Raw genomic sequence first — 232,912 nt, 5'->3', positions numbered from 1 at the left:
GTAACATACATATTTTGAAAGGGTACTACTATGCAGACCATAGCACAGCATAGGGATAAACAAATATGTTCCATGTAAATGGAAACCAAAAAAAAGCAGGGGGGCCATACTAACATTAACTAAAATTGAATTTTAAGTCAAATCTGTAAAAAGAAACAAGGAAGGTCGTTATACAAAGGAGTCAATTCACAAATAGATTATAACTATTGCAAATATGTATGCACTCAACATGGGAGCAATGAAACTTATAAAGCAAGCATTAATACATCTAAAGGAAGAAATAGACAACAATGCAGTAATAGTAGGGGACTTCAATAACCCACATTCAACAATGGATAGACAGTCTATACAGAAATCAATAAAAACATTGGACTTGAACTCTATGTTAGACCAAATGGACCTATCAGACCTATATAGAACATTCCATTTGACAACAGTAGAATAAATATTCTTCTCAAGCACACAAGATATAATCTCCAATATAGATCATATGTTGGGCCACAAAACAAGTCTTAAAAAATTTTTAAAAGATTGAAATTACATAAATTTTTTTAACATTGTCATATGAAACTAGAAAACAATAGCAGAAGAAATGTTGGGAAATTCACAAATACATGGAAATTAAACAACATGATCCTGAACAACCAATGGGGCAATGAAGAAATTCAAAGGGAAATTCAAAAATATCTTGAGAAAAACAAAAATGGAAAAGCAACATACTAAAAAACATATGGTATGCAACAAAAGCAGTATAAAGGGATGTTTAGAGATATGAATGACTCCATGAAGATCCTAATAAAGCAAGTAACTTTGTATCTGAGGAAACTAGAAAATGAAGAAAAAAATTAACCCAAAGCAACTGGAAAGAAAAAAATAGTAAGGTACAGAACAGAAATAAATAAAACAGACTGGAAAAATAATAGAGGATCCACAAAACTAGAAGTTGGCTTCTGAAAATATAAACAAGATTGACAAACCTTTAGCTGAACTAAAAAAGAGAGAAGGAACAAATAAAATTAGAAATGAAACAGGAAACATTGTATCTGATAGCACAGAAATACAAAAAAACAGAAGAAACCGCTATGAACAGTTATATGCCAACATGTAACTGTTGGATAACCTAATGGAAACAAATATATTCATAGACATCTACAACCTACCAAGATTACTGAAACATAATGAAATACAAAATTAATACAGAACAGTAATGAGTAAGAAAAATGAACAAGTAATAAAAAGTCTCTCATCAAAAAAACAAAACAAAACAAAAAAAAACTCATGGCTTCATGATGGATGGAATCCTACCAAACATTTAAAGAATCAACACTAATCCTTCTCAAATTCTGTCAAAAATTTAAGAGTGAACTCTCAGTTTTATTATATGAGGTCAAAAATCATACCGACACCAAAGCCACACATGGACACTACAAAAAAAATTATAGGTCAATATTCTTCATGAATATAGACGTAAAAATGCTCAACAAAATACTTCCAAAGTGAAGACAACATATTAAAAGAAACATTCGCCATAATGAAAGGTAATGTATATCTGGGATGTAAAGATAGTATATATACACCAATCAATTACTGTTCCACACCGAATTAAAAGAATGAAAAGCAAAAATTGTATATTCATCTCAATAGATACAGAAAAAGCATTTAGCAAAATCAACATCCTTTCATGATAAAAAGTCTCAACAAATTAGCCATAAAAGAAATTACCCCAAGACAATAAAGGCTACATATCACAGGCCCACATTTAACATTATACTCAAGAGTGAAAAGTTGAAACATTTTTGTCTATGATCAGAAAAAAAAAAAAAAAAACAAGGAGGCTCACTCTCACCACTTCTGTTCAACATAGTGCTGGAAATCCTGGCTAGAGCTGTTAGGCATGGAATTTGGAAAAGAAGACAGTTGTCTCTGTTTGCAGATGCCATGATCTCATATACATGGAAAACCCAAGGACTTCACCAAACTTTGCTAAAAGTAATAACCAATTCAGTAAAGTTGCAGGGTACAAGATCTACAGACAGAGCCAGTTACATTTCTATACACTAACAGCAAGCTATTGAAATAAGAAATTGAAAACAAACATCTAATTTACAATAGCATCAAACATAATAAAATACTTGAGACTAAATCAAAGCAAGGAGATGAGAGTTCTGTACTCTGAAAACTATAAAATATTGATGAAAGAAATTGAAGAAAACACAAATAAATGAAAAGATGTCCTGTCTTCAAGGATCAAAAGAATCAATATTATAAAATTGTCTTCAATACCTAAAACTCCAGATTCCATGCAATATTGTCAATACTCTAAACACATCTTTCGCAGAAATGGAAAAAAAATTCTAAAATTAATATAGAACAAGAGACACCAAACAGCAAAAGCAGTCTTACAAGACAAAAAAGGAAGAGACAGCGCACTATCACTATCATGCTCTCTGGTTTCAAATTACACTACAAATCTATAATAATCAGAACAGTTTAGTCCTGATACAAAAAAGATACATAGACAGAATTAAAAGCTCCTAAATAAAATCATGCATATATAAAGGCACTTCCAAATATTCATGGAAAATTGAATTAAAATAAGAAAATTTTAAAGCTACACTTTATTTCTTAACATAAGCTCCATCAAGTTCAACACACTTTTGAAAACAGTGATACAAGCCATTTAGTCCATCCCTAAAGACTCGATGGTTCTGGGAATATAGCCATGTTAAGCAGTCTTTTTCATATAATTAACCGAAACAATGGGTACCCTTTGTAAGATTTTTTAAAATTAGGCAAAAGAAAGAAGTCAGGAGAAGGCAAATCAGGACTGTAATGTAGGAATGCTCAAAGATTTCCCATAAAAATTCTCACAAAATTGTTTCTGTCTGTTGAGAGGAATGAGCAGGAGCATTGTTCTGGTGGACGAGGACCATCTGATGAAGTTTTCCTGGGCATTTCTCTGCTAAAGCTTTGAAAACTTTCTCAAAACATTCTCTTAAGAAGCAAATGTTACTCTTTGGCCTTCCAGAACTCAACTAGTAAAATGCCTTGGCCATCTCACAAACTGTTGCCATGATGTTTTCTCCTGACTGGCCTGCTTTTGCTTTCATTGGACCACTTCCACCTTTGGTATGCCATTGCTTTGATTATGTTTTGTATTCAGGATCATACTGATAAACTCATGTTTCAGCTTTTGTTACAAATCTTTGAAGAAATGTTTCAGGTTCTTATTCCCACTTGTTTAATACACTTTCCGTTAAAAACTATTCCCTTGCTGGCCGGGCGCCGTGGCTGACACCTGTAATCCCAGCACTTTGGGAGGCCGAAGCGTGAGGATCACGAGGTCAGGAGATCGACACTATCCTGGCTAACACGGTGAAATCCCGTCTCTACTAAAAATAAAAAAAAAATCTGCGGGCGAGGTGGTGGGCGCCTGTAGTCCCTGCTACTGGGGAGGCTGAGGCAGGAGAATGGCCTGAACTCGGCAGGCGGAGCTTCCAGTGAACTGAGATTGCCCCACAGCACTCCAGCCTGGGCAACGGAGCCAGACTCAGTCTCAAAAACAAAACACTCTTCTCTTGTCTACTACACCTGATCTGAATGCAACGGTCATGGCTCTCATTGAATGGAAATTTTGCTTTAACATTGATTTTCCCATCAGAATTTGTAAGGTGAACTAACTATGGTGTTGACTATTGATTCTGCTCTTAGTCATCAGTCGTCTTTAATCCAGATGTGAGCAAAATTATTTTTTTCTCACAAATTAGTGTGACTAGTCTGCCGCTGTGGGCTTCATCCTTAACATTGTCTTGCCTCTGCCTAAAATGAGTTATCTGTTTCTAAATGGCTGATTTCTTTTGGGGTGTTGTCCCCATAAATTTTTCAATAATTTCACTGAAGCTCCATGACAAGTGTTGGTTAGGATGTGGAAAAAAGGAAACACTTGTACATTATGGGTGGGAATGTAGATTGTTACAGCCATTGTAGAAAACCATATGGAGGTTCCTCAAAATATTAAACATAGAACTATCGTATGACTCAGCAATTCCACTTCTGGGTGTATAAACAAAGAAAACAAAATCAGTATGTCTAAGAAATATCTGCACTCTCATGTTTTTTGCAGGATTGTTCACAATAGCTATGATATGGAAACAACTTATGTTTCTGTCAAAGATGATTGAATAAAGAAAATGTGGTGCATATATACAGTGGAACACATTAAATTCTGCCTTTAAAAAGAAGGCAAATCTGCCTTTTTTAACAACATTGATAAACATGGCAGATATTAAGTAAGTGAAGTAAACCAGACACAGAAAGACAAATGCTGCATGATGTCATTTATATTTGGAATCTAAAAAACACCTGAGCTCATAGATATGGAGAGTAGAAGTATAGTTACCAGGGGTTGCACAGTGGGAGAAATAGAGAGATATCAGTCAGAGGATACAAGTTATAAGACAAATAATTTCTGGAGACCTAGTGTAAAGCATGATGACTATAGTTATTAATAATATATTATATATTTGAAATTACAAAGACAATAGTTCTTAAGTGTTCTGAGGTCATTCATACAAAAGGTAACAAGGTGAGATATTGGATATTTGATTAGCTTCATTATGATAATCATTATAAAATGTTATGTATATCAAAATAATATGTTGTATAACGTGAATATAAAAATTTGTATTTGCCAATGATACTTTTATAGAGGTGAAAAAATTGATTATTAATCGGTAAAAATGGAAGTTAACGGACCAAAATATTACTTCTAGGTTTTGAAATATAAATCTGTCTTTTTGTAAAAACAGAAAGGTTTTTTGTTTGTTGTAGTTGTTTGTATCACCTTGGAGTCGTGTATTTTGATTTATTCAATCTGGATATCTCTGGAAACTGGCTCCTCATTGCTTCTCATGTGCCCTAATTTTATCTGAGTATTTCTCTCTTTTTTTTCAGCATAACATGTTCTAAGTTCACTTTATATTTCCTCTGCCCAACATTCAAAATCATACACCTTTCCTAGAAAGTCTGATTATTTTTAAAGCAGAATAAAATTTAGAACTCAAGAACCATGAAGTATTGGTAATAGATGGGAATGTCCAATACTTTGGAAATATAATCATTTTCAGGGATTTTTGGTGGTAAAATCTTTGAAATATAAATAAAATATAAAAGTTTGTTGTTCTCACTGGATTTTACAATTCAAATTTAATAATACATCTGTGAAAACAACTTTAGTATATACATGTTTTCGTTTTTGTGAGTATATGGTACGTCTATGTATGTATGAGGTACATAAAATATTTTGATACAGGCATACAAAGTGTAATAATCACATCAGGGTAAATGAGGTATTCATCATCTCTAGCATTTATACTTTCTTTGTGTTACAAACAATCCAATTATCCCTTTTATTTTAAAATGTGCAATAAATTACTTTTGACTATAGTCACCCTGTTGTGCTATCAAATACTAGATCTTATTTATTCTATCTAACTATATGTTTATGCTCATTAAATATATTCTTCTCTCATTTGTCTTTACTGACTCATTCATGAAAATGTCAAAAGTGTAATGAAACATTGCTATTAGTAGTTAAACTACTAAGTGAAAATTAAAATTTCTTTGTATTTATTTTGCCCCTAGATAGTTGACTCTGAGTGTGAATCTTCTTTTCAAAAATGATTTAAATACTTCTTGTCTCTGGTTCACCCTATTACCGAATCCATAGAGTTGTATATTAATTTTCACTTGTTTTCTTCATTCTTAGATTTTGCTTTTTTCTTTCTTATATACTAACAATAAACTGTCTGAAAAAGAAATTTAAAGATCTATTCCTTTTCTGATAACACCAAAAAATAAAATTGGGAGTAAATTTAACCAAGGATCTCAAAAATCTATATATTTTAAACAATACAATATTGATGAAACAAATTGAAGAAGACACACATACACAGAAAAATAGCCCATGTTCAGGGACTGCAAGATTTAATATGGGTAAAATGTTCATATTACACAAAAAGATGTAAGGATTTAATGCAGTCCCCATCAAAATTCTAATGTCATTTTTCACAGAAAAATGAAAAACAGTTCAAAAATATGTATGAAATGACAAGAGATCCCGAAGGTCAAAGTAATTTTCATTAAAAAGAACAAAGCTGGAGGCATTACACTTCTAAATTTTGAATTATGATATAATGCTATTATAGGCAAGATAGCATGACATTGGCATAAAACAAGACACCAATAAAACAGAATAGAATTCAATATATTTTCAATAAAGATGACAAGAACTCACATAGGGAAAATAATAGTCTCTTCAATACATCTTGTTGGGAAAATGGGATATTCACCCATAGAAGAATGTAATTGATCTGCTGTTTCACACTACATAAAACTACTCAGAATATATGTAAGACTGACATGTAAAGCTTGAAACTATAAAACTGCTAGAGGAAAATAAAAGAGAAAAGAATACATGACATTGGTCTGGGCTATGATTTCTTGGATTGGTTCCCCAAGCATAGGCAACAAAAGGAAAAATACACACATTGTATTACATCAAACTAAAAAGCTTCTGCACAGCAAATTAAACAATGCCCAGAGTGAAGAGACAACTCATGAGTTGGAAAAATATTTGCAAGCCATATATCTGAAAAAGCGTTAATATTCAAAATATATAAGGAACTCAACTCAATGGCTAATAAAAAGGAATTAACCAATTTAAAAATAGGCAATTTACCTGAATGGACATTTCTCAAAAGAAGACGTACCAATGGCCAACAAGTATTATTATCAACAATACAAAAAAAATCAAATGTTATCAAACGTGGAGAAAAGGACACACTTGCACATTGTTGATGGAAATGTATATTAGTATAGCCATTATGGAAAATACTATAGAGTTTGTCAAAAATGAAAAACAGAACATATAATCAATCCAGTAATCCTACTACTGAATATATGTACAAAGAAAAAGGAATCAGTATGTCAAAGAGTTATCTGCATTCCCATGTTCATTACAGCATTATTTATAATAGCCAAAATATGGAATCAACTTAAGTATCCATTACAGATGAATAGATAAAGAAAATGTGGTCTATATACACAATGTAATACTATTCAGCTTTGAAAAAAGGAAATCCTGCATTTTCAAGAACATAGAATAAACAGGGAGGACATTAAGTTAGGTGGAATAAGACAGACAAAACCACATGATTGCACTTATACGTGCAATCCGTTGTAAAATATGGTGACTTTAGTTAACAATAATATGTTGTATTCTTGAAAACTACTTAGTGTAGATTTTAAGCAGTCTCACCACACACAAAAATGAGAAGTATGTGAAGTAAAGCATATATTTATTAGCTTGATTTAGCCATTATCTAATGTATACATATTTCAACACAATATGTTTTACATAATAAATATATGCAATTTTATTTGCCAATAAAAAATAAATGAAAATGTTTACAAAAAGAGAATATGTGGTATAGATACACAGTAGAATACTATACAAACTAAAAAGAAGACAATTTTGTCAATAGGGAAAACATGGATGAATCTAGTGGATATTATGCTATCTAAAATAAAGTCAACACAAAGAAAAATCCTGCATGATCTTATTGATATGTGGAATCTAAAAAATTCAAATTTACAGAAGGTGAGAGTAGAGTGGTTGTTACCAGAAGCTGAAGGGATGGCGGTGTTTCTAGGAGGTGTTGGTCAAAGGGTATAAATTTTCAGTTAGACTAGAGGAATACATTTTAATATCTATTTCACAGCATGGTGATCACACTTAATAATAATAAAAGTGATAACAATATATATTTCAATATTGCTGTGAGTACATATATTCTATTTAATATATTTAAGCCTAGCCTTTCTAACTACTACAGAAAGAGCAGCTAAATGTCTGTTGTAAGTATGCTTATCTTACAAAAAATAAGTTCATTTGATATTCATGTAATAAATCTAATCTTTGTTTTATTGATTTTCAGATTAACAAAGACCTTATCTATTTTTTTTTTAATTATACTTTAAGTTTTAGGGTACATGTGCACATTGTGCAGGTTAGTTACATATGTATACATGCAGCGCACCAGCATGGCACATGTATACAAAGACCTTATCTAAATACTCTTTACAACTTTTATGTAAATCTAAAATTATTCCATAGGAGAAATTTTATGTAAAAAAGATAAAAGTATGAAGCATGTTCAGTTTGGGTATTTCACTTTGTATTCACTGAATATTGAAAAAATTAAAATACTATCAAGTAATACATAAAGTCATATAACCTCCTAAATATCCGCTGAGGAACCTACTTACTTTTGTGTGTCATTTTGGATAGTCAAGGTTTTTTGCTATGCTATACTTTAAAAAGTAATTAATGAAGGGGCTGACTTTTTTTGTTAATAGCACACTTAACAATATTAGTGGATTCCTGGTGTTCTTCACTAAGGTCCTTGGTCAGTAATTTCTGATTATATTTTATGCAAAGAACTTTGAAAACACCTTGTGCTGTATTTTAAAGTTTATTATTATCCATATTTCTGACCAATCACAGATGTTGCAAAAGGTTGGGACACTTGGAAAGATAAAATTATTTTCAAAAAGATTATTTTTTTATAGAATTTCAAAAACAACCATCTTTAAAATACTAACAATAGTTTAAAAAATTATAATACTTTTATAAAGTTTTTACAAACACTACTTACAGATAGAGTAAAATTTCATTATAACTGAAAATGTTTTCAGTAACCTGTTATACTTGGCTAAATGTCATTATTCAACTGAAATTCCACCTCTCTTCAACATTTACGTATATATTTTCCTGAAGATTTTTGTCTTATGTTTTGCAGTTATTTTAAAGTTATGGAGGAGGTTTTGCTTATTTTACTATATTTATTATATGGTTTGTCTTTAGCATTATTGATAGATCTTTTTCTTCCAAATATGGGCCAAATTTTCTGCTTCTTTACATATCTAGTAGTGTTTTATTCTACTTTGGTCAATGCCAATAAAACATTGTGATGACAGCCATGGAATATAAAAGTTACCTATGGGTTTGTCATATATGCTATTTATGGTATTGGGGTACTTTTCTTCTATATCTATGTTTTTAAATTTTCATGTGCACATCATAGGTGTACAGTAGGTGTATGTATTGATGGAGTACTAGAATGTTTTGATACAGGCATACAATGTGAAATAAGCACATCATGGAGAATGGGGTATACATGCCCTCAAGTATCTATCCTTTGAGTTCCAACCATCCAATAATACTGTATAAGTTATTTTAAAATGTATAAGTAAGTTATCATTGACTATAGCCAACCGATTGTGCTGTCAAATAGATGGACTTATTTATTTTTTCTATTTTTTTTTTCGTACACATTGACCATCCCCATCTCCCCTCTAGCCCTATACCACCCTTCACAGTCTCTAGTAACCACCCTTCAACTTTCTATGTCCAAGAGTTCAATTGTTTTGATTTTTAGATGCCACAGATAAGTGAGAACATGTGAGGTTTGTATTTCTGTGCCTGGCTAATTTCACTTAAAATAATGATCTCCAGTTCCATCCATGTTGTTGCAAATGATTGGATCTCATTCTTTATTATGGCAAAGTAGTACTCCATTGTGTATGTGTGCCACATTTTATTTATTCATTCATCTGTTGATGGACACTTTGGTGGCTTCCAAATCGTAGCTATTGTATACAGTGAGGCAACAAACATAGGTGTGCAGATATCGCTTCCATACACTGATTTCCGTACACTGCTGGTGTATACACAGCATTAGGATGGCTGGATCATAAGGTAGCTCAATTTTTAGTTTTCTAAGAAACCTCCAAACTGTTCTCCATAGTGGTTGTATTAATTTACATTCCCACCAACAGTGTACAAGATTTCCCTATTCTCCACATCCTCATTAGCGTCTGTTATTTTCTCTCTTTTCCATATAAGCCATTTTTACTGGAGTGAGATGATATCTCACTGTAGTTTTGATTTACATTTCTCTGATGATCAGTTATGTTGATCATCTTTTCACATGTCTGTTTTCCATTTGAATGTATCCTTTTAAGAAATCTATATTCAGATCTTTTGCCCTTTTTTGATCTGATTATTAGATGATTTCTGATAGAGTTGTTTGAGCTCTTTAATTATTCTGGTTATTAATCCCTTGTCAGATGGGTAGTTTGCAATATTTTGTCCCACTCAGTGTTATTTCTTCACTTTGTTCATTGTGTCCTTTGCTGTGCAGAACATTTTTAACTTGATGTGATCTCATTTGTCCATTTCTGCTTTGCTTGCCTGTGCTTGTGAGTTATTGCTGAAGAAATTTTTGCCCAGAACAAAGTCCTTGAGATTTTCCCCAATGTTTTCTGGTAGAAGTTTCATAGTTTGAGGTCTTAGACTTAAGTCTTTATCCATTTGATTTGATTTTTGGATATGGTGAAACATAGAGGTCTAGTTTCATTCTTCTGCATATGAAAATCCAGTTTTCCTAGAAGTGTTCATTGAAGAGACTGTCTTTTCCACAGCGTCCCTTTGTCAAAAATGCATTCACTGTAGATGTGTACATTTGTTTCTGTGTTCTCTATTCTGTTCCATTAGACTGTATGTCTGTTTTTATGCCAGTACTATGCTGTTTTAGTGGCTACAACTCTGTAGTATAATTTGAAGTCAGGTAATGTTATTCCTTCAGTTTTGTTTTTATTGCTTAGGATAGCTTTAGCTATTTTGGGTACCTTTAGCTTTTGTGGTACCATAAAAATTTTAGGATTGTTTTTCTCTATTACTGTGAAGAATGTCCCTGGTATTTTCATAGTGATTTCTTGAATCTGTAGATTGCCTTGGGTAGTATGGACATTATAACAATATTGATCCTTCCAGTCCATGATCATGAAATATCTTTTTTTTTTTTTGGTGTCCTCTTCAACTTCTATTTTTAGTGTTTTACTGTTTTTCTTATAGAGATCTTTGACTTCTTTGGTTAATATCTAATTATTTATTTTTATCTGTGGTTACTGTAAATGGGATTACCTTTAGGATTTTTTTCAGATTGTTTGCTGTCAACATATACAAATGCTACTGGTTTTTTATGTTGATATTATATCTTGCACCTTTACTGGATTTGTTTATCAGTTCTAATAGTTTTCTGGTGATTACCTTACGTTTATTGAAAAAAAGTTATACCATCTGCAAACAAAGATAATTTGGCTTCTTTCTTTTCAGTTTGGATACCTTTATATCCCTCTCTTGTCTAACTGCTGTAGCCAGGACTTCCAGTATTATGTTGAATAACAGTGGTGAAGTGGGTATCCTCGTCATGTTCCAGTACTTTGAGGAAATGATTTCAGACTTTCTCCATTCAGTATGAGAGTAGCTGTGTGTCTGTCAAATGCAGCTTTGATTATGTTTGGGTGTGTTCTTTCTATCTTCAGTTTTCTTTAGTGTTTTATCATGAAGGATTTTGAATTTTATCAAATGCCTTTTTGGAATCAATTGAAATAATCATGTGGTTTATATCCTTCATTGTGTTGGTATGATGTATTACATTGATTGAGTTGTGTATGTCGAGCCATCTTTGCATCTCAAGGATAAATCCCATTTGGTCATGTTGAATGATCTTTCTAGTATGCTGTTAAATTTGTTTGCTATTCTTTTGTTGAGAATTTTTACAATTACATTTGTCAGAGATATTGACCTGTAGTATTCTTTTTTTCATGTGTCTTTGTCTGATTTTCTTTTCAGGGTAATATTAGCCTCACATTGGAAGTATTTGCTCCTCCTCCTCCTCTATTTTTCAAAATAGTTAGAGTAGAATTGGTACTAGTTCTTCTTTAAATGTTAGGGAGAATTCAACAGTGAAGCCAATATGTCCTGAGCTTTGCTTTACTATGAGACTTTTTATTCTGGCTTTGATCTCATTACTTGTATTAATAATTGATCTGTTCAGGTTTTGGATTTCTTTCTGCTTCAATCTTAGTAGGTTTTATGTGTCTAGGAATTTGTCCATTTCTTCTAGATTTTCCAATTTATTGGAATATCATTCCACATAGTGGCCAATAATGATTCTTTGAATTTCTCCAGGATCAGATGTAATGTTTCCTTTTCATTTCTGATTTTATTTATTTGAATTCTCACTCTTTTTCTCTCAGTCTGGATAAAGGTTGATCAGCATGTTTAATATTTTAAAATAACAACTTATGTTTCATTGATCTTTGTATTTTATTCATTTCAATTTCAAGTTTATCTGCTGTGATATTTATTATTTATTTTCTTCTAATAATTTTGGATTTGGATTGCCCTTCCTTTTCTAGTTCTTTAACATAAGTCACCAAATTGTTTATTTGAAGTTTTTCCTTTCTTTTTTATGTAGTCACTTATAGCTATAAATTTTTCTCTTGGTACTAAAACTGCTATATCCCATAGGTTTTGTGTTTCCATTATCATTTGTTTCACAAAATATTTTAATTTCTTCATTGATCCACTGTGCATTCAGGGGCATATTCTTTAATTTCCAGATTCTTTAATTTTTTGTTTCAACTTACCATAAGGATTGCAAATACTATCTTATAACCAGAAAACAACTTAACACTGTTTGCATAAACAAACAAGCCAAAGAAAACTCATAAATACTCTCCACCTTAATTTTCCCTTCTGCTTTCAAACTTTTTGTTGTTTCTATTTTTATCTTATTGTACAGACTATGTCTTGAAAATCTGTAGTTATTATGTTTCATTAGTTCATTATTTAGTCTTTCTACTTAGGATATTAGCTTACACAACCCAGTTGCAGTGTTTTAATATTCTGTATTTTTCTATGTACTTACTATTACCAGTGAGATTCGTGTCTTCAGGTGATTATTTATTGTTCATGAATTTCGTTTTTTGATGGAAATATTCCCTTTAGCATTTCTTGTAGGACAGGTCTGGCATAATAAAATTCCTCACCTTTTCCTTATCTGAGAATGTCTTTATTTCTTCTTTATGTTTAAGGGATATTCTCACCAGATATTCTACTCTAGGATAAACGTTATTTTTCTGTCAGCATGTGTCATATCACTCCTGTAAGGTTTCCTCTAAAAAGCCTGCTACCAGATGTATTGGTGCTCCATTGTATGTTATTTATTTCTTTGTTCTTACTGATTTTAGAATAGTCTCTTTATCCTTGACCTTAGAGAATTTGATTATTAAATGAGTTGAGGTAGTCTTCTTCGGGTTAAATCTGCTTGGCATCCTATAACCTTCTAGTACCTGATATAGATATCATTCTCTATGTTTGGGAAGTTCTTTGTGATTATCCATTTGAATAAACTTTCTACTCCTATCTCATTCTCTACTTCTTCCTTAAGGTGAATACTCTTAGATTTGCTTTTTGGAGGTTACTTTTTAGATCCTGTAGGCATACTTCATTGTTTTTAATTCTTTATTTTTTTGTCTCCTCTGACTGTGTATTTTCACATAGCTTGTCTTCAAGCTCAACAATTCTTTCTTCTGCTTGATCTATTCTGCTATTAAAGAATAGCACGTGTAATATCTTCTTCAGTATGTCAATTGCATGTTTCGGCTCCAGAATCTCCGCTTGATTTTTTAAAATTATTTCAATCTCTTTGTTCAATTTATCTGATAGAGTTCAGAATTCCTTCTCTGTGTTATCTTGATTTTCTTTGAGTTTCTTCAACAAAACTATTTTGAATTCGTTGTTTGAAAGGTGACATAACTCAGTTTCTCTAGGATTGTTCCCTGGTGCTTTGTTTAGTTCATTTGGTGAGGTCAGGTTTTCCTGGATGGCGTTAATGCTAGCAGATATTCTTCTGTGTCTGGGCACTGAAGAGTTAGGTATTTATTGTTTTCTTCACTGTCTGGGCTTAATTGTAACCATCCTTCTTGGCAAGATGTTCTACATGTTTGAAAGGACTTGGGTGTTGTGACCTAAGCTGTAATTTCTTTACAGGGTGTCAAAATCCCAGCAATGCAGTGGTTCTTGCAGACTTCTAGGGGTACTGTATTGATGCTCTTGCACATGATCTGAGAGAATTCAGGGTGATGAGGGCCCCTGGACCAGGGTAGTTTCCAGGGGACCAGTTTCAAAAACCTTAGATGTCTGCTTGATGTTATATGGTACTGTATCTTGGCTGGCAGTCATATTGCAAGTTAAAATGTTGTGGGGTGGGGGGAGGGGAGAGGGGGGAGGGATAGCATTTGGAGATATACCTAATGTTAAATGACGAGTTACTGGGTTCAGCACACCAACATGGCACATGTATACATATGTAACTAACCTGCACGTTGTGCACATGTACCCTAAACCTTAAAGTATAATAATAAAAAAAAATCCTCCTCACTGTTCCCTCCCCTTTCCAAAGTCAGAGGAGCCTCACCCTACGGTCTAACACCACTCCAGGCCATGAGGAGTACTGCCAGACAACTGCTGATGTTCCCTTAAGGTTTAGGTGCTCCTAAGTCAGTTTGTGGTGAATGCTGGCTAGCCTAGGATTCACCCTTCTGGGAACTGGGCTCCCATCTGGTCCACGGTATGTCCAAAAATGCCACCCACCAGTCAAGTCCAGGAACTGGGGACCCTGGGAGCCCAGGTGGTTCTCTACCCCCTGTGGCCATGCTGGTACCTGAAGCCAGCAAGTCTCAGAGGCTCACCTAAGGCCCTCAACATAGTATCTGGGTATCACTGCAGGTTATTGAGGGCCAAGGGCTCTTCAGTTAGGCTGGGTGAATGCTGCCAGGACGGCATCATTTCCTTCAGGGCATTGGGTTCCCTTTTGGTTCAGGGTATGTCAAGAAATGTCATCTGGGAGCTAGGGCTTAAAGCAGGGGCCTCATTCCTTTGACAGTTGCCCTATCCTGCTTTGTCTGAGCTGATATCCAAGATGTAAGACAAAGTCTTCCCCGTTCTTCCCTCTCCTCTCCTCAAGCAGAAGGAAGGGGTTTCTTTTGGAGCTGTGAAATGTGAAGCCTGGGGTTAGGGGTTGGGTGATGCCAGCACGCTCTTGGCTGCCTCAGCTGGTGCAGTTGGTGTCTCTGAATATTCTGTGTCTTCCCCCAATCCATAGTCTCTGAGCCTAGTTCAGCACTAGGACTCACATACGTGTGCAGTCCTTATGTCCTAGACTGTCTTTCTAGTTTATTTAGAGACACAATGCATGGTAGGTAGCCCTAGGTGGCAAGATTTGTGGGAACTTGATTTCAGACCCCTGCGGTCAGCAATACTGTCATGGCTAGCATTGGTTTAAATACTCCCTCCATGGGAAGGGGTTAGCTCAGTTTGGTTTGGTTTTCCTTTCTGCTCTAACAGCACAGCATTTTGTTCAATGCCTCACAATTGCTATGTTCTCCCTCCCTCAGTGCCTAGAGCAAGGCTCTGTACACCATGGCACAGCTGCAAGTGTGGGGAGAGGGGAAAGGGTAGTGTCAGTGACTCAAGATTGTCTTACCTATCTCTTAACGTGCCTCTTTCAGGGATATGAAGTTAAAACCATGTACTATGAGTGCTAATCTGTTAATGTTTTCATTTTATGAGGTTTTTTTTTTTCTGTGTACATAGTTGTTAACTTGGTATCTTTGAAGGGGAATGGTTGGTGTCTCCTATTCCACCATCTGGCTCTGCTCTGCCTAATTTGTGGAGACTCTTTATCATGAAGAAATGTCAAAGTTTCTCAAATGTTTTTAGTACTTCTATGAAAATGATCATATAGTTTTGTTCATTCTGTTATTGTGATATGTTACATCTATTGGTTTGTGTATGTCTACTCATCTTTATTTTATGCATAGTTTGAAAAAAAAATACTACCAGTTTTTTATACTGTTTGGTTGAATTCAGCAGTGAAGATAACAGGTGTTGGGCTTTTTTGATAGGTGAATTTTATTACTGATTTAATCAACTTACTCATTATTTGTTTGTTTTGATTTTCTATTTATTCCTAATACGATCTGTATTAGTAATTCTTATTTAAGCTTGTATTTGATTTTACAAGCTATTTTATTTTTAGCTTGTATTTGTATTTGTAGCTGTATTTGTATTTTAGCTTGCTTCTCCCTTAGATTCCCCCATGAGATGTACCTAAAGAAAACTTGGACCAAGTGAAAGACAAGGCATTATCTGGTAGCAGCTGCTGGTAGCAGCTGAGATCACCAACAGTAGCTTTCCTTGCTTCTGGAAGTTTTCCTAAGAAACATCCACTGCAGTACAATGGATAATTAGTGGGGCATCACTAAGATTCCTGAACTTCGGAATTTTCTGGAAATAGCATTTATGACCTTTGTTCCCTCAGTTCTTCCAGTAGTTGCAGAAGCCTTTCGTTCCCTTTATTGATACTCTCTTTACTCAAAAAATGAGAAATAAAATAAATTAATGTTTTATATTACTTTTGGATTCAGTCCATTACTGTCCCTAAATAATATTTTACAAGTACATTTCAGGGAATCAATTCCACAGATGGTTGTGAAACCACTAACTGGAATTATTGAAGCATTTTGCAAAACTCTCTGAACTTTGATATTTACTAAGTGACCTTAAAGGCCTAGCTTCGTGGTAGTTTCCTCAAATTCGGAATCACACTTGGTAACTAATAATGAAAGATTTCAAACTCCAAACAGTACAACTGAAACTTTTGCATTACTATACTACTGAGAATATCTAACATGTTGTTACTAATTAATGTCATTTTCACCTTGTGGGTTTCCTATGCTAATGGACAAGGTAAATTGAAAGAGATCTAAACACTCAACTCCCATCTTAAATGTAACTTCATGTAATATGTAGCTTCCTATGTCTCCATGTCTACAATTTTTTATGAACCAAAGAGGATTTATTCACTATGCTAGTAGAAATAGCATATTTTGTAAGACTATAACAGAAATTAATTTTATGAAAAATTATCTCATTTTAACTTAAACAATGAATAATATTTTCTTTGTTTTATAAGTTCTACAGTGTAAAAGACATTTAATATTGATTATGGAGATATGTGAATATACTCATGAAACTTTAAGTAGGAAACATGTCACTAGACAGATTCTAACCTTAAAATGTTCAGAAGTTTCTTATTTGTAATGCAAGGCGAGTGACTGATATTTTCATAATCTTACAGATGGTGATTTTTTATAGATTCATATATCAAAACATCAAATAATACATTTTAAATTCTGCAGTTTCTTTTATTTCTATAATACCTTAAGAAAGCTGCTAAAATGAATTAACATTAATATGAACTTAATATTTCAACAAGATTAGCAACATGTAAATCACAACATGAATATAATCAAAAAGTAGACTATATACTTAACTTACTTTTAAATGACAGTAAATTTTGCATTTCTGAGCTCACTAGCAAATGTTCAATAAATAAATACATAATTATTTTTTATAGCTTTATGTTATTGTTCACTGATTTGTTTTCTCCTCAACAGTCATATATTTTCTATACTAACTATCTTTTTGAATGCAGGCCTTGCATATTAAAGAACTATCTCGTAACATTAGCAGTGGAACCACATGGGTCAAAAGTCATGGACAATCAAGGGTGTGTGGCCATTAATGAAGAATACAAATTTTGTAATTATCTAAAACTTCATAATATTTCAACAAATGTAGTGGAGGGTAATACTGGAAATCCAATTATCAATTTATGAGAGTATCTTTTCCCTCAGCCTCTCTTCTCAAAGCTATGCCACTTTATTTGATTCTAGGTAAAGAGCTTTAGGTTTTACAGTATTATCTATCACATGATTTGATAGTTTTATTTGTTGTGCAAAATCAAACTTGATCTGTGCCAAAATGGAAAAAAAAGGAAATTCTCCTGTTATTTCCTTTGTTAACTGAACTGATACAGGTACATTTTTTTCAAATAAAGATTAAATAGATTAAAGTAGAATGAAAAGAATAAAAGTAGTATCATTTTGAAATGACTGGAATTAGAGAAGCATATGCACTATACTTTCTTACTTACTTTCTTAAAAGCACTATAAAAAAGAATGATGACAAATTCTTCCTTATCTGATATTCCAGTTGAAAACTTGTCTCCTCCAATGAACTCTTTGTAAGAGCAAACTTGAGCAAAATGTGTTGTAAATTTGGGTCGCACCTATATTTCTCAAAGGAGAAAGTAACTCATTGGGTTACTTTCAACGTCTTGGTTAGAGAGAAACATCTTTGTGTATTCAGTAGCATTGGCTCAACTGCATCCCGCCAAAATTCATTTGTTAAAGTCCAAATTCCCAGTACCTGAGAATGTGACTGCATTTGGAGAAGGAGTGCTTAAAGATGTAATTAAGTTAAAGGTCAATGATTCAGGTGGGTCCTACTCCAATATAACAGGTGTCTATATAAGAAAAGAAAATAAGAACACACCATATAGAGAAAGATCACGCAAGGCATAGAAAGAATACAACCATTTACAAGGCAAAGGAAGAGGTCTCAGAAGAATCCAATCCTGTTGACAGCTCTATCTCAAACTATTAGCCTCCAGAACAGTGAGAAAATACATTTCTATGAAATCAGTGGTACTTTGTTATGGTAGCTCTAGCAGATGAATACCATGATATTTATACAATTTATTAAAAGAACATTAATAACTAAAAATAATTTTTTACTTTTTACTCAAGAATATATATATATATATATATATATATATATATATATATATATATATATATGTAGCCACCACACAGATTTTAGAGGCTATTCATCAGAATTTGGTAATTACCTCTTGGGTGTATTTTCCTGCTGATTTTTGTCTTGTTGAATACTTTATGTGTATATTTATCTCTATTCATCTATATTCAGAATCTAGTAAATCAAATCTAAGAAATATTTTTCATATCATTAATGAAGGGCATACTTTGTGAATTGCTTATGCTAATAAAATTTTTTTTTAATGGTAGTTGATATTTCAGTTCTGAACAATAAAATCGGCACACCAATTCTTTTGGAAACCACGCTATTTGAAAGACAAACTTGACAGAAAATTTGTAATTGTAACCTATTATAATGTTCATTGAATTTGTACTGGCCATTATTTCTTCCATCAAGTCATAAGTTATTTACACTTATTTAAAAATAGGTTGTCAAGAACATTATTTTTAATTATGAATATCCTTTCAGAATTGTATAAATTTTATATTCATCTACTAGAGTTGCCATAACAAAGTGTCAAGAGTGACAATTAATATTGTAGAGCAGGGTTGCTTTTAAATCCCTTTTAAACTGATCATTACAGTACCAAATGCATTACAATTAATTGCCATTGTACTTCTTTGGGATGCTCAAATTTGTTTCACATCTCACTAAGAAGATGGCTTCTGTGTATATTTCATGTGCCCCCATTAAGCTTTGGCATAACATAAGAGCCCATTCTTTCCTTGACTTTTCCTACTACAGACTAAGTTTCAATAATTTCTCTATGAAATTCCAGTGCCTTTTAGTGGGAAGAACGATTTTTAGAAACAAACCTAAACCATGAAAAACTCACTTCAGGTTTGAAATTATCGTTGACTAAGAAAAATAATTTTTGGCCGAGCAGGATGGCTCACACATTAATCCCAGCACTTTCGAGGGCCAAGGCGCACAGATCACTTGAGGCCAGGAGTTGGCCAACATGATGAAATGCTGTCTTTACTAAAAGTTAAAAAAATTAGCCGGATGTGGCGGCACACACCTGTAATTCCAGCTTCACAGGAGACTGAGGCAGGAGAATCACTTGAACCCGGGAGATAGAGGTTGACGTGAGCCAATATAGTGCCACTGCACTCTAGCTTTGGAGACAGAGCAAGACTATTAAAAATAAAAATAAAAATAAAGAAAAAAAGAAAGATTTAAATGATTTCCTTTAGTTTATGTCCCTTTCTACCTCGGACTAAATATCCTGCAATCGTAAGAAAATGTAAGAGTATCTCAGGAGGTTACACAGGGCCGGGAAGTTTCGATTTTCCAATACGGAGGAGACACTCAGCAGAAAACTGTGCATCCATGCTTCAGGGACTGGGTCAGAGAAAGTGTCATGCGTCGCCCAACAAGCCTCTGGAGCCAGTTCTGTAACTAGCAAACGCTTCCCTCAAAGTAAAGATGTCACTTCTCTGAACTTAGTCTTCTCATCTGCACACTAAAGCTGTTGTGCCGCTAGCCTCTTTCTAGTTCTCTCTGATTTATGATGATTCAAACTTTTTATTTAATTATATTCTTAAGTTTTCATAACAAATAGAATGTAAATACTATTTTCTATCACTTGTTCCATAATTATAGAGTAAACATAAATGATATGCTATTTAAATTGTGGTGTTGTTCAACATTCTATAGGTATATATACCTATAGAATGTAAGAATATATACATATTTGTACATTCGTCTATGCACTTATTTTGTATGTCAATAATATATCTCATCTGACACATGAATTCTAACTATGGTAAGAATGCATGCCATCGCATACAAACAAAATGACACAAAACTAAACAAAATGTTTTATATCTGGAGATAATTTGCTACATCTCAGATTTTTTATGTTACAGTCATATTTCTTGTCTCTCTTTTCCAAAAAACAATCATTGCTAATGTGTGCACCCTGAACTGGCAGCTTGAGCTTAACTTGGTATAGTTGTAGATAAGCTCAGTTTAAATTAATGCTGATAAAACCTCCAGAATTGCTGAAGAGACCATACTATGTTAGTAGAAGTAGAGAAAGTGAAATGAGGTTCTTGTCCTGTTAGCTGACTTGAGATCCATTAAAGATTTTAAGTGGAGAAATAAAATGACCAGATGAAAGGTCATTAATTTATACACAGGGAAATAGATTACAAAGATGAGAGGTCAGGATCAGGAAACTAGTTATGATTGCTGTAATCTCAGAAGAAAATGGTTGAGAGACGATGTTTATCAAAGGTTATTGCCAGGGTTTTTTTGCGCCTGTTTGTTTGTTCGTTTTGACAGAAAAAAATTGAGTGAAAGGGAACACCACAATTGCAGAAGTTCAGTTATTATTGAGAGAGGTAATGAGAATGATTGACATGAATTTCCCCCAAAAAATGTTCTGTCAATAATTACTATATTACGAACAAATAGAGCATGGAATATTTTTATAGCTGACTCAGCGAAAATAGCTATTACAGCAAACCTATGTCTATATTGAAATTCATATATACATTCAAAGAATATTACTCTATACCATTTATCTCAAGATAACTAATCTTCAAAGCAAAAGAAATCAGCAACATGTTTTTAATTAAAATTTTAACTTCCTTCAAAAATGTCTTTTTGGCCGGGCGCAGTGGCTCACGCCTGTAATCCCAGCACTTTGGGAGGCCGAGGAGGGCGGATCACGAGGTCAGGAGATCAAGACCATCCTGGCTAACAGGGCGAAACCCCGTCTCTACTAAAAAATATACAAAAAAAATTAGCTGGGCATGGTGGCAGGCGTCTGTAGTCCCAGCTACTCGGGAGGCTGAGGCGGGATTATTGCGTGAATCCAGGAGGCAGAGCTTGCAGTGAGCGGAGATCGAGTCACTGCACTCCAGCCTGGGCAACTGAGCAAGATTCTGTCTCAAAAAAAAAAAAAAAGTCTTTTTTATTTATCTGTTAAGAACAGATAAATCATTCATGAGGCATTCAAGTCAAAAAAGAATTTTTATTTTTTTGTTGGCAGATTTACTTAGTGGAAACAACATTTGTATTTAGCTTTAAAAGTAAATTAGGTGGAGGAAAATGAAGATTTTCATTAATAACCCTAATATTAATAGACAATGGTGGTACTGAGGAGAACATCTATCTCTTTTAGGCTTCATGAGGAAATGATGTTTTTCAGTGTCAACAAAGTACTCTCAACTGTGTGGTTTGCCCACCAAATATCATGTCTGTAATAATATACCGTACTTAGCCTACCACGTTTTAAAATGATTGGTTTCCAACTATCATGGCATAGAAGAGAATATATAGATAGTTGAAGAGTTAAAGAAATTATAGCATAAGAAGCATGCAAAAAGATAGAGTTATAGCATTATAATGACTGTCTTGAGATATTTCAAAACATTTATGAGGGGGAGTAAGTTAGCTTTTGATGAGGACTGTCACAGTCAGTGAAGCAGGTAACAGTATTATCCAACATCGAATCAGAGGTCAAGTGATTTTCTAAAAGTGTGACCTATACGGATATTGCCATACGTCGGGGGTGGGGGTAGAAGAGTTGATCTCTTCTGAGCCCTCCACGTTTTAAGTTGTATGATTCAAATTTGTACATACAAACCTTGTTTTAATTATACTCTATTTTTAAAAACTGCAGTTAGCTTTTGAGTTAGCTGGGTGTGTTGACACAGGCCTATAGTCCCAGCTACTCTAGAGGATGAGGTGAAAGGATTGCTTGAGCCCAAGAGGTCGAGGATACAGGCAGCCAGGATGGCGCCCCTGCGTTCCAACCGGGCTGACAGAGAGAGACCTCTTCTCAAAAACAAACAAAGGAACAGAAATTCACTTTTTTTTAAAATTTATTTTTATTTTTATTTTTTTAATTTTTAATTTTTAATTTTTTATTTTTTATTATTTTTTTTTAGTATACTTTAAGTTTTAGGGTACATGTGCACATTGTGCAGGTTAGTTACATATGTATACATGTGCCATGCTGGTGCGCTGCACCCGTAGGGACATGGATGAAACTGGAAACCATCATTCTCAGTAAACTATCGCCAGAACAAAAAACCAAACACCGCATATTCTCACTCATAGGTGGGAATTGAACAATGAGATCACATGGACACAGGAAGGGGAATATCACACTCTGGGGACTGTGGTGGGGAGGCGGGGGGGGGAGGGATAGCATTGGGAGAAATTCACTTTTTTGTGTATTTTATTAAGAATTTTAACACCTCTGTTCAACAGGGACATCAGCCTGTAGTTTTCTTTTTGTGTTGTTTCCTTGTTTGGTTTTGGTATCAGGGCAATGCTGGCATGCTACAATAAGTTGGAAAAATTCCATTATCTTTGCTTTTGGCATAGTTTGAGAAAAATTACTCTGAATTTTATTTTTTTAATATTTGGTAGAATTCAGCAGTGACGATAACAGGTTTTGGGCTTTTTTGATGGGTGAATTTTATTACTGATTTAATCAACTTACTCATTATTTGTCTGTTTAGATTTCTATTTATTCCTAATTCAATCTTGGTATGTTGTATGTGTCCAAAAATTTATCCATTTCTTCCAGGTATACCAATTTATTGGCAAACAATTGTTCCTTATAGTTTTTATGATCCTTTGTGTTTCTGTAGAACCAGATGTAATGTCTCCCTTTTCCTCTCTGATTTTATTTATTTGGAGCATCTCCCTTATTTTTCTTAGTCTAAGAAAATGTTTGTCAATTGTTTTTTAAATCTTTGCTTTACTGATTTTGTCATACTTACATTTAGTCTCTGTGTTGTTTGTTTCTGCTCTGATCTTTATTATTTCTTTTTTGACTTGTTTTTAGTAATGTTGTTCTTAAATTTCTAGTTCCTTAAGGTGCAATGTTTGATTGTTTATTTGAGAGATTTATTCTTTTTGATAAGGCATTTATTGCTATAAAATTTCCTCTTAGAACTGGTTTTGCTGTATCTCATCTATTATGGTATGCTGTGTTTCCATTGTCATTTGTCTCAAAAACTTTCCAAATTTTTTTTTAGTTCCTTCATTGAGCCATTGGTTTTAAATGTACATGTTGTTTAATTTCCAAGTGTTTGTAAAGTTTCCAAGTTTTATTCTGATATTAATTGTTGTATACCATTATGATCAGAAAAGATTCTTGATATAATTACTATTTTTTTCAACCTGTTACAACTTGCTTTATGACCTAACTTATGATCTATTCTGGAGGATATTCTATGTGCAGTTAAGGAGAATGTGTTCTGCAGCAGTCGAATTAAGTATTCCGAAAATGTCTGTTAGATCTATTTGGTCTAGAATGTTCTTTAAGTCCAATGTCTTTTTGTTGATTTTCTGTGGGAATTATTTTTCCATTGCTGAAAGTGGGGAGTTGAAAACTCCTACTATCATTGTATTGCAATCTCTCTCTCTCTTTAGACCTATTAATATTTACTCTCTCTCTCTCTCTCTCTCTCTCTCTATATATATATAGGTGATCTAATGTTGAGTATATATACATATACATATATATATATATATATATATATATATATGTTTACAATTCCCATGGGTATATGCTGATTTGATGCCTTTATCATTATATAATGACTTTCATTGTTTCTTTTTCTGTTTTTAGTTAAAGTCCATTTTATCTGATTTACATATTTCTGCTCCTGCTCTTCTTTTCCAACAGCATGGAATATCTCTTTCTCTCCTTTTACTTTCAGACTATGAGTCCTTAGAGGTATCATGTGTCTCTTGTAGCAAGCATAGAGTTGAGTGTTTTCTTTTTAATCCACTAACCGACTCTATGTCTTTTAATTGAATAATTCAATCCATTGACATTCAAGGTAATTATTGATAGATAAAGATTAACTATTGACATTTGGTAATTATATTCTAGTCATTTGGCAGATTTTTTTTCTTCCTTTCTTCTTCACTCTTTTGTGGTTAAATGATTTTTTTCTATCAGTGTTGTTTGACTCTTCTCTTTTTACTTGTAGTGTAATTATTATGGATTTGTGCTGTGGTTATTCTGAGGCCCACAAAATTCTTATATTTATAACAGCTTATTTTACCATGATAACAACTTGTGATTCACTTTTTAAAAGAAAAAAACAACTCTACATTTTTACTCTACCTTATCACACATTTTGAATTTTCGATGTTACAACTCACAACTTTTTAAATTGCATATTCTCTAACCAATTTTGTAGCTATTATTTTTAATTGTTTGCTATATTATAGCTTCACTTCTAAGTTCTAGGATATTCAGGGTGGTAATCTTGGCTCTCGGTGGTTGCTTTTAAGTTTCTGTAGGAGGGAGAGAGGCTGGAGAACTCCTACACTGCAGTTTTGCTGATGTTATTCTCTCCATGATTCTCTTATTTTAATGAACAGTATCTTAAACCACGGCAAGTATAGTAATGTAAAATAAAGAATAAACAGAAGAAGTCAATGAGAGAACATGTGTGGACTTGAGTTATATTTTTCCAACAAAACAGAAAATTATATATATATATATATATGAATGTATTGTACTAAAAATAAAAAATACCCCAAAACACAACTTTAAAAACATTTAAATATCAAGAATATGCTGAAACTTTTGTACTCAGTATGATCTATTGTGAGTTCTGAAAATCAGTATGCTACTCTAAACACATAAAATTACAGAGAGTGGAATGGGATCCAGACACACCGGTTTGTTTTCATACAACCTTATGTAATTAAGTTGGGTACTGGAAAGCAAAGGACAACAGAAAATTTTAGAGACATGGACCCTGAGAGTTACTCATTAATGATTCATCTGTATGTGGAAGAAACTCACCTATTTTCCAGTGTTTAATTTTAAAATTAGTGTTCTCATTTTAAGAAGAGTATGTGGGATAAGAGTATTTTGACTATTTGTGGGGGAAAAAAAAAAACCGTGCCATGCCAAACAGCAGGATTTTCACGAGATGAGTGTGCCAGATGTTTATTTTCAACTTGAAATCAACCCAGTTCCTATCTTCATTTTCTTCTGCATTGCAGAAGATCAGCCTGAAACTACAGTTTCTGAAGTTCCTTTCTCCATAGCTTGCTTCTCCCTTAGATTCCCCCATGAGATGTACTTAAAGAAGACCTGGAAGAAGAGAAAGACAAGGCATTATCTGGTAGCAGCTGCTGGTAGCAGCTGAGATCACCAACAGTAGCTTTCTTTGATTCTGGACGTTTTGCTGAGAAACATCCACTGCAGCACCATAGATAATTAGTGAGGGCATCACTAAGACTCTTGAACATCAGAATTTTCTGGAAATAGCATTTTTGACCTTTGTTCCCTCAGTTCTTCCAATAGTTGCAGAAGCCTTTCGTTCCCTTTATGGAAACTCTCTTTACTCAAAAAATGAGAAATAAAGTAAATTAATGTTTTATATTACTTTTGGATTCAGTCCATTACTGTGCCTAAATAAAATTGTACCAGTACATATCAGGCAATCAAATCCACAGATGATTGTGAAACCACGAACTGGAATTATTGAAGCATTTTGTAAAACTCTCTGAACTTTGATATTTACTAAGTGACCTTAAAGCCCCTAGCTTCATGGTAGTGCACTTAAATTCAGAACCACACGTGGTAACTAATAATGAAAGATTTCAAACCCCAAACAGTGCAACTGAAACTTTTGTATTAGCATACTACTGAGAATATCTAACATGTTGTTACTAATCAATGTCATTCTGACCTTGTGGGTTTCCTGTGCTAATGGACAAGGTAAGTTAAAAGAGACCTAAACACTCAGCTTCCCTCTTAAATGTAACTTCATGTAATATCTAGCTTTGTATGTCTATAATTATTTTATGAACCAAAGAGGATTTATTCACTATGCTAGTAGAAGTGACATATTTTGTGAGAGTATAACATAAATTAATTTTATAAAAAATTATCTCTTTAACTTAAAGAAAAAATGAATAATGTTTTATTTGTTTTCTAAGTTCTACAGTGTAAAAGGCATTTAATATTGATTATGGAGATATGTGAATATACTCATGAAACTTTAAGTGGGAAACATGTCATTAGACAGATTCTAAGCTTAAAATGTTCAGAATTTTCCTATACGTAATACAAGGGGAACATTGGGAGTGACTGATGTTTTCATAATCTTACCTATGGTGATTTTTATAGATTTATATATCAAAAAATCAAATAATACATTTTAAATTATGCAGTTTCTTATATTTCTATTATAGCTTAAGAAAGCTGCTAAAACTAATTAACATTAATATCAACTTACTATTTCAACAAAATTAGCAACATACATATATAATGAAAAAATAGAATATAAACTTACATTGGAATGACAGTAAGTTTTGATTGGCATTTCTGAGTTCACTAGCAAATGTTCAATAAGTAAATATACAGAAAATACTTTTCATAGCGTTATGTCATTGTTCACTGATTTCTCCTTGAAAGTCATATATTTTCTGTATTAATTATCTTTTTGAATGCAGGCCTTGCATATTAAAGAACTATATCATAACATTAGCAGTGGAACCACATGGGTCAAAAATCATGGACAATCAAGGGTGTGTGTCCATTAATGAAGAATACAAATTTTGTAATTATCCAAAACTTCATATTTCAGCCAATGTAATGGAGGGTAATACTGGAAATCCCATTATCAATTTATGAGACTATCTTTTCCCTCAACCACTCTTCGCAAAGCTATGCCACTTTATTTGATTCTAGGGAAAGAGCTTTAAGTTTTATAGTATTATCTATCACATGATTTGCTAGTTATATTTGTTGCGCAAAATCAAACTTGATCTGTGCCAAAATGGAAAAAAAAGGAATTTCACCAGTTATTTCCTTTTTTAACTGAACTGTTACAGGTACATTTCTTCAAATAAAGACTAAATAGATTAAAGTAGAATGCAAAGAAGAAAATACTACTATTTTGAAATGACTGGAATTAGAGAAGCATATGCACTATATTTTCTTACTTACTTTCTTAAAAGCACCATAGAAAAGAATGATGACAAATTCTTTCTTATCTGATATTCCAGTGGAAAACTTGCCTCCTCCAATGAACTCTTTGTAAGAGTAAACTTGAGCAAAATGTCTTGTAAATTTGGGTCGCACCTATATTTCTCAAAGGAGAAAGTAACTTATTTAGTGGAATAACATCTTGGTTAGAGAGAAACATCTTTGTGAATTCAGTAGCATTGGCTCAACTGCATCCCGCCAAAATTCATTTGTTAAAGTCCAAATTCCCAATACCTGAGAATGTGACTGCATTTGGAGAAGGAGTGCTTAAAGATGTAATTAAGTTAAAGGTCAATGATTCAGGTGGGTCCTACTCCAATATAACTGGTGTCCATATAAGAAGAGAAAATAAGAACACACCATATAGAGAAAGATCACGCAAGGCATAGAGAGAAAACAACCATTTACAAGGCAAAGGAGGAGGTCTCAGAAGCATCCAATCCTGTTGACAGCTCTATCTCAAACTAGTAGCCTCCAGAACTGTGAGAAAATAAATTTCTATGAAATCAGTAGTACTTTGTTATGGTAGCTCTAGCAGATGAACACCATGATATTTACACAATGTATTAAAAGAATATTAATAATTAAAAATAACTTTTTACTTTTTACTCAAGGATATATATATATATATATATATATATATATATATATATATACCCACCAACACAGATTTTAGAGGGTATTCATCAGAATTGGGTAATTATATCTTGGGTGTATTGTCCTTGCTGATTTTTGTCTTGTTGAATACTTTATGTTTACATATTATCTGTATTCATCTATATTCAGAATCTAGTAAATCAGATCAGCAAATATTTTTCATATGATTAATGAAGGATATACTTTGTGAGTTGCTTATGCTAAGAATTTTTTTTTAATGGTGGTTGATGTTTCAGTTCTGAACAATAAAATCAGCACACCAATTCTTTTGGAAGCCACGCTATTTGAAAGATAAACTTGACAGAAAATTTGTAATTGCAACCTATTATAATGTTCATTGAATTTGTATTGACCAATATTTCTTCCATCAACTCATAAGTTATTTACACTTATTTAAAAACAGGTTGTCAGGAAAATTATTTTTATTCATGAATATCCTTTCAGAATTGTATAAACTTTATATTCATCTACTAGAGTTGCCATAACAAAGTGTCAAGGGTGACAATTAGTAATGTAGAGCAGGGTTGCCTCTAAATCCCTTTTAAACTGATCATTTTCAGTACCCAATGCATTACAATTAATTGCCATTGTACTTCTTTGGGACGCTCAAATTTATTTCAAGTTTAACTAAGAAGCTGGCTTCTGTGTATATTTCACGTGTCCCCATTACACTCTGGCATAACAAAAGGTCCCAGGATTTCCTTGACTTTTCCTACTACAGACCAAGTTCGAATAATTTCCCTATGAAATTCCAGTGCCTTTTAGTGGGAGAAACGATTTTCAGAAACAAACCTAAACTATGAAAAACTCACTACAGTTTTGAAATTATCACTGACTAAGAAAAGTAATTTTTGGTCGAGCCGGGGGGCTCCTGCCTTAATCCCAGCACTTTCGGGGGCCAAGGCGCGCGGATCACTTGAGGTCAGGAGTTGGAGACCAGCCCGGCCAACATGATGGAACGCTGTCTCTACTAACAATTCAAAAAATTAGCCGGAGTGGCGGCACGCACCTGCAATCCCAGCTACTCAGGAGACTGAGGCAGGAGAATAACTTGAACCTGGGAGGCAGAGGTTGCAGTGAGCCGAGATGGTGCCACTGTACTCTAGCCTTGGTGACAGAACAAGACTGTTAAAAAAAAAAAAAAGAGAGAAGAAAGAAAAATTAAAATGATTTCCTTTAATATATGTCCCTTTCTTCCTCAGACTAAATAGCCTGCAATCTTAAGAAAATGTAAGAGTATCTCAGGAGGTTACACAGTGCAGGGAGATTTAGATTTTCCAATATGGAGGAGACACTCAGCAGAAAACTGTGCATCCATGCTTGAGGGACTGGGTCAGAGAAGCTGTCATGTGTCACCCAACAAGCCTCTGGAGCCAGTTCTGTAACTAGCAAACACTTCCCACAAAGTAAAGATGTCACTTCTCTGAACTTAGTCTTCTCATCTGCACATTAAAGCTGTTGTGCCGCTAGCCTCCTTCCCATTCTCTCTGATTTATGATGATTCAAACTTAAAGATTTTTCCTTAGTGATATTCTTAAGTTTTCCCAATAAATAGGTTGTAAATATTATTTTCTATCACTTGTTCCAGAATTATAGAAGAAACATAAATTATATGCTATTTAAATTATGGTATTGGTCAACATTCTATATGTCTACATACATATAGAATGTAAGAATATATATATATATTTGAACATTCGTGTATGCACCTATTTTTTTTATGTCAATAATATATCTCATCCGATACATGAATTCTAACTATGGTAAGAATGCATGCCATCGAATACAAACAAAATGCCACAAAACTCAAGAAAATGTTTTATTTCTGGAGATAATTGGTGCATTTCTGATTTTTTGTTAATGTTTAGAGTCATATTTCTTGTTTCTCTTTTCCAAAAAACAATTATTGGTAATGTGTGCACCCTGAACTGACAGCTTTAGCATAACTTGGTATAGTTCTAGATAAGCTCAGTTCAAATTAATGTTGATAAAACCTCCAGAATTGCTAAAGAGACCATACTACATTAGTAGAAGTAGAGAAAGTAGAATGAGGTTCTTCTCGTCCTGTTAGCTGATTTGGGATCCATTAAGGATTTTAAGTGTAGAAATAAAATGACCAGATGAAGGGTTATTAATTTATACCCAGGAAAACAGATTATAAAGATGAGAGGTCAGGATCAGGAAACTAGTTATGGTTGCTGTAATTCCACAAGAAAATGTTTGAGAGAAGGTGATATCAAAATTTATCTCTAATATGATTTATTACAGTAAAAATTATTTATACTTTTTTGTTTGTTTTTTATTGCAAGTGAAGCCTTGTGATTTTCCAGACATTAAACATGGAGGTCTATTTCATGAGAATATGCGTAGACCACACTTTCCAGTAGCTGTAGGAAAATATTACTCCTATTACTGTGATGAACGTTTTGAGACTCCTTCAGGAAGTTACTGGGATTACATTCATTGCACACAAAATGGGTGGTCGCCAGCAGTACCATGTCTCAGTAAGTAAACCTCTGAACTGCTACACATGTATAAAACTTTAAAAGATTAAAGAGAGGAGAGCACATAATTGATTACTCTTGTCTTATGTAACAGAAATAGGGCCAAGAAATGAGTTGTTCAAGCAAAATGACCAAAATAGATCTTTTCTATTATGAGTTCTTGAAAATCATATGAAAAATAAATATAGAGACTTTATGAGAATATCTATATAGTTTATACATATTTTAATTATGAAAACTAAAGAGAAGTAATATTAAATATTGACATTTCCTCTTGTACAACCTTTGTTAGTAATTTTAGTTCATACTAAGTTGTACATTATTTTTGGATGTTTATGCGATCTTATTTAAATATGGTAACAATAATTTTAATATACTTTTTGTGCAAATTTATGTTTCTCATTTACTTTATTTATTTATCATTGCTATGGTCCTTAGGAAAATGTTATTTTCCTTATTTGGAAAATGGATATAATCAAAATTATGGAAAAAAGTTTGTACAGGGTAACTCTACAGAAGTTGCCTGCCATCCTGGCTACCGTCTTCCAAAAGCACAGACCACAGTTACATGTACGGAGAAAGGCTGGTCTCCTACTCCCAGATGCATCCGTGTCAGTAAGTACACCGCTATGAGATCCCAGCATGTTCATGTCTTTCTAAGTAACACGGATGACAATCTCAGACTTGTCTATATTAACTGTGGCAAAATGTTGTTGTCAACTTGTTTTGCCAACGGACCTATTTAGTTTTACTTTTTTAATTGTGTGAATATACAAATTTCTTGATAAGTACATAGCAAAATAAATGCTCCTATTAATGGGCATTAGTCAAGAATACAGTAAAAGAATTAGAACACAATACTTGTTGGTTAAATAAAGTCATATTGAAGCGGCATCAATGTCTCGGGTAAATACCCGAGGTTCGTCATCTTGAACCAAGAAGATTAAGTACAAATGGGTATTCTGGGATCTTGTACATATTCTACTCTAGAAGGTTTCCTACAGTATTTATTCGAATATACATTTATATAAACAGTTCCTTCTTTTTTCACATGTTGCTAATGATTGGTGATGTCACATTTTAATATTTACAAGTTGAGTGGCTATAAAATGGTATAGCATTGTAATGTAAATTTGCATTTCTTTTACTACCAGCTGGATTTAGAATACATGTTCACAGTTTAATTGGTATTTAATGATTCTAAAATTTGGAAATGCAGTTTGATTTCTTTTATTTATCTTTTTGGGAGTTTTGGTCGTTATTAGTTGGAATCATCTTAATAATTCTGAATGTAAAATCTCTTTTAATTATATGTAATGCAAATGCATTCTCTTTGTGGCTAGTATTGTTCTTTCCTTTTTTTCTGCATTATGAACAAGTTGCTCATTTTACTAAATAATTGTCAATCTTTTTTCATGATGAATATTTTTTGGTTCTTTTTTTATATTTTATTATTATATTTTAAGTTTTAGGGTACATGTGCACAATGTGCAGGTTAGTTACATATGAATACATGTGCCATGCTGGTGTGCTGCACCCATTAACTCATCATTTAGCATTAGGTATATCTCCTAATACTATCCCTCCCCCCTCCCCCGACCCCACAACAGTCCCCAGAGTGTGATGTTCCCCTTCCTGTGTCCATGTGTTCTCGTTGTTCTGTTCCCACCTATGAGTGAGAACATGCGGTGTTTGGTTTTTTGTCCTTGCGATAGTTTACTGAGAATGGTGATTTCCAGTTTCATCCATGTCCCTACAAAGGACATGAACTCATCATTTTTTATGGCTGCATAGAATTCCATGGTGTATATGTGCCACATTTTCTTAATCCAGTCTATCATTGTTGGACGTTTGGGTTGGTTCCAAATCTTTGCTATTGTGAATAATGCCGCAATAAGCATACGTGTGCATGTGTCTTCATAGCAGCATAATTTATAGTCCTTTGGGTATATACCCATTAATGGGATGGCTGGATCAAATGGTATTTCTAGTTCTGGATCCCTGAGGAATTGCCACACTGTCTTACACAATGGTTGAACTAGTTTACAGTCCCTCCAATGGTGTAAAAGTGTTCCTATTTCTCCACATCCTCTCCAGCACCTGTTGTTTCCTGACTTTTTAATGATTGCCATCCTAACTGGTGTGAGATGGTATCTCATTGTGGTTTTGATTTGCATTTCTCTGATGGCCAGTGATGGTGAGCATTTTTTCATGTGTCTTTTGGCTGCATAAATGTCTTCTTTTGAGAAGCATCTGTTCATGTCCTTCGCCCACTTTTTGATGGGGTTGTTTGTTGTTTTCTTGTAAATTTGTTTGAGTTCATTGTGGATTCTGGATATTAGCCCTTTGTCAGATGAGTAGGTTGCAAAAATTTTCTCCCATTTTGTAGGTTGCCTGTTCACTCTGATGGTAGTTTCTTTTGCTGTGCAGAAGCTCTTTAGTTTAATTAGATCCCATTTGTCAATTTTGGCTTTTGTTGCCATTGCTTTTGGTGTTTTAGACATGAAGTCCTTGCCCATGCCTATGTCCTGAATGGTAATGCCTAGGTTTTCTTTTCGGGTTTTTATGGTGTTAGGTCCATCGTTTAAGTCTTTAATCCATCTTGAATTAATTTTTGTATAAGGTGGAAGGAAGGGATCCAGTTTCAGCTTTCTACATATGGCTAGCCTGTTTTCCCAGCAACATTTATTAAATAGGGAATCCTCTCCCCATTTCTTGTTTTTCTCAGGTTTGTCAAAGATCAGATAGTTGTAGATATGCGGCGTTATTTCTGAGGGCTCTGTTCTGTTCCATTGATCTATATCTCTGTTTTGGCAGCAGTACCATGCTGTTTTGGTTACTGTAGCCTTGTAGTATAGTTTGAAGTCAGGTAGTGTGATGCCTCCAGCTTTGTTCTTTTGGCTTAGGATTGACTTGGTGATGCGGGCTCTTTTTTGGTTCCATATGAACTTTAAAGTAGTTTTTTCCACTTTGGTGAAGAAAGTCATTGGTAGCTTGATGGGGATGGCATTGAATCTATAAATTACCTTGGGCAGTATGGCCATTTTCATGATATTGATTCTTCCTACCCATGAGCATGGAATGTTCTTCCATTTTTTGTATCCTCTTTTATTTCCTTGAGCAGTGGTTTGTAGTTCTCCTTGAAGAGGTCCTTCCCATCCCTTATAAGTTGGATTCCTAGGTATTTTATTCTCTTTGAAGCAATTGTGAATGGGAGTTCACTCATGATTTGGCTCTCTGTTTCTCTCTTATTGGTGTATAAGAATGCTTGTGATTTTTGTACATTGATTTTGTATCCTGAGACTTTGCTGAAGTTCCTTATCAGTTTTAGGAGATTTTGGGCTGAGATAATGGGGATTTCTAGATATACAATCATGTCATCTGCAAACAAGGACAATTTGACTTCCTCTTTTCCTAATTGAATACCCTTTATTTCTTTCTCTTGAAGGAAATCCCTGGCCAGAACTTCCAACACTATGTTGAATAGGAGTGGTGAGAGAGGGCATCCCTGTCTTGTGCTGATTTTCAAAGGAATGCTTCCAGTTTTTGCCCATTCAGTATGATATTGGCTGTGGGTTTGTCATAGATAGCTCTTATTATTTTGAGATATGTCCCATCAATATCTAATTTATTGAGAGTTTTTGGCATGAAGTGTTGTTGAATTTTGTCAAAGGCCTTTTCTGCATCTATTGAGATAATCATGTGGTTTTTGTCTTTGGTTCTGTCTATATGCTGGATTACATTTATTGATTTGCATATATTGAACTAGCCTCGCATCCCCGGGATGAAGCCCACTTGATCATGGTGGATAAGCTTTTGGATGTGCTGCTGGATTCGGTTTGCCAGTATTTTATTGAGGATTTTTGCATCAATGTTAATCAAGGATATTGGTCCAAAATTATCTTTTTTGGTTGTGTCTCTGGCCGGCTTTGGTATCAGGATGATGCTGGCCTCATAAAATGAGTTAGGGAGGATTCCCTCTTTTTCTATTGATTGGAATAGTTTCAGAAGGAATGGTACCAGTCCCTCCTTGTACCTCTGGTAGAATTCGGCTGTGAATCCATCTGGTCCTGGACTCTTTTTGGTTGGTAAGCTATTGATTATTGCCACAATTTCAGAGCCTGTTATTGGTCTATTCAGAGATTCAACTTCTTCCTGGTTTAGTCTTGGGAGGGTGCATGTGTCAAGGAATTTATCCATTTCTTCTAGGTTTTCTAGTTTATTTGCGTAGAGGTGTTTGTAGTATTCTCTGATGGTAGTTTGTATTTCTGTGGGATCGGTGGTGATATCCCCTTTATCATTTTTCATTGTGTCTATTTGATTCTTCTCTCTTTTTTTCTTTATTAGTCTTGCTAGCGGTCTATCGATTTTGTTGATCCTTTCAATAAACCAGCTCCTGGATTCATTAATTTTTTGACGGGTTTTTTGTGCCTCTATTTCCTTCAGTTCTGCTCTGATTTTAGTTATTTCTTGCCTTCTGCTAGCTTTTGAATGTGTTTGCTCTTGCTTTTCTAGTTCTTTTAATTGTGATGTTAGGGTGTCAATTTTGGATCTTTCCTGCTTTCTCTTGTGGGCATTTAGTGCTATAAATTTCCCTCTACACACTGCTTTGAATGTGTCCCATAGATTCTGGTATGTTGTGTCTTTGTTCTCGTTGGTTTCAAAGAACATCTTTATTTCTGCCTTCATTTCGTTATGTACCCAGTAGTCATTCAGGAGCAGTTTGTTCAGTTTCCATGTAGTTGAGCAGTTTTGAGTGAGTTTCTTAATCCTGAGTTCTAGTTTGATTGCACTGTGGTCTGAGAGACAGTTTGTTATAATTTCTGTTCTTTTACATTTGCTGAGGAGAGCTTTACTTCCAACTATGTGGTCAATTTTGGAATAGGTGTGGTGTGGTGCTGAAAAAAATGTATATTCTGTCGATTTGGGGTGGAGAGTTCTGTAGATGTCTATTAGGTCCGCTTGGTGCAGAGCTGAGTTCGATTCCTGGATATCCTTGACTTTCCGTCTCATTGATCTGTCTAATGTTGACAGTGGTGTGTTAAAGTCTCCCACTATTATTGTGTGGGAGTCTAAGTCTCTTTGTAGGTCACTCAGGACTTGCTTTATGAATCTGGGTGCTCCTGTATTGGGTGCATATATATCTAGGATAGTTAGCTCTTCTTGTTGAATTGATCCCTTTACCATTATGTAATGGCCTTCTTTGTTTCTTTTGATCTTTGTTGGTTTAAAGTTTGTTTCATCAGAGACTAGGATTGCAACCCCTGCCTTTTTTTGTTTTCCATTTGCTTGGTAGATCTTCCTCCATCCTTTTATTTTGAGCCTATGTGTGTCTCTGCACGTGAGATGGGTTTCCTGAATACAGCACACTGATGGGTCTTGACTCTTTATCCAATTTGCCAGTCTGTGTCTTTTAATTGGAGCATTTAGTCCATTTACATTTAAAGTTAATATTGTTATGTGTGAATTTGATCCTGTCATTATGATGTTAGCTGGTTATTTTGCTCGTTAGCTGATGCGGTTTCTTCCTAGTCTCGATGGTCTTTACATTTTGGCATGATTTTGCAGTGGCTGATACCAGTTGTTCCTTTCCATGTTTAGCGCTTCCTTCAGGAGCTCTTCTACGGCAGGCCTGGTGGTGACAAAATCTCTCAGCATTTGCTTGTCTGTAAAGCATTTTATTTCTCCTCCACTTATGAAGCTTAGTTTGGCTGGATATGAAATTCTGGGTTTAAAATTCTTTTCTTTAAGAATGTTGAATATTGGCCCCCACTCTCTTCTGGCTTGTAGAGTTTCTGCTGAGAGATCTGCTATTAGTCTGATGGGCTTTCCTTTGTGGGTAACCCGACCTTTCTCTCTGGCTGCCCTTAACATTTTTTCCTTCATTTCAACTTTGGTGAATCTGACAATTATGTGTCTTGGAGTTGCTATTCTCTAGGAGTATCTTTTTGGCGTTCTCTGTATTTCCTGAATCTGAATGTTGGCCTGCCTTGCTAGATTGGGGAAGTTCTCCTGGATAATATCCTGCAGAGTGTTTTCCAACTTGGTTCCATTCTCCGCATCACTTTCAGGTACACCAATCAGACGTATATTTGGTCTTTTCACATAGTCCCATATTTCTTGGAGGTTTTGTTCATTTCTTTTTGTTCTTTTTTCTCTAAACTTCCCTTCTCGCTTCATTTCCTTCATTTCATCTTCCATCACTGATACCCTTTCTTCCAGTTGATCACATCGGCTCCTGAGGCTTCTGTATTCTTCACGTAGTTCTCGAGCCTTGGCTTTCAGCTCCACCAGCTCCTTTAAGCACTTCTCTGTATTGGTTATTCTACTTATACATTCGTCTAAATTTTTTTCAAATTTTTAACTTCTTTGCCTTTGGTTTGAATTTCCTCCTGTAGCTCGGAGTAGTTTGATCATCTGAAGCCTTCTTCTCTCAACTCGTCAAAGTCATTCTCCGTCCAGCTTTGTTCCGTTGCTGGTGAGGAACTGCATTCCTTTGGAGGAGGAGAGGTGCTCTGCTTTTAGAGTTTCCAGTTTTTCTGCTCTGTTTTTTCCCCATCTTTGTGGTTTTATCTACTTTTGGTCTTTGATGATGGTGATGTACAGATGGGTTTTTGGTGTGGATGTCCTTTTGTTTGTTAGTTTTCCTTCTAACAGACAGGACCCTCAGCTGCAGGTCTGTTGGAGTTTGCTAGAGGTCCACTCCAGACCCTGTTTTCCTGGGTATCCACAGCAGTGGCTGCAGAACAGCGGATTTTCATGAACTGCGAATGCTGCTGTATGATGGTTCCTCTGGAAGTTTTGTCTCAGAGGAGTACCTGGCCGTGTGAGGTGTCAGTCTGCCCCTACTGGGGGGTGCCTCCCAGTTAGGCTGCTCGTGGGTCGGGGTCAGGGACCCACTTGAGGAGGCAGTCTGCCCATTCTCAGATCTCCAGCTGCGGGCTGGGAGAACCACTGCTCTCTTCAAAGCTGTCAGACAGGGACATTTAAGTCTGCAGAGGTTACTGCTGTCTTTTTGTTTGTCTGTGCCCTGCCCCCAGAGGTGGAGCCTACAGAGGCAGGCAGGCCTCCTTGAGCTGTGGTGGGCTCCACCCAGTTCGAGCTTCCCGGCTGCTTTGTTTACCTAAGCAAGCCTGGGCAATGGCGGGTGCCCCTCCCCCAGCCTCGCTGCCACCTTGCAGTTTGATCTCAGACTGCTATGCTAGCAATCAGAGAGACTCCGTGGGCATAGGACCCTCCGAGCCAGGTGCACGATATAATCTCCTGGTGTGCCGTTTCTTAAGCCCGTGGGAAAAGCGCAGTATTAGGGTGGGAGTGACCCGATTTTCCAGGTGCCGTCTGTCACCCCTTTCTTTGACTAGGAAAGGGAACTCCCTGACCCCTTGTGCCTCCCAAGTGAGGCAATGCCTTCCCCTGCTTTGGCTCACGCACGGTGCGCTGCACCCATTGTCCTGCGCCCACTGTCTGGCACTCCCTAGTGAGATGAACCCGGAACCTCAGATGGAAATGCAGAAATCACCCTTCTTCTGCGTCGCTCATGCTGGGAGCTGTAGACCGGACCTGTTCCTATTTGGCCATCTTGGCTGCCCTCTATGATATCTATTTTTATAGTTAGTGCTCTGTTGCTTTAAATTAAGGCTCATCTTCAGTTACAGCTGACTTTTACTTTTTAAGTAAAGGGGACTCTGAAAGTTGTTTGTGTGTATTGTTTGCAATTTACAAAACATTCCATTATAGAAACCGCATGATAATTATGGAATAATTGAGACGTAAGATAATGGGAATCTTCCTACAACATTATAGGAGCAACTGTCTTCAACAATAGCCTAGGCCCCTGAAAGAAAAGTCCCTTTTTCTCCTGCCATAGGCACCAACTCTATCATTAATCCACCTAATAAATATTGTTGTGTGTCAAGCACTTTGTAGATATTGAAAATAAAGCTGTTTACAATAGAAACTGAACACTGTAGTTTAGACGCTGGAGGAGATTAATAGGAAAGTAGGCAAGAATAGATCAGAAAACTCATGATTATGACAAATGCTATATTATAAATATGCATCATCTTTAACATGATTTCTTTTTCTTTCAGATAGTGAAATTGGTCCATTTACATTTGTTTTCTAATTACTAATTAGAAAAGAACATATTAAAGAACATATACATTACTAATATCTTAAAACATATACATTACTAAAATAAGTACTACCTTGTACGTATACCCATTAGTAATGTATAGAACACATACGTTACTAATATATAAAGAACAAATACATTGCTAATATATTAGAACTTATTTTTGCTATCTTGTTTGCTTTCTTTTTTCTGCTTACATTTCCACATGCCTCTCAAACACCACGTCTATATGGGTTTAAGCACCCACTTAAGATGACAACCACTTTAAATTCTTGGAGACAAAGGATTTACAAAATTACTTTCTTGCCTATGGTAGCAGTGTGTATCATATCTTTGCCTGGGAAATGGCATTTGACTTAATGAGGTTTAAGACCCCTTAATAGTACCAAAAATACTCAGGCTGTTGCAAAGTAGCCAGAAAGTCTTCCAAAATTTCATTAGGGACTTGAGAGTCTCCTAGATCTGCATTCCTCAAGGCCTGCCAGAGCTCTGTTGACAGTCTCAAGGATTCTTTGCTTTCATTTTGCCCTTCCCTGTGTTCAACATTTCCTTCAGAAATTCGTGGTTTCCTTTAAGAACACGGATGTCTAGGAAACTTCCAGTTTTGCTGTTTTCAACTCATTAACAAATGTTTCATTGTTTTGCCATATTGCCATGTTTTTACTTGTTCCCTCCTATAAAAGAACTACTCAACAAATATTTACTTTTTTCTCTACTTTTTCTATTTTAGGAACATGCTCAAAATCAGATATAGAAATTGAAAATGGATTCATTTCTGAATCTTCCTCTATTTACATTTTAAATAAAGAAATACAATATAAATGTAAACCAGGATATGCAACAGCAGATGGAAATTCTTCAGGATCAATTACATGTTTGCAAAATGGATGGTCAACACAACCAATTTGCATTAGTAAGTGATTTACATATTCCCATTCAGTTTCTGTCAACTTCGTTCCTCTCTTTGAGATGATAGTGTTTTACTTAAAATTATAGAAAACAATTTTAGGAGTAAAGAGATACAAATACTTCTAAAACCATTCAACACTCTGTGCCAAATTAAGTCTTTTGCATGTTTAGAGTAATGGCTACTTGGGAAGATGATCATTTCATCTCTTACAACTCAATCTGCCTTTACATAAAAGCAATCTTATCATGTACAGACTAGTTAGGGAGCTGCATGAGAATATCAGCAAAATATGTTAGTTGCCAATAAAAACTTTGTTGTCTTCCCTTTCTTTGTATTTCAAAATTATCAGCTGCTTGTATTGCATTCCGTGCTCACGCTCAGAAAAGTTGTACATGTCGGGGGAGAAATGAATGCTTAATTCTGAATTTCTGCTAGTGTCAGGAGAATCAGACCTTAAGAATTTGTATCAATGATGCTACTGAGGATATCCAATCAAAAAATTATCTCTACCCTATTGTTTACTACAGAGAAAACAAGTAAAGGAAAAGGGTAGGTGGGTGGGCTGAATGTTTACAAACCTCCTACCTGCCAATGGATTCTTTACATGTAAAGTTCTCTGAACATGCTCGACCTTTACTTAGTATGATAAAGAGATTGCATAATGAACAAAGGAAATCTTTCAGTGGCAAAAGTTGATTTTTTTTCTTTCCTCTTTATATATTCACAAAGAGTTTTAAAGACAAATTGCTGAATGTATTTTTAACCCAGATACTGTTGTATAATTTACATACTCCCAAATCCACTTCATTTTCAAGGGTACAATTCAACTATTTTTAGTCATGAGATAATATGGAACCTTGATACATAATACAACATGGAAGACTCTCAAAAATATTAAGCTAAGTGAGAAAAAAGATACACTTACAAAGTGATTATCTCAATGTTATCATGAGTTTTGGGGGTTATATGAATTCCTACATTTCTAGAATACTGTTTTCAATTTCTATACTTATCACGGGCTCTGTGTAAAGAAAAAGGTGTATACTTCAATTTTACTCAGCTTTGATAAATGATCCACTTTAAAACTTCTGAAATAAAAGACAGGATGCTTCATAAATTTTATAGAACTTATATCCAATTAATATAATTTTTATCTAATATATACACCCTTACTGTTAGTAAATCGTTACATAACTACATAAATGGTTACATTAACCTTTAAATTCACAAAATGTTATCGTCTTTAAAATAATATATTGTAGCATCATATTAGTAGACTTTAATAACAGCCAATGAGATTTTTCACAAATAAAAATAGGTCTGACCAAATGTTTCCAATATATTTTCACAGGATTTGAATGATAAGAAAGAATATACAGAGAGAAATATATTTAACTATTGTAATTATTATAGCACAAAAAGCACTGATTGTCAGACTGTTTTGAATAGTACTTAATTTATTAGCACACACTGATTGGTAAATTTTATCCCTACAATGGGTCTTTCTTAGTTGAGTTGTGCATCGCATGGCATAGAAAAGCAACCCTCAATTTTATTTTGTTTCAGAATTTTGTGATATGCCTGTTTTTGAGAATTCCAGAGCCAAGAGTAATGGCGTGCGGTTTAAGCTCCATGACACATTGGACTACGAATGCTACGATGGATATGAAATCAGTTATGGAAACACCACAGGTTCCATAGTGTGTGGTGAAGATGGGTGGTCCCATTTGCCAACATGTTATAGTAAGTATTTTATTCAAGTATTTTTTATTAGAATTAAATAAAATAATAGACACCTACATATGTATATGTACACATATGTGTGTACATATATGTACATATATATGTAGTCCTCCTATGAGTGTGAATTATCTTGAGACTTTAAAAAAAAAAACAAGGTTGAAAATGCAAATGTCTTCCTAAGAAATCAAATAAGATACAGTTAAGAGTATATAAAAAGCTTTATTTAGAAAGTTTCCAATAAGACTATTGATTTTTCCCCACATATAAAGTATTTTTTTTTCAGATTCTTCAGAAAAGTGTGGGCCTCCTCCACCTATTAGCAATGGGGGTACCACCTCCTTTCTACTAAAATTGTATGTGCCACAGTCAAGAGTCGAGTACCAATGCCAGTCCTACTATGAACTTCAGGGTTCTAATTATGTAACATGTAGTAATGGAGAGTGGTCGGAACCACCAAGATGCATACGTAAGTTCTTAAAATTCTAGATCCGGAGAAAATCAGAGTAATAAGTTTGATATTTGCTTTTTTATACTAGAATTTTTATGGGTTATTACCCTAGAACTGTGTTCACAAATAGCTATTCTGCTGAATATTTGCCTTTCAGATCTTAATATACAAGTGTATAAGCTTGGAAAATTCCATGTAAACAATGACCAAGTTTCTTTTTTAAAACAGGAATGTCGGCCTGGGGTGGTGGCTCACGCCTGTAGTCCCAGCACTTTGGAAGGCCGAGGCAGGCAGATCATGAGGTCAGGAGTTCGAGATCAGCCTGACCAACATGGTGAACCCTGTCTCTACAAAAAATACAAAAATTAGCCAGGCATGCTGGCATATGCCTGTAATCCCAGCTACTCAGGAGGGTGAGCCAGGAGAATCATCTGAACCCGGGAGGCAGAGGTTGCAGTGAGTGGAGATTGCGCCATTGCCCTCCAGCCTGGGTGACAGAGGGAGACTCCGTCTCCAAAAATAAAAAAAATAAAAAATAAAAAATAAATAAATAAAACAGAAGAAGAAGAAAAGAAAAAGAGAAAAAGAAAAAACCAAGAATGTTCAGAGTCTTCAATTTGTTAATGGATACAATGAGTCTTCAAGAATGACATCCATTTATTGCGCACATATGAAATATGGCATCTCAGCTTAACACCAGTAATCATTTTCACATTATTAACACTGAGATAAAGAGTTTTCAAACAGTTCTGAAAACATTGTTTCAAAAAACCACTAACTGGTAAACCCTACTTGAAAACATGAAATTTTTCCTGATAGAACACATAGCTGGTTAACACTGAGAAGTTCTTTCTCTGATTATTATTCTTACTTATATTTTATCAGTATTCCTAGCAAGAAAGAAAGAAATTAACGAAACTTCAGCCATTTCCATAACCCATTGCTTTTCCATTTTTACCTTATTCTCCTCTTCCCTTACACCAGAACCAAAATGAATACACTAAAAACCCCTCAAGCCGGTAATATAGGTATACTTCCAGAATTTTGTCCCCCAAGTACTATGAACTTGAAGCAACACAATTCAAAAAATATAAGCCACAATGATTATGGCAACAACAAGAAAACCTAAAAGAAAATTTGCCACAAGTTTCTACTAGCCTATGAGGTAGAGCCCTGGGATACCCATCAGTCCCTGCATGTCAGATAACCTATTCCTATCACAGCTCTTAAACTATAAGTTCATGAGTTTTTCAAGTGCTCAAGTTCCTAAGTACAGGATGATACAAGCAGTTCTTTTCTGTGACGTGACTCATTTCCTTTATTTTGATGCTATGCTACCTTTTACCTTTCATATTGACTGATGACGCTGATATTTTGGCTGATCTTACAATGGGCTAAACCTTAATTACTGTCCCCTACTTAAGTATCCACTTCTGTAGATGATCATGTCCAAGTTTGAGCTCCAAACTATGCAAGTGGCAAGACTGAAGAAGAAATTAGTATCCTCAAATCAAAATAGTTTACAAGTATCTTCAAACTTGATTTCATAGAAAAGTGTTAGGTTTCAGAGATAAATTCTGAGTCTCAAATTTGATTGAATGAGGAGATGGACACTCCTAAGATGGGTTTCACAGCAAAAGCATTACCTCTTCTCACAATCAAGAACAGGAAAGGATTATAATTATCTGAAGATATAAGATCAGTTCTATGATACAAGCAAGACTTTCAGTCTTCAAAACTAAGGAAGCAAAGAGCATTCAAGCACAGAATTCTAGGGAAAAAGGCAACCTTATGGAAAATATTACATATACATATGGCATATTAAAGCAATGAGGAAAACTTTCCCAGGCAGCAGGAAACTTTAGAAAGTTTTGGAAAATATGTTTGGAGAAGTATTTACAGTTCAAATAATATTTATTTTTGAATTGTAAACAGCCCCTGAATGTATTGAAGAGATCTTAAAAATTTTTGGATTTCAAAAGTGATATGTACTATGTTAAGAAATTTATTTAAGTAAGTACTTGAAAGATGTATTAAAATATGATTGGGGAAATTTCTAAAGAAATGCTAATGCTAATAAGGGCTAAACGAGAATGCAGAATACTTGAGTCAAAAGAAGAGATAGGTGAGTGAATGATATCATCAAAAATGAAAAGCTTGCTATGTAAGAACTGACACTTTTATCATGTAAGAATTAGGCTTAATACCTAGGGTATGGGTTGATAGGTACAGCAAACCACCATGGCACACATTTACCTATGGAACAAACCTGCACATCCTGCACATGTACCCTGGAACTTAAAAAAAAATTATAAATTTTTTTACAAAAGAATTTTATAAAAGAAAACCCATATGTGGAAGTAACATTATCTTACTGATTTTACAGATGAAGGCATAGTGAGATAGAGTAATTTGTCCATAATCATGTAGGGATTCATATTTACTCTGTGTGCTTATCCTTGCCTCTCTTTAAAATAGAAAATGAAGATGACAGGGATAGATGATGGTGATAGAGAGAGAGATAACTGATAGATATTGAGGTATATGTATGTATGTATGTATGTATGTATATATAGTTTCATTTTAATAGATGACTATTAGAAAGATTATACCTTTCTACAGTTCTGTTTCTACATTGTGGGCATAAGAGAAAAATACAAACATAGAATTAAATTAGCAAAATGTGAGTACATTTGGAGTGCTTGTAGTCACGGCTTGTCGAATGGGGGAAAGGAGGATAAGTAACCATGACTCCAATGGAACATGTTAGCATAATCCTTTTTGATATGAAGTCACTAGGGTGGACACAACATGTTTTAGGGAAGAAGAGTTCAGCCTCTAGAGAAAGACTGCCAGGGTTCACGTTTATCACCTCACCTGATGATCTCTGCTGTGACGTTGGGGAAGTGCAACTGAACTTATTATATTTGTGAAATGCTAAAGTCAGTATGTAGCACAAGTTAATAACTATTAACTATTTGGATTATTTTATAATTTTATTTTATCCTAAACTACTCATTAGGATGCATTTTATTTGCTCATGAAAGAGAAGATTATGATTGTTAATTGTTTTTTTCTGCTTTCAGATCCATGTATAATAACTGAAAAAAACATGAATAAAAATAACATAAAGTTAAAAGGAAGAAATGACAGAAAATATTATGCAAAAACAGGGGATACCATTGAATTTATGTGTAAATTGGGATATAATGCAAATACATCAATTCTATCATTTCAAGCAGTGTGTCGGGAAGGGATAGTGGAATACCCCAGATGCGAATAAGGCAACATTGGTACCCTAAATGTATGTCCAACTTCCACTTCTTCCACTTCTCAGTCTTATGGTCTCAAAGCTTGCAAAGATAGCTTCTGATATTGTTGTAATTTCTACTTTATTTCAAAGAAAATTAATATAAGAGTTTCAATTTGCAACTTAATATGTTCTCAAAAATATATTAAAACAAACTAAATTATTGCTTATGCTTGTACTAAAATAATAAAAACTACTCTTATATTGGACTTCTTATCAATGAATTAGTAAGTATAGTAAGTAAGTAAGGCAGACAGCTGAATGGCTTTCTGCATATTGTATAGTATACCTAGACATAGAAACAAAATGACTTGGATTTTATTTGGGGAAGTAATAATACCATAAAATTAGATATTAAAATTAGATATTAAAAAAAAGTGAAAATAAACACACTATAGTATTCCCTTATTGCAGCCATGGTCCTCTAGATGCAGTTAACCAAATAGGGTCATTTTTATTAAAAGTAGTGTTTCCTGCCAAACACTGACATTACATCATTATCATGATTTAAAGGAAATAGTACTAAAGAAGGTGAATTATTATCATTTTCCTGTGAAAAAAGAAAAGAGGTTTTGCTAACCCTTTCAGAGCATTGGGAACACAGCCAGAAGTGCATTAAATGTATATATTAACTTGGGCCATGTTGACACTTTAGGATGCTGAAGCCAGGTGCAGTGGCACACGCCTGTAATCCCAGCACTTTGAGAGGCCAAGCTGGGAATCATCAGAGGTCAAAAGTTCAAGACCAGCCTGGTCAACACGGTGAAACCCTGTCTCTACTAAAAACAGAAAAACTAGCTGGGCATGATGGCGTGCACCTGTAGTCCCAGCTACTCAGGAGGCTGAGGTGGGAGAATCACTTTAACCAGTGGGGCAGAGGTTGAACTGAGCCAAGATAGTGCCACTGCACTCCAGCCTGGGCAACAGACTGAGACTCTGTCTTAAAAAGAAATAAATAGGATGCTGAAAATTCCTATTTAAGGAAATAATTCTTTTTCTGATTTGTTTAAGGCTACATTTGTATTTTCTTAATACAAATATTTTGAAAGTTTCTTCATATATGGTTTTTGCATTTCTTATTAAGTTTTGCTTCAGATTTTTTTTTGTCTTTTCTCCTGTTAATTGCCTTCACTCTCTGTTCTGTACTTTTCTTTGTATATAAGGAGTTTTTGAAAAGATTGTATATCCCTGTTAACAAATTGAAATCCCTATTCACTTTAATAGATTTTTACCCCCAGTTAGCATATGGTTAGTGAGAAGTTGCAGGGTAAGAAGAAAACAATGTTCCCTTTCCCAACACTTTTCCTGATTATAGAGAAAAAAGCATGAACTTGTATAATGATCTAGTCCTGTACAGAATGAGAAATATTAATTGCTAGACTGAGAATGTTTTGGTGACTAAAGCTAGGAATAACTTTTTAAGACTGAAGAATGATATAAGCTATCAAATCTAACTCAGTTTTCAAATAACAGGTTTGCAGAGACTGGAGAATAAAAAGTAAAAAATTGTTTTATTAATTCCAGTGACTAATTCTACTTCATCAACATATATCATAAATAAAATTTCAAAAATAATTGCTGATATGGTTTGACTGTGTCCCCACCCAATTCTCACCTTGAATTATATAATCCCCATGCATCAAAGGTGCAAGCCAGGTGGAGATAATGGAATCATGGGAGCAGTTTCCCATACCCCACTCATGGTAGTAAATACGTCTCATGAGATCTAATGGTTTTATAAATGAAAGTTCCCCTGGACAAGTTCTCTTGCCTGCCACCATGTAAGATGTACCTTTGCTACTCATTCACCTTCTGCCATGATGGTGAGGCCTTCCCAGCAATGTGGAACTGTGAGTCCATTAAACCTCTTTCCTTTATAAATTACCTAGTCTCAAGTATGTTTTTATTAGCAGTGTGAGAATCAACTAATACAGTAAATTGGTATTACACAGTAGAGTGGGGTGCTGCTGTAAAGATAACCAAAAATGTAGAGTGACTTTGGAACTGGGGAACAGACAGAGGTTGGAACAGTTTGGAGGACTCAGAAGAAGGCAGGAAGATGTGGGGAAGTTTGGAACTTCTTAGAGAGACTTGTGAAATGGCTTTGACCAAAATGCTGATAGTGATTTGGAAAATGCAATCTAGGCTGAGGTGGTCTCAGCTAGAGATGAGAAACTTGTTGGGAACAGGAACAAGGTGATTGTCACTATGTTATAGCTCAGAGACTGGTGGCATTTTGCCACTTCCCTAGAGATGCGGAACTTTGAACTTGAGAGAGATGATTTAAGGCATCTGGTGGAAAAAATTTCTGAGCAGCAAAGCGTTCAAGAGATGACTTGGGTGCTGTTAAAAGCATTCAATTTTATATATTCACAAATATATGGTTTGGAATTGGAAATTATGTTCAAAGGGAAGCAGAGCATAAAAGTTCAGAAAATTTGCAGCCTGATGATTTGATAGAAAAGAAAAACCCATTTTCTGGGGAGCAATTTAAGCTGGCTGCAGAAATTTGCACAAGTAATGAGAAGCCAAATGTTAATCACCAAGACAATGGGGAAAATGTCTCCAGGGCATGTCAGAGGTCTCCAGGGCATGTCAGAGGTCTTCAGGGCAACCCCACCCATCACAGGCCCAGAGGCCTAGGAGAAAAAAATGGTTTTGTGAGTAGGGCCCAGGACCATGCTGCTTTTTGCAGTTTCAGGAGTTGGTGCCCTGCATCCCAGCAGGGGCTAAAAGGGGTCAACATAGAGCTCAGACCATTGCTTTGGATGGTGCAAGCCCCAAGCCTTGGTAGCTCCCATGTGATGTTGAGATTGTGGTGCACAGAAGTCAAGAATTAAGGTTTGGGAACCTCTGCTTAGATTTCAGAAGATGTATGGAAATGCCTGGATGTCCAGCAAATGTTTGCTGCAGGGGTGGGGTCCTCATGGAGAACCTCTGCTATGGCAGTGCAGAAGGAAAATGTGGGGTGGGAGCCCCCACACAGAGTCCCCACTGGGGCACTGCTTAGCGGAGCTGTGAGAAGAGGCCCACTGTACTCCAGACCCCAGAATGGTAGTTCCACCGACAGTTAGCATCGTGCACCTGGAAAAGATGCAGACACTCAATGCCATCCCATGGAAGCAGTCAGGAGGGAAGTTGTACCCTGCAAAGCCACAGGGGTGGAGTTGCCTAAGACCATGGGAACCCACCTGTTGCATCAGCGTGACCTGGATGTGAGACATGGAGTCAAATGAGATCATTTTTGAGCTTTAAGATTTGACTGCCCTGCTGGATTTTGTACTTGCATGAGATCTGTAGCCCCTTTGTTTTGGCCAATTTCTCCCATTTGGAACAGGTTTACTTACCCATTGTCTGCACCATTGTCTGTACCATTGTATCTAGGAAATAACTAATTTGCTTTTGATTTTACAAAGGGACTTGCCTTGTCTCAGATGAGACTTGAGACTGTGGACTTTTGAGTTAATGCTGAAATGAGTTAAGACTTTGAGAGGCTTTTGGGAAGGCATAATTGGTTCTGAAATGCGAGGACATGATATTTGGGAGGGGTCATGGTGGAATGATATAGTTTGACTCTGTGTCTCTGCTCAAATCTTACCCCATGTTAAGGGCAGGGCCATGTGGAGATAATTGAATCATGGGGACTATTTCCCCATATTGCTCTCATGGTAGTGAGTAAGTCTCACAAGATCTGATGGTTTTATAAATGGGAGTTCCCCTGCACAAGCCCTCTTGCATGTCACCATGTAAGATGTGACTTTGCTCCTCATTTACCTTCCACCATGATTGTGAGGCCTCCCCAGCCATGTGGAACTGTGAGTCAATTAAACCTCTTGTTTTAATAAATTACCTAGTCTCAGGTATGTCTTTATTAGCAGCATGAGAACAGACTAATATGATTGCCTTAGTTTCCTAAAATGGTACAAAAATAAATGGCAGGAAACCACAACTGTAGGAGCAACAAGCAATATCATCAGGAAGAGGAAAATAAAATGTGATATAAAAGCATCAGTGGGGTTATTAAAGAGAAGAGTATGCACCTAGCAAAGTGAATTGGTGTGATAGATAAGAAATTTGGTGTAGTGGGTTTTCAAAGGGAAACCATAGAGAAATGAATGATTACAGAGATTATTAATCTGGAGAATAAACCATAAAAATCTAAGTCTAGGGAAGAAACCAGTACAATTGCAATAAGTACAATCTTCGAAATGTTCTTACATTCCTTTCTAAACAATTATTCCTAGTGTATAGCTTAATGTGGTTCCAGGCAAAGTGAGAGATAAAATCTCACAGAAACATAATCTAGCCAATTGTTTTTTAATTATAAGACTAATGAACAAATCTTACAAATCTTTAGGCAGGAAAATAAAAATGACTGAAAATGAAATCTTAGGGAAAATAGAATGATTGTTATATTAAAATGTAAATATAGTGGGTGTGATATTTATCAAGCAAAATAGCTATTTATGGGCCAGACATAGTGGATCATCCTGTAATCCCAGCACTTTGGGATGCTGAGGTGAAAGGGTTGCTTGAGGTCAGGAGTTTGTGATCAGCCTGGGAATCACAGCAAGATCCTGTCTATAAAAACAAAGAAAACTAATTAGCTGGGCGTGGTGGTGCATGCCTGTAGTCCCAGCTACTAGAGGAGGATGAGGTGGGGCAATTGTGCCACTGCACTCCAACCCAGCGACAGAGCCAGTCCCTGTCTCAAAAAGAAAATAAAACAAACCCCCCCATTTATTATTCATTAATTTGTGCCTAGAAATCAATTGTTTTAACACACCCATTAAGAATCATTATATGCCAAGTCTTTTATCTAGATAGGAAGCACATTTTGAATTTGAAAATACTATTGCTTGATATGAAGTTAATTATAACTTCTTTGAAGATACAATGCAAACACAAAATTCAGAATACAAAAATATGTAGACAGTATGTTGTTAACAATAAGGGAAGAAAATATAGTGGGGAGATTGGCAGGAAAAACAAGACATTTTGATTTTATCACTTTGAGGTTTCTTCTACTTAGCAGTTATTTTATTTATTTATTTATTTTTAATTTTGTGGGTACACAGTAGGTATATATATTTATGGGGTGTATGAGGTATTTTGATACAGGCATGCAATGTGAGATAAGCACATCATGGAGAATAGGGTATCCATCCCCTCAAGCATTTATCCTTTGAGTTACAAACAACCCAATTACACTAAGTTATATTTAAGGTATACTATTAAATTATTGTTGACTATAGTAGCCTTATTGTGCTATCAATTAGTAGGTCTTATTCATTCTTCTAATTATTTATTTGTACCTATTGAAAATAGGTACCCACCTCCTCCCTGACACCCCCAACCACTGCCTTCCACCACTAGCCCCTTGCCTCTGGTAATAACCATTCATCTACTGTCTATGTCCATGAGTTCAATTCTTCTTATTTTTAGATCCCACAAATAAGTGAGAATATGTGAAGTTTGTCTTTCTGTGCCTGGCTTATTTCACTTAACATAATGATCTCCAGTTCCATCCATGTTGCTATAAATAACTAGATCTTATTCTTTTTTATGGCAGAATACTACTCCATTGTATATACGTACCACATTTTCTTGATCCATTCATCTGTTGATGGACACTTAGGCTGCTTACAAACCTTAGCTATTGTAAACAGTGCAGCAACAAACATAGGGATGTAGATGTCTCTTCCATATACTGATTTCCTTTCTTTTCAGTATATGCCCTGCAGTGGGATTGCTGGATCATATGGTAGCTCAATGTTTAGTTTTCTGAGGAACCTCCAAACTGTTCTCCATAGTGGTTATGCTAACTTGCATTCCCACCAACAGTGTACGAGTGTTCCCTTTTCTCCATATCCTCCCAAGCATTTATTACTGATTTTTGGATATAAGCCATATTAATTGGAGTTAGATGACATCACACTGTAGTTTTGATTGGCATTTCTCTGATAATCAATGATATTGAGTACCTTTTCATATGCTTGTTTGCCATTTATATGTCTTTCTTTGAGAAATGTCTATTCAAATCTTTTGCACGTTTTTAATTGGATTATTAGAATCTTTCCTATAGAGTTGTTTGAGCTCCTTATATATTGCGGTTATTCATGCCCTGTCAGATGGGTACTTCACGAATATTTTCTCCTGTTCTGTGGGTTGTCGCTTCTCTTTGTTGTTTCTTTTACTGTGCAGAAGAAGATTTTTAACTTTATGTAATCCCATTTGTTCATTTTTGTTTAGGTTTCCTGTGCTTATGGGATATTGCCCCCAAAATTTTTGAACAGACCTATATCCTGGAGATTCTCTGCAATGTTTTCTTGTAGTAGTTTCATAGTTTGAGGTCTTAGATTTAAGTCTGTAATCTACATTGATTTTTTTTTATATGGTGAGACATAGGGGTCTAGTTACATTCTTCTGCATATGAACATCCTGTTTTCCCAGCACCATTTATTGAAAGACAGTCTTTTCCCCACTGTACATTCTTGGCACTCTTGTCAGAAATGAGTTCACTGTAGGTGTGTGGATTTACTTCTGTGTTCTCTATTCTGTTCCATTGGTCTATGTGTCTGTTTTTATGCCACTATTATGCTGTTTTGATTACTATAGTTGTGTAGTATAATTTGAAGTCAGGTAATATGATTCCTCTAGTTTTGTTCTTATTGCTTAGGATAGCTTTGGCTATTCTGGGTCTTTTGTGGTTCCATATACATTTTAGAATTGTTTTTTCCTACGTCTGTGAAGCATGTTATTGGTATTTTGACAGTGATTGCACTGAATCTGTAGATTGCTTTAGGTAGTATGGACATTTTAACAATGTTGATTCTTCCAATCCATAAACATAAAATATCTTTCCATCTTTTTGTATCCTTTTCAATTTCTTTCATCAGTCTTTTATAGTTTTCATTACAGAGCTCTTTAACTTCTTTATTTAATTCCTAAGTATTTCACTTTATGTGTGGCTACTGTAAATGGGACTACTTTCTTGATTTCTTTTTCACATTGTTCACTGTTGACGTATAGAAATGCTACTGATTTCTGTATGTTGATTTCATACCCAGCAAATTTATCAAATTTATCAGTTCTAATAGTTTTCTGGTTGAGTCTTTAGGTTTTTCCAAATATAAGATCATATCATCTGCAAACAAGGATAACTTGGTTTCTTCCTTCCCAACTTGGATGCCCTTTGTATTCTTCTCTTGCCTGATTGCTGTAGCTAGGACTTCCTGTATTATGTTGAATAACTATGTAACAGTGGGCATCCTTTTCAAGTTCCAGTCCTTTGAGGAAAGGATTTCAGTTTTTCTCCATTCAGTATGATACTAACTGTGTATCTGTTGAATACAGCTTTTGTTACTTTGAGGTGTGTTCCTTCTATCCCCAGTATTTGAGGGTTTTCATCATGAAGGATATTGAATTTTATCGAATGCTTTTTCAGCATCAACTGAAATGATCATATGGTTTTTATCCTTCATTCTGTTAATATGATGTATCACATTGATTGACTTGTGTATACTGCACCATCCTTGCATCCCACAGGTAAACCCCATTTGGTCATGATGAATGATCTTTCTAATGTATTGCTTAATTCAGTTTGCTAGTATTTTGTTGAGGATTTTTGTATCGATATTTATTAGAGATTTTAACCTGTAATTTTCTTTCTCTTTTTTGGGTGTGTCTTTGTCTAATTTTGGCATCAGGGTAATACTGGCCCCATATATTCCGCCAGCATCTGCCATACCTCAGTACCATATCAGAAAGAAGGAGCCTAGAGTATTATTCTGTTTCTCTGGGATGTTCTCTCACATACATGCATTCCCTCATCATTGGTCACACTTTTTGCCATTTTCTGTTTACTATCAATCTTAACCAAGCTTAGCATCTGTGGATGGAAGTCCATAGGGGAGCTATAATACCCACCCATAGAGTGCAGCAATAGCCCCTTGCATCAATAGCCTTTCCAGAACTTCCCTCTATGAACATTCCCAATAAGAAAAAGTACAGTTACAAATATAAAATATGGAAGGAGTATCTCTACCACTAGTCAGGGGGCAGCATCTAGGCAGTCTTAGTTTAGTGAGAGAAATAATCATTCCTCAGCCCATTGTCCCTTTAGTAATGTACACTTAAATTCAGAGGACTTGAAGTAATGTTTTCAGCTGCAATGACTTCTTGTGGTAAAATCTGCAGCTGTAATTCTAAATTGGTAAAAATGGATCTGGCAAAACAGAAACAGTTTACGGGGTTGGAAATATGTAAGATCTGACCATTCATGGCATTTGCCATAATCCATGTGTCTGTACATCTCTAAGCATTGCCTTTGGGATAACCACTCAATTCTTTCAAACTTCCAGATATATTGCCTTCAATGTTATTTACCATGAATCTTGCCTTGTAATCTAGATTTTATTATCTACAAGGTGATTGCTTCACTCAAATTGGGACGTGCTGTCAGAAAAACGGGCAGATTGCTTTGCACAAGGAGAAGAAGAATCACAGAGTTTAGACCATTTCAAAAAAGGAGCCAGAAGTTCTTTTGTGGATTATATCATTGGTCAAAAATGCTGGCTGCAAATTGCTTATGAATGTAACATACACCAAGAGCAACCACCAGTGGAGAGCTGCTGCATGTGTCATTTCCATATTATTAGTTTTTCTAAACTGTTCCATGCTAATTGGAATGTTTGTCTGATATTACCTATGAAATAATAGGCATTTTGAGTTTTAGATTTATTAACCACAATGGTGAGGGCTATCTTCATCAAAGCTCGGTAATGAACAAGGAATTGTCTTTTAATCCCCCTTTAAAAATTCACAAATAATAACCATACATATTTATGGGGTGCATAGTAATGTGTGTGTGTGTGTGTGTGTGAGTGTGTGTATATATATACAAACACACATATATATACACACACATATATACACACACACATATATATACATATATATATACACATATATATATAATGTATAGTAGTCAGAGTAATTAGCATCTCCATTATCTCAAACATTGATCATTTCTTTCTGTTGGGAACACTGAATATTCTCCTTCCAGCTAGTTGGTACTATAAAGTATATTCCTGGTAACTGAAAAAAAATTACATCTAAGTGTTAACCTCAGGTATCTTGAAATGCCAACTCCTAACAGTCATAGCCTGGGAGTTCATGTTAGCCTTCTTGCAACTATGCGTATCCACATAATTAATCAAAATCATTTGTGTTTTGGTGAGAATTAGCATCTGCAATGGTGAGTTTTATGTGTCCGCTTAGCTAGGCTATCAATCCAAGTTATTTAATCAAATATTAATCTAATTGTTGCTGTGAACAAGGTATTTTATAGATGGAGTTAATAACATCTACAATAAGTTGCCTTTAAGTAAAGATTACCCTTGATAATATGGGTGGGTCACATTCAATCAATTGAAGCAATAAGAGTCAAAACTTCGGCTTCTCAAAGAAGAAATTCTACCTTAAGACTGTAACATCAACCCTTGTCTGAGTTTCTACTCTATTAACCTGCCCTATGAATTTTGGACTTGCTTATACTCACAAATCAAGTAAACCAATTGCATAAAACAAATCTCTATCTCATCTATCTATACACACCTCACACTACACATTCTGTTTCTCTGGAAAACACTAATACATCATCTTACCACTTCACATTTTTAAGCAATTAAAATCTCTCACTATCTTCCCAAGATTTGGTATTACTTAATCTTCACTAGAGAGGCTGGTTTGACTGATTATAAAATTCCCATTTAACAAGAACAACTAAGACCAGGTGAAGAGAGCCCTTTTCCAAAATCTGACTATAAGTCGGTAATTGAATTCACTACCAAATTACAAACCATTTATTTCAAGGACTCTGTGGAAAGATTAACCCGGCAGGCACCAATACTTTTCTGTTTTGCAAAACAGACCACATATTTAATGTTATTTCTCTAGTATTGATGGTCATCTGGTCTTTAAATCCTGGCGCTTGGAAGGTAGGATCTGTTGATGAAGGGTCAGAGTGAAGGAGTGCCATGATTTAACCTGTATCTCCCCAAGTCTCCATCAAAACCTTTGTCACACATGAAGCCAATTATATTTGGTTCAGATATTTATCTCAATATTGCTGGGGTTGATTGTTCATTTGCTTTACTTTCCACCATGAGATGTTTTAATATCACCGAACTTGCTAGCAGCAACCAAGAAAATGTATTTCTAGTAATTTCTCCATCATTTTGTATCACATTCTAAATACATACATATATATATATATATATATATATGTATATAACAAACTCTTGAGTCAAAGTCATATACTCCAAACTACACTCCTACGATTCATTCCAGATAATCTTCCTCTGAGGATTTTCCCTTCAGACAAAGAGTGGATTGGTAACACCCTGGCAATAAACGTTTGTCGGACCCTTCATCCTATCCTGCTTAAATTTCATGGTGCCTTTGCCATATCATGAAGAAGGAAAGAAGCTCAGTGTCCACTTCTGATACCACTCTGCCACTCCTACACTGCTAAGCTAACAGCAGTGATCTTGCTTTCAGAACTAGCAATTCACATTTTTACCTATCATTATGTTAACTGTTGAAAATTATTTAACACAGCATTAACGTCAAAAGCATAGTGAGAATTGTGACTCATGTGTAGTGTCTGATTATCCTAATCTTCACCTTGAATTCATATGTTTAAGGGAGATGACTCAATGAGTGTCTGTGACCTCTGAAGTTCTTCCATCTCCTTTCCTTTATTAGTTGATGAGCTCCCTCAGCTGCATCTTATGAAATCCAGTTATTTATTATACTTATTTTAGATGAACAACCTAAAAAATGTGATTTGAGCACTTAACTCAGATTCTTATTTATCTTCAATCTGGTGTACACCTAAAGATTCTCTTGCAAGAATTTTAACAAGGGTCAAATTATCAGTCTTCTATGAAATTACAGAAAATATCACAGACTTGTTTTTAAAACTTTTCTTAAAGAAACAGGCAGAAAACTGTCAAAAACATGGGTGAGCACTACCTAGGTAGAGAAATAAAACATTACTCTTTCATTAGATACAATTAAACTTTGAAAACACATTTAAATATGATTTCTAAAATAGTTAAGACTTGGTTACATTTGATGACATCAATAAAGATGAACTAGGTAAGTAATCATAATGGAGTACATTCTTAAATGCAATTATTTTTATGACACATACGTACCTCAGAGTGGAGATAAATTAAAATATTAGTATGTAATGTATCATAGTTACTATGTTTTGCAGATTAAAGATGTCCACAAATAATTTGAAAATCCTCTGATTAAGTGACCTATTTCCCCATCATCTTGAACTTGTGCTAACCCATGACTTTTCTGACCAATAGGATATGGTATAAGTATCTCTATGCCAGTTACGGATGTAAGCTTTAAAAAAATAGCAGCTTCTGCCTTGGTGTCTTGTAGCTTCTAATCAGCATGAGAGAATTCTGGGTACCCTGTAGAGAGGCCCTGAGAGTGACAGGAGTCACCTGAACCCCAAATTTCACTTGTTGCTGGCAAAGCACCAAATATGTGACTGAAGACATATTGAACCCTCCACCGCAGAATATTAACCAGATGAATAACAATGAATGTCTCCATTAATACACAGAAAACAAAAGATTTATCCATTTGAACCCCACAAAAATTCTATGCCCCATAGAATTGTGAGATGTCATTAAATGGCATATTAGAAAAGAAGAAATATCTCAAAACACTAACCTAAGTTCCAACTTAAGAAGGTAGGAAATCATGAATATTAGTGTATAAATCAATGAAGCAAGTGCAATATAGAAAAAACTGTTTTCTTAATCTTCTCAAAGAATGAATAAAACCAATCAAAGTTAGTTCTTTGAGAAGAATAAATGATATATTTCTAGCAAGAACAATGAAGAAAAAAAGAAGAAACAAATTACCTGTCATTTGGCATAGTATAGGGCATTGATTGAAATGGTTCCAATAATTGAAGGGTATACAATTATTTTAACTTTTGAAATGTCCAAAGTGTCAGGGTTTTGTCTGAAAAACACACCAAAAAAAAGAGAATACCCAAAAGAGTTCCATTATTAAATGGAAATTTTATATGAAGGAAAATTCTACAAGAAGGTACAGCAATGGCCTTGGTCATATTCATGAGTAAATACCTCCTCTTTTTCTGGGACTCACTCTAGAGACTGCTGAAGCTCTGTCTTAGGCTACTGAAGGAAGAGTTTAAAGGGATTCTCCATTAGAACACCTGCTGCCAGAGGCTAGATGATTATCCTGTCTTTCTGATGGCAGTTCATAAATGAATGGTTACTACTCTACCTGGAAAGTTGTGGCAGATCCTCATGGGAAAATATAAGACTAAAGGAATTCAATAGGGTAAACTTTAATGTGTTTTCTCAGCTATTATGGAAGACATTGAGGACATAAAAGGCCAGATCACATGGGTTGATACCAATTCATGACCAGTGATTAATTAATGCAAAAATAGTTGATTCAAGTACTTGTTGCCTGAGATACTACCTTTATGGGAATTAAAAAGACAAATCAAACTGGGACAAGCTGATGCCCACCAAAATAAAAACTCTACCAGGATTGGAAAGCGACTGGAGTCAACAAATAGGTATTTCGGTTCCTTACCTAGAAGCAACTACTTATATACATGAAAGGAATGGTCACAGAAGGACCTAAACCAACAGAAGCATCAGAAAAGGTATAAATTGTTTACCATAATGGTCCAGTTTCTTAGCAAGATAGGTAAGATTTAAAAATTCATTAGGACATATCCACTGGGGTAATGGCCCAGCATACAGCTAGTAAATAGATTATATTTGATGTTCGTTCTTAACACCAGGAAGATTTAAGCAAGCTTTGAAGGCCACTGAAACGTATTTGAGACTTGGTTTTTTTCATGGAAGTTAAATCTAACGTACGGAAATTAAATAATCTGAATTGTTTTTGCCCACCAAGTTACATTCTTCTGATCAAGGAAGCTATTTTACAGCACGTGATATACAACAATGGGCAAATAAACACCACATCGAATATATATATCATATCCTTTATCTTCTGCAGAGTAGTGGAAATATTTGAAATCATTAATTGAAATACCTGCCAAAAAAAAAAAAGACTGGGGTAGATAGGTCAGTAATAAAGGATGAAAGAGCTGGTTTACTTGTTTTCAAGTTGTGCATTAAAATTAAACATGAGATAATCATGTGGTTTTGTTTTTAGTTCTGGTTTATGTGATGAATAACATTTATTGATTCATGTTTGTTGAGCCAACCTTGCACCACAGGAATAAAGCCTACTTGATTGTGGTGTATTAGCGTTTTGATATGCTGCCAGATTCAGTTTGATCAGATTTTGTTGACTATTTTTGCATCTATGTTCATCAAGGATATTGACCAGAAGTTTTCCTTTTCAGCTGTGTCTCTGCCAGGTTTTGGCATTAGGTGATGCTGGCCTCATAGAATGATTTAGGAAGGAGTCCCTCCTCCTCAATTTTTTGGAATAGTTTCAGTAGGAATGATACCAGCTCTTCCTTGCATATCTGGTAGAATTTGCCTGTGAATCCGTCTGGTCCTGGGCTTTTGCTGGTTGGTAGGCTTTTAATTACTGATTCAATTTTGGAACTCATTTTTGCTTGGCTTGGAGATTGAATCTAAATGTCCATCAACGGTAGATTGGATTTTTAAAATGTGGTACACATTTACCATGGAATACTGTGCAGCCGTAAAATATAGTGAGATAATGTCCTTTGCATGAACAGAGATGGAGCTGGAGGCCGTTATCTAAGCAAACTAACACAGGAACAGAAAACCAAATACCATATGTTGTCACTTATAAGTGAAAGCTAAACACTGAGTACATATGGATACAAAGAAGAGAACAACAGATACTTGAGGGTGGAGGATGGGAGGAGAGTGAAGATTTAACAAGCCACCTTTTGAGTACTATGCTTATTACCTAAGTGACAAAATAATTTGCACACCAAACCCCTCTGACATGCCATTTACCTATGTAGCAAACCTGCACATGTGCTCCCGAATCTAAAATAAAAGTAAAACATAAAATTAAAATAAAAAGTTAAACATGGGAGAAACCAAAGATGATTTACTATTAGATAAATTTCCTAGATAGAGTGGTAGAAGTAAGAACGATTTGGGGATGAAACCGGCACTTATCTACAAGTCTTTTCAAACACAGCACAATTTTCTTCTTTTCTGCCTTACCCCATAATTTCTGAGTCCAGTTTAAAATGAACAGTTCTTGACGCATCACTCATATTTGAACAGGAGTTACTGCCTATAGTTTTTAACTTAAATGAATTCAGAAGGGATTGGTGGGCCAGATGAAAGACTGGCAAATGACAGTCACGGGGAACTGTGGCCTGCTGCCTATTTTTGTAGGGCTCTGACTACAATGGTTTTTACATTTTGACATCTTTTTAAAATTAAAGTAAGAAAAATCATTTGATAATTAAAATATTCATAAAACTTGTATGAAATTTACATATTTGTGTCCATAAAGTTTTATTGGAACACAACCATGTTCACTAGTTTACGTATTCCCCATGGCTGTTTTTACACTATCAGGGCCAACAGAGTAGTTGCAACAGAGATCACAGAAGCTAGAATGTCCCGTCCTCTCACCTGGCCTAACTGGGCCTTCAGGTGGAAATGCTTTGTTACCAAGTAGAGGTAACAGGCCAGTAAGTTTGTACATTTCTAATCCTATCCCATGTGAATGAAAATAAACCAAGAAAGAAGCCTTAGCAAGATTGTTATTTCCAGTGAATAGGTTAACTCCATGGTCAAACCTGATATTTCTTTTTGGAGAGGAAAGTTTGGGTTAAAATAAGTGATAGATAAAAAGAAGGTGACATAATTGCCTAAATAAGAGATCTAACAAATATACTATTTAAAGGGAAAAATCAAACATAACTTTGCTTCTAGACAGTCTTAGAGCAAAAAAATAATTTTCTCTCTTACCTTTTAGTCTGATGTCTGTTAGAGTGAAATACCTTGTCTCACAAAGACCCTCCTGAGAGGCGACAGTGTGCTGGCAGCCCTCGCAGCCCTCGCTCGCTTTTGGTGCCTCCTCGGCCTCGGCGCCCACTCTGGCCGCTATTGAGGAGCCCTTCAGCCCGCTGCACTGTGGGAGCCCCTTTCTGGGCTGGCTGAGGCCAGAGCTGGCTCCCTCAGCTTGCGGGGAGGTGTGGAGTGAGAGGCCTGGAGGGAGAGGCGTGGGCGGGAACCCGGGCTGCCCACAGAACTTGTGGGCCAGGAGGACTTCCAGGTGGGCGAGGGATCTGCAGGCCCACACTTGGAATGGCCGGCCAGCACAGCCAGCCCGGGCAGTGAGGGGCTTAGCACCCAGGCCAGCAGCTGCAGAGGGTGATCCGGGTCCCCCAGCAGTGCCAGCAGACCAGCGCAGAGCTCAAACTCTCGCCAGGCCTCAGCTGCCTCCCTGTGGGGCAGGGCTTGGGACCTGCAGCCAGCCATGCCTGAGCCACCCCGCTGTCCTGGGCTCCTGTGCAGCCAGAGCCTTCCTGACGAGCACCGCCCGCTGCTCCACAGTGCCCGTTCCCATTAACCGCCCAAGGGCTGAGGAGTGCGGGTGCAGGGTGCAGGACTGGCAGGCAGCTCCGCCTGCAGCCAGGTGTGGGATCCACTAGGTGAAGCCAGCTGGGCTCCTGAGTCTAGTGGGGACTTGGCGAACCTTTATGTCTGGCTAAGGGATTGTAGATACACCAATCAGCCCTGTGTGTCCAGCTCAAGGTTTGTAAATGCACCAAGCAGCACTCTGTGTCTGGCTCCAGGTTTGTGAATGCACCAATCAGCACTCTGTATGTGGCTAATCCGGTGGGGACTTGGAGAACCTTTATGTCTGCTAAGGGATTGTAAATAAACCAATCAGCACTCTGTGTCTAGCTCAAGGTAAACGCACCAATCAGCACCCTGTCAAAACAGACCAATCAGCTCTCTGGAAAACAGACCAATCAGCTTTCTGTAAAATGGACCAATCAGCAGGATGTGCGTGGGGCCAGATAAGGGATAAACGCAGGCTGCCCCAGCCAGCCGTGGCAACCCTCGGGGGTCCCGTTGTGCACTGTTCTTTCCCTCTTTGCAATAAATCTTGCTGCTGCTCACTCTTTGGTTCCACACTGCATTTATGAGCTGTAACACTCACTGCGAAGGTCTGCAGCTTCACTCTTGAGGCCAGCCAGTGAGACCACGAACCCACTGAGAGGAACAAACAACTCCAGATGGGAGGAACGAACAACACCAGACATCCCACCTTAAGAGCTGTGACACTCACTGTGAAGGTCTGCAGCTTCACTCCTGAAGCCAGTGAGACCACGAACCCACCAGAAGGAAGAAGCTCCAAACGTGTGAACATCAGAAGGAACAAACTCCAGACGCATCACCTTTAAGAACTGTAACACTCACCGCGAGGGTCCGCGGCTTCATTCTTGAAGTCAGTGAGACCAAGAACCCACTAATTCCAGACACACTACCATTACTAAAACAAAATGCCATGGATCTGGGAAGCAGCAGGCTTGAGCAACATCATTACTGGAGTGATGTATAGCATATGCTTCAGTGAAACAAAGGAAATTCAGGTTTCTCACACACACACATGCCGATGTGGTTTGTATCTAGAAAAAATGCATCCTGTATGACCCAGTGGTGGTAAGACAAAGAAGTCTGTGTGTGAGTTCTATGGATGGATCCCTCAACGAACAACCCTCTCCTACTGCTGCTGTGCCCTTTGCCTGTGATACAGCCTTTTTGTGAGCATAAGTTGTTTGAGTCCTGTGAATTCCTTCAGCAATCCAACACCAACATTCTTACCACCTGGTAAGACTAAACAACTTAATATATACAAAAGCAAATAAAATACTTCTACATGAAAACTATCCCAATAAATGTCTATGTCTTTCATTAAATACTGCTTCAGTCATTAAATAATGTATATTTGTAGGAGTTCATCTGCATCTCTTGAGTTTCATCTGCAAAATGGAGATGACATTTTTGAAATCAGAATTTAATTCACAAATGTATGTAAATAGGTTTCAGTATACTGGGCATTTAACAATACTTATAACCATATAGTAAGTATTCAATAAATCAAAGCTACTGTTATCATTTATATTACTCAAAGGAAAACAGAGTTGGTCAGTAGAAACCTACTTTTTCTTTTTGCATCAGCCTATGTAACAAGAAATTTTTTCTCCTGCAACTTGATCACACAGGTCAGCAGCAGTGAGTTAAAGGCAGCTTATAGATATAACAGATACAAAATCCCACATATAAAAACTATAACAATATAATAAGCACATTAATAGAAAAAGATGAAAGACACTACAAGAATTTAGACAAAAAATAAACACCCTCTTGGAGGCCAGGAAATAGATCTGAAAGGAGATGATATTTCATGTGAGGTTCAAACTTGCATATAGTTTTGGTAGGTAGATGCGGAGAAAATCAATACTTAGGAGAAACAGAATGTGAAAGACCAACAACAAGATAAAGAAAAAACATAATTGGGAAGTTTCAAAAAGTTAGCATGACTAAAACTCAGGGTATTCACTGTGATGAGTGATGTGAGGTATGGAATCAGAAAAGATTTTAAGATTTTATAGACCTGACAAGGAGACTGAACTTTACTCAGAGAGTGATCAGGGAGCCATTGATGGATTTTAAGCAAGTGAGATGCATAGACAGACGGACCACGGTTTCATGAGCGTGGAGACTGAATTACAGTCAGGAAGTCAGGAGTCAACAATATAGAATGTTCAGATAGGAGCAGCACTATTTGAGACATCAGTTTCTACCGTGTGTGATTTGTAATATCCAGTACAATATCTATGCAAAATGAATTTGACATTTATTGAGACATAAGAAATACTTTTTTTAAGTATCAGGTTTCTTACTTCATAAAGGTGAAATACTAAAATATTTGAGAATACAAAAATGGGCATTTGTAGCCCCAATAAACATCAAATTCAAGAAGAAAATTAATTGGAAATTCCATGCAAATCATGTACAATAAAAAATTATATTATTAAAAACTGATTCAATTTACTGAGAAAATCAGTGATGTTCCAGTAGAAAGGTACAGGCATAAATAATTCATATAGTTAAAGCAAAATAGTAAACAAGTAAATGGAAAGTGTTCAAAAAATGTAAATACTTTTGTAAAAAACAGTAGAATGTTTTATTCTAAAATTAGTAAGATTAAATATTTAAGCCTATACAGTTATGGTAGAAACAGTTTACATATACATAGTTTGAGTCAGCATAAACAGATATGTATAGGTTTATAAACAACATGCTAGGGTTTAACCAGAACCTAAAAAATGCACCAATATTTTGTCTTTTCCTTCCCACTACTCAAAATTTACGTAAATAACTTATTAAAATATTATTTACAAACAATTTTTCTGCAACTTCACTATAACCAGAAAAACTGAGAGCACTCTTATTACCCAAAAAGAAATATTAAACTATATGACAGGAGTTGTAAATACTTAAGCTTACATTGAAATAAAATCATATTAATGGTTTTAAATATAACATGAAATGTAAAATCTCTATACTGTTCTTAAATGATTTTAAAACTATCCACAAATATGCAAGAAAATAGAAAATCCTTGAGAGTGGTTGACAGACAAACAAGAAAGATACTGAAGTGTAAAGCTTGACTGTTTTGGGAACAAAAAGTTATCCTGATTGAGTTGAAAAAAGGCTGAAGAAGGAAATGAAGGTGTTTTCCATTAGCAACCATTCATAAATTACTTTCAGGGCACCAAACATGATATAAAACATCTGAGAGCATTTTTAGTAAACTTGCACAATTCTGCTATGAGACATATATTTCTAAAATGGTTTGGTCTTGAGCATCAGTAGGAAGAATATGTCCTGTAAGTAAAGGATGGGATGTATAGGAAGGACTTTATGGAGTACAGCTGGAGAATGCTGGAGCTCTTAGCAACGGAGGAAGCTATGGATTAGGTAAACTCTTGCATGATCAGCTTACATGATCCCTGGAGGAAAATAGCATGAGTAGGACATCACAACCTGTTCTCATTTCTTTGCTCAGTTAGTAGGTAAAAGTCAAGTCATTATCCATTAAAACTTATCAACTGATGGAACACAACGGACACCAAAAACAGAGAACACAAAACAAATAAAAAAGATGAAAATAAAATGTGTTGAAGTTTGTAAAATTATACAGGATGTTAGAAATAAATTAATGTTTGTACTTTATATGTGCATAAATAAATCAATTAAAAGTTTTTCAGTTTTTTTTGAGACAGGGTCTCACTCTGTGCTGATGTCAATTCCCTGGTCTCAGTTATTGTACTTGATAATGCATGGGAGGGCATAATCTACTGAAATTACTTAAAATAAAAAACAGAAAAACAAAAGGAAAATCTAAGTTTTCAAATTAGAAGAATGGAAGAAATATTCAGCAAAAAAATTGGAAAATAATTGTTGAGTACTGCTTCAAAAAAGAATAGACAAGAGAAGATACTGTTAATTCAACTAAAAATTGGCACTAGCTCTGTGAAAATTAATTCTGTGCTCATAAATAAATGATAACATCCCCTAGATTCAGACAAGCCAGTATTTAAATGTCAGAGAGTTTAGAAGAAGCCATCAAAAGATTGACATGGTGAAGCCTTTCAGACAGAAGAGAAACCAGGAGAATGTGTTGTTCCATAGACCATGTGAAGCAGGTATTTCAAAATGGAAGGATGGGAAACTCATGTGAATTTTTGCTGATTATTCAGTTTCAACCAATGGATTTGATTACAAAGAAGATATTGATGACTGTTACAAGAGAGGTTTAAGTGTAGTGGTGAGAATGAAAAAATGAAATGAGGCAGAAATTGTAGCTAATACATTGGAGTCATTGTATTATAAAATGAGAAGAGAATTGGGAGGTTACTAGAAAGAGATTTGGTTCCACAAAGGATTTTTTGAGCTTTTTTTGTTGTTGTTGCTCTCTAAGATGGAAGATGTTTGGTATTTTTGCATATTGGCAGAAATAATTTGAAAAATGGAGAAATTAATGATACAGTTGAGAGGGAATAATTGAAAGAGCAAAATCCTTGCATAGAAAAGAGGGGATCAAATCTGGTAGAGACCATAACAGGATAGGAGTAAGGATCAACATCCAGTGAAACAGGAGACAATGCAGAAAAGTATGTGTGTGAACAGCAGGTAGTTTTCTTCTGATTGCTTCTATATCTAGATGAAAAAAAATGAATAAAGTCATTAGCAAAGTACAAGGTGAGGACTGATGGTTAAGGAGGGAGATAATAAAACAGAGGAGGAGAAAGGAAGTGTCAAAATCATTTAGGCCCGTGATCATTAATTTAAAGCAAGGCAAGTCAGCACCGTTGCATTTGGTTTTTTTTTTTTCAACTCTTCATAATGTAAACCTTTATTTATTTATTTATCTTTATTATTATGCTTTAAGTTCTAGGATACATGTGCACAATGTGCAAGTTTGCTACATAGGTATAAATGTGCCATGTTGGTTTGCTGCACCCATCAACTCGTCATTTACATTAGGTATTTCTCCTAATGCTATCACTCCCCCTGCCCCTCACCCCATGATAGGCCCTGGTGTGTGATGTCCCCCGCCCTGTGTCTAAGTGTTCTCATTGTTCAATTCCCACCTATGAATGAGAACATGCGGCGTTTGGTTTTCTGTCCTTGTGATAGTTTGCTGGGAATGATGGTTTCCAGTTTCATCCATGTCCCTTCAAAGGACATGAACTCATCCTTTTTATGGCTGCATAGTATTCCATGGTGTATATGTGCCACAGTTTCTTAATCCAGTCTACCATTGATGGACATTTGGGCTAGTTCCAAGTCTTTGCAATTGAGAATAGTGCCACGATAAACATACGTGTGCATGTGTCTTTATGGTAGCATGATTTATAATCCTTTGGGTATATATACCCAGTAATGGGATGGCTGGGTCAAATGGTATTTCTAGTTCTAGATCCTTGAGGAATTGCCACACTGTCTTCCACAATGGTTGAACTAATTTACACTCCTAGCAACAGTGTAAAAGTGTTCCTATTTGTCCACATCCTCTCCAGCATTTGGTGTTTCCTGACTTATTAATGGTCGCCATTCTAAATGGTGTGAGATGGTATCTCATTGCCGTTTTGATTTGCATTTCTCTGATGACCAGTGATGATGAGCATCTTTTCATGTGTCTGTTGGCTGAATAAATATCTTCTTTTGAGAAGAGTCTGTTCTTATCCTTTGCCCACTTTTTGATGGGTTTGTTTTTTTCTTCTAAATTTGTTAAGTTCTTTGTAGATTCTGGCTATCAGCCCTTTATCAGATGGGTAGATTGCAAAAATTTTCTCCCATTCTGTAGGTTGCCCGTTCACCCTGATGGTAGTTTCTTTTGCTGTGCAGAAGTTCTTTAGTGTAATTAGATCCCATTTGTCTATTTTGGCTTTTGTTGCCATTGCTTTTGGTGTTTTAGTGATGAAGTCGTTGCCCGTGTCTATGTCCTGAATGGTATGGCTTAGGTTTTCTTTTTGGGTTTTTATGGTTTTAGGTCTAACATTTAAGTCTTTAATCCATCTTGAATTAATTTTTGTATAAGGTGTAAGGAAGGGATCCAGTTTCAGCTTTCTATATATGGCTAGCCAGTTTTCCCAACACAGTTTAAGAAATAGGAAATCCTTTCTCCATTTCTTGTTTTTCTCAGGTTTGTCAAAGATCAGATGGTTGTAGATGTGTGGTGTTATTTCTGAGGTCTTTGTTCTGGTCCATTGGTCTATATCTCTGTTTTGGTACCGGTACCATGCTGTACCATGCGCTGTTTTGGTTACTGTAGCATAGTTTGAAGTCAGGTAGCGTGAAGCCTCCAGCTTTGTTCTTTTTGCTTAGGATTGCTTTGGTAATGAGGGCTCTTTTTTGGTTCCATATGAACTTTAAAGTAGTTTTGTCCAATTCTGTGAAGAAAGACATTGGTAGCTTGATGGGAATGGCATTGAATCTATAAATCACCTTGGGCAGTATGGCCATTTTCACAATATTGATTCTTCCTATCCATGAGCATGAAATGTTCTTCCATTTGTTTGTGTCCTTTTTTATTTCGTTGAGCAGTGGATCATAGTTCTCCATGAAGAGGTCCTTCACATCCCTTGTGAGTTGGATTCCTAGGTATTTTATTCTCCTTGTAGCAATTGTGAGTGAGAGTTCACTCATGATTTGGCTTTCTGCTTGTCTGTTATTGGTGTGTAGGAAAGCTTGTGATTTTTGCACATTGACTTTGTATCCTGAGACTTTCCTGAAGTTGCTTACCAGCCTAAGGAGATTTTGGGCTGAGACGATGGGGTTTTCTAAATACACAATCATGTCATCTGCTATCAGAGACAATTTGACTTCCTCTTTTCCTAATTGAATACCCTTTATTTCTTTCTCTTGACAGAAATTGCCGGCCAGAACTTCCAAAACTATGTTGAATAGGAGTGGTGAGAGAGGACATCCCTGCCGTGTGTCAGTTTTCAAAGGGAATGCTTCCAGTTTTTGCCCATTTAGAATGATATTCGCTGAGGGTTTGTCATAAATAGCTCTTATTATTTTCAGATACATTCCATCAATACCTAGTTTCCTGAGAGTTTTTAGCATGAAGGGCTGTTGAATTTTGTTGAAGGCCTTTTCTGCATCTATTGAGATAATCATGTGGTTTTTGTCTTTGGTTCTGTTTATGTGGTGGAGTATGTTTATTGATTTGCATATGTTTAACCAGCCTTGCATCCTAGAGATGAGGCCAACTTGATCGTGGTGGATAAGCTTTTTGATGTGCTGCTGGATTCCGTTTGCCAGTATTTTATTGAGGATTTTCGCATCAATATTCATCAGGGATATTGGTCTAAAATTCTATTTTTTTGTTGTGTCTCTGCCAGGTTTTGGTGTCAAGATGATGTTGGCCTCATAAAATGAGTTAGGGAGGAGTCCCACTTTTTCTATTGATTGGAATAGTTTCAGAAGGAATGGTACCAGCTCCTCTTTGTACCTTTGGTAGAATTCAGCTGTAAATCCATCTGCTCCTGGACTTTTTTTGGTTGGTAGGACATTAATTAGTGCCTCAATTTCAGAACCTGTTATTGATCTATTCAGACATTCAAATTCTTCCTGGTTTAGTCTTGGGAGGATGTATGTGTTCAGGAATTTATCCATTTCTTCTAGATTGTCTAGTTTATTTGCATAGAGGTGTTTATAGTATTCTCTGATGGTAGTTTGTATTTCTGTGGGATCAGTGGTGATATCCCCTTTATCATTTTTTATTGCATCTATTTGATTCCTTTCTCTTTTCTTCTTTATTAGTATTGCTAGGGGTATATTAATTTTGTTGATTCTTTCAAATTTTCAGCTTTTCTGCTCTGGTTTCTCCCCGTCTTTGTGGTTTTTACCTACCTTTGGTCTTTGATGTTGGTGACCTTCAGATGGGGTTTTGGTGTGGATGTCCTTTTTGTTGATGTTGATGTTATTCCTTTCTGTTTGTTAGTTTTCCTTCTAACAGTCAGGTCCCTCAGCTGCAGGCCAAAACACAGGATGCTTTATGTGAGATCCAAAAACTTCTCCACAAGGAGAAACTGGGTTTTTGAGATTCCTTTTCTAATTGTGTGGTGCAGTGAACAAGGCTGGGGTCCATGCTCCATTGTGTTGCAACTTTTCTTACTTGTTCAATGTGAAGGTTGTCTTTGTTGCCTGGTAAGTAGGAGTCCCTTTACTGGTCTTTCATTTTCTTTCAGGAGGAGTTCATTCATGAATAGATGTTTGTTTAGGACATTCTTGGGTGGAAGAAGAGTCAGGAGCTTCCACTTCTGCCATTTTGCTGACATCACCCCCTACCTAGCTCTTTATTTTACTCCCAGGAAACTAGAGTATTGCAGGTATCGTTAAGTGCTCCTACACAAGCAAGAGAGAAACCAGTACTTTAGGATGCTCCCCCAAAAGCTAGGATGATAGATGCTTAGTTCACTCTTATCTTTCCTCTCTGAGGGAGAAGCAGTCAAAATATATTGGTCTCTGTTTACTTTAGGGGATTGCAGGAGGCTTTGAACTGGTTTCTTGATTTCTCATAAAGGGAATTGTTTCCAGTATCGTCATTGAATCAGTGTGCCTGTGGGGGGAAGGGAGAGTGGTGGCTTCCTATACTGGCATCGTGCTGATGTCACTGCCCTCTTTCATCCTCAATATTGATCATTTTTTAAATCTTGATCACTGTTTTTACTTTGTCCTCAATTTTATTAATATTTTCAAAAACCAATTGTAATGCCTTTAAATTTTCTCCATTTGCTCTGTATTTTTTAGTTTTCTTATATTTTACTGATTTTAGCTTTGCTAATTTTCTCCCATCTCTGTGTTTCTTTGTCCGTTTTCTCTTCTTCACTGATTTTACTGTTTTCTTCCTTCTGATGACTTCAGTTTTAATTTCACTTTTCTCAATCTTAGGGTGAAAAATGAAAACATGGTCATAAACTATCATACTTTGAAAATATAAAACTTTAAAGCTCTATTCTTTTAAGCACTGCTTTAGCTGTGTCCAAAAATGTTACACACGTGTGTGTGTGTATGTTTTATGTGTCGGGAGACAGAGAGAGAGAGTTCATTTTTATTTGATTTGAAATATTTTCTCATTTGTCTTGCGGTTTGTCTGTTGATGATTAATTATATGGAAGTTTATTGTTTAATTTCAAAATATTTGTTTTTTTTCTAGATAAGTGATTTTTGCTGGTTTCTAATTTAATTCTGTTGTGAAAGAATACTGGGAAAATTTCAATATTTTGAAACAGTTTTTTAATTGCTCAGCACATATTCTACCTTGCTGATGGTTCTATTTACAAATAAAAATATGCATAACACTAAATGTAGAATTAGGCTATACTGGGTCACAATGTTCTTTAAATTTATTTGCCATGTCACAAAATGTTAAATAATCTCTTTCTTAATTGTTTACTATCAGAAAATACTTTAAATTAAATAATAATGATTGTGGTACACATTAAAATCAATGGGATACAGCTGAAACAGAGATGTATTTAGCATTATAACATGCATCAGAAAAAAAAATAAAAAAATAAAAGCAACAGGTACTACAATCTAGAAGGTAGACAGGAATGTACACCCAACAAAAATAGAAGGAAAGAATCATTCAAGCATAAATAGTTGACCATTAATCTTAAGAAAAATAAATTGATGAGGATGTTAAAAACATGTCAAAATATTGAAAAACAGAAATAAGCAGAATACTTTTGATAAATATGAAATACTTTATCATAAGCGAAAAAAGAAAACTCGACATTATCAATAACCTTTAATGAAGTTTTATTCACCCAAACGTCTCCCTGAATTGATAACAAAATGTCAGACACTTAAAATCATTGCCATGATTTCCTATAGTATGATTACATAAAGCTTTAGGTGAAGTAGAGCGTACACTATGATAGGAGAAAGGAAAATCAAGGGATTATAGAATGCTGAATGCTCCCAGATGCTTCTAAACTCCCCCATCAGTCAAACAGGACATGCTTCATTTTCATATTATGAAAAAATGAGATATTTCTGATGTATCGCAGTTTAACAGGAGCTTAGCTGTGAGTTTACAAAGGTCTCTTTATATGTGATTATACAACTAAAGCCAGGCTGTGCAATGCATTAAACTGGGTGCATAACATCCATTTAAATATCCCTAAACAGTACAGGTAAGCTAGTAAATAAAAGCTCTAGCGGAGTTTCAAGTTTTAAATAGCACACTATAAATCACTAGTGATTATATTTAATGCTTATATTGGTCAAGTGTCAGTACCAAATTGATTATTAACTACATATAATTCTACTTCTGGCTAATCAGATTCCATTGGCAGAAAATTTGTGAGTGTTTTAATCCAATCCTGATACATTTGATTATAGATATCAATTTTTATTTAATGCATGTAATTAAGAGTGTGTAATTCCATTAAAACATTCTAAAGGCTCAAAATAATTAAAATCAATATTACATAAATTATGCAAATTTATTAAACAAAGAATATATGAAAAAACTACAAGAAAGTCTATGAGAATACAAGCCAAAAGTTCTATTGTTTAATGTAACTGTTACACAGCTGAAAAGTATAATATTTGCATACAAAAACATCATAATTAATGTGATAATTTATGAAACAGTTATTGAGCTTTCTATTTATTCTATTTTAATCATATAAATTATTTTTCATCAAAAAGCCTAATTTTAATATTTTTATTTTTTATTATAAAATTAATTATATTTTTAATATTTTTTAGTGGCACAAATACAATTATGCCCACCTCCACCTCAGATTCCCAATTCTCACAATATGACAACCACACTGAATTATCGGGATGGAGAGAAAGTATCTGTTCTTTGCCAAGAAAATTTTCTAATTCAGGAAGGAGAAGAAATTGCATGCAAAGATGGAAGATGGCAGTCAATACCACTCTGTGTTGGTCAGTAGTGTATAATTTGTTTTACATAATTCTTTCAAATGAGGTTAATATTCTCTTGTGCTTCGTGTAAACAAGAGAGAAGTTCTTTCTCTATGTCTATTACTTTATCCTGACAAAATAAATTAGGACCTAGGCACATTAATCAATCACCGCTCTTTCAGTTTTTTGAACAAAATACAGCCAAAATCTTTGGAATATTATGTAAATGTCAGATAACATTTCCATTCATGCATATTTTAATCCTTATGATGAACAAGACATGAATGAAGATGATTATTGAACAAGAGGATGGTAACATAGATATGGTGGAGGAATATATCTTTGCGAGTTTCTAATATGTTTTTGTTTTTAAATAATTTTATTTGTTCAAATTATACTCACTTTAAAATCCGAAATAGTATTTAGTTTTATATTTCAATTTAAGTATTTTATTTGTTTTTGACCCTTTGATTTTCATTCCTCATTTAGAAAAAATTCCATGTTCACAACCACCTCAGATAGAACACGGAACCATTAATTCATCCAGGTCTTCACAAGAAAGTTATGCACATGGGACTAAATTGAGTTATACTTGTGAGGGTGGTTTCAGGCTATCTGAAGAAAATGAAACAACATGCTACATGGGAAAATGGAGTTCTCCACCTCAGTGTGAAGGTTAGGCCAATATGAATACTCAATTTCTGTTTATAGTAGAATTCATAAAAATAATCTCTTGTTATCAAAGTGAGGGGAAAGAATAATTGAGATTACTGCATATATAAAATAATTTATATATTATACCATTAAAATACTTTTTGCATGATTGAATCTATTCTATTTATGTTAATTTTATTTGTTCATGATAGAGTCACTTTGTATTCCGGCATTAAAAAATAATATCTAGTGAAATTAAACCTATCCGTATTATTCTCATGCTGCCATAAAGAACTGCCCAATACTGGATAATTTATACATACAAAAAAAAGTTTAATTGGCTCACTGTTCTGCATGGCTGAGGAGTTCTTAGGAAACTTACAATCATGGTGGAGGGAGAAGCAAACGCATGATGGCAGGAAGAAGAAGTTCTGACCAAAGAGGGAAAAGGCCCTTATAAAACCATTAGATCTCATGAAAACACACTCACTATCCTGAGAACAGAAGCATGGGGATAATTGCCCCCATTATTCAATTACTTCCTACTGAGACCCTCCCACAAAATGTGGAGATTATGGGAAGTACAATTCAAATTGTTATTTGGTTGGAGATACAGTCAAATCCTATCATTCCACCATGGCCTATCCCAAGTCTATGTCCTCACAATTCAAAACACAATCATGCCTTCCCAACAGTCCTCCAAATCTTAACTTATTCCAGCATTAACTCAAAAGTTCATATCCAAGTTCATGTCTCATCTGAGACAAGGCAAGTCCTCTCTGCTTGTGAGCCTGTAAAATCAAAAGCAAGTTGGTTATTTCCTAGACACAGTGGGGGTACAGGGATTGGGTAAATGTTTCCATTCCAAAAGGGAGGAAATGGCTGAAACAAAGTGGCTATATGCCTGATGGAAGTCTGAAATTTAATAGGGCAGTCATTAAACCTTAAACTTCCAAGATTATCTCCTTTGACTCCATGTCTCACATTCAGGTCATGCTGATGCAAGAGATGGGCTCCCACAGCCTTGGGCAGATGTGGCTTTGTCCCCCTCCTGGTTGCTTTCATGGGCTGGCATTGAGTGTCTGTGGCTTTTCCAGGAACATAGTGCAAGCTATTGATGGATCTACCATTCTGGGGCTTCAATGATTGTGGTCCTGTTCTCACAGCTCCACAAGGCAGTGCCCCAGTGGGGACTCTATGTGAGGGCTCTGACCCCACATTTCCTTTCCTCAATGGCCTAGCAGAGGTTCTCCATGTGGGCTCCCCCCTGCAGCAAACTTCTGCCTGGACATCCAGGTATTTTCATATATCCTCTGCAACCTAGTTGTAGGTTCCCAAACCTCAATTCTTGACTTGTGTGCACCCATAGGCCCAAGACTACGTGTAATCCACCAAGGCTTGGGGTTTCACCCTTTGAGGCAATGGACCAAGCTGTATGTTGGCCCCTTTTAGCCACAGCTGGAGCTGAAGCAGCTGGGATACAGGACACCATGTCCTGAGGCTGCATAGAGCAGCAGGGACCTGATCCAGGTCCATCAAACCATTTTTCCCTCCTGGGCTTCTGGGCCTGTGATGGGTGGGGGTGTCATGAAGGCCTCTGACATGCCCCGGAGATATATTCCCCATTGTCTTGGTGATTAACTTTGGCTCCTTATTATTTTTGCAAATTTCTGCAGCAGGCTTGAATTTCTCCCCAGAAAAACGAAGTTTTATTTTCTACTGCATTTACAAGCTGCACATTTTCCAAACTTTTATGCTCTGCTTCCTCTTGAGCTCTTTGCCACTTACAAGTTTATTCTGCCTGATACCCTAAATCATCTCTCTCAAGTTCAAAGTTCCACAGATCTCTAAGGCAGGGCAATATGCCACCAGTCTCTTTGCATAGCAGGAGTGACCTTTACTCCAGTTTCCAACAAGTTCCTCACCTCATCTTCATCTGAGACCACCCCATCCTGGACTTCATTGTCCATATCACTGTGAGATTTTCGTCAAAGCCATTCAACAAGCCTCTAGGAAGTGCCAAACTTTCCCACACCTTGTCTTCTGAGCTGTCAAACTCCCTAGGAAGTTCCAAACATTTTAACATTCTCCTGTCTTCTTCTGACCCCTCCAAATGGTTCTAACCCCTGCCTGTTACCCAGTTCCAAAGCTGCTTCCACATTTTTGGTTATCTTTACAGCAGCACCCTACTCTCTGCAGTACCAATTTACTGTATTAGTCTGTTATCATGCTGCTATAAAGAACTACCCAAGACTGCCTAATTTATAAAGGAAAGAGGTGTAATTGACTCACAATTCCACATGGCTGGGAGGCCTCAGGAAACTTACAACCCTGGTGGAAGGGTAAGCAAACATGTCCTTCTTCACATGATGACAGGAAGGAGAAGTGCAAAGCAAAGACAGAAAAGCTCCTTATAAAACCATCAGATCTCAGGAGAACTCATGCAGTATCATGAGAACAGCAGCAGAGGAATAACCGCCCTCATGATTCAATTTTCTCCCACCAGGTCCCATCCACAACACGTGAGGATTATGGCAATTGCAATTCACGATGAGATTTGGGTGGGGACACAGCTAAACCTGTTCTGCAAGTTGTCATGTTTGCTTTGCCACTATGTTTTAAAACTTCTTTTACATTCTTCCCACAATGCCCCTTCTGATTTCCTACAATATATTATGTTTTACCTGGAATCGTTAACTCTCAATGTGTATCTTATTATCACTAGTAAGTTTACAGAGGCATTGCTTACCAGGCATAGATGATCTCTTTCTGAAATGTATTGCTATTTTTAGTTTCAAGTCCTTCTTCAGTTGGTGACAGTCCGATAGACAGACAGACACCAGAAGGCTGGTTTTAGGAAACATTTGTGTTACTTCTCTGTGATGTCATAGTAGCTCCTGTATTGTTTATTTTCAAATAAAACTACTTAATATTAAAACAGGCATATAAAATTAAATTTCTGAGTTAGTGAAACCTGAATTCATTCTTTTTTTTTTAGGCCTTCCTTGTAAATCTCCACCTGAGATTTCTCATGGTGTTGTAGCTCACATGTCAGACAGTTATCAGTATGGAGAAGAAGTTACGTACAAATGTTTTGAAGGTTTTGGAATTGATGGGCCTGCAATTGCAAAATGCTTAGGAGAAAAATGGTCTCACCCTCCATCATGCATAAGTATGGTGCATTGAATTTTATTATATGTATGATAAATATTCTTCATTCAAAGTGTAAGTGGTACCAATAAGAAAGTAAACAGGGACTCTAGAAATTCATAAGGTTTTCTTGAATATTCTGGACTGTTGTGGGAAATTATAGCTGTAGTAATTTAAAAATTTGACATTATAAGCCAAATTAGTTCATTTTCGCATCATCTTGTGTGAACTTTAAGCATCCTCTGATGTATATTCTCAGACTTCTCATCTCTGTTCTTAGGGCACAGCTGCCTCTACTCATCAATCTCCACATTATTCAATCTTCTGTCAGTTTATCAACAATCTCCCTATAAGTACATTTTCTGAAATATTTAAAAAAATCATTATAAGTATTTCACATTTGATAGAAGCAAAAAATTTGGAAATACACACACAATATAGGTGGTGTATTATTCCGTTTTCACACTGCTGTAAAGACCTTCCTGAGACTGGGTAATTTATAAAAGAAAAAATTTTAATTGATCACAGTTCCTCATGACTGAGGAGGTGTCATGAAACTTACCATTACCGCTGAAGGGGAAGCAGGCACCTTCTTCACAAGGTGGCAGGAGAGAGAGGAGTGAGTGAAGGAGGAACTTCTAAACAGTTATTAAATCATCATATCTTGTGAGAACTCACTCACCATCATGAGAACAGCATGTGGGAAACTGCCACCATGATCCAATCACTTCCCACCAGGTCTCTCTCTCAACACCTGGAGATTATTATTCAAGATGAGATTTGGGTGAGGACACAAAGCCTAACCATATCAGGTGGCAAGTATGGACAAAAAATAATGTGAACAAAAAAATGTGTAATCTCAATTGCTACGGCTACCAATATCTCTTCAGGCTTCTAATATCATTTCTATCTTGTATTTTTAATAGATTTAGAAGAATTTAATGTAATTAAGACAAAATGGCTAATATATTTTCTCAAGTTATAAGAAAAATGTTGTACAGTATTCATTGATTCTATATATCGCTATTTTAGAATCCATTACATGTATTGTATGTAACCTATTTTTAAAGATTTGCTGAACAAATACATATTTTTCCTATTTCAGAAACAGATTGTCTCAGTTTACCTAGCTTTGAAAATGCCATACCCATGGGAGAGAAGAAGGATTTGTATAAGGCGGGTGAGCAAGTGACTTACACTTGTGCAACATATTACAAAATGGATGGAGCCAGTAATGTAACATGCATTAATAGCAGATGGACAGGAAGGCCAACATGCAGAGGTACTTTGGTGAATTTTTAAAATTTATTTATATAATGTGTGGGCCCAGCCCAGTGGCTGGCGCCTGTAATCCCAGCACTTTGGGAGGCCGAGGTGGGCGGATGACTTGAGGTCAGGAGTTCGAGACCAGCCTGGCCAACATGGTGAAAACCCGTCTCTACTAAAAATACAAAAAAATAGTGGGGCATGGTGACATGCATCTGAAGTCCCAGCTACTCGGGAGACTGAGGCAGGAGAATCGCTTGAACCAGGGAGATGAAGATTGAAGTGGGCCAAGATCATGCCACTGCACTCCACCCAGGGTGACAGAATGAGATTCCGTCTCAAAAAAATAAATAAACCTAAAATAAATGAATATATAAGTACAATTTATTTATATAGAGTGTTTTGGGAATAAAATATAGAATTGTCTCTAACATCATTAAAATGGACATAAATTAAGTTTTTACGGCAGGACAAAGTAGTCGTATGCCTAAAAATAAAAAGATGGAACTGAGTATTTGATGATTAATCTTAGCTCAATAGTTCTCAAAGTGTGGTCGCTAAACCGGTAGCATCATCATCTTCTTGGAGACTGTTTGAAATGAAAATAAAATTCCATAAGCTCATTCTAGACATACAGAATCAAAAGTCTCAAAGTAGAACCCTGAAACTGTTTTACCAACACCTCCAGGGAATTCTATTTACACTTCTGAGTGAGAAGCATTGCTATAGTCTATTCACTACACATGGATATGAAACTCTCTGATGAATTTTGCATTGTTCAGCATAATATCCTTAATCATTGGCAATTAAATTATCTGAGGTTATTTTTATTATTAGAGGCTTTTTAAAAAAATTTTTTCCACATCTCCAATTTGGATCCTTTGATTAACCCTTCTTCCTCTCTTTTAACTTGGGTAATTTTCAAAACGTGTTTTTAATTCTTTGCATATTCGCTAAGAAAATGCCTATTTGTGTTTATTTTTAAGAGGCTAAAATGTATAAGCAGGATGATTGCAAACAAAAATTTGATATCACATAATCTATGCTGACTTTTTGTATTTTATAAATTAATGTTAAATAAATAGAACTAGTAATATTTGTTTACTCAAACTCAAAGAGAGATATCCAGGAAAACTTTCGTTTACACTGGCTTCCAGAAGGGAAAACAAAAAAAGGTCTATCAGTGTTCTAGCGAAGGATGAAGAAGAAATTTAAAACATCAACGCTTGTACCTGACAAAAAATAGTTTCATGTCTTTTCCTCAATATTACATTTAAATTTATTAAAATCAACAAAATATTTGATGAGATTGTCTACTTATTTTAAATTCGTCTTGAAATATATTTGTAACTGTTATCAGTTGATTTGCTACTCAAAATGAACACTAGGTGGAACCACTTCTTTTTTTTCTATTCAGACACTTCCTGTGTGAATCCACCCACAGTACAAAATGCTTATATAGTGTCGAGACAGATGAGTAAATATCCATCTGGTGAGAGAGTACGTTATCAATGTAGGAGCCCTTATGAAATGTTTGGGGATGAAGAAGTGATGTGTTTAAATGGAAACTGGACAGAACCACCTCAATGCAAAGGTAGAGTATTATATTTCTTTTAACATTTTGGGGGAGTATAGCAGGGTTAAAATATGTTGATTTAAATAAAATGAAGTCATTTTTATTAATAGATTTTTCAAATGCAAATAAAATGACTGACGGTGCTTAAAATTCAATTCTTCCTGTGAACAGAACACAAGTAATAGGGTATATTATTTTCGAGAAAGATTCGACCAAATTAAGAGTTGGAACCTGAAAAAAAATACTTTTTAAGCATTACAACACTTAGTTCCTTCTCAGGAATACGTGTAATAAAAGATACATTATGTGCATTTGACAGCCATAAGTGATGTGCATTCTAAGATATGGAATAGGCAGTTGAAGAGAGGTCATAGATTGTGATATAAATGTGGGCATCTTCAGTATATAGATTATATTTAAAGGTGTGTGACTGACTGTATTTATAAAAAGAAGTCCGAGCACATAGTCCTGGGTCATTCTAATATAAAGAGATGAAGTAAGGGAAACCAAAAAAGGAAATTGTATCTTACTCACCTTTATGTTTTAAAATTAATGTTTTTCTGTGGTTCTTTTTTTTTTCACTATTTTACTTAGACTCTACCTATGTTTATTATTGAAGTGAGTTTTTGTAGACAGCATATAGTTGGGTCATGTTTACATATCCATTCATCTTTTCATGGCCTGTTAACTGGTGCACTTGGACCATTTACACTTAAAATAATTACTGATATATAGGACTTAAATCTCTGTCATTTATTTGTTTCTGCCTGTTTCCTCTGGGTTTCAGTCCTATTTCCCTATTCCTCCATTCCCTGTAGGGAAAATTATTAAGGAGATTAATTTCGATTCATATGTATTGTTTTCCATTGTATCTCTTTGTATAGCTTTTCTCCTCCTTTTAAAAAGTTGTTGCTCTAGCTAATACTATATATATGTAATAATATATTACTGTCTACTGGCACTGACATTTAAATCTACAGCTGGACTATGGAAACCTTACTTTCATGTAGATCCATTTATACTCTCCACGTTGTAAGTATAAATGCCACTAGTATTTTTCTCTGCATACATTGAGCACAATATTAAACTCACTTGCTTCAAATATCAAACATAATTGAAAAAACTTATGAGGAAAAAGATATCCTGTTATATTGACTCCTCTGTTTATCCATTCTGTTTTTCTATTTTTTCAGGATCCTAAAGTCTCAAGCTCTTTCTTTTATCTTTCTTATTTTAATTTGAAGAATTCCTTTAGTTAATCTTTAGGCATAGGTCTACTGGAGACAAATTCTCTTGGTATCCCTTTCTCTGAGAATGTCTGTATTTACCCCCTTACTTGTAAAAGATAGTGTTACTGGATATAAAATTTGGAGTTGACAGTTCTTTGAACACTTGAAAACTGTGCCACATGGTTATAGATGAAAAACTCAGCATCACTGGAATTGTTGATCCCCTCGAGGAAAAGCATAGTTTTTGTCTAGTTGCTTTCAAGGTATTTTTTTCTTTTTTTAAAGTAGTTTTATTTTAATGTATATTGGTATAAATTCCAATGTTTTTATCCTCTTTGGAGTTCACTCAGCTTCTTAAATATAAGTTTATGCCTTATGGTCAAAATGGGAAGTTTTCAGGCATCCTTTTATTTATTCATTTTTCCAGCCCAATATCCTTTCTCTTCTTTTTCTGCATCTGCATTATTTGTTGTTGTATTTTTCTGAATGTCTCAGTTCAGTTTTTTGTTTTCAGTCTATTTTCAGAGTGGGTAATTTATATTGCTGTATGTTCAAGTTCATGGATTTATTTGTCTGTCAGCTCCCCATGTATTATTAAGTATATTCAGTGTTTTTAAAAAAATTTTTGTCATACTTTTCCATTTTATAATTCCTACGGGATTTTTAAGAACCATCATGAATTTCAAACCCCGTGTCCTCTTAGTGTTACTCCAAAGAATGTTGAATATGAAATAAGAAACTTTCTTTGTCATAGTTTTCTATGTTTAGCATGTATTCATTCGGAAAGATATTTCTTAATCCTGATCTACCATAAGCAGCAATATTTGTTAATGTTTTATGTGTTCTTTCAGTAAGGAGAAAAGAACTTAAATATATTACTTTCAGTTTAAAGGGTTAAAATTTCTTCCAGGACTCATTTCTTTTACCAGAAATCACAAAACTGTTGATATTATATAAAGTGCTGTGTTTGTATTTGCCTTATTTGAACTTGTATTTTGATTTGCTCTCACAATAAATCAAGTGATGAAATGATGTTTTTTAGATTCTACGGGAAAATGTGGGCCCCCTCCACCTATTGACAATGGGGACATTACTTCATTCCCGTTGTCAGTATATGCTCCAGCTTCAACAGTTGAGTACCAATGCCAGAACTTGTATCAACTTGAGGGTAACAAGCGAATAACATGTAGAAATGGACAATGGTCAGAACCACCAAAATGCTTACGTAAGTACTTTAATATTCACGTGGCTGGAAAAATCAGTGTGATGAGTCTGATATTTTGCTGTTGGTAACAAAATAATCACAGATTATTGAACAACCATTCTGCTGAATGCCTGCCTACCAAAAATTTCTTTTAGAAAGTAAAGTTTAGAAATTTTTCTCTTTAGGGCTGGGTGCGGTGGCTCACACCTGTAATCCCAGCACTTTGGGAGGCCGAGGCGGGCAGATCACGAGGTCAGGAGATTGAGACCATCCTGGCTAACACGGTGAAACCCGGTCTCTACTAAAAATACAAAATAATAATAATAACCGGCATGGTGACGGCACCTGTAGTCCCAGCTAGTCGGGAATCTGAGGCAGGAAAATGTCGGGAACCCGGGAGGTGGAGCTTGCAGTGAGCCGAGATCGCGCCACTGCACTCCAGCCTGGGTGACAGAGCGAGACTCCGTCTCAATAAAAACAACAAAAAGAAGTAATTTTTCTCTTTATATTTATATTTTATTTTAAAGCATTTAGTTGACAAATAAAAATATATTTTCATGTTTGACAATATGCTGTTTTGATATATTTATGCTACAATGATTACCACAAATTAATTAGCACATTCTTCATCACCTATGCTTACCATTGGGTGTAGGTGGATGTGTGAGTATGTGTGTGTGTGTTTGTGGTGAGGACACTTAAAATCTGCTTTCTTACCAATTTTCAAATAAACAATACAATATTATTAGCTCTAAATATCACTAGATCTCTATGTTTGATTCCAAGTTCTTATTCATATTATAGCTGAAAGTTTGTACTCTTTGACCAATATCTTAATCAAAAGTAGCAATGATAAGTTCTAAAATGCAGGGATCCTAAAATGACAACTGATGTAATGAATCATTGATAATACACCCCTAATTCTCATACATTAAACATCGAACCTCATTTTCACATCGATTACCATTCTAAGTTTATTCAAATCAATATGATGTTTCTACATAGTTGGTTTGGATAGTGTTTTGAGAAATAATTCCTGAACCATCATATAACATTCTACTTGAAAACCTGAAAGTCTATGAAGATTTGCATACTACTTAATGTTTTATGTTTACTGTTTTGTATTTTCAGATCCGTGTGTAATATCCCGAGAAATTATGGAAAAGTATAACATAGCATTAAGGTGGAAAGCCAAAGAGAAGATTTATTCGAGAACAGGTGAATCAGTTGAATTTATATGTAAAAATGGATATCGTCTTTCACCAAGTTCTCACGCATTGCGAACAGCATGTTGGGATGGGAAACTGGAGTATCCAACTTGTGTAAAAAGATAGAATCAATCATAAAATGCACACCTTTATTCAGAACTTTAGTATTAAATCAGTTCTTAATTTCATTTTTTAAGTATTGTTTTACTCCTTTTTATTCATATGTAAAATTTTGGATTAATTTGTGAAAATGTAATTATAAGCTGAGACCGGTGGCTCTCTTCTTAAAAGCACCATATTAAAACTTGGAAAACTAACGGTTGTGTCCAGTTCATAAAATGTTTGTGGCAAGAAATTAGACGCAATTTTTCAGACTTTATTTCTGTTCATCACTCTTAAATCTCCCAAAGCTTTCTCCACAGCTTCTGAGGCTCACTGTTTTACAGAAAATGGAAAACATATCATTGTCTCTGATTTCAAAATTACATCACTTTACAAAGATGTAAAAACCAAGTCAAGTCTTAACTCACGTTGGTAATGAGATATAAGTAATTACTATTTATCAATATATAAATGCACCAAAAGTGATATCAATACATAAATGCACCAAAACTGATGAAATGTAGATACTTCTACAAGATGTCAATCTAGCACGTGTGATAATGCAAACTAATCATAAAGAGGAGTTAAAACGTAATTGGGTATATAAATATTACAACATAAACATACAAAAAATAAAAACACAGTAACAGTTATAACATACTCACTTGCATGCACTCACTTGCAAACACAGAAACACGATACTTTTGCCCTGAATTAACGTTTATAGAAAAAATATTGCCAGGAAATTCAAAACTATAGATAAATGTGTGTGTGTGTGTGTGTGTGTGTGTGTGTATATACATGTATATGTATGTGAGTGTGTGCGTGTGTGTGTGTGTGTATTTAGAGATACTAGGGGTAAAAGTTAGGGTTTAATTCTTTTGTATATATCGGTATCCTCTGATTTTTCTACCTTTAACATATATCACTTTGGAAACAAAAGCACAATTTATTTTAAAATAATGATGTCTAACAAGCAAGGCGGTGCATGTTGAGAATGATAAAGATTTCATCAGTAATGATCTTAACATCAAATAGCCTCTTAAGTATTTTTGGAGTAGAAGAGTTTTGGAAATTTCAATAGTAAGGTTCTGAAATGTAATTTTTATATTCATTCTTTTTAATTAGCACTAGTTAGGTAAAATCATTTTTGATTAGGAACATTTTAAACTTATAAAGGAGGTGAAGCCATTATGTGAAAAATAAAGATATCAATAATACAACACAAATATTATTTAATGATACCTTATTACTTCTTACTGTATAAAATCAGGTGGCTCATATACTCAGGCTGTCTCCTTGTTAGTGATCCTGATTTAGATAAATTGCTTGAGTTCGGGAAAGCCAGATTTCAAAAATCTAAAGGACATTTGTTATACTTAGCAAGTTATGTTGATAGTAATGTTAACACTTAGGAATATACGTTTATTCCTAAATTGTTTTAGTACATTTGAGCAACTATAAGAAATTTACCATAAACTGGCTAGTTTATAAAAAATAGAAATTTATTTCATACAGTTTTAGAGGCTGAGATTTTCCAGCTTAAGATACCAACTGATTTGATGTCTTGTAAGGGCTTGCTCCCTGTTTTGGTGCCTTCCCACTATGGTGCCTTCCTACTATGTCCTTACAATGTGGAAGGGGCAAGGGAGTTCCATGACTCTTCTTTGTAAAAAGACTAATCCAATGTATTAGCGTGGAATCCTCATGACCTAATCACCTAAAAAGTCCTTACTTCCTGATACTATCACCATAGTGATGAGGATGTAACATACATATTTTGAAAGGGTACTACTATGCAGACCATAGCACAGCATAGGGATAAACAAATATGTTCCATGTAAATGGAAACCAAAAAAAAGCAGGGGGGCCATACTAACATTAACTAAAATTGAATTTTAAGTCAAATCTGTAAAAAGAAACAAGGAAGGTCGTTATACAAAGGAGTCAATTCACAAATAGATTATAACTATTGCAAATATGTATGCACTCAACATGGGAGCAATGAAACTTATAAAGCAAGCATTAATACATCTAAAGGAAGAAATAGACAACAATGCAGTAATAGTAGGGGACTTCAATAACCCACATTCAACAATGGATAGACAGTCTATACAGAAATCAATAAAAACATTGGACTTGAACTCTATGTTAGACCAAATGGACCTATCAGACCTATATAGAACATTCCATTTGACAACAGTAGAATAAATATTCTTCTCAAGCACACAAGATATAATCTCCAATATAGATCATATGTTGGGCCACAAAACAAGTCTTAAAAAATTTTTAAAAGATTGAAATTACATAAATTTTTTTAACATTGTCATATGAAACTAGAAAACAATAGCAGAAGAAATGTTGGGAAATTCACAAATACATGGAAATTAAACAACATGATCCTGAACAACCAATGGGGCAATGAAGAAATTCAAAGGGAAATTCAAAAATATCTTGAGAAAAACAAAAATGGAAAAGCAACATACTAAAAAACATATGGTATGCAACAAAAGCAGTATAAAGGGATGTTTAGAGATATGAATGACTCCATGAAGATCCTAATAAAGCAAGTAACTTTGTATCTGAGGAAACTAGAAAATGAAGAAAAAAATTAACCCAAAGCAACTGGAAAGAAAAAAATAGTAAGGTACAGAACAGAAATAAATAAAACAGACTGGAAAAATAATAGAGGATCCACAAAACTAGAAGTTGGCTTCTGAAAATATAAACAAGATTGACAAACCTTTAGCTGAACTAAAAAAGAGAGAAGGAACAAATAAAATTAGAAATGAAACAGGAAACATTGTATCTGATAGCACAGAAATACAAAAAAACAGAAGAAACCGCTATGAACAGTTATATGCCAACATGTAACTGTTGGATAACCTAATGGAAACAAATATATTCATAGACATCTACAACCTACCAAGATTACTGAAACATAATGAAATACAAAATTAATACAGAACAGTAATGAGTAAGAAAAATGAACAAGTAATAAAAAGTCTCTCATCAAAAAAACAAAACAAAACAAAAAAAAACTCATGGCTTCATGATGGATGGAATCCTACCAAACATTTAAAGAATCAACACTAATCCTTCTCAAATTCTGTCAAAAATTTAAGAGTGAACTCTCAGTTTTATTATATGAGGTCAAAAATCATACCGACACCAAAGCCACACATGGACACTACAAAAAAAATTATAGGTCAATATTCTTCATGAATATAGACGTAAAAATGCTCAACAAAATACTTCCAAAGTGAAGACAACATATTAAAAGAAACATTCGCCATAATGAAAGGTAATGTATATCTGGGATGTAAAGATAGTATATATACACCAATCAATTACTGTTCCACACCGAATTAAAAGAATGAAAAGCAAAAATTGTATATTCATCTCAATAGATACAGAAAAAGCATTTAGCAAAATCAACATCCTTTCATGATAAAAAGTCTCAACAAATTAGCCATAAAAGAAATTACCCCAAGACAATAAAGGCTACATATCACAGGCCCACATTTAACATTATACTCAAGAGTGAAAAGTTGAAACATTTTTGTCTATGATCAGAAAAAAAAAAAAAAAAACAAGGAGGCTCACTCTCACCACTTCTGTTCAACATAGTGCTGGAAATCCTGGCTAGAGCTGTTAGGCATGGAATTTGGAAAAGAAGACAGTTGTCTCTGTTTGCAGATGCCATGATCTCATATACATGGAAAACCCAAGGACTTCACCAAACTTTGCTAAAAGTAATAACCAATTCAGTAAAGTTGCAGGGTACAAGATCTACAGACAGAGCCAGTTACATTTCTATACACTAACAGCAAGCTATTGAAATAAGAAATTGAAAACAAACATCTAATTTACAATAGCATCAAACATAATAAAATACTTGAGACTAAATCAAAGCAAGGAGATGAGAGTTCTGTACTCTGAAAACTATAAAATATTGATGAAAGAAATTGAAGAAAACACAAATAAATGAAAAGATGTCCTGTCTTCAAGGATCAAAAGAATCAATATTATAAAATTGTCTTCAATACCTAAAACTCCAGATTCCATGCAATATTGTCAATACTCTAAACACATCTTTCGCAGAAATGGAAAAAAAATTCTAAAATTAATATAGAACAAGAGACACCAAACAGCAAAAGCAGTCTTACAAGACAAAAAAGGAAGAGACAGCGCACTATCACTATCATGCTCTCTGGTTTCAAATTACACTACAAATCTATAATAATCAGAACAGTTTAGTCCTGATACAAAAAAGATACATAGACAGAATTAAAAGCTCCTAAATAAAATCATGCATATATAAAGGCACTTCCAAATATTCATGGAAAATTGAATTAAAATAAGAAAATTTTAAAGCTACACTTTATTTCTTAACATAAGCTCCATCAAGTTCAACACACTTTTGAAAACAGTGATACAAGCCATTTAGTCCATCCCTAAAGACTCGATGGTTCTGGGAATATAGCCATGTTAAGCAGTCTTTTTCATATAATTAACCGAAACAATGGGTACCCTTTGTAAGATTTTTTAAAATTAGGCAAAAGAAAGAAGTCAGGAGAAGGCAAATCAGGACTGTAATGTAGGAATGCTCAAAGATTTCCCATAAAAATTCTCACAAAATTGTTTCTGTCTGTTGAGAGGAATGAGCAGGAGCATTGTTCTGGTGGACGAGGACCATCTGATGAAGTTTTCCTGGGCATTTCTCTGCTAAAGCTTTGAAAACTTTCTCAAAACATTCTCTTAAGAAGCAAATGTTACTCTTTGGCCTTCCAGAACTCAACTAGTAAAATGCCTTGGCCATCTCACAAACTGTTGCCATGATGTTTTCTCCTGACTGGCCTGCTTTTGCTTTCATTGGACCACTTCCACCTTTGGTATGCCATTGCTTTGATTATGTTTTGTATTCAGGATCATACTGATAAACTCATGTTTCAGCTTTTGTTACAAATCTTTGAAGAAATGTTTCAGGTTCTTATTCCCACTTGTTTAATACACTTTCCGTTAAAAACTATTCCCTTGCTGGCCGGGCGCCGTGGCTGACACCTGTAATCCCAGCACTTTGGGAGGCCGAAGCGTGAGGATCACGAGGTCAGGAGATCGACACTATCCTGGCTAACACGGTGAAATCCCGTCTCTACTAAAAATAAAAAAAAAATCTGCGGGCGAGGTGGTGGGCGCCTGTAGTCCCTGCTACTGGGGAGGCTGAGGCAGGAGAATGGCCTGAACTCGGCAGGCGGAGCTTCCAGTGAACTGAGATTGCCCCACAGCACTCCAGCCTGGGCAACGGAGCCAGACTCAGTCTCAAAAACAAAACACTCTTCTCTTGTCTACTACACCTGATCTGAATGCAACGGTCATGGCTCTCATTGAATGGAAATTTTGCTTTAACATTGATTTTCCCATCAGAATTTGTAAGGTGAACTAACTATGGTGTTGACTATTGATTCTGCTCTTAGTCATCAGTCGTCTTTAATCCAGATGTGAGCAAAATTATTTTTTTCTCACAAATTAGTGTGACTAGTCTGCCGCTGTGGGCTTCATCCTTAACATTGTCTTGCCTCTGCCTAAAATGAGTTATCTGTTTCTAAATGGCTGATTTCTTTTGGGGTGTTGTCCCCATAAATTTTTCAATAATTTCACTGAAGCTCCATGACAAGTGTTGGTTAGGATGTGGAAAAAAGGAAACACTTGTACATTATGGGTGGGAATGTAGATTGTTACAGCCATTGTAGAAAACCATATGGAGGTTCCTCAAAATATTAAACATAGAACTATCGTATGACTCAGCAATTCCACTTCTGGGTGTATAAACAAAGAAAACAAAATCAGTATGTCTAAGAAATATCTGCACTCTCATGTTTTTTGCAGGATTGTTCACAATAGCTATGATATGGAAACAACTTATGTTTCTGTCAAAGATGATTGAATAAAGAAAATGTGGTGCATATATACAGTGGAACACATTAAATTCTGCCTTTAAAAAGAAGGCAAATCTGCCTTTTTTAACAACATTGATAAACATGGCAGATATTAAGTAAGTGAAGTAAACCAGACACAGAAAGACAAATGCTGCATGATGTCATTTATATTTGGAATCTAAAAAACACCTGAGCTCATAGATATGGAGAGTAGAAGTATAGTTACCAGGGGTTGCACAGTGGGAGAAATAGAGAGATATCAGTCAGAGGATACAAGTTATAAGACAAATAATTTCTGGAGACCTAGTGTAAAGCATGATGACTATAGTTATTAATAATATATTATATATTTGAAATTACAAAGACAATAGTTCTTAAGTGTTCTGAGGTCATTCATACAAAAGGTAACAAGGTGAGATATTGGATATTTGATTAGCTTCATTATGATAATCATTATAAAATGTTATGTATATCAAAATAATATGTTGTATAACGTGAATATAAAAATTTGTATTTGCCAATGATACTTTTATAGAGGTGAAAAAATTGATTATTAATCGGTAAAAATGGAAGTTAACGGACCAAAATATTACTTCTAGGTTTTGAAATATAAATCTGTCTTTTTGTAAAAACAGAAAGGTTTTTTGTTTGTTGTAGTTGTTTGTATCACCTTGGAGTCGTGTATTTTGATTTATTCAATCTGGATATCTCTGGAAACTGGCTCCTCATTGCTTCTCATGTGCCCTAATTTTATCTGAGTATTTCTCTCTTTTTTTTCAGCATAACATGTTCTAAGTTCACTTTATATTTCCTCTGCCCAACATTCAAAATCATACACCTTTCCTAGAAAGTCTGATTATTTTTAAAGCAGAATAAAATTTAGAACTCAAGAACCATGAAGTATTGGTAATAGATGGGAATGTCCAATACTTTGGAAATATAATCATTTTCAGGGATTTTTGGTGGTAAAATCTTTGAAATATAAATAAAATATAAAAGTTTGTTGTTCTCACTGGATTTTACAATTCAAATTTAATAATACATCTGTGAAAACAACTTTAGTATATACATGTTTTCGTTTTTGTGAGTATATGGTACGTCTATGTATGTATGAGGTACATAAAATATTTTGATACAGGCATACAAAGTGTAATAATCACATCAGGGTAAATGAGGTATTCATCATCTCTAGCATTTATACTTTCTTTGTGTTACAAACAATCCAATTATCCCTTTTATTTTAAAATGTGCAATAAATTACTTTTGACTATAGTCACCCTGTTGTGCTATCAAATACTAGATCTTATTTATTCTATCTAACTATATGTTTATGCTCATTAAATATATTCTTCTCTCATTTGTCTTTACTGACTCATTCATGAAAATGTCAAAAGTGTAATGAAACATTGCTATTAGTAGTTAAACTACTAAGTGAAAATTAAAATTTCTTTGTATTTATTTTGCCCCTAGATAGTTGACTCTGAGTGTGAATCTTCTTTTCAAAAATGATTTAAATACTTCTTGTCTCTGGTTCACCCTATTACCGAATCCATAGAGTTGTATATTAATTTTCACTTGTTTTCTTCATTCTTAGATTTTGCTTTTTTCTTTCTTATATACTAACAATAAACTGTCTGAAAAAGAAATTTAAAGATCTATTCCTTTTCTGATAACACCAAAAAATAAAATTGGGAGTAAATTTAACCAAGGATCTCAAAAATCTATATATTTTAAACAATACAATATTGATGAAACAAATTGAAGAAGACACACATACACAGAAAAATAGCCCATGTTCAGGGACTGCAAGATTTAATATGGGTAAAATGTTCATATTACACAAAAAGATGTAAGGATTTAATGCAGTCCCCATCAAAATTCTAATGTCATTTTTCACAGAAAAATGAAAAACAGTTCAAAAATATGTATGAAATGACAAGAGATCCCGAAGGTCAAAGTAATTTTCATTAAAAAGAACAAAGCTGGAGGCATTACACTTCTAAATTTTGAATTATGATATAATGCTATTATAGGCAAGATAGCATGACATTGGCATAAAACAAGACACCAATAAAACAGAATAGAATTCAATATATTTTCAATAAAGATGACAAGAACTCACATAGGGAAAATAATAGTCTCTTCAATACATCTTGTTGGGAAAATGGGATATTCACCCATAGAAGAATGTAATTGATCTGCTGTTTCACACTACATAAAACTACTCAGAATATATGTAAGACTGACATGTAAAGCTTGAAACTATAAAACTGCTAGAGGAAAATAAAAGAGAAAAGAATACATGACATTGGTCTGGGCTATGATTTCTTGGATTGGTTCCCCAAGCATAGGCAACAAAAGGAAAAATACACACATTGTATTACATCAAACTAAAAAGCTTCTGCACAGCAAATTAAACAATGCCCAGAGTGAAGAGACAACTCATGAGTTGGAAAAATATTTGCAAGCCATATATCTGAAAAAGCGTTAATATTCAAAATATATAAGGAACTCAACTCAATGGCTAATAAAAAGGAATTAACCAATTTAAAAATAGGCAATTTACCTGAATGGACATTTCTCAAAAGAAGACGTACCAATGGCCAACAAGTATTATTATCAACAATACAAAAAAAATCAAATGTTATCAAACGTGGAGAAAAGGACACACTTGCACATTGTTGATGGAAATGTATATTAGTATAGCCATTATGGAAAATACTATAGAGTTTGTCAAAAATGAAAAACAGAACATATAATCAATCCAGTAATCCTACTACTGAATATATGTACAAAGAAAAAGGAATCAGTATGTCAAAGAGTTATCTGCATTCCCATGTTCATTACAGCATTATTTATAATAGCCAAAATATGGAATCAACTTAAGTATCCATTACAGATGAATAGATAAAGAAAATGTGGTCTATATACACAATGTAATACTATTCAGCTTTGAAAAAAGGAAATCCTGCATTTTCAAGAACATAGAATAAACAGGGAGGACATTAAGTTAGGTGGAATAAGACAGACAAAACCACATGATTGCACTTATACGTGCAATCCGTTGTAAAATATGGTGACTTTAGTTAACAATAATATGTTGTATTCTTGAAAACTACTTAGTGTAGATTTTAAGCAGTCTCACCACACACAAAAATGAGAAGTATGTGAAGTAAAGCATATATTTATTAGCTTGATTTAGCCATTATCTAATGTATACATATTTCAACACAATATGTTTTACATAATAAATATATGCAATTTTATTTGCCAATAAAAAATAAATGAAAATGTTTACAAAAAGAGAATATGTGGTATAGATACACAGTAGAATACTATACAAACTAAAAAGAAGACAATTTTGTCAATAGGGAAAACATGGATGAATCTAGTGGATATTATGCTATCTAAAATAAAGTCAACACAAAGAAAAATCCTGCATGATCTTATTGATATGTGGAATCTAAAAAATTCAAATTTACAGAAGGTGAGAGTAGAGTGGTTGTTACCAGAAGCTGAAGGGATGGCGGTGTTTCTAGGAGGTGTTGGTCAAAGGGTATAAATTTTCAGTTAGACTAGAGGAATACATTTTAATATCTATTTCACAGCATGGTGATCACACTTAATAATAATAAAAGTGATAACAATATATATTTCAATATTGCTGTGAGTACATATATTCTATTTAATATATTTAAGCCTAGCCTTTCTAACTACTACAGAAAGAGCAGCTAAATGTCTGTTGTAAGTATGCTTATCTTACAAAAAATAAGTTCATTTGATATTCATGTAATAAATCTAATCTTTGTTTTATTGATTTTCAGATTAACAAAGACCTTATCTATTTTTTTTTTAATTATACTTTAAGTTTTAGGGTACATGTGCACATTGTGCAGGTTAGTTACATATGTATACATGCAGCGCACCAGCATGGCACATGTATACAAAGACCTTATCTAAATACTCTTTACAACTTTTATGTAAATCTAAAATTATTCCATAGGAGAAATTTTATGTAAAAAAGATAAAAGTATGAAGCATGTTCAGTTTGGGTATTTCACTTTGTATTCACTGAATATTGAAAAAATTAAAATACTATCAAGTAATACATAAAGTCATATAACCTCCTAAATATCCGCTGAGGAACCTACTTACTTTTGTGTGTCATTTTGGATAGTCAAGGTTTTTTGCTATGCTATACTTTAAAAAGTAATTAATGAAGGGGCTGACTTTTTTTGTTAATAGCACACTTAACAATATTAGTGGATTCCTGGTGTTCTTCACTAAGGTCCTTGGTCAGTAATTTCTGATTATATTTTATGCAAAGAACTTTGAAAACACCTTGTGCTGTATTTTAAAGTTTATTATTATCCATATTTCTGACCAATCACAGATGTTGCAAAAGGTTGGGACACTTGGAAAGATAAAATTATTTTCAAAAAGATTATTTTTTTATAGAATTTCAAAAACAACCATCTTTAAAATACTAACAATAGTTTAAAAAATTATAATACTTTTATAAAGTTTTTACAAACACTACTTACAGATAGAGTAAAATTTCATTATAACTGAAAATGTTTTCAGTAACCTGTTATACTTGGCTAAATGTCATTATTCAACTGAAATTCCACCTCTCTTCAACATTTACGTATATATTTTCCTGAAGATTTTTGTCTTATGTTTTGCAGTTATTTTAAAGTTATGGAGGAGGTTTTGCTTATTTTACTATATTTATTATATGGTTTGTCTTTAGCATTATTGATAGATCTTTTTCTTCCAAATATGGGCCAAATTTTCTGCTTCTTTACATATCTAGTAGTGTTTTATTCTACTTTGGTCAATGCCAATAAAACATTGTGATGACAGCCATGGAATATAAAAGTTACCTATGGGTTTGTCATATATGCTATTTATGGTATTGGGGTACTTTTCTTCTATATCTATGTTTTTAAATTTTCATGTGCACATCATAGGTGTACAGTAGGTGTATGTATTGATGGAGTACTAGAATGTTTTGATACAGGCATACAATGTGAAATAAGCACATCATGGAGAATGGGGTATACATGCCCTCAAGTATCTATCCTTTGAGTTCCAACCATCCAATAATACTGTATAAGTTATTTTAAAATGTATAAGTAAGTTATCATTGACTATAGCCAACCGATTGTGCTGTCAAATAGATGGACTTATTTATTTTTTCTATTTTTTTTTTCGTACACATTGACCATCCCCATCTCCCCTCTAGCCCTATACCACCCTTCACAGTCTCTAGTAACCACCCTTCAACTTTCTATGTCCAAGAGTTCAATTGTTTTGATTTTTAGATGCCACAGATAAGTGAGAACATGTGAGGTTTGTATTTCTGTGCCTGGCTAATTTCACTTAAAATAATGATCTCCAGTTCCATCCATGTTGTTGCAAATGATTGGATCTCATTCTTTATTATGGCAAAGTAGTACTCCATTGTGTATGTGTGCCACATTTTATTTATTCATTCATCTGTTGATGGACACTTTGGTGGCTTCCAAATCGTAGCTATTGTATACAGTGAGGCAACAAACATAGGTGTGCAGATATCGCTTCCATACACTGATTTCCGTACACTGCTGGTGTATACACAGCATTAGGATGGCTGGATCATAAGGTAGCTCAATTTTTAGTTTTCTAAGAAACCTCCAAACTGTTCTCCATAGTGGTTGTATTAATTTACATTCCCACCAACAGTGTACAAGATTTCCCTATTCTCCACATCCTCATTAGCGTCTGTTATTTTCTCTCTTTTCCATATAAGCCATTTTTACTGGAGTGAGATGATATCTCACTGTAGTTTTGATTTACATTTCTCTGATGATCAGTTATGTTGATCATCTTTTCACATGTCTGTTTTCCATTTGAATGTATCCTTTTAAGAAATCTATATTCAGATCTTTTGCCCTTTTTTGATCTGATTATTAGATGATTTCTGATAGAGTTGTTTGAGCTCTTTAATTATTCTGGTTATTAATCCCTTGTCAGATGGGTAGTTTGCAATATTTTGTCCCACTCAGTGTTATTTCTTCACTTTGTTCATTGTGTCCTTTGCTGTGCAGAACATTTTTAACTTGATGTGATCTCATTTGTCCATTTCTGCTTTGCTTGCCTGTGCTTGTGAGTTATTGCTGAAGAAATTTTTGCCCAGAACAAAGTCCTTGAGATTTTCCCCAATGTTTTCTGGTAGAAGTTTCATAGTTTGAGGTCTTAGACTTAAGTCTTTATCCATTTGATTTGATTTTTGGATATGGTGAAACATAGAGGTCTAGTTTCATTCTTCTGCATATGAAAATCCAGTTTTCCTAGAAGTGTTCATTGAAGAGACTGTCTTTTCCACAGCGTCCCTTTGTCAAAAATGCATTCACTGTAGATGTGTACATTTGTTTCTGTGTTCTCTATTCTGTTCCATTAGACTGTATGTCTGTTTTTATGCCAGTACTATGCTGTTTTAGTGGCTACAACTCTGTAGTATAATTTGAAGTCAGGTAATGTTATTCCTTCAGTTTTGTTTTTATTGCTTAGGATAGCTTTAGCTATTTTGGGTACCTTTAGCTTTTGTGGTACCATAAAAATTTTAGGATTGTTTTTCTCTATTACTGTGAAGAATGTCCCTGGTATTTTCATAGTGATTTCTTGAATCTGTAGATTGCCTTGGGTAGTATGGACATTATAACAATATTGATCCTTCCAGTCCATGATCATGAAATATCTTTTTTTTTTTTTGGTGTCCTCTTCAACTTCTATTTTTAGTGTTTTACTGTTTTTCTTATAGAGATCTTTGACTTCTTTGGTTAATATCTAATTATTTATTTTTATCTGTGGTTACTGTAAATGGGATTACCTTTAGGATTTTTTTCAGATTGTTTGCTGTCAACATATACAAATGCTACTGGTTTTTTATGTTGATATTATATCTTGCACCTTTACTGGATTTGTTTATCAGTTCTAATAGTTTTCTGGTGATTACCTTACGTTTATTGAAAAAAAGTTATACCATCTGCAAACAAAGATAATTTGGCTTCTTTCTTTTCAGTTTGGATACCTTTATATCCCTCTCTTGTCTAACTGCTGTAGCCAGGACTTCCAGTATTATGTTGAATAACAGTGGTGAAGTGGGTATCCTCGTCATGTTCCAGTACTTTGAGGAAATGATTTCAGACTTTCTCCATTCAGTATGAGAGTAGCTGTGTGTCTGTCAAATGCAGCTTTGATTATGTTTGGGTGTGTTCTTTCTATCTTCAGTTTTCTTTAGTGTTTTATCATGAAGGATTTTGAATTTTATCAAATGCCTTTTTGGAATCAATTGAAATAATCATGTGGTTTATATCCTTCATTGTGTTGGTATGATGTATTACATTGATTGAGTTGTGTATGTCGAGCCATCTTTGCATCTCAAGGATAAATCCCATTTGGTCATGTTGAATGATCTTTCTAGTATGCTGTTAAATTTGTTTGCTATTCTTTTGTTGAGAATTTTTACAATTACATTTGTCAGAGATATTGACCTGTAGTATTCTTTTTTTCATGTGTCTTTGTCTGATTTTCTTTTCAGGGTAATATTAGCCTCACATTGGAAGTATTTGCTCCTCCTCCTCCTCTATTTTTCAAAATAGTTAGAGTAGAATTGGTACTAGTTCTTCTTTAAATGTTAGGGAGAATTCAACAGTGAAGCCAATATGTCCTGAGCTTTGCTTTACTATGAGACTTTTTATTCTGGCTTTGATCTCATTACTTGTATTAATAATTGATCTGTTCAGGTTTTGGATTTCTTTCTGCTTCAATCTTAGTAGGTTTTATGTGTCTAGGAATTTGTCCATTTCTTCTAGATTTTCCAATTTATTGGAATATCATTCCACATAGTGGCCAATAATGATTCTTTGAATTTCTCCAGGATCAGATGTAATGTTTCCTTTTCATTTCTGATTTTATTTATTTGAATTCTCACTCTTTTTCTCTCAGTCTGGATAAAGGTTGATCAGCATGTTTAATATTTTAAAATAACAACTTATGTTTCATTGATCTTTGTATTTTATTCATTTCAATTTCAAGTTTATCTGCTGTGATATTTATTATTTATTTTCTTCTAATAATTTTGGATTTGGATTGCCCTTCCTTTTCTAGTTCTTTAACATAAGTCACCAAATTGTTTATTTGAAGTTTTTCCTTTCTTTTTTATGTAGTCACTTATAGCTATAAATTTTTCTCTTGGTACTAAAACTGCTATATCCCATAGGTTTTGTGTTTCCATTATCATTTGTTTCACAAAATATTTTAATTTCTTCATTGATCCACTGTGCATTCAGGGGCATATTCTTTAATTTCCAGATTCTTTAATTTTTTGTTTCAACTTACCATAAGGATTGCAAATACTATCTTATAACCAGAAAACAACTTAACACTGTTTGCATAAACAAACAAGCCAAAGAAAACTCATAAATACTCTCCACCTTAATTTTCCCTTCTGCTTTCAAACTTTTTGTTGTTTCTATTTTTATCTTATTGTACAGACTATGTCTTGAAAATCTGTAGTTATTATGTTTCATTAGTTCATTATTTAGTCTTTCTACTTAGGATATTAGCTTACACAACCCAGTTGCAGTGTTTTAATATTCTGTATTTTTCTATGTACTTACTATTACCAGTGAGATTCGTGTCTTCAGGTGATTATTTATTGTTCATGAATTTCGTTTTTTGATGGAAATATTCCCTTTAGCATTTCTTGTAGGACAGGTCTGGCATAATAAAATTCCTCACCTTTTCCTTATCTGAGAATGTCTTTATTTCTTCTTTATGTTTAAGGGATATTCTCACCAGATATTCTACTCTAGGATAAACGTTATTTTTCTGTCAGCATGTGTCATATCACTCCTGTAAGGTTTCCTCTAAAAAGCCTGCTACCAGATGTATTGGTGCTCCATTGTATGTTATTTATTTCTTTGTTCTTACTGATTTTAGAATAGTCTCTTTATCCTTGACCTTAGAGAATTTGATTATTAAATGAGTTGAGGTAGTCTTCTTCGGGTTAAATCTGCTTGGCATCCTATAACCTTCTAGTACCTGATATAGATATCATTCTCTATGTTTGGGAAGTTCTTTGTGATTATCCATTTGAATAAACTTTCTACTCCTATCTCATTCTCTACTTCTTCCTTAAGGTGAATACTCTTAGATTTGCTTTTTGGAGGTTACTTTTTAGATCCTGTAGGCATACTTCATTGTTTTTAATTCTTTATTTTTTTGTCTCCTCTGACTGTGTATTTTCACATAGCTTGTCTTCAAGCTCAACAATTCTTTCTTCTGCTTGATCTATTCTGCTATTAAAGAATAGCACGTGTAATATCTTCTTCAGTATGTCAATTGCATGTTTCGGCTCCAGAATCTCCGCTTGATTTTTTAAAATTATTTCAATCTCTTTGTTCAATTTATCTGATAGAGTTCAGAATTCCTTCTCTGTGTTATCTTGATTTTCTTTGAGTTTCTTCAACAAAACTATTTTGAATTCGTTGTTTGAAAGGTGACATAACTCAGTTTCTCTAGGATTGTTCCCTGGTGCTTTGTTTAGTTCATTTGGTGAGGTCAGGTTTTCCTGGATGGCGTTAATGCTAGCAGATATTCTTCTGTGTCTGGGCACTGAAGAGTTAGGTATTTATTGTTTTCTTCACTGTCTGGGCTTAATTGTAACCATCCTTCTTGGCAAGATGTTCTACATGTTTGAAAGGACTTGGGTGTTGTGACCTAAGCTGTAATTTCTTTACAGGGTGTCAAAATCCCAGCAATGCAGTGGTTCTTGCAGACTTCTAGGGGTACTGTATTGATGCTCTTGCACATGATCTGAGAGAATTCAGGGTGATGAGGGCCCCTGGACCAGGGTAGTTTCCAGGGGACCAGTTTCAAAAACCTTAGATGTCTGCTTGATGTTATATGGTACTGTATCTTGGCTGGCAGTCATATTGCAAGTTAAAATGTTGTGGGGTGGGGGGAGGGGAGAGGGGGGAGGGATAGCATTTGGAGATATACCTAATGTTAAATGACGAGTTACTGGGTTCAGCACACCAACATGGCACATGTATACATATGTAACTAACCTGCACGTTGTGCACATGTACCCTAAACCTTAAAGTATAATAATAAAAAAAAATCCTCCTCACTGTTCCCTCCCCTTTCCAAAGTCAGAGGAGCCTCACCCTACGGTCTAACACCACTCCAGGCCATGAGGAGTACTGCCAGACAACTGCTGATGTTCCCTTAAGGTTTAGGTGCTCCTAAGTCAGTTTGTGGTGAATGCTGGCTAGCCTAGGATTCACCCTTCTGGGAACTGGGCTCCCATCTGGTCCACGGTATGTCCAAAAATGCCACCCACCAGTCAAGTCCAGGAACTGGGGACCCTGGGAGCCCAGGTGGTTCTCTACCCCCTGTGGCCATGCTGGTACCTGAAGCCAGCAAGTCTCAGAGGCTCACCTAAGGCCCTCAACATAGTATCTGGGTATCACTGCAGGTTATTGAGGGCCAAGGGCTCTTCAGTTAGGCTGGGTGAATGCTGCCAGGACGGCATCATTTCCTTCAGGGCATTGGGTTCCCTTTTGGTTCAGGGTATGTCAAGAAATGTCATCTGGGAGCTAGGGCTTAAAGCAGGGGCCTCATTCCTTTGACAGTTGCCCTATCCTGCTTTGTCTGAGCTGATATCCAAGATGTAAGACAAAGTCTTCCCCGTTCTTCCCTCTCCTCTCCTCAAGCAGAAGGAAGGGGTTTCTTTTGGAGCTGTGAAATGTGAAGCCTGGGGTTAGGGGTTGGGTGATGCCAGCACGCTCTTGGCTGCCTCAGCTGGTGCAGTTGGTGTCTCTGAATATTCTGTGTCTTCCCCCAATCCATAGTCTCTGAGCCTAGTTCAGCACTAGGACTCACATACGTGTGCAGTCCTTATGTCCTAGACTGTCTTTCTAGTTTATTTAGAGACACAATGCATGGTAGGTAGCCCTAGGTGGCAAGATTTGTGGGAACTTGATTTCAGACCCCTGCGGTCAGCAATACTGTCATGGCTAGCATTGGTTTAAATACTCCCTCCATGGGAAGGGGTTAGCTCAGTTTGGTTTGGTTTTCCTTTCTGCTCTAACAGCACAGCATTTTGTTCAATGCCTCACAATTGCTATGTTCTCCCTCCCTCAGTGCCTAGAGCAAGGCTCTGTACACCATGGCACAGCTGCAAGTGTGGGGAGAGGGGAAAGGGTAGTGTCAGTGACTCAAGATTGTCTTACCTATCTCTTAACGTGCCTCTTTCAGGGATATGAAGTTAAAACCATGTACTATGAGTGCTAATCTGTTAATGTTTTCATTTTATGAGGTTTTTTTTTTTCTGTGTACATAGTTGTTAACTTGGTATCTTTGAAGGGGAATGGTTGGTGTCTCCTATTCCACCATCTGGCTCTGCTCTGCCTAATTTGTGGAGACTCTTTATCATGAAGAAATGTCAAAGTTTCTCAAATGTTTTTAGTACTTCTATGAAAATGATCATATAGTTTTGTTCATTCTGTTATTGTGATATGTTACATCTATTGGTTTGTGTATGTCTACTCATCTTTATTTTATGCATAGTTTGAAAAAAAAATACTACCAGTTTTTTATACTGTTTGGTTGAATTCAGCAGTGAAGATAACAGGTGTTGGGCTTTTTTGATAGGTGAATTTTATTACTGATTTAATCAACTTACTCATTATTTGTTTGTTTTGATTTTCTATTTATTCCTAATACGATCTGTATTAGTAATTCTTATTTAAGCTTGTATTTGATTTTACAAGCTATTTTATTTTTAGCTTGTATTTGTATTTGTAGCTGTATTTGTATTTTAGCTTGCTTCTCCCTTAGATTCCCCCATGAGATGTACCTAAAGAAAACTTGGACCAAGTGAAAGACAAGGCATTATCTGGTAGCAGCTGCTGGTAGCAGCTGAGATCACCAACAGTAGCTTTCCTTGCTTCTGGAAGTTTTCCTAAGAAACATCCACTGCAGTACAATGGATAATTAGTGGGGCATCACTAAGATTCCTGAACTTCGGAATTTTCTGGAAATAGCATTTATGACCTTTGTTCCCTCAGTTCTTCCAGTAGTTGCAGAAGCCTTTCGTTCCCTTTATTGATACTCTCTTTACTCAAAAAATGAGAAATAAAATAAATTAATGTTTTATATTACTTTTGGATTCAGTCCATTACTGTCCCTAAATAATATTTTACAAGTACATTTCAGGGAATCAATTCCACAGATGGTTGTGAAACCACTAACTGGAATTATTGAAGCATTTTGCAAAACTCTCTGAACTTTGATATTTACTAAGTGACCTTAAAGGCCTAGCTTCGTGGTAGTTTCCTCAAATTCGGAATCACACTTGGTAACTAATAATGAAAGATTTCAAACTCCAAACAGTACAACTGAAACTTTTGCATTACTATACTACTGAGAATATCTAACATGTTGTTACTAATTAATGTCATTTTCACCTTGTGGGTTTCCTATGCTAATGGACAAGGTAAATTGAAAGAGATCTAAACACTCAACTCCCATCTTAAATGTAACTTCATGTAATATGTAGCTTCCTATGTCTCCATGTCTACAATTTTTTATGAACCAAAGAGGATTTATTCACTATGCTAGTAGAAATAGCATATTTTGTAAGACTATAACAGAAATTAATTTTATGAAAAATTATCTCATTTTAACTTAAACAATGAATAATATTTTCTTTGTTTTATAAGTTCTACAGTGTAAAAGACATTTAATATTGATTATGGAGATATGTGAATATACTCATGAAACTTTAAGTAGGAAACATGTCACTAGACAGATTCTAACCTTAAAATGTTCAGAAGTTTCTTATTTGTAATGCAAGGCGAGTGACTGATATTTTCATAATCTTACAGATGGTGATTTTTTATAGATTCATATATCAAAACATCAAATAATACATTTTAAATTCTGCAGTTTCTTTTATTTCTATAATACCTTAAGAAAGCTGCTAAAATGAATTAACATTAATATGAACTTAATATTTCAACAAGATTAGCAACATGTAAATCACAACATGAATATAATCAAAAAGTAGACTATATACTTAACTTACTTTTAAATGACAGTAAATTTTGCATTTCTGAGCTCACTAGCAAATGTTCAATAAATAAATACATAATTATTTTTTATAGCTTTATGTTATTGTTCACTGATTTGTTTTCTCCTCAACAGTCATATATTTTCTATACTAACTATCTTTTTGAATGCAGGCCTTGCATATTAAAGAACTATCTCGTAACATTAGCAGTGGAACCACATGGGTCAAAAGTCATGGACAATCAAGGGTGTGTGGCCATTAATGAAGAATACAAATTTTGTAATTATCTAAAACTTCATAATATTTCAACAAATGTAGTGGAGGGTAATACTGGAAATCCAATTATCAATTTATGAGAGTATCTTTTCCCTCAGCCTCTCTTCTCAAAGCTATGCCACTTTATTTGATTCTAGGTAAAGAGCTTTAGGTTTTACAGTATTATCTATCACATGATTTGATAGTTTTATTTGTTGTGCAAAATCAAACTTGATCTGTGCCAAAATGGAAAAAAAAGGAAATTCTCCTGTTATTTCCTTTGTTAACTGAACTGATACAGGTACATTTTTTTCAAATAAAGATTAAATAGATTAAAGTAGAATGAAAAGAATAAAAGTAGTATCATTTTGAAATGACTGGAATTAGAGAAGCATATGCACTATACTTTCTTACTTACTTTCTTAAAAGCACTATAAAAAAGAATGATGACAAATTCTTCCTTATCTGATATTCCAGTTGAAAACTTGTCTCCTCCAATGAACTCTTTGTAAGAGCAAACTTGAGCAAAATGTGTTGTAAATTTGGGTCGCACCTATATTTCTCAAAGGAGAAAGTAACTCATTGGGTTACTTTCAACGTCTTGGTTAGAGAGAAACATCTTTGTGTATTCAGTAGCATTGGCTCAACTGCATCCCGCCAAAATTCATTTGTTAAAGTCCAAATTCCCAGTACCTGAGAATGTGACTGCATTTGGAGAAGGAGTGCTTAAAGATGTAATTAAGTTAAAGGTCAATGATTCAGGTGGGTCCTACTCCAATATAACAGGTGTCTATATAAGAAAAGAAAATAAGAACACACCATATAGAGAAAGATCACGCAAGGCATAGAAAGAATACAACCATTTACAAGGCAAAGGAAGAGGTCTCAGAAGAATCCAATCCTGTTGACAGCTCTATCTCAAACTATTAGCCTCCAGAACAGTGAGAAAATACATTTCTATGAAATCAGTGGTACTTTGTTATGGTAGCTCTAGCAGATGAATACCATGATATTTATACAATTTATTAAAAGAACATTAATAACTAAAAATAATTTTTTACTTTTTACTCAAGAATATATATATATATATATATATATATATATATATATATATATGTAGCCACCACACAGATTTTAGAGGCTATTCATCAGAATTTGGTAATTACCTCTTGGGTGTATTTTCCTGCTGATTTTTGTCTTGTTGAATACTTTATGTGTATATTTATCTCTATTCATCTATATTCAGAATCTAGTAAATCAAATCTAAGAAATATTTTTCATATCATTAATGAAGGGCATACTTTGTGAATTGCTTATGCTAATAAAATTTTTTTTTAATGGTAGTTGATATTTCAGTTCTGAACAATAAAATCGGCACACCAATTCTTTTGGAAACCACGCTATTTGAAAGACAAACTTGACAGAAAATTTGTAATTGTAACCTATTATAATGTTCATTGAATTTGTACTGGCCATTATTTCTTCCATCAAGTCATAAGTTATTTACACTTATTTAAAAATAGGTTGTCAAGAACATTATTTTTAATTATGAATATCCTTTCAGAATTGTATAAATTTTATATTCATCTACTAGAGTTGCCATAACAAAGTGTCAAGAGTGACAATTAATATTGTAGAGCAGGGTTGCTTTTAAATCCCTTTTAAACTGATCATTACAGTACCAAATGCATTACAATTAATTGCCATTGTACTTCTTTGGGATGCTCAAATTTGTTTCACATCTCACTAAGAAGATGGCTTCTGTGTATATTTCATGTGCCCCCATTAAGCTTTGGCATAACATAAGAGCCCATTCTTTCCTTGACTTTTCCTACTACAGACTAAGTTTCAATAATTTCTCTATGAAATTCCAGTGCCTTTTAGTGGGAAGAACGATTTTTAGAAACAAACCTAAACCATGAAAAACTCACTTCAGGTTTGAAATTATCGTTGACTAAGAAAAATAATTTTTGGCCGAGCAGGATGGCTCACACATTAATCCCAGCACTTTCGAGGGCCAAGGCGCACAGATCACTTGAGGCCAGGAGTTGGCCAACATGATGAAATGCTGTCTTTACTAAAAGTTAAAAAAATTAGCCGGATGTGGCGGCACACACCTGTAATTCCAGCTTCACAGGAGACTGAGGCAGGAGAATCACTTGAACCCGGGAGATAGAGGTTGACGTGAGCCAATATAGTGCCACTGCACTCTAGCTTTGGAGACAGAGCAAGACTATTAAAAATAAAAATAAAAATAAAGAAAAAAAGAAAGATTTAAATGATTTCCTTTAGTTTATGTCCCTTTCTACCTCGGACTAAATATCCTGCAATCGTAAGAAAATGTAAGAGTATCTCAGGAGGTTACACAGGGCCGGGAAGTTTCGATTTTCCAATACGGAGGAGACACTCAGCAGAAAACTGTGCATCCATGCTTCAGGGACTGGGTCAGAGAAAGTGTCATGCGTCGCCCAACAAGCCTCTGGAGCCAGTTCTGTAACTAGCAAACGCTTCCCTCAAAGTAAAGATGTCACTTCTCTGAACTTAGTCTTCTCATCTGCACACTAAAGCTGTTGTGCCGCTAGCCTCTTTCTAGTTCTCTCTGATTTATGATGATTCAAACTTTTTATTTAATTATATTCTTAAGTTTTCATAACAAATAGAATGTAAATACTATTTTCTATCACTTGTTCCATAATTATAGAGTAAACATAAATGATATGCTATTTAAATTGTGGTGTTGTTCAACATTCTATAGGTATATATACCTATAGAATGTAAGAATATATACATATTTGTACATTCGTCTATGCACTTATTTTGTATGTCAATAATATATCTCATCTGACACATGAATTCTAACTATGGTAAGAATGCATGCCATCGCATACAAACAAAATGACACAAAACTAAACAAAATGTTTTATATCTGGAGATAATTTGCTACATCTCAGATTTTTTATGTTACAGTCATATTTCTTGTCTCTCTTTTCCAAAAAACAATCATTGCTAATGTGTGCACCCTGAACTGGCAGCTTGAGCTTAACTTGGTATAGTTGTAGATAAGCTCAGTTTAAATTAATGCTGATAAAACCTCCAGAATTGCTGAAGAGACCATACTATGTTAGTAGAAGTAGAGAAAGTGAAATGAGGTTCTTGTCCTGTTAGCTGACTTGAGATCCATTAAAGATTTTAAGTGGAGAAATAAAATGACCAGATGAAAGGTCATTAATTTATACACAGGGAAATAGATTACAAAGATGAGAGGTCAGGATCAGGAAACTAGTTATGATTGCTGTAATCTCAGAAGAAAATGGTTGAGAGACGATGTTTATCAAAGGTTATTGCCAGGGTTTTTTTGCGCCTGTTTGTTTGTTCGTTTTGACAGAAAAAAATTGAGTGAAAGGGAACACCACAATTGCAGAAGTTCAGTTATTATTGAGAGAGGTAATGAGAATGATTGACATGAATTTCCCCCAAAAAATGTTCTGTCAATAATTACTATATTACGAACAAATAGAGCATGGAATATTTTTATAGCTGACTCAGCGAAAATAGCTATTACAGCAAACCTATGTCTATATTGAAATTCATATATACATTCAAAGAATATTACTCTATACCATTTATCTCAAGATAACTAATCTTCAAAGCAAAAGAAATCAGCAACATGTTTTTAATTAAAATTTTAACTTCCTTCAAAAATGTCTTTTTGGCCGGGCGCAGTGGCTCACGCCTGTAATCCCAGCACTTTGGGAGGCCGAGGAGGGCGGATCACGAGGTCAGGAGATCAAGACCATCCTGGCTAACAGGGCGAAACCCCGTCTCTACTAAAAAATATACAAAAAAAATTAGCTGGGCATGGTGGCAGGCGTCTGTAGTCCCAGCTACTCGGGAGGCTGAGGCGGGATTATTGCGTGAATCCAGGAGGCAGAGCTTGCAGTGAGCGGAGATCGAGTCACTGCACTCCAGCCTGGGCAACTGAGCAAGATTCTGTCTCAAAAAAAAAAAAAAAGTCTTTTTTATTTATCTGTTAAGAACAGATAAATCATTCATGAGGCATTCAAGTCAAAAAAGAATTTTTATTTTTTTGTTGGCAGATTTACTTAGTGGAAACAACATTTGTATTTAGCTTTAAAAGTAAATTAGGTGGAGGAAAATGAAGATTTTCATTAATAACCCTAATATTAATAGACAATGGTGGTACTGAGGAGAACATCTATCTCTTTTAGGCTTCATGAGGAAATGATGTTTTTCAGTGTCAACAAAGTACTCTCAACTGTGTGGTTTGCCCACCAAATATCATGTCTGTAATAATATACCGTACTTAGCCTACCACGTTTTAAAATGATTGGTTTCCAACTATCATGGCATAGAAGAGAATATATAGATAGTTGAAGAGTTAAAGAAATTATAGCATAAGAAGCATGCAAAAAGATAGAGTTATAGCATTATAATGACTGTCTTGAGATATTTCAAAACATTTATGAGGGGGAGTAAGTTAGCTTTTGATGAGGACTGTCACAGTCAGTGAAGCAGGTAACAGTATTATCCAACATCGAATCAGAGGTCAAGTGATTTTCTAAAAGTGTGACCTATACGGATATTGCCATACGTCGGGGGTGGGGGTAGAAGAGTTGATCTCTTCTGAGCCCTCCACGTTTTAAGTTGTATGATTCAAATTTGTACATACAAACCTTGTTTTAATTATACTCTATTTTTAAAAACTGCAGTTAGCTTTTGAGTTAGCTGGGTGTGTTGACACAGGCCTATAGTCCCAGCTACTCTAGAGGATGAGGTGAAAGGATTGCTTGAGCCCAAGAGGTCGAGGATACAGGCAGCCAGGATGGCGCCCCTGCGTTCCAACCGGGCTGACAGAGAGAGACCTCTTCTCAAAAACAAACAAAGGAACAGAAATTCACTTTTTTTTTAAATTTATTTTTATTTTTATTTTTTTAATTTTTAATTTTTAATTTTTTATTTTTTATTATTTTTTTTTAGTATACTTTAAGTTTTAGGGTACATGTGCACATTGTGCAGGTTAGTTACATATGTATACATGTGCCATGCTGGTGCGCTGCACCCGTAGGGACATGGATGAAACTGGAAACCATCATTCTCAGTAAACTATCGCCAGAACAAAAAACCAAACACCGCATATTCTCACTCATAGGTGGGAATTGAACAATGAGATCACATGGACACAGGAAGGGGAATATCACACTCTGGGGACTGTGGTGGGGAGGCGGGGGGGGGAGGGATAGCATTGGGAGAAATTCACTTTTTTGTGTATTTTATTAAGAATTTTAACACCTCTGTTCAACAGGGACATCAGCCTGTAGTTTTCTTTTTGTGTTGTTTCCTTGTTTGGTTTTGGTATCAGGGCAATGCTGGCATGCTACAATAAGTTGGAAAAATTCCATTATCTTTGCTTTTGGCATAGTTTGAGAAAAATTACTCTGAATTTTATTTTTTTAATATTTGGTAGAATTCAGCAGTGACGATAACAGGTTTTGGGCTTTTTTGATGGGTGAATTTTATTACTGATTTAATCAACTTACTCATTATTTGTCTGTTTAGATTTCTATTTATTCCTAATTCAATCTTGGTATGTTGTATGTGTCCAAAAATTTATCCATTTCTTCCAGGTATACCAATTTATTGGCAAACAATTGTTCCTTATAGTTTTTATGATCCTTTGTGTTTCTGTAGAACCAGATGTAATGTCTCCCTTTTCCTCTCTGATTTTATTTATTTGGAGCATCTCCCTTATTTTTCTTAGTCTAAGAAAATGTTTGTCAATTGTTTTTTAAATCTTTGCTTTACTGATTTTGTCATACTTACATTTAGTCTCTGTGTTGTTTGTTTCTGCTCTGATCTTTATTATTTCTTTTTTGACTTGTTTTTAGTAATGTTGTTCTTAAATTTCTAGTTCCTTAAGGTGCAATGTTTGATTGTTTATTTGAGAGATTTATTCTTTTTGATAAGGCATTTATTGCTATAAAATTTCCTCTTAGAACTGGTTTTGCTGTATCTCATCTATTATGGTATGCTGTGTTTCCATTGTCATTTGTCTCAAAAACTTTCCAAATTTTTTTTTAGTTCCTTCATTGAGCCATTGGTTTTAAATGTACATGTTGTTTAATTTCCAAGTGTTTGTAAAGTTTCCAAGTTTTATTCTGATATTAATTGTTGTATACCATTATGATCAGAAAAGATTCTTGATATAATTACTATTTTTTTCAACCTGTTACAACTTGCTTTATGACCTAACTTATGATCTATTCTGGAGGATATTCTATGTGCAGTTAAGGAGAATGTGTTCTGCAGCAGTCGAATTAAGTATTCCGAAAATGTCTGTTAGATCTATTTGGTCTAGAATGTTCTTTAAGTCCAATGTCTTTTTGTTGATTTTCTGTGGGAATTATTTTTCCATTGCTGAAAGTGGGGAGTTGAAAACTCCTACTATCATTGTATTGCAATCTCTCTCTCTCTTTAGACCTATTAATATTTACTCTCTCTCTCTCTCTCTCTCTCTATATATATATATATAGGTGATCTAATGTTGAGTATATATACATATATATATATATATATATATATATATATATATGTTTACAATTCCCATGGGTATATGCTGATTTGATGCCTTTATCATTATATAATGACTTTCATTGTTTCTTTTTCTGTTTTTAGTTAAAGTCCATTTTATCTGATTTACATATTTCTGCTCCTGCTCTTCTTTTCCAACAGCATGGAATATCTCTTTCTCTCCTTTTACTTTCAGACTATGAGTCCTTAGAGGTATCATGTGTCTCTTGTAGCAAGCATAGAGTTGAGTGTTTTCTTTTTAATCCACTAACCGACTCTATGTCTTTTAATTGAATAATTCAATCCATTGACATTCAAGGTAATTATTGATAGATAAAGATTAACTATTGACATTTGGTAATTATATTCTAGTCATTTGGCAGATTTTTTTTCTTCCTTTCTTCTTCACTCTTTTGTGGTTAAATGATTTTTTTCTATCAGTGTTGTTTGACTCTTCTCTTTTTACTTGTAGTGTAATTATTATGGATTTGTGCTGTGGTTATTCTGAGGCCCACAAAATTCTTATATTTATAACAGCTTATTTTACCATGATAACAACTTGTGATTCACTTTTTAAAAGAAAAAAACAACTCTACATTTTTACTCTACCTTATCACACATTTTGAATTTTCGATGTTACAACTCACAACTTTTTAAATTGCATATTCTCTAACCAATTTTGTAGCTATTATTTTTAATTGTTTGCTATATTATAGCTTCACTTCTAAGTTCTAGGATATTCAGGGTGGTAATCTTGGCTCTCGGTGGTTGCTTTTAAGTTTCTGTAGGAGGGAGAGAGGCTGGAGAACTCCTACACTGCAGTTTTGCTGATGTTATTCTCTCCATGATTCTCTTATTTTAATGAACAGTATCTTAAACCACGGCAAGTATAGTAATGTAAAATAAAGAATAAACAGAAGAAGTCAATGAGAGAACATGTGTGGACTTGAGTTATATTTTTCCAACAAAACAGAAAATTATATATATATATATATATGAATGTATTGTACTAAAAATAAAAAATACCCCAAAACACAACTTTAAAAACATTTAAATATCAAGAATATGCTGAAACTTTTGTACTCAGTATGATCTATTGTGAGTTCTGAAAATCAGTATGCTACTCTAAACACATAAAATTACAGAGAGTGGAATGGGATCCAGACACACCGGTTTGTTTTCATACAACCTTATGTAATTAAGTTGGGTACTGGAAAGCAAAGGACAACAGAAAATTTTAGAGACATGGACCCTGAGAGTTACTCATTAATGATTCATCTGTATGTGGAAGAAACTCACCTATTTTCCAGTGTTTAATTTTAAAATTAGTGTTCTCATTTTAAGAAGAGTATGTGGGATAAGAGTATTTTGACTATTTGTGGGGGAAAAAAAAAAACCGTGCCATGCCAAACAGCAGGATTTTCACGAGATGAGTGTGCCAGATGTTTATTTTCAACTTGAAATCAACCCAGTTCCTATCTTCATTTTCTTCTGCATTGCAGAAGATCAGCCTGAAACTACAGTTTCTGAAGTTCCTTTCTCCATAGCTTGCTTCTCCCTTAGATTCCCCCATGAGATGTACTTAAAGAAGACCTGGAAGAAGAGAAAGACAAGGCATTATCTGGTAGCAGCTGCTGGTAGCAGCTGAGATCACCAACAGTAGCTTTCTTTGATTCTGGACGTTTTGCTGAGAAACATCCACTGCAGCACCATAGATAATTAGTGAGGGCATCACTAAGACTCTTGAACATCAGAATTTTCTGGAAATAGCATTTTTGACCTTTGTTCCCTCAGTTCTTCCAATAGTTGCAGAAGCCTTTCGTTCCCTTTATGGAAACTCTCTTTACTCAAAAAATGAGAAATAAAGTAAATTAATGTTTTATATTACTTTTGGATTCAGTCCATTACTGTGCCTAAATAAAATTGTACCAGTACATATCAGGCAATCAAATCCACAGATGATTGTGAAACCACGAACTGGAATTATTGAAGCATTTTGTAAAACTCTCTGAACTTTGATATTTACTAAGTGACCTTAAAGCCCCTAGCTTCATGGTAGTGCACTTAAATTCAGAACCACACGTGGTAACTAATAATGAAAGATTTCAAACCCCAAACAGTGCAACTGAAACTTTTGTATTAGCATACTACTGAGAATATCTAACATGTTGTTACTAATCAATGTCATTCTGACCTTGTGGGTTTCCTGTGCTAATGGACAAGGTAAGTTAAAAGAGACCTAAACACTCAGCTTCCCTCTTAAATGTAACTTCATGTAATATCTAGCTTTGTATGTCTATAATTATTTTATGAACCAAAGAGGATTTATTCACTATGCTAGTAGAAGTGACATATTTTGTGAGAGTATAACATAAATTAATTTTATAAAAAATTATCTCTTTAACTTAAAGAAAAAATGAATAATGTTTTATTTGTTTTCTAAGTTCTACAGTGTAAAAGGCATTTAATATTGATTATGGAGATATGTGAATATACTCATGAAACTTTAAGTGGGAAACATGTCATTAGACAGATTCTAAGCTTAAAATGTTCAGAATTTTCCTATACGTAATACAAGGGGAACATTGGGAGTGACTGATGTTTTCATAATCTTACCTATGGTGATTTTTATAGATTTATATATCAAAAAATCAAATAATACATTTTAAATTATGCAGTTTCTTATATTTCTATTATAGCTTAAGAAAGCTGCTAAAACTAATTAACATTAATATCAACTTACTATTTCAACAAAATTAGCAACATACATATATAATGAAAAAATAGAATATAAACTTACATTGGAATGACAGTAAGTTTTGATTGGCATTTCTGAGTTCACTAGCAAATGTTCAATAAGTAAATATACAGAAAATACTTTTCATAGCGTTATGTCATTGTTCACTGATTTCTCCTTGAAAGTCATATATTTTCTGTATTAATTATCTTTTTGAATGCAGGCCTTGCATATTAAAGAACTATATCATAACATTAGCAGTGGAACCACATGGGTCAAAAATCATGGACAATCAAGGGTGTGTGTCCATTAATGAAGAATACAAATTTTGTAATTATCCAAAACTTCATATTTCAGCCAATGTAATGGAGGGTAATACTGGAAATCCCATTATCAATTTATGAGACTATCTTTTCCCTCAACCACTCTTCGCAAAGCTATGCCACTTTATTTGATTCTAGGGAAAGAGCTTTAAGTTTTATAGTATTATCTATCACATGATTTGCTAGTTATATTTGTTGCGCAAAATCAAACTTGATCTGTGCCAAAATGGAAAAAAAAGGAATTTCACCAGTTATTTCCTTTTTTAACTGAACTGTTACAGGTACATTTCTTCAAATAAAGACTAAATAGATTAAAGTAGAATGCAAAGAAGAAAATACTACTATTTTGAAATGACTGGAATTAGAGAAGCATATGCACTATATTTTCTTACTTACTTTCTTAAAAGCACCATAGAAAAGAATGATGACAAATTCTTTCTTATCTGATATTCCAGTGGAAAACTTGCCTCCTCCAATGAACTCTTTGTAAGAGTAAACTTGAGCAAAATGTCTTGTAAATTTGGGTCGCACCTATATTTCTCAAAGGAGAAAGTAACTTATTTAGTGGAATAACATCTTGGTTAGAGAGAAACATCTTTGTGAATTCAGTAGCATTGGCTCAACTGCATCCCGCCAAAATTCATTTGTTAAAGTCCAAATTCCCAATACCTGAGAATGTGACTGCATTTGGAGAAGGAGTGCTTAAAGATGTAATTAAGTTAAAGGTCAATGATTCAGGTGGGTCCTACTCCAATATAACTGGTGTCCATATAAGAAGAGAAAATAAGAACACACCATATAGAGAAAGATCACGCAAGGCATAGAGAGAAAACAACCATTTACAAGGCAAAGGAGGAGGTCTCAGAAGCATCCAATCCTGTTGACAGCTCTATCTCAAACTAGTAGCCTCCAGAACTGTGAGAAAATAAATTTCTATGAAATCAGTAGTACTTTGTTATGGTAGCTCTAGCAGATGAACACCATGATATTTACACAATGTATTAAAAGAATATTAATAATTAAAAATAACTTTTTACTTTTTACTCAAGGATATATATATATATATATATATATATATATATATATATATACCCACCAACACAGATTTTAGAGGGTATTCATCAGAATTGGGTAATTATATCTTGGGTGTATTGTCCTTGCTGATTTTTGTCTTGTTGAATACTTTATGTTTACATATTATCTGTATTCATCTATATTCAGAATCTAGTAAATCAGATCAGCAAATATTTTTCATATGATTAATGAAGGATATACTTTGTGAGTTGCTTATGCTAAGAATTTTTTTTTAATGGTGGTTGATGTTTCAGTTCTGAACAATAAAATCAGCACACCAATTCTTTTGGAAGCCACGCTATTTGAAAGATAAACTTGACAGAAAATTTGTAATTGCAACCTATTATAATGTTCATTGAATTTGTATTGACCAATATTTCTTCCATCAACTCATAAGTTATTTACACTTATTTAAAAACAGGTTGTCAGGAAAATTATTTTTATTCATGAATATCCTTTCAGAATTGTATAAACTTTATATTCATCTACTAGAGTTGCCATAACAAAGTGTCAAGGGTGACAATTAGTAATGTAGAGCAGGGTTGCCTCTAAATCCCTTTTAAACTGATCATTTTCAGTACCCAATGCATTACAATTAATTGCCATTGTACTTCTTTGGGACGCTCAAATTTATTTCAAGTTTAACTAAGAAGCTGGCTTCTGTGTATATTTCACGTGTCCCCATTACACTCTGGCATAACAAAAGGTCCCAGGATTTCCTTGACTTTTCCTACTACAGACCAAGTTCGAATAATTTCCCTATGAAATTCCAGTGCCTTTTAGTGGGAGAAACGATTTTCAGAAACAAACCTAAACTATGAAAAACTCACTACAGTTTTGAAATTATCACTGACTAAGAAAAGTAATTTTTGGTCGAGCCGGGGGGCTCCTGCCTTAATCCCAGCACTTTCGGGGGCCAAGGCGCGCGGATCACTTGAGGTCAGGAGTTGGAGACCAGCCCGGCCAACATGATGGAACGCTGTCTCTACTAACAATTCAAAAAATTAGCCGGAGTGGCGGCACGCACCTGCAATCCCAGCTACTCAGGAGACTGAGGCAGGAGAATAACTTGAACCTGGGAGGCAGAGGTTGCAGTGAGCCGAGATGGTGCCACTGTACTCTAGCCTTGGTGACAGAACAAGACTGTTAAAAAAAAAAAAAAGAGAGAAGAAAGAAAAATTAAAATGATTTCCTTTAATATATGTCCCTTTCTTCCTCAGACTAAATAGCCTGCAATCTTAAGAAAATGTAAGAGTATCTCAGGAGGTTACACAGTGCAGGGAGATTTAGATTTTCCAATATGGAGGAGACACTCAGCAGAAAACTGTGCATCCATGCTTGAGGGACTGGGTCAGAGAAGCTGTCATGTGTCACCCAACAAGCCTCTGGAGCCAGTTCTGTAACTAGCAAACACTTCCCACAAAGTAAAGATGTCACTTCTCTGAACTTAGTCTTCTCATCTGCACATTAAAGCTGTTGTGCCGCTAGCCTCCTTCCCATTCTCTCTGATTTATGATGATTCAAACTTAAAGATTTTTCCTTAGTGATATTCTTAAGTTTTCCCAATAAATAGGTTGTAAATATTATTTTCTATCACTTGTTCCAGAATTATAGAAGAAACATAAATTATATGCTATTTAAATTATGGTATTGGTCAACATTCTATATGTCTACATACATATAGAATGTAAGAATATATATATATATTTGAACATTCGTGTATGCACCTATTTTTTTTATGTCAATAATATATCTCATCCGATACATGAATTCTAACTATGGTAAGAATGCATGCCATCGAATACAAACAAAATGCCACAAAACTCAAGAAAATGTTTTATTTCTGGAGATAATTGGTGCATTTCTGATTTTTTGTTAATGTTTAGAGTCATATTTCTTGTTTCTCTTTTCCAAAAAACAATTATTGGTAATGTGTGCACCCTGAACTGACAGCTTTAGCATAACTTGGTATAGTTCTAGATAAGCTCAGTTCAAATTAATGTTGATAAAACCTCCAGAATTGCTAAAGAGACCATACTACATTAGTAGAAGTAGAGAAAGTAGAATGAGGTTCTTCTCGTCCTGTTAGCTGATTTGGGATCCATTAAGGATTTTAAGTGTAGAAATAAAATGACCAGATGAAGGGTTATTAATTTATACCCAGGAAAACAGATTATAAAGATGAGAGGTCAGGATCAGGAAACTAGTTATGGTTGCTGTAATTCCACAAGAAAATGTTTGAGAGAAGGTGATATCAAAATTTATCTCTAATATGATTTATTACAGTAAAAATTATTTATACTTTTTTGTTTGTTTTTTATTGCAAGTGAAGCCTTGTGATTTTCCAGACATTAAACATGGAGGTCTATTTCATGAGAATATGCGTAGACCACACTTTCCAGTAGCTGTAGGAAAATATTACTCCTATTACTGTGATGAACGTTTTGAGACTCCTTCAGGAAGTTACTGGGATTACATTCATTGCACACAAAATGGGTGGTCGCCAGCAGTACCATGTCTCAGTAAGTAAACCTCTGAACTGCTACACATGTATAAAACTTTAAAAGATTAAAGAGAGGAGAGCACATAATTGATTACTCTTGTCTTATGTAACAGAAATAGGGCCAAGAAATGAGTTGTTCAAGCAAAATGACCAAAATAGATCTTTTCTATTATGAGTTCTTGAAAATCATATGAAAAATAAATATAGAGACTTTATGAGAATATCTATATAGTTTATACATATTTTAATTATGAAAACTAAAGAGAAGTAATATTAAATATTGACATTTCCTCTTGTACAACCTTTGTTAGTAATTTTAGTTCATACTAAGTTGTACATTATTTTTGGATGTTTATGCGATCTTATTTAAATATGGTAACAATAATTTTAATATACTTTTTGTGCAAATTTATGTTTCTCATTTACTTTATTTATTTATCATTGCTATGGTCCTTAGGAAAATGTTATTTTCCTTATTTGGAAAATGGATATAATCAAAATTATGGAAAAAAGTTTGTACAGGGTAACTCTACAGAAGTTGCCTGCCATCCTGGCTACCGTCTTCCAAAAGCACAGACCACAGTTACATGTACGGAGAAAGGCTGGTCTCCTACTCCCAGATGCATCCGTGTCAGTAAGTACACCGCTATGAGATCCCAGCATGTTCATGTCTTTCTAAGTAACACGGATGACAATCTCAGACTTGTCTATATTAACTGTGGCAAAATGTTGTTGTCAACTTGTTTTGCCAACGGACCTATTTAGTTTTACTTTTTTAATTGTGTGAATATACAAATTTCTTGATAAGTACATAGCAAAATAAATGCTCCTATTAATGGGCATTAGTCAAGAATACAGTAAAAGAATTAGAACACAATACTTGTTGGTTAAATAAAGTCATATTGAAGCGGCATCAATGTCTCGGGTAAATACCCGAGGTTCGTCATCTTGAACCAAGAAGATTAAGTACAAATGGGTATTCTGGGATCTTGTACATATTCTACTCTAGAAGGTTTCCTACAGTATTTATTCGAATATACATTTATATAAACAGTTCCTTCTTTTTTCACATGTTGCTAATGATTGGTGATGTCACATTTTAATATTTACAAGTTGAGTGGCTATAAAATGGTATAGCATTGTAATGTAAATTTGCATTTCTTTTACTACCAGCTGGATTTAGAATACATGTTCACAGTTTAATTGGTATTTAATGATTCTAAAATTTGGAAATGCAGTTTGATTTCTTTTATTTATCTTTTTGGGAGTTTTGGTCGTTATTAGTTGGAATCATCTTAATAATTCTGAATGTAAAATCTCTTTTAATTATATGTAATGCAAATGCATTCTCTTTGTGGCTAGTATTGTTCTTTCCTTTTTTTCTGCATTATGAACAAGTTGCTCATTTTACTAAATAATTGTCAATCTTTTTTCATGATGAATATTTTTTGGTTCTTTTTTTATATTTTATTATTATATTTTAAGTTTTAGGGTACATGTGCACAATGTGCAGGTTAGTTACATATGAATACATGTGCCATGCTGGTGTGCTGCACCCATTAACTCATCATTTAGCATTAGGTATATCTCCTAATACTATCCCTCCCCCCTCCCCCGACCCCACAACAGTCCCCAGAGTGTGATGTTCCCCTTCCTGTGTCCATGTGTTCTCGTTGTTCTGTTCCCACCTATGAGTGAGAACATGCGGTGTTTGGTTTTTTGTCCTTGCGATAGTTTACTGAGAATGGTGATTTCCAGTTTCATCCATGTCCCTACAAAGGACATGAACTCATCATTTTTTATGGCTGCATAGAATTCCATGGTGTATATGTGCCACATTTTCTTAATCCAGTCTATCATTGTTGGACGTTTGGGTTGGTTCCAAATCTTTGCTATTGTGAATAATGCCGCAATAAGCATACGTGTGCATGTGTCTTCATAGCAGCATAATTTATAGTCCTTTGGGTATATACCCATTAATGGGATGGCTGGATCAAATGGTATTTCTAGTTCTGGATCCCTGAGGAATTGCCACACTGTCTTACACAATGGTTGAACTAGTTTACAGTCCCTCCAATGGTGTAAAAGTGTTCCTATTTCTCCACATCCTCTCCAGCACCTGTTGTTTCCTGACTTTTTAATGATTGCCATCCTAACTGGTGTGAGATGGTATCTCATTGTGGTTTTGATTTGCATTTCTCTGATGGCCAGTGATGGTGAGCATTTTTTCATGTGTCTTTTGGCTGCATAAATGTCTTCTTTTGAGAAGCATCTGTTCATGTCCTTCGCCCACTTTTTGATGGGGTTGTTTGTTGTTTTCTTGTAAATTTGTTTGAGTTCATTGTGGATTCTGGATATTAGCCCTTTGTCAGATGAGTAGGTTGCAAAAATTTTCTCCCATTTTGTAGGTTGCCTGTTCACTCTGATGGTAGTTTCTTTTGCTGTGCAGAAGCTCTTTAGTTTAATTAGATCCCATTTGTCAATTTTGGCTTTTGTTGCCATTGCTTTTGGTGTTTTAGACATGAAGTCCTTGCCCATGCCTATGTCCTGAATGGTAATGCCTAGGTTTTCTTTTCGGGTTTTTATGGTGTTAGGTCCATCGTTTAAGTCTTTAATCCATCTTGAATTAATTTTTGTATAAGGTGGAAGGAAGGGATCCAGTTTCAGCTTTCTACATATGGCTAGCCTGTTTTCCCAGCAACATTTATTAAATAGGGAATCCTCTCCCCATTTCTTGTTTTTCTCAGGTTTGTCAAAGATCAGATAGTTGTAGATATGCGGCGTTATTTCTGAGGGCTCTGTTCTGTTCCATTGATCTATATCTCTGTTTTGGCAGCAGTACCATGCTGTTTTGGTTACTGTAGCCTTGTAGTATAGTTTGAAGTCAGGTAGTGTGATGCCTCCAGCTTTGTTCTTTTGGCTTAGGATTGACTTGGTGATGCGGGCTCTTTTTTGGTTCCATATGAACTTTAAAGTAGTTTTTTCCACTTTGGTGAAGAAAGTCATTGGTAGCTTGATGGGGATGGCATTGAATCTATAAATTACCTTGGGCAGTATGGCCATTTTCATGATATTGATTCTTCCTACCCATGAGCATGGAATGTTCTTCCATTTTTTGTATCCTCTTTTATTTCCTTGAGCAGTGGTTTGTAGTTCTCCTTGAAGAGGTCCTTCCCATCCCTTATAAGTTGGATTCCTAGGTATTTTATTCTCTTTGAAGCAATTGTGAATGGGAGTTCACTCATGATTTGGCTCTCTGTTTCTCTCTTATTGGTGTATAAGAATGCTTGTGATTTTTGTACATTGATTTTGTATCCTGAGACTTTGCTGAAGTTCCTTATCAGTTTTAGGAGATTTTGGGCTGAGATAATGGGGATTTCTAGATATACAATCATGTCATCTGCAAACAAGGACAATTTGACTTCCTCTTTTCCTAATTGAATACCCTTTATTTCTTTCTCTTGAAGGAAATCCCTGGCCAGAACTTCCAACACTATGTTGAATAGGAGTGGTGAGAGAGGGCATCCCTGTCTTGTGCTGATTTTCAAAGGAATGCTTCCAGTTTTTGCCCATTCAGTATGATATTGGCTGTGGGTTTGTCATAGATAGCTCTTATTATTTTGAGATATGTCCCATCAATATCTAATTTATTGAGAGTTTTTGGCATGAAGTGTTGTTGAATTTTGTCAAAGGCCTTTTCTGCATCTATTGAGATAATCATGTGGTTTTTGTCTTTGGTTCTGTCTATATGCTGGATTACATTTATTGATTTGCATATATTGAACTAGCCTCGCATCCCCGGGATGAAGCCCACTTGATCATGGTGGATAAGCTTTTGGATGTGCTGCTGGATTCGGTTTGCCAGTATTTTATTGAGGATTTTTGCATCAATGTTAATCAAGGATATTGGTCCAAAATTATCTTTTTTGGTTGTGTCTCTGGCCGGCTTTGGTATCAGGATGATGCTGGCCTCATAAAATGAGTTAGGGAGGATTCCCTCTTTTTCTATTGATTGGAATAGTTTCAGAAGGAATGGTACCAGTCCCTCCTTGTACCTCTGGTAGAATTCGGCTGTGAATCCATCTGGTCCTGGACTCTTTTTGGTTGGTAAGCTATTGATTATTGCCACAATTTCAGAGCCTGTTATTGGTCTATTCAGAGATTCAACTTCTTCCTGGTTTAGTCTTGGGAGGGTGCATGTGTCAAGGAATTTATCCATTTCTTCTAGGTTTTCTAGTTTATTTGCGTAGAGGTGTTTGTAGTATTCTCTGATGGTAGTTTGTATTTCTGTGGGATCGGTGGTGATATCCCCTTTATCATTTTTCATTGTGTCTATTTGATTCTTCTCTCTTTTTTTCTTTATTAGTCTTGCTAGCGGTCTATCGATTTTGTTGATCCTTTCAATAAACCAGCTCCTGGATTCATTAATTTTTTGACGGGTTTTTTGTGCCTCTATTTCCTTCAGTTCTGCTCTGATTTTAGTTATTTCTTGCCTTCTGCTAGCTTTTGAATGTGTTTGCTCTTGCTTTTCTAGTTCTTTTAATTGTGATGTTAGGGTGTCAATTTTGGATCTTTCCTGCTTTCTCTTGTGGGCATTTAGTGCTATAAATTTCCCTCTACACACTGCTTTGAATGTGTCCCATAGATTCTGGTATGTTGTGTCTTTGTTCTCGTTGGTTTCAAAGAACATCTTTATTTCTGCCTTCATTTCGTTATGTACCCAGTAGTCATTCAGGAGCAGTTTGTTCAGTTTCCATGTAGTTGAGCAGTTTTGAGTGAGTTTCTTAATCCTGAGTTCTAGTTTGATTGCACTGTGGTCTGAGAGACAGTTTGTTATAATTTCTGTTCTTTTACATTTGCTGAGGAGAGCTTTACTTCCAACTATGTGGTCAATTTTGGAATAGGTGTGGTGTGGTGCTGAAAAAAATGTATATTCTGTCGATTTGGGGTGGAGAGTTCTGTAGATGTCTATTAGGTCCGCTTGGTGCAGAGCTGAGTTCGATTCCTGGATATCCTTGACTTTCCGTCTCATTGATCTGTCTAATGTTGACAGTGGTGTGTTAAAGTCTCCCACTATTATTGTGTGGGAGTCTAAGTCTCTTTGTAGGTCACTCAGGACTTGCTTTATGAATCTGGGTGCTCCTGTATTGGGTGCATATATATCTAGGATAGTTAGCTCTTCTTGTTGAATTGATCCCTTTACCATTATGTAATGGCCTTCTTTGTTTCTTTTGATCTTTGTTGGTTTAAAGTTTGTTTCATCAGAGACTAGGATTGCAACCCCTGCCTTTTTTTGTTTTCCATTTGCTTGGTAGATCTTCCTCCATCCTTTTATTTTGAGCCTATGTGTGTCTCTGCACGTGAGATGGGTTTCCTGAATACAGCACACTGATGGGTCTTGACTCTTTATCCAATTTGCCAGTCTGTGTCTTTTAATTGGAGCATTTAGTCCATTTACATTTAAAGTTAATATTGTTATGTGTGAATTTGATCCTGTCATTATGATGTTAGCTGGTTATTTTGCTCGTTAGCTGATGCGGTTTCTTCCTAGTCTCGATGGTCTTTACATTTTGGCATGATTTTGCAGTGGCTGATACCAGTTGTTCCTTTCCATGTTTAGCGCTTCCTTCAGGAGCTCTTCTACGGCAGGCCTGGTGGTGACAAAATCTCTCAGCATTTGCTTGTCTGTAAAGCATTTTATTTCTCCTCCACTTATGAAGCTTAGTTTGGCTGGATATGAAATTCTGGGTTTAAAATTCTTTTCTTTAAGAATGTTGAATATTGGCCCCCACTCTCTTCTGGCTTGTAGAGTTTCTGCTGAGAGATCTGCTATTAGTCTGATGGGCTTTCCTTTGTGGGTAACCCGACCTTTCTCTCTGGCTGCCCTTAACATTTTTTCCTTCATTTCAACTTTGGTGAATCTGACAATTATGTGTCTTGGAGTTGCTATTCTCTAGGAGTATCTTTTTGGCGTTCTCTGTATTTCCTGAATCTGAATGTTGGCCTGCCTTGCTAGATTGGGGAAGTTCTCCTGGATAATATCCTGCAGAGTGTTTTCCAACTTGGTTCCATTCTCCGCATCACTTTCAGGTACACCAATCAGACGTATATTTGGTCTTTTCACATAGTCCCATATTTCTTGGAGGTTTTGTTCATTTCTTTTTGTTCTTTTTTCTCTAAACTTCCCTTCTCGCTTCATTTCCTTCATTTCATCTTCCATCACTGATACCCTTTCTTCCAGTTGATCACATCGGCTCCTGAGGCTTCTGTATTCTTCACGTAGTTCTCGAGCCTTGGCTTTCAGCTCCACCAGCTCCTTTAAGCACTTCTCTGTATTGGTTATTCTACTTATACATTCGTCTAAATTTTTTTCAAATTTTTAACTTCTTTGCCTTTGGTTTGAATTTCCTCCTGTAGCTCGGAGTAGTTTGATCATCTGAAGCCTTCTTCTCTCAACTCGTCAAAGTCATTCTCCGTCCAGCTTTGTTCCGTTGCTGGTGAGGAACTGCATTCCTTTGGAGGAGGAGAGGTGCTCTGCTTTTAGAGTTTCCAGTTTTTCTGCTCTGTTTTTTCCCCATCTTTGTGGTTTTATCTACTTTTGGTCTTTGATGATGGTGATGTACAGATGGGTTTTTGGTGTGGATGTCCTTTTGTTTGTTAGTTTTCCTTCTAACAGACAGGACCCTCAGCTGCAGGTCTGTTGGAGTTTGCTAGAGGTCCACTCCAGACCCTGTTTTCCTGGGTATCCACAGCAGTGGCTGCAGAACAGCGGATTTTCATGAACTGCGAATGCTGCTGTATGATGGTTCCTCTGGAAGTTTTGTCTCAGAGGAGTACCTGGCCGTGTGAGGTGTCAGTCTGCCCCTACTGGGGGGTGCCTCCCAGTTAGGCTGCTCGTGGGTCGGGGTCAGGGACCCACTTGAGGAGGCAGTCTGCCCATTCTCAGATCTCCAGCTGCGGGCTGGGAGAACCACTGCTCTCTTCAAAGCTGTCAGACAGGGACATTTAAGTCTGCAGAGGTTACTGCTGTCTTTTTGTTTGTCTGTGCCCTGCCCCCAGAGGTGGAGCCTACAGAGGCAGGCAGGCCTCCTTGAGCTGTGGTGGGCTCCACCCAGTTCGAGCTTCCCGGCTGCTTTGTTTACCTAAGCAAGCCTGGGCAATGGCGGGTGCCCCTCCCCCAGCCTCGCTGCCACCTTGCAGTTTGATCTCAGACTGCTATGCTAGCAATCAGAGAGACTCCGTGGGCATAGGACCCTCCGAGCCAGGTGCACGATATAATCTCCTGGTGTGCCGTTTCTTAAGCCCGTGGGAAAAGCGCAGTATTAGGGTGGGAGTGACCCGATTTTCCAGGTGCCGTCTGTCACCCCTTTCTTTGACTAGGAAAGGGAACTCCCTGACCCCTTGTGCCTCCCAAGTGAGGCAATGCCTTCCCCTGCTTTGGCTCACGCACGGTGCGCTGCACCCATTGTCCTGCGCCCACTGTCTGGCACTCCCTAGTGAGATGAACCCGGAACCTCAGATGGAAATGCAGAAATCACCCTTCTTCTGCGTCGCTCATGCTGGGAGCTGTAGACCGGACCTGTTCCTATTTGGCCATCTTGGCTGCCCTCTATGATATCTATTTTTATAGTTAGTGCTCTGTTGCTTTAAATTAAGGCTCATCTTCAGTTACAGCTGACTTTTACTTTTTAAGTAAAGGGGACTCTGAAAGTTGTTTGTGTGTATTGTTTGCAATTTACAAAACATTCCATTATAGAAACCGCATGATAATTATGGAATAATTGAGACGTAAGATAATGGGAATCTTCCTACAACATTATAGGAGCAACTGTCTTCAACAATAGCCTAGGCCCCTGAAAGAAAAGTCCCTTTTTCTCCTGCCATAGGCACCAACTCTATCATTAATCCACCTAATAAATATTGTTGTGTGTCAAGCACTTTGTAGATATTGAAAATAAAGCTGTTTACAATAGAAACTGAACACTGTAGTTTAGACGCTGGAGGAGATTAATAGGAAAGTAGGCAAGAATAGATCAGAAAACTCATGATTATGACAAATGCTATATTATAAATATGCATCATCTTTAACATGATTTCTTTTTCTTTCAGATAGTGAAATTGGTCCATTTACATTTGTTTTCTAATTACTAATTAGAAAAGAACATATTAAAGAACATATACATTACTAATATCTTAAAACATATACATTACTAAAATAAGTACTACCTTGTACGTATACCCATTAGTAATGTATAGAACACATACGTTACTAATATATAAAGAACAAATACATTGCTAATATATTAGAACTTATTTTTGCTATCTTGTTTGCTTTCTTTTTTCTGCTTACATTTCCACATGCCTCTCAAACACCACGTCTATATGGGTTTAAGCACCCACTTAAGATGACAACCACTTTAAATTCTTGGAGACAAAGGATTTACAAAATTACTTTCTTGCCTATGGTAGCAGTGTGTATCATATCTTTGCCTGGGAAATGGCATTTGACTTAATGAGGTTTAAGACCCCTTAATAGTACCAAAAATACTCAGGCTGTTGCAAAGTAGCCAGAAAGTCTTCCAAAATTTCATTAGGGACTTGAGAGTCTCCTAGATCTGCATTCCTCAAGGCCTGCCAGAGCTCTGTTGACAGTCTCAAGGATTCTTTGCTTTCATTTTGCCCTTCCCTGTGTTCAACATTTCCTTCAGAAATTCGTGGTTTCCTTTAAGAACACGGATGTCTAGGAAACTTCCAGTTTTGCTGTTTTCAACTCATTAACAAATGTTTCATTGTTTTGCCATATTGCCATGTTTTTACTTGTTCCCTCCTATAAAAGAACTACTCAACAAATATTTACTTTTTTCTCTACTTTTTCTATTTTAGGAACATGCTCAAAATCAGATATAGAAATTGAAAATGGATTCATTTCTGAATCTTCCTCTATTTACATTTTAAATAAAGAAATACAATATAAATGTAAACCAGGATATGCAACAGCAGATGGAAATTCTTCAGGATCAATTACATGTTTGCAAAATGGATGGTCAACACAACCAATTTGCATTAGTAAGTGATTTACATATTCCCATTCAGTTTCTGTCAACTTCGTTCCTCTCTTTGAGATGATAGTGTTTTACTTAAAATTATAGAAAACAATTTTAGGAGTAAAGAGATACAAATACTTCTAAAACCATTCAACACTCTGTGCCAAATTAAGTCTTTTGCATGTTTAGAGTAATGGCTACTTGGGAAGATGATCATTTCATCTCTTACAACTCAATCTGCCTTTACATAAAAGCAATCTTATCATGTACAGACTAGTTAGGGAGCTGCATGAGAATATCAGCAAAATATGTTAGTTGCCAATAAAAACTTTGTTGTCTTCCCTTTCTTTGTATTTCAAAATTATCAGCTGCTTGTATTGCATTCCGTGCTCACGCTCAGAAAAGTTGTACATGTCGGGGGAGAAATGAATGCTTAATTCTGAATTTCTGCTAGTGTCAGGAGAATCAGACCTTAAGAATTTGTATCAATGATGCTACTGAGGATATCCAATCAAAAAATTATCTCTACCCTATTGTTTACTACAGAGAAAACAAGTAAAGGAAAAGGGTAGGTGGGTGGGCTGAATGTTTACAAACCTCCTACCTGCCAATGGATTCTTTACATGTAAAGTTCTCTGAACATGCTCGACCTTTACTTAGTATGATAAAGAGATTGCATAATGAACAAAGGAAATCTTTCAGTGGCAAAAGTTGATTTTTTTTCTTTCCTCTTTATATATTCACAAAGAGTTTTAAAGACAAATTGCTGAATGTATTTTTAACCCAGATACTGTTGTATAATTTACATACTCCCAAATCCACTTCATTTTCAAGGGTACAATTCAACTATTTTTAGTCATGAGATAATATGGAACCTTGATACATAATACAACATGGAAGACTCTCAAAAATATTAAGCTAAGTGAGAAAAAAGATACACTTACAAAGTGATTATCTCAATGTTATCATGAGTTTTGGGGGTTATATGAATTCCTACATTTCTAGAATACTGTTTTCAATTTCTATACTTATCACGGGCTCTGTGTAAAGAAAAAGGTGTATACTTCAATTTTACTCAGCTTTGATAAATGATCCACTTTAAAACTTCTGAAATAAAAGACAGGATGCTTCATAAATTTTATAGAACTTATATCCAATTAATATAATTTTTATCTAATATATACACCCTTACTGTTAGTAAATCGTTACATAACTACATAAATGGTTACATTAACCTTTAAATTCACAAAATGTTATCGTCTTTAAAATAATATATTGTAGCATCATATTAGTAGACTTTAATAACAGCCAATGAGATTTTTCACAAATAAAAATAGGTCTGACCAAATGTTTCCAATATATTTTCACAGGATTTGAATGATAAGAAAGAATATACAGAGAGAAATATATTTAACTATTGTAATTATTATAGCACAAAAAGCACTGATTGTCAGACTGTTTTGAATAGTACTTAATTTATTAGCACACACTGATTGGTAAATTTTATCCCTACAATGGGTCTTTCTTAGTTGAGTTGTGCATCGCATGGCATAGAAAAGCAACCCTCAATTTTATTTTGTTTCAGAATTTTGTGATATGCCTGTTTTTGAGAATTCCAGAGCCAAGAGTAATGGCGTGCGGTTTAAGCTCCATGACACATTGGACTACGAATGCTACGATGGATATGAAATCAGTTATGGAAACACCACAGGTTCCATAGTGTGTGGTGAAGATGGGTGGTCCCATTTGCCAACATGTTATAGTAAGTATTTTATTCAAGTATTTTTTATTAGAATTAAATAAAATAATAGACACCTACATATGTATATGTACACATATGTGTGTACATATATGTACATATATATGTAGTCCTCCTATGAGTGTGAATTATCTTGAGACTTTAAAAAAAAAAACAAGGTTGAAAATGCAAATGTCTTCCTAAGAAATCAAATAAGATACAGTTAAGAGTATATAAAAAGCTTTATTTAGAAAGTTTCCAATAAGACTATTGATTTTTCCCCACATATAAAGTATTTTTTTTTCAGATTCTTCAGAAAAGTGTGGGCCTCCTCCACCTATTAGCAATGGGGGTACCACCTCCTTTCTACTAAAATTGTATGTGCCACAGTCAAGAGTCGAGTACCAATGCCAGTCCTACTATGAACTTCAGGGTTCTAATTATGTAACATGTAGTAATGGAGAGTGGTCGGAACCACCAAGATGCATACGTAAGTTCTTAAAATTCTAGATCCGGAGAAAATCAGAGTAATAAGTTTGATATTTGCTTTTTTATACTAGAATTTTTATGGGTTATTACCCTAGAACTGTGTTCACAAATAGCTATTCTGCTGAATATTTGCCTTTCAGATCTTAATATACAAGTGTATAAGCTTGGAAAATTCCATGTAAACAATGACCAAGTTTCTTTTTTAAAACAGGAATGTCGGCCTGGGGTGGTGGCTCACGCCTGTAGTCCCAGCACTTTGGAAGGCCGAGGCAGGCAGATCATGAGGTCAGGAGTTCGAGATCAGCCTGACCAACATGGTGAACCCTGTCTCTACAAAAAATACAAAAATTAGCCAGGCATGCTGGCATATGCCTGTAATCCCAGCTACTCAGGAGGGTGAGCCAGGAGAATCATCTGAACCCGGGAGGCAGAGGTTGCAGTGAGTGGAGATTGCGCCATTGCCCTCCAGCCTGGGTGACAGAGGGAGACTCCGTCTCCAAAAATAAAAAAAATAAAAAATAAAAAATAAATAAATAAAACAGAAGAAGAAGAAAAGAAAAAGAGAAAAAGAAAAAACCAAGAATGTTCAGAGTCTTCAATTTGTTAATGGATACAATGAGTCTTCAAGAATGACATCCATTTATTGCGCACATATGAAATATGGCATCTCAGCTTAACACCAGTAATCATTTTCACATTATTAACACTGAGATAAAGAGTTTTCAAACAGTTCTGAAAACATTGTTTCAAAAAACCACTAACTGGTAAACCCTACTTGAAAACATGAAATTTTTCCTGATAGAACACATAGCTGGTTAACACTGAGAAGTTCTTTCTCTGATTATTATTCTTACTTATATTTTATCAGTATTCCTAGCAAGAAAGAAAGAAATTAACGAAACTTCAGCCATTTCCATAACCCATTGCTTTTCCATTTTTACCTTATTCTCCTCTTCCCTTACACCAGAACCAAAATGAATACACTAAAAACCCCTCAAGCCGGTAATATAGGTATACTTCCAGAATTTTGTCCCCCAAGTACTATGAACTTGAAGCAACACAATTCAAAAAATATAAGCCACAATGATTATGGCAACAACAAGAAAACCTAAAAGAAAATTTGCCACAAGTTTCTACTAGCCTATGAGGTAGAGCCCTGGGATACCCATCAGTCCCTGCATGTCAGATAACCTATTCCTATCACAGCTCTTAAACTATAAGTTCATGAGTTTTTCAAGTGCTCAAGTTCCTAAGTACAGGATGATACAAGCAGTTCTTTTCTGTGACGTGACTCATTTCCTTTATTTTGATGCTATGCTACCTTTTACCTTTCATATTGACTGATGACGCTGATATTTTGGCTGATCTTACAATGGGCTAAACCTTAATTACTGTCCCCTACTTAAGTATCCACTTCTGTAGATGATCATGTCCAAGTTTGAGCTCCAAACTATGCAAGTGGCAAGACTGAAGAAGAAATTAGTATCCTCAAATCAAAATAGTTTACAAGTATCTTCAAACTTGATTTCATAGAAAAGTGTTAGGTTTCAGAGATAAATTCTGAGTCTCAAATTTGATTGAATGAGGAGATGGACACTCCTAAGATGGGTTTCACAGCAAAAGCATTACCTCTTCTCACAATCAAGAACAGGAAAGGATTATAATTATCTGAAGATATAAGATCAGTTCTATGATACAAGCAAGACTTTCAGTCTTCAAAACTAAGGAAGCAAAGAGCATTCAAGCACAGAATTCTAGGGAAAAAGGCAACCTTATGGAAAATATTACATATACATATGGCATATTAAAGCAATGAGGAAAACTTTCCCAGGCAGCAGGAAACTTTAGAAAGTTTTGGAAAATATGTTTGGAGAAGTATTTACAGTTCAAATAATATTTATTTTTGAATTGTAAACAGCCCCTGAATGTATTGAAGAGATCTTAAAAATTTTTGGATTTCAAAAGTGATATGTACTATGTTAAGAAATTTATTTAAGTAAGTACTTGAAAGATGTATTAAAATATGATTGGGGAAATTTCTAAAGAAATGCTAATGCTAATAAGGGCTAAACGAGAATGCAGAATACTTGAGTCAAAAGAAGAGATAGGTGAGTGAATGATATCATCAAAAATGAAAAGCTTGCTATGTAAGAACTGACACTTTTATCATGTAAGAATTAGGCTTAATACCTAGGGTATGGGTTGATAGGTACAGCAAACCACCATGGCACACATTTACCTATGGAACAAACCTGCACATCCTGCACATGTACCCTGGAACTTAAAAAAAAATTATAAATTTTTTTACAAAAGAATTTTATAAAAGAAAACCCATATGTGGAAGTAACATTATCTTACTGATTTTACAGATGAAGGCATAGTGAGATAGAGTAATTTGTCCATAATCATGTAGGGATTCATATTTACTCTGTGTGCTTATCCTTGCCTCTCTTTAAAATAGAAAATGAAGATGACAGGGATAGATGATGGTGATAGAGAGAGAGATAACTGATAGATATTGAGGTATATGTATGTATGTATGTATGTATGTATATATAGTTTCATTTTAATAGATGACTATTAGAAAGATTATACCTTTCTACAGTTCTGTTTCTACATTGTGGGCATAAGAGAAAAATACAAACATAGAATTAAATTAGCAAAATGTGAGTACATTTGGAGTGCTTGTAGTCACGGCTTGTCGAATGGGGGAAAGGAGGATAAGTAACCATGACTCCAATGGAACATGTTAGCATAATCCTTTTTGATATGAAGTCACTAGGGTGGACACAACATGTTTTAGGGAAGAAGAGTTCAGCCTCTAGAGAAAGACTGCCAGGGTTCACGTTTATCACCTCACCTGATGATCTCTGCTGTGACGTTGGGGAAGTGCAACTGAACTTATTATATTTGTGAAATGCTAAAGTCAGTATGTAGCACAAGTTAATAACTATTAACTATTTGGATTATTTTATAATTTTATTTTATCCTAAACTACTCATTAGGATGCATTTTATTTGCTCATGAAAGAGAAGATTATGATTGTTAATTGTTTTTTTCTGCTTTCAGATCCATGTATAATAACTGAAAAAAACATGAATAAAAATAACATAAAGTTAAAAGGAAGAAATGACAGAAAATATTATGCAAAAACAGGGGATACCATTGAATTTATGTGTAAATTGGGATATAATGCAAATACATCAATTCTATCATTTCAAGCAGTGTGTCGGGAAGGGATAGTGGAATACCCCAGATGCGAATAAGGCAACATTGGTACCCTAAATGTATGTCCAACTTCCACTTCTTCCACTTCTCAGTCTTATGGTCTCAAAGCTTGCAAAGATAGCTTCTGATATTGTTGTAATTTCTACTTTATTTCAAAGAAAATTAATATAAGAGTTTCAATTTGCAACTTAATATGTTCTCAAAAATATATTAAAACAAACTAAATTATTGCTTATGCTTGTACTAAAATAATAAAAACTACTCTTATATTGGACTTCTTATCAATGAATTAGTAAGTATAGTAAGTAAGTAAGGCAGACAGCTGAATGGCTTTCTGCATATTGTATAGTATACCTAGACATAGAAACAAAATGACTTGGATTTTATTTGGGGAAGTAATAATACCATAAAATTAGATATTAAAATTAGATATTAAAAAAAAGTGAAAATAAACACACTATAGTATTCCCTTATTGCAGCCATGGTCCTCTAGATGCAGTTAACCAAATAGGGTCATTTTTATTAAAAGTAGTGTTTCCTGCCAAACACTGACATTACATCATTATCATGATTTAAAGGAAATAGTACTAAAGAAGGTGAATTATTATCATTTTCCTGTGAAAAAAGAAAAGAGGTTTTGCTAACCCTTTCAGAGCATTGGGAACACAGCCAGAAGTGCATTAAATGTATATATTAACTTGGGCCATGTTGACACTTTAGGATGCTGAAGCCAGGTGCAGTGGCACACGCCTGTAATCCCAGCACTTTGAGAGGCCAAGCTGGGAATCATCAGAGGTCAAAAGTTCAAGACCAGCCTGGTCAACACGGTGAAACCCTGTCTCTACTAAAAACAGAAAAACTAGCTGGGCATGATGGCGTGCACCTGTAGTCCCAGCTACTCAGGAGGCTGAGGTGGGAGAATCACTTTAACCAGTGGGGCAGAGGTTGAACTGAGCCAAGATAGTGCCACTGCACTCCAGCCTGGGCAACAGACTGAGACTCTGTCTTAAAAAGAAATAAATAGGATGCTGAAAATTCCTATTTAAGGAAATAATTCTTTTTCTGATTTGTTTAAGGCTACATTTGTATTTTCTTAATACAAATATTTTGAAAGTTTCTTCATATATGGTTTTTGCATTTCTTATTAAGTTTTGCTTCAGATTTTTTTTTGTCTTTTCTCCTGTTAATTGCCTTCACTCTCTGTTCTGTACTTTTCTTTGTATATAAGGAGTTTTTGAAAAGATTGTATATCCCTGTTAACAAATTGAAATCCCTATTCACTTTAATAGATTTTTACCCCCAGTTAGCATATGGTTAGTGAGAAGTTGCAGGGTAAGAAGAAAACAATGTTCCCTTTCCCAACACTTTTCCTGATTATAGAGAAAAAAGCATGAACTTGTATAATGATCTAGTCCTGTACAGAATGAGAAATATTAATTGCTAGACTGAGAATGTTTTGGTGACTAAAGCTAGGAATAACTTTTTAAGACTGAAGAATGATATAAGCTATCAAATCTAACTCAGTTTTCAAATAACAGGTTTGCAGAGACTGGAGAATAAAAAGTAAAAAATTGTTTTATTAATTCCAGTGACTAATTCTACTTCATCAACATATATCATAAATAAAATTTCAAAAATAATTGCTGATATGGTTTGACTGTGTCCCCACCCAATTCTCACCTTGAATTATATAATCCCCATGCATCAAAGGTGCAAGCCAGGTGGAGATAATGGAATCATGGGAGCAGTTTCCCATACCCCACTCATGGTAGTAAATACGTCTCATGAGATCTAATGGTTTTATAAATGAAAGTTCCCCTGGACAAGTTCTCTTGCCTGCCACCATGTAAGATGTACCTTTGCTACTCATTCACCTTCTGCCATGATGGTGAGGCCTTCCCAGCAATGTGGAACTGTGAGTCCATTAAACCTCTTTCCTTTATAAATTACCTAGTCTCAAGTATGTTTTTATTAGCAGTGTGAGAATCAACTAATACAGTAAATTGGTATTACACAGTAGAGTGGGGTGCTGCTGTAAAGATAACCAAAAATGTAGAGTGACTTTGGAACTGGGGAACAGACAGAGGTTGGAACAGTTTGGAGGACTCAGAAGAAGGCAGGAAGATGTGGGGAAGTTTGGAACTTCTTAGAGAGACTTGTGAAATGGCTTTGACCAAAATGCTGATAGTGATTTGGAAAATGCAATCTAGGCTGAGGTGGTCTCAGCTAGAGATGAGAAACTTGTTGGGAACAGGAACAAGGTGATTGTCACTATGTTATAGCTCAGAGACTGGTGGCATTTTGCCACTTCCCTAGAGATGCGGAACTTTGAACTTGAGAGAGATGATTTAAGGCATCTGGTGGAAAAAATTTCTGAGCAGCAAAGCGTTCAAGAGATGACTTGGGTGCTGTTAAAAGCATTCAATTTTATATATTCACAAATATATGGTTTGGAATTGGAAATTATGTTCAAAGGGAAGCAGAGCATAAAAGTTCAGAAAATTTGCAGCCTGATGATTTGATAGAAAAGAAAAACCCATTTTCTGGGGAGCAATTTAAGCTGGCTGCAGAAATTTGCACAAGTAATGAGAAGCCAAATGTTAATCACCAAGACAATGGGGAAAATGTCTCCAGGGCATGTCAGAGGTCTCCAGGGCATGTCAGAGGTCTTCAGGGCAACCCCACCCATCACAGGCCCAGAGGCCTAGGAGAAAAAAATGGTTTTGTGAGTAGGGCCCAGGACCATGCTGCTTTTTGCAGTTTCAGGAGTTGGTGCCCTGCATCCCAGCAGGGGCTAAAAGGGGTCAACATAGAGCTCAGACCATTGCTTTGGATGGTGCAAGCCCCAAGCCTTGGTAGCTCCCATGTGATGTTGAGATTGTGGTGCACAGAAGTCAAGAATTAAGGTTTGGGAACCTCTGCTTAGATTTCAGAAGATGTATGGAAATGCCTGGATGTCCAGCAAATGTTTGCTGCAGGGGTGGGGTCCTCATGGAGAACCTCTGCTATGGCAGTGCAGAAGGAAAATGTGGGGTGGGAGCCCCCACACAGAGTCCCCACTGGGGCACTGCTTAGCGGAGCTGTGAGAAGAGGCCCACTGTACTCCAGACCCCAGAATGGTAGTTCCACCGACAGTTAGCATCGTGCACCTGGAAAAGATGCAGACACTCAATGCCATCCCATGGAAGCAGTCAGGAGGGAAGTTGTACCCTGCAAAGCCACAGGGGTGGAGTTGCCTAAGACCATGGGAACCCACCTGTTGCATCAGCGTGACCTGGATGTGAGACATGGAGTCAAATGAGATCATTTTTGAGCTTTAAGATTTGACTGCCCTGCTGGATTTTGTACTTGCATGAGATCTGTAGCCCCTTTGTTTTGGCCAATTTCTCCCATTTGGAACAGGTTTACTTACCCATTGTCTGCACCATTGTCTGTACCATTGTATCTAGGAAATAACTAATTTGCTTTTGATTTTACAAAGGGACTTGCCTTGTCTCAGATGAGACTTGAGACTGTGGACTTTTGAGTTAATGCTGAAATGAGTTAAGACTTTGAGAGGCTTTTGGGAAGGCATAATTGGTTCTGAAATGCGAGGACATGATATTTGGGAGGGGTCATGGTGGAATGATATAGTTTGACTCTGTGTCTCTGCTCAAATCTTACCCCATGTTAAGGGCAGGGCCATGTGGAGATAATTGAATCATGGGGACTATTTCCCCATATTGCTCTCATGGTAGTGAGTAAGTCTCACAAGATCTGATGGTTTTATAAATGGGAGTTCCCCTGCACAAGCCCTCTTGCATGTCACCATGTAAGATGTGACTTTGCTCCTCATTTACCTTCCACCATGATTGTGAGGCCTCCCCAGCCATGTGGAACTGTGAGTCAATTAAACCTCTTGTTTTAATAAATTACCTAGTCTCAGGTATGTCTTTATTAGCAGCATGAGAACAGACTAATATGATTGCCTTAGTTTCCTAAAATGGTACAAAAATAAATGGCAGGAAACCACAACTGTAGGAGCAACAAGCAATATCATCAGGAAGAGGAAAATAAAATGTGATATAAAAGCATCAGTGGGGTTATTAAAGAGAAGAGTATGCACCTAGCAAAGTGAATTGGTGTGATAGATAAGAAATTTGGTGTAGTGGGTTTTCAAAGGGAAACCATAGAGAAATGAATGATTACAGAGATTATTAATCTGGAGAATAAACCATAAAAATCTAAGTCTAGGGAAGAAACCAGTACAATTGCAATAAGTACAATCTTCGAAATGTTCTTACATTCCTTTCTAAACAATTATTCCTAGTGTATAGCTTAATGTGGTTCCAGGCAAAGTGAGAGATAAAATCTCACAGAAACATAATCTAGCCAATTGTTTTTTAATTATAAGACTAATGAACAAATCTTACAAATCTTTAGGCAGGAAAATAAAAATGACTGAAAATGAAATCTTAGGGAAAATAGAATGATTGTTATATTAAAATGTAAATATAGTGGGTGTGATATTTATCAAGCAAAATAGCTATTTATGGGCCAGACATAGTGGATCATCCTGTAATCCCAGCACTTTGGGATGCTGAGGTGAAAGGGTTGCTTGAGGTCAGGAGTTTGTGATCAGCCTGGGAATCACAGCAAGATCCTGTCTATAAAAACAAAGAAAACTAATTAGCTGGGCGTGGTGGTGCATGCCTGTAGTCCCAGCTACTAGAGGAGGATGAGGTGGGGCAATTGTGCCACTGCACTCCAACCCAGCGACAGAGCCAGTCCCTGTCTCAAAAAGAAAATAAAACAAACCCCCCCATTTATTATTCATTAATTTGTGCCTAGAAATCAATTGTTTTAACACACCCATTAAGAATCATTATATGCCAAGTCTTTTATCTAGATAGGAAGCACATTTTGAATTTGAAAATACTATTGCTTGATATGAAGTTAATTATAACTTCTTTGAAGATACAATGCAAACACAAAATTCAGAATACAAAAATATGTAGACAGTATGTTGTTAACAATAAGGGAAGAAAATATAGTGGGGAGATTGGCAGGAAAAACAAGACATTTTGATTTTATCACTTTGAGGTTTCTTCTACTTAGCAGTTATTTTATTTATTTATTTATTTTTAATTTTGTGGGTACACAGTAGGTATATATATTTATGGGGTGTATGAGGTATTTTGATACAGGCATGCAATGTGAGATAAGCACATCATGGAGAATAGGGTATCCATCCCCTCAAGCATTTATCCTTTGAGTTACAAACAACCCAATTACACTAAGTTATATTTAAGGTATACTATTAAATTATTGTTGACTATAGTAGCCTTATTGTGCTATCAATTAGTAGGTCTTATTCATTCTTCTAATTATTTATTTGTACCTATTGAAAATAGGTACCCACCTCCTCCCTGACACCCCCAACCACTGCCTTCCACCACTAGCCCCTTGCCTCTGGTAATAACCATTCATCTACTGTCTATGTCCATGAGTTCAATTCTTCTTATTTTTAGATCCCACAAATAAGTGAGAATATGTGAAGTTTGTCTTTCTGTGCCTGGCTTATTTCACTTAACATAATGATCTCCAGTTCCATCCATGTTGCTATAAATAACTAGATCTTATTCTTTTTTATGGCAGAATACTACTCCATTGTATATACGTACCACATTTTCTTGATCCATTCATCTGTTGATGGACACTTAGGCTGCTTACAAACCTTAGCTATTGTAAACAGTGCAGCAACAAACATAGGGATGTAGATGTCTCTTCCATATACTGATTTCCTTTCTTTTCAGTATATGCCCTGCAGTGGGATTGCTGGATCATATGGTAGCTCAATGTTTAGTTTTCTGAGGAACCTCCAAACTGTTCTCCATAGTGGTTATGCTAACTTGCATTCCCACCAACAGTGTACGAGTGTTCCCTTTTCTCCATATCCTCCCAAGCATTTATTACTGATTTTTGGATATAAGCCATATTAATTGGAGTTAGATGACATCACACTGTAGTTTTGATTGGCATTTCTCTGATAATCAATGATATTGAGTACCTTTTCATATGCTTGTTTGCCATTTATATGTCTTTCTTTGAGAAATGTCTATTCAAATCTTTTGCACGTTTTTAATTGGATTATTAGAATCTTTCCTATAGAGTTGTTTGAGCTCCTTATATATTGCGGTTATTCATGCCCTGTCAGATGGGTACTTCACGAATATTTTCTCCTGTTCTGTGGGTTGTCGCTTCTCTTTGTTGTTTCTTTTACTGTGCAGAAGAAGATTTTTAACTTTATGTAATCCCATTTGTTCATTTTTGTTTAGGTTTCCTGTGCTTATGGGATATTGCCCCCAAAATTTTTGAACAGACCTATATCCTGGAGATTCTCTGCAATGTTTTCTTGTAGTAGTTTCATAGTTTGAGGTCTTAGATTTAAGTCTGTAATCTACATTGATTTTTTTTTATATGGTGAGACATAGGGGTCTAGTTACATTCTTCTGCATATGAACATCCTGTTTTCCCAGCACCATTTATTGAAAGACAGTCTTTTCCCCACTGTACATTCTTGGCACTCTTGTCAGAAATGAGTTCACTGTAGGTGTGTGGATTTACTTCTGTGTTCTCTATTCTGTTCCATTGGTCTATGTGTCTGTTTTTATGCCACTATTATGCTGTTTTGATTACTATAGTTGTGTAGTATAATTTGAAGTCAGGTAATATGATTCCTCTAGTTTTGTTCTTATTGCTTAGGATAGCTTTGGCTATTCTGGGTCTTTTGTGGTTCCATATACATTTTAGAATTGTTTTTTCCTACGTCTGTGAAGCATGTTATTGGTATTTTGACAGTGATTGCACTGAATCTGTAGATTGCTTTAGGTAGTATGGACATTTTAACAATGTTGATTCTTCCAATCCATAAACATAAAATATCTTTCCATCTTTTTGTATCCTTTTCAATTTCTTTCATCAGTCTTTTATAGTTTTCATTACAGAGCTCTTTAACTTCTTTATTTAATTCCTAAGTATTTCACTTTATGTGTGGCTACTGTAAATGGGACTACTTTCTTGATTTCTTTTTCACATTGTTCACTGTTGACGTATAGAAATGCTACTGATTTCTGTATGTTGATTTCATACCCAGCAAATTTATCAAATTTATCAGTTCTAATAGTTTTCTGGTTGAGTCTTTAGGTTTTTCCAAATATAAGATCATATCATCTGCAAACAAGGATAACTTGGTTTCTTCCTTCCCAACTTGGATGCCCTTTGTATTCTTCTCTTGCCTGATTGCTGTAGCTAGGACTTCCTGTATTATGTTGAATAACTATGTAACAGTGGGCATCCTTTTCAAGTTCCAGTCCTTTGAGGAAAGGATTTCAGTTTTTCTCCATTCAGTATGATACTAACTGTGTATCTGTTGAATACAGCTTTTGTTACTTTGAGGTGTGTTCCTTCTATCCCCAGTATTTGAGGGTTTTCATCATGAAGGATATTGAATTTTATCGAATGCTTTTTCAGCATCAACTGAAATGATCATATGGTTTTTATCCTTCATTCTGTTAATATGATGTATCACATTGATTGACTTGTGTATACTGCACCATCCTTGCATCCCACAGGTAAACCCCATTTGGTCATGATGAATGATCTTTCTAATGTATTGCTTAATTCAGTTTGCTAGTATTTTGTTGAGGATTTTTGTATCGATATTTATTAGAGATTTTAACCTGTAATTTTCTTTCTCTTTTTTGGGTGTGTCTTTGTCTAATTTTGGCATCAGGGTAATACTGGCCCCATATATTCCGCCAGCATCTGCCATACCTCAGTACCATATCAGAAAGAAGGAGCCTAGAGTATTATTCTGTTTCTCTGGGATGTTCTCTCACATACATGCATTCCCTCATCATTGGTCACACTTTTTGCCATTTTCTGTTTACTATCAATCTTAACCAAGCTTAGCATCTGTGGATGGAAGTCCATAGGGGAGCTATAATACCCACCCATAGAGTGCAGCAATAGCCCCTTGCATCAATAGCCTTTCCAGAACTTCCCTCTATGAACATTCCCAATAAGAAAAAGTACAGTTACAAATATAAAATATGGAAGGAGTATCTCTACCACTAGTCAGGGGGCAGCATCTAGGCAGTCTTAGTTTAGTGAGAGAAATAATCATTCCTCAGCCCATTGTCCCTTTAGTAATGTACACTTAAATTCAGAGGACTTGAAGTAATGTTTTCAGCTGCAATGACTTCTTGTGGTAAAATCTGCAGCTGTAATTCTAAATTGGTAAAAATGGATCTGGCAAAACAGAAACAGTTTACGGGGTTGGAAATATGTAAGATCTGACCATTCATGGCATTTGCCATAATCCATGTGTCTGTACATCTCTAAGCATTGCCTTTGGGATAACCACTCAATTCTTTCAAACTTCCAGATATATTGCCTTCAATGTTATTTACCATGAATCTTGCCTTGTAATCTAGATTTTATTATCTACAAGGTGATTGCTTCACTCAAATTGGGACGTGCTGTCAGAAAAACGGGCAGATTGCTTTGCACAAGGAGAAGAAGAATCACAGAGTTTAGACCATTTCAAAAAAGGAGCCAGAAGTTCTTTTGTGGATTATATCATTGGTCAAAAATGCTGGCTGCAAATTGCTTATGAATGTAACATACACCAAGAGCAACCACCAGTGGAGAGCTGCTGCATGTGTCATTTCCATATTATTAGTTTTTCTAAACTGTTCCATGCTAATTGGAATGTTTGTCTGATATTACCTATGAAATAATAGGCATTTTGAGTTTTAGATTTATTAACCACAATGGTGAGGGCTATCTTCATCAAAGCTCGGTAATGAACAAGGAATTGTCTTTTAATCCCCCTTTAAAAATTCACAAATAATAACCATACATATTTATGGGGTGCATAGTAATGTGTGTGTGTGTGTGTGTGTGAGTGTGTGTATATATATACAAACACACATATATATACACACACATATATACACACACACATATATATACATATATATATACACATATATATATAATGTATAGTAGTCAGAGTAATTAGCATCTCCATTATCTCAAACATTGATCATTTCTTTCTGTTGGGAACACTGAATATTCTCCTTCCAGCTAGTTGGTACTATAAAGTATATTCCTGGTAACTGAAAAAAAATTACATCTAAGTGTTAACCTCAGGTATCTTGAAATGCCAACTCCTAACAGTCATAGCCTGGGAGTTCATGTTAGCCTTCTTGCAACTATGCGTATCCACATAATTAATCAAAATCATTTGTGTTTTGGTGAGAATTAGCATCTGCAATGGTGAGTTTTATGTGTCCGCTTAGCTAGGCTATCAATCCAAGTTATTTAATCAAATATTAATCTAATTGTTGCTGTGAACAAGGTATTTTATAGATGGAGTTAATAACATCTACAATAAGTTGCCTTTAAGTAAAGATTACCCTTGATAATATGGGTGGGTCACATTCAATCAATTGAAGCAATAAGAGTCAAAACTTCGGCTTCTCAAAGAAGAAATTCTACCTTAAGACTGTAACATCAACCCTTGTCTGAGTTTCTACTCTATTAACCTGCCCTATGAATTTTGGACTTGCTTATACTCACAAATCAAGTAAACCAATTGCATAAAACAAATCTCTATCTCATCTATCTATACACACCTCACACTACACATTCTGTTTCTCTGGAAAACACTAATACATCATCTTACCACTTCACATTTTTAAGCAATTAAAATCTCTCACTATCTTCCCAAGATTTGGTATTACTTAATCTTCACTAGAGAGGCTGGTTTGACTGATTATAAAATTCCCATTTAACAAGAACAACTAAGACCAGGTGAAGAGAGCCCTTTTCCAAAATCTGACTATAAGTCGGTAATTGAATTCACTACCAAATTACAAACCATTTATTTCAAGGACTCTGTGGAAAGATTAACCCGGCAGGCACCAATACTTTTCTGTTTTGCAAAACAGACCACATATTTAATGTTATTTCTCTAGTATTGATGGTCATCTGGTCTTTAAATCCTGGCGCTTGGAAGGTAGGATCTGTTGATGAAGGGTCAGAGTGAAGGAGTGCCATGATTTAACCTGTATCTCCCCAAGTCTCCATCAAAACCTTTGTCACACATGAAGCCAATTATATTTGGTTCAGATATTTATCTCAATATTGCTGGGGTTGATTGTTCATTTGCTTTACTTTCCACCATGAGATGTTTTAATATCACCGAACTTGCTAGCAGCAACCAAGAAAATGTATTTCTAGTAATTTCTCCATCATTTTGTATCACATTCTAAATACATACATATATATATATATATATATATATATATATATATGTATATAACAAACTCTTGAGTCAAAGTCATATACTCCAAACTACACTCCTACGATTCATTCCAGATAATCTTCCTCTGAGGATTTTCCCTTCAGACAAAGAGTGGATTGGTAACACCCTGGCAATAAACGTTTGTCGGACCCTTCATCCTATCCTGCTTAAATTTCATGGTGCCTTTGCCATATCATGAAGAAGGAAAGAAGCTCAGTGTCCACTTCTGATACCACTCTGCCACTCCTACACTGCTAAGCTAACAGCAGTGATCTTGCTTTCAGAACTAGCAATTCACATTTTTACCTATCATTATGTTAACTGTTGAAAATTATTTAACACAGCATTAACGTCAAAAGCATAGTGAGAATTGTGACTCATGTGTAGTGTCTGATTATCCTAATCTTCACCTTGAATTCATATGTTTAAGGGAGATGACTCAATGAGTGTCTGTGACCTCTGAAGTTCTTCCATCTCCTTTCCTTTATTAGTTGATGAGCTCCCTCAGCTGCATCTTATGAAATCCAGTTATTTATTATACTTATTTTAGATGAACAACCTAAAAAATGTGATTTGAGCACTTAACTCAGATTCTTATTTATCTTCAATCTGGTGTACACCTAAAGATTCTCTTGCAAGAATTTTAACAAGGGTCAAATTATCAGTCTTCTATGAAATTACAGAAAATATCACAGACTTGTTTTTAAAACTTTTCTTAAAGAAACAGGCAGAAAACTGTCAAAAACATGGGTGAGCACTACCTAGGTAGAGAAATAAAACATTACTCTTTCATTAGATACAATTAAACTTTGAAAACACATTTAAATATGATTTCTAAAATAGTTAAGACTTGGTTACATTTGATGACATCAATAAAGATGAACTAGGTAAGTAATCATAATGGAGTACATTCTTAAATGCAATTATTTTTATGACACATACGTACCTCAGAGTGGAGATAAATTAAAATATTAGTATGTAATGTATCATAGTTACTATGTTTTGCAGATTAAAGATGTCCACAAATAATTTGAAAATCCTCTGATTAAGTGACCTATTTCCCCATCATCTTGAACTTGTGCTAACCCATGACTTTTCTGACCAATAGGATATGGTATAAGTATCTCTATGCCAGTTACGGATGTAAGCTTTAAAAAAATAGCAGCTTCTGCCTTGGTGTCTTGTAGCTTCTAATCAGCATGAGAGAATTCTGGGTACCCTGTAGAGAGGCCCTGAGAGTGACAGGAGTCACCTGAACCCCAAATTTCACTTGTTGCTGGCAAAGCACCAAATATGTGACTGAAGACATATTGAACCCTCCACCGCAGAATATTAACCAGATGAATAACAATGAATGTCTCCATTAATACACAGAAAACAAAAGATTTATCCATTTGAACCCCACAAAAATTCTATGCCCCATAGAATTGTGAGATGTCATTAAATGGCATATTAGAAAAGAAGAAATATCTCAAAACACTAACCTAAGTTCCAACTTAAGAAGGTAGGAAATCATGAATATTAGTGTATAAATCAATGAAGCAAGTGCAATATAGAAAAAACTGTTTTCTTAATCTTCTCAAAGAATGAATAAAACCAATCAAAGTTAGTTCTTTGAGAAGAATAAATGATATATTTCTAGCAAGAACAATGAAGAAAAAAAGAAGAAACAAATTACCTGTCATTTGGCATAGTATAGGGCATTGATTGAAATGGTTCCAATAATTGAAGGGTATACAATTATTTTAACTTTTGAAATGTCCAAAGTGTCAGGGTTTTGTCTGAAAAACACACCAAAAAAAAGAGAATACCCAAAAGAGTTCCATTATTAAATGGAAATTTTATATGAAGGAAAATTCTACAAGAAGGTACAGCAATGGCCTTGGTCATATTCATGAGTAAATACCTCCTCTTTTTCTGGGACTCACTCTAGAGACTGCTGAAGCTCTGTCTTAGGCTACTGAAGGAAGAGTTTAAAGGGATTCTCCATTAGAACACCTGCTGCCAGAGGCTAGATGATTATCCTGTCTTTCTGATGGCAGTTCATAAATGAATGGTTACTACTCTACCTGGAAAGTTGTGGCAGATCCTCATGGGAAAATATAAGACTAAAGGAATTCAATAGGGTAAACTTTAATGTGTTTTCTCAGCTATTATGGAAGACATTGAGGACATAAAAGGCCAGATCACATGGGTTGATACCAATTCATGACCAGTGATTAATTAATGCAAAAATAGTTGATTCAAGTACTTGTTGCCTGAGATACTACCTTTATGGGAATTAAAAAGACAAATCAAACTGGGACAAGCTGATGCCCACCAAAATAAAAACTCTACCAGGATTGGAAAGCGACTGGAGTCAACAAATAGGTATTTCGGTTCCTTACCTAGAAGCAACTACTTATATACATGAAAGGAATGGTCACAGAAGGACCTAAACCAACAGAAGCATCAGAAAAGGTATAAATTGTTTACCATAATGGTCCAGTTTCTTAGCAAGATAGGTAAGATTTAAAAATTCATTAGGACATATCCACTGGGGTAATGGCCCAGCATACAGCTAGTAAATAGATTATATTTGATGTTCGTTCTTAACACCAGGAAGATTTAAGCAAGCTTTGAAGGCCACTGAAACGTATTTGAGACTTGGTTTTTTTCATGGAAGTTAAATCTAACGTACGGAAATTAAATAATCTGAATTGTTTTTGCCCACCAAGTTACATTCTTCTGATCAAGGAAGCTATTTTACAGCACGTGATATACAACAATGGGCAAATAAACACCACATCGAATATATATATCATATCCTTTATCTTCTGCAGAGTAGTGGAAATATTTGAAATCATTAATTGAAATACCTGCCAAAAAAAAAAAAGACTGGGGTAGATAGGTCAGTAATAAAGGATGAAAGAGCTGGTTTACTTGTTTTCAAGTTGTGCATTAAAATTAAACATGAGATAATCATGTGGTTTTGTTTTTAGTTCTGGTTTATGTGATGAATAACATTTATTGATTCATGTTTGTTGAGCCAACCTTGCACCACAGGAATAAAGCCTACTTGATTGTGGTGTATTAGCGTTTTGATATGCTGCCAGATTCAGTTTGATCAGATTTTGTTGACTATTTTTGCATCTATGTTCATCAAGGATATTGACCAGAAGTTTTCCTTTTCAGCTGTGTCTCTGCCAGGTTTTGGCATTAGGTGATGCTGGCCTCATAGAATGATTTAGGAAGGAGTCCCTCCTCCTCAATTTTTTGGAATAGTTTCAGTAGGAATGATACCAGCTCTTCCTTGCATATCTGGTAGAATTTGCCTGTGAATCCGTCTGGTCCTGGGCTTTTGCTGGTTGGTAGGCTTTTAATTACTGATTCAATTTTGGAACTCATTTTTGCTTGGCTTGGAGATTGAATCTAAATGTCCATCAACGGTAGATTGGATTTTTAAAATGTGGTACACATTTACCATGGAATACTGTGCAGCCGTAAAATATAGTGAGATAATGTCCTTTGCATGAACAGAGATGGAGCTGGAGGCCGTTATCTAAGCAAACTAACACAGGAACAGAAAACCAAATACCATATGTTGTCACTTATAAGTGAAAGCTAAACACTGAGTACATATGGATACAAAGAAGAGAACAACAGATACTTGAGGGTGGAGGATGGGAGGAGAGTGAAGATTTAACAAGCCACCTTTTGAGTACTATGCTTATTACCTAAGTGACAAAATAATTTGCACACCAAACCCCTCTGACATGCCATTTACCTATGTAGCAAACCTGCACATGTGCTCCCGAATCTAAAATAAAAGTAAAACATAAAATTAAAATAAAAAGTTAAACATGGGAGAAACCAAAGATGATTTACTATTAGATAAATTTCCTAGATAGAGTGGTAGAAGTAAGAACGATTTGGGGATGAAACCGGCACTTATCTACAAGTCTTTTCAAACACAGCACAATTTTCTTCTTTTCTGCCTTACCCCATAATTTCTGAGTCCAGTTTAAAATGAACAGTTCTTGACGCATCACTCATATTTGAACAGGAGTTACTGCCTATAGTTTTTAACTTAAATGAATTCAGAAGGGATTGGTGGGCCAGATGAAAGACTGGCAAATGACAGTCACGGGGAACTGTGGCCTGCTGCCTATTTTTGTAGGGCTCTGACTACAATGGTTTTTACATTTTGACATCTTTTTAAAATTAAAGTAAGAAAAATCATTTGATAATTAAAATATTCATAAAACTTGTATGAAATTTACATATTTGTGTCCATAAAGTTTTATTGGAACACAACCATGTTCACTAGTTTACGTATTCCCCATGGCTGTTTTTACACTATCAGGGCCAACAGAGTAGTTGCAACAGAGATCACAGAAGCTAGAATGTCCCGTCCTCTCACCTGGCCTAACTGGGCCTTCAGGTGGAAATGCTTTGTTACCAAGTAGAGGTAACAGGCCAGTAAGTTTGTACATTTCTAATCCTATCCCATGTGAATGAAAATAAACCAAGAAAGAAGCCTTAGCAAGATTGTTATTTCCAGTGAATAGGTTAACTCCATGGTCAAACCTGATATTTCTTTTTGGAGAGGAAAGTTTGGGTTAAAATAAGTGATAGATAAAAAGAAGGTGACATAATTGCCTAAATAAGAGATCTAACAAATATACTATTTAAAGGGAAAAATCAAACATAACTTTGCTTCTAGACAGTCTTAGAGCAAAAAAATAATTTTCTCTCTTACCTTTTAGTCTGATGTCTGTTAGAGTGAAATACCTTGTCTCACAAAGACCCTCCTGAGAGGCGACAGTGTGCTGGCAGCCCTCGCAGCCCTCGCTCGCTTTTGGTGCCTCCTCGGCCTCGGCGCCCACTCTGGCCGCTATTGAGGAGCCCTTCAGCCCGCTGCACTGTGGGAGCCCCTTTCTGGGCTGGCTGAGGCCAGAGCTGGCTCCCTCAGCTTGCGGGGAGGTGTGGAGTGAGAGGCCTGGAGGGAGAGGCGTGGGCGGGAACCCGGGCTGCCCACAGAACTTGTGGGCCAGGAGGACTTCCAGGTGGGCGAGGGATCTGCAGGCCCACACTTGGAATGGCCGGCCAGCACAGCCAGCCCGGGCAGTGAGGGGCTTAGCACCCAGGCCAGCAGCTGCAGAGGGTGATCCGGGTCCCCCAGCAGTGCCAGCAGACCAGCGCAGAGCTCAAACTCTCGCCAGGCCTCAGCTGCCTCCCTGTGGGGCAGGGCTTGGGACCTGCAGCCAGCCATGCCTGAGCCACCCCGCTGTCCTGGGCTCCTGTGCAGCCAGAGCCTTCCTGACGAGCACCGCCCGCTGCTCCACAGTGCCCGTTCCCATTAACCGCCCAAGGGCTGAGGAGTGCGGGTGCAGGGTGCAGGACTGGCAGGCAGCTCCGCCTGCAGCCAGGTGTGGGATCCACTAGGTGAAGCCAGCTGGGCTCCTGAGTCTAGTGGGGACTTGGCGAACCTTTATGTCTGGCTAAGGGATTGTAGATACACCAATCAGCCCTGTGTGTCCAGCTCAAGGTTTGTAAATGCACCAAGCAGCACTCTGTGTCTGGCTCCAGGTTTGTGAATGCACCAATCAGCACTCTGTATGTGGCTAATCCGGTGGGGACTTGGAGAACCTTTATGTCTGCTAAGGGATTGTAAATAAACCAATCAGCACTCTGTGTCTAGCTCAAGGTAAACGCACCAATCAGCACCCTGTCAAAACAGACCAATCAGCTCTCTGGAAAACAGACCAATCAGCTTTCTGTAAAATGGACCAATCAGCAGGATGTGCGTGGGGCCAGATAAGGGATAAACGCAGGCTGCCCCAGCCAGCCGTGGCAACCCTCGGGGGTCCCGTTGTGCACTGTTCTTTCCCTCTTTGCAATAAATCTTGCTGCTGCTCACTCTTTGGTTCCACACTGCATTTATGAGCTGTAACACTCACTGCGAAGGTCTGCAGCTTCACTCTTGAGGCCAGCCAGTGAGACCACGAACCCACTGAGAGGAACAAACAACTCCAGATGGGAGGAACGAACAACACCAGACATCCCACCTTAAGAGCTGTGACACTCACTGTGAAGGTCTGCAGCTTCACTCCTGAAGCCAGTGAGACCACGAACCCACCAGAAGGAAGAAGCTCCAAACGTGTGAACATCAGAAGGAACAAACTCCAGACGCATCACCTTTAAGAACTGTAACACTCACCGCGAGGGTCCGCGGCTTCATTCTTGAAGTCAGTGAGACCAAGAACCCACTAATTCCAGACACACTACCATTACTAAAACAAAATGCCATGGATCTGGGAAGCAGCAGGCTTGAGCAACATCATTACTGGAGTGATGTATAGCATATGCTTCAGTGAAACAAAGGAAATTCAGGTTTCTCACACACACACATGCCGATGTGGTTTGTATCTAGAAAAAATGCATCCTGTATGACCCAGTGGTGGTAAGACAAAGAAGTCTGTGTGTGAGTTCTATGGATGGATCCCTCAACGAACAACCCTCTCCTACTGCTGCTGTGCCCTTTGCCTGTGATACAGCCTTTTTGTGAGCATAAGTTGTTTGAGTCCTGTGAATTCCTTCAGCAATCCAACACCAACATTCTTACCACCTGGTAAGACTAAACAACTTAATATATACAAAAGCAAATAAAATACTTCTACATGAAAACTATCCCAATAAATGTCTATGTCTTTCATTAAATACTGCTTCAGTCATTAAATAATGTATATTTGTAGGAGTTCATCTGCATCTCTTGAGTTTCATCTGCAAAATGGAGATGACATTTTTGAAATCAGAATTTAATTCACAAATGTATGTAAATAGGTTTCAGTATACTGGGCATTTAACAATACTTATAACCATATAGTAAGTATTCAATAAATCAAAGCTACTGTTATCATTTATATTACTCAAAGGAAAACAGAGTTGGTCAGTAGAAACCTACTTTTTCTTTTTGCATCAGCCTATGTAACAAGAAATTTTTTCTCCTGCAACTTGATCACACAGGTCAGCAGCAGTGAGTTAAAGGCAGCTTATAGATATAACAGATACAAAATCCCACATATAAAAACTATAACAATATAATAAGCACATTAATAGAAAAAGATGAAAGACACTACAAGAATTTAGACAAAAAATAAACACCCTCTTGGAGGCCAGGAAATAGATCTGAAAGGAGATGATATTTCATGTGAGGTTCAAACTTGCATATAGTTTTGGTAGGTAGATGCGGAGAAAATCAATACTTAGGAGAAACAGAATGTGAAAGACCAACAACAAGATAAAGAAAAAACATAATTGGGAAGTTTCAAAAAGTTAGCATGACTAAAACTCAGGGTATTCACTGTGATGAGTGATGTGAGGTATGGAATCAGAAAAGATTTTAAGATTTTATAGACCTGACAAGGAGACTGAACTTTACTCAGAGAGTGATCAGGGAGCCATTGATGGATTTTAAGCAAGTGAGATGCATAGACAGACGGACCACGGTTTCATGAGCGTGGAGACTGAATTACAGTCAGGAAGTCAGGAGTCAACAATATAGAATGTTCAGATAGGAGCAGCACTATTTGAGACATCAGTTTCTACCGTGTGTGATTTGTAATATCCAGTACAATATCTATGCAAAATGAATTTGACATTTATTGAGACATAAGAAATACTTTTTTTAAGTATCAGGTTTCTTACTTCATAAAGGTGAAATACTAAAATATTTGAGAATACAAAAATGGGCATTTGTAGCCCCAATAAACATCAAATTCAAGAAGAAAATTAATTGGAAATTCCATGCAAATCATGTACAATAAAAAATTATATTATTAAAAACTGATTCAATTTACTGAGAAAATCAGTGATGTTCCAGTAGAAAGGTACAGGCATAAATAATTCATATAGTTAAAGCAAAATAGTAAACAAGTAAATGGAAAGTGTTCAAAAAATGTAAATACTTTTGTAAAAAACAGTAGAATGTTTTATTCTAAAATTAGTAAGATTAAATATTTAAGCCTATACAGTTATGGTAGAAACAGTTTACATATACATAGTTTGAGTCAGCATAAACAGATATGTATAGGTTTATAAACAACATGCTAGGGTTTAACCAGAACCTAAAAAATGCACCAATATTTTGTCTTTTCCTTCCCACTACTCAAAATTTACGTAAATAACTTATTAAAATATTATTTACAAACAATTTTTCTGCAACTTCACTATAACCAGAAAAACTGAGAGCACTCTTATTACCCAAAAAGAAATATTAAACTATATGACAGGAGTTGTAAATACTTAAGCTTACATTGAAATAAAATCATATTAATGGTTTTAAATATAACATGAAATGTAAAATCTCTATACTGTTCTTAAATGATTTTAAAACTATCCACAAATATGCAAGAAAATAGAAAATCCTTGAGAGTGGTTGACAGACAAACAAGAAAGATACTGAAGTGTAAAGCTTGACTGTTTTGGGAACAAAAAGTTATCCTGATTGAGTTGAAAAAAGGCTGAAGAAGGAAATGAAGGTGTTTTCCATTAGCAACCATTCATAAATTACTTTCAGGGCACCAAACATGATATAAAACATCTGAGAGCATTTTTAGTAAACTTGCACAATTCTGCTATGAGACATATATTTCTAAAATGGTTTGGTCTTGAGCATCAGTAGGAAGAATATGTCCTGTAAGTAAAGGATGGGATGTATAGGAAGGACTTTATGGAGTACAGCTGGAGAATGCTGGAGCTCTTAGCAACGGAGGAAGCTATGGATTAGGTAAACTCTTGCATGATCAGCTTACATGATCCCTGGAGGAAAATAGCATGAGTAGGACATCACAACCTGTTCTCATTTCTTTGCTCAGTTAGTAGGTAAAAGTCAAGTCATTATCCATTAAAACTTATCAACTGATGGAACACAACGGACACCAAAAACAGAGAACACAAAACAAATAAAAAAGATGAAAATAAAATGTGTTGAAGTTTGTAAAATTATACAGGATGTTAGAAATAAATTAATGTTTGTACTTTATATGTGCATAAATAAATCAATTAAAAGTTTTTCAGTTTTTTTTGAGACAGGGTCTCACTCTGTGCTGATGTCAATTCCCTGGTCTCAGTTATTGTACTTGATAATGCATGGGAGGGCATAATCTACTGAAATTACTTAAAATAAGAAACAGAAAAACAAAAGGAAAATCTAAGTTTTCAAATTAGAAGAATGGAAGAAATATTCAGCAAAAAAATTGGAAAATAATTGTTGAGTACTGCTTCAAAAAAGAATAGACAAGAGAAGATACTGTTAATTCAACTAAAAATTGGCACTAGCTCTGTGAAAATTAATTCTGTGCTCATAAATAAATGATAACATCCCCTAGATTCAGACAAGCCAGTATTTAAATGTCAGAGAGTTTAGAAGAAGCCATCAAAAGATTGACATGGTGAAGCCTTTCAGACAGAAGAGAAACCAGGAGAATGTGTTGTTCCATAGACCATGTGAAGCAGGTATTTCAAAATGGAAGGATGGGAAACTCATGTGAATTTTTGCTGATTATTCAGTTTCAACCAATGGATTTGATTACAAAGAAGATATTGATGACTGTTACAAGAGAGGTTTAAGTGTAGTGGTGAGAATGAAAAAATGAAATGAGGCAGAAATTGTAGCTAATACATTGGAGTCATTGTATTATAAAATGAGAAGAGAATTGGGAGGTTACTAGAAAGAGATTTGGTTCCACAAAGGATTTTTTGAGCTTTTTTTGTTGTTGTTGCTCTCTAAGATGGAAGATGTTTGGTATTTTTGCATATTGGCAGAAATAATTTGAAAAATGGAGAAATTAATGATACAGTTGAGAGGGAATAATTGAAAGAGCAAAATCCTTGCATAGAAAAGAGGGGATCAAATCTGGTAGAGACCATAACAGGATAGGAGTAAGGATCAACATCCAGTGAAACAGGAGACAATGCAGAAAAGTATGTGTGTGAACAGCAGGTAGTTTTCTTCTGATTGCTTCTATATCTAGATGAAAAAAAATGAATAAAGTCATTAGCAAAGTACAAGGTGAGGACTGATGGTTAAGGAGGGAGATAATAAAACAGAGGAGGAGAAAGGAAGTGTCAAAATCATTTAGGCCCGTGATCATTAATTTAAAGCAAGGCAAGTCAGCACCGTTGCATTTGGTTTTTTTTTTTTCAACTCTTCATAATGTAAACCTTTATTTATTTATTTATCTTTATTATTATGCTTTAAGTTCTAGGATACATGTGCACAATGTGCAAGTTTGCTACATAGGTATAAATGTGCCATGTTGGTTTGCTGCACCCATCAACTCGTCATTTACATTAGGTATTTCTCCTAATGCTATCACTCCCCCTGCCCCTCACCCCATGATAGGCCCTGGTGTGTGATGTCCCCCGCCCTGTGTCTAAGTGTTCTCATTGTTCAATTCCCACCTATGAATGAGAACATGCGGCGTTTGGTTTTCTGTCCTTGTGATAGTTTGCTGGGAATGATGGTTTCCAGTTTCATCCATGTCCCTTCAAAGGACATGAACTCATCCTTTTTATGGCTGCATAGTATTCCATGGTGTATATGTGCCACAGTTTCTTAATCCAGTCTACCATTGATGGACATTTGGGCTAGTTCCAAGTCTTTGCAATTGAGAATAGTGCCACGATAAACATACGTGTGCATGTGTCTTTATGGTAGCATGATTTATAATCCTTTGGGTATATATACCCAGTAATGGGATGGCTGGGTCAAATGGTATTTCTAGTTCTAGATCCTTGAGGAATTGCCACACTGTCTTCCACAATGGTTGAACTAATTTACACTCCTAGCAACAGTGTAAAAGTGTTCCTATTTGTCCACATCCTCTCCAGCATTTGGTGTTTCCTGACTTATTAATGGTCGCCATTCTAAATGGTGTGAGATGGTATCTCATTGCCGTTTTGATTTGCATTTCTCTGATGACCAGTGATGATGAGCATCTTTTCATGTGTCTGTTGGCTGAATAAATATCTTCTTTTGAGAAGAGTCTGTTCTTATCCTTTGCCCACTTTTTGATGGGTTTGTTTTTTTCTTCTAAATTTGTTAAGTTCTTTGTAGATTCTGGCTATCAGCCCTTTATCAGATGGGTAGATTGCAAAAATTTTCTCCCATTCTGTAGGTTGCCCGTTCACCCTGATGGTAGTTTCTTTTGCTGTGCAGAAGTTCTTTAGTGTAATTAGATCCCATTTGTCTATTTTGGCTTTTGTTGCCATTGCTTTTGGTGTTTTAGTGATGAAGTCGTTGCCCGTGTCTATGTCCTGAATGGTATGGCTTAGGTTTTCTTTTTGGGTTTTTATGGTTTTAGGTCTAACATTTAAGTCTTTAATCCATCTTGAATTAATTTTTGTATAAGGTGTAAGGAAGGGATCCAGTTTCAGCTTTCTATATATGGCTAGCCAGTTTTCCCAACACAGTTTAAGAAATAGGAAATCCTTTCTCCATTTCTTGTTTTTCTCAGGTTTGTCAAAGATCAGATGGTTGTAGATGTGTGGTGTTATTTCTGAGGTCTTTGTTCTGGTCCATTGGTCTATATCTCTGTTTTGGTACCGGTACCATGCTGTACCATGCGCTGTTTTGGTTACTGTAGCATAGTTTGAAGTCAGGTAGCGTGAAGCCTCCAGCTTTGTTCTTTTTGCTTAGGATTGCTTTGGTAATGAGGGCTCTTTTTTGGTTCCATATGAACTTTAAAGTAGTTTTGTCCAATTCTGTGAAGAAAGACATTGGTAGCTTGATGGGAATGGCATTGAATCTATAAATCACCTTGGGCAGTATGGCCATTTTCACAATATTGATTCTTCCTATCCATGAGCATGAAATGTTCTTCCATTTGTTTGTGTCCTTTTTTATTTCGTTGAGCAGTGGATCATAGTTCTCCATGAAGAGGTCCTTCACATCCCTTGTGAGTTGGATTCCTAGGTATTTTATTCTCCTTGTAGCAATTGTGAGTGAGAGTTCACTCATGATTTGGCTTTCTGCTTGTCTGTTATTGGTGTGTAGGAAAGCTTGTGATTTTTGCACATTGACTTTGTATCCTGAGACTTTCCTGAAGTTGCTTACCAGCCTAAGGAGATTTTGGGCTGAGACGATGGGGTTTTCTAAATACACAATCATGTCATCTGCTATCAGAGACAATTTGACTTCCTCTTTTCCTAATTGAATACCCTTTATTTCTTTCTCTTGACAGAAATTGCCGGCCAGAACTTCCAAAACTATGTTGAATAGGAGTGGTGAGAGAGGACATCCCTGCCGTGTGTCAGTTTTCAAAGGGAATGCTTCCAGTTTTTGCCCATTTAGAATGATATTCGCTGAGGGTTTGTCATAAATAGCTCTTATTATTTTCAGATACATTCCATCAATACCTAGTTTCCTGAGAGTTTTTAGCATGAAGGGCTGTTGAATTTTGTTGAAGGCCTTTTCTGCATCTATTGAGATAATCATGTGGTTTTTGTCTTTGGTTCTGTTTATGTGGTGGAGTATGTTTATTGATTTGCATATGTTTAACCAGCCTTGCATCCTAGAGATGAGGCCAACTTGATCGTGGTGGATAAGCTTTTTGATGTGCTGCTGGATTCCGTTTGCCAGTATTTTATTGAGGATTTTCGCATCAATATTCATCAGGGATATTGGTCTAAAATTCTATTTTTTTGTTGTGTCTCTGCCAGGTTTTGGTGTCAGGATGATGTTGGCCTCATAAAATGAGTTAGGGAGGAGTCCCACTTTTTCTATTGATTGGAATAGTTTCAGAAGGAATGGTACCAGCTCCTCTTTGTACCTTTGGTAGAATTCAGCTGTAAATCCATCTGCTCCTGGACTTTTTTTGGTTGGTAGGACATTAATTATTGCCTCAATTTCAGAACCTGTTATTGATCTATTCAGACATTCAAATTCTTCCTGGTTTAGTCTTGGGAGGATGTATGTGTTCAGGAATTTATCCATTTCTTCTAGATTGTCTAGTTTATTTGCATAGAGGTGTTTATAGTATTCTCTGATGGTAGTTTGTATTTCTGTGGGATCAGTGGTGATATCCCCTTTATCATTTTTTATTGCATCTATTTGATTCCTTTCTCTTTTCTTCTTTATTAGTATTGCTAGGGGTATATTAATTTTGTTGATTCTTTCAAATTTTCAGCTTTTCTGCTCTGGTTTCTCCCCGTCTTTGTGGTTTTTACCTACCTTTGGTCTTTGATGTTGGTGACCTTCAGATGGGGTTTTGGTGTGGATGTCCTTTTTGTTGATGTTGATGTTATTCCTTTCTGTTTGTTAGTTTTCCTTCTAACAGTCAGGTCCCTCAGCTGCAGGCCAAAACACAGGATGCTTTATGTGAGATCCAAAAACTTCTCCACAAGGAGAAACTGGGTTTTTGAGATTCCTTTTCTAATTGTGTGGTGCAGTGAACAAGGCTGGGGTCCATGCTCCATTGTGTTGCAACTTTTCTTACTTGTTCAATGTGAAGGTTGTCTTTGTTGCCTGGTAAGTAGGAGTCCCTTTACTGGTCTTTCATTTTCTTTCAGGAGGAGTTCATTCATGAATAGATGTTTGTTTAGGACATTCTTGGGTGGAAGAAGAGTCAGGAGCTTCCACTTCTGCCATTTTGCTGACATCACCCCCTACCTAGCTCTTTATTTTACTCCCAGGAAACTAGAGTATTGCAGGTATCGTTAAGTGCTCCTACACAAGCAAGAGAGAAACCAGTACTTTAGGATGCTCCCCCAAAAGCTAGGATGATAGATGCTTAGTTCACTCTTATCTTTCCTCTCTGAGGGAGAAGCAGTCAAAATATATTGGTCTCTGTTTACTTTAGGGGATTGCAGGAGGCTTTGAACTGGTTTCTTGATTTCTCATAAAGGGAATTGTTTCCAGTATCGTCATTGAATCAGTGTGCCTGTGGGGGGAAGGGAGAGTGGTGGCTTCCTATACTGGCATCGTGCTGATGTCACTGCCCTCTTTCATCCTCAATATTGATCATTTTTTAAATCTTGATCACTGTTTTTACTTTGTCCTCAATTTTATTAATATTTTCAAAAACCAATTGTAATGCCTTTAAATTTTCTCCATTTGCTCTGTATTTTTTAGTTTTCTTATATTTTACTGATTTTAGCTTTGCTAATTTTCTCCCATCTCTGTGTTTCTTTGTCCGTTTTCTCTTCTTCACTGATTTTACTGTTTTCTTCCTTCTGATGACTTCAGTTTTAATTTCACTTTTCTCAATCTTAGGGTGAAAAATGAAAACATGGTCATAAACTATCATACTTTGAAAATATAAAACTTTAAAGCTCTATTCTTTTAAGCACTGCTTTAGCTGTGTCCAAAAATGTTACACACGTGTGTGTGTGTATGTTTTATGTGTCGGGAGACAGAGAGAGAGAGTTCATTTTTATTTGATTTGAAATATTTTCTCATTTGTCTTGCGGTTTGTCTGTTGATGATTAATTATATGGAAGTTTATTGTTTAATTTCAAAATATTTGTTTTTTTTCTAGATAAGTGATTTTTGCTGGTTTCTAATTTAATTCTGTTGTGAAAGAATACTGGGAAAATTTCAATATTTTGAAACAGTTTTTTAATTGCTCAGCACATATTCTACCTTGCTGATGGTTCTATTTACAAATAAAAATATGCATAACACTAAATGTAGAATTAGGCTATACTGGGTCACAATGTTCTTTAAATTTATTTGCCATGTCACAAAATGTTAAATAATCTCTTTCTTAATTGTTTACTATCAGAAAATACTTTAAATTAAATAATAATGATTGTGGTACACATTAAAATCAATGGGATACAGCTGAAACAGAGATGTATTTAGCATTATAACATGCATCAGAAAAAAAAATAAAAAAATAAAAGCAACAGGTACTACAATCTAGAAGGTAGACAGGAATGTACACCCAACAAAAATAGAAGGAAAGAATCATTCAAGCATAAATAGTTGACCATTAATCTTAAGAAAAATAAATTGATGAGGATGTTAAAAACATGTCAAAATATTGAAAAACAGAAATAAGCAGAATACTTTTGATAAATATGAAATACTTTATCATAAGCGAAAAAAGAAAACTCGACATTATCAATAACCTTTAATGAAGTTTTATTCACCCAAACGTCTCCCTGAATTGATAACAAAATGTCAGACACTTAAAATCATTGCCATGATTTCCTATAGTATGATTACATAAAGCTTTAGGTGAAGTAGAGCGTACACTATGATAGGAGAAAGGAAAATCAAGGGATTATAGAATGCTGAATGCTCCCAGATGCTTCTAAACTCCCCCATCAGTCAAACAGGACATGCTTCATTTTCATATTATGAAAAAATGAGATATTTCTGATGTATCGCAGTTTAACAGGAGCTTAGCTGTGAGTTTACAAAGGTCTCTTTATATGTGATTATACAACTAAAGCCAGGCTGTGCAATGCATTAAACTGGGTGCATAACATCCATTTAAATATCCCTAAACAGTACAGGTAAGCTAGTAAATAAAAGCTCTAGCGGAGTTTCAAGTTTTAAATAGCACACTATAAATCACTAGTGATTATATTTAATGCTTATATTGGTCAAGTGTCAGTACCAAATTGATTATTAACTACATATAATTCTACTTCTGGCTAATCAGATTCCATTGGCAGAAAATTTGTGAGTGTTTTAATCCAATCCTGATACATTTGATTATAGATATCAATTTTTATTTAATGCATGTAATTAAGAGTGTGTAATTCCATTAAAACATTCTAAAGGCTCAAAATAATTAAAATCAATATTACATAAATTATGCAAATTTATTAAACAAAGAATATATGAAAAAACTACAAGAAAGTCTATGAGAATACAAGCCAAAAGTTCTATTGTTTAATGTAACTGTTACACAGCTGAAAAGTATAATATTTGCATACAAAAACATCATAATTAATGTGATAATTTATGAAACAGTTATTGAGCTTTCTATTTATTCTATTTTAATCATATAAATTATTTTTCATCAAAAAGCCTAATTTTAATATTTTTATTTTTTATTATAAAATTAATTATATTTTTAATATTTTTTAGTGGCACAAATACAATTATGCCCACCTCCACCTCAGATTCCCAATTCTCACAATATGACAACCACACTGAATTATCGGGATGGAGAGAAAGTATCTGTTCTTTGCCAAGAAAATTTTCTAATTCAGGAAGGAGAAGAAATTGCATGCAAAGATGGAAGATGGCAGTCAATACCACTCTGTGTTGGTCAGTAGTGTATAATTTGTTTTACATAATTCTTTCAAATGAGGTTAATATTCTCTTGTGCTTCGTGTAAACAAGAGAGAAGTTCTTTCTCTATGTCTATTACTTTATCCTGACAAAATAAATTAGGACCTAGGCACATTAATCAATCACCGCTCTTTCAGTTTTTTGAACAAAATACAGCCAAAATCTTTGGAATATTATGTAAATGTCAGATAACATTTCCATTCATGCATATTTTAATCCTTATGATGAACAAGACATGAATGAAGATGATTATTGAACAAGAGGATGGTAACATAGATATGGTGGAGGAATATATCTTTGCGAGTTTCTAATATGTTTTTGTTTTTAAATAATTTTATTTGTTCAAATTATACTCACTTTAAAATCCGAAATAGTATTTAGTTTTATATTTCAATTTAAGTATTTTATTTGTTTTTGACCCTTTGATTTTCATTCCTCATTTAGAAAAAATTCCATGTTCACAACCACCTCAGATAGAACACGGAACCATTAATTCATCCAGGTCTTCACAAGAAAGTTATGCACATGGGACTAAATTGAGTTATACTTGTGAGGGTGGTTTCAGGCTATCTGAAGAAAATGAAACAACATGCTACATGGGAAAATGGAGTTCTCCACCTCAGTGTGAAGGTTAGGCCAATATGAATACTCAATTTCTGTTTATAGTAGAATTCATAAAAATAATCTCTTGTTATCAAAGTGAGGGGAAAGAATAATTGAGATTACTGCATATATAAAATAATTTATATATTATACCATTAAAATACTTTTTGCATGATTGAATCTATTCTATTTATGTTAATTTTATTTGTTCATGATAGAGTCACTTTGTATTCCGGCATTAAAAAATAATATCTAGTGAAATTAAACCTATCCGTATTATTCTCATGCTGCCATAAAGAACTGCCCAATACTGGATAATTTATATATACAAAAAAAAGTTTAATTGGCTCACTGTTCTGCATGGCTGAGGAGTTCTTAGGAAACTTACAATCATGGTGGAGGGAGAAGCAAACGCATGATGGCAGGAAGAAGAAGTTCTGACCAAAGAGGGAAAAGGCCCTTATAAAACCATTAGATCTCATGAAAACACACTCACTATCCTGAGAACAGAAGCATGGGGATAATTGCCCCCATTATTCAATTACTTCCTACTGAGACCCTCCCACAAAATGTGGAGATTATGGGAAGTACAATTCAAATTGTTATTTGGTTGGAGATACAGTCAAATCCTATCATTCCACCATGGCCTATCCCAAGTCTATGTCCTCACAATTCAAAACACAATCATGCCTTCCCAACAGTCCTCCAAATCTTAACTTATTCCAGCATTAACTCAAAAGTTCATATCCAAGTTCATGTCTCATCTGAGACAAGGCAAGTCCTCTCTGCTTGTGAGCCTGTAAAATCAAAAGCAAGTTGGTTATTTCCTAGACACAGTGGGGGTACAGGGATTGGGTAAATGTTTCCATTCCAAAAGGGAGGAAATGGCTGAAACAAAGTGGCTATATGCCTGATGGAAGTCTGAAATTTAATAGGGCAGTCATTAAACCTTAAACTTCCAAGATTATCTCCTTTGACTCCATGTCTCACATTCAGGTCATGCTGATGCAAGAGATGGGCTCCCACAGCCTTGGGCAGATGTGGCTTTGTCCCCCTCCTGGTTGCTTTCATGGGCTGGCATTGAGTGTCTGTGGCTTTTCCAGGAACATAGTGCAAGCTATTGATGGATCTACCATTCTGGGGCTTCAATGATTGTGGTCCTGTTCTCACAGCTCCACAAGGCAGTGCCCCAGTGGGGACTCTATGTGAGGGCTCTGACCCCACATTTCCTTTCCTCAATGGCCTAGCAGAGGTTCTCCATGTGGGCTCCCCCCTGCAGCAAACTTCTGCCTGGACATCCAGGTATTTTCATATATCCTCTGCAACCTAGTTGTAGGTTCCCAAACCTCAATTCTTGACTTGTGTGCACCCATAGGCCCAAGACTACGTGTAATCCACCAAGGCTTGGGGTTTCACCCTTTGAGGCAATGGACCAAGCTGTATGTTGGCCCCTTTTAGCCACAGCTGGAGCTGAAGCAGCTGGGATACAGGACACCATGTCCTGAGGCTGCATAGAGCAGCAGGGACCTGATCCAGGTCCATCAAACCATTTTTCCCTCCTGGGCTTCTGGGCCTGTGATGGGTGGGGGTGTCATGAAGGCCTCTGACATGCCCCGGAGATATATTCCCCATTGTCTTGGTGATTAACTTTGGCTCCTTATTATTTTTGCAAATTTCTGCAGCAGGCTTGAATTTCTCCCCAGAAAAACGAAGTTTTATTTTCTACTGCATTTACAAGCTGCACATTTTCCAAACTTTTATGCTCTGCTTCCTCTTGAGCTCTTTGCCACTTACAAGTTTATTCTGCCTGATACCCTAAATCATCTCTCTCAAGTTCAAAGTTCCACAGATCTCTAAGGCAGGGCAATATGCCACCAGTCTCTTTGCATAGCAGGAGTGACCTTTACTCCAGTTTCCAACAAGTTCCTCACCTCATCTTCATCTGAGACCACCCCATCCTGGACTTCATTGTCCATATCACTGTGAGATTTTCGTCAAAGCCATTCAACAAGCCTCTAGGAAGTGCCAAACTTTCCCACACCTTGTCTTCTGAGCTGTCAAACTCCCTAGGAAGTTCCAAACATTTTAACATTCTCCTGTCTTCTTCTGACCCCTCCAAATGGTTCTAACCCCTGCCTGTTACCCAGTTCCAAAGCTGCTTCCACATTTTTGGTTATCTTTACAGCAGCACCCTACTCTCTGCAGTACCAATTTACTGTATTAGTCTGTTATCATGCTGCTATAAAGAACTACCCAAGACTGCCTAATTTATAAAGGAAAGAGGTGTAATTGACTCACAATTCCACATGGCTGGGAGGCCTCAGGAAACTTACAACCCTGGTGGAAGGGTAAGCAAACATGTCCTTCTTCACATGATGACAGGAAGGAGAAGTGCAAAGCAAAGACAGAAAAGCTCCTTATAAAACCATCAGATCTCAGGAGAACTCATGCAGTATCATGAGAACAGCAGCAGAGGAATAACCGCCCTCATGATTCAATTTTCTCCCACCAGGTCCCATCCACAACACGTGAGGATTATGGCAATTGCAATTCACGATGAGATTTGGGTGGGGACACAGCTAAACCTGTTCTGCAAGTTGTCATGTTTGCTTTGCCACTATGTTTTAAAACTTCTTTTACATTCTTCCCACAATGCCCCTTCTGATTTCCTACAATATATTATGTTTTACCTGGAATCGTTAACTCTCAATGTGTATCTTATTATCACTAGTAAGTTTACAGAGGCATTGCTTACCAGGCATAGATGATCTCTTTCTGAAATGTATTGCTATTTTTAGTTTCAAGTCCTTCTTCAGTTGGTGACAGTCCGATAGACAGACAGACACCAGAAGGCTGGTTTTAGGAAACATTTGTGTTACTTCTCTGTGATGTCATAGTAGCTCCTGTATTGTTTATTTTCAAATAAAACTACTTAATATTAAAACAGGCATATAAAATTAAATTTCTGAGTTAGTGAAACCTGAATTCATTCTTTTTTTTTTAGGCCTTCCTTGTAAATCTCCACCTGAGATTTCTCATGGTGTTGTAGCTCACATGTCAGACAGTTATCAGTATGGAGAAGAAGTTACGTACAAATGTTTTGAAGGTTTTGGAATTGATGGGCCTGCAATTGCAAAATGCTTAGGAGAAAAATGGTCTCACCCTCCATCATGCATAAGTATGGTGCATTGAATTTTATTATATGTATGATAAATATTCTTCATTCAAAGTGTAAGTGGTACCAATAAGAAAGTAAACAGGGACTCTAGAAATTCATAAGGTTTTCTTGAATATTCTGGACTGTTGTGGGAAATTATAGCTGTAGTAATTTAAAAATTTGACATTATAAGCCAAATTAGTTCATTTTCGCATCATCTTGTGTGAACTTTAAGCATCCTCTGATGTATATTCTCAGACTTCTCATCTCTGTTCTTAGGGCACAGCTGCCTCTACTCATCAATCTCCACATTATTCAATCTTCTGTCAGTTTATCAACAATCTCCCTATAAGTACATTTTCTGAAATATTTAAAAAAATCATTATAAGTATTTCACATTTGATAGAAGCAAAAAATTTGGAAATACACACACAATATAGGTGGTGTATTATTCCGTTTTCACACTGCTGTAAAGACCTTCCTGAGACTGGGTAATTTATAAAAGAAAAAATTTTAATTGATCACAGTTCCTCATGACTGAGGAGGTGTCATGAAACTTACCATTACCGCTGAAGGGGAAGCAGGCACCTTCTTCACAAGGTGGCAGGAGAGAGAGGAGTGAGTGAAGGAGGAACTTCTAAACAGTTATTAAATCATCATATCTTGTGAGAACTCACTCACCATCATGAGAACAGCATGTGGGAAACTGCCACCATGATCCAATCACTTCCCACCAGGTCTCTCTCTCAACACCTGGAGATTATTATTCAAGATGAGATTTGGGTGAGGACACAAAGCCTAACCATATCAGGTGGCAAGTATGGACAAAAAATAATGTGAACAAAAAAATGTGTAATCTCAATTGCTACGGCTACCAATATCTCTTCAGGCTTCTAATATCATTTCTATCTTGTATTTTTAATAGATTTAGAAGAATTTAATGTAATTAAGACAAAATGGCTAATATATTTTCTCAAGTTATAAGAAAAATGTTGTACAGTATTCATTGATTCTATATATCGCTATTTTAGAATCCATTACATGTATTGTATGTAACCTATTTTTAAAGATTTGCTGAACAAATACATATTTTTCCTATTTCAGAAACAGATTGTCTCAGTTTACCTAGCTTTGAAAATGCCATACCCATGGGAGAGAAGAAGGATTTGTATAAGGCGGGTGAGCAAGTGACTTACACTTGTGCAACATATTACAAAATGGATGGAGCCAGTAATGTAACATGCATTAATAGCAGATGGACAGGAAGGCCAACATGCAGAGGTACTTTGGTGAATTTTTAAAATTTATTTATATAATGTGTGGGCCCAGCCCAGTGGCTGGCGCCTGTAATCCCAGCACTTTGGGAGGCCGAGGTGGGCGGATGACTTGAGGTCAGGAGTTCGAGACCAGCCTGGCCAACATGGTGAAAACCCGTCTCTACTAAAAATACAAAAAAATAGTGGGGCATGGTGACATGCATCTGAAGTCCCAGCTACTCGGGAGACTGAGGCAGGAGAATCGCTTGAACCAGGGAGATGAAGATTGAAGTGGGCCAAGATCATGCCACTGCACTCCACCCAGGGTGACAGAATGAGATTCCGTCTCAAAAAAATAAATAAACCTAAAATAAATGAATATATAAGTACAATTTATTTATATAGAGTGTTTTGGGAATAAAATATAGAATTGTCTCTAACATCATTAAAATGGACATAAATTAAGTTTTTACGGCAGGACAAAGTAGTCGTATGCCTAAAAATAAAAAGATGGAACTGAGTATTTGATGATTAATCTTAGCTCAATAGTTCTCAAAGTGTGGTCGCTAAACCGGTAGCATCATCATCTTCTTGGAGACTGTTTGAAATGAAAATAAAATTCCATAAGCTCATTCTAGACATACAGAATCAAAAGTCTCAAAGTAGAACCCTGAAACTGTTTTACCAACACCTCCAGGGAATTCTATTTACACTTCTGAGTGAGAAGCATTGCTATAGTCTATTCACTACACATGGATATGAAACTCTCTGATGAATTTTGCATTGTTCAGCATAATATCCTTAATCATTGGCAATTAAATTATCTGAGGTTATTTTTATTATTAGAGGCTTTTTAAAAAAATTTTTTCCACATCTCCAATTTGGATCCTTTGATTAACCCTTCTTCCTCTCTTTTAACTTGGGTAATTTTCAAAACGTGTTTTTAATTCTTTGCATATTCGCTAAGAAAATGCCTATTTGTGTTTATTTTTAAGAGGCTAAAATGTATAAGCAGGATGATTGCAAACAAAAATTTGATATCACATAATCTATGCTGACTTTTTGTATTTTATAAATTAATGTTAAATAAATAGAACTAGTAATATTTGTTTACTCAAACTCAAAGAGAGATATCCAGGAAAACTTTCGTTTACACTGGCTTCCAGAAGGGAAAACAAAAAAAGGTCTATCAGTGTTCTAGCGAAGGATGAAGAAGAAATTTAAAACATCAACGCTTGTACCTGACAAAAAATAGTTTCATGTCTTTTCCTCAATATTACATTTAAATTTATTAAAATCAACAAAATATTTGATGAGATTGTCTACTTATTTTAAATTCGTCTTGAAATATATTTGTAACTGTTATCAGTTGATTTGCTACTCAAAATGAACACTAGGTGGAACCACTTCTTTTTTTTCTATTCAGACACTTCCTGTGTGAATCCACCCACAGTACAAAATGCTTATATAGTGTCGAGACAGATGAGTAAATATCCATCTGGTGAGAGAGTACGTTATCAATGTAGGAGCCCTTATGAAATGTTTGGGGATGAAGAAGTGATGTGTTTAAATGGAAACTGGACAGAACCACCTCAATGCAAAGGTAGAGTATTATATTTCTTTTAACATTTTGGGGGAGTATAGCAGGGTTAAAATATGTTGATTTAAATAAAATGAAGTCATTTTTATTAATAGATTTTTCAAATGCAAATAAAATGACTGACGGTGCTTAAAATTCAATTCTTCCTGTGAACAGAACACAAGTAATAGGGTATATTATTTTCGAGAAAGATTCGACCAAATTAAGAGTTGGAACCTGAAAAAAAATACTTTTTAAGCATTACAACACTTAGTTCCTTCTCAGGAATACGTGTAATAAAAGATACATTATGTGCATTTGACAGCCATAAGTGATGTGCATTCTAAGATATGGAATAGGCAGTTGAAGAGAGGTCATAGATTGTGATATAAATGTGGGCATCTTCAGTATATAGATTATATTTAAAGGTGTGTGACTGACTGTATTTATAAAAAGAAGTCCGAGCACATAGTCCTGGGTCATTCTAATATAAAGAGATGAAGTAAGGGAAACCAAAAAAGGAAATTGTATCTTACTCACCTTTATGTTTTAAAATTAATGTTTTTCTGTGGTTCTTTTTTTTTTCACTATTTTACTTAGACTCTACCTATGTTTATTATTGAAGTGAGTTTTTGTAGACAGCATATAGTTGGGTCATGTTTACATATCCATTCATCTTTTCATGGCCTGTTAACTGGTGCACTTGGACCATTTACACTTAAAATAATTACTGATATATAGGACTTAAATCTCTGTCATTTATTTGTTTCTGCCTGTTTCCTCTGGGTTTCAGTCCTATTTCCCTATTCCTCCATTCCCTGTAGGGAAAATTATTAAGGAGATTAATTTCGATTCATATGTATTGTTTTCCATTGTATCTCTTTGTATAGCTTTTCTCCTCCTTTTAAAAAGTTGTTGCTCTAGCTAATACTATATATATGTAATAATATATTACTGTCTACTGGCACTGACATTTAAATCTACAGCTGGAATATGGAAACCTTACTTTCATGTAGATCCATTTATACTCTCCACGTTGTAAGTATAAATGCCACTAGTATTTTTCTCTGCATACATTGAGCACAATATTAAACTCACTTGCTTCAAATATCAAACATAATTGAAAAAACTTATGAGGAAAAAGATATCCTGTTATATTGACTCCTCTGTTTATCCATTCTGTTTTTCTATTTTTTCAGGATCCTAAAGTCTCAAGCTCTTTCTTTTATCTTTCTTATTTTAATTTGAAGAATTCCTTTAGTTAATCTTTAGGCATAGGTCTACTGGAGACAAATTCTCTTGGTATCCCTTTCTCTGAGAATGTCTGTATTTACCCCCTTACTTGTAAAAGATAGTGTTACTGGATATAAAATTTGGAGTTGACAGTTCTTTGAACACTTGAAAACTGTGCCACATGGTTATAGATGAAAAACTCAGCATCACTGGAATTGTTGATCCCCTCGAGGAAAAGCATAGTTTTTGTCTAGTTGCTTTCAAGGTATTTTTTTCTTTTTTTAAAGTAGTTTTATTTTAATGTATATTGGTATAAATTCCAATGTTTTTATCCTCTTTGGAGTTCACTCAGCTTCTTAAATATAAGTTTATGCCTTATGGTCAAAATGGGAAGTTTTCAGGCATCCTTTTATTTATTCATTTTTCCAGCCCAATATCCTTTCTCTTCTTTTTCTGCATCTGCATTATTTGTTGTTGTATTTTTCTGAATGTCTCAGTTCAGTTTTTTGTTTTCAGTCTATTTTCAGAGTGGGTAATTTATATTGCTGTATGTTCAAGTTCATGGATTTATTTGTCTGTCAGCTCCCCATGTATTATTAAGTATATTCAGTGTTTTTAAAAAATTTTTGTCATACTTTTCCATTTTATAATTCCTACGGGATTTTTAAGAACCATCATGAATTTCAAACCCCGTGTCCTCTTAGTGTTACTCCAAAGAATGTTGAATATGAAATAAGAAACTTTCTTTGTCATAGTTTTCTATGTTTAGCATGTATTCATTCGGAAAGATATTTCTTAATCCTGATCTACCATAAGCAGCAATATTTGTTAATGTTTTATGTGTTCTTTCAGTAAGGAGAAAAGAACTTAAATATATTACTTTCAGTTTAAAGGGTTAAAATTTCTTCCAGGACTCATTTCTTTTACCAGAAATCACAAAACTGTTGATATTATATAAAGTGCTGTGTTTGTATTTGCCTTATTTGAACTTGTATTTTGATTTGCTCTCACAATAAATCAAGTGATGAAATGATGTTTTTTAGATTCTACGGGAAAATGTGGGCCCCCTCCACCTATTGACAATGGGGACATTACTTCATTCCCGTTGTCAGTATATGCTCCAGCTTCAACAGTTGAGTACCAATGCCAGAACTTGTATCAACTTGAGGGTAACAAGCGAATAACATGTAGAAATGGACAATGGTCAGAACCACCAAAATGCTTACGTAAGTACTTTAATATTCACGTGGCTGGAAAAATCAGTGTGATGAGTCTGATATTTTGCTGTTGGTAACAAAATAATCACAGATTATTGAACAACCATTCTGCTGAATGCCTGCCTACCAAAAATTTCTTTTAGAAAGTAAAGTTTAGAAATTTTTCTCTTTAGGGCTGGGTGCGGTGGCTCACACCTGTAATCCCAGCACTTTGGGAGGCCGAGGCGGGCAGATCACGAGGTCAGGAGATTGAGACCATCCTGGCTAACACGGTGAAACCCGGTCTCTACTAAAAATACAAAATAATAATAATAACCGGCATGGTGACGGCACCTGTAGTCCCAGCTAGTCGGGAATCTGAGGCAGGAAAATGTCGGGAACCCGGGAGGTGGAGCTTGCAGTGAGCCGAGATCGCGCCACTGCACTCCAGCCTGGGTGACAGAGCGAGACTCCGTCTCAATAAAAACAACAAAAAGAAGTAATTTTTCTCTTTATATTTATATTTTATTTTAAAGCATTTAGTTGACAAATAAAAATATATTTTCATGTTTGACAATATGCTGTTTTGATATATTTATGCTACAATGATTACCACAAATTAATTAGCACATTCTTCATCACCTATGCTTACCATTGGGTGTAGGTGGATGTGTGAGTATGTGTGTGTGTGTTTGTGGTGAGGACACTTAAAATCTGCTTTCTTACCAATTTTCAAATAAACAATACAATATTATTAGCTCTAAATATCACTAGATCTCTATGTTTGATTCCAAGTTCTTATTCATATTATAGCTGAAAGTTTGTACTCTTTGACCAATATCTTAATCAAAAGTAGCAATGATAAGTTCTAAAATGCAGGGATCCTAAAATGACAACTGATGTAATGAATCATTGATAATACACCCCTAATTCTCATACATTAAACATCGAACCTCATTTTCACATCGATTACCATTCTAAGTTTATTCAAATCAATATGATGTTTCTACATAGTTGGTTTGGATAGTGTTTTGAGAAATAATTCCTGAACCATCATATAACATTCTACTTGAAAACCTGAAAGTCTATGAAGATTTGCATACTACTTAATGTTTTATGTTTACTGTTTTGTATTTTCAGATCCGTGTGTAATATCCCGAGAAATTATGGAAAAGTATAACATAGCATTAAGGTGGAAAGCCAAAGAGAAGATTTATTCGAGAACAGGTGAATCAGTTGAATTTATATGTAAAAATGGATATCGTCTTTCACCAAGTTCTCACGCATTGCGAACAGCATGTTGGGATGGGAAACTGGAGTATCCAACTTGTGTAAAAAGATAGAATCAATCATAAAATGCACACCTTTATTCAGAACTTTAGTATTAAATCAGTTCTTAATTTCATTTTTTAAGTATTGTTTTACTCCTTTTTATTCATATGTAAAATTTTGGATTAATTTGTGAAAATGTAATTATAAGCTGAGACCGGTGGCTCTCTTCTTAAAAGCACCATATTAAAACTTGGAAAACTAACGGTTGTGTCCAGTTCATAAAATGTTTGTGGCAAGAAATTAGACGCAATTTTTCAGACTTTATTTCTGTTCATCACTCTTAAATCTCCCAAAGCTTTCTCCACAGCTTCTGAGGCTCACTGTTTTACAGAAAATGGAAAACATATCATTGTCTCTGATTTCAAAATTACATCACTTTACAAAGATGTAAAAACCAAGTCAAGTCTTAACTCACGTTGGTAATGAGATATAAGTAATTACTATTTATCAATATATAAATGCACCAAAAGTGATATCAATACATAAATGCACCAAAACTGATGAAATGTAGATACTTCTACAAGATGTCAATCTAGCACGTGTGATAATGCAAACTAATCATAAAGAGGAGTTAAAACGTAATTGGGTATATAAATATTACAACATAAACATACAAAAAATAAAAACACAGTAACAGTTATAACATACTCACTTGCATGCACTCACTTGCAAACACAGAAACACGATACTTTTGCCCTGAATTAACGTTTATAGAAAAAATATTGCCAGGAAATTCAAAACTATAGATAAATGTGTGTGTGTGTGTGTGTGTGTGTGTGTGTGTATATACATGTATATGTATGTGAGTGTGTGCGTGTGTGTGTGTGTGTATTTAGAGATACTAGGGGTAAAAGTTAGGGTTTAATTCTTTTGTATATATCGGTATCCTCTGATTTTTCTACCTTTAACATATATCACTTTGGAAACAAAAGCACAATTTATTTTAAAATAATGATGTCTAACAAGCAAGGCGGTGCATGTTGAGAATGATAAAGATTTCATCAGTAATGATCTTAACATCAAATAGCCTCTTAAGTATTTTTGGAGTAGAAGAGTTTTGGAAATTTCAATAGTAAGGTTCTGAAATGTAATTTTTATATTCATTCTTTTTAATTAGCACTAGTTAGGTAAAATCATTTTTGATTAGGAACATTTTAAACTTATAAAGGAGGTGAAGCCATTATGTGAAAAATAAAGATATCAATAATACAACACAAATATTATTTAATGATACCTTATTACTTCTTACTGTATAAAATCAGGTGGCTTATATACTCAGGCTGTCTCCTTGTTAGTGATCCTGATTTAGATAAATTGCTTGAGTTCGGGAAAGCCAGATTTCAAAAATCTAAAGGACATTTGTTATACTTAGCAAGTTATGTTGATAGTAATGTTAACACTTAGGAATATACGTTTATTCCTAAATTGTTTTAGTACATTTGAGCAACTATAAGAAATTTACCATAAACTGGCTAGTTTATAAAAAATAGAAATTTATTTCATACAGTTTTAGAGGCTGAGATTTTCCAGCTTAAGATACCAACTGATTTGATGTCTTGTAAGGGCTTGCTCCCTGTTTTGGTGCCTTCCCACTATGGTGCCTTCCTACTATGTCCTTACAATGTGGAAGGGGCAAGGGAGTTCCATGACTCTTCTTTGTAAAAAGACTAATCCAATGTATTAGCGTGGAATCCTCATGACCTAATCACCTAAAAAGTCCTTACTTCCTGATACTATCACCATAGTGATGAGGATGTAACATACATATTTTGAAAGGGTACTACTATGCAGACCATAGCACAGCATAGGGATAAACAAATATGTTCCATGTAAATGGAAACCAAAAAAAAGCAGGGGGGCCATACTAACATTAACTAAAATTGAATTTTAAGTCAAATCTGTAAAAAGAAACAAGGAAGGTCGTTATACAAAGGAGTCAATTCACAAATAGATTATAACTATTGCAAATATGTATGCACTCAACATGGGAGCAATGAAACTTATAAAGCAAGCATTAATACATCTAAAGGAAGAAATAGACAACAATGCAGTAATAGTAGGGGACTTCAATAACCCACATTCAACAATGGATAGACAGTCTATACAGAAATCAATAAAAACATTGGACTTGAACTCTATGTTAGACCAAATGGACCTGTCAGACCTATATAGAACATTCCATTTGACAACAGTAGAATAAATATTCTTCTCAAGCACACAAGATATAATCTCCAATATAGATCATATGTTGGGCCACAAAACAAGTCTTAAAAAATTTTTAAAAGATTGAAATTACATAAATTTTTTTAACATTGTCATATGAAACTAGAAAACAATAGCAGAAGAAATGTTGGGAAATTCACAAATACATGGAAATTAAACAACATGATCCTGAACAACCAATGGGGCAATGAAGAAATTCAAAGGGAAATTCAAAAATATCTTGAGAAAAACAAAAATGGAAAAGCAACATACTAAAAAACATATGGTATGCAACAAAAGCAGTATAAAGGGATGTTTAGAGATATGAATGACTCCATGAAGATCCTAATAAAGCAAGTAACTTTGTATCTGAGGAAACTAGAAAATGAAGAAAAAAATTAACCCAAAGCAACTGGAAAGAAAAAAATAGTAAGGTACAGAACAGAAATAAATAAAACAGACTGGAAAAATAATAGAGGATCCACAAAACTAGAAGTTGGCTTCTGAAAATATAAACAAGATTGACAAACCTTTAGCTGAACTAAAAAAGAGAGAAGGAACAAATAAAATTAGAAATGAAACAGGAAACATTGTATCTGATAGCACAGAAATACAAAAAAACAGAAGAAACCGCTATGAACAGTTATATGCCAACATGTAACTGTTGGATAACCTAATGGAAACAAATATATTCATAGACATCTACAACCTACCAAGATTACTGAAACATAATGAAATACAAAATTAATACAGAACAGTAATGAGTAAGAAAAATGAACAAGTAATAAAAAGTCTCTCATCAAAAAAACAAAACAAAACAAAAAAAAACTCATGGCTTCATGATGGATGGAATCCTACCAAACATTTAAAGAATCAACACTAATCCTTCTCAAATTCTGTCAAAAATTTAAGAGTGAACTCTCAGTTTTATTATATGAGGTCAAAAATCATACCGACACCAAAGCCACACATGGACACTACAAAAAAAATTATAGGTCAATATTCTTCATGAATATAGACGTAAAAATGCTCAACAAAATACTTCCAAAGTGAAGACAACATATTAAAAGAAACATTCGCCATAATGAAAGGTAATGTATATCTGGGATGTAAAGATAGTATATATACACCAATCAATTACTGTTCCACACCGAATTAAAAGAATGAAAAGCAAAAATTGTATATTCATCTCAATAGATACAGAAAAAGCATTTAGCAAAATCAACATCCTTTCATGATAAAAAGTCTCAACAAATTAGCCATAAAAGAAATTACCCCAAGACAATAAAGGCTACATATCACAGGCCCACATTTAACATTATACTCAAGAGTGAAAAGTTGAAACATTTTTGTCTATGATCAGAAAAAAAAAAAAAAAAACAAGGAGGCTCACTCTCACCACTTCTGTTCAACATAGTGCTGGAAATCCTGGCTAGAGCTGTTAGGCATGGAATTTGGAAAAGAAGACAGTTGTCTCTGTTTGCAGATGCCATGATCTCATATACATGGAAAACCCAAGGACTTCACCAAACTTTGCTAAAAGTAATAACCAATTCAGTAAAGTTGCAGGGTACAAGATCTACAGACAGAGCCAGTTACATTTCTATACACTAACAGCAAGCTATTGAAATAAGAAATTGAAAACAAACATCTAATTTACAATAGCATCAAACATAATAAAATACTTGAGACTAAATCAAAGCAAGGAGATGAGAGTTCTGTACTCTGAAAACTATAAAATATTGATGAAAGAAATTGAAGAAAACACAAATAAATGAAAAGATGTCCTGTCTTCAAGGATCAAAAGAATCAATATTATAAAATTGTCTTCAATACCTAAAACTCCAGATTCCATGCAATATTGTCAATACTCTAAACACATCTTTCGCAGAAATGGAAAAAAAATTCTAAAATTAATATAGAACAAGAGACACCAAACAGCAAAAGCAGTCTTACAAGACAAAAAAGGAAGAGACAGCGCACTATCACTATCATGCTCTCTGGTTTCAAATTACACTACAAATCTATAATAATCAGAACAGTTTAGTCCTGATACAAAAAAGATACATAGACAGAATTAAAAGCTCCTAAATAAAATCATGCATATATAAAGGCACTTCCAAATATTCATGGAAAATTGAATTAAAATAAGAAAATTTTAAAGCTACACTTTATTTCTTAACATAAGCTCCATCAAGTTCAACACACTTTTGAAAACAGTGATACAAGCCATTTAGTCCATCCCTAAAGACTCGATGGTTCTGGGAATATAGCCATGTTAAGCAGTCTTTTTCATATAATTAACCGAAACAATGGGTACCCTTTGTAAGATTTTTTAAAATTAGGCAAAAGAAAGAAGTCAGGAGAAGGCAAATCAGGACTGTAATGTAGGAATGCTCAAAGATTTCCCATAAAAATTCTCACAAAATTGTTTCTGTCTGTTGAGAGGAATGAGCAGGAGCATTGTTCTGGTGGACGAGGACCATCTGATGAAGTTTTCCTGGGCATTTCTCTGCTAAAGCTTTGAAAACTTTCTCAAAACATTCTCTTAAGAAGCAAATGTTACTCTTTGGCCTTCCAGAACTCAACTAGTAAAATGCCTTGGCCATCTCACAAACTGTTGCCATGATGTTTTCTCCTGACTGGCCTGCTTTTGCTTTCATTGGACCACTTCCACCTTTGGTATGCCATTGCTTTGATTATGTTTTGTATTCAGGATCATACTGATAAACTCATGTTTCAGCTTTTGTTACAAATCTTTGAAGAAATGTTTCAGGTTCTTATTCCCACTTGTTTAATACACTTTCCGTTAAAAACTATTCCCTTGCTGGCCGGGCGCCGTGGCTGACACCTGTAATCCCAGCACTTTGGGAGGCCGAAGCGTGAGGATCACGAGGTCAGGAGATCGACACTATCCTGGCTAACACGGTGAAATCCCGTCTCTACTAAAAACAAAAAAAAATCTGCGGGCGAGGTGGTGGGCGCCTGTAGTCCCTGCTACTGGGGAGGCTGAGGCAGGAGAATGGCCTGAACTCGGCAGGCGGAGCTTCCAGTGAACTGAGATTGCCCCACAGCACTCCAGCCTGGGCAACGGAGCCAGACTCAGTCTCAAAAACAAAACACTCTTCTCTTGTCTACTACACCTGATCTGAATGCAACGGTCATGGCTCTCATTGAATGGAAATTTTGCTTTAACATTGATTTTCCCATCAGAATTTGTAAGGTGAACTAACTATGGTGTTGACTATTGATTCTGCTCTTAGTCATCAGTCGTCTTTAATCCAGATGTGAGCAAAATTATTTTTTTCTCACAAATTAGTGTGACTAGTCTGCCGCTGTGGGCTTCATCCTTAACATTGTCTTGCCTCTGCCTAAAATGAGTTATCTGTTTCTAAATGGCTGATTTCTTTTGGGGTGTTGTCCCCATAAATTTTTCAATAATTTCACTGAAGCTCCATGACAAGTGTTGGTTAGGATGTGGAAAAAAGGAAACACTTGTACATTATGGGTGGGAATGTAGATTGTTACAGCCATTGTAGAAAACCATATGGAGGTTCCTCAAAATATTAAACATAGAACTATCGTATGACTCAGCAATTCCACTTCTGGGTGTATAAACAAAGAAAACAAAATCAGTATGTCTAAGAAATATCTGCACTCTCATGTTTTTTGCAGGATTGTTCACAATAGCTATGATATGGAAACAACTTATGTTTCTGTCAAAGATGATTGAATAAAGAAAATGTGGTGCATATATACAGTGGAACACATTAAATTCTGCCTTTAAAAAGAAGGCAAATCTGCCTTTTTTAACAACATTGATAAACATGGCAGATATTAAGTAAGTGAAGTAAACCAGACACAGAAAGACAAATGCTGCATGATGTCATTTATATTTGGAATCTAAAAAACACCTGAGCTCATAGATATGGAGAGTAGAAGTATAGTTACCAGGGGTTGCACAGTGGGAGAAATAGAGAGATATCAGTCAGAGGATACAAGTTATAAGACAAATAATTTCTGGAGACCTAGTGTAAAGCATGATGACTATAGTTATTAATAATATATTATATATTTGAAATTACAAAGACAATAGTTCTTAAGTGTTCTGAGGTCATTCATACAAAAGGTAACAAGGTGAGATATTGGATATTTGATTAGCTTCATTATGATAATCATTATAAAATGTTATGTATATCAAAATAATATGTTGTATAACGTGAATATAAAAATTTGTATTTGCCAATGATACTTTTATAGAGGTGAAAAAATTGATTATTAATCGGTAAAAATGGAAGTTAACGGACCAAAATATTACTTCTAGGTTTTGAAATATAAATCTGTCTTTTTGTAAAAACAGAAAGGTTTTTTGTTTGTTGTAGTTGTTTGTATCACCTTGGAGTCGTGTATTTTGATTTATTCAATCTGGATATCTCTGGAAACTGGCTCCTCATTGCTTCTCATGTGCCCTAATTTTATCTGAGTATTTCTCTCTTTTTTTTCAGCATAACATGTTCTAAGTTCACTTTATATTTCCTCTGCCCAACATTCAAAATCATACACCTTTCCTAGAAAGTCTGATTATTTTTAAAGCAGAATAAAATTTAGAACTCAAGAACCATGAAGTATTGGTAATAGATGGGAATGTCCAATACTTTGGAAATATAATCATTTTCAGGGATTTTTGGTGGTAAAATCTTTGAAATATAAATAAAATATAAAAGTTTGTTGTTCTCACTGGATTTTACAATTCAAATTTAATAATACATCTGTGAAAACAACTTTAGTATATACATGTTTTCGTTTTTGTGAGTATATGGTACGTCTATGTATGTATGAGGTACATAAAATATTTTGATACAGGCATACAAAGTGTAATAATCACATCAGGGTAAATGAGGTATTCATCATCTCTAGCATTTATACTTTCTTTGTGTTACAAACAATCCAATTATCCCTTTTATTTTAAAATGTGCAATAAATTACTTTTGACTATAGTCACCCTGTTGTGCTATCAAATACTAGATCTTATTTATTCTATCTAACTATATGTTTATGCTCATTAAATATATTCTTCTCTCATTTGTCTTTACTGACTCATTCATGAAAATGTCAAAAGTGTAATGAAACATTGCTATTAGTAGTTAAACTACTAAGTGAAAATTAAAATTTCTTTGTATTTATTTTGCCCCTAGATAGTTGACTCTGAGTGTGAATCTTCTTTTCAAAAATGATTTAAATACTTCTTGTCTCTGGTTCACCCTATTACCGAATCCATAGAGTTGTATATTAATTTTCACTTGTTTTCTTCATTCTTAGATTTTGCTTTTTTCTTTCTTATATACTAACAATAAACTGTCTGAAAAAGAAATTTAAAGATCTATTCCTTTTCTGATAACACCAAAAAATAAAATTGGGAGTAAATTTAACCAAGGATCTCAAAAATCTATATATTTTAAACAATACAATATTGATGAAACAAATTGAAGAAGACACACATACACAGAAAAATAGCCCATGTTCAGGGACTGCAAGATTTAATATGGGTAAAATGTTCATATTACACAAAAAGATGTAAGGATTTAATGCAGTCCCCATCAAAATTCTAATGTCATTTTTCACAGAAAAATGAAAAACAGTTCAAAAATATGTATGAAATGACAAGAGATCCCGAAGGTCAAAGTAATTTTCATTAAAAAGAACAAAGCTGGAGGCATTACACTTCTAAATTTTGAATTATGATATAATGCTATTATAGGCAAGATAGCATGACATTGGCATAAAACAAGACACCAATAAAACAGAATAGAATTCAATATATTTTCAATAAAGATGACAAGAACTCACATAGGGAAAATAATAGTCTCTTCAATACATCTTGTTGGGAAAATGGGATATTCACCCATAGAAGAATGTAATTGATCTGCTGTTTCACACTACATAAAACTACTCAGAATATATGTAAGACTGACATGTAAAGCTTGAAACTATAAAACTGCTAGAGGAAAATAAAAGAGAAAAGAATACATGACATTGGTCTGGGCTATGATTTCTTGGATTGGTTCCCCAAGCATAGGCAACAAAAGGAAAAATACACACATTGTATTACATCAAACTAAAAAGCTTCTGCACAGCAAATTAAACAATGCCCAGAGTGAAGAGACAACTCATGAGTTGGAAAAATATTTGCAAGCCATATATCTGAAAAAGCGTTAATATTCAAAATATATAAGGAACTCAACTCAATGGCTAATAAAAAGGAATTAACCAATTTAAAAATAGGCAATTTACCTGAATGGACATTTCTCAAAAGAAGACGTACCAATGGCCAACAAGTATTATTATCAACAATACAAAAAAAATCAAATGTTATCAAACGTGGAGAAAAGGACACACTTGCACATTGTTGATGGAAATGTATATTAGTATAGCCATTATGGAAAATACTATAGAGTTTGTCAAAAATGAAAAACAGAACATATAATCAATCCAGTAATCCTACTACTGAATATATGTACAAAGAAAAAGGAATCAGTATGTCAAAGAGTTATCTGCATTCCCATGTTCATTACAGCATTATTTATAATAGCCAAAATATGGAATCAACTTAAGTATCCATTACAGATGAATAGATAAAGAAAATGTGGTCTATATACACAATGTAATACTATTCAGCTTTGAAAAAAGGAAATCCTGCATTTTCAAGAACATAGAATAAACAGGGAGGACATTAAGTTAGGTGGAATAAGACAGACAAAACCACATGATTGCACTTATACGTGCAATCCGTTGTAAAATATGGTGACTTTAGTTAACAATAATATGTTGTATTCTTGAAAACTACTTAGTGTAGATTTTAAGCAGTCTCACCACACACAAAAATGAGAAGTATGTGAAGTAAAGCATATATTTATTAGCTTGATTTAGCCATTATCTAATGTATACATATTTCAACACAATATGTTTTACATAATAAATATATGCAATTTTATTTGCCAATAAAAAATAAATGAAAATGTTTACAAAAAGAGAATATGTGGTATAGATACACAGTAGAATACTATACAAACTAAAAAGAAGACAATTTTGTCAATAGGGAAAACATGGATGAATCTAGTGGATATTATGCTATCTAAAATAAAGTCAACACAAAGAAAAATCCTGCATGATCTTATTGATATGTGGAATCTAAAAAATTCAAATTTACAGAAGGTGAGAGTAGAGTGGTTGTTACCAGAAGCTGAAGGGATGGCGGTGTTTCTAGGAGGTGTTGGTCAAAGGGTATAAATTTTCAGTTAGACTAGAGGAATACATTTTAATATCTATTTCACAGCATGGTGATCACACTTAATAATAATAAAAGTGATAACAATATATATTTCAATATTGCTGTGAGTACATATATTCTATTTAATATATTTAAGCCTAGCCTTTCTAACTACTACAGAAAGAGCAGCTAAATGTCTGTTGTAAGTATGCTTATCTTACAAAAAATAAGTTCATTTGATATTCATGTAATAAATCTAATCTTTGTTTTATTGATTTTCAGATTAACAAAGACCTTATCTATTTTTTTTTTAATTATACTTTAAGTTTTAGGGTACATGTGCACATTGTGCAGGTTAGTTACATATGTATACATGCAGCGCACCAGCATGGCACATGTATACAAAGACCTTATCTAAATACTCTTTACAACTTTTATGTAAATCTAAAATTATTCCATAGGAGAAATTTTATGTAAAAAAGATAAAAGTATGAAGCATGTTCAGTTTGGGTATTTCACTTTGTATTCACTGAATATTGAAAAAATTAAAATACTATCAAGTAATACATAAAGTCATATAACCTCCTAAATATCCGCTGAGGAACCTACTTACTTTTGTGTGTCATTTTGGATAGTCAAGGTTTTTTGCTATGCTATACTTTAAAAAGTAATTAATGAAGGGGCTGACTTTTTTTGTTAATAGCACACTTAACAATATTAGTGGATTCCTGGTGTTCTTCACTAAGGTCCTTGGTCAGTAATTTCTGATTATATTTTATGCAAAGAACTTTGAAAACACCTTGTGCTGTATTTTAAAGTTTATTATTATCCATATTTCTGACCAATCACAGATGTTGCAAAAGGTTGGGACACTTGGAAAGATAAAATTATTTTCAAAAAGATTATTTTTTTATAGAATTTCAAAAACAACCATCTTTAAAATACTAACAATAGTTTAAAAAATTATAATACTTTTATAAAGTTTTTACAAACACTACTTACAGATAGAGTAAAATTTCATTATAACTGAAAATGTTTTCAGTAACCTGTTATACTTGGCTAAATGTCATTATTCAACTGAAATTCCACCTCTCTTCAACATTTACGTATATATTTTCCTGAAGATTTTTGTCTTATGTTTTGCAGTTATTTTAAAGTTATGGAGGAGGTTTTGCTTATTTTACTATATTTATTATATGGTTTGTCTTTAGCATTATTGATAGATCTTTTTCTTCCAAATATGGGCCAAATTTTCTGCTTCTTTACATATCTAGTAGTGTTTTATTCTACTTTGGTCAATGCCAATAAAACATTGTGATGACAGCCATGGAATATAAAAGTTACCTATGGGTTTGTCATATATGCTATTTATGGTATTGGGGTACTTTTCTTCTATATCTATGTTTTTAAATTTTCATGTGCACATCATAGGTGTACAGTAGGTGTATGTATTGATGGAGTACTAGAATGTTTTGATACAGGCATACAATGTGAAATAAGCACATCATGGAGAATGGGGTATACATGCCCTCAAGTATCTATCCTTTGAGTTCCAACCATCCAATAATACTGTATAAGTTATTTTAAAATGTATAAGTAAGTTATCATTGACTATAGCCAACCGATTGTGCTGTCAAATAGATGGACTTATTTATTTTTTCTATTTTTTTTTTCGTACACATTGACCATCCCCATCTCCCCTCTAGCCCTATACCACCCTTCACAGTCTCTAGTAACCACCCTTCAACTTTCTATGTCCAAGAGTTCAATTGTTTTGATTTTTAGATGCCACAGATAAGTGAGAACATGTGAGGTTTGTATTTCTGTGCCTGGCTAATTTCACTTAAAATAATGATCTCCAGTTCCATCCATGTTGTTGCAAATGATTGGATCTCATTCTTTATTATGGCAAAGTAGTACTCCATTGTGTATGTGTGCCACATTTTATTTATTCATTCATCTGTTGATGGACACTTTGGTGGCTTCCAAATCGTAGCTATTGTATACAGTGAGGCAACAAACATAGGTGTGCAGATATCGCTTCCATACACTGATTTCCGTACACTGCTGGTGTATACACAGCATTAGGATGGCTGGATCATAAGGTAGCTCAATTTTTAGTTTTCTAAGAAACCTCCAAACTGTTCTCCATAGTGGTTGTATTAATTTACATTCCCACCAACAGTGTACAAGATTTCCCTATTCTCCACATCCTCATTAGCGTCTGTTATTTTCTCTCTTTTCCATATAAGCCATTTTTACTGGAGTGAGATGATATCTCACTGTAGTTTTGATTTACATTTCTCTGATGATCAGTTATGTTGATCATCTTTTCACATGTCTGTTTTCCATTTGAATGTATCCTTTTAAGAAATCTATATTCAGATCTTTTGCCCTTTTTTGATCTGATTATTAGATGATTTCTGATAGAGTTGTTTGAGCTCTTTAATTATTCTGGTTATTAATCCCTTGTCAGATGGGTAGTTTGCAATATTTTGTCCCACTCAGTGTTATTTCTTCACTTTGTTCATTGTGTCCTTTGCTGTGCAGAACATTTTTAACTTGATGTGATCTCATTTGTCCATTTCTGCTTTGCTTGCCTGTGCTTGTGAGTTATTGCTGAAGAAATTTTTGCCCAGAACAAAGTCCTTGAGATTTTCCCCAATGTTTTCTGGTAGAAGTTTCATAGTTTGAGGTCTTAGACTTAAGTCTTTATCCATTTGATTTGATTTTTGGATATGGTGAAACATAGAGGTCTAGTTTCATTCTTCTGCATATGAAAATCCAGTTTTCCTAGAAGTGTTCATTGAAGAGACTGTCTTTTCCACAGCGTCCCTTTGTCAAAAATGCATTCACTGTAGATGTGTACATTTGTTTCTGTGTTCTCTATTCTGTTCCATTAGACTGTATGTCTGTTTTTATGCCAGTACTATGCTGTTTTAGTGGCTACAACTCTGTAGTATAATTTGAAGTCAGGTAATGTTATTCCTTCAGTTTTGTTTTTATTGCTTAGGATAGCTTTAGCTATTTTGGGTACCTTTAGCTTTTGTGGTACCATAAAAATTTTAGGATTGTTTTTCTCTATTACTGTGAAGAATGTCCCTGGTATTTTCATAGTGATTTCTTGAATCTGTAGATTGCCTTGGGTAGTATGGACATTATAACAATATTGATCCTTCCAGTCCATGATCATGAAATATCTTTTTTTTTTTTTGGTGTCCTCTTCAACTTCTATTTTTAGTGTTTTACTGTTTTTCTTATAGAGATCTTTGACTTCTTTGGTTAATATCTAATTATTTATTTTTATCTGTGGTTACTGTAAATGGGATTACCTTTAGGATTTTTTTCAGATTGTTTGCTGTCAACATATACAAATGCTACTGGTTTTTTATGTTGATATTATATCTTGCACCTTTACTGGATTTGTTTATCAGTTCTAATAGTTTTCTGGTGATTACCTTACGTTTATTGAAAAAAAGTTATACCATCTGCAAACAAAGATAATTTGGCTTCTTTCTTTTCAGTTTGGATACCTTTATATCCCTCTCTTGTCTAACTGCTGTAGCCAGGACTTCCAGTATTATGTTGAATAACAGTGGTGAAGTGGGTATCCTCGTCATGTTCCAGTACTTTGAGGAAATGATTTCAGACTTTCTCCATTCAGTATGAGAGTAGCTGTGTGTCTGTCAAATGCAGCTTTGATTATGTTTGGGTGTGTTCTTTCTATCTTCAGTTTTCTTTAGTGTTTTATCATGAAGGATTTTGAATTTTATCAAATGCCTTTTTGGAATCAATTGAAATAATCATGTGGTTTATATCCTTCATTGTGTTGGTATGATGTATTACATTGATTGAGTTGTGTATGTCGAGCCATCTTTGCATCTCAAGGATAAATCCCATTTGGTCATGTTGAATGATCTTTCTAGTATGCTGTTAAATTTGTTTGCTATTCTTTTGTTGAGAATTTTTACAATTACATTTGTCAGAGATATTGACCTGTAGTATTCTTTTTTTCATGTGTCTTTGTCTGATTTTCTTTTCAGGGTAATATTAGCCTCACATTGGAAGTATTTGCTCCTCCTCCTCCTCTATTTTTCAAAATAGTTAGAGTAGAATTGGTACTAGTTCTTCTTTAAATGTTAGGGAGAATTCAACAGTGAAGCCAATATGTCCTGAGCTTTGCTTTACTATGAGACTTTTTATTCTGGCTTTGATCTCATTACTTGTATTAATAATTGATCTGTTCAGGTTTTGGATTTCTTTCTGCTTCAATCTTAGTAGGTTTTATGTGTCTAGGAATTTGTCCATTTCTTCTAGATTTTCCAATTTATTGGAATATCATTCCACATAGTGGCCAATAATGATTCTTTGAATTTCTCCAGGATCAGATGTAATGTTTCCTTTTCATTTCTGATTTTATTTATTTGAATTCTCACTCTTTTTCTCTCAGTCTGGATAAAGGTTGATCAGCATGTTTAATATTTTAAAATAACAACTTATGTTTCATTGATCTTTGTATTTTATTCATTTCAATTTCAAGTTTATCTGCTGTGATATTTATTATTTATTTTCTTCTAATAATTTTGGATTTGGATTGCCCTTCCTTTTCTAGTTCTTTAACATAAGTCACCAAATTGTTTATTTGAAGTTTTTCCTTTCTTTTTTATGTAGTCACTTATAGCTATAAATTTTTCTCTTGGTACTAAAACTGCTATATCCCATAGGTTTTGTGTTTCCATTATCATTTGTTTCACAAAATATTTTAATTTCTTCATTGATCCACTGTGCATTCAGGGGCATATTCTTTAATTTCCAGATTCTTTAATTTTTTGTTTCAACTTACCATAAGGATTGCAAATACTATCTTATAACCAGAAAACAACTTAACACTGTTTGCATAAACAAACAAGCCAAAGAAAACTCATAAATACTCTCCACCTTAATTTTCCCTTCTGCTTTCAAACTTTTTGTTGTTTCTATTTTTATCTTATTGTACAGACTATGTCTTGAAAATCTGTAGTTATTATGTTTCATTAGTTCATTATTTAGTCTTTCTACTTAGGATATTAGCTTACACAACCCAGTTGCAGTGTTTTAATATTCTGTATTTTTCTATGTACTTACTATTACCAGTGAGATTCGTGTCTTCAGGTGATTATTTATTGTTCATGAATTTCGTTTTTTGATGGAAATATTCCCTTTAGCATTTCTTGTAGGACAGGTCTGGCATAATAAAATTCCTCACCTTTTCCTTATCTGAGAATGTCTTTATTTCTTCTTTATGTTTAAGGGATATTCTCACCAGATATTCTACTCTAGGATAAACGTTATTTTTCTGTCAGCATGTGTCATATCACTCCTGTAAGGTTTCCTCTAAAAAGCCTGCTACCAGATGTATTGGTGCTCCATTGTATGTTATTTATTTCTTTGTTCTTACTGATTTTAGAATAGTCTCTTTATCCTTGACCTTAGAGAATTTGATTATTAAATGAGTTGAGGTAGTCTTCTTCGGGTTAAATCTGCTTGGCATCCTATAACCTTCTAGTACCTGATATAGATATCATTCTCTATGTTTGGGAAGTTCTTTGTGATTATCCATTTGAATAAACTTTCTACTCCTATCTCATTCTCTACTTCTTCCTTAAGGTGAATACTCTTAGATTTGCTTTTTGGAGGTTACTTTTTAGATCCTGTAGGCATACTTCATTGTTTTTAATTCTTTATTTTTTTGTCTCCTCTGACTGTGTATTTTCACATAGCTTGTCTTCAAGCTCAACAATTCTTTCTTCTGCTTGATCTATTCTGCTATTAAAGAATAGCACGTGTAATATCTTCTTCAGTATGTCAATTGCATGTTTCGGCTCCAGAATCTCCGCTTGATTTTTTAAAATTATTTCAATCTCTTTGTTCAATTTATCTGATAGAGTTCAGAATTCCTTCTCTGTGTTATCTTGATTTTCTTTGAGTTTCTTCAACAAAACTATTTTGAATTCGTTGTTTGAAAGGTGACATAACTCAGTTTCTCTAGGATTGTTCCCTGGTGCTTTGTTTAGTTCATTTGGTGAGGTCAGGTTTTCCTGGATGGCGTTAATGCTAGCAGATATTCTTCTGTGTCTGGGCACTGAAGAGTTAGGTATTTATTGTTTTCTTCACTGTCTGGGCTTAATTGTAACCATCCTTCTTGGCAAGATGTTCTACATGTTTGAAAGGACTTGGGTGTTGTGACCTAAGCTGTAATTTCTTTACAGGGTGTCAAAATCCCAGCAATGCAGTGGTTCTTGCAGACTTCTAGGGGTACTGTATTGATGCTCTTGCACATGATCTGAGAGAATTCAGGGTGATGAGGGCCCCTGGACCAGGGTAGTTTCCAGGGGACCAGTTTCAAAAACCTTAGATGTCTGCTTGATGTTATATGGTACTGTATCTTGGCTGGCAGTCATATTGCAAGTTAAAATGTTGTGGGGTGGGGGGAGGGGAGAGGGGGGAGGGATAGCATTTGGAGATATACCTAATGTTAAATGACGAGTTACTGGGTTCAGCACACCAACATGGCACATGTATACATATGTAACTAACCTGCACGTTGTGCACATGTACCCTAAACCTTAAAGTATAATAATAAAAAAAAATCCTCCTCACTGTTCCCTCCCCTTTCCAAAGTCAGAGGAGCCTCACCCTACGGTCTAACACCACTCCAGGCCATGAGGAGTACTGCCAGACAACTGCTGATGTTCCCTTAAGGTTTAGGTGCTCCTAAGTCAGTTTGTGGTGAATGCTGGCTAGCCTAGGATTCACCCTTCTGGGAACTGGGCTCCCATCTGGTCCACGGTATGTCCAAAAATGCCACCCACCAGTCAAGTCCAGGAACTGGGGACCCTGGGAGCCCAGGTGGTTCTCTACCCCCTGTGGCCATGCTGGTACCTGAAGCCAGCAAGTCTCAGAGGCTCACCTAAGGCCCTCAACATAGTATCTGGGTATCACTGCAGGTTATTGAGGGCCAAGGGCTCTTCAGTTAGGCTGGGTGAATGCTGCCAGGACGGCATCATTTCCTTCAGGGCATTGGGTTCCCTTTTGGTTCAGGGTATGTCAAGAAATGTCATCTGGGAGCTAGGGCTTAAAGCAGGGGCCTCATTCCTTTGACAGTTGCCCTATCCTGCTTTGTCTGAGCTGATATCCAAGATGTAAGACAAAGTCTTCCCCGTTCTTCCCTCTCCTCTCCTCAAGCAGAAGGAAGGGGTTTCTTTTGGAGCTGTGAAATGTGAAGCCTGGGGTTAGGGGTTGGGTGATGCCAGCACGCTCTTGGCTGCCTCAGCTGGTGCAGTTGGTGTCTCTGAATATTCTGTGTCTTCCCCCAATCCATAGTCTCTGAGCCTAGTTCAGCACTAGGACTCACATACGTGTGCAGTCCTTATGTCCTAGACTGTCTTTCTAGTTTATTTAGAGACACAATGCATGGTAGGTAGCCCTAGGTGGCAAGATTTGTGGGAACTTGATTTCAGACCCCTGCGGTCAGCAATACTGTCATGGCTAGCATTGGTTTAAATACTCCCTCCATGGGAAGGGGTTAGCTCAGTTTGGTTTGGTTTTCCTTTCTGCTCTAACAGCACAGCATTTTGTTCAATGCCTCACAATTGCTATGTTCTCCCTCCCTCAGTGCCTAGAGCAAGGCTCTGTACACCATGGCACAGCTGCAAGTGTGGGGAGAGGGGAAAGGGTAGTGTCAGTGACTCAAGATTGTCTTACCTATCTCTTAACGTGCCTCTTTCAGGGATATGAAGTTAAAACCATGTACTATGAGTGCTAATCTGTTAATGTTTTCATTTTATGAGGTTTTTTTTTTTCTGTGTACATAGTTGTTAACTTGGTATCTTTGAAGGGGAATGGTTGGTGTCTCCTATTCCACCATCTGGCTCTGCTCTGCCTAATTTGTGGAGACTCTTTATCATGAAGAAATGTCAAAGTTTCTCAAATGTTTTTAGTACTTCTATGAAAATGATCATATAGTTTTGTTCATTCTGTTATTGTGATATGTTACATCTATTGGTTTGTGTATGTCTACTCATCTTTATTTTATGCATAGTTTGAAAAAAAAATACTACCAGTTTTTTATACTGTTTGGTTGAATTCAGCAGTGAAGATAACAGGTGTTGGGCTTTTTTGATAGGTGAATTTTATTACTGATTTAATCAACTTACTCATTATTTGTTTGTTTTGATTTTCTATTTATTCCTAATACGATCTGTATTAGTAATTCTTATTTAAGCTTGTATTTGATTTTACAAGCTATTTTATTTTTAGCTTGTATTTGTATTTGTAGCTGTATTTGTATTTTAGCTTGCTTCTCCCTTAGATTCCCCCATGAGATGTACCTAAAGAAAACTTGGACCAAGTGAAAGACAAGGCATTATCTGGTAGCAGCTGCTGGTAGCAGCTGAGATCACCAACAGTAGCTTTCCTTGCTTCTGGAAGTTTTCCTAAGAAACATCCACTGCAGTACAATGGATAATTAGTGGGGCATCACTAAGATTCCTGAACTTCGGAATTTTCTGGAAATAGCATTTATGACCTTTGTTCCCTCAGTTCTTCCAGTAGTTGCAGAAGCCTTTCGTTCCCTTTATTGATACTCTCTTTACTCAAAAAATGAGAAATAAAATAAATTAATGTTTTATATTACTTTTGGATTCAGTCCATTACTGTCCCTAAATAATATTTTACAAGTACATTTCAGGGAATCAATTCCACAGATGGTTGTGAAACCACTAACTGGAATTATTGAAGCATTTTGCAAAACTCTCTGAACTTTGATATTTACTAAGTGACCTTAAAGGCCTAGCTTCGTGGTAGTTTCCTCAAATTCGGAATCACACTTGGTAACTAATAATGAAAGATTTCAAACTCCAAACAGTACAACTGAAACTTTTGCATTACTATACTACTGAGAATATCTAACATGTTGTTACTAATTAATGTCATTTTCACCTTGTGGGTTTCCTATGCTAATGGACAAGGTAAATTGAAAGAGATCTAAACACTCAACTCCCATCTTAAATGTAACTTCATGTAATATGTAGCTTCCTATGTCTCCATGTCTACAATTTTTTATGAACCAAAGAGGATTTATTCACTATGCTAGTAGAAATAGCATATTTTGTAAGACTATAACAGAAATTAATTTTATGAAAAATTATCTCATTTTAACTTAAACAATGAATAATATTTTCTTTGTTTTATAAGTTCTACAGTGTAAAAGACATTTAATATTGATTATGGAGATATGTGAATATACTCATGAAACTTTAAGTAGGAAACATGTCACTAGACAGATTCTAACCTTAAAATGTTCAGAAGTTTCTTATTTGTAATGCAAGGCGAGTGACTGATATTTTCATAATCTTACAGATGGTGATTTTTTATAGATTCATATATCAAAACATCAAATAATACATTTTAAATTCTGCAGTTTCTTTTATTTCTATAATACCTTAAGAAAGCTGCTAAAATGAATTAACATTAATATGAACTTAATATTTCAACAAGATTAGCAACATGTAAATCACAACATGAATATAATCAAAAAGTAGACTATATACTTAACTTACTTTTAAATGACAGTAAATTTTGCATTTCTGAGCTCACTAGCAAATGTTCAATAAATAAATACATAATTATTTTTTATAGCTTTATGTTATTGTTCACTGATTTGTTTTCTCCTCAACAGTCATATATTTTCTATACTAACTATCTTTTTGAATGCAGGCCTTGCATATTAAAGAACTATCTCGTAACATTAGCAGTGGAACCACATGGGTCAAAAGTCATGGACAATCAAGGGTGTGTGGCCATTAATGAAGAATACAAATTTTGTAATTATCTAAAACTTCATAATATTTCAACAAATGTAGTGGAGGGTAATACTGGAAATCCAATTATCAATTTATGAGAGTATCTTTTCCCTCAGCCTCTCTTCTCAAAGCTATGCCACTTTATTTGATTCTAGGTAAAGAGCTTTAGGTTTTACAGTATTATCTATCACATGATTTGATAGTTTTATTTGTTGTGCAAAATCAAACTTGATCTGTGCCAAAATGGAAAAAAAAGGAAATTCTCCTGTTATTTCCTTTGTTAACTGAACTGATACAGGTACATTTTTTTCAAATAAAGATTAAATAGATTAAAGTAGAATGAAAAGAATAAAAGTAGTATCATTTTGAAATGACTGGAATTAGAGAAGCATATGCACTATACTTTCTTACTTACTTTCTTAAAAGCACTATAAAAAAGAATGATGACAAATTCTTCCTTATCTGATATTCCAGTTGAAAACTTGTCTCCTCCAATGAACTCTTTGTAAGAGCAAACTTGAGCAAAATGTGTTGTAAATTTGGGTCGCACCTATATTTCTCAAAGGAGAAAGTAACTCATTGGGTTACTTTCAACGTCTTGGTTAGAGAGAAACATCTTTGTGTATTCAGTAGCATTGGCTCAACTGCATCCCGCCAAAATTCATTTGTTAAAGTCCAAATTCCCAGTACCTGAGAATGTGACTGCATTTGGAGAAGGAGTGCTTAAAGATGTAATTAAGTTAAAGGTCAATGATTCAGGTGGGTCCTACTCCAATATAACAGGTGTCTATATAAGAAAAGAAAATAAGAACACACCATATAGAGAAAGATCACGCAAGGCATAGAAAGAATACAACCATTTACAAGGCAAAGGAAGAGGTCTCAGAAGAATCCAATCCTGTTGACAGCTCTATCTCAAACTATTAGCCTCCAGAACAGTGAGAAAATACATTTCTATGAAATCAGTGGTACTTTGTTATGGTAGCTCTAGCAGATGAATACCATGATATTTATACAATTTATTAAAAGAACATTAATAACTAAAAATAATTTTTTACTTTTTACTCAAGAATATATATATATATATATATATATATATATATATATATATATATATATATATATGTAGCCACCACACAGATTTTAGAGGCTATTCATCAGAATTTGGTAATTACCTCTTGGGTGTATTTTCCTGCTGATTTTTGTCTTGTTGAATACTTTATGTGTATATTTATCTCTATTCATCTATATTCAGAATCTAGTAAATCAAATCTAAGAAATATTTTTCATATCATTAATGAAGGGCATACTTTGTGAATTGCTTATGCTAATAAAATTTTTTTTTAATGGTAGTTGATATTTCAGTTCTGAACAATAAAATCGGCACACCAATTCTTTTGGAAACCACGCTATTTGAAAGACAAACTTGACAGAAAATTTGTAATTGTAACCTATTATAATGTTCATTGAATTTGTACTGGCCATTATTTCTTCCATCAAGTCATAAGTTATTTACACTTATTTAAAAATAGGTTGTCAAGAACATTATTTTTAATTATGAATATCCTTTCAGAATTGTATAAATTTTATATTCATCTACTAGAGTTGCCATAACAAAGTGTCAAGAGTGACAATTAATATTGTAGAGCAGGGTTGCTTTTAAATCCCTTTTAAACTGATCATTACAGTACCAAATGCATTACAATTAATTGCCATTGTACTTCTTTGGGATGCTCAAATTTGTTTCACATCTCACTAAGAAGATGGCTTCTGTGTATATTTCATGTGCCCCCATTAAGCTTTGGCATAACATAAGAGCCCATTCTTTCCTTGACTTTTCCTACTACAGACTAAGTTTCAATAATTTCTCTATGAAATTCCAGTGCCTTTTAGTGGGAAGAACGATTTTTAGAAACAAACCTAAACCATGAAAAACTCACTTCAGGTTTGAAATTATCGTTGACTAAGAAAAATAATTTTTGGCCGAGCAGGATGGCTCACACATTAATCCCAGCACTTTCGAGGGCCAAGGCGCACAGATCACTTGAGGCCAGGAGTTGGCCAACATGATGAAATGCTGTCTTTACTAAAAGTTAAAAAAATTAGCCGGATGTGGCGGCACACACCTGTAATTCCAGCTTCACAGGAGACTGAGGCAGGAGAATCACTTGAACCCGGGAGATAGAGGTTGACGTGAGCCAATATAGTGCCACTGCACTCTAGCTTTGGAGACAGAGCAAGACTATTAAAAATAAAAATAAAAATAAAGAAAAAAAGAAAGATTTAAATGATTTCCTTTAGTTTATGTCCCTTTCTACCTCGGACTAAATATCCTGCAATCGTAAGAAAATGTAAGAGTATCTCAGGAGGTTACACAGGGCCGGGAAGTTTCGATTTTCCAATACGGAGGAGACACTCAGCAGAAAACTGTGCATCCATGCTTCAGGGACTGGGTCAGAGAAAGTGTCATGCGTCGCCCAACAAGCCTCTGGAGCCAGTTCTGTAACTAGCAAACGCTTCCCTCAAAGTAAAGATGTCACTTCTCTGAACTTAGTCTTCTCATCTGCACACTAAAGCTGTTGTGCCGCTAGCCTCTTTCTAGTTCTCTCTGATTTATGATGATTCAAACTTTTTATTTAATTATATTCTTAAGTTTTCATAACAAATAGAATGTAAATACTATTTTCTATCACTTGTTCCATAATTATAGAGTAAACATAAATGATATGCTATTTAAATTGTGGTGTTGTTCAACATTCTATAGGTATATATACCTATAGAATGTAAGAATATATACATATTTGTACATTCGTCTATGCACTTATTTTGTATGTCAATAATATATCTCATCTGACACATGAATTCTAACTATGGTAAGAATGCATGCCATCGCATACAAACAAAATGACACAAAACTAAACAAAATGTTTTATATCTGGAGATAATTTGCTACATCTCAGATTTTTTATGTTACAGTCATATTTCTTGTCTCTCTTTTCCAAAAAACAATCATTGCTAATGTGTGCACCCTGAACTGGCAGCTTGAGCTTAACTTGGTATAGTTGTAGATAAGCTCAGTTTAAATTAATGCTGATAAAACCTCCAGAATTGCTGAAGAGACCATACTATGTTAGTAGAAGTAGAGAAAGTGAAATGAGGTTCTTGTCCTGTTAGCTGACTTGAGATCCATTAAAGATTTTAAGTGGAGAAATAAAATGACCAGATGAAAGGTCATTAATTTATACACAGGGAAATAGATTACAAAGATGAGAGGTCAGGATCAGGAAACTAGTTATGATTGCTGTAATCTCAGAAGAAAATGGTTGAGAGACGATGTTTATCAAAGGTTATTGCCAGGGTTTTTTTGCGCCTGTTTGTTTGTTCGTTTTGACAGAAAAAAATTGAGTGAAAGGGAACACCACAATTGCAGAAGTTCAGTTATTATTGAGAGAGGTAATGAGAATGATTGACATGAATTTCCCCCAAAAAATGTTCTGTCAATAATTACTATATTACGAACAAATAGAGCATGGAATATTTTTATAGCTGACTCAGCGAAAATAGCTATTACAGCAAACCTATGTCTATATTGAAATTCATATATACATTCAAAGAATATTACTCTATACCATTTATCTCAAGATAACTAATCTTCAAAGCAAAAGAAATCAGCAACATGTTTTTAATTAAAATTTTAACTTCCTTCAAAAATGTCTTTTTGGCCGGGCGCAGTGGCTCACGCCTGTAATCCCAGCACTTTGGGAGGCCGAGGAGGGCGGATCACGAGGTCAGGAGATCAAGACCATCCTGGCTAACAGGGCGAAACCCCGTCTCTACTAAAAAATATACAAAAAAAATTAGCTGGGCATGGTGGCAGGCGTCTGTAGTCCCAGCTACTCGGGAGGCTGAGGCGGGATTATTGCGTGAATCCAGGAGGCAGAGCTTGCAGTGAGCGGAGATCGAGTCACTGCACTCCAGCCTGGGCAACTGAGCAAGATTCTGTCTCAAAAAAAAAAAAAAAAGTCTTTTTTATTTATCTGTTAAGAACAGATAAATCATTCATGAGGCATTCAAGTCAAAAAAGAATTTTTATTTTTTTGTTGGCAGATTTACTTAGTGGAAACAACATTTGTATTTAGCTTTAAAAGTAAATTAGGTGGAGGAAAATGAAGATTTTCATTAATAACCCTAATATTAATAGACAATGGTGGTACTGAGGAGAACATCTATCTCTTTTAGGCTTCATGAGGAAATGATGTTTTTCAGTGTCAACAAAGTACTCTCAACTGTGTGGTTTGCCCACCAAATATCATGTCTGTAATAATATACCGTACTTAGCCTACCACGTTTTAAAATGATTGGTTTCCAACTATCATGGCATAGAAGAGAATATATAGATAGTTGAAGAGTTAAAGAAATTATAGCATAAGAAGCATGCAAAAAGATAGAGTTATAGCATTATAATGACTGTCTTGAGATATTTCAAAACATTTATGAGGGGGAGTAAGTTAGCTTTTGATGAGGACTGTCACAGTCAGTGAAGCAGGTAACAGTATTATCCAACATCGAATCAGAGGTCAAGTGATTTTCTAAAAGTGTGACCTATACGGATATTGCCATACGTCGGGGGTGGGGGTAGAAGAGTTGATCTCTTCTGAGCCCTCCACGTTTTAAGTTGTATGATTCAAATTTGTACATACAAACCTTGTTTTAATTATACTCTATTTTTAAAAACTGCAGTTAGCTTTTGAGTTAGCTGGGTGTGTTGACACAGGCCTATAGTCCCAGCTACTCTAGAGGATGAGGTGAAAGGATTGCTTGAGCCCAAGAGGTCGAGGATACAGGCAGCCAGGATGGCGCCCCTGCGTTCCAACCGGGCTGACAGAGAGAGACCTCTTCTCAAAAACAAACAAAGGAACAGAAATTCACTTTTTTTTTAAATTTATTTTTATTTTTATTTTTTTAATTTTTAATTTTTAATTTTTTATTTTTTATTATTTTTTTTTAGTATACTTTAAGTTTTAGGGTACATGTGCACATTGTGCAGGTTAGTTACATATGTATACATGTGCCATGCTGGTGCGCTGCACCCGTAGGGACATGGATGAAACTGGAAACCATCATTCTCAGTAAACTATCGCCAGAACAAAAAACCAAACACCGCATATTCTCACTCATAGGTGGGAATTGAACAATGAGATCACATGGACACAGGAAGGGGAATATCACACTCTGGGGACTGTGGTGGGGAGGCGGGGGGGGGAGGGATAGCATTGGGAGAAATTCACTTTTTTGTGTATTTTATTAAGAATTTTAACACCTCTGTTCAACAGGGACATCAGCCTGTAGTTTTCTTTTTGTGTTGTTTCCTTGTTTGGTTTTGGTATCAGGGCAATGCTGGCATGCTACAATAAGTTGGAAAAATTCCATTATCTTTGCTTTTGGCATAGTTTGAGAAAAATTACTCTGAATTTTATTTTTTTAATATTTGGTAGAATTCAGCAGTGACGATAACAGGTTTTGGGCTTTTTTGATGGGTGAATTTTATTACTGATTTAATCAACTTACTCATTATTTGTCTGTTTAGATTTCTATTTATTCCTAATTCAATCTTGGTATGTTGTATGTGTCCAAAAATTTATCCATTTCTTCCAGGTATACCAATTTATTGGCAAACAATTGTTCCTTATAGTTTTTATGATCCTTTGTGTTTCTGTAGAACCAGATGTAATGTCTCCCTTTTCCTCTCTGATTTTATTTATTTGGAGCATCTCCCTTATTTTTCTTAGTCTAAGAAAATGTTTGTCAATTGTTTTTTAAATCTTTGCTTTACTGATTTTGTCATACTTACATTTAGTCTCTGTGTTGTTTGTTTCTGCTCTGATCTTTATTATTTCTTTTTTGACTTGTTTTTAGTAATGTTGTTCTTAAATTTCTAGTTCCTTAAGGTGCAATGTTTGATTGTTTATTTGAGAGATTTATTCTTTTTGATAAGGCATTTATTGCTATAAAATTTCCTCTTAGAACTGGTTTTGCTGTATCTCATCTATTATGGTATGCTGTGTTTCCATTGTCATTTGTCTCAAAAACTTTCCAAATTTTTTTTTAGTTCCTTCATTGAGCCATTGGTTTTAAATGTACATGTTGTTTAATTTCCAAGTGTTTGTAAAGTTTCCAAGTTTTATTCTGATATTAATTGTTGTATACCATTATGATCAGAAAAGATTCTTGATATAATTACTATTTTTTTCAACCTGTTACAACTTGCTTTATGACCTAACTTATGATCTATTCTGGAGGATATTCTATGTGCAGTTAAGGAGAATGTGTTCTGCAGCAGTCGAATTAAGTATTCCGAAAATGTCTGTTAGATCTATTTGGTCTAGAATGTTCTTTAAGTCCAATGTCTTTTTGTTGATTTTCTGTGGGAATTATTTTTCCATTGCTGAAAGTGGGGAGTTGAAAACTCCTACTATCATTGTATTGCAATCTCTCTCTCTCTTTAGACCTATTAATATTTACTCTCTCTCTCTCTCTCTCTCTCTATATATATATATATAGGTGATCTAATGTTGAGTATATATACATATATATATATATATATATATATATATATATATGTTTACAATTCCCATGGGTATATGCTGATTTGATGCCTTTATCATTATATAATGACTTTCATTGTTTCTTTTTCTGTTTTTAGTTAAAGTCCATTTTATCTGATTTACATATTTCTGCTCCTGCTCTTCTTTTCCAACAGCATGGAATATCTCTTTCTCTCCTTTTACTTTCAGACTATGAGTCCTTAGAGGTATCATGTGTCTCTTGTAGCAAGCATAGAGTTGAGTGTTTTCTTTTTAATCCACTAACCGACTCTATGTCTTTTAATTGAATAATTCAATCCATTGACATTCAAGGTAATTATTGATAGATAAAGATTAACTATTGACATTTGGTAATTATATTCTAGTCATTTGGCAGATTTTTTTTCTTCCTTTCTTCTTCACTCTTTTGTGGTTAAATGATTTTTTTCTATCAGTGTTGTTTGACTCTTCTCTTTTTACTTGTAGTGTAATTATTATGGATTTGTGCTGTGGTTATTCTGAGGCCCACAAAATTCTTATATTTATAACAGCTTATTTTACCATGATAACAACTTGTGATTCACTTTTTAAAAGAAAAAAACAACTCTACATTTTTACTCTACCTTATCACACATTTTGAATTTTCGATGTTACAACTCACAACTTTTTAAATTGCATATTCTCTAACCAATTTTGTAGCTATTATTTTTAATTGTTTGCTATATTATAGCTTCACTTCTAAGTTCTAGGATATTCAGGGTGGTAATCTTGGCTCTCGGTGGTTGCTTTTAAGTTTCTGTAGGAGGGAGAGAGGCTGGAGAACTCCTACACTGCAGTTTTGCTGATGTTATTCTCTCCATGATTCTCTTATTTTAATGAACAGTATCTTAAACCACGGCAAGTATAGTAATGTAAAATAAAGAATAAACAGAAGAAGTCAATGAGAGAACATGTGTGGACTTGAGTTATATTTTTCCAACAAAACAGAAAATTATATATATATATATATATATGAATGTATTGTACTAAAAATAAAAAATACCCCAAAACACAACTTTAAAAACATTTAAATATCAAGAATATGCTGAAACTTTTGTACTCAGTATGATCTATTGTGAGTTCTGAAAATCAGTATGCTACTCTAAACACATAAAATTACAGAGAGTGGAATGGGATCCAGACACACCGGTTTGTTTTCATACAACCTTATGTAATTAAGTTGGGTACTGGAAAGCAAAGGACAACAGAAAATTTTAGAGACATGGACCCTGAGAGTTACTCATTAATGATTCATCTGTATGTGGAAGAAACTCACCTATTTTCCAGTGTTTAATTTTAAAATTAGTGTTCTCATTTTAAGAAGAGTATGTGGGATAAGAGTATTTTGACTATTTGTGGGGGAAAAAAAAAAACCGTGCCATGCCAAACAGCAGGATTTTCACGAGATGAGTGTGCCAGATGTTTATTTTCAACTTGAAATCAACCCAGTTCCTATCTTCATTTTCTTCTGCATTGCAGAAGATCAGCCTGAAACTACAGTTTCTGAAGTTCCTTTCTCCATAGCTTGCTTCTCCCTTAGATTCCCCCATGAGATGTACTTAAAGAAGACCTGGAAGAAGAGAAAGACAAGGCATTATCTGGTAGCAGCTGCTGGTAGCAGCTGAGATCACCAACAGTAGCTTTCTTTGATTCTGGACGTTTTGCTGAGAAACATCCACTGCAGCACCATAGATAATTAGTGAGGGCATCACTAAGACTCTTGAACATCAGAATTTTCTGGAAATAGCATTTTTGACCTTTGTTCCCTCAGTTCTTCCAATAGTTGCAGAAGCCTTTCGTTCCCTTTATGGAAACTCTCTTTACTCAAAAAATGAGAAATAAAGTAAATTAATGTTTTATATTACTTTTGGATTCAGTCCATTACTGTGCCTAAATAAAATTGTACCAGTACATATCAGGCAATCAAATCCACAGATGATTGTGAAACCACGAACTGGAATTATTGAAGCATTTTGTAAAACTCTCTGAACTTTGATATTTACTAAGTGACCTTAAAGCCCCTAGCTTCATGGTAGTGCACTTAAATTCAGAACCACACGTGGTAACTAATAATGAAAGATTTCAAACCCCAAACAGTGCAACTGAAACTTTTGTATTAGCATACTACTGAGAATATCTAACATGTTGTTACTAATCAATGTCATTCTGACCTTGTGGGTTTCCTGTGCTAATGGACAAGGTAAGTTAAAAGAGACCTAAACACTCAGCTTCCCTCTTAAATGTAACTTCATGTAATATCTAGCTTTGTATGTCTATAATTATTTTATGAACCAAAGAGGATTTATTCACTATGCTAGTAGAAGTGACATATTTTGTGAGAGTATAACATAAATTAATTTTATAAAAAATTATCTCTTTAACTTAAAGAAAAAATGAATAATGTTTTATTTGTTTTCTAAGTTCTACAGTGTAAAAGGCATTTAATATTGATTATGGAGATATGTGAATATACTCATGAAACTTTAAGTGGGAAACATGTCATTAGACAGATTCTAAGCTTAAAATGTTCAGAATTTTCCTATACGTAATACAAGGGGAACATTGGGAGTGACTGATGTTTTCATAATCTTACCTATGGTGATTTTTATAGATTTATATATCAAAAAATCAAATAATACATTTTAAATTATGCAGTTTCTTATATTTCTATTATAGCTTAAGAAAGCTGCTAAAACTAATTAACATTAATATCAACTTACTATTTCAACAAAATTAGCAACATACATATATAATGAAAAAATAGAATATAAACTTACATTGGAATGACAGTAAGTTTTGATTGGCATTTCTGAGTTCACTAGCAAATGTTCAATAAGTAAATATACAGAAAATACTTTTCATAGCGTTATGTCATTGTTCACTGATTTCTCCTTGAAAGTCATATATTTTCTGTATTAATTATCTTTTTGAATGCAGGCCTTGCATATTAAAGAACTATATCATAACATTAGCAGTGGAACCACATGGGTCAAAAATCATGGACAATCAAGGGTGTGTGTCCATTAATGAAGAATACAAATTTTGTAATTATCCAAAACTTCATATTTCAGCCAATGTAATGGAGGGTAATACTGGAAATCCCATTATCAATTTATGAGACTATCTTTTCCCTCAACCACTCTTCGCAAAGCTATGCCACTTTATTTGATTCTAGGGAAAGAGCTTTAAGTTTTATAGTATTATCTATCACATGATTTGCTAGTTATATTTGTTGCGCAAAATCAAACTTGATCTGTGCCAAAATGGAAAAAAAAGGAATTTCACCAGTTATTTCCTTTTTTAACTGAACTGTTACAGGTACATTTCTTCAAATAAAGACTAAATAGATTAAAGTAGAATGCAAAGAAGAAAATACTACTATTTTGAAATGACTGGAATTAGAGAAGCATATGCACTATATTTTCTTACTTACTTTCTTAAAAGCACCATAGAAAAGAATGATGACAAATTCTTTCTTATCTGATATTCCAGTGGAAAACTTGCCTCCTCCAATGAACTCTTTGTAAGAGTAAACTTGAGCAAAATGTCTTGTAAATTTGGGTCGCACCTATATTTCTCAAAGGAGAAAGTAACTTATTTAGTGGAATAACATCTTGGTTAGAGAGAAACATCTTTGTGAATTCAGTAGCATTGGCTCAACTGCATCCCGCCAAAATTCATTTGTTAAAGTCCAAATTCCCAATACCTGAGAATGTGACTGCATTTGGAGAAGGAGTGCTTAAAGATGTAATTAAGTTAAAGGTCAATGATTCAGGTGGGTCCTACTCCAATATAACTGGTGTCCATATAAGAAGAGAAAATAAGAACACACCATATAGAGAAAGATCACGCAAGGCATAGAGAGAAAACAACCATTTACAAGGCAAAGGAGGAGGTCTCAGAAGCATCCAATCCTGTTGACAGCTCTATCTCAAACTAGTAGCCTCCAGAACTGTGAGAAAATAAATTTCTATGAAATCAGTAGTACTTTGTTATGGTAGCTCTAGCAGATGAACACCATGATATTTACACAATGTATTAAAAGAATATTAATAATTAAAAATAACTTTTTACTTTTTACTCAAGGATATATATATATATATATATATATATATATATATATATATATACCCACCAACACAGATTTTAGAGGGTATTCATCAGAATTGGGTAATTATATCTTGGGTGTATTGTCCTTGCTGATTTTTGTCTTGTTGAATACTTTATGTTTACATATTATCTGTATTCATCTATATTCAGAATCTAGTAAATCAGATCAGCAAATATTTTTCATATGATTAATGAAGGATATACTTTGTGAGTTGCTTATGCTAAGAATTTTTTTTTAATGGTGGTTGATGTTTCAGTTCTGAACAATAAAATCAGCACACCAATTCTTTTGGAAGCCACGCTATTTGAAAGATAAACTTGACAGAAAATTTGTAATTGCAACCTATTATAATGTTCATTGAATTTGTATTGACCAATATTTCTTCCATCAACTCATAAGTTATTTACACTTATTTAAAAACAGGTTGTCAGGAAAATTATTTTTATTCATGAATATCCTTTCAGAATTGTATAAACTTTATATTCATCTACTAGAGTTGCCATAACAAAGTGTCAAGGGTGACAATTAGTAATGTAGAGCAGGGTTGCCTCTAAATCCCTTTTAAACTGATCATTTTCAGTACCCAATGCATTACAATTAATTGCCATTGTACTTCTTTGGGACGCTCAAATTTATTTCAAGTTTAACTAAGAAGCTGGCTTCTGTGTATATTTCACGTGTCCCCATTACACTCTGGCATAACAAAAGGTCCCAGGATTTCCTTGACTTTTCCTACTACAGACCAAGTTCGAATAATTTCCCTATGAAATTCCAGTGCCTTTTAGTGGGAGAAACGATTTTCAGAAACAAACCTAAACTATGAAAAACTCACTACAGTTTTGAAATTATCACTGACTAAGAAAAGTAATTTTTGGTCGAGCCGGGGGGCTCCTGCCTTAATCCCAGCACTTTCGGGGGCCAAGGCGCGCGGATCACTTGAGGTCAGGAGTTGGAGACCAGCCCGGCCAACATGATGGAACGCTGTCTCTACTAACAATTCAAAAAATTAGCCGGAGTGGCGGCACGCACCTGCAATCCCAGCTACTCAGGAGACTGAGGCAGGAGAATAACTTGAACCTGGGAGGCAGAGGTTGCAGTGAGCCGAGATGGTGCCACTGTACTCTAGCCTTGGTGACAGAACAAGACTGTTAAAAAAAAAAAAAAAGAGAAGAAAGAAAAATTAAAATGATTTCCTTTAATATATGTCCCTTTCTTCCTCAGACTAAATAGCCTGCAATCTTAAGAAAATGTAAGAGTATCTCAGGAGGTTACACAGTGCAGGGAGATTTAGATTTTCCAATATGGAGGAGACACTCAGCAGAAAACTGTGCATCCATGCTTGAGGGACTGGGTCAGAGAAGCTGTCATGTGTCACCCAACAAGCCTCTGGAGCCAGTTCTGTAACTAGCAAACACTTCCCACAAAGTAAAGATGTCACTTCTCTGAACTTAGTCTTCTCATCTGCACATTAAAGCTGTTGTGCCGCTAGCCTCCTTCCCATTCTCTCTGATTTATGATGATTCAAACTTAAAGATTTTTCCTTAGTGATATTCTTAAGTTTTCCCAATAAATAGGTTGTAAATATTATTTTCTATCACTTGTTCCAGAATTATAGAAGAAACATAAATTATATGCTATTTAAATTATGGTATTGGTCAACATTCTATATGTCTACATACATATAGAATGTAAGAATATATATATATATTTGAACATTCGTGTATGCACCTATTTTTTTTATGTCAATAATATATCTCATCCGATACATGAATTCTAACTATGGTAAGAATGCATGCCATCGAATACAAACAAAATGCCACAAAACTCAAGAAAATGTTTTATTTCTGGAGATAATTGGTGCATTTCTGATTTTTTGTTAATGTTTAGAGTCATATTTCTTGTTTCTCTTTTCCAAAAAACAATTATTGGTAATGTGTGCACCCTGAACTGACAGCTTTAGCATAACTTGGTATAGTTCTAGATAAGCTCAGTTCAAATTAATGTTGATAAAACCTCCAGAATTGCTAAAGAGACCATACTACATTAGTAGAAGTAGAGAAAGTAGAATGAGGTTCTTCTCGTCCTGTTAGCTGATTTGGGATCCATTAAGGATTTTAAGTGTAGAAATAAAATGACCAGATGAAGGGTTATTAATTTATACCCAGGAAAACAGATTATAAAGATGAGAGGTCAGGATCAGGAAACTAGTTATGGTTGCTGTAATTCCACAAGAAAATGTTTGAGAGAAGGTGATATCAAAATTTATCTCTAATATGATTTATTACAGTAAAAATTATTTATACTTTTTTGTTTGTTTTTTATTGCAAGTGAAGCCTTGTGATTTTCCAGACATTAAACATGGAGGTCTATTTCATGAGAATATGCGTAGACCACACTTTCCAGTAGCTGTAGGAAAATATTACTCCTATTACTGTGATGAACGTTTTGAGACTCCTTCAGGAAGTTACTGGGATTACATTCATTGCACACAAAATGGGTGGTCGCCAGCAGTACCATGTCTCAGTAAGTAAACCTCTGAACTGCTACACATGTATAAAACTTTAAAAGATTAAAGAGAGGAGAGCACGTAATTGATTACTCTTGTCTTATGTAACAGAAATAGGGCCAAGAAATGAGTTGTTCAAGCAAAATGACCAAAATAGATCTTTTCTATTATGAGTTCTTGAAAATCATATGAAAAATAAATATAGAGACTTTATGAGAATATCTATATAGTTTATACATATTTTAATTATGAAAACTAAAGAGAAGTAATATTAAATATTGACATTTCCTCTTGTACAACCTTTGTTAGTAATTTTAGTTCATACTAAGTTGTACATTATTTTTGGATGTTTATGCGATCTTATTTAAATATGGTAACAATAATTTTAATATACTTTTTGTGCAAATTTATGTTTCTCATTTACTTTATTTATTTATCATTGCTATGGTCCTTAGGAAAATGTTATTTTCCTTATTTGGAAAATGGATATAATCAAAATTATGGAAAAAAGTTTGTACAGGGTAACTCTACAGAAGTTGCCTGCCATCCTGGCTACCGTCTTCCAAAAGCACAGACCACAGTTACATGTACGGAGAAAGGCTGGTCTCCTACTCCCAGATGCATCCGTGTCAGTAAGTACACCGCTATGAGATCCCAGCATGTTCATGTCTTTCTAAGTAACACGGATGACAATCTCAGACTTGTCTATATTAACTGTGGCAAAATGTTGTTGTCAACTTGTTTTGCCAACGGACCTATTTAGTTTTACTTTTTTAATTGTGTGAATATACAAATTTCTTGATAAGTACATAGCAAAATAAATGCTCCTATTAATGGGCATTAGTCAAGAATACAGTAAAAGAATTAGAACACAATACTTGTTGGTTAAATAAAGTCATATTGAAGCGGCATCAATGTCTCGGGTAAATACCCGAGGTTCGTCATCTTGAACCAAGAAGATTAAGTACAAATGGGTATTCTGGGATCTTGTACATATTCTACTCTAGAAGGTTTCCTACAGTATTTATTCGAATATACATTTATATAAACAGTTCCTTCTTTTTTCACATGTTGCTAATGATTGGTGATGTCACATTTTAATATTTACAAGTTGAGTGGCTATAAAATGGTATAGCATTGTAATGTAAATTTGCATTTCTTTTACTACCAGCTGGATTTAGAATACATGTTCACAGTTTAATTGGTATTTAATGATTCTAAAATTTGGAAATGCAGTTTGATTTCTTTTATTTATCTTTTTGGGAGTTTTGGTCGTTATTAGTTGGAATCATCTTAATAATTCTGAATGTAAAATCTCTTTTAATTATATGTAATGCAAATGCATTCTCTTTGTGGCTAGTATTGTTCTTTCCTTTTTTTCTGCATTATGAACAAGTTGCTCATTTTACTAAATAATTGTCAATCTTTTTTCATGATGAATATTTTTTGGTTCTTTTTTTATATTTTATTATTATATTTTAAGTTTTAGGGTACATGTGCACAATGTGCAGGTTAGTTACATATGAATACATGTGCCATGCTGGTGTGCTGCACCCATTAACTCATCATTTAGCATTAGGTATATCTCCTAATACTATCCCTCCCCCCTCCCCCGACCCCACAACAGTCCCCAGAGTGTGATGTTCCCCTTCCTGTGTCCATGTGTTCTCGTTGTTCTGTTCCCACCTATGAGTGAGAACATGCGGTGTTTGGTTTTTTGTCCTTGCGATAGTTTACTGAGAATGGTGATTTCCAGTTTCATCCATGTCCCTACAAAGGACATGAACTCATCATTTTTTATGGCTGCATAGAATTCCATGGTGTATATGTGCCACATTTTCTTAATCCAGTCTATCATTGTTGGACGTTTGGGTTGGTTCCAAATCTTTGCTATTGTGAATAATGCCGCAATAAGCATACGTGTGCATGTGTCTTCATAGCAGCATAATTTATAGTCCTTTGGGTATATACCCATTAATGGGATGGCTGGATCAAATGGTATTTCTAGTTCTGGATCCCTGAGGAATTGCCACACTGTCTTACACAATGGTTGAACTAGTTTACAGTCCCTCCAATGGTGTAAAAGTGTTCCTATTTCTCCACATCCTCTCCAGCACCTGTTGTTTCCTGACTTTTTAATGATTGCCATCCTAACTGGTGTGAGATGGTATCTCATTGTGGTTTTGATTTGCATTTCTCTGATGGCCAGTGATGGTGAGCATTTTTTCATGTGTCTTTTGGCTGCATAAATGTCTTCTTTTGAGAAGCATCTGTTCATGTCCTTCGCCCACTTTTTGATGGGGTTGTTTGTTGTTTTCTTGTAAATTTGTTTGAGTTCATTGTGGATTCTGGATATTAGCCCTTTGTCAGATGAGTAGGTTGCAAAAATTTTCTCCCATTTTGTAGGTTGCCTGTTCACTCTGATGGTAGTTTCTTTTGCTGTGCAGAAGCTCTTTAGTTTAATTAGATCCCATTTGTCAATTTTGGCTTTTGTTGCCATTGCTTTTGGTGTTTTAGACATGAAGTCCTTGCCCATGCCTATGTCCTGAATGGTAATGCCTAGGTTTTCTTTTCGGGTTTTTATGGTGTTAGGTCCATCGTTTAAGTCTTTAATCCATCTTGAATTAATTTTTGTATAAGGTGGAAGGAAGGGATCCAGTTTCAGCTTTCTACATATGGCTAGCCTGTTTTCCCAGCAACATTTATTAAATAGGGAATCCTCTCCCCATTTCTTGTTTTTCTCAGGTTTGTCAAAGATCAGATAGTTGTAGATATGCGGCGTTATTTCTGAGGGCTCTGTTCTGTTCCATTGATCTATATCTCTGTTTTGGCAGCAGTACCATGCTGTTTTGGTTACTGTAGCCTTGTAGTATAGTTTGAAGTCAGGTAGTGTGATGCCTCCAGCTTTGTTCTTTTGGCTTAGGATTGACTTGGTGATGCGGGCTCTTTTTTGGTTCCATATGAACTTTAAAGTAGTTTTTTCCACTTTGGTGAAGAAAGTCATTGGTAGCTTGATGGGGATGGCATTGAATCTATAAATTACCTTGGGCAGTATGGCCATTTTCATGATATTGATTCTTCCTACCCATGAGCATGGAATGTTCTTCCATTTTTTGTATCCTCTTTTATTTCCTTGAGCAGTGGTTTGTAGTTCTCCTTGAAGAGGTCCTTCCCATCCCTTATAAGTTGGATTCCTAGGTATTTTATTCTCTTTGAAGCAATTGTGAATGGGAGTTCACTCATGATTTGGCTCTCTGTTTCTCTCTTATTGGTGTATAAGAATGCTTGTGATTTTTGTACATTGATTTTGTATCCTGAGACTTTGCTGAAGTTCCTTATCAGTTTTAGGAGATTTTGGGCTGAGATAATGGGGATTTCTAGATATACAATCATGTCATCTGCAAACAAGGACAATTTGACTTCCTCTTTTCCTAATTGAATACCCTTTATTTCTTTCTCTTGAAGGAAATCCCTGGCCAGAACTTCCAACACTATGTTGAATAGGAGTGGTGAGAGAGGGCATCCCTGTCTTGTGCTGATTTTCAAAGGAATGCTTCCAGTTTTTGCCCATTCAGTATGATATTGGCTGTGGGTTTGTCATAGATAGCTCTTATTATTTTGAGATATGTCCCATCAATATCTAATTTATTGAGAGTTTTTGGCATGAAGTGTTGTTGAATTTTGTCAAAGGCCTTTTCTGCATCTATTGAGATAATCATGTGGTTTTTGTCTTTGGTTCTGTCTATATGCTGGATTACATTTATTGATTTGCATATATTGAACTAGCCTCGCATCCCCGGGATGAAGCCCACTTGATCATGGTGGATAAGCTTTTGGATGTGCTGCTGGATTCGGTTTGCCAGTATTTTATTGAGGATTTTTGCATCAATGTTAATCAAGGATATTGGTCCAAAATTATCTTTTTTGGTTGTGTCTCTGGCCGGCTTTGGTATCAGGATGATGCTGGCCTCATAAAATGAGTTAGGGAGGATTCCCTCTTTTTCTATTGATTGGAATAGTTTCAGAAGGAATGGTACCAGTCCCTCCTTGTACCTCTGGTAGAATTCGGCTGTGAATCCATCTGGTCCTGGACTCTTTTTGGTTGGTAAGCTATTGATTATTGCCACAATTTCAGAGCCTGTTATTGGTCTATTCAGAGATTCAACTTCTTCCTGGTTTAGTCTTGGGAGGGTGCATGTGTCAAGGAATTTATCCATTTCTTCTAGGTTTTCTAGTTTATTTGCGTAGAGGTGTTTGTAGTATTCTCTGATGGTAGTTTGTATTTCTGTGGGATCGGTGGTGATATCCCCTTTATCATTTTTTATTGTGTCTATTTGATTCTTCTCTCTTTTTTTCTTTATTAGTCTTGCTAGCGGTCTATCGATTTTGTTGATCCTTTCAATAAACCAGCTCCTGGATTCATTAATTTTTTGACGGGTTTTTTGTGCCTCTATTTCCTTCAGTTCTGCTCTGATTTTAGTTATTTCTTGCCTTCTGCTAGCTTTTGAATGTGTTTGCTCTTGCTTTTCTAGTTCTTTTAATTGTGATGTTAGGGTGTCAATTTTGGATCTTTCCTGCTTTCTCTTGTGGGCATTTAGTGCTATAAATTTCCCTCTACACACTGCTTTGAATGTGTCCCATAGATTCTGGTATGTTGTGTCTTTGTTCTCGTTGGTTTCAAAGAACATCTTTATTTCTGCCTTCATTTCGTTATGTACCCAGTAGTCATTCAGGAGCAGTTTGTTCAGTTTCCATGTAGTTGAGCAGTTTTGAGTGAGTTTCTTAATCCTGAGTTCTAGTTTGATTGCACTGTGGTCTGAGAGACAGTTTGTTATAATTTCTGTTCTTTTACATTTGCTGAGGAGAGCTTTACTTCCAACTATGTGGTCAATTTTGGAATAGGTGTGGTGTGGTGCTGAAAAAAATGTATATTCTGTCGATTTGGGGTGGAGAGTTCTGTAGATGTCTATTAGGTCCGCTTGGTGCAGAGCTGAGTTCGATTCCTGGATATCCTTGACTTTCCGTCTCATTGATCTGTCTAATGTTGACAGTGGTGTGTTAAAGTCTCCCACTATTATTGTGTGGGAGTCTAAGTCTCTTTGTAGGTCACTCAGGACTTGCTTTATGAATCTGGGTGCTCCTGTATTGGGTGCATATATATCTAGGATAGTTAGCTCTTCTTGTTGAATTGATCCCTTTACCATTATGTAATGGCCTTCTTTGTTTCTTTTGATCTTTGTTGGTTTAAAGTTTGTTTCATCAGAGACTAGGATTGCAACCCCTGCCTTTTTTTGTTTTCCATTTGCTTGGTAGATCTTCCTCCATCCTTTTATTTTGAGCCTATGTGTGTCTCTGCACGTGAGATGGGTTTCCTGAATACAGCACACTGATGGGTCTTGACTCTTTATCCAATTTGCCAGTCTGTGTCTTTTAATTGGAGCATTTAGTCCATTTACATTTAAAGTTAATATTGTTATGTGTGAATTTGATCCTGTCATTATGATGTTAGCTGGTTATTTTGCTCGTTAGCTGATGCGGTTTCTTCCTAGTCTCGATGGTCTTTACATTTTGGCATGATTTTGCAGTGGCTGATACCAGTTGTTCCTTTCCATGTTTAGCGCTTCCTTCAGGAGCTCTTCTACGGCAGGCCTGGTGGTGACAAAATCTCTCAGCATTTGCTTGTCTGTAAAGCATTTTATTTCTCCTCCACTTATGAAGCTTAGTTTGGCTGGATATGAAATTCTGGGTTTAAAATTCTTTTCTTTAAGAATGTTGAATATTGGCCCCCACTCTCTTCTGGCTTGTAGAGTTTCTGCTGAGAGATCTGCTATTAGTCTGATGGGCTTTCCTTTGTGGGTAACCCGACCTTTCTCTCTGGCTGCCCTTAACATTTTTTCCTTCATTTCAACTTTGGTGAATCTGACAATTATGTGTCTTGGAGTTGCTATTCTCTAGGAGTATCTTTTTGGCGTTCTCTGTATTTCCTGAATCTGAATGTTGGCCTGCCTTGCTAGATTGGGGAAGTTCTCCTGGATAATATCCTGCAGAGTGTTTTCCAACTTGGTTCCATTCTCCGCATCACTTTCAGGTACACCAATCAGACGTATATTTGGTCTTTTCACATAGTCCCATATTTCTTGGAGGTTTTGTTCATTTCTTTTTGTTCTTTTTTCTCTAAACTTCCCTTCTCGCTTCATTTCCTTCATTTCATCTTCCATCACTGATACCCTTTCTTCCAGTTGATCACATCGGCTCCTGAGGCTTCTGTATTCTTCACGTAGTTCTCGAGCCTTGGCTTTCAGCTCCACCAGCTCCTTTAAGCACTTCTCTGTATTGGTTATTCTACTTATACATTCGTCTAAATTTTTTTCAAATTTTTAACTTCTTTGCCTTTGGTTTGAATTTCCTCCTGTAGCTCGGAGTAGTTTGATCATCTGAAGCCTTCTTCTCTCAACTCGTCAAAGTCATTCTCCGTCCAGCTTTGTTCCGTTGCTGGTGAGGAACTGCATTCCTTTGGAGGAGGAGAGGTGCTCTGCTTTTAGAGTTTCCAGTTTTTCTGCTCTGTTTTTTCCCCATCTTTGTGGTTTTATCTACTTTTGGTCTTTGATGATGGTGATGTACAGATGGGTTTTTGGTGTGGATGTCCTTTCTGTTTGTTAGTTTTCCTTCTAACAGACAGGACCCTCAGCTGCAGGTCTGTTGGAGTTTGCTAGAGGTCCACTCCAGACCCTGTTTTCCTGGGTATCCACAGCAGTGGCTGCAGAACAGCGGATTTTCATGAACTGCGAATGCTGCTGTATGATGGTTCCTCTGGAAGTTTTGTCTCAGAGGAGTACCTGGCCGTGTGAGGTGTCAGTCTGCCCCTACTGGGGGGTGCCTCCCAGTTAGGCTGCTCGTGGGTCGGGGTCAGGGACCCACTTGAGGAGGCAGTCTGCCCATTCTCAGATCTCCAGCTGCGGGCTGGGAGAACCACTGCTCTCTTCAAAGCTGTCAGACAGGGACATTTAAGTCTGCAGAGGTTACTGCTGTCTTTTTGTTTGTCTGTGCCCTGCCCCCAGAGGTGGAGCCTACAGAGGCAGGCAGGCCTCCTTGAGCTGTGGTGGGCTCCACCCAGTTCGAGCTTCCCGGCTGCTTTGTTTACCTAAGCAAGCCTGGGCAATGGCGGGTGCCCCTCCCCCAGCCTCGCTGCCACCTTGCAGTTTGATCTCAGACTGCTATGCTAGCAATCAGAGAGACTCCGTGGGCATAGGACCCTCCGAGCCAGGTGCACGATATAATCTCCTGGTGTGCCGTTTCTTAAGCCCGTGGGAAAAGCGCAGTATTAGGGTGGGAGTGACCCGATTTTCCAGGTGCCGTCTGTCACCCCTTTCTTTGACTAGGAAAGGGAACTCCCTGACCCCTTGTGCCTCCCAAGTGAGGCAATGCCTTCCCCTGCTTTGGCTCACGCACGGTGCGCTGCACCCATTGTCCTGCGCCCACTGTCTGGCACTCCCTAGTGAGATGAACCCGGAACCTCAGATGGAAATGCAGAAATCACCCTTCTTCTGCGTCGCTCATGCTGGGAGCTGTAGACCGGACCTGTTCCTATTTGGCCATCTTGGCTGCCCTCTATGATATCTATTTTTATAGTTAGTGCTCTGTTGCTTTAAATTAAGGCTCATCTTCAGTTACAGCTGACTTTTACTTTTTAAGTAAAGGGGACTCTGAAAGTTGTTTGTGTGTATTGTTTGCAATTTACAAAACATTCCATTATAGAAACCGCATGATAATTATGGAATAATTGAGACGTAAGATAATGGGAATCTTCCTACAACATTATAGGAGCAACTGTCTTCAACAATAGCCTAGGCCCCTGAAAGAAAAGTCCCTTTTTCTCCTGCCATAGGCACCAACTCTATCATTAATCCACCTAATAAATATTGTTGTGTGTCAAGCACTTTGTAGATATTGAAAATAAAGCTGTTTACAATAGAAACTGAACACTGTAGTTTAGACGCTGGAGGAGATTAATAGGAAAGTAGGCAAGAATAGATCAGAAAACTCATGATTATGACAAATGCTATATTATAAATATGCATCATCTTTAACATGATTTCTTTTTCTTTCAGATAGTGAAATTGGTCCATTTACATTTGTTTTCTAATTACTAATTAGAAAAGAACATATTAAAGAACATATACATTACTAATATCTTAAAACATATACATTACTAAAATAAGTACTACCTTGTACGTATACCCATTAGTAATGTATAGAACACATACGTTACTAATATATAAAGAACAAATACATTGCTAATATATTAGAACTTATTTTTGCTATCTTGTTTGCTTTCTTTTTTCTGCTTACATTTCCACATGCCTCTCAAACACCACGTCTATATGGGTTTAAGCACCCACTTAAGATGACAACCACTTTAAATTCTTGGAGACAAAGGATTTACAAAATTACTTTCTTGCCTATGGTAGCAGTGTGTATCATATCTTTGCCTGGGAAATGGCATTTGACTTAATGAGGTTTAAGACCCCTTAATAGTACCAAAAATACTCAGGCTGTTGCAAAGTAGCCAGAAAGTCTTCCAAAATTTCATTAGGGACTTGAGAGTCTCCTAGATCTGCATTCCTCAAGGCCTGCCAGAGCTCTGTTGACAGTCTCAAGGATTCTTTGCTTTCATTTTGCCCTTCCCTGTGTTCAACATTTCCTTCAGAAATTCGTGGTTTCCTTTAAGAACACGGATGTCTAGGAAACTTCCAGTTTTGCTGTTTTCAACTCATTAACAAATGTTTCATTGTTTTGCCATATTGCCATGTTTTTACTTGTTCCCTCCTATAAAAGAACTACTCAACAAATATTTACTTTTTTCTCTACTTTTTCTATTTTAGGAACATGCTCAAAATCAGATATAGAAATTGAAAATGGATTCATTTCTGAATCTTCCTCTATTTACATTTTAAATAAAGAAATACAATATAAATGTAAACCAGGATATGCAACAGCAGATGGAAATTCTTCAGGATCAATTACATGTTTGCAAAATGGATGGTCAACACAACCAATTTGCATTAGTAAGTGATTTACATATTCCCATTCAGTTTCTGTCAACTTCGTTCCTCTCTTTGAGATGATAGTGTTTTACTTAAAATTATAGAAAACAATTTTAGGAGTAAAGAGATACAAATACTTCTAAAACCATTCAACACTCTGTGCCAAATTAAGTCTTTTGCATGTTTAGAGTAATGGCTACTTGGGAAGATGATCATTTCATCTCTTACAACTCAATCTGCCTTTACATAAAAGCAATCTTATCATGTACAGACTAGTTAGGGAGCTGCATGAGAATATCAGCAAAATATGTTAGTTGCCAATAAAAACTTTGTTGTCTTCCCTTTCTTTGTATTTCAAAATTATCAGCTGCTTGTATTGCATTCCGTGCTCACGCTCAGAAAAGTTGTACATGTCGGGGGAGAAATGAATGCTTAATTCTGAATTTCTGCTAGTGTCAGGAGAATCAGACCTTAAGAATTTGTATCAATGATGCTACTGAGGATATCCAATCAAAAAATTATCTCTACCCTATTGTTTACTACAGAGAAAACAAGTAAAGGAAAAGGGTAGGTGGGTGGGCTGAATGTTTACAAACCTCCTACCTGCCAATGGATTCTTTACATGTAAAGTTCTCTGAACATGCTCGACCTTTACTTAGTATGATAAAGAGATTGCATAATGAACAAAGGAAATCTTTCAGTGGCAAAAGTTGATTTTTTTTCTTTCCTCTTTATATATTCACAAAGAGTTTTAAAGACAAATTGCTGAATGTATTTTTAACCCAGATACTGTTGTATAATTTACATACTCCCAAATCCACTTCATTTTCAAGGGTACAATTCAACTATTTTTAGTCATGAGATAATATGGAACCTTGATACATAATACAACATGGAAGACTCTCAAAAATATTAAGCTAAGTGAGAAAAAAGATACACTTACAAAGTGATTATCTCAATGTTATCATGAGTTTTGGGGGTTATATGAATTCCTACATTTCTAGAATACTGTTTTCAATTTCTATACTTATCACGGGCTCTGTGTAAAGAAAAAGGTGTATACTTCAATTTTACTCAGCTTTGATAAATGATCCACTTTAAAACTTCTGAAATAAAAGACAGGATGCTTCATAAATTTTATAGAACTTATATCCAATTAATATAATTTTTATCTAATATATACACCCTTACTGTTAGTAAATCGTTACATAACTACATAAATGGTTACATTAACCTTTAAATTCACAAAATGTTATCGTCTTTAAAATAATATATTGTAGCATCATATTAGTAGACTTTAATAACAGCCAATGAGATTTTTCACAAATAAAAATAGGTCTGACCAAATGTTTCCAATATATTTTCACAGGATTTGAATGATAAGAAAGAATATACAGAGAGAAATATATTTAACTATTGTAATTATTATAGCACAAAAAGCACTGATTGTCAGACTGTTTTGAATAGTACTTAATTTATTAGCACACACTGATTGGTAAATTTTATCCCTACAATGGGTCTTTCTTAGTTGAGTTGTGCATCGCATGGCATAGAAAAGCAACCCTCAATTTTATTTTGTTTCAGAATTTTGTGATATGCCTGTTTTTGAGAATTCCAGAGCCAAGAGTAATGGCGTGCGGTTTAAGCTCCATGACACATTGGACTACGAATGCTACGATGGATATGAAATCAGTTATGGAAACACCACAGGTTCCATAGTGTGTGGTGAAGATGGGTGGTCCCATTTGCCAACATGTTATAGTAAGTATTTTATTCAAGTATTTTTTATTAGAATTAAATAAAATAATAGACACCTACATATGTATATGTACACATATGTGTGTACATATATGTACATATATATGTAGTCCTCCTATGAGTGTGAATTATCTTGAGACTTTAAAAAAAAAAACAAGGTTGAAAATGCAAATGTCTTCCTAAGAAATCAAATAAGATACAGTTAAGAGTATATAAAAAGCTTTATTTAGAAAGTTTCCAATAAGACTATTGATTTTTCCCCACATATAAAGTATTTTTTTTTCAGATTCTTCAGAAAAGTGTGGGCCTCCTCCACCTATTAGCAATGGGGGTACCACCTCCTTTCTACTAAAATTGTATGTGCCACAGTCAAGAGTCGAGTACCAATGCCAGTCCTACTATGAACTTCAGGGTTCTAATTATGTAACATGTAGTAATGGAGAGTGGTCGGAACCACCAAGATGCATACGTAAGTTCTTAAAATTCTAGATCCGGAGAAAATCAGAGTAATAAGTTTGATATTTGCTTTTTTATACTAGAATTTTTATGGGTTATTACCCTAGAACTGTGTTCACAAATAGCTATTCTGCTGAATATTTGCCTTTCAGATCTTAATATACAAGTGTATAAGCTTGGAAAATTCCATGTAAACAATGACCAAGTTTCTTTTTTAAAACAGGAATGTCGGCCTGGGGTGGTGGCTCACGCCTGTAGTCCCAGCACTTTGGAAGGCCGAGGCAGGCAGATCATGAGGTCAGGAGTTCGAGATCAGCCTGACCAACATGGTGAACCCTGTCTCTACAAAAAATACAAAAATTAGCCAGGCATGCTGGCATATGCCTGTAATCCCAGCTACTCAGGAGGGTGAGCCAGGAGAATCATCTGAACCCGGGAGGCAGAGGTTGCAGTGAGTGGAGATTGCGCCATTGCCCTCCAGCCTGGGTGACAGAGGGAGACTCCGTCTCCAAAAATAAAAAAAATAAAAAATAAAAAATAAATAAATAAAACAGAAGAAGAAGAAAAGAAAAAGAGAAAAAGAAAAAACCAAGAATGTTCAGAGTCTTCAATTTGTTAATGGATACAATGAGTCTTCAAGAATGACATCCATTTATTGCGCACATATGAAATATGGCATCTCAGCTTAACACCAGTAATCATTTTCACATTATTAACACTGAGATAAAGAGTTTTCAAACAGTTCTGAAAACATTGTTTCAAAAAACCACTAACTGGTAAACCCTACTTGAAAACATGAAATTTTTCCTGATAGAACACATAGCTGGTTAACACTGAGAAGTTCTTTCTCTGATTATTATTCTTACTTATATTTTATCAGTATTCCTAGCAAGAAAGAAAGAAATTAACGAAACTTCAGCCATTTCCATAACCCATTGCTTTTCCATTTTTACCTTATTCTCCTCTTCCCTTACACCAGAACCAAAATGAATACACTAAAAACCCCTCAAGCCAGTAATATAGGTATACTTCCAGAATTTTGTCCCCCAAGTACTATGAACTTGAAGCAACACAATTCAAAAAATATAAGCCACAATGATTATGGCAACAACAAGAAAACCTAAAAGAAAATTTGCCACAAGTTTCTACTAGCCTATGAGGTAGAGCCCTGGGATACCCATCAGTCCCTGCATGTCAGATAACCTATTCCTATCACAGCTCTTAAACTATAAGTTCATGAGTTTTTCAAGTGCTCAAGTTCCTAAGTACAGGATGATACAAGCAGTTCTTTTCTGTGACGTGACTCATTTCCTTTATTTTGATGCTATGCTACCTTTTACCTTTCATATTGACTGATGACGCTGATATTTTGGCTGATCTTACAATGGGCTAAACCTTAATTACTGTCCCCTACTTAAGTATCCACTTCTGTAGATGATCATGTCCAAGTTTGAGCTCCAAACTATGCAAGTGGCAAGACTGAAGAAGAAATTAGTATCCTCAAATCAAAATAGTTTACAAGTATCTTCAAACTTGATTTCATAGAAAAGTGTTAGGTTTCAGAGATAAATTCTGAGTCTCAAATTTGATTGAATGAGGAGATGGACACTCCTAAGATGGGTTTCACAGCAAAAGCATTACCTCTTCTCACAATCAAGAACAGGAAAGGATTATAATTATCTGAAGATATAAGATCAGTTCTATGATACAAGCAAGACTTTCAGTCTTCAAAACTAAGGAAGCAAAGAGCATTCAAGCACAGAATTCTAGGGAAAAAGGCAACCTTATGGAAAATATTACATATACATATGGCATATTAAAGCAATGAGGAAAACTTTCCCAGGCAGCAGGAAACTTTAGAAAGTTTTGGAAAATATGTTTGGAGAAGTATTTACAGTTCAAATAATATTTATTTTTGAATTGTAAACAGCCCCTGAATGTATTGAAGAGATCTTAAAAATTTTTGGATTTCAAAAGTGATATGTACTATGTTAAGAAATTTATTTAAGTAAGTACTTGAAAGATGTATTAAAATATGATTGGGGAAATTTCTAAAGAAATGCTAATGCTAATAAGGGCTAAACGAGAATGCAGAATACTTGAGTCAAAAGAAGAGATAGGTGAGTGAATGATATCATCAAAAATGAAAAGCTTGCTATGTAAGAACTGACACTTTTATCATGTAAGAATTAGGCTTAATACCTAGGGTATGGGTTGATAGGTACAGCAAACCACCATGGCACACATTTACCTATGGAACAAACCTGCACATCCTGCACATGTACCCTGGAACTTAAAAAAAAATTATAAATTTTTTTACAAAAGAATTTTATAAAAGAAAACCCATATGTGGAAGTAACATTATCTTACTGATTTTACAGATGAAGGCATAGTGAGATAGAGTAATTTGTCCATAATCATGTAGGGATTCATATTTACTCTGTGTGCTTATCCTTGCCTCTCTTTAAAATAGAAAATGAAGATGACAGGGATAGATGATGGTGATAGAGAGAGAGATAACTGATAGATATTGAGGTATATGTATGTATGTATGTATGTATGTATATATAGTTTCATTTTAATAGATGACTATTAGAAAGATTATACCTTTCTACAGTTCTGTTTCTACATTGTGGGCATAAGAGAAAAATACAAACATAGAATTAAATTAGCAAAATGTGAGTACATTTGGAGTGCTTGTAGTCACGGCTTGTCGAATGGGGGAAAGGAGGATAAGTAACCATGACTCCAATGGAACATGTTAGCATAATCCTTTTTGATATGAAGTCACTAGGGTGGACACAACATGTTTTAGGGAAGAAGAGTTCAGCCTCTAGAGAAAGACTGCCAGGGTTCACGTTTATCACCTCACCTGATGATCTCTGCTGTGACGTTGGGGAAGTGCAACTGAACTTATTATATTTGTGAAATGCTAAAGTCAGTATGTAGCACAAGTTAATAACTATTAACTATTTGGATTATTTTATAATTTTATTTTATCCTAAACTACTCATTAGGATGCATTTTATTTGCTCATGAAAGAGAAGATTATGATTGTTAATTGTTTTTTTCTGCTTTCAGATCCATGTATAATAACTGAAAAAAACATGAATAAAAATAACATAAAGTTAAAAGGAAGAAATGACAGAAAATATTATGCAAAAACAGGGGATACCATTGAATTTATGTGTAAATTGGGATATAATGCAAATACATCAATTCTATCATTTCAAGCAGTGTGTCGGGAAGGGATAGTGGAATACCCCAGATGCGAATAAGGCAACATTGGTACCCTAAATGTATGTCCAACTTCCACTTCTTCCACTTCTCAGTCTTATGGTCTCAAAGCTTGCAAAGATAGCTTCTGATATTGTTGTAATTTCTACTTTATTTCAAAGAAAATTAATATAAGAGTTTCAATTTGCAACTTAATATGTTCTCAAAAATATATTAAAACAAACTAAATTATTGCTTATGCTTGTACTAAAATAATAAAAACTACTCTTATATTGGACTTCTTATCAATGAATTAGTAAGTATAGTAAGTAAGTAAGGCAGACAGCTGAATGGCTTTCTGCATATTGTATAGTATACCTAGACATAGAAACAAAATGACTTGGATTTTATTTGGGGAAGTAATAATACCATAAAATTAGATATTAAAATTAGATATTAAAAAAAAGTGAAAATAAACACACTATAGTATTCCCTTATTGCAGCCATGGTCCTCTAGATGCAGTTAACCAAATAGGGTCATTTTTATTAAAAGTAGTGTTTCCTGCCAAACACTGACATTACATCATTATCATGATTTAAAGGAAATAGTACTAAAGAAGGTGAATTATTATCATTTTCCTGTGAAAAAAGAAAAGAGGTTTTGCTAACCCTTTCAGAGCATTGGGAACACAGCCAGAAGTGCATTAAATGTATATATTAACTTGGGCCATGTTGACACTTTAGGATGCTGAAGCCAGGTGCAGTGGCACACGCCTGTAATCCCAGCACTTTGAGAGGCCAAGCTGGGAATCATCAGAGGTCAAAAGTTCAAGACCAGCCTGGTCAACACGGTGAAACCCTGTCTCTACTAAAAACAGAAAAACTAGCTGGGCATGATGGCGTGCACCTGTAGTCCCAGCTACTCAGGAGGCTGAGGTGGGAGAATCACTTTAACCAGTGGGGCAGAGGTTGAACTGAGCCAAGATAGTGCCACTGCACTCCAGCCTGGGCAACAGACTGAGACTCTGTCTTAAAAAGAAATAAATAGGATGCTGAAAATTCCTATTTAAGGAAATAATTCTTTTTCTGATTTGTTTAAGGCTACATTTGTATTTTCTTAATACAAATATTTTGAAAGTTTCTTCATATATGGTTTTTGCATTTCTTATTAAGTTTTGCTTCAGATTTTTTTTTGTCTTTTCTCCTGTTAATTGCCTTCACTCTCTGTTCTGTACTTTTCTTTGTATATAAGGAGTTTTTGAAAAGATTGTATATCCCTGTTAACAAATTGAAATCCCTATTCACTTTAATAGATTTTTACCCCCAGTTAGCATATGGTTAGTGAGAAGTTGCAGGGTAAGAAGAAAACAATGTTCCCTTTCCCAACACTTTTCCTGATTATAGAGAAAAAAGCATGAACTTGTATAATGATCTAGTCCTGTACAGAATGAGAAATATTAATTGCTAGACTGAGAATGTTTTGGTGACTAAAGCTAGGAATAACTTTTTAAGACTGAAGAATGATATAAGCTATCAAATCTAACTCAGTTTTCAAATAACAGGTTTGCAGAGACTGGAGAATAAAAAGTAAAAAATTGTTTTATTAATTCCAGTGACTAATTCTACTTCATCAACATATATCATAAATAAAATTTCAAAAATAATTGCTGATATGGTTTGACTGTGTCCCCACCCAATTCTCACCTTGAATTATATAATCCCCATGCATCAAAGGTGCAAGCCAGGTGGAGATAATGGAATCATGGGAGCAGTTTCCCATACCCCACTCATGGTAGTAAATACGTCTCATGAGATCTAATGGTTTTATAAATGAAAGTTCCCCTGGACAAGTTCTCTTGCCTGCCACCATGTAAGATGTACCTTTGCTACTCATTCACCTTCTGCCATGATGGTGAGGCCTTCCCAGCAATGTGGAACTGTGAGTCCATTAAACCTCTTTCCTTTATAAATTACCTAGTCTCAAGTATGTTTTTATTAGCAGTGTGAGAATCAACTAATACAGTAAATTGGTATTACACAGTAGAGTGGGGTGCTGCTGTAAAGATAACCAAAAATGTAGAGTGACTTTGGAACTGGGGAACAGACAGAGGTTGGAACAGTTTGGAGGACTCAGAAGAAGGCAGGAAGATGTGGGGAAGTTTGGAACTTCTTAGAGAGACTTGTGAAATGGCTTTGACCAAAATGCTGATAGTGATTTGGAAAATGCAATCTAGGCTGAGGTGGTCTCAGCTAGAGATGAGAAACTTGTTGGGAACAGGAACAAGGTGATTGTCACTATGTTATAGCTCAGAGACTGGTGGCATTTTGCCACTTCCCTAGAGATGCGGAACTTTGAACTTGAGAGAGATGATTTAAGGCATCTGGTGGAAAAAATTTCTGAGCAGCAAAGCGTTCAAGAGATGACTTGGGTGCTGTTAAAAGCATTCAATTTTATATATTCACAAATATATGGTTTGGAATTGGAAATTATGTTCAAAGGGAAGCAGAGCATAAAAGTTCAGAAAATTTGCAGCCTGATGATTTGATAGAAAAGAAAAACCCATTTTCTGGGGAGCAATTTAAGCTGGCTGCAGAAATTTGCACAAGTAATGAGAAGCCAAATGTTAATCACCAAGACAATGGGGAAAATGTCTCCAGGGCATGTCAGAGGTCTCCAGGGCATGTCAGAGGTCTTCAGGGCAACCCCACCCATCACAGGCCCAGAGGCCTAGGAGAAAAAAATGGTTTTGTGAGTAGGGCCCAGGACCATGCTGCTTTTTGCAGTTTCAGGAGTTGGTGCCCTGCATCCCAGCAGGGGCTAAAAGGGGTCAACATAGAGCTCAGACCATTGCTTTGGATGGTGCAAGCCCCAAGCCTTGGTAGCTCCCATGTGATGTTGAGATTGTGGTGCACAGAAGTCAAGAATTAAGGTTTGGGAACCTCTGCTTAGATTTCAGAAGATGTATGGAAATGCCTGGATGTCCAGCAAATGTTTGCTGCAGGGGTGGGGTCCTCATGGAGAACCTCTGCTATGGCAGTGCAGAAGGAAAATGTGGGGTGGGAGCCCCCACACAGAGTCCCCACTGGGGCACTGCTTAGCGGAGCTGTGAGAAGAGGCCCACTGTACTCCAGACCCCAGAATGGTAGTTCCACCGACAGTTAGCATCGTGCACCTGGAAAAGATGCAGACACTCAATGCCATCCCATGGAAGCAGTCAGGAGGGAAGTTGTACCCTGCAAAGCCACAGGGGTGGAGTTGCCTAAGACCATGGGAACCCACCTGTTGCATCAGCGTGACCTGGATGTGAGACATGGAGTCAAATGAGATCATTTTTGAGCTTTAAGATTTGACTGCCCTGCTGGATTTTGTACTTGCATGAGATCTGTAGCCCCTTTGTTTTGGCCAATTTCTCCCATTTGGAACAGGTTTACTTACCCATTGTCTGCACCATTGTCTGTACCATTGTATCTAGGAAATAACTAATTTGCTTTTGATTTTACAAAGGGACTTGCCTTGTCTCAGATGAGACTTGAGACTGTGGACTTTTGAGTTAATGCTGAAATGAGTTAAGACTTTGAGAGGCTTTTGGGAAGGCATAATTGGTTCTGAAATGCGAGGACATGATATTTGGGAGGGGTCATGGTGGAATGATATAGTTTGACTCTGTGTCTCTGCTCAAATCTTACCCCATGTTAAGGGCAGGGCCATGTGGAGATAATTGAATCATGGGGACTATTTCCCCATATTGCTCTCATGGTAGTGAGTAAGTCTCACAAGATCTGATGGTTTTATAAATGGGAGTTCCCCTGCACAAGCCCTCTTGCATGTCACCATGTAAGATGTGACTTTGCTCCTCATTTACCTTCCACCATGATTGTGAGGCCTCCCCAGCCATGTGGAACTGTGAGTCAATTAAACCTCTTGTTTTAATAAATTACCTAGTCTCAGGTATGTCTTTATTAGCAGCATGAGAACAGACTAATATGATTGCCTTAGTTTCCTAAAATGGTACAAAAATAAATGGCAGGAAACCACAACTGTAGGAGCAACAAGCAATATCATCAGGAAGAGGAAAATAAAATGTGATATAAAAGCATCAGTGGGGTTATTAAAGAGAAGAGTATGCACCTAGCAAAGTGAATTGGTGTGATAGATAAGAAATTTGGTGTAGTGGGTTTTCAAAGGGAAACCATAGAGAAATGAATGATTACAGAGATTATTAATCTGGAGAATAAACCATAAAAATCTAAGTCTAGGGAAGAAACCAGTACAATTGCAATAAGTACAATCTTCGAAATGTTCTTACATTCCTTTCTAAACAATTATTCCTAGTGTATAGCTTAATGTGGTTCCAGGCAAAGTGAGAGATAAAATCTCACAGAAACATAATCTAGCCAATTGTTTTTTAATTATAAGACTAATGAACAAATCTTACAAATCTTTAGGCAGGAAAATAAAAATGACTGAAAATGAAATCTTAGGGAAAATAGAATGATTGTTATATTAAAATGTAAATATAGTGGGTGTGATATTTATCAAGCAAAATAGCTATTTATGGGCCAGACATAGTGGATCATCCTGTAATCCCAGCACTTTGGGATGCTGAGGTGAAAGGGTTGCTTGAGGTCAGGAGTTTGTGATCAGCCTGGGAATCACAGCAAGATCCTGTCTATAAAAACAAAGAAAACTAATTAGCTGGGCGTGGTGGTGCATGCCTGTAGTCCCAGCTACTAGAGGAGGATGAGGTGGGGCAATTGTGCCACTGCACTCCAACCCAGCGACAGAGCCAGTCCCTGTCTCAAAAAGAAAATAAAACAAACCCCCCCATTTATTATTCATTAATTTGTGCCTAGAAATCAATTGTTTTAACACACCCATTAAGAATCATTATATGCCAAGTCTTTTATCTAGATAGGAAGCACATTTTGAATTTGAAAATACTATTGCTTGATATGAAGTTAATTATAACTTCTTTGAAGATACAATGCAAACACAAAATTCAGAATACAAAAATATGTAGACAGTATGTTGTTAACAATAAGGGAAGAAAATATAGTGGGGAGATTGGCAGGAAAAACAAGACATTTTGATTTTATCACTTTGAGGTTTCTTCTACTTAGCAGTTATTTTATTTATTTATTTATTTTTAATTTTGTGGGTACACAGTAGGTATATATATTTATGGGGTGTATGAGGTATTTTGATACAGGCATGCAATGTGAGATAAGCACATCATGGAGAATAGGGTATCCATCCCCTCAAGCATTTATCCTTTGAGTTACAAACAACCCAATTACACTAAGTTATATTTAAGGTATACTATTAAATTATTGTTGACTATAGTAGCCTTATTGTGCTATCAATTAGTAGGTCTTATTCATTCTTCTAATTATTTATTTGTACCTATTGAAAATAGGTACCCACCTCCTCCCTGACACCCCCAACCACTGCCTTCCACCACTAGCCCCTTGCCTCTGGTAATAACCATTCATCTACTGTCTATGTCCATGAGTTCAATTCTTCTTATTTTTAGATCCCACAAATAAGTGAGAATATGTGAAGTTTGTCTTTCTGTGCCTGGCTTATTTCACTTAACATAATGATCTCCAGTTCCATCCATGTTGCTATAAATAACTAGATCTTATTCTTTTTTATGGCAGAATACTACTCCATTGTATATACGTACCACATTTTCTTGATCCATTCATCTGTTGATGGACACTTAGGCTGCTTACAAACCTTAGCTATTGTAAACAGTGCAGCAACAAACATAGGGATGTAGATGTCTCTTCCATATACTGATTTCCTTTCTTTTCAGTATATGCCCTGCAGTGGGATTGCTGGATCATATGGTAGCTCAATGTTTAGTTTTCTGAGGAACCTCCAAACTGTTCTCCATAGTGGTTATGCTAACTTGCATTCCCACCAACAGTGTACGAGTGTTCCCTTTTCTCCATATCCTCCCAAGCATTTATTACTGATTTTTGGATATAAGCCATATTAATTGGAGTTAGATGACATCACACTGTAGTTTTGATTGGCATTTCTCTGATAATCAATGATATTGAGTACCTTTTCATATGCTTGTTTGCCATTTATATGTCTTTCTTTGAGAAATGTCTATTCAAATCTTTTGCACGTTTTTAATTGGATTATTAGAATCTTTCCTATAGAGTTGTTTGAGCTCCTTATATATTGCGGTTATTCATGCCCTGTCAGATGGGTACTTCACGAATATTTTCTCCTGTTCTGTGGGTTGTCGCTTCTCTTTGTTGTTTCTTTTACTGTGCAGAAGAAGATTTTTAACTTTATGTAATCCCATTTGTTCATTTTTGTTTAGGTTTCCTGTGCTTATGGGATATTGCCCCCAAAATTTTTGAACAGACCTATATCCTGGAGATTCTCTGCAATGTTTTCTTGTAGTAGTTTCATAGTTTGAGGTCTTAGATTTAAGTCTGTAATCTACATTGATTTTTTTTATATGGTGAGACATAGGGGTCTAGTTACATTCTTCTGCATATGAACATCCTGTTTTCCCAGCACCATTTATTGAAAGACAGTCTTTTCCCCACTGTACATTCTTGGCACTCTTGTCAGAAATGAGTTCACTGTAGGTGTGTGGATTTACTTCTGTGTTCTCTATTCTGTTCCATTGGTCTATGTGTCTGTTTTTATGCCACTATTATGCTGTTTTGATTACTATAGTTGTGTAGTATAATTTGAAGTCAGGTAATATGATTCCTCTAGTTTTGTTCTTATTGCTTAGGATAGCTTTGGCTATTCTGGGTCTTTTGTGGTTCCATATACATTTTAGAATTGTTTTTTCCTACGTCTGTGAAGCATGTTATTGGTATTTTGACAGTGATTGCACTGAATCTGTAGATTGCTTTAGGTAGTATGGACATTTTAACAATGTTGATTCTTCCAATCCATAAACATAAAATATCTTTCCATCTTTTTGTATCCTTTTCAATTTCTTTCATCAGTCTTTTATAGTTTTCATTACAGAGCTCTTTAACTTCTTTATTTAATTCCTAAGTATTTCACTTTATGTGTGGCTACTGTAAATGGGACTACTTTCTTGATTTCTTTTTCACATTGTTCACTGTTGACGTATAGAAATGCTACTGATTTCTGTATGTTGATTTCATACCCAGCAAATTTATCAAATTTATCAGTTCTAATAGTTTTCTGGTTGAGTCTTTAGGTTTTTCCAAATATAAGATCATATCATCTGCAAACAAGGATAACTTGGTTTCTTCCTTCCCAACTTGGATGCCCTTTGTATTCTTCTCTTGCCTGATTGCTGTAGCTAGGACTTCCTGTATTATGTTGAATAACTATGTAACAGTGGGCATCCTTTTCAAGTTCCAGTCCTTTGAGGAAAGGATTTCAGTTTTTCTCCATTCAGTATGATACTAACTGTGTATCTGTTGAATACAGCTTTTGTTACTTTGAGGTGTGTTCCTTCTATCCCCAGTATTTGAGGGTTTTCATCATGAAGGATATTGAATTTTATCGAATGCTTTTTCAGCATCAACTGAAATGATCATATGGTTTTTATCCTTCATTCTGTTAATATGATGTATCACATTGATTGACTTGTGTATACTGCACCATCCTTGCATCCCACAGGTAAACCCCATTTGGTCATGATGAATGATCTTTCTAATGTATTGCTTAATTCAGTTTGCTAGTATTTTGTTGAGGATTTTTGTATCGATATTTATTAGAGATTTTAACCTGTAATTTTCTTTCTCTTTTTTGGGTGTGTCTTTGTCTAATTTTGGCATCAGGGTAATACTGGCCCCATATATTCCGCCAGCATCTGCCATACCTCAGTACCATATCAGAAAGAAGGAGCCTAGAGTATTATTCTGTTTCTCTGGGATGTTCTCTCACATACATGCATTCCCTCATCATTGGTCACACTTTTTGCCATTTTCTGTTTACTATCAATCTTAACCAAGCTTAGCATCTGTGGATGGAAGTCCATAGGGGAGCTATAATACCCACCCATAGAGTGCAGCAATAGCCCCTTGCATCAATAGCCTTTCCAGAACTTCCCTCTATGAACATTCCCAATAAGAAAAAGTACAGTTACAAATATAAAATATGGAAGGAGTATCTCTACCACTAGTCAGGGGGCAGCATCTAGGCAGTCTTAGTTTAGTGAGAGAAATAATCATTCCTCAGCCCATTGTCCCTTTAGTAATGTACACTTAAATTCAGAGGACTTGAAGTAATGTTTTCAGCTGCAATGACTTCTTGTGGTAAAATCTGCAGCTGTAATTCTAAATTGGTAAAAATGGATCTGGCAAAACAGAAACAGTTTACGGGGTTGGAAATATGTAAGATCTGACCATTCATGGCATTTGCCATAATCCATGTGTCTGTACATCTCTAAGCATTGCCTTTGGGATAACCACTCAATTCTTTCAAACTTCCAGATATATTGCCTTCAATGTTATTTACCATGAATCTTGCCTTGTAATCTAGATTTTATTATCTACAAGGTGATTGCTTCACTCAAATTGGGACGTGCTGTCAGAAAAACGGGCAGATTGCTTTGCACAAGGAGAAGAAGAATCACAGAGTTTAGACCATTTCAAAAAAGGAGCCAGAAGTTCTTTTGTGGATTATATCATTGGTCAAAAATGCTGGCTGCAAATTGCTTATGAATGTAACATACACCAAGAGCAACCACCAGTGGAGAGCTGCTGCATGTGTCATTTCCATATTATTAGTTTTTCTAAACTGTTCCATGCTAATTGGAATGTTTGTCTGATATTACCTATGAAATAATAGGCATTTTGAGTTTTAGATTTATTAACCACAATGGTGAGGGCTATCTTCATCAAAGCTCAGTAATGAACAAGGAATTGTCTTTTAATCCCCCTTTAAAAATTCACAAATAATAACCATACATATTTATGGGGTGCATAGTAATGTGTGTGTGTGTGTGTGTGTGAGTGTGTGTATATATATACAAACACACATATATATACACACACATATATACACACACACATATATATACATATATATATACACATATATATAATGTATAGTAGTCAGAGTAATTAGCATCTCCATTATCTCAAACATTGATCATTTCTTTCTGTTGGGAACACTGAATATTCTCCTTCCAGCTAGTTGGTACTATAAAGTATATTCCTGGTAACTGAAAAAAAATTACATCTAAGTGTTAACCTCAGGTATCTTGAAATGCCAACTCCTAACAGTCATAGCCTGGGAGTTCATGTTAGCCTTCTTGCAACTATGCGTATCCACATAATTAATCAAAATCATTTGTGTTTTGGTGAGAATTAGCATCTGCAATGGTGAGTTTTATGTGTCCGCTTAGCTAGGCTATCAATCCAAGTTATTTAATCAAATATTAATCTAATTGTTGCTGTGAACAAGGTATTTTATAGATGGAGTTAATAACATCTACAATAAGTTGCCTTTAAGTAAAGATTACCCTTGATAATATGGGTGGGTCACATTCAATCAATTGAAGCAATAAGAGTCAAAACTTCGGCTTCTCAAAGAAGAAATTCTACCTTAAGACTGTAACATCAACCCTTGTCTGAGTTTCTACTCTATTAACCTGCCCTATGAATTTTGGACTTGCTTATACTCACAAATCAAGTAAACCAATTGCATAAAACAAATCTCTATCTCATCTATCTATACACACCTCACACTACACATTCTGTTTCTCTGGAAAACACTAATACATCATCTTACCACTTCACATTTTTAAGCAATTAAAATCTCTCACTATCTTCCCAAGATTTGGTATTACTTAATCTTCACTAGAGAGGCTGGTTTGACTGATTATAAAATTCCCATTTAACAAGAACAACTAAGACCAGGTGAAGAGAGCCCTTTTCCAAAATCTGACTATAAGTCGGTAATTGAATTCACTACCAAATTACAAACCATTTATTTCAAGGACTCTGTGGAAAGATTAACCCGGCAGGCACCAATACTTTTCTGTTTTGCAAAACAGACCACATATTTAATGTTATTTCTCTAGTATTGATGGTCATCTGGTCTTTAAATCCTGGCGCTTGGAAGGTAGGATCTGTTGATGAAGGGTCAGAGTGAAGGAGTGCCATGATTTAACCTGTATCTCCCCAAGTCTCCATCAAAACCTTTGTCACACATGAAGCCAATTATATTTGGTTCAGATATTTATCTCAATATTGCTGGGGTTGATTGTTCATTTGCTTTACTTTCCACCATGAGATGTTTTAATATCACCGAACTTGCTAGCAGCAACCAAGAAAATGTATTTCTAGTAATTTCTCCATCATTTTGTATCACATTCTAAATACATACATATATATATATATATATATATATATGTATATAACAAACTCTTGAGTCAAAGTCATATACTCCAAACTACACTCCTACGATTCATTCCAGATAATCTTCCTCTGAGGATTTTCCCTTCAGACAAAGAGTGGATTGGTAACACCCTGGCAATAAACGTTTGTCGGACCCTTCATCCTATCCTGCTTAAATTTCATGGTGCCTTTGCCATATCATGAAGAAGGAAAGAAGCTCAGTGTCCACTTCTGATACCACTCTGCCACTCCTACACTGCTAAGCTAACAGCAGTGATCTTGCTTTCAGAACTAGCAATTCACATTTTTACCTATCATTATGTTAACTGTTGAAAATTATTTAACACAGCATTAACGTCAAAAGCATAGTGAGAATTGTGACTCATGTGTAGTGTCTGATTATCCTAATCTTCACCTTGAATTCATATGTTTAAGGGAGATGACTCAATGAGTGTCTGTGACCTCTGAAGTTCTTCCATCTCCTTTCCTTTATTAGTTGATGAGCTCCCTCAGCTGCATCTTATGAAATCCAGTTATTTATTATACTTATTTTAGATGAACAACCTAAAAAATGTGATTTGAGCACTTAACTCAGATTCTTATTTATCTTCAATCTGGTGTACACCTAAAGATTCTCTTGCAAGAATTTTAACAAGGGTCAAATTATCAGTCTTCTATGAAATTACAGAAAATATCACAGACTTGTTTTTAAAACTTTTCTTAAAGAAACAGGCAGAAAACTGTCAAAAACATGGGTGAGCACTACCTAGGTAGAGAAATAAAACATTACTCTTTCATTAGATACAATTAAACTTTGAAAACACATTTAAATATGATTTCTAAAATAGTTAAGACTTGGTTACATTTGATGACATCACTAAAGATGAACTAGGTAAGTAATCATAATGGAGTACATTCTTAAATGCAATTATTTTTATGACACATACGTACCTCAGAGTGGAGATAAATTAAAATATTAGTATGTAATGTATCATAGTTACTATGTTTTGCAGATTAAAGATGTCCACAAATAATTTGAAAATCCTCTGATTAAGTGACCTATTTCCCCATCATCTTGAACTTGTGCTAACCCATGACTTTTCTGACCAATAGGATATGGTATAAGTATCTCTATGCCAGTTACGGATGTAAGCTTTAAAAAAATAGCAGCTTCTGCCTTGGTGTCTTGTAGCTTCTAATCAGCATGAGAGAATTCTGGGTACCCTGTAGAGAGGCCCTGAGAGTGACAGGAGTCACCTGAACCCCAAATTTCACTTGTTGCTGGCAAAGCACCAAATATGTGACTGAAGACATATTGAACCCTCCACCGCAGAATATTAACCAGATGAATAACAATGAATGTCTCCATTAATACACAGAAAACAAAAGATTTATCCATTTGAACCCCACAAAAATTCTATGCCCCATAGAATTGTGAGATGTCATTAAATGGCATATTAGAAAAGAAGAAATATCTCAAAACACTAACCTAAGTTCCAACTTAAGAAGGTAGGAAATCATGAATATTAGTGTATAAATCAATGAAGCAAGTGCAATATAGAAAAAACTGTTTTCTTAATCTTCTCAAAGAATGAATAAAACCAATCAAAGTTAGTTCTTTGAGAAGAATAAATGATATATTTCTAGCAAGAACAATGAAGAAAAAAAGAAGAAACAAATTACCTGTCATTTGGCATAGTATAGGGCATTGATTGAAATGGTTCCAATAATTGAAGGGTATACAATTATTTTAACTTTTGAAATGTCCAAAGTGTCAGGGTTTTGTCTGAAAAACACACCAAAAAAAAGAGAATACCCAAAAGAGTTCCATTATTAAATGGAAATTTTATATGAAGGAAAATTCTACAAGAAGGTACAGCAATGGCCTTGGTCATATTCATGAGTAAATACCTCCTCTTTTTCTGGGACTCACTCTAGAGACTGCTGAAGCTCTGTCTTAGGCTACTGAAGGAAGAGTTTAAAGGGATTCTCCATTAGAACACCTGCTGCCAGAGGCTAGATGATTATCCTGTCTTTCTGATGGCAGTTCATAAATGAATGGTTACTACTCTACCTGGAAAGTTGTGGCAGATCCTCATGGGAAAATATAAGACTAAAGGAATTCAATAGGGTAAACTTTAATGTGTTTTCTCAGCTATTATGGAAGACATTGAGGACATAAAAGGCCAGATCACATGGGTTGATACCAATTCATGACCAGTGATTAATTAATGCAAAAATAGTTGATTCAAGTACTTGTTGCCTGAGATACTACCTTTATGGGAATTAAAAAGACAAATCAAACTGGGACAAGCTGATGCCCACCAAAATAAAAACTCTACCAGGATTGGAAAGCGACTGGAGTCAACAAATAGGTATTTCGGTTCCTTACCTAGAAGCAACTACTTATATACATGAAAGGAATGGTCACAGAAGGACCTAAACCAACAGAAGCATCAGAAAAGGTATAAATTGTTTACCATAATGGTCCAGTTTCTTAGCAAGATAGGTAAGATTTAAAAATTCATTAGGACATATCCACTGGGGTAATGGCCCAGCATACAGCTAGTAAATAGATTATATTTGATGTTCGTTCTTAACACCAGGAAGATTTAAGCAAGCTTTGAAGGCCACTGAAACGTATTTGAGACTTGGTTTTTTTCATGGAAGTTAAATCTAACGTACGGAAATTAAATAATCTGAATTGTTTTTGCCCACCAAGTTACATTCTTCTGATCAAGGAAGCTATTTTACAGCACGTGATATACAACAATGGGCAAATAAACACCACATCGAATATATATATCATATCCTTTATCTTCTGCAGAGTAGTGGAAATATTTGAAATCATTAATTGAAATACCTGCCAAAAAAAAAAAAGACTGGGGTAGATAGGTCAGTAATAAAGGATGAAAGAGCTGGTTTACTTGTTTTCAAGTTGTGCATTAAAATTAAACATGAGATAATCATGTGGTTTTGTTTTTAGTTCTGGTTTATGTGATGAATAACATTTATTGATTCATGTTTGTTGAGCCAACCTTGCACCACAGGAATAAAGCCTACTTGATTGTGGTGTATTAGCGTTTTGATATGCTGCCAGATTCAGTTTGATCAGATTTTGTTGACTATTTTTGCATCTATGTTCATCAAGGATATTGACCAGAAGTTTTCCTTTTCAGCTGTGTCTCTGCCAGGTTTTGGCATTAGGTGATGCTGGCCTCATAGAATGATTTAGGAAGGAGTCCCTCCTCCTCAATTTTTTGGAATAGTTTCAGTAGGAATGATACCAGCTCTTCCTTGCATATCTGGTAGAATTTGCCTGTGAATCCGTCTGGTCCTGGGCTTTTGCTGGTTGGTAGGCTTTTAATTACTGATTCAATTTTGGAACTCATTTTTGCTTGGCTTGGAGATTGAATCTAAATGTCCATCAACGGTAGATTGGATTTTTAAAATGTGGTACACATTTACCATGGAATACTGTGCAGCCGTAAAATATAGTGAGATAATGTCCTTTGCATGAACAGAGATGGAGCTGGAGGCCGTTATCTAAGCAAACTAACACAGGAACAGAAAACCAAATACCATATGTTGTCACTTATAAGTGAAAGCTAAACACTGAGTACATATGGATACAAAGAAGAGAACAACAGATACTTGAGGGTGGAGGATGGGAGGAGAGTGAAGATTTAACAAGCCACCTTTTGAGTACTATGCTTATTACCTAAGTGACAAAATAATTTGCACACCAAACCCCTCTGACATGCCATTTACCTATGTAGCAAACCTGCACATGTGCTCCCGAATCTAAAATAAAAGTAAAACATAAAATTAAAATAAAAAGTTAAACATGGGAGAAACCAAAGATGATTTACTATTAGATAAATTTCCTAGATAGAGTGGTAGAAGTAAGAACGATTTGGGGATGAAACCGGCACTTATCTACAAGTCTTTTCAAACACAGCACAATTTTCTTCTTTTCTGCCTTACCCCATAATTTCTGAGTCCAGTTTAAAATGAACAGTTCTTGACGCATCACTCATATTTGAACAGGAGTTACTGCCTATAGTTTTTAACTTAAATGAATTCAGAAGGGATTGGTGGGCCAGATGAAAGACTGGCAAATGACAGTCATGGGGAACTGTGGCCTGCTGCCTATTTTTGTAGGGCTCTGACTACAATGGTTTTTACATTTTGACATCTTTTTAAAATTAAAGTAAGAAAAATCATTTGATAATTAAAATATTCATAAAACTTGTATGAAATTTACATATTTGTGTCCATAAAGTTTTATTGGAACACAACCATGTTCACTAGTTTACGTATTCCCCATGGCTGTTTTTACACTATCAGGGCCAACAGAGTAGTTGCAACAGAGATCACAGAAGCTAGAATGTCCCGTCCTCTCACCTGGCCTAACTGGGCCTTCAGGTGGAAATGCTTTGTTACCAAGTAGAGGTAACAGGCCAGTAAGTTTGTACATTTCTAATCCTATCCCATGTGAATGAAAATAAACCAAGAAAGAAGCCTTAGCAAGATTGTTATTTCCAGTGAATAGGTTAACTCCATGGTCAAACCTGATATTTCTTTTTGGAGAGGAAAGTTTGGGTTAAAATAAGTGATAGATAAAAAGAAGGTGACATAATTGCCTAAATAAGAGATCTAACAAATATACTATTTAAAGGGAAAAATCAAACATAACTTTGCTTCTAGACAGTCTTAGAGCAAAAAAATAATTTTCTCTCTTACCTTTTAGTCTGATGTCTGTTAGAGTGAAATACCTCGTCTCACAAAGACCCTCCTGAGAGGCGACAGTGTGCTGGCAGCCCTCGCAGCCCTCGCTCGCTTTTGGCGCCTCCTCGGCCTCGGCGCCCACTCTGGCCGCTATTGAGGAGCCCTTCAGCCCGCTGCACTGTGGGAGCCCCTTTCTGGGCTGGCTGAGGCCAGAGCTGGCTCCCTCAGCTTGCGGGGAGGTGTGGAGTGAGAGGCCTGGAGGGAGAGGCGTGGGCGGGAACCCGGGCTGCCCACAGAACTTGTGGGCCAGGAGGACTTCCAGGTGGGCGAGGGATCTGCAGGCCCACACTTGGAATGGCCGGCCAGCACAGCCAGCCCGGGCAGTGAGGGGCTTAGCACCCAGGCCAGCAGCTGCAGAGGGTGATCCGGGTCCCCCAGCAGTGCCAGCAGACCAGCGCAGAGCTCAAACTCTCGCCAGGCCTCAGCTGCCTCCCTGTGGGGCAGGGCTTGGGACCTGCAGCCAGCCATGCCTGAGCCACCCCGCTGTCCTGGGCTCCTGTGCAGCCAGAGCCTTCCTGACGAGCACCGCCCGCTGCTCCACAGTGCCCGTTCCCATTAACCGCCCAAGGGCTGAGGAGTGCGGGTGCAGGGTGCAGGACTGGCAGGCAGCTCCGCCTGCAGCCAGGTGTGGGATCCACTAGGTGAAGCCAGCTGGGCTCCTGAGTCTAGTGGGGACTTGGCGAACCTTTATGTCTGGCTAAGGGATTGTAGATACACCAATCAGCCCTGTGTGTCCAGCTCAAGGTTTGTAAATGCACCAAGCAGCACTCTGTGTCTGGCTCCAGGTTTGTGAATGCACCAATCAGCACTCTGTATGTGGCTAATCCGGTGGGGACTTGGAGAACCTTTATGTCTGCTAAGGGATTGTAAATAAACCAATCAGCACTCTGTGTCTAGCTCAAGGTAAACGCACCAATCAGCACCCTGTCAAAACAGACCAATCAGCTCTCTGGAAAACAGACCAATCAGCTTTCTGTAAAATGGACCAATCAGCAGGATGTGCGTGGGGCCAGATAAGGGATAAACGCAGGCTGCCCCAGCCAGCCGTGGCAACCCTCGGGGGTCCCGTTGTGCACTGTTCTTTCCCTCTTTGCAATAAATCTTGCTGCTGCTCACTCTTTGGTTCCACACTGCATTTATGAGCTGTAACACTCACTGCGAAGGTCTGCAGCTTCACTCTTGAGGCCAGCCAGTGAGACCACGAACCCACTGAGAGGAACAAACAACTCCAGATGGGAGGAACGAACAACACCAGACATCCCACCTTAAGAGCTGTGACACTCACTGTGAAGGTCTGCAGCTTCACTCCTGAAGCCAGTGAGACCACGAACCCACCAGAAGGAAGAAGCTCCAAACGTGTGAACATCAGAAGGAACAAACTCCAGACGCATCACCTTTAAGAACTGTAACACTCACCGCGAGGGTCCGCGGCTTCATTCTTGAAGTCAGTGAGACCAAGAACCCACTAATTCCAGACACACTACCATTACTAAAACAAAATGCCATGGATCTGGGAAGCAGCAGGCTTGAGCAACATCATTACTGGAGTGATGTATAGCATATGCTTCAGTGAAACAAAGGAAATTCAGGTTTCTCACACACACACATGCCGATGTGGTTTGTATCTAGAAAAAATGCATCCTGTATGACCCAGTGGTGGTAAGACAAAGAAGTCTGTGTGTGAGTTCTATGGATGGATCCCTCAACGAACAACCCTCTCCTACTGCTGCTGTGCCCTTTGCCTGTGATACAGCCTTTTTGTGAGCATAAGTTGTTTGAGTCCTGTGAATTCCTTCAGCAATCCAACACCAACATTCTTACCACCTGGTAAGACTAAACAACTTAATATATACAAAAGCAAATAAAATACTTCTACATGAAAACTATCCCAATAAATGTCTATGTCTTTCATTAAATACTGCTTCAGTCATTAAATAATGTATATTTGTAGGAGTTCATCTGCATCTCTTGAGTTTCATCTGCAAAATGGAGATGACATTTTTGAAATCAGAATTTAATTCACAAATGTATGTAAATAGGTTTCAGTATACTGGGCATTTAACAATACTTATAACCATATAGTAAGTATTCAATAAATCAAAGCTACTGTTATCATTTATATTACTCAAAGGAAAACAGAGTTGGTCAGTAGAAACCTACTTTTTCTTTTTGCATCAGCCTATGTAACAAGAAATTTTTTCTCCTGCAACTTGATCACACAGGTCAGCAGCAGTGAGTTAAAGGCAGCTTATAGATATAACAGATACAAAATCCCACATATAAAAACTATAACAATATAATAAGCACATTAATAGAAAAAGATGAAAGACACTACAAGAATTTAGACAAAAAATAAACACCCTCTTGGAGGCCAGGAAATAGATCTGAAAGGAGATGATATTTCATGTGAGGTTCAAACTTGCATATAGTTTTGGTAGGTAGATGCGGAGAAAATCAATACTTAGGAGAAACAGAATGTGAAAGACCAACAACAAGATAAAGAAAAAACATAATTGGGAAGTTTCAAAAAGTTAGCATGACTAAAACTCAGGGTATTCACTGTGATGAGTGATGTGAGGTATGGAATCAGAAAAGATTTTAAGATTTTATAGACCTGACAAGGAGACTGAACTTTACTCAGAGAGTGATCAGGGAGCCATTGATGGATTTTAAGCAAGTGAGATGCATAGACAGACGGACCACGGTTTCATGAGCGTGGAGACTGAATTACAGTCAGGAAGTCAGGAGTTAACAATATAGAATGTTCAGATAGGAGCAGCACTATTTGAGACATCAGTTTCTACCGTGTGTGATTTGTAATATCCAGTACAATATCTATGCAAAATGAATTTGACATTTATTGAGACATAAGAAATACTTTTTTTAAGTATCAGGTTTCTTACTTCATAAAGGTGAAATACTAAAATATTTGAGAATACAAAAATGGGCATTTGTAGCCCCAATAAACATCAAATTCAAGAAGAAAATTAATTGGAAATTCCATGCAAATCATGTACAATAAAAAATTATATTATTAAAAACTGATTCAATTTACTGAGAAAATCAGTGATGTTCCAGTAGAAAGGTACAGGCATAAATAATTCATATAGTTAAAGCAAAATAGTAAACAAGTAAATGGAAAGTGTTCAAAAAATGTAAATACTTTTGTAAAAAACAGTAGAATGTTTTATTCTAAAATTAGTAAGATTAAATATTTAAGCCTATACAGTTATGGTAGAAACAGTTTACATATACATAGTTTGAGTCAGCATAAACAGATATGTATAGGTTTATAAACAACATGCTAGGGTTTAACCAGAACCTAAAAAATGCACCAATATTTTGTCTTTTCCTTCCCACTACTCAAAATTTACGTAAATAACTTATTAAAATATTATTTACAAACAATTTTTCTGCAACTTCACTATAACCAGAAAAACTGAGAGCACTCTTATTACCCAAAAAGAAATATTAAACTATATGACAGGAGTTGTAAATACTTAAGCTTACATTGAAATAAAATCATATTAATGGTTTTAAATATAACATGAAATGTAAAATCTCTATACTGTTCTTAAATGATTTTAAAACTATCCACAAATATGCAAGAAAATAGAAAATCCTTGAGAGTGGTTGACAGACAAACAAGAAAGATACTGAAGTGTAAAGCTTGACTGTTTTGGGAACAAAAAGTTATCCTGATTGAGTTGAAAAAAGGCTGAAGAAGGAAATGAAGGTGTTTTCCATTAGCAACCATTCATAAATTACTTTCAGGGCACCAAACATGATATAAAACATCTGAGAGCATTTTTAGTAAACTTGCACAATTCTGCTATGAGACATATATTTCTAAAATGGTTTGGTCTTGAGCATCAGTAGGAAGAATATGTCCTGTAAGTAAAGGATGGGATGTATAGGAAGGACTTTATGGAGTACAGCTGGAGAATGCTGGAGCTCTTAGCAACGGAGGAAGCTATGGATTAGGTAAACTCTTGCATGATCAGCTTACATGATCCCTGGAGGAAAATAGCATGAGTAGGACATCACAACCTGTTCTCATTTCTTTGCTCAGTTAGTAGGTAAAAGTCAAGTCATTATCCATTAAAACTTATCAACTGATGGAACACAACGGACACCAAAAACAGAGAACACAAAACAAATAAAAAAGATGAAAATAAAATGTGTTGAAGTTTGTAAAATTATACAGGATGTTAGAAATAAATTAATGTTTGTACTTTATATGTGCATAAATAAATCAATTAAAAGTTTTTCAGTTTTTTTTGAGACAGGGTCTCACTCTGTGCTGATGTCAATTCCCTGGTCTCAGTTATTGTACTTGATAATGCATGGGAGGGCATAATCTACTGAAATTACTTAAAATAAGAAACAGAAAAACAAAAGGAAAATCTAAGTTTT

General features: G+C 35.4%; 1 protein-coding gene across 16 annotated transcripts; it reads left to right on the top strand.

Annotated features, from left to right (window-relative positions):
* Nucleotides 1-26,317: 26,317 nt before the first annotated feature.
* LOC134729382 (complement factor H-related protein 3) lies at nt 26,318-213,405 on the top strand. 16 transcript variants are annotated; one of them, XM_063598095.1, is made up of 11 exons: nt 26,318-26,375; nt 28,324-28,326; nt 30,614-30,808; nt 39,673-39,855; nt 41,419-41,595; nt 41,879-42,061; nt 114,640-114,834; nt 123,699-123,881; nt 125,445-125,621; nt 125,905-126,087; nt 129,156-129,352. In XM_063598095.1, exons 1-11 carry the CDS (start codon nt 26,318-26,320, stop codon nt 129,350-129,352), a joined length of 1,734 nt encoding a protein of 577 aa, XP_063454165.1. The 16 variants fall into 16 exon arrangements, with proteins under 16 accessions (XP_063454165.1, XP_063454159.1, XP_063454169.1 ...); XM_063598090.1 differs by lacking the exons at nt 26,318-26,375; nt 28,324-28,326; nt 30,614-30,808; ... (2 more) ...; nt 41,879-42,061; nt 129,156-129,352 and adding exons at nt 110,344-110,401; nt 112,350-112,352; nt 198,692-198,886; ... (2 more) ...; nt 209,958-210,140; nt 213,209-213,405; XM_063598089.1 differs by lacking the exon at nt 28,324-28,326.
* The last annotated feature ends 19,507 nt before the right edge of the window (nt 213,406-232,912 follow it).

This window comes from Pan paniscus, chromosome 1 (genome assembly GCF_029289425.2).
Source record: "Pan paniscus chromosome 1, NHGRI_mPanPan1-v2.0_pri, whole genome shotgun sequence".
Classification (NCBI taxonomy): Eukaryota; Metazoa; Chordata; class Mammalia; order Primates; family Hominidae; genus Pan; species Pan paniscus.
The sequence above is the reverse complement of the archived record's forward strand: the minus strand, read 5'-3'. Positions and strand labels throughout refer to the sequence as shown.

Bases quoted from the DNA above. Each gene is read 5' to 3' on its own strand.
- LOC134729382 (XM_063598090.1), top strand. From the start codon at position 110,344: ATGTTGTTACTAATCAATGTCATTCTGACCTTGTGGGTTTCCTGTGCT. The intron at 126,088-198,691 runs GTAAGTTCTTAA...TTTTATTGCAAG, and splicing joins GGAACCACCAAGATGCATAC to TGAAGCCTTGTGATTTTCCA. The intron at 210,141-213,208 runs GTAAGTTCTTAA...TTCTGCTTTCAG, and splicing joins GGAACCACCAAGATGCATAC to ATCCATGTATAATAACTGAA.